This window comes from Sander vitreus, chromosome 15 (assembly GCF_031162955.1).
Source record: "Sander vitreus isolate 19-12246 chromosome 15, sanVit1, whole genome shotgun sequence".
NCBI classification, from domain to species: Eukaryota; Metazoa; Chordata; class Actinopteri; order Perciformes; family Percidae; genus Sander; species Sander vitreus.
Genome location: NC_135869.1, coordinates 15,469,205 through 15,673,892, shown reverse-complemented (window position 1 = coordinate 15,673,892; position 204,688 = coordinate 15,469,205). Strand labels below are relative to the sequence as shown.

The 204,688-nt window shown below is 40.6% G+C and overlaps 12 protein-coding genes and 1 long non-coding RNA gene across 21 annotated transcripts; 8 read left to right on the top strand and 5 right to left on the bottom strand.

Annotated features, from left to right (window-relative positions):
- Positions 1 to 27,788: 27,788 nt before the first annotated feature.
- On the top strand, positions 27,789 to 32,315 carry LOC144530065 (uncharacterized). Its single transcript, XR_013503080.1, has 3 exons — positions 27,789 to 27,899; positions 31,768 to 31,949; positions 32,052 to 32,315. It is a non-coding gene; the product is annotated as an uncharacterized LOC144530065 (long non-coding RNA).
- A 5,771-nt stretch (positions 32,316 to 38,086) lies between these two features.
- On the bottom strand, positions 38,087 to 56,154 carry trip10a (thyroid hormone receptor interactor 10a). Its single transcript, XM_078270054.1, is given in 16 exon segments — positions 38,087 to 39,646; positions 40,068 to 40,201; positions 40,289 to 40,377; positions 40,601 to 40,733; positions 40,955 to 41,064; positions 42,011 to 42,145; positions 42,147 to 42,179; positions 44,727 to 44,915; positions 45,048 to 45,194; positions 45,549 to 45,677; positions 45,798 to 45,902; positions 46,418 to 46,480; positions 47,566 to 47,713; positions 48,643 to 48,699; positions 49,270 to 49,385; positions 55,854 to 56,154. Coding segments are annotated over 16 exon segments (1,764 nt in total). The 5' UTR covers positions 55,878 to 56,154; the 3' UTR covers positions 38,087 to 39,494.
- Positions 56,155 to 56,690: 536 nt separating this feature from the next.
- On the bottom strand, positions 56,691 to 63,077 carry LOC144530405 (vascular cell adhesion protein 1). Its single transcript, XM_078269969.1, has 11 exons — positions 62,860 to 63,077; positions 60,804 to 61,079; positions 60,405 to 60,722; positions 60,044 to 60,292; positions 59,692 to 59,940; positions 59,162 to 59,479; positions 58,801 to 59,049; positions 58,449 to 58,697; positions 57,910 to 58,236; positions 57,375 to 57,638; positions 56,691 to 57,202 (listed from the first exon to the last, which is right to left on the bottom strand). Exons 1-11 carry the CDS (start codon positions 62,909 to 62,911, stop codon positions 57,009 to 57,011), a joined length of 2,745 nt encoding a protein of 914 aa, XP_078126095.1. The 5' UTR covers positions 62,912 to 63,077; the 3' UTR covers positions 56,691 to 57,008.
- Positions 63,078 to 63,233: 156 nt separating this feature from the next.
- angptl6 (angiopoietin-like 6) lies at positions 63,234 to 68,275 on the bottom strand. The gene is made up of 7 exons (XM_078270055.1): positions 67,944 to 68,275; positions 67,049 to 67,545; positions 66,819 to 66,956; positions 66,520 to 66,718; positions 64,520 to 64,713; positions 63,827 to 64,097; positions 63,234 to 63,735 (listed from the first exon to the last, which is right to left on the bottom strand). The coding sequence occupies exons 2-7, from the start codon at positions 67,517 to 67,519 to the stop codon at positions 63,551 to 63,553; spliced, it is 1,458 nt and encodes a 485-aa protein (XP_078126181.1). The 5' UTR covers positions 67,520 to 67,545; positions 67,944 to 68,275; the 3' UTR covers positions 63,234 to 63,550.
- Positions 68,276 to 71,493: 3,218 nt separating this feature from the next.
- LOC144530033 (suppressor of SWI4 1 homolog) lies at positions 71,494 to 79,529 on the top strand. The gene is made up of 13 exons (XM_078269434.1): positions 71,494 to 71,699; positions 72,016 to 72,186; positions 73,783 to 73,884; positions 73,971 to 74,021; positions 74,229 to 74,399; positions 74,624 to 74,700; positions 74,967 to 75,074; positions 75,201 to 75,324; positions 75,414 to 75,492; positions 75,688 to 75,817; positions 75,910 to 76,073; positions 76,167 to 76,583; positions 78,415 to 79,529. Exons 1-13 carry the CDS (start codon positions 71,685 to 71,687, stop codon positions 79,386 to 79,388), a joined length of 2,583 nt encoding a protein of 860 aa, XP_078125560.1. The 5' UTR covers positions 71,494 to 71,684; the 3' UTR covers positions 79,389 to 79,529.
- A 700-nt stretch (positions 79,530 to 80,229) lies between these two features.
- On the top strand, positions 80,230 to 83,426 carry eif3g (eukaryotic translation initiation factor 3, subunit G). Of its 2 annotated transcripts, none has more exons than XM_078268763.1 (10): positions 80,230 to 80,317; positions 80,406 to 80,452; positions 81,130 to 81,218; positions 81,775 to 81,834; positions 81,932 to 82,036; positions 82,183 to 82,378; positions 82,493 to 82,603; positions 82,712 to 82,848; positions 83,138 to 83,244; positions 83,319 to 83,426. In XM_078268763.1, the coding sequence occupies exons 1-10, from the start codon at positions 80,295 to 80,297 to the stop codon at positions 83,332 to 83,334; spliced, it is 891 nt and encodes a 296-aa protein (XP_078124889.1). In that variant the 5' UTR covers positions 80,230 to 80,294; the 3' UTR covers positions 83,335 to 83,426. The 2 variants fall into 2 exon arrangements, with proteins under 2 accessions (XP_078124889.1, XP_078124888.1); XM_078268762.1 differs by having other exon boundaries at positions 80,232 to 80,317; positions 82,493 to 82,609.
- Positions 83,427 to 84,246: 820 nt separating this feature from the next.
- dnmt1 (DNA (cytosine-5-)-methyltransferase 1) lies at positions 84,247 to 97,657 on the bottom strand. Its single transcript, XM_078268761.1, has 34 exons — positions 97,447 to 97,657; positions 96,962 to 96,998; positions 96,128 to 96,235; positions 95,792 to 96,032; positions 95,593 to 95,665; positions 95,385 to 95,466; positions 95,253 to 95,293; positions 95,121 to 95,172; positions 94,951 to 95,034; positions 94,644 to 94,753; positions 94,384 to 94,502; positions 94,193 to 94,285; positions 93,949 to 94,100; positions 93,285 to 93,472; positions 92,064 to 92,244; positions 91,888 to 91,985; positions 91,527 to 91,674; positions 91,191 to 91,306; positions 90,916 to 91,117; positions 90,707 to 90,840; positions 90,404 to 90,583; positions 90,087 to 90,308; positions 89,816 to 90,008; positions 89,188 to 89,278; positions 88,963 to 89,097; positions 88,556 to 88,838; positions 88,317 to 88,458; positions 87,734 to 87,900; positions 87,433 to 87,610; positions 87,104 to 87,299; positions 86,865 to 87,028; positions 86,147 to 86,263; positions 84,593 to 84,686; positions 84,247 to 84,515 (listed from the first exon to the last, which is right to left on the bottom strand). Exons 1-34 carry the CDS (start codon positions 97,491 to 97,493, stop codon positions 84,481 to 84,483), a joined length of 4,503 nt encoding a protein of 1,500 aa, XP_078124887.1. The 5' UTR covers positions 97,494 to 97,657; the 3' UTR covers positions 84,247 to 84,480.
- Positions 97,658 to 99,648: 1,991 nt separating this feature from the next.
- On the bottom strand, positions 99,649 to 117,589 carry s1pr2 (sphingosine-1-phosphate receptor 2). Its single transcript, XM_078269476.1, has 2 exons — positions 117,134 to 117,589; positions 99,649 to 102,845 (listed from the first exon to the last, which is right to left on the bottom strand). The coding sequence occupies exon 2, from the start codon at positions 102,714 to 102,716 to the stop codon at positions 101,598 to 101,600; it is 1,119 nt and encodes a 372-aa protein (XP_078125602.1). The 5' UTR covers positions 102,717 to 102,845; positions 117,134 to 117,589; the 3' UTR covers positions 99,649 to 101,597.
- Positions 117,590 to 140,238: 22,649 nt separating this feature from the next.
- On the top strand, positions 140,239 to 159,228 carry LOC144530031 (hemicentin-1). The gene is made up of 19 exons (XM_078269433.1): positions 140,239 to 140,441; positions 141,757 to 142,032; positions 142,105 to 142,431; positions 143,087 to 143,323; positions 144,004 to 144,231; positions 144,329 to 144,592; positions 146,721 to 146,978; positions 147,077 to 147,238; positions 147,455 to 147,666; positions 153,234 to 153,507; positions 153,627 to 153,944; positions 154,095 to 154,358; positions 154,459 to 154,610; positions 155,773 to 155,816; positions 156,491 to 156,648; positions 157,657 to 157,923; positions 158,014 to 158,346; positions 158,437 to 158,691; positions 158,767 to 159,228. The coding sequence occupies exons 1-19, from the start codon at positions 140,384 to 140,386 to the stop codon at positions 158,772 to 158,774; spliced, it is 4,095 nt and encodes a 1,364-aa protein (XP_078125559.1). The 5' UTR covers positions 140,239 to 140,383; the 3' UTR covers positions 158,775 to 159,228.
- A 315-nt stretch (positions 159,229 to 159,543) lies between these two features.
- cmc4 (C-x(9)-C motif containing 4 homolog (S. cerevisiae)) lies at positions 159,544 to 160,730 on the top strand. Its single transcript, XM_078270545.1, has 3 exons — positions 159,544 to 159,659; positions 159,744 to 159,812; positions 159,913 to 160,730. Exons 2-3 carry the CDS (start codon positions 159,755 to 159,757, stop codon positions 160,044 to 160,046), a joined length of 192 nt encoding a protein of 63 aa, XP_078126671.1. The 5' UTR covers positions 159,544 to 159,659; positions 159,744 to 159,754; the 3' UTR covers positions 160,047 to 160,730.
- A 2,176-nt stretch (positions 160,731 to 162,906) lies between these two features.
- LOC144530721 (hsp90 co-chaperone Cdc37) lies at positions 162,907 to 169,287 on the top strand. Its single transcript, XM_078270426.1, has 8 exons — positions 162,907 to 163,314; positions 163,814 to 164,095; positions 165,193 to 165,298; positions 165,394 to 165,509; positions 165,685 to 165,807; positions 168,145 to 168,327; positions 168,417 to 168,488; positions 168,685 to 169,287. Exons 1-8 carry the CDS (start codon positions 163,207 to 163,209, stop codon positions 168,823 to 168,825), a joined length of 1,131 nt encoding a protein of 376 aa, XP_078126552.1. The 5' UTR covers positions 162,907 to 163,206; the 3' UTR covers positions 168,826 to 169,287.
- Positions 169,288 to 170,654: 1,367 nt separating this feature from the next.
- On the top strand, positions 170,655 to 182,373 carry tyk2 (tyrosine kinase 2). Of its 6 annotated transcripts, XM_078270425.1 has the most exons (26): positions 170,655 to 170,817; positions 171,578 to 171,660; positions 171,863 to 171,977; positions 172,719 to 172,921; positions 173,034 to 173,154; positions 173,241 to 173,373; positions 173,481 to 173,644; positions 174,465 to 174,843; positions 174,945 to 175,130; positions 175,448 to 175,605; positions 175,697 to 175,814; positions 175,900 to 176,083; positions 176,207 to 176,313; positions 176,413 to 176,586; positions 176,694 to 176,781; positions 177,040 to 177,167; positions 177,551 to 177,686; positions 178,880 to 179,031; positions 179,131 to 179,281; positions 179,372 to 179,463; positions 179,546 to 179,735; positions 180,065 to 180,183; positions 181,055 to 181,227; positions 181,313 to 181,430; positions 181,552 to 181,662; positions 181,746 to 182,373. In XM_078270425.1, the coding sequence occupies exons 4-26, from the start codon at positions 172,738 to 172,740 to the stop codon at positions 181,887 to 181,889; spliced, it is 3,510 nt and encodes a 1,169-aa protein (XP_078126551.1). In that variant the 5' UTR covers positions 170,655 to 170,817; positions 171,578 to 171,660; positions 171,863 to 171,977; positions 172,719 to 172,737; the 3' UTR covers positions 181,890 to 182,373. The 6 variants fall into 6 exon arrangements, with proteins under 6 accessions (XP_078126551.1, XP_078126547.1, XP_078126546.1 ...); XM_078270421.1 differs by lacking the exon at positions 171,578 to 171,660 and adding an exon at positions 171,721 to 171,770 and having other exon boundaries at positions 179,131 to 179,463; XM_078270420.1 differs by having other exon boundaries at positions 179,131 to 179,463.
- Positions 182,374 to 183,986: 1,613 nt separating this feature from the next.
- Positions 183,987 to 194,482, top strand: raver1 (ribonucleoprotein, PTB-binding 1). 3 transcript variants are annotated; one of them, XM_078269648.1, is made up of 15 exons: positions 183,987 to 184,393; positions 185,347 to 185,413; positions 186,767 to 187,236; positions 188,202 to 188,393; positions 188,489 to 188,609; positions 188,695 to 188,795; positions 188,917 to 188,988; positions 189,341 to 189,419; positions 189,692 to 189,894; positions 189,999 to 190,080; positions 190,862 to 191,004; positions 191,193 to 191,267; positions 191,349 to 191,483; positions 191,655 to 191,720; positions 192,679 to 194,482. In XM_078269648.1, exons 1-15 carry the CDS (start codon positions 184,067 to 184,069, stop codon positions 192,823 to 192,825), a joined length of 2,280 nt encoding a protein of 759 aa, XP_078125774.1. In that variant the 5' UTR covers positions 183,987 to 184,066; the 3' UTR covers positions 192,826 to 194,482. The 3 variants fall into 3 exon arrangements, with proteins under 3 accessions (XP_078125774.1, XP_078125776.1, XP_078125775.1); XM_078269650.1 differs by lacking the exon at positions 188,917 to 188,988 and having other exon boundaries at positions 183,988 to 184,393; XM_078269649.1 differs by lacking the exon at positions 188,917 to 188,988 and having other exon boundaries at positions 183,988 to 184,393; positions 189,338 to 189,419.
- The last annotated feature ends 10,206 nt before the right edge of the window (positions 194,483 to 204,688 follow it).

Sequence of the window (204,688 nt, the reverse complement as noted above, 5' to 3'; positions counted from 1 at the left end):
GGTGGAGCGCTAACAAAATGACGAGCAAGATGAGCCTGACGAACGCCTCTCAAAATCTGACGAAAATCTTATAAACTGACCTTTGTCGATCTGAAATGAAGACAGATTCAGCAACTGCACGGCCTATTTCTCACTTAAAATGTTTTCAGAAACACATTTCGGTGAACTATCTTTGTAAAATATGAGATTGTATTCCGAACAAGCTGCCATTATGCTCGTTTGTAAAATCTGGAAGCAGCCAGACCCACGTGACGCGTTCGTCCAATCAGCTGCCAGTTTTCATTTTTTGGGGCAACAATACAGATTAGCGCCGCCTGCTGTTATGGAGACGTATTACGTCTCGCACACACGCAGAACGTACACTCAAGTCGGCGTCGCTTCGGTGTGTTCCAAGGCACTTTTTTGACCAACTCGGGGAGGCAGTCTGACTGCCTTTTCTGCCAAAGGTCGGCCATCGGGTTGGTGTGTCAGAGCCTTAAGGGTTAATTCATTCTTTGAAGAGTCTGTGGTGGACACAGAAGACATACAATAAAATAGGAGGTTCCATTTTTTCTTTCCTTGCGTAACCATGGTGATCTTATTCATCCGGGAATGACCTTTCTATCAATAAAGTGCTGTACTGAAGAGAACCCTGATGAGTTCATACATGGGAGTGGCTGACATTTAAAGCACAATACAATACCCAACAATACAGCATACAGTACAGAAAGAGTGCATTATTGAAAGTACACTGTAGAGGGAAAATAAAGTTTTCCAACCTGTGAAATCTTTGTCCAGTCTTCATGAAATGTAATACAGAGCCAGGCTTGACAGGCCCAACATCGTTTTGTAAAGTTACAATAATATAACAATGTAGATATGTATGTAATCAGTTGCATAGTAAACTGAAGTTTCACATAAACATTGAGATGAGAGTGGAAGACTGTTAATATTGTCATCCTCCTAATCTACCACAGCATCCTATCTCTGCTCGCCCACTGTCTAAACAAAAAATAAAAGGATGATCAGACTGCCCTGTCAGCTGTTAAGAAAATAGCAAATCCTAATTGTGCAAGCAATTGTCTGCACAATTAGAGCAGAACAGGGCAGAAGCTTACTTATTATTATTTCACAGATCATTTTCCATTAAAGTCTGCAGCTGACAGTTGCACCAATACACAAAGGCATTTAATGCTAAGCATGACTGGTTAAAATGGACCTACACTTTCCAGGAAAGGAAATAATGACTGCACACAGATAATGCAATCTCTATGATCAAACACACTGAAAAATAAAGTCAGCAAACTAGAAAGAAACATTCATGTGAGAAATATAAAAGGAACATCTATCCATTCATGTATGTTTTCTACTTACCTAAAACCTGCAACTAAATGGGCTCCACAATAGACACAAATATATGTACTGCATTTAGTTACAATGAAATATAAGTTATTGCCACTCTTCCACTCAGTATAATTTCTTGCAAATTCATATGTTGCTGAGAGAGAAATGGCAAAAAATGCTATGCTATCACCAAGTAGTGCAGAAAAAAAAGTTGTGTTAACAAAATAATCAATTACCATCACCTCCAGCGTTTGTGAGGCAAACATCAGCTCCGTGGGCACCAGTGCGTGTGCTGTTGTGGCAACTAATGCTCAGAGCCCAAGGCCAGCAAATGAAGTGTTAAACGAAAAAGATCAGAGGACATGACCAACAGCATCAAATTATTATGGCCCCATTTGAGTATTGTATCATCCTATCTGTGTCAGAATATATCATCTCCAGTTAAGGCCTACTTGTCAGTGCACAACCCTTGCTGTGGAGCAACAGCACTTATGTGTCTTCTTTGCTCAAGATCATCCTGAGGGTAAGAGAAAAAGTGGATGGAAAATGGCAAAGGTTGTGATTCAGGGGCCTCAAATCACTATGCTGGTTCACACAGTGTGTAAATCTCTCAAAGCTAAGATACTGGAGCTATATCTGCAAAATTGTCCCCTGCAACAGACTTCAGGCTTGTCTGTACATCAGAGCTCTTGCTGGGTGTTGTCATTAGAATGCCTATCATAGGCATAAGGTTGTACGGATGCAATGCCATAAAAATGCAAATTGTAAATTATTGACAATATCGCAAAGCATTTGATTATATGGAGACTTTGACCATATTCAAACGTTAAATGGCAAATTGGTTTATAAACTGTTAAATAATTACAAAGGAGCTATTTGGTATGATCATATCAGCACTGTCAACTGAGTGGACAAATGAAAAGTGTGGTGTAAAACTCATTATGATGCAACTACAAAATAGTTGATAATATGAGATGGCAATGATTAGTTATTGGTTTTGTGCCACCAAGCACCTGATTTATGTTCAAACCCATTGGGACAATACTGAACTGGAGAAAGTGAATTAGGAAAGTCTAAATGTGCAGCTTAAAGTTTCACATAATGATGGTATTACTGAGCTTGTAAAAAAACTAACTGTAGTGACTCAAATCTCTATACTGAATGAATGAGCAAAGTGAATCAAGATTTGCAAAGCTGGCAGCCAGACAGTAAAGAAAAGTGTGAAACTTGTACATGAGTGTGTCAAAAAGATGCTTCTGTAAAAAGGCAGGTGGATAATTTGTAGACTCTCAGTGGCACAGGAAGAAAAATATTCACATCCCAGATTATAATCAAGTTCAATTTGAGGATGAAAGAGGGCGTTTAATGTCTTTGTTGCAAACGAAAATATAATTATACATGAAATAAATTTGGCATCTGGAGACAGGTGTACAGTCAAAACACATACACAACACTGTAAAGCAGATTACAATAATTGCCATTAGAAATTCATGTGTCCAAGTTCTTATTGCCAAGACATCAGCAATCTTTATTCCCCACTATTGCAAAGAAATTGCTAGGTAATACGTATCCATTCTTGGCAAATAGCACGGTGTAGCATGCAAGGTATCTCTGTATAAAATAGTAAAGGAAAAGTTTAGAGCCAAGCTGTTTGTCGTGCTTGGTGAAACATGGAAACAACTGCAACTAGTTTACCTTGAAAGACCCTCAGCCATTTATTCACTTACATTTTTCATTGGTGTAGGGGTCAGCGGTGACTTTGCCATAACATTTCTGTAATGCAGAGTTTTACAGGTCCCTAGGGAAAACAAAAGAACCAACTTTAAATGAAAGCTGGCCTGAATAATAAGCAACCAATTTTTTGGCGAATATATTAACCTACAGAAATCTCTCAGCCTGAGAAGCCTGCATTAATGCAGAGCAGAAATCCAAAAGGAACAATAGACCACAGAGACCCTGGCAGCTTGGTTTATTTAGAGTGGCTATGAGCATGCATTCTCACATGCACTTGAACGGATTGGGGATAGGTATGGCAGCAATATAAGTGGTTTGATAGAGTGCACAGGGGTGAGCTTCATAGGCAGGAACCGAGATAGAGACAGCAACTCAATAATTAAGAAGCACGTTCCCACTTTAATCATGCAGCCCTTCGGGACGAAGAGTTTGTTTTGATGGAAATGCAATCATCTGTGTGTGGAGCTGTTCTTGAGATACAATACTCCTCTTTAATTCAATTGTAGCGTACATGCTGAGTACATTTGCTCTCTGTCCCTTCAATCCATAGCTTAGTTACAACTAAGACAGCAAGGCTCACTATTGGTCCGGCTCTTGTTTCATATGTTTGCTAATTCACCGGTTCCTTCACTGCACCATTCTTCCTCATGTACCCTAAGCCATGCTTGCAACAACACCTCCTCTCTTCCAGATTCACAATAAACAAACTTTTTCTGCCCCTTGAGGTAACACAGAAGCACTCTGAACAGTGCTTTGAACATTTGTTTCCTCATGATTAAACATAACTTAGCACTCGGTTTCCTTATTTCCCCCCACATTTGAAATTCATGTTTGAACTCAAAAAAGGATGCGAAGGTGCCAGGATGTGAAGATGGAATAACAGTTTAGAGAGAGACAAGGTCATTTTACTTCACTTAACTCTTCAGAGAACCATGCTCATTAATTGGCTCTTTAATTGTGTTTTGAGCTTTCATTTATTCAGCAACCACATCCCTAATCTCATTGGGTACTGTTTTGTGAAGGACAGTAAAGTAGAATCATTCTAGGATGCATCCAGGGGTGATTCAGTTTTATAACCCTGATGTCCTGACATCGCACACCTCACTGAGGCAGTAAAGATTTACTATGAAACATTGAACTGCAGGCTCTCCTGGATACCTATCCTCTTTCTGTAATTACAGTAAGATTCCGCTGGAGAAAAGAAATTACAGTTTAGCTCTGGTGTGCTGGTAGAGAAAAGGGGTCAGGATACTTTAAAATAAACATCACAATACAGTACAGCTGCAAGCAGTTTTATGAGCAATATGAGTCCAATAAGTGCAATGAGCCAATGTTACAGAAAATGAAAACGAATATTGAGAAAAAGAAATAAAACACATTTCAGCACTCAATGCTTCAAGATGTTATAACATGTGCAGAAATCAATGCTTTGAAAGTAGATAGAATATAGACTTGAATGAAAAATTGGGCTGTCAATCAAAACTATCATCCCAGCAGAGTATGAGCATTTTTATAGTTGTACCTGTGCGGCTAAATGCAGCCAAAAGCAAAAGCAGGATCACTTGTCATGTCCACCAAACTTGGTTACAAGACTGTAATGTGTTCATGGGAAAGAGCAATTTTGTGTATTTTATTTTTTCAGCCAATTAGCATTGAATATATAAAGGCAAGGCAAGGCAATTTTATTTATATAGCACATTTCAGCACAAGGCAACTCAAAGTGCTTTACATAAAACATCAAACATCAAAAAGCAAAGAGCAAAAATATAAAATAATAAATATAAAAATATTAACGAATACAAATTTAATACGAGATCAAATACAAGAATAAAATTCACAGTTCAGTATAAAAATTGATAAGAGATAAAATACAAGAATACATTTCATGGTACAGTATAAGAATTAAGGAAAGGCAACATCAAAAAGAAAGGTCTTCAGCCTTGATTTAAAAGAGCTGAGAGTTGCGGCGGACCTGCACTTTTCTAAAAAAGAAGAATCATTTGTGTAGATAATCCCAGATGTTTTCTGTGAGATTTAGTGGGGAAAAAAACCTTCACAAAACTTCAACAAGAAATACATGTGTGAGATTTTTTTTTAAGGTTTTTGAAAAGTTTGACCAGAACAATCATTGGGATGCAGTAAATGGTCCTGCTGCCCAAAACGCTGACAACCAATCATAAAATGATTGTGGGCCTGTCGAGCCTTGATCTGTACCAAATTCATGAGGACTGGAAACTAATTTCACAGGTTTGAAAAACATGTTTTAAGGCAGAAAAACTAGACTAATGGAAATGAGTATGATAAATGTGGTGCATTAGCTTAAATGCTAAGTAAATCATAGCACACTGTCAGACCAATGTGGTACTACTATTTTACACATTAGTCAATTAAATGATGGGACTTTTTTTTAAATGCCCAGCAGAATGTAATAAAACTCTTGTCAGTTGGTGTTGATGAAAATGCGACAAAATATAATCTAAAAATAATAATAATCTGTCTTTCTTTTTAAGAGGGAGCAGTTGCAATCCTTTCAACTCACACTCCTTTCAACCCTCCTGCTTTAATGACTTGCACCTGTTTGCAAAGTAAATGCATTCATTTGCAAAAAGAGCAAGCCAGCTTAAAATTGGCATCAATCACACTTCCCCCATACCTACCACTTACCGATTTGTCCTTCTTAGTGCATTTCAGCCAGTTCATTTCAGCCATTTTCTTGAGAGTCAATTACAGCATTTGCATACAGTAAGCAGTTGTGTTTAAATGAATTTCTCTGTAGTGGATGCTCCCTGCCCATCTGTGCAAGCACCAATGAGAGCTGAAAATATGTGGGACATCCAGACCTCTAGACTAACAGTATAGACTAACTGACCTAAGGAAAGTGATGAGTAGCGGCTGCTTGGCTTAGCAAATATGAGGTTGATCACCTGTGATGGACAATTTGCACTGTACTGTATGCGATTAATCCTGAATGTAATGTGTGACAACATCAGTCTTGTAATTCCCCTGGAAGCATAGCCTATATTCCATGGAAAATATACTATGTGAAATAGATTGCTTGAGACATTATTATTCCTCTTCAACTGATGTTACAACCCAGTTATGATGATGAGGACTATCACACTCACACATCTCAAGGCAGAAGACTCGGCATTTAAGGTTGTTGTGTTTATGACAGCAATTTGAATGGAATCATCACAAACAGTGAATTCCTTCGTGGCAGAAAAGTAAATCTTACGGTCACAGAGGGATTCTTTTGTTAGAACTATTTTTGCGTTACCTCACAAAACTATTTTTGCATTTACCTTGAGCCATAGGAGCAGTTGGTGTGTTCCAGTCCAGTTATAATACACTGCCAGTTTAGGGAAATACCGAATGGAGAGATGATGTGACACTTTACATGCATTTATTGCACATTACTTCTTTCGAAAGGTCAAGCTCCGACAGTAAACAGCTACTGGCTGTAAGCACAGCTGCACTGCCTAGCTGTAGTGGGTGTGGATGTGGATATTGCTCGGACTCAATCAATGGTGCAATGGATATGGCTACCATAGCTGTAATGTGACTGCACACACACAACCCCATGTTGTGACATGGGATTGTGTGTGTGCAGTGAATTGAAATTAATTATAAACAAACGTGTCAAAGCGATAACCATAACAACCAAATGGTTGGCTACAGACACAATTACAGCAACAGCAAAGGCCAAAGGTGTGTCATCCCATGGCTACAGTCACATTCACAGCTACTGTACAGCCTGTCTCAATCAGCCTTGGCAGTGTCACTGAGAGAGCTAGCTTAACTAGCCTTAAGCAGCATTCATTTATTTTGAGGTGGTGTGACCTCGGCCTACGGCTGGGCTCTGAGAGAGCCTATGTCCCATACATACCACATCTTCAGATATGTACAGTTAGTATATACATCCCAAGACTTCCACTCCAAGATCCTCCACTCTTTTTAGATAGTTTCTCTTACCCCACAAACACAATGTCATGGAATGCAATGGAAGTATTACAACCTTAATTCTTTGGACAAACTGGCTGTTGGACTATTAAAGCACAGCATCGGTGTACTTGATTGTTTTCCTTTTTTTAAATAGCACAAATCAACAAAAGAAATACCTTGTTAAGACACCTGCAAAGACCTAAAAGCTATTATAAATGACTAACTGAACAAATGAATCACTTGATATTTTCTCCCCTTTTTAACATGTGTTAAGCACTGCTTCAACAGTTTAAATATAAAAGGCTCCCAGATTGTGACTTCTCACTACAAAGTAAGTCACACACAGAAAATGGATTTCTATAAATGCTGTTCGGCTATTGTACTATGCAGTATTCATAATCCTGGACAAAGCACACCGAAATTCTACCCAGAACAAATGTATATAATGGTGCCTCCAGTTTTTTAGTATTTATTATAGGTTTCAGGCTAATATTTTAACTTAGTAGAACATGATGGACGTGTTTATAAAAAGAGTTTCTGTTTTCAGGCAGGGTGTAGGTTTATGGAACCTACACCCTGAATTAGTACCAACACTCCCAGATGAGCAGCTATAGAATATAAGCAACTTCAACTGCAGCACTCTATATTAGAAAGTTCAGGCAAGTGAAGTGAGTGGTTGTAAGGGAGACAGATAGAGTGACAGACAAAGTGAAATCCAGGTTAAGTGAGAAGACACAGATCACAAGCCTTCTCCACTGTATGTCAGTGAGACAAGATGCTGTTCTCTCCCCAAGAAGATCAAAAGAGATGAGGGGTACTCTCTGAAGAGAGAGCAAGAGAGAGAGAGAGAGAGAGAGAGAGAGCGAGAGAGAGCGAGAGAGAGCGAGAGAGAGAGAGAGAGAGAGAGAGAGAGCTATTTCCTTTTCTTATGTCCTCTCTCTATTCTGTGACAAAATGAGGAAGTTTTCAAAAAAGAAAAAAAGCACTCTGTCATAAAAACACCATGGGGCAATGGCCATAGGAATGGCAACAGGAGGGTGATCATTTTACAGACCTGAAATGCTATGAGACTAAAACACAGAACTAATTGCATCAAAAATCAAAGGGCCAAATCTCCATGGACACCTTTATAGTGTTTGGATTACAGTCTCGCTCTGGTAGGTGTACTGCACACGTTTGGTACTGTGGATATTCTTATCTTGCATCAAAACTGACTTATATAACTGACATATCACGATTTAACATACGTTCTATGTTGTTGTTTTTTTGTCAGGCTTACACAAGGATATATCTACATCCAGTTGTAGACTACAGCAGCTCATTCACATACTGTCAACAGAACCTTCTGTGGCTCATTTACACCTGCCTCATCACAGAATTACAGATGACTTCACCTGAGATCAGCCCATCTGATTCAATATCAAAGTCACATAATAATTACACACAGGCACACAATAAAACAATACAGTACACCATAAAAAGTAGAGAAAAAAACATGTTCTAGCACTACATCATATGCACTATGGTCAGGAGATATTGTGAAACAAAGCCATTGTGCGCATGCATTTATAGGAAACTAGCACAAGCTCAATCACTCATCAATACAGCAAACAGCCCCCAGTGGTCATGTTTTCCAGTTCATCACTTGAAGTGCTGACCTTGTGGGCTCTATGTTTCTTTCTTTCTTTCTTTCTTTCTTTCTTTCTTTCTTTCTTTCTTTCCTTCTTTAACCTATAGTGACTTTAGTGACCAGTCTAGTCTCAAGATAAGGGGAAAAGATCTTACAGTAATGAAAATCATGATCAGCCAACATGATCACCAGTATGAAAAAAATGTGGTAAAGGCAACACATTCTGTGAGGAACTTACAATACAATACAAAAGCAGTAATTGGTTTTATTTCAAGAGGAACTGGTGGCATTGTAATGCAAGCCAAGAATTCTTCACATCATAATCTAAAGCATACAGTAGATGTTCTGATAATACATACTCAATCACAAACAATAAAATGCTGTTAAATTTCACCATGTGCAAACTTTTAATTTCCATCATACATAAAAAACTAGCTCCCTGTGGTTAAGATTAAGTTACAGACTTTGCATAATAATCTTATCTCATCCTAATGTGAAGGTGTGCAGGGTTAATATAGTTTGTCTTGTGCAGTATTCCTCTGCTTGTTTGTAACATTATTGGTGCTGCGCTCTCAAAGGAGACGTGGGCAGGAGCTTGATTACATTTTCTATGTCATACCGTGTCATCAGTGTAGAAGTATTACTGTTAATACAATTCATGAGAAATTAATTAGAACCTTTTATTTTGCCTTTTTATATTAATTGATATCACTTTTTTTCTGAAGCAGTTTCAAGTAGGCTACTGCATTTCTCTCTCACACTCATTCTCTCACTTATTCAATTCAATTCAATTTAATTCAAGGTGGTTTTATTGGCATGAAAGTTTCAAAAAAATATGTTGCTAAAGCAAGAAAGAACAACACAATAAACAGTAATGTGAACTAGGGCTGTCAAAATAACGCGTTAATTTCGATTAATTAATCTGAGAAAAAATAACGCGTTAAAAAAAAATAACGCATGATTAATCCATTCCATATTGACGTTTGACCCTGAGCCGTTCTAGCCACCATTGGACTGTAAAATGAAGGAGGGAGACGAGAATGTGCTGCCTGGATCATTGATTGGAACATTTACTTGTAATAATCTTCTTCCTGCCAACCCTGGCTACCGAAATCTGGTGCCCTGATATGTCTGCGCTTCTCTCTGCTGCTCTGAAACAGACGATACAGCCAACACAAACACCGCTGCACGTGACGCTAGTTAACACTATACTCGACAGCAGCTAACGTTAGCCTACCGCTAGCTAGTTGCTGGATTAAAAACGGCTTAAAGTCTTAAAGACAGCAAACGCTAAACGGTGTAAAGTGTGACTGTGTTTTACTGTAGAGGATTCAACACCGGTATGTAACAATCTGCAGCTCGGAGAAACAACACAGACGGTGTATTCAATGAAACTGGTAAACTACAGCATCGTGGTACATTTGAAGTTATTGTAAATGTCCTTTTCCCATCTGGTGGTTGTTTTTGTCGTTCAACAGCAATTTACTAGTGAAATAAATTATTGTTGTTGTTATACGTTATTATTAAATCATTTAATTTTGACCCTATGGCCTTAGCAATAAACAAGCCATTCTTTAATGTCACCAACTGTTGTTTAGTACCCTTTTTTTTCTTTTCTTTTTTCAGGCACCGTTAATTATGTATGCAATTAATTTCGATTAATTAATCACAGAGTATGTAATTAATTAGATTAAATGTTTTAATTGATTGACAGCCCTAATATGAACATTAACACAATATTAGGTTTGATTTATATTAATTTCATATTTCTTGTTTCATTGAATGCTTTACATTGTAGGAGTGCAAACTACTCTCTCTCTCTCTCTCTCTCGCTCGCTCTCTCTCTCTCTCTCTCTCTCTCTCTCTCTCTCTCTCTCTCTCTCTCTCTTTCTCTGCCTACAGAGTGTGCTGAATTTTGATATGAGACATTATGTGAGTTCCCATTCCTCCCATAAAGCTACTGTTGTACAATGCATGCCTATAGAATATATTTTCGGTTTAAAGTTGCATACATCTTCATCATGCCCACACATTCATAAAATGATTTCTCCTTACCTCACACATACATGCATTAAAACTTATTGAGGCTGGACATTTAATAAGGGTTTAAGTATTCATTTATATGGTAAAGCACAAAAGCTTCAAAGTGTAATCCCTGGAGAAAGAAACCCATCAGGGTATTGGCATGATTCTTTTTTTTCAACTTGCATTAGACACCAAAATACCTTTTTAATAAATATACAGAAGCATTATAAAGTTTCCGCCAGGGAAAATGCAGCCTTTTCTAGCCTCCACTGCGACAGGGCCCTACCCCTGTCACCTCTAGAGCAATACAAAGTAAAGGTAATTAAAAACAGTCGCCTCAGCCCCACCTGTCCATAAACATTGCAGACTGCATGCACCATGGTACATTAATATGCAAATTGGAGCTAGTGCTGTGATCACAGCGCTTTACTGATCCAGTTATTAAATTAATTTCCCCAAAACAAGTGGCAGGAGCTGCTGAGGTAGTCAATGGGTTTTCTCTGAATCTACGCATATTAATGAGCCATTATCAATTTTACATTCATCACAGCAGGGAGAGGAAGGGGACGGCCCATGCTGGTGCCTCCACCCCTGTGGCAGGCCACCCCGCTCTGCAATCTTAGCCATTCATAGGGTCGTCCATCACCAGAGCAATCCCAGGACCCAGTGGGACCAGGATCTCCATATCATCTTGCAGCCCACCATCCCCCCTCCCTCATAAACCCAATCTCATTTGTCTGGCGCCCCATGCACAGCTACACTGAGATGACATGATCAAGTTGTTGCAGTGACAGCAACAGGTGATGTCAGCAGCTAAAATGCTGCAGTCTCTGAGGAGCAGCACTGTCAAACTGAACGCGCTGGTGAGAGTAGCAGACTGCAATTCAGAGTGAATTACACACACACATACACACACACATACACACACACACACACACACACACACACACACACTGTGTAGGTCATCATCAACACGGTATGTGAATGGACACTGACAGAAGAAAAAAATAAAAAGTGGTCCCACTATAGGGCAGAGACACTTTGCAAAAGAAAATGAAAACGACCGACTTCCAATGGTCAAATAAACACAGAGGATAGAAGCGGGGGAAATGAAGGTTTCCTCCTGTGTGCAGTGTGGGAACGATTTGATTGTTTGTTTTACTTGCCTTCTTTTATTCGTATCTGAAGTGACCTTGGGCAAAGACTAAAGTAGGGGGACATTAGCAAACCAGCAAGCATCGTTATGGCAATTACTTGGAAATCACAGGTCCACAGGGAGCAATTGTGTGCTTTGTGTTTACAATCCTGCATAGGAGAGCAATGGGGGAAAAGAGGACGAAGAGCACACATCGGAAACATTGAGCTATAGGCAAGTAGGAGAAAGTGAAGTAAGAGTGCAGGATGAGACACAGAAGGAGCAAAGTGGAATATCAGCAGAGGCAGCAGATGAGAGGGGCGGCAGTCATGTTTGTGAGAGGATAAAGAGGACAAATTTCAATGGCAGTGAAGTGGACTCGTAAGTGTAATTGAGTGAACACTAGTGTGGAAAAGGGGAGAAACAAAATAGCCAATAGCTCTTCTCAAGTCTCCAGAGCATGCATTTCCTGCCACGGTGTTAACTTGGATTTCTAATACAGCATCTCTGTCCTCTGAGGCATACATTTTAAATGGCTCAGTGTCCCCACTGTAGCTGCCCACACTGGCAGATGTGAGTGGTGCCGAGCTGGCCACGACACAGCCAGGCTGAGTCTGGGGCTCGTCTGATAAGAGTGAGGTGGAAGAGGTCACTGAGCTCACTGTATTGAGACATAACCGGCGGTCAATTCAATTTCCTTAAGGACACAGGAGTCCAAAACGCAATCAGAACATTTCATATCACAGCCGGGCTCCTCTTGCCCTTTTCCCAATCTCGTTGGATGAGAAAGGTGGAGGAATGAGTGAGAGATGGAGAGTGTCAGGCGATAGATGTCTGTGGGGGTGGGAACTGTGGAGGTTACTGCAATGGCCCAGAAAATCTTAATTTCCTGACAGTGTTGTGTTTGTAACCAGTGATTAAACTCCAGCTGATCTCGAGAGGGAACGAGGGGAGGAACATACACAGACAGACAGATTCGGTAAGGCTTTAGCGCTCAGACACACAGGCTAACGCTGTTGGGATGTCGGGTTCTGTAAAAGAGAAGAATCAGCCTCTCCCCAGCACTTTAATTATTCATATAAGTGTGTGCTTGACTTTTAAAAGAGAGTAGGGGCAGGATGGATCAAACACTATGCCGACTGCGACAGAGAAACCACAAAGACGCCAAACCACCCTCTGACACAGAGAAAGAAAGAGTGGAGATGACGTGGAAAAGCTGAGAGATGGATGAGGTATACAAAGTAGAAATCTAAAATTGACTGAAGACTTAAGAATGCCTGTGGACACCCACGGACCTGGAAAAAAAAGTTTGCATCCTCCCCCTACTTAGACCAAACATAGCCAAGATGTGGCCTTGTTTTGTAACTCCTAATTTTAGACCAACTTGCCTTGAATTCTTAATGCAGGCAAATGGGCACAGTTCAAACCTTTTGAAGCTCGTTGGATCAAACTGATTAAAAACCTGTGTTCAGATCGTGGTTATACACTGAACAAACAATGGAGGGCCATGCCAAATGGGCCCATTGAGAGAATTAAAATGTGGTAAATGGTAATTTACCACAGTTAAGAAAGTAGCTTTACTGTCAACAAAGAGAGTTCGAGTTCATTCTCTGCCTGATCCCTCACATTTCACCGAAGGGGTAAAGAAACTGGTCCAGCTTTTAAATGTCTCATTCATGTCATTATTTTGGACTAGGAATATGAGTTTGTGTGCAAATATGAGCATATTTCATGTGCATACGAGAGGCGGCCCAAGGTGTGTATTTGTGTGTGTGTGTGTGTGTGTGTGTGTGTGTATGTGTGTGTGTGTGTGTGTGTGTATGTTTGCTTGTTTTCTTATTCGTGGAGCTAAATATGTGTGTCTGTGTTTATTTTTGTAATGGGTAAGAGAAGAAGTGTGAGGCACAGTTGGATCAAAATGAATCCTTGCAGACTAAATATAAAAAAAAACGTTTTAATATAAATCCACCTGGTAAATATTCCAATGACAGTTATCAACTTTATTGGTCATAGAACAGACAAATTTCAGTGAAAATACAAATAAACTGAGATCCCTGAACGGATGCTCCCCATCATATGTCTTTTCATAAACCATGCAGCTTATTTTATGTTTGGCAAATCAATAGTTTGTGGGACTTTATCCGACAGCACAGACAAGTAGTTCACACAAATGGGTGGCTGAAATGAAAGTTGCGTTAGAAAAACCAGGTGCTGCTCGGAGACTGTAAACAACTCCTTTGTTGCAGCAGCAAATTCATCAACACTGAAAAGGCAGAGCCAGTGAGGGGATGAAGAGGTTGTGATGAGCAGCTGAGCAAAGAAGAGCGGCTGATGAAATGATTAGAGTGAGACAGGCAAGATGTGGGCTCATAATCAAAGGCCATGGAACTAAGAGCAATCATACAGCTGCTTATTTACATTGATTCAAAAACTCACTCTCTAGGACATTCATTTGAACAATCTGGTTTCTCAAACACACATTTTTTTCTGGTTAAATGTTTATGCAAAATCTAACACCGATGTCAGGGAAATAGCGGTTTCTATAGAGATGCTACATAGATAATGTAACAAAGATGAGAGGAGCAGACACACCAGGGTCAAAGTTTGGGGTATGTTATATTCCCTTTGGCCTACAGATCATCAAACTCACTAATAACACTGCTTTGAATCTGTAGGACACCAATGGTTATGATTATGCAGCGCAGTGTTTTCCTAGTTCTTGCTAGAGAAAAAAAAACAGAGAGAGAGAGAGGAGGAAGATGCAAGACCAGCCAACAAACAGCATCACTGTGAAGAGAATCTCTGGAGCTTTATTACCAGACTTCAACAGCAACAACTCAACCATGTGAAAGCAAATAAGCTGCACAGTTCTTTCTCATCTGCCTCCCTTTCACCCCCTATCCACATCCTCCCTGCTCCCCTTGTCATCTTCTTCTCTTCCATATGTGTGACTCCCAACACCTTACCTCACCCCTGCTTTGCCAGCCCTCTAACTGACTGCCTTATTTGCTATCTAATGTTGTCGGGAATGCAGCAACCCTTCTGTGGGTCACTGCTTTGATGCTGAACTTGTATCTCACTGCCTGACAGAAGGAGAAAACAGGGCCAAAATCAGAAGTGGAGAAAGAAATGGGTCTCTTGCATGCCCAACAGGAGGGAAGGAGAGAGACAGATGGGAAAGTGGGGGCAGAGGAGGAGAGAAGTCACAGAAGACCTACCATTCTGAGGTCTTCACAAAAAGAAAAGAAAGACAGCCAGTTGAAGAATATTCATACACAACCACAGCGGGTTCCCCAATCTTTTACAACTTCCATTGCACTAAAACGCAGTACCTGACAGCAGCTGACAGGTTCCGCAGCAGGAGGCAGTGCAGAGGAGCACACAGCACATGTTTCCTGTGCATATGACTTGCATGTGCACATCCATGCATTAAATAGGGATTACAGCTGCTGACGTGACTAAAGCAGTCCGCAAACAGGATGCATAATTAAAATGCTTCTGTCATTAAGACATAATTGGGATCAAGTTTTATTTGACGTCATTTCAAACTGACACGCCAGTTTAGCTGCTTGTTTGTGTGTGCGCTTGTTAAGAAAATGCTGGGTAAACTATCAAACTGTTAAACGTGCCCTTTATGTATATAAGCGGATGTACCACGTCCACATGGGAGAGGAAATACGGGCATACATCTAAGGGATGGGGAAAGGGAAATGAATGGGGAGCTCTTGTGATGAGTGAGAGATTGAGGTCATCCTGCATCCTGATCTTTGTTACAGATGGAGGTCTTTCCAAAGGCTGCCACTTCATGAAGTGAAGCTAGTGATTTAATCACCAATCTATGTCCCACACATATTTAAAAAGAGATGACATTATTGGGGCAGACATGATTGAAAACAAAGAGCTTCTTGAATAATCCCATAAAGCACAAATCTGGTTTCTGTCAATCATCATTCATTAATGGAGAGTTGCTTACTGATTGCATTCTATTACAATTTAAATTCTATTTCCATAACTCAGACAACTGGACAGCATATGGACCAGTAAGGTGGGTGTGGCTGTGAATTATTTCTTCCAAACATTCGAAGGCACAGCTAAGAACACATTTCATGCCACCACTCACATAACAGAAACTCACCACACCATCCAACCGACACTACACCAGTGCACCTCTGCAAACTCAGATCTGTAAATATAGACGGTGCTTTTGATTAACATGGCCTCTTTAAATAGGTTTTGTCCCACTTTCTGTACATATAATATAGTGTTTCTTATAGTATGCAGGAACACACACATCCAGATTATGCAGGGTCCAGAGTAAGAGAAATAGATAGCAGGTGCTACTGTGGATGTGATCGGTGCATCTGTGCCTCATAGGACTCCTCAGATTTAATTAACCTCCCTGCTGTTCTGTTTCCCTCATCAAGTCAGTTCAAACATTGTGCATTCGTGCATGCCAATAAAAACCTTTTTTTAAGCGATATAACATGACATTGGTATGATAATCTCACTTATAATGTTCATACAATTTGTTTTTCTGTCATTAATCTGAACTGAATGAATAGTAGAAGAAGAAGAAGAAGAAGAAGAAGAAGAAGAAGAAGAAGAAGAAGAAGAAGAAGAAGAAGAGATCAAAAAGAAAATGGGGAAAGAGTTGCCTGTTCCTAGGACCTAGGAACAACAAATACAAGGTAATTATAAAACAATTTTAATGAAATGTAGACATGAATTATAGATTAAGTGCATCTTTGAAATTCTGCTTTTGTGCCATTGAAATAAATACAAAGGGTCTTCTCTTACATGACTGTTCCTCACTTTAGCCATAAAACCAGACCATGCACAGATGAAATAGAAATAAAAGGTGTCTGTGTAAGTGCAAACTAAGAACCATACAGGATATCCTTGGCGATGAAGCAGAGCAAAGACCATTTGTCCACTTTTCAAGGTATATTGTTAAAAAAAAAAAACAGACATCTATATATATAATTGGGGCTCTGTATTCATTTCTCTCTCAGTTCCACAGCAGTGGACTGCCAGAGTCTCACTGAAGCAATTTGTGCCGGCATCAGCTGTAATGTCAAGAGGGAATAAGGAGATAATAAAGCATAGATACACCTGAAACAGACACTCAAGGCACCTAATATGGACATGTGATGGTAAACTTTCATTTTATCTCATCTTAACTTTTATATTGTTTGTTCCAAAAGGGTTGACAAGATGATTTGGCAGACGCTTACGGTTTGTTGTCGAGCCACTGAGGCTCAGTTGAATTTTAATTTGGCGTGGTGGAGGGAGGCAATATGAAGAAAGGAGAGAGGGGGAAATGTAAGGTAGCGAACGGCAAGGCAGCAACAAGTCCAATCACTCATAGATCAGAGTCATTCGTCTTAGTCTGAGAGGCACTCGTTCAATTATTTTTTAACTGTTTGCTTTAAGTATCGATTCATTTCTCTTTATGCCAAATCAAGAGAGCAGTCCCCCCAAAACACTCAAGAAAATAAGAAAATAATGTCTATACTGTAGCAGTCCTTATAATACAAGATTTATGGTGTAAAATATCATATAAACTCTGTTACAGCTGATAAATTATATTGCTGAAGACCTAAGCTAATTTATTCTTTTCTCATATGTTGGGAAAATCCAACTGGTTTAGTACAAAAGTAAGCAACCAAGAAAGACACACTGCCAAAGCCCAAATACAGTTTATTTAAATGACAGCATGTGACAAGTGGTCATTTTAAAAAGGCACCAACCGAGCTATTTGGGATTTTACACAAGGCTGTCAGCATTGTTCAAATCCTGAAAAAGCAGCTTCTGTCCTTTTAGTTTGTAGTGAGCATGACATCAGTTTGTAGTGAGCATAACATATACCAGGTAAACACAGGATGAAAAAGCAACAAAAAGGGTTTGGGCTCCCCAGAGCTGGCAAAGCGCTGCTGCTACAAGGTCCATCCTCGAGGATGAGTAAGAGGAAGGTTTTTTTCATTTCTCTACAGAAATGATTCATGCCATTATGGATGCCGGCGACATAAAGAACAATGAAAATATGCAGTTTCTAATGGGTAAAGCAAATGTGTGCAAGTTGAGTTTGTATATGTGTGCATGAATTACACGTGTGTCGGTGCACATTTGTTAGCAAGGTGTGCATTTATGTGCAATAGTGAGGAAGAGAGATAGAAGAGGGGGAGAAAGTGAGAGCCAGCAGAAAATAATTGCTGCAAATTGTTAACGGTGAGAGACAGCTAAATTGCTGATTCATGTACGCCACACAATTACACCCCAGGACTGCCTGGCTACCCCATTGTGTTTGAGCTGCTGTTTAGGCTTTTCACAGCAATTTGTTATTTTGAGGATTTTTAATGTTTTCATTCCTAAAGCAGCTATTGCATGTACAGTACATAGGGGAAATCAAAATGTTTCCCTGTGAAGTCTGTAAAGGTTATTCATACTGACTCGTTATGTTTCTCTGGATGTTTTCTTGAGTTTGTGCCTTTGCCTTTTTTCCTGAAATGAAAAAAAAAAAACAGATCCCATCTGTAGAAAATACAGCAAGTCTCTCAAAGACCTCCTTGTCTCTCATAAAAAGCCATTCATTTAGAGACCAGTGCTGAAATGTCACAGAAATATTATTGTTTTTCTTTTTTTGTTTTGCAAGAAAAGAAGGGTTGATATATTCTCTACAGAAAAAATCCGAACAGCAGAAAAAAACATTATTCGGACCTGGAGGGAATGCATGCAGTTCAGGTTTCCTTCCATAATGGTACTGCAGGGGAAACAAGACTATGCATGCATGTACAGTAAATAAATATATAAATTGCTGCCATGTTTGAAATAGCACTTAATTAAAAAATCTCAATTAGCAACAGCTCCAAGCAACACATAAATAGCTTTTGGAAGAGAACGTGAAGTAAAAAATAGTGGGATTTGGGAAGTGTTATCAAAATATTAGATTGTATTTTGAGGCATAGCAATGCTATTTCGAAGTTTAGGGTTGACTGGATAAAAATATAGGTATAATATAGAGCCATTTTGGTCCAGGCGATGTATATTTATATACACAATAACCCCAAGCGCAATGAGTTGGAGTAAATTGCCACTGCAACAACACTGCATTATACATTAGGCTGTAAAATTGGGTGACAGCCTCCACATATTGTCAGTGTGGCTAGATAACCAAGCTGCGTGCAGTCACCTAAGATGGAGAGGAATGTAATCTGTTGAATGAGACAAATCTTTAAAATAAAACTCATTTCTTCCCCCTTGGCATTGTGCTTTGTCTGCAAAAATGAGGATTTGCAGTGACTTCTCAGACCCTCAGGGCCACTGGTGAACAAAAAGAGTTATTATTCACATCACAGTAGTCCACACACACACACACACACACACACACACACACACACACACACACACACACAGGCAGACACAGACATGTACACACACAGGCTCAGACGTCCCTTTGCTGCACTTTTTTATCCATTGCTATTCAGGGTCTCCTCCCGCTTGGTCCTTTATGACTCCCTGAGCAACTCTTTGGCTGTGTGGTTACAAGAGGTACAAGTCTGCTTAACAGCTCCTGCATATTCAGACGACGTATAATAAAGGAGGGACAAGAGCAGTCAGACAGTGGGTGGGCAAATCTGACATCAACACCTCCACAAAAGTCAGTGACTCCTGAGCTCCAGACAGTGAGAGCTGGGGGGAAACCAACACAAAAAGAAGATCTAAATTAGGTCTTACAGTTGAAAGCCTGTGATCAGAAAGAGAAAAAAACTGCTGTTCAGAGTACACTGTTATCCCAAATTAGTTGACTTTACTAGAAATTTGCGTGGAAACCCATTGCCTTAAACCATCTAAGTTTTTACACAAGGTGAAACTTAACAGGTCAAGTTGTCTTAACACAGAGCTGTAAGTTGATGCAGTAGACAAAAGTTTACATTAGAAGTCATTACTAAAAATCATCAGTAAACATAAATGATTTTTTTCTGGAGTCTTGTTGTCTATAATAAGCATGTTAAGTTAAAGCTTTAGTGCGTAACTATTTTATATTAATGAATGTCTGTTACATTCAAGCCATTGACAAATGAGTTGATACAAAGCTAATTAAGACTATCAGCTCCGTAAAAACTCTCTCTGTATTTCTCAGTATGGCTATGTTCAGAAACTGGTGTCGGCCAGCGACTTTCGCACGCAAAAAAAATCAAGTGAAGAAGATTACCTCTTCTGAAGAATCCATCATGTTTTTTTAATCCTCCGTGTCCTCCTTGGTTACTAGCAACTGTGTGGAGGAGGGGTGGGGGTGGTGCGCAATCACGGAAGGCTTGTATCATGTGGATGTGGCGAGAGTTTTGTTGTCATTCGTTAGAATTCCTCATAGGGGAGACAGAAATTATGCACTATAGCTTTAAACATGCAAAAAAAACATAAACATTGGGCTAGATATCAACACAAAAATGTATTTGTTCATATTAATGTTTATTTTTCTTTAAGACAGTCTTACTTTCAGAACAATGTATTCAACATATTTGTTGCATGAAAACAGAATGATAACAGTACACATTAAACACTGTACTTTCCATCACATTGTCCTGAATGGCAACATTCACTCTGGAGACAGAAGTACTAATTTTCATTTTGTTAGTCTGTGGCATTAGGTCACTGCCCAGATGCCATCAGTCCCCACCCGGGTCTCGGTCATGGTACAACAATACATGCAAATAAACATAAACACTTAATCAACCATACAAAACTAAAACCCAGATAACATAAATGCACACCCAAAACATTAACAGAACATTATTAAAACACACTTTAACTAGGACATAAACCGTTCAGAACATGTATTTTTTTTTCCCATGAGCCTTTGCATTGCTTCAGCACAGAACAGTTCAATGACCCCGCCCCTCCCATACAGAAACTTAACATCCTTAAGTTATCTCTGATTCATATGATCTGTGCACTGCATACTTAAACTGATTATTATAAACAACTAATGTGATTGAGTAATTAATATGTTTTTTAATAAAACATGAAAGAATAAGTAGTGACCACTAAAAAGTTGAATTACAACTAACTGGGTTTACAGTGTATCTGTTAACTGAGTCTTTATAAAAGATAAAAGGACCCCCAGTATTTATATATGTTTTTGCCTATACACATGTATTGTACATTTCTGCTGGCCATTCTTTAAGACACATTTTTTTATCTTCCTTCTAGGCAGCCATTGGTTTTCCTTCATTTAATTGTGTTGTCAATGTGAAGTGATTTGACTGAATTACAGTAAGTCAAGAGAATTGTGCACAAAAACTGTTTCCAATAAACTTCCGAAGAAAAATATAACAGAACATACCAGAATGTTTGCAATAATATTTAAAACGATTGCACTTTTTTACGTTAGATTTTTACATTACAATTACAAACAGCGGCACCCATTATATTTTCAGTAATCAGTAATAATTAGCAATAATAATGAGTTTATGTTCAGAAAATTGTTATGACAACCTTGAATCCTTTAAAAAAAATGCTTCTATAGTTTTCTATTTGAACTATGAAACTATGCTTTTTCTTGCATGCATATCCCATTTGGCCCACAATTGGCACAACAACAGTATTAAAAGGGCAAGCAACTTCCTGAAGTTAAAAACAAACAAAATGCTAGGCTATATTTAATCTGTCCTAAGAAAAGGTGCGTTCGCGCGCACGTGTGTAATAGAAAAAAATATGGACCTTGAAAAAAGAGAGCAGAAAAATAGGAATTTTGATCACCAACCAATACAACTTGGCTCATGCATTATGAATGATGTAGAGGAATGTGATTGGCTCTCTAAACCATCTGCAAAAGCAGTTAAGGAACTGAAGGCATGAAAAGATGAGTTTGCATATGGGTTTATGGATTAATTTATGGGATAATCAGGAGTTACTTTCAGAAGAGGGTTGTTTAATTAATGTCAAGAGTTTTTTAAAGATGAGCTACAATAATTCACATACTTTCAGTTGGACCGTTTAGACAGCAGTCCCATTCCCCGGGGCTTCAGGGCCCCCCTTCTAACTAAACTCAACATTAGCGTGTATATTTCTGAGTGAGCGTAGACAAGAGCAGCATCACCACGGAAACCACAGTCAGCCAAGTATAACCATGGGAGCTACTAAAGTCTACTAAATATATAAGAAATTGCAGAAAGTAAAACTTTAATGAGGCGATAGTTTCAGGCGATATGCATGTTTTTTGAGTATTTGAGTATTATTATTATTATCCCTTCTCGACATCCATAAGGTACGATTAATAGTCCGGGGGGAAATTATGTATATAGTGAGGGAGACAAATAATAACTGCAGCAAGGCAGAAATTGGAATGTGTAAATGTGTGTGTGCATGACTGTGTGTGTTTGTGAGATAAACACAGAGCATGGGAGAGAAAAATGTCCCACATGTTTTTCATAACATGATGGACCTCATTGCAAATACAAACTGACAGCCGTGTTTAATTTCCTTGCAATAACTGAAAATTGAACATTGTGGATAAATACTGACAAGGCGTTTCATCAACAGTAAGTGCTTATGATGAACCATCAGATACAGTACAGCAAAAACCAGCTATATGCATGCAGGAGAGAAATTGCATTTTCACTTGAAAAATGCCAGCTCTAAACTTCCATAGCAAGCATATCATGGAGAATGGCATTGAAGCATGTTCATTTCTAATGTCATAGCGCAAAGATATCCCTATAAAATCACCAAATCGTTAAAACTTGTCATCTATTTTGCATACATCCCTGGATTGTCTTTCAATTAATAGTGGAATGTGTTAAAAGCACTCGAGAAATAATTAGCACTTCAGAGTTAATCTTAACGAAGGTAACCCTTCTGCTTACACTGTTAATGCTGCTCACAACCCAGGAGTTATCTATTTTCTGAAACTGCAAATGTAGATAGATGAAAGTGTTTCAGCTGTTGATGCAGAACACTGAGGAAGATGAATATTTATACAGAGGCACACATGGGAGCACTTCACTATGCAGCTGAAAGCCAAAAATGTAACCAACTCATTCTCCTCCCTTCTTCTGTCAGCCCAAACAGCGCCTCAATCAATTCTCTGCTAAAAACCCCAAACACCACACACCCGCCGCTGTGTCTGTGTATGTTGGGCGTCCTGCTCACACATCAGAAGTAAGGAATCCGCTCATATTCACTCTTTTGAAGAGGCCAAAAAGCTCCATCCAACTGTGTGTGTGTGTGTGTGTGTGTGTGTGTGTGTGTGTGTGTGTGTGTGTGTGTGTGTGTGTGTGTGTGTGTGTGTGTGTGTGTGTGTTTGTGTGTGTGTCTGTGTGAGAGTCCATGTGATGACTGGAAATTCACTGCTTGCCGTTTATCCTCAGACAAAAGCGCCTGGCAGAATGAAAGGGAAATTGGAGTGCTTACTGAAGCTGCTGAGAGGGCCCCTAGCCGAGCCACAAATTGCTTTCCTCCTCTCCACTACACAGCCCTAACATGGCTGAAGCCATACATCAATTACCAGCCACCTCAATGGAACATCTCTGCCACTGCAGTACCTTTTGTGGTTTACTGCCAAATGAGTGCTGCGTGTACTTAGTCATAGTCAAGCAGGCAATACTGAGAAGGCAGGTGTATTATAAATCTGCTGCCCATCCAAAGGAACTAAGTAGCGGTTGACAGGTGCCGTTGGCATCTCAAGTAGTGGGAGAGAGAAAGCTGACAAAAGGTCTGAGAACTGGAGTGTGACACAACTCACTGATTTCACATTCTGCCTTCTAACAGTAATGATTAGGTTTTGAGGCCGTTTCAGCACCCAGCTTGCCAAGCAGTTTGTGTTATATGATTGCTCTCTGTGTTCATTAGAGAGAGAAAAAAATAGCCTCGCTTTGAACCAGAGTTGTGCTCTTACCCCAATCCCCCCATTCCCAGAAACAACTTAGTTCTGGGCTGTCGTCCATCAGAGTCCAAGCACGGACAGAGAGAGAGAGAGAGAGAGAGAGAGAGAGAGAGAGAGAGAGACATCAAACCAGCAATCCCAAGACATGTGCTGGTCTGTCCTCTTCAGCAATTTAAAAAAGTCTGGTGAGTGCACCCTGTTTTCACAACTGCAAGCTAAGTCTCCATCAGGCAATTTTGTCACTGCCACAATGATGAAGCTGGGCAAAAAAAGAGAGGTTGACACTATAAAAGATCTGTAATGTATGAGGCAGTTGGAACTGTGTAGGGAGGTAAATGATTGATGGCTCACCGCTCACACATTTACGCCTAAGTTGGTTTCAATGTTTTTTTTTGCCGTAATGGCTCTTTGGGCCTCTGGGCAAGCACACATCTTGTGCTTTCTGTATGTATCATGCGTCCCTTCATACCCATGCAAGTGCATGATTATGGAATAGCAGCATGTCTGGGGGTCTGACTAGAGCTGGGAGAGCATGGTACATTCTAACAGAGAAGCCAATTAGCAATTTCAGCAGTTGCTTGTTGAACTGGCACGGTGCAGAGGTCTCTGTTAAATTGAAATACAAAAGTGAACTTGCCAAAAGGGGGCCAGAGTATTTGTAAATTACATCACAGCCACTTTAAGCAATCAGACAGAAGACAAGGTGCAAAGAAACATTCAAAATGTTTTATAAAAGGAAAGGGAAGACCAACTCAAGAGACACCTGCAATACTAGCCTAAGGTTATAAAAACATGGCATGACTTAGGTTCTCACTTCGTGGAGCTTGATCTTATTCCTTCACTAGAGACTTTTGTTTAATTGCCGTTCGCATGGGAAATCACGAAGCCCTTGGGCGAACAAGCAGGAATAGTGCTCTCAGAATTCTGCAGACACACACACACACACAAGCACACACAAATTCACACCCTCATGCTCTCGTACTGGTGCTCTCACTCAGCTTTTTGATTTGGTTGAAACATAGCCCGAGAGGAAATGAATTCCTGTAATCCAAACAGTGTTTAATCTAATGGTCCTTTATTTTCTGATTGCCACTACCGCACTGCAGTTCCTGATAGTGTTAGGACATGATTGCGATATTGTGAGACTGGAGAAAGATGGCTATGTTGGACACCTTGAGAAAAAAACCTAAGCTACTGAATCTGCAGTTTGAAGTCCAAGAGCAGGACTAGATTAAGTGAAAACAGGGGGCTGACAGCAGTGGCCTTAATTGCATTTATCACACTGTTGTGCTTGAATGCAGACTGTTGTTATACTCTCTGGAGCGTCTCTTTGTGCTGCAACAGGCAAATTCCCAAATGGGATTGTAAACGGCAAGTTTAATACCATTTTAAAGATAGTGATGCATCTATTTTAAGGATCCCATCAGGCATATCCCATATTGGCATATTTTGCCAATACTTGGAACCCACTGAAACTGCATGAGATGGTGTAAAACCTCAACAGATAGTCCTAATGCCTCAAGCCAGTCCCTGCGTGTGTCCATCTATGTACCATCATATCTGATGTGTGGCTCTGTCAATCAGTCTGTTTAGCTGAATACCCACGCATAAAGATTATGTGCTGAGGATGGGCCCTGCACTAATTTGTGTCTGACCTATTCTCATATGAAGAGATTCACTATGGCTCCAGTGAGGGTGAATCTGCTCCAGAGTTGACATTTAATCCATGCCAATTTATCACCACTGCAGCCCACCCCAGTGGATACTACTGGGTGTCATGTTGCCTCAGAGTGGACCTTTGGCACAGACAAAGAGCAAATGGCAGGTGTTTTTCCTTTTATTTCATTTTGTGTGCGTGTATGGGGGGCTGCATGAGTTGCACACGGGTGTGAGATGTGCTTGTTCGTATTTGAATAAAGAAAATAGAGGATAGCTATAGGGAAGCCATTGTTTGCACCTTTTATGGCTGCATGGAAGATGGCCAACTTTGCTGCTGTGCTGAGATATAGTCATGAATCTCTTTCATAGCCTAGGGAGGAAAAGAACATTACAAAGTTTCTTGAGAAATTCATTACCATATTTGCTGCATTGAAAGAATAGTTGATGATCACTTTTGCTTTAAGTGCATAAGGCCACTGTGGAAGTATTCATTACTTGTTTATAAAAGAAGTTTGCATCTAGAAGCCAAGCCTAATAAGAGCTGTCTATGTTCACAGGGCTAAACCTGTCAGACATGATATTTTCCCCAAAATCATCGGCAGCCATCGGTAGTGTCTCCTGCATCTCCTGTGATAATAAAAACACAGATTATATTATTTTCTGTCAGTTTCTCCACACTCCCTGTGCATCATCGTGATTGATTTTCAGTTAATTCACTGCAGGAGGATGATCAAATATGTGTCCTAGAAAGGTGGTACACCAACAGATTACAAGAGATGCATTCTTTTTCCCATACAAAACCTTGTTTAAGGTGATGTTGACATTCAAGCTGTCACCCACAGCACATTGACTTTATTTTCAATGATGTGAGGACACCTGGAGAGAATGCAAAACGATTAGGATGTTCAAGAGTGGAAGCCAATTTATCTGTCAGTATTTGCGCAGCATTCATCTTCAGTTCGCCATGACAACATTCTGACATGTCACTTGATTATCTTTTTTAGTCCACGTGAAAGAGAGCATCATTCAAGTTATATTGTAACACTTTATTTTACATATTTCAAGTAATATCTGTATCCTGAGTTGAGCCTCTCATGTGTACCGGAATGTGTTGCTACTCTATGTGGAGCAAACCATAAATCTGATAAATTCACAATGATTCTCATACAGCTCATCTTGAGGAGAGGAAAACAATTGTTTATTGCACTGTCCTCATGGAAAGAAAATACAAAAAATGTGTCATACATTTTGTCTTTTCCCATACTCCCACCTCTGTCTCTGCATCCTCATCCTTTCCCCCCCTGATCTGTCTTCTTACTCCTAGCTTTGGGCTCTCTGAGGCCCATGACCCATCAGTTCTGCAAAGACCTCTAAGGAGCCATCCATCACCAGGGCCACGCTGTAACCTGGGGATAGATTTCTTCTCCCCTAGCCCGCTCATCAATCATTGGGGGGCTACTGTGCATACCCAAGCAGGCTGCAGAATGTGGAAAAGGCCAAGCAATGTCACTCACTAGGACAAGTAGGCACTTGCAGTCTACTTTAAACAAGTCAGTGACATGACAATATAACTTCTGCATTTGTACTTCAGTTGAGAAATATACATGTGGATATTGGAATGAGTAAAAAAACACAATCACATCCTCTTTGAGGAGACAGCAGAATACAGCATCTATACCCACTGTAGGAATCAGCCGAAAGATTTAAATTAGTGAGACATTCATTGAGATTGTATATTGTGTTTGCACGTAAAGAAAATAATTGTTAATGATGCCATGTTTATGATTAATCTTATCCAATTATACCAGTAATGAGCGGGAGCAGCAAGACAGCAACCCTGACTAACTACACAAGTAGGGTTGTGATTGAAAGTGCATGCTGGCTCAAACAGCGATGCACAGCTGTGTGTTTGCCTGCGAGCCTTGGCTGAAACAAGGCCAGCACTCTCACCAAATCTTAGCAAATGACTCACAGTTCACCAGAAAGTCATTCAGACATAGAAGCAGTTTGTGAATCGCACATCACAAACTTGATATTATAAAGGGGGAAACAAGAAATCTGTTGACAAATTGTATGAATGAAGGGACTGTAAAGCATGTTTTACAGTAACCGCAACCCAGCTGGCACGCGCATATGTGATATGTGAAAAAAGAGTGGTGCGCGACCTCGGCTTGCGCGCTATAAATCTGGGCGCGCCGATAAGATCTACGTCATTTTGACGTCACGATGGCGCGCGTCAGGTTGGGAACGGCCAGTATAATTCACCTCTAAAGCGTGTTTTACAGTAACCACAGCCCAGCTGGGGCACGCATATGTGATGTCATGAAATCGCCGTAACTATTCATACCCGCACTGGTAGTCGCGACACTAGTTGACACGTTGCAGTCTTCTCCTGAACAGAGGTGGCACCCATGAGGAAAGGCTACCGACTTTGCTCTTTCTACAGACTAGAAGAAGAAGAAAAAGGTAAACAACGGCAGAACTGGCAGCAGGCTTCGATTTGATTCGATGACCTACTTCGTCGGATCAAGCCTTTCATTCACCATAAAAGAACTCATCTTAACCCAGTAAGTTTACAAGAGAGACTTGCCGTCACTCTGAGAGTTCTGGCATCCGGTTGCCCAGGAGCTCGTTCAAGCTTCCTGTTTCCCCTTTGTCGCGCGCCACTGAGAAAAAAGTGGTGCGCGACCTCGGCTCGCATGCTATAAATCCGGGCACGCCGGCAAGATCTATGTCATTTTGACGTCACGATGGCGCACACCAGGTTGGGAACGGCCAGTATAATTCACCTCTAAGAGGGGCCCACGGTGATGCAAAACAATGCAAGGAACAGTGAAAGAGACTCAAGAGAGGTGAGAATATAGGGAGTGTTAATCACTACAGAGAGAGGAAGTGGTGATGCAACAGAGTAGAAAGAGCAAAGGGTTGGGGGAGAAGGGAAGAAAAGCTCATGTTTGCGAGACGGAGTGAGGCACCTACAGCAAACAGTGTTGCATGTCCCTGACACCTACACAAAGAGGATGCAGTGGTAGTTAAAGCGTTTGTCATGTCAAGAGAGAGGCTGAGAACAGTGGCTGATGGCGTTGAGTCAGCCAGTGCCAGGTGTCCTTTTGACATGGGCACCACTCCCCTAAATGACTGGTTAGAGGAGCGAGAGAGAGCGGCTGCCACCAACACCCTTCCAATTAAAACCTCTAATTAATCAGAGCTATTTAAAGAAGCCCATTCATCGCCGACGGCGGGAAGCACGCCAACGAGAAAAAAAGATAAACTGCACATCTTTGCCCTGATTTACCTTTTCTCTAAGCCACCCTCTGGCATTGCTGCTTTCTTCCCACAGCAATGGTAACAGCTGTCACAGTTATGACATACAGAATAAGACTGACCCTAATAACATGCATTTTCTTTTTAATGTAATTATTATGGGCTGGTGTTTTAATGAGACAAATAAATAAATAATAGCTTATCTACCCTTCACATTAACTCTCTGAGCTCACTGGCTTCGACCTCACCTTATGTAATATATATATAAATATAATATATATATATATATTTTTTTTTTAAGATTCTATTTTGGGCATTTTAGGCCTTTATTTATATAGGACAGATGAAGACATGAAAGGTGTGAGTGAGGGGGAATGACATGCAGCAACCAGGTGAACTACCCAGGCGCCCCTTATGTCATATTTAATATACTTACAATATTTTTGTTTAGAGGCAGAGAAATGCGCTGTTTCAACGAGGTCCTCCATGCAATTGTAGACCATCCAGGAGCTTTTTAATCCATCATGGAATTACAGTGTCTTTGTAAAATAAAGAAATGATTATGAGTCCAAAAACAAGTAGTAGTATCTCTAGTATCTCCGCATCGCTTGCTAGCCTTGTTCTGTGTTTTTAGCATAAAAGCTAACATCAGGGCCTTTCTATAGAGGGCAATACATTTCAATACAATGTATACATTCATGTGACATACCTGCAGCATACATACATGTCCTGAAAAAAATATGTCTATAGCTTGCTTATGCATAACAGGGTTGAGGTTATACAAGCAATATTACAAAAGGAAACCAGGCGACCCAAAGATTGGAAAAAAAATGGCTTGAACCTCGGAGGGATCAAACAAGTAAAGTAAATGGTATGTATTTCACCTGAAGTACAGTACCATACCATTAGGGTTGGGCATCGAGAACCGATTCCTACTTGGAATCGTTTCAAAAATTACAATTCCAGTGGAATTGTTTCTTTATTGGAATCGTTTGGAATCGTTTGGAGGATTTGGCTTCAAATCTGATCTGATCATGGGTTCCAAATTTAACATGCGCAAGTTTTGGTTTCCGTAGTGGCCAGGCGCTTGTTGTGTTGTAGCCATGGAGCACAGTAAGCAGCGCTCTAGTGTGGCTTTATTTTACATTGAAAAAGCCCGGTAAAACTGCAACCCACCATTGAATCAAAATCCTCTTATTTGTGAAATAAGCATGTGACCCGTTTCAACTCAATCCCTCAAAGAATCGGAATCGAGAATCGATAAGAACCGGAATCGAGAGGAAGAATCACAATTGGAATCAGAATCGTTAAAATCCAAACGATGCCAAACCCTACATACCATACCATATAGTTTACCATAAGATTCCATGGGTCAACCAAAATGGGGCGCCTGGGTAGCTCACCTGGTAGAGCATGTGCCCATATATAGAGGTTTACTCCTCGATGTGGGTTTGACTTTGACCTGCGGACCTTGGCAGCATGTCATTCACCCTTTCTCTCCCCTTTCATGTCTCCATCTGTCCTACAAAAATAAAGGCCTAAAATGCCCACAAAATATTTTTGTGTGTCCTTCTAGAGGCCAAACAACATATTTTATCCTCTAAATTGGCATGTTCAGCTCACTATAAGAAAGAAACGAAAGGTAAAATATAAATTCCCAAAGTAAAGCAACAAGGAAAATAGGATCACATGAGATGTAGTCCCATATTGCCAGACCTATCTGAAGAGTGCTGTGGAGAATGAGATTTGATGATGACCCCATCACGTACAGAACTGACTTTAGTCGTGCAAGATCTTGTATCTCTGTCAGAATTTCCCAGAGCCAACAAAAGCATTTTATCATAGTCCAAACTTTGTGGAATACAGAGCCGAGAACACATTTTGGCAGCCTGTGTTTTCTCCCTGTGAAAAGAGCTCATTAGCTTCTCTTGCCCTCAATTGAGCTTCTCTGACAGAACTTCCTCTCATTCTGAATACAAATCCACCTCCTTTACCTGGATTGGGACACTCAAACACTAACCATAGCTATAACCCTGACCATCTCAAACCTAAATCAAATATAACCACTTAATTAGTTGAACTTTTGGGGAGCACTGCAGTGCCTGGACGCATACTACTAATAAGGGGAATAATTCAGGACAGAAACATTGTCTCTAAATGGAAATGTTTCCTCCCTTTATCTTGAGCTACAAAGAATATTATTACTAAAATATACTACAATATGTGCATGTACAATGTTTGTACAATATCCCAAGGGTCAGAAATCCCTTCTGCTCCAGACTTTGATTTAGTCTGCTTTACAAACTACAGGAGGAAAGCTCAGAGACAGTTATATTTACCACTATACTGAGAGTGTTAATATGTTAGTTTTTGTAAGGATTAAAGTTGCATTGGTCTTGTGATATTTTACAGACCAATACTCAGAGAAAACTGATGCCAAAAGTTGAGTTTTCATAATGACAGAAAATACAAAAACAAATTTAAAATGATCTTAATTGTTCTTTTAAACTTGTCTGTCCCCTTACTTTTCTACTGTTGGTCCAGTCAGTTTAGAAAAGAGTACACATGTTTTAGTCTTCATTCAAATGTCTTGGCAGCCAAATTGCCTCCCTCAGCTAATTACCCCGATTTGCATGAAAAATCTGATCTCTGTACACTTATAATAATAATAATAATAATAATAATACATTTATTTTTTATAGCGTTTTTCTAGACACTCAAAGACACCTTAGAGTTTTAGTTTACTACTTACTACATCTTACAACTTGGTGTTTACAACTCGAAAGCTTCTTGAATCTTGAAAGATACTCAACTACTACTTAACTTTGAAAGAATTATAACAGCAATGGATAGGTAAAATCTTAAAATCTTTACTTTTCTGATGTTGACTATTATGTAGGGCTCCGGAAGAAGATTATGTCTGAATTATGTCTGTTTTGAGTTCTGCTCATTTGGTTAACAAGGCATCTGGTCTTATCAACTATTAATTAAATGTTGCATTCTTCGATGCTTCAATGTGAAAAGTCAACAAACATGTTTAACACAAAGAGTGGCTAATTTCTAACAAGTTACAGAACATCTGAACTTAAAGCATCTGTCATCGTGAGACCACATTTGTGTCATGAATCCCGCTGTCTGAGTCTGTTTTGTTGCCTGTATTCTGTCCTGGAGTCTGTTTTCCTGAGTTTCCTGAACACACCCTGTTTGGTTGCCTGGCGACGAAGCAAGGTGGGAGAGCTCTACCAACACCTGCATCTCATCAGCTACCTGCACACCTGGTCCTGATCATCACCTCTCCACTTCTTAAGCTCTGACCTGACATCCATTCCCTGCCAGATCATTAGCCATGAACAGTATGTTGTGCCTGCGTATCAGCCTCAGTTTACTAATAGTTAGTTTTGCTGCTCTGTTATTTTTGCTCATTGTGAACTTACCTTCGTTTCCTCTGTCTGCAGTTACTCTCCTGGGATATTCACTCCACCTCTGCCTGGTCATCTGTTGCTTCAGAAACAACATTGGCTCTGCTCATTCCCTCCCACCTACTCACCTCCACTCCATTTGTTTTCTTGCAATTTTCTGTTTCACAAAAGTCATCAAAAGGCATTTATCAAATTTCACATCTGCCTGTTTTTTCCTGTGAAACCAAATATCAACCAAGCAGGTGCTTGTTGCTGTAAAGGCCTGCATCCCACTGATTAAAAATGTAATTCTCAAAATGAGATCTAATCGCCTTTGTTGGGAGTTGTTAAATTTGACTTTTGTGTAGTCTCAGTTTGAGAATCGGGTGACTCAATATTACTTGACTTAAAATTGATCATTATAAAGCGGTTTTACAGAATTTACTCTGAGTGATGAAGCTGAGGCTGTGGCAGTGTTGCATTACGCCTGGCTCCAATGGAGATGAACACAGGCTTGATGGTAGTATCAAAATATGTTTGATTGGTGGAGCTTATCACAGACTCTTTGGATTCACATTATGCAGAATGCCACCAATGTGGCAGGGACAAGCTAGAGCAGAATGGCTGTGGGAAGACAAAAGTAGTAAACAGACTCAAAATTGGCCTCAAGCTGTGCCACAGGAAAGAACATGAGGCAGTGATTATCTGAGGGACTTTTATTTATAAATCTACAATAAAGTTACATTAAAAGACTTCACAAAGCAGCCGCAAAAGTGGGTTGTTTATTCTTCAGTTTCTACATATCATAAAGCAGTTGACTAACTCTGAAATATTCCTCATGAAGTGATTGTCCTATCTTGTAAATTGTCTTTTTTAATAGCTTAATGGTATAGTGAAATTATATTAGACCACACAGAGCTGCTGAAAGCTTTACAGGTTTCGTCTTTTTTTCCTGCAGCAACCGCTGGAAGATCAAGCTCTTAAATCTTTAATCGCCTGTGGTGCAGTAGGCAGAGAAATAATCACTTATTTTGTAACAGCAGCACCCACCATAATAAAAGAGGTATAATGCATCACTTACACTCTTATGGAAACTGACACAGAATACAGATTCTGAAGTCTTGCCAGAAGACGATTGTTTACAGTACAGCTTGTATGCCAATATTACCATAATATTCAACTAACCTAAAAGGAATGCTAATGATCATCAGGTTGTTGCTCATTAGTAGATCAGTCATGACAACTTGAAGAGCCTTGAAATTAGGTAGGTGAAGTGGAAGGTGAGCATGGTTAGCTTTGTATGATCTTTGGTTCCACAAAAATAAAAACAAATACCTAACCACCACATGCACAACAACAACCTCTGACATCCAACATCAAGGTTTGGTGCTGGAGGCATTTCAAAGGCACAGTTAATATGCCAGCAACCACATAACATCACCACATGCTCTCATGTTAGGCCCTGTTTACACGAATACGCTCACGGGTGAAAATGACAAAATATTTTATCAGATGTGCCTTTCGTTTAGAAGGCGACGGCCGTGAAACCACCCTCCAGAGTGGAAATCTTAAAAACGCTCCACCATTGCGTTCCCGTCTAAAGGGTAAAAACGCACTGTGCGAGTGTGTGTGTGTGTGTGTGTGTGTGTGTGTGTGTGTGTGCGCCGCACGTGTGTGTCTGTGTGTGCATTGTTTGGAGCAATAACTCCACCTCCTCGTCTGTCCAGACAAAATTGTCAGCTTTTGTTGTTCGCTTTGCGCTACTATGGAGAGGAGAGGGAGAGAGGAGGAGGAGAGGGAGACAAGTAGAAGGAAGGTTCTACGCAGGCGCGCGGACTTAGTTGATCGCATTTCACACACTTTTGCGTCACCATAGGCCTATGCATGCAGATTTCCCCTCCATAACGCTCGTCTAAACGCTGAATAAAAAGTGAGAACGCAACGCCACTTTTGCGTTTTCTCTTCAGATCATTTCCGTCTAAACATAGAGTCAGATATTTCAGCCTCACATTTCTAGTGAAGTAGCGAAGTAGTGAAATCATGCTCAACCTCCGACTCTGCAGTTGTACGTTATCTAGCTTTTTTTTTATACAAGGTTAGAGAAAATGTTTTAATTGTTTTATTTAAAAAATAAATAAAAAACAACAACACGCCATTACTGTTTGAGATGGTTACTCATTTGGACTCTTTTTGACTAAAAAGAAAAGTGGCTTATTTCATCCCACTGGCATAATAAATCATATAGAGTATTCATGCTAATTCACACAAAGTGCACATGTTAATGTGCAGTCTATCTTTTTCGTACACAGTAGAAGAAAGCAAAATGCTTACATTGACTAGTCAGAAAGATTAGTGAAACAAAGATTATATAGAGTGACACTCTACACCATAATAAACATCGTAATCCCATGTAAGAGGTGAAGAAAAGATATGAGATACAGTAGTAGATTTGATGTCATCTTGTACAAATGAAGCTCAGTCAGCGTAAGTTCATTCGGAAAGATGCTTTACATTTCTTTCTCTCCCAAACTAATCAGCTGCATTGTCATCAGCTGAATGTGGGCGTTTACTCTTTCAGTTAAACCAACCAGATTTTGCCACAATCTCTGTGAGCTATCACGTTGTTGCATTCAAACTTTAAATCTGTTCTACTCTTTGCTGCTGTCAGTTGTCATTTCAGGCAACATCGATGCAACCCTCCTCCACCCCATTCACCTCAAGTTCTCATCATTCTCAGCACCCGGGGTTCCTACATCAGAAGCCTCGCTTCACATCACATCCATCCAGATCTTCAGGCTTCCTTTATCCATTCATCACCTGAACCACTGTCTAGACTCCATCGGGGAGATATTCCTATATATACCCCTTATAATTTAACATTGCGATGGAGTCTAAGCGCCAACAACTCAAACATATCAACCTATTATGCAACATGTTTATACATGGGTTTCCTGTTTACAAACATTACAGGGTACGTGCGCATACCAGGGGCAGAAAGCTAGATTGGTGAGCTGGTCCACTAGTGCAACAACCTTAAGTATTGAAGCTTTCCTTATTGTTTGTATATAACTGCTGACTCAATAAAACGTGATTTTAGTTGGATCTGTTTGTCTGTCTTTAATTTGCAGTGTTACTGTGATATATATGTATGGCTATAATTATCGTTTTAGGCTAATGTAACAGCCAGTGTTCGCAGCAGGGTTACCCCTGAGTGTACCCCTATGGTTGGTTTATGCCTTAAAATAATGGCCAAGAAAAGCTACGATATGTGTGTCTCCATTTCAAAACATCACTGCAGGTTGACTGTTTTTAGCAGCAGAGGTTGATTGTGGGCGAGAGGGCGACAACACTGTCGTGGTTAGCTTGCCGAAACTCTACTGCAGCTGTCTCGGCAACGTTAGCTAATGTCCGCTAGCATACGTACAGGCTAACTATAGCCAGTTAGCTTTGTGTGTAGCTAACGTAATAAAAACCCATCCATCTCGTAGGAGCGATTTTATTTCATTCAATAAAATTATGGTACAAAAGGAGCACTAACGCCACAGGTCTTATGTTGACAATGTGGATGCAGATATAAGAAACTCCGAAGGCAGTCGTAATATTTACCTAGCAGGCTAGGCTAACGCTGTTGCGCTAACGTTAGCAAAATATTGGCGTAGCTTTAGCTAGCAGTCTAAACTTATCTCGAGTCCGGACCTTTAACTGTCTATGGTCCGGACTCGAGTACTACAGCCCTCACAGGTAGATATCACTTAGCTGAACAACTGAACAAGCTGCAACTTTTCTGATTGATACAATGGGATCCTGACTCTTGCATATGACCCCAATCTGCCCTTATGGCTTGAAGCCATAACCTCCGTCTTTTTTGGCAAAAGCATGCTTCCCCCTAGGTATGTTAAACATCAGGCACCCATCACTGGCTCTGTTTGTACAATTAACCAGGCAACAACTCCTTGGCATTTTGACTTATGCTATGCTGCTACAACGTCTTCTTTCTGCCCCCCGGTTGCGTGCGCAAGCAGTGATGACGTTGCCGAGAAATCCATGTATTAAACTTATTTCACTCTTAAATGAAGTCTCTCCTGATTGAACTACAGTATGGTACCTACATCCTCTTGCCAATGCATCTTCCCAGACCTTTCTGCAAGGTGTATGTCCCAAACCCCAGGAGCAGCTCCAGTCTAATTCCTGTCATCAGGTGAGAGACAATAGACGTTGCTAACAGGTATGGTAAACTGAGTTGCATCTCTGTTGTCTGTTTTAAAAGGGTACATCTTTAATGACTCACAAAGGGCAGAAAACTGCTGTTGAACAGCATGTTGCTTTTCTGTCAACACCCCAGTCATGATGCCAAAGCGGGTGTTGTTGCAGCTGATTGGGGTGTGGCCAGGAGTGCAACATGATTAAAGTATACCCAACGCAGGCACTACAGCAGCTGTTTTATTCTCTATTATATGCTTTTCAGTGTTGATTTCCCCTTTAATGTCCCCCCAGAGTCTGAGGTGCCAGGATGCAGTGTTGTCTTCCTGCTGTAGGCAGGCGCAGGATGTTAGCTGGGTCCAGTGGTCTTATAGAAACGCTGACCTTTAACGCATCTTAAGACTAAAGGCTTTGCATACAAATGATGATCTGATTTCTCAGTCATTTCACCAGTCAGTCAATGCCACAGCACGCCACCGCAGCATGCTCCCTTAGCTAAGCAGAGCTCCATCATTTCTCCCCAGTGACAGAATAATTCAGTTTAAACCTTGTGTTTAATGACCAAGTTCACTTTCATTGTCTTTCTCTTCACTTGTCTGCTGTTGTGAATAAGGTGAGCAGGAAAGTGGGGCACATGCCAATTTGGGGTTATTAAATTAATCATTATAAACAGTATGGTTTTGAAGCCATTGCAATTAAATCAGGTATGCAAATGCATGGCCTATATTGAAAACATAATTATGCAGAGGAGAGCGGATCTATGCCACTTCACTAAGAATTGATGCAACAGTGCCACCTACTGAGAATGACCTGCATCTACTCTGATCAGTTGATGGTCACAGGCGAAGCAATTCATTTTTTATTATTAAATAAAGGTACTGGAATTATGTCTTTAGCTATTGGAGGCAATATAATCACTGCCTTTCTCCCCTGAAACAATGGCGGGCTTAAAAAAAGGAAGCGACACACTCATTACTGCAATGCCTTTTAAACCTTATTGACAACTACACTGATTGATTAAAAAGAGTTATTACGTGTGCAGATTATTTTGGGGGCATTTCAGGCCTTTATTTGTATAGGACAGCTGAAGACATGAACGGGGAGAGAGAGAGAGAGAGAGGGGAACAATATCCAGCAAAGGGCTGCGGCCGCTGCATTGAGTAGTAAACCTCTACAGTATATGGCCATTCGCTCTACCAGGTGAGCTACCCAGGCACCCATCTTCCTCTTCTTATGGTGCCCAGTAGCACCCAGCTCACTGGTGATATTTCAAAATTCAGTTGCAAAATGTGCTGAGCTGTGAGAAAAGTTTGGTATATTGGCTGGTCCTATAAACTGTCAAAATCATTGCCATTCTTGCCATTAAACAGCAAGTGTAAATAAAATGTTATATTGTCGAAGGATGGGTGGGTGTGGATGGATGGTATTGTGATAAGAGGTACAAAATTGTACTTTCCTATGTGTTTACAACATTTAAAACTGTAAGTCATTGAGGAAAAGCCTGTTAGAATTCATGTTATTTCTGAGACACAACAGCTCCGACAGCGTTTGTAAACGTGCACGATTGTGTAACAAAACTAGAAATAACTCCATCATACAACTGATGTCAGAGAGAGAGAGAATGTGGAAAATAAAGATTTTGAATACTTTATCACACTCAAATCTTCCATCCACCCACTGCCTCATTCATTTTATACTATATGGAGCCACATTTGTTCCCAGTGAAACCACAAAGTTAAAAGCGTTGCATGTTCACAAGTATTGACTGAACTGTCCTGGGGAACAGAAAATGTATTGATTGAGTTGTTCTCGGGGACAAACTCTAAAAATGGGTGTCAGTACTTTAAAGGTCAAGAAATTGTACACATTTTACAGGACCGATAGGCACCATGTTTGTTTCAAAAATTTATTTTCCAAGTCCAGAAATGACATAACCACTTCTAACTTGAAAATGTGCTTTACATTTCTTAAGAAAACAAAATGCCTGATATGCAAAAATGGTATATACACAAGGCTTTTAACCAGAAAGGCACCAAAGACACATGAGCAGTTGCTGCTACTTGCTGGCTTTTTAACAACATAAAAACAGGACGTGGATCGACTTGAGAAGATGTGAAGTAAATCCAAACAAAACATTATTAGCAACATAATTCAAGACTTTTAGTTTTGTCTTACAATGTAACAAATCTGTATTTTAATGGTTACAAAATGCTAATAAGACAATAGTGGTGTTGTGATAGCTAAAATATATATTATTTATTACATAAATACAATAGTCTTAATGTGGCACATTTTATGTTTTCATTATTTACTCCCTTTTGTGGCTACAGACTGACCACTATGTGTGCAAGGGGGGAAAGAACAATGTGAGAACATCCTTAATACAAAGTACAGCTTCTTTCAAATTTAAACATTTTATTCATAGAACATACACATTTGTAATAAATTATTTTTAGTAAAAATGTTTAGGTTGTAACTGTTAGAATTCATCAGTTCTATATATTGGAAATGGACTTAAATGATGATATGGCTGTGTGATTGTCTAAACATTAGAGTGTTTGTACTGTTGTGTGCATGCGGTTTACCATGATGGGAGAGCTGTATACACGTTTTGGTCTCACAAATTGCTGAAAACTAAAAGTGAAGCATTCTCCCCCAAAGCTCACTCATCCCCTGGGGACACTCAAGATCTTAAGTCCAACAATGAGCAAAGTGACGGTGCCATACATCTTCGCAAGTGCTAGTAAAGCTAGAAAGTGGCACGCGTGAGACGAATGAGAACCGAAGGTCAGTTTTGAACTGAAAAAGGTAAACAGGTAAGGTAACTTCCTCCTAGGTTTTACTGGTATTAACACTCAGTGTAAAGATGGCAGCAGCACTCATCTTCCTCCTTCTTCTCTACTTCTTCCTCTCACATTCAAAAGCTAATGCCTTATTAGGCTGTGGAACGAGGCGAGCACTTGTACCGCGATTGTGCCTAAGGTCCATGCATTATTTTTTAACCAAAATAATATTGTGACATGATATCAAAATGTGATCACCTTGCGGTTTAGGTGGCCTAGGTAATTGGGATTACAACAATGTAATGTTAGCCATGAGGAACATACTGTGAACAGCATTCCTCTGCCCATTTGGGGCGCCTCTCTCAAGAAATCAAAGCACCTTATTTGGATCCCCTTCTGGATACACCAGTGGTCCCGCTCATAGTGCTGTGGCTTCTTTATGATTGGTCCCATGGGAAGAACTGCATACAGTGTGGTGAAGTAACCATTTCTTCTTCTCTTGTTCCTCATATGTCTGTCATTTGTCTATGCTGATGGTGACATAAGATGTAGGTATGTAGCCTTCATCCCCATTGTTCCTACGGACACGGGTCCAGCCGTCCCCTTTGTCCTCCTCTACCACAGCCAGCACCTCCCCCTCCTGCATAGAGATGGTCCCTTCACTGGCCCCTGAAAGAGACAAACTAGATGGTAGCAAATATCCCTGTAGCAGTTTATGCATACAAGACTACACAATACCACAGAAAAAACCTTTGGCTGATGCTATGGTTGTGACCTCACTCCTTTTGTCGATTCCAGAAATATTTTTCTCCCTATTTGCTAAACTTTTATAATATTGCCAGAACAGCATGTAGTATTTGCTGATCAGAAGGCAACATGCTATAATTTTGTTAAAAAGATGTGCATCCATAAATGACAAAAACTTGTACAATAATTTGTAACTGCCATAAAATACCAAACTGATCTGCAAATGTCCATGTAGCTCACTAATATTCACAGAAATAGTGAACACTTAAAAAAAAGGAGATTTTTTACCTGGATAACATCATCAATTCACAAACAGTAGTAAATAATACAGCCCGTGACATACCAGGGAAGCTGTACATGGCTGTGCATTTCCCAATAGGAGCAGTTAGTTCCTCGTCCTCAAAGTCATCATCAAACTCAGCGTAGATGGCCTGAGAGGGATCAGGAGTGCTTTCATCGGAGTGAGCTCCATCAGGGCTGGAGAGAAAAACAGGTTTCACTGTGCAGAGCAGACAACACACCATTGTGCCAAACACACAGTCTATTAGCAGAATTTAGTGTTACCTGAGTACATCGTGAGCTCCGTTGTTGTTGAATGTGTGACTTTTATAGCGCAGCGTGTCCCCCCGTCCTCCTGCCTCAGCCAGCCAAGTCTACACAAGAGAGTCAAAGTGAAAAAAAGAGAAAATATCTTCAACACTGTTTTATTGTGATTTTTAATGGTATTGTGTTTAATGGTATGACATTTAATGGTAGATATATTAAGTCGGGGTTCATTTGTAAAGCCCAATTTCACACAAAATGCCTCAATGGGCTCACCTTATAATAATAAATGATGATCTCATAATTTGAATAAACAACAGAGATCCAGATTACCTCATACTTGTTGAGCTCTCCTCTGAGCCGCTCTATACTCTGGGACGTCTGGCTGATTTGGGATGCCAGACTAGCAGGGTCTCCCATTTGAGGATTTTTCTCATAAACATCTTTCATTTTCCCCAAGGCCTCACTGAAGAGAGGAGAGAGAAACAAGGGAGGAAGAGGGGGGTGACTTTCAGTAGAGATTGGTTCCCTGCAGAGCTCAGGGCTGAGTAAACAATTCAAACAGAGTTATAAACACTGATGTGCCCTGCATGAATATAATATTCACACTCCCACCTAGAGGAGTTCTAACAGAGATGGTTATTAATACGTAGAAGGATACCCACATACACACACAAGCGCACACACCTCTGATCTACTTCCTTTTGCAGCTCTTTGCAAATTTCCTCTAGTTTCTGTTGTAACCGCTTCCTGCGCTGCTCTGGAGGAAGATGGGTGAAGTCCTCTGTCACTGTAGGCTGCAAGAGTTCACAGGAAGGCGCATGTTAACACTGAACTTCCGAACTCTCAGTTTAACACCAAAAGTACCCAGTTAACCACAAGACAACTCGAAGCCTGTGGTTTGAGTCCAGATCAAGGTGCAATGTTTAACAGAAATAATATTAGTTTCAAATCTTCTAGTTACACATGCGCTTATTGATGTAAAGCCAGCTCATGTATAACAGTGAGCTGAACCCAAAACCAACAAATATGATGTAGCATAGCACGCTCTCATAACTTTACATTGGCAGATTTTTTTAAACTACAAGTTCAAGAAATAAAAAATCTTGGATGGAAAAGGTGACCCAAGAAAGTGGATAGACAATTTAGGCTATTTAGAAATTGGTTTCCTCTTGTGCTACCAAGCATCCCTCCCTTACACCACCAGGTGGCCACCTCTTCAACACAAACTCAAGAGGACGAGCCTTTTGCCACATAACATGATCAAGAGTGCTACATGTTCAGTCTTTTAAACAAAAACTCCAACAGAGCTTTGTGATAGGAAATGTATTATAATGAGATGAGCTCTTGTAATGGAAAGGTGGCCATTTGTATGCTTCACACAACCGAGACCCCCCACACCAGCTTTGTTGTCTATATTACCGTGATCCTCTCTGGAGTAAACTTCTGAGGGAAAAAGAAACAGTATGTGTATCGACAAATCTCAAAATATCTTTAAAAATGGTTCTTGCTTTCCACACTGAAAATATGTTTTTACATCTTTATAACACGTTTAAATATTAAGAACAGCAAAAGAGCCATTGTGAGATGTAAGATCTGCCATGTTTAAGTGTTGAAAATGTAAATAGTCGTATTCATCTAAGGATTTCAGTCATTCTTCCAAACGCGAGAACACAGGTTGATGTGCGAGCCCTGATGAGTAGAGGTCTCCTGGCACCCAAACCTTCTCCTCTGGTGACTCACCGATCTCCTGAGTGTCCGGAAGGAAGAGATTCTGGGTTTGACTGTCTTATTGATCTCCTTCAAACAGTACGACAGGGGGTCCCGGCCAAACTTGGGGGAAGGGGGTCCGTTAGCGGGCGAGGGGGCGGGGGGGGGGTGTGGAAAAAGGTGGAAGCGTGGAGGGAGAGAGCTGGGGTGAGGCGAGACCGAAGTACCAGTACCCGAGCATGAGGTATGCAGGCAGCATAGGATGGGGTGGGGGACCGGGGGGGGGGGATAGAAAAAGAGGAATGACAAAAACAACAACAAGGTGACAAGGGAAAGAAAAAGACAACATCAACACCTTAAAGCACACCACAAAGCCAGGGAGACAACACTAGAGCAAACCCAGCACACAAGCCCAGAGAGCATGAGAGCACAAACAAACATTTGTCTCTTTGGCTCACATCATCACAAACATAAAACACAAACCAAATCCAAAATTTGGACAGCGAGCGACCAACCACAGCTCCCACACCAGAGCCACAGCAGCCCGACACCTGCAGTCAAACTCAAGCCAGGTTGAAGGGTACGGTGAGCCTCAGTGAGGAACTGGGGCAGGCCAACTAGACTAAACCAAGTTGGAATTGTTAAATGTTATCTTTGACAGCCTGGCTCTTATTTTCATAGTTTTACCCATCATAGGCTATTTTAATTTACTCCCCAACCTCATTGTACAGATAAAGTTGTGTCTTTGACACGGCAAAGACACAACTTTACAACTAAGTTAATAAGGCCTCACATCACACCCCAATTATATAAACTACTTGGAAGTGAAAATGAAGATGAAAATTTAAAGTATTACCCAAATTGTTTGTGTAAATTTTCTTTACTGGGATTTTTACTCCCCAATTGGGTAAACTGGGCTTATCTAAATACCGACTGCTTATTATTTCAAGTGTTTGCTATGCTCGAATGAGCTAGTTTATAATAAGAATTTGAATTGATTTTCTTTAGAACAGTTCTCAGAGTTTACAAAGCTGTTTAGTTTGGTCGCAGCCTTCCTCTGCGTCAGTCAATATAACGTTTTTCATAAATATCAGGTATAATGACCAAAACTAAGACCCATTTTAAAAGAAAAAACATTCTTTAATTATCAACAATGGGATTCAATGCAAAAGTGCAACCTGCGCTATCCTTTGAGTCTGACCTATATAGATAAAATATCAATTCATATATCAGTGCAGTTGTTAAAAACAGCCTGCTTAATTACCAGTGTCATTTGTGCATATATATTTTGGGGGCTTGATGAATGCATTGTATGAACTCTCAGAAAGAGGTTAACTTGAAAACATGCTGGAGTAAACCACAGCAAAACCTCGCAGTGTCAGCTGTTGGTCTCAGTGGGAAGGTGGGGGTGGGATCTATTAGCTAAATTACACAGGAGACTGATGTCTTCTAGTCTTCAATAGTGAATGTCTAAAACAGCCCTTCAACAGGTCCCTTGTGTAAATACTGAGAGCTGGAAGTACAGCACTATCATTATGTGAACATCTACTGGGTATGTGCTACTTTTCTTGAAAGTTATGGGAATCTAAGTAGAGGAGAGCAGCTAAGAGTGGGAATGTTTAGGAGCCAAAAGCTCCCTCAAGCCAATATAGTCAGCCTCCTATTCATACTGCTCTACAGGCCTAATTGGGAGAGCATGACTGATGACACAGAGCAGTGTGCCACACACATACACAGAACAGGAAGAGTGCACAGCAGAGCACAGCCAGTAAGACATGCAGAGAGGAGTGAGACGCTGAACAAGCAAACACTGCGGGGAAGAAAGAAGGGATCATTTAGTGCTGAGGCAGGAGGAGGGGTGGCCGTGAGCTGGTTAGTGGTCAGCTACTCATATCAGCAGTTTAATTTTGGACCTCAGCAAGAGTGCTCCTTTGAGATAAAATCCTTGGTTGGCAATGTAGTGAGGCTCTCTTGATCCAAATAGAGTCTAAAGACCAAATTCTAAAACGTCAATGTTGACATCTATCCTAATGTGTGGTTGGACCTGATCTGACCTGGCAAACCTGGTGTCATCCCAATTGTTGGTACAAACATTTTATTGTGATGAGAGACATAATGCTAGGTTCTGGGCAGTATAATAGAAGCAGTGTGTTTGTGGATGCCTGTAGAGGAAAATTCAATGTTGTTTGGGCCCCGTGCTGATGAAAGCACAAGCACAGCAGAATGCTCACTGCCAGTTGTCCTATTGGAAACCACAGTGCAGAAGGAGGGAGGGTGTGTGTGTGTGTGTGTGTGTGCGTGTGTGTGTGTTTGTTTGTGTGTAGGGGGGGTTATTCACTCACAGTCAGGGACAGAGTCATGCAAAGGACCTGTTCTAGAAGTGTTGGGGTGTGTATGAGTTCATGTATAATATAATGAAAGAGGTTCATGCATTATTATACTGAGCTTCAGAGATGAGAAGGTTGTGTAAATATGTATGTGTGCTTGTAGCCACAACCGCAAGTCCATCATGAGTGCCCTCTGCAGAGGGGATTTCCTGGCTCCTTCCTGCTGGCTCTGTGGCTCTAACACTGACATGCAAGGAGTCGCCCACTAATCTGACTGACTACCCACCTCTGCGGTCGTTGATCATTGATGAAGGGGGTTGCCAGTGCATTCATTTCACAATCACCACAATGCAAAAAAACACATCTCTTCTAGTGAGAGGCCATGTCATTAGGCTAAATTTGCCTAATGTGGAATGTCCTACCTTACTCTTTTTGCTGAAAAGCCAAAAGTTTTTGCTCCTATTCTTTCCCAGAAGTTCCATGGGGCCTTTAGGCGTGCCCAGGCTACTGTCAGATGAGGCCCGGTTGATGCCCTGACTGTAGTCCTCAAACTCCACATCTCCAGGACGTTCAAAGCCTGACTTGTTCTGCTCTATTACAACCATGGAGTCCTACATCAGATGCAATTACGGACAAGAGCAATCAAGAGTTATTTTCAAAAAGATGCACAGTTAAAACACAGGGGCTGCATAAAGCTATGCTGCACATTAAAATCCATATAGCATTTTTTGAGACCAACTCACATTCCTCTCATTAACATTAGTGCCGGCTTTAGTCATGCCTTCCAGGCACTTGCCAATGATAGGCATCACATGCTTCTCTGTGTCTGAAAACAAAATGTAGCCTTGCGCCAACTTCCGTACTCGCCTCTCATCCAGATCCTGCACTTTCTGGTGAACACACAAACAACATCTGCTCAGACGCTGCCATTATTAGGGTTGAGACAATACATAACACACAACCCATAATATACACAATAATACAAACCTTTAGCATGTGAATAAGTGAAAGAAAAGCAACTGTTTAAACTGAGGAGTTCATCTCTAGTTTTGAATCAACATACTGCAAGTGCAACTTTTTTTGTTGTTGTTCAGAAATCTAATCTAATCTAATAATGCAATTGCATTATACTATTCAATTCATTTTGCACTTTTGGCAAACTAATACCAGTTATTACTGTACCATATGTTAACTCAAACAAATCTTGAGGGCAGTAATTATGTTGCCATATGTAATTCACTTACATTGAAAATGAGTGGCATATCATTAAAATAGAACTGGTTCTGCTCCTTGTTGTACTTCTGAAGCTGAGCAGCGTAGTCGTTCTTACACTCCTCCGCTACGTGTGCTCTCATATGGGCCTGCTGTTTGGCCTGGAACCACACAGACAGCACAGGTTCATAACCAAGTGAATCTGATTCTAATTATGATCATGGTAAATAGTCCTTAAAATGAAGCATCTCCCCTGCCACCTCCCCCATCCCCCTTTTTACTTTTTCAACATCCGCCTTTGTAGCATTGATATCTTGATCAGTCTTCTCTGCGTACTGTGCTGCACGCTCTGCTTCTCTCCATTCCCTCTCAAAGCGCTTTTTACTCTGGTGTGCAGAAAGAAAAAGACAGACAGAGAGAGAGAGAGAGAGAGAGAGAGAGAGAGAGAGAGAGAGAGAGAGAGAGAGAGACCATGTTCAGTTCAATCAGCTAAGTAAGATCATTGCCTGAATGAAATATTAGGAGGATTTACTATTTTCAGCAAAGCATTATTCACGGTCTTTCTAAAAAGACGGAAAGGGGAGGTAACATCTCCAATCATAACTTAATACGTCTTGGATTGATGATAGGAGTATAAAATGGGGAGGTGATTTCCATTCTGTCCATCTGCTTTTACTATAGATAAATACAGCCACCTGACCAGCCACACTGAACGTGCAGCCATTTGCATCTTTTTTTCATCTTTTATCATGAACAAAGACAAAAGGGACTTTAAAGAATATATCTAACAGCTCTGCTTCTCACAATAAAAAATTTAATCATGAAAGATGAAGAATGATGGACAATTCTTTAGGGAAAATGTATTTTAGAAAATCTTTTTAAATTCTGTGTCTGGACTTACACTGTCGAGCTGCTTGTAGGTGCTCTCCAAACTCTGCTGGGCCTTCTTGGCCTCCATCAGATACTGCAGACATTCATAAAAATAGACCGTGTGAGAGGACGGGAGGCGGGTCAGATAACAGAAAGAGAGACAGCCATGTGCAGCGGCAGATACTGAATAAACAATGACCTCCAAAAAGCAACACAACATAACAGATAAGTAAAATGCCAGTGTGTCTTTTTGAGACACCTCTGCAGGGGGAGCCTGTCCACGGCTGCAGTGTTCTTCAATCCAGTGGGACAGAACCAATGCATTCCTCATAGAGAAATGGCACAACACCGCTCGGACCCTGCCTCCCCCCCGGAGACATTAAGTAAGGCTTCCTTCCTGCCACAACAGTGAGATCTCCACTCCTCCTTTAAATCTCCCTCTATTCTCCTCCCACCCTGTACACTTCTCCTCAGCAGTGTGTGCTGTAGACTCCAATTAAAGAAAAAGAAAAAAACTCAATTGGCATGTTCTCAGGCTGCTGTTGAATATGGTGCTGCAGGCACACATAGTATTAAATACATTTTAGAGCTGCAACTATTAGTCAATCAGTCGATCAACAGAAACTTCATCTGAAACTATTGTGATAACGGACTAATCATTTAAGCCTTTTTTAAAGCAAAAATGCAAAACTTTGATTATTATAGGGTTTCAAATAAGAGATGCCTTTCTTGGTTTTACATTATAGTAAATTGGATATTAACTGTTGGTCAGAACAAATAAGACATTTGATTATGATCGGCAGTCATTTTCTAATGTTTTATAGACCAAACAGTTTTAACAATATATATAATAGTTGGTAGTTTAAACGATAACAAAAATAATTGTTAGTAGCACCCCTAATACACTCAATAGGACTCAATCACTGTATCAAAGGCTAAAATGACCCAAAACCCCCACTACAACACAGTTGAAAAGCTACAGAAGGTGTATTAGAGGGTGGACAACAAGGCTGTGGGAAAATTTCAACAAGTTACCTTAAAAAGGAGCTTGAATGCAGTGTGATTAAAGCTAAAGTTTTAGTCTCAAACACATTATTTTACCTGTGATAATATGCCTAACTCGCAGCTGCAAAGATAGACTTCAACCAGCCTAACACAATGCACTCCTGATCCACTCACCATCTTTCGCTCCTGCTTGAGCTCTTGCAAGTACTTGGTGAGATCAATGCAAATGTTCATCATCATGTTCTCAGCAATTAGCTCTCTCTGCCCCGCATAGTCGTTCATCTCATTCAGGAGTTCCAGAAAGGACTGGTAGCTGGACAACCTACCATTTAAAAAGGAGGAGAGAGGAAAGGGTGGAGAAATAAAAACACAGTGATGGGACCACTGACAAGATGATACATACACAGGCTCAAAGAGAAGTCAGCAATGGGCCAGGTCATAACTTCCTTATTCCTGCTTCCTTCTCGGGGCATTTAAATGGCTCCAACAGCAGCACCACACTAAAGCATGAATGACACTAATGAAAAGGCGATTCCTAACTATTTGAAACATGATATTATTAGTCAGTCCTGTTTTCATTTGTTAGTTCCCTTCAGCGAGAGCTTAATGAGCTATTAGGGCCAGGGTGTAAATCTAAATTGACCTAGAAGGCGCAATTTCAGCAGACATTTTTTCGCAGCTAAATGCAATTTCTGTCTTTTTTTTTGTTATAAAGCAGGTCAAGGTGATATACAAATACTGTGGAAGTATCAAAACACTCAATCCACAGAGAAATGCACACAGCCCGTGTTCAGAAACTGTGCCTTTAAATGAGCCATCAGGACTTCCATATAGTTGTGATGTCACAAATATACATATTTATATAGTTAAAGTGCCGCTACAGTGCAGTTACAGCCATTCCCCGGCTGCAATGACGGTGCAGAGACTCCAAGAGCGCAGATGCCGAAGACCAGGAAAAGCTGACCAATCAGAACAGACTGGGCTTTTTCGGCAGGGGCTTAAAGAGACGGTCACTAAAACGGAGTGTTTCAGGCAGAACCTGAATACAGGTATATTCAGACAAACATTATGAGAAAATGTGTATTTTGAACGTTAATGCATGTAAACATGTTCTATTAGAAATCCAAATTACAAGTATGAACCTGAAAATAAGTATAATATGGGACCTTTAAAGAAAAAGTAAAAACTGAACCTCAAAAATCTTCAATCATCTATAAGTTTTCTTTGAAGATATACTTTGCAATGGCTCACCTGCACTCTGGTTCATCTTTGCCGATTCGTTTAGGGTTATATTTCTTTGAAAGGTTCCTGTGGACAGTTAAAGGGCATCAAATAAATGGGTAGACAAATACTTAGCACATTATTAATGGGAAAAGATGGATAACAGCTGAAGAAAGCTCACTAAATTAAACTATTCTTATAGCTGGTTTTATACAATAGTATTAAAAAAAGCAGTCTTCTATGAACACATTAAAAAAGCTTTTCTTCCTTCTTTCACTCTCTCTTTCTCTCTGACCACATCCAGTCTGTCATGTGCCAGTCTGCTCCCACTTCCTCTCCTCTCCGGCAAAGCTCAGCACTACAACAGATGTGGGCCTGGCAAACTGGGATACAATTGGGAGAGGGAGCACCGTGGATGAAGACAGAAAGAGGGAGAGAGAGAGCACACACTGCAGCTGGAGAATGAGGCCAGTGTTTTAGAGACAAGTTAGATTCTGTCCCAAAGTAGTCATAAGACCCCACGAACATTTTATAAACAGCCTTTTGACATGCACCCATGCAAACACACGCTGACCCATCTGCTTTGAGCAACACACTCGTGCACAAAAGTATTTGAGGCAGGCAGCACGGGAGAACAATGATAAAAGCAAGGCCTACCTCAGTTGTTTGGCATAGTTTTGCTCAATCTCTGTCCTCTCCTTCACAAATTTCACATACTTCTCCACCAGCTCCAGGCCAGACTGTGTGTGCTTCTCAATGATGTCATATTGGTCCTGGAGAAAGAAGCACAAGAGACAAATAAGGAAAAGATATTAAGCAAATACAGGATATGGAACGTGTTAACTTCTGGGTAATAACTGATACGTTCCTCTGGTTGAGTCTGAGGTCATCTAAACAAATCTTGGAGGGTAATAAACTAAACATATTGTTCCTGCATGTTGGATTCCACGAATGCTCTCCACATGTGCTTAAAAATATTGGCAATGATCTCTAAACTTCCACATAGCTTTAAATCACAGGGCACTCATGTTGTTAAATAGAGGCCAGTCGCAGAATACAGGGTCACAGGCAGGAAAAAGGAAGTGCTCTTCTGATATCCTGAGAGCAATGTGACATACTATTAATTACATCAAATGAGCTTTACAGAGTCCTTCTTAATGTAGCTATTTTACATATTTCATGACTACTTTCAAATTCATAACTCCCGTTGGCACAACTGAATTTGCTGACTTTTCCTTTTCATATGAATATGACAGAGGTATTCTGTTTCTTTTCCTCTTTTGTTCCCTTCCATTTGGAAGAGCACTTTATGACACATTGAAGCTCAGACAACTCTGTTCAGAGTGAGAGATGATATATAAGATAATATTCTCTCACTCTACACTCAAAACAATTCCCCCAAGCTTCCTGTGCTGCTGACTTTAGTACTGAGGAGGGGGCATGTTAAAAGGGGATTCCTGACAAGTTGGGTCATGTTCTTCTGTACCCTTCCTGTCTTTCAGGTAAAACAAAAGAGACAACCCCCAAATGAATGACACAACATTTAGATTAATCACAGAACACAGTTAAAGGTTAAGACAGAGGCCTGCAATCCATCACCCCAATAACATCTAACCAATAGGCAGCGTTAGGGGTTTAATTAAGAGTCATTAATTACAGAACAGAAGTAAGGATAGTCAATACAGCCAATTTACAACTGCTGTTTCCAATTTCCTGAGGTGCTTTTGTTAACAGCAGATTTTCTTCTCAGATGTGGAAAATATATTTGACTTGTGAGTTAGAAGAAGAATAGTAGCAAAATAACCAAATGTCAGGGTTTTAGGACACTACTTTGTTTAAATGTAGCCATCATAAAGTGCCAAAGGAGTGACTTTTTATTTGTTTATGAATGATTTAAATGAAAGCAGTAGTTGTCTGCATCCAGCCCAACCTCACCACATCAACAGAAACAGAAGACTAAAGGTGGTGACACACAGAGCCGATTATCGGCCGTCGAACTGTCTGGCAAGGTCTGTCACTCGAGTTTGTTCGGTGTGTCCCGTGCCGTCGTCCGTCGGACTTCATCTGGGCCGACCCAACATGTTCAGTCGGAGACAGGGCAGTTGGGACTCACCCGGAAATGGCGAGCGGATGAGCCTCTCAAAATCTGACGAAAATCTTTTAAACTAACCTTTGTCGAACTGAAATGAAGACAGATTCAGCAACTGTATGGCCTATTTCTCGCTTAAAATGTTTTCAGAAACACGTTTCGGTGAACTATTTTAGTACAATATGAGATCGTATTCTGAACAAGCCGCCATGACAGTCTGGCTGTGAATTTCCGGAGAAAAAAGAACCACGTGATGCGTTCGTCCAATCAGCTGCCGGTTTTCATTTTCTGGGAAACAATACAGAGCAGCGCCGCCTGCTGTTATGGAGACGTATTACATTTCGCACACGCACAGAGCGTATGCTCAAGTCGGCGTCTCTTCAGTGTGTTCCGAGGCACTTTTTGGACCTCGGGGACCCGACTGATCAGTCCGACTGCCTTTTCTGCCGACGGTCGGCCGTCTGGTTGGTATGTAACTACCTTTAGGCTGCAAGTATGTCACTGACCATAAAACACACTGAATCTAGGATTAGATTCCTAATTGGTGAAAAGTTAGTGTGCTGCCCCTAACCACCAAAAATATTCAGTTTTACCTAGAAACCTCAAACACATAAAATAACCAAGCAGCAAAAACAGAAAGGAATCAAAATACAATTGAAATGCAATTTTGGTAACGATAAGGAGCAAGTAAGAATAACAAACTGTGGAAACAAATGGATTGTTTGAGATCTTGATTATAGATTGTTAATTGCATGACTAAGAGGAGTTTATGCATCATATTTTCGAAAGGCTATGATAGCGGAAATGGAAAGTTATATACTGCACTCATCTCTTGATACAGGCCGTTTGCATAGATAAATCTATTATTTGCATATTCCGTTTCAGGACTAGTGATCAGTCTGTGGCAGAGTGCGAAAAAAAGGTCAACTACTATGGAGATTGATGGAGAGGTCTGAAATTGTTAGGCAAGCTGTTGTGGGTGTAGCGTCTGTGTAGGTTGGACAGCGGGGAGATCCCCAAACCAGTATTCTGTCTCCCACTCTAGAATCTGCCAATGCTGATTTCCATTCCAATATCTGCATTTCCATATACAACACAGCTGCACAATGCATACCTAATGATGTTGATAAATCTTACTCGATTCAGGTAAAATATGCTAGACGACTGAACACTTCTAGGATAAAACACCCTGCATCACAGCTGTCCATAAACGGTCTTTATGCGGTATACCTGGCATAATGTCGAATCATTGTAGCTGTCATCAATAGATCTTTTTGGGAGTGTCAGTCAATGTCATGATGCCTTTCTCTAGAATTATAATAGTCTGTCATGAATATTGTGAGGATGTTGTGTCCCAGTTTGGTGCCAAAAAAAACGTTTTTTTATCCATTGTTGAGTCTACAGTTATCACACCAGGAAAGAAACAACACATTTTACTGGATTGTTTTCCTATTCTTTTTGTTCCAATGGTAAAATTGCACTTTAAAAACATCTCACAGGATTATGAATGATGTAAGTAGCTGAGTGAATGGAGCCTACCTATTTGGGCAGTCAATAAAAGATTTTGTTTTGTTTGTGTGTGATCAAACTATCGGAGAACATTGATTTTACAAGGATGTTGTCGAGCTACACATTAGTGTATCTGTCACTTATAAATAACCCCTAAAGTAATAATAAGGAGACACTAATTCTCCAATCTACTGACACAAACTAATTAATTTCATCTCATGTATGAAATTCAAATTTAAAAATATAAATAAAAAATATCCTGGGTTATATATTTCTTATTGTGACATAATAGTTGTATGCATGTTGACCTTTTCCTCTATGTACGTACATACATATGTACATACATATGTTTCTCAGGTTGAAAAAAATAAGCCTTGGATGAACTCCTAACTTTGTTCTCTTTTATAAATGGCAGAAAAAGTAGCATCTGAGAATCTCTATAAATTAACTCTGACTGCTTGATTCAAAACAAGAGGGCTCCAATTAGAGAAAAGCCAACCTCATTAAACTGTCTTAAAAAACACATTGAGATAGCTTTCAAGGACATAATCATTGTCTCATCAAACATGAGTGGTTGTCACACTACTGCGATTTATAACCACCCAAAGCCACAGTCAGAATTAGCTTTATAGCTCCCCATAGATTGGGTTTGTACTGAACTGATTTTCATAAATCACAAACATTGTTTGTATGAATCTGCACCTGACAACTTTCACATGGGCAATGGCTTTGATTAAACAGCAAATGTCATGTTTCTAGTAGGGGTGTAAGAAAGAAATGTATACACTTGAGTATCGCAATATTTTATTTAGCAATACTGTATAGATTTTCAAAAACGCAATATCAATTTAAAAAAAATAAAAAATATTTAGTTTACGTGCAAAAATATTCATGTAAGACAGTGGTTCACGTTCATGTTGTGTTTAACCCCCTACCGCTAGATGGCTATGATGAGACGCACCACTAGTGTCCTCGCCTAACAGTGCCTAGCAGTGCCTGACTTTTTGCTAGAAGCTAACAATGTAGCTATGGCTGAACTTTGGCCTACTTTAGTATATACAAATTTGCTCACTAAGAACCTGTGAACCACAATCCCAAACTGGCAGTTTGATTTTCTGTGTACTGAATTGTTTACCTAATGTAAACTTCTTTGACTTTTATGCACATCATGTCCTTTTTTAAATATTAGTTTTTCTAAAATTTTACTTTAAAAAAAAAAAACAATATATCGCCTTACGCACAGTATCGAAATATATTGCAATATATTGAATCGTGACCCATGTATCGTGATACGTATCGTATCGCCAGATTCATGCCAATACACAGCCCTAGTTTCTGGTAAAACATCCTGACTATTCCATTATTACTTCAGCCCTACTTCCATGCCTGTACATGTAATTTAGACATTTTGTGTAGCTTCTACATATTGTAACGCATTCCAGAGGAACATTTAGTGGCATCTTTCTCGCCTACACTCATTTCACCATGTTTGATGGGTAAGCTAAATGTTGTAGTTCTGCCATAGTAATTATAGAACTTCCAAACCAGGAAAGCAATAACCTATTTTTTGGCACAGATTTAGGCTAAGGGTGCAGTAAAATAATGCTACATCATGCTTTAAAATTGAGGTCTGAAGTTCTTATCTAAACCTAACAAGCATCCTACGTGTCCTTTAAACTCTATCTTCCAATACTTCCAGTTATACCAGAGAGAAACTGGCATCAAGTGAATGCCACATAACTTCAAAAAGAGTCACTCTATTACCTCGCACATATTGTGAAATTTGTTCTGGATGTCTGAATGATACATGGTGCTAATAACAGTCATTCTGAAAGTCACCAACCTAAAAGGCTTGGGTGGATGTTTCAGCCCTGAGTCACATTATATTCTAGAAACTTAGGGGCCCTGCCCATCCAGATCTGCCACACTGTAGTTCAGATCACTCAGGATTGGCCTGTTAGCACTCACAATCACAGCTAATGCTTAGACACTGATCTGCACTCAGCAAACGTGTCTTAAAATAGCCATTGGATTAACAGTGACAATCAGGGGACAGATGCCATTGAGCTGACTTGGCCCTAGGGACGACTCTTCAACCCAACATTAACAGAATTATGCCTGCAGGGTTTTGTCTAACAGGACAGGTGAGGCTATAGCCAAATAAACCTGCTGTACAAACACTTTGAATGAAATAATTTGAATTTCACATTGACTGAAGAAAGAATACTGGCTTTTGTGTGGAGAGTTTCCAATGAAACAACTGCATGCGATGAACAGGAACGACAGAGCGTCTGATTAATACTGGGGTACGGATGTTTCTCTGATTTAATCAAAGTAGGGCAAAACTAATTAGGCTGTTGTACCAGCATGTAGGATGAAAAAGGGACAGGGGAAGAGGCCTAGGGGGAGACTGTAATGAGGTCACAACCTCCCTATCCTCATCTTTGCAATGTTCCATTTACAGGTTCCCTGAGAATGTGCCTGTGTGAGTGTTTGGCTTTATCGCCATGGTACAGTGCTGCTGGCACACAGTCATCAAGGTAATATGTTATATGGGGAGATTTTTTTCAACAGGGTGTGTTTAGTTTCTGGATAGTGTCACTACTGTACCCAGGAAATGGCTCACAGTCTACTAGACTGCAGCAACTCCGATTTGTTTTGACCTAGAAAACAGCCCCACATTTTTTAAAATTACCAGCTGAAGCAGTTCATTTTAATTGTTAGAAATCAGTCAGTCCAATAAAAATAATGTCCTAATGAATCTATTTATATAAGCACTCAATCCAACAAATCACACCTAATTGGAAAATCAAGCTGTCTTGATCAGTTGAATAAATAATCTTGGCATTCAGGTGGACACATGGGGCACTTCATCAGTGGTGAAGCTTGTTGTCAAGGCAAATTATAGCATCCGATTTTAGCTCTATGGAAGCAGTGCCAGACTGTAAACACGGAGACTGGGTACAACCCACCTCAGCACACTTAAAACGCTTGTGTTTGTGTAGAATAGTATTCCGACACCATTTTCAGCCTGTATTCAAATTAATAGGCCTAGTTGTTGTCAAATTAATAGGCCTAGTTGTTGTCAGTCATGCAGAACATTTAACGTGGAAATTGTACTTGTTGTCCAAGTTGCTTTTGATTTAGTATGTCTAGATATCACTAACAGTAGGTGATTTATGTCTGAAATTAGGCTTACCGGACTATTTTATTTATAATGCAATAATACGTTTTGAATTTATGTAACTTTACAGCCGTTTGCCTCGTGCATTGCAGACATCCCACTATAAAAACACTGTGGAGTAACACAGTAAAAAATAAAGATTTACACAAAAGCCAAACATCCGATCGATGTGCAAACGTGGATCCAAGATTAACTGCTCCACATTCCACAAGAGCAACATGTTGGTAGTGGGCTTCAGCCAACCCACTCTTTGTTTCATCTATAAATGCTTAAAAAGCTGTCCGAAAATGGAACGGTGTTCATGAATGCGAAGTTTTGCAGCGTCTCAGCGCTTCTTCAGACACGTATTTCTCACCAACAGCACGTTTCGCGACTTTCTCAACGAACTCCACCTAAGAAATTGCATTATTTTCATCCTGACAACTATTACTACCAAAGCAAGCAGGATGATGGACTCACCCAAAGCTCTGTGCCCCAGTCCATGTTCAGCTTGTCGGCCAAGCTGTCTGACTATCCCGAATACAAAGAACTTCTCCAAAGTTATCCCAGCAACTCGGAGGACGGCCCTTTGGCAAGTAATCCCGAGGTGATAAATCAGTCGTAACCACTACGCACTCCGGTTTTGAGTCCTTCAACAAATTATGTTAACCTGCATCATAGGCAATTAACTAAGGCTGGCAGTCGTTTGTCTAGTTTGTCCAAATATTTTTCATAGCGAAGGAAAGAGGGATAAACTAGCTTTCATATCCGCGTCACTCCCAAATCCTGAATCTTAAAGGGCCAGTGTACTGAACCACAAGCGACACTGGCCAGATGACTGCATCCTTTAGCCTGGTTTTAACCTGGTTTATAAGTGTCATTGAGCAAGGCATTGAGCTCCAGCGGCTTTCTGCTGCCCTGACAGAGCATCCTAAAATTCATCATCAATCAACACAACCTCAAAAACTGTTGCTCTAAGTCTAACACACTGATGCTGGTGGAGTTATTCTAGGTAGAATGGCTTAAGATCTGAAGACTTGTTTCTGTACTAACAATACATTTTAACTGACTACTTAAATCCTAAATTATTCATCTGAAATTAAGCAACTTGAACAGTACTCGTTCCAAAATCAGTCATAGCAGTCATCCCTGTCCTTTTTCATGTTTATTATGTAGATGTACAATCATATTATAAAAGGCCTATATATTTAGGATTCAACTGTAAACTCTGGCATTGACAATTAAAGCTACATTGTGAAAGCATAAAAATGTGAAATCATAAAGATGATCATTGTGAAGTATACACATAGAGCAATGAAGTTTCCAAATACGCACACAATACATAATAGGCTATTGTGTAACTTTATTCAGAATAAAAAAAAAAAAACCTAGGTTAGAATTGAATGCCCCACAAAGAAAAATGCATGTTATAATACACCTGCTTTGTCAGTAGCACTCTTTAAAACGTAAACAAGACTTCTCCTAATTATTCATTTTGACATTGGTCTTCATTGGTGTAAACCTATAATCGTACCATACCAAAGTTAAAATGTAAATACAATATTTACAGGTCATTCTTGTCATGCAAGAAGACAAATGGCATTAATCTTACCCAAACAGCAAGTAATATATACCCTAAGCTTGCACCCCGTTAGACTGAGGAGTCATTGGGATTTCTGAACCATCATTGGCTTTGTCAGGGACAAAACTATATTGTCCATGTTTTTTGCTGTAGTTGTGGACACTGATCAGGATGATGAGGATGAGGACGGCGATCAATATAATTAGCAACGACCAAATGGTTGGTGAGGAGACTGCACTGGTTTTACCTGTAAGTCAAACAAGATATAACAACAATAATTGAAAGTTTACTTGTCACTTCTTGATTCCATAAATGTTTTTTTTCTTTTCTGCAACCTATGTGTAGCACAACATCAGCATCAGTTACCACTTCACTGTATACATTTCCATAAATGTTCTGCACATAGTCAATAATGATACCTTTCATCGTCAGCGTGACATATCTTGTCACTCTCCCAACTTCATTGATGGCATCACAGCTGTAAACACCAGCATTGGTTGACGTGGCTCCTGTGATGCTGATGCCCTTCTGGCGCCCCCTGGTGGTCTCTTTCACATTCACTGCAGAGCTGTAGTTCAAAAGGACCTTAGGGACAGGGTTGCCCTCAGCACTGCAGTCAATAGTCACATTTTCACCCAGGTTCACCTCCCTATTGCCAGTTCCCTCCTTGAACACAGGGGCATCTGTGGAGAGAAGATTGAGAATTGAGAAGAGGAATATATAATCCCAGATCACTTATTCACAACTAGTTTTAGTGGAGGGTTCGCATCAGCCAGACAGGACAACTTGTCCATACTGAACTCATGCTCCACACCAGCATAACTGCCTGGACAAGCTTTGAGCACTGGTTTGTCTACAATTAAACGTTAGCATACATTAATCAAAACTTTATATTAGTGGGATGTGTTTAGCTAGTAAAAAACAAAAAAATAGATATAATATATAACAACTTACAGTACACAACAGCCATGTAAGGAGATGAGGTTACAGTAGGGTCGGTCTCTGGTCCATTTTGTCCAAGCTGTAGATCAGCCTTGCATATGAAATGTTCTCTGTTGTAATCTCCCACCGGAATGACTCTTAAGGTAGAGGACACATTTGCTGGGACCTTACTGGTCTCGTTAAACACTTCTGCGTGCACAGTTTCATTGCCGCGGTACCACGTCACTTTGAGCTTTTGCACGGGAGCCACATTGATGATGTCACATTTCAAGTGGTACTCTGTGCCCTCCACCATCGGCCCATCATCTAACGCAGAGACTGACACAATGTCTGGAGTCTCTGCAAATAAAGCAGGGGGAAATAATTAGTAGAAAGAAAATAAATGCCAGTATAGCTTTCATAATTTTGAAGTGACACTCTTTAAAGAGTTTCTGTAGGCTACAGACATCATTAATTAACTTTACATTATTGTGTCAAACATTTTGTAAGACAATCCCATCGAGATGAAGACAGAAGATAACATATAGTATAGTCTTTAGCTTGGTACTCACTATAAAGAGTGATGGTTAGCTTCTTAGAACACTGGTAAGTATCTTTCAGATTAATGAAACACAAAGGGTTTATCTGCCAGTCTTCCAGTTTTTCAACTGTCCAGGTAACAGCAGGACCTGGAGTTGATGTGGCTCCAACAGGTGATTCCCAGCCCATTTGTTGAACATCTGCATCTGTGCTGCAGTTAACTGAAGCTGGATCTCCAAATCTCACCACCAGTTCAGCAGGCGTCACTACTAATGGGCAACCTGCCATTCAAAAGTATGCATATTCAATCAGAGCTTCATTTTGATGCACAATAAATACATATTCCATATCTAAGCTAATAATAAAGGACACAAGGATGTATACCTCTAGGTATCACATGAACATGGATTTGCTTATTTATGCTTCCCAGATGATTGGTAGCTGTGCAGTTGCAGGTTGTGCTGCTGATTACTCGAGTGATTTTGAGATTATTTGTGTTCTCCAAGCTATTTAACCCATCACATGTCCAATTAAAGTTGGGAGGAGGGTGCCCCTCAGCATCACAGTTCAGGGTGACATCATTATACTCATTCACATAGACATCTTCCGTTTTGTTCTTGAGCTCAGGAGCATCTGAAGAGGCAAACGAAAGCTTGTTATTTGTACAAATATTTACATGGTAGAGAACCATATTGAGGAAATTTATAATATTTCTGCTTATCTGGAAACAACAGCGTCCACTTACAGTGCACAGCAACAGTGTATGTGTCAAAAGTAACAGGGTGTGATCCATGTGACCCAAAGTCCAGCTGAGCCTCACATCTAAACTCAGCTCCGTTTTCTTCTCTGCTGATGTTGACTGCAAGCGTAGAAGACTCACTTACTGGTGTTTTGGTTGTGTTGGTGAAAGAGTCTATCCTGATGGCTTGATTGTTTTTGTACCACCTCACAGTGAGGTTTTGAACAGGAGCAACATTGATGATGTCACATTTCAAGTGGTACTCTGTGCCCTCCACCATCGGCCCATCATCTAACGCAGAGACTGACACAATGTCTGGAGTCTCTGCAAATAAAGCAGGGGGAAATAATTAGTAGAAAGAAAATAAATGCCAGTATAGCTTTCATAATTTTGAAGTGACACTCTTTAAAGAGTTTCTGTAGGCTACAGACATCATTAATTAACTTTACATTATTGTGTCAAACATTTTGTAAGACAATCCCATCGAGATGAAGACAGAAGATAACATATAGTATAGTCTTTAGCTTGGTACTCACTATAAAGAGTGATGGTTAGCTTCTTAGAACACTGGTAAGTATCTTTCAGATTAATGAAACACAAAGGGTTTATCTGCCAGTCTTCCAGTTTTTCAACTGTCCAGGTAACAGCAGGACCTGGAGTTGATGTGGCTCCAACAGGTGATTCCCAGCCCATTTGTTGAACATCTGCATCTGTGCTGCAGTTAACTGAAGCTGGATCTCCAAATCTCACCACCAGTTCAGCAGGCGTCACTACTAATGGGCAACCTGCCATTCAAAAGTATGCATATTCAATCAGAGCTTCATTTTGATGCACAATAAATACATATTCCATATCTAAGCTAATAATAAAGGACACAAGGATGTATACCTCTAGGTATCACATGAACATGGATTTGCTTATTTATGCTTCCCAGATGATTGGTAGCTGTGCAGTTGCAGGTTGTGCTGCTGATTACTCGAGTGATTTTGAGATTATTTGTGTTCTCCAAGCTATTTAACCCATCACATGTCCAATTAATGTTGGGAGGAGGGTGCCCCTCAGCATCACAGTTCAGGGTGATATCATTATACTCATTCACATAGACATCTTCCGTTTTGTTCTTGAGCTCAGGAGCATCTGAAGAGGCAAACGAAAGCTTGTTATTTGTACAAATATTTACATGGTAGAGAACCATATTGAGGAAATTTATAATATTTCTGCTTATCTGGAAACAACAGCGTCCACTTACAGTGCACAGCAACAGTGTATGTGTCAAAAGTAACAGGGTGTGATCCATGTGACCCAAAGTCCAGCTGAGCCTCACATCTAAACTCAGCTCCGTTTTCTTCTCTGCTGATGTTGACTACAAGCGTAGAAGACTCACTTACTGGTGTTTTGGTTGTGTTGGTGAAAGAGTCTATCCTGATGGCTTGATTGTTTTTGTACCACCTCACAGTGAGGTTTTGAACAGGAGCAACATTGATGATATCACACTGCAGTTCGAACGGTGTCCCTTCCACTGTAGGTACATACCTTGTAGGAAAAACGCTGACCATTTCTGGATTCTCTATCAAAACAAAATGAGATGTAGATTATTGCTTTGGCTGTTTTTTTCTATTACATAGCATTCATTTGAAATTACACTTACTGTATACAGTGATTTTAAGGTCTTTGCTGCATTCATGAGTGTCATTTAGCTTTATTTTGCACTCTGCCACTACATCCCAGTTTGACAGTGGCGCTTGGATATAACTATTGTCATATTCCATTGAAGAGTCTGTGTTTCCAACAGTCCAGTACATCCCCAAATGATCCTCCTCTGTGCTGGTGCAGTTTACCAACACTGACTCTTCATATTCTTTTATAACCTCAGGGGGATCCAGGGTGAGAGGGTTGATATCAGTGGGGCAAAAACGGTCTGCATCTGTTGATTGACAAAATGGTAATGCTTTTATTGGACTTTAAAAATGGACTTTGCTGCACTCTGGTGGCTCAGATTACCAATGCATGCCAATTACACAGAATTGTGTGTAAGGCTGAATTCTAGCTCACAGTACTCATGTTTCCAGTGATAACAGTGCTGAATCACAGATCTGTCATACAAACTCCACCACTGTTCAATCAGCACTGACACATGTAGGTCCTTATATAACTGAGCGATAAACTGCACCTGGTCTTAATTTTAAAACATTAAAAAAAATAATGATCTTCCTATGTACAGTAATAGTCATGCTAAACATTATGATAAAGGTTTGTAATTTAATAAAGTGGGATAGTCTCTTGAGATAGACATCTTGTTTTAGGAGTTTAAAAAGTACAACTAATACAGCACCTTTCATATGTTCATGTATTATTATACATTATATTATACCATATACTTGACTATACTGTACCATACTATACCATATTACACTTGATATTCTATGTTATTCTGCTGTAATACACTATATTATAGTATTACTGTTACTACTATTACATTGGACCTTATACAATGTCTTATACTGTAAATCATACAGAAATATGTAAAATATGTTTCTTACTACATAATATACTATTTTGGAATTTCGAGTTTGCAATTTAATAAAGACCACACTAAGTATCATTACTTAATCACAGTATATATTATCCTGGTGTACAGTTCACATATATATTACTTGCTGCTATTAATCATACCGTGTCACTTACCTCGTAACTTTGTCTTTAATTGCTTTTGTATAGTTCATTTCTTTTTTTAATTCTACTCTTATAATAGCTGTATAAATACTTCTTATTTTATTTATTCTAATTTTTTAACTCTATTTTTACTTTTCTATTTATCTGTATTTATGTCTGTCTTTGTGCTGCTGAAACACCTACATTTCCCCTCTAGGGATCAATAAAGGCTCATCTTATGTAGAAAATCAGTTCAAGTACTTTACAGACAGTATTCATATACCGTATTACAGTAGTATTTATATACAGTATTATATATGCTGTCTTATTAAACATCTGAGCTGTGCTAAGACTATAGTTTATTCATATTTTATATTAGTTTTTGATTTTTTAATCTGTTTTCATGTAAAGCACTTTGAATTGCCCTGTTGCTGAAATGTGCTATACAAATAAAGCTGCCTTGCCTTGCCTTGCCTATAGTTGATTTGCTAAATTGTTCTGATACTTTTTATTTCAAAATGGACTCCATCCACCACACCCACTGCAGTTAATATGGTTTACGCAAGTCAACCACCAGTATGGCGGAAGCTTTTACCACAAACATTGTACTTTTGCCACTTAAAATCTCAAAGTTTTAATTACATCTAAAGAAGGCACACTTTTTTTTTTATCTGTTTCCTTTATTGTTCAAAAAAGTCAAAAACTACAGACATGACATCTTCTTTAGATTATCTTCACTAAAAGTAAAGTGGTAACACTCAAAATAATCAAGTTAACAAGTTAGATTAAAAATATAATTGAGATGGAGTTAAAAAAAAAAAAAATCAGTGTATCTAGTAAACCTTTTTTCTTTCTCTTGTCACCATCACTCTTGTCTCATCTTGTCTCATCAATCATCTCTTGTCACTTGTCACTTGGTAACACGTGGAGCCATTGAAACTATAAGCAAGCAAGAAACTACCTTAGTATTTTTATGTTTTATCCCTAGCCCCAGCACAAAATAAGGTATAACATTTAAGACCCACACAGAGCTCCTGTTGAGCAACACTCACCACACAGGGAAAACATGAGCATGAGGAATCCCAACATCCTGAGAGGCAGCATGCTAGATGAGTATGTGGGAGGAGGAGGTGGATGGAAGACGTGAGGTGTGTTTCAGGATGGACCCGTTGATGCCCAGCTTCAGTACCTGGATAAGATTAATCCTGGCTCAGAGCTGGCCCTGTTGGTAATGACCTGTTGCTGATAGTTACACGAGTTTAGGGCGATAAAATTACCAGGGGAATTTTACGCCTTGAAGAGGAAATGCCTGACAAACGGAAATGTGACACCCAAACCACAGTTTGCTTTTTGTGGTAAAACATCCTCTTCTTCAATATTCTGTGTATGATTTATTGTTTTTTCTAAAGTATTTTTAAAACGGTCATGCAGGAGACACTTTGGCATCATTTTATTTTTTTATTTTTAACATTTGTACATTGCAAATTGGAAAACATAAAATTTTAACAGTACATTGCACAACAGAGGACAGATATGTCAACACAGTACATGCTAGTCATTAGCCAATGATTCACAGTCTATACTCACGTTACTGACTGGCCTCTAGTCAACATGTAGAGACTCTTTTTACTGGCTCAACACTGTACAGGGATAACACTGAAACATATTCTTTAAGGCCCTCTACATCTGTCTGCATCAGTTCATCATTACGTTTCATTCTTACACGTCCATAATGCAACTATGTTATGTGGGTTTGATCATCATGGACACTCGTTTGAGAGAGTAGGACCCTCCATGGAACTCTGCCCAGTAGACCCCATCCTGGTAGCGGCTGCGATAGTGTCCACCCCGATACCACACACCATTTAGATTGGAGTGTGCACACATGTGGTACCACCAGCCTCCTTTTTGAAAATGAGCGCAGTTGCCTGGTGACACAACAGAGGAACAGGCTTATTAACAGAAAAAAGTCAAAATACCAATAGAGAGCTAACAAACAGATCCAGGGGGAGAGCAGACCGGTATAGCCGTCCTTGTCTTGATCCAGAGTGGTGAAGGCCTTGTTGTTGTGCCATGAGAGGGAGTCCCCTGCATTGCCGTGGTATTGTCCTAACCGCAGTCGGTACCAATCGCTCTCCGGTTCCAGGTGAAAGCTGTCATACTCAGCAAACACCTGCCGGCCCTGCCAGTCCTCCAGAGCCACCCGTAGCTTATATTGGGCCTGTTTAGTCAGCCAGTAGAGGTGTTCCAGGCCAAGCCAGTACTCTCCGTCTAGGTTCCCAAAGCCTTGCTGTAACACAGCAACACACCGGTTTAATCTTGTTCTTTTTCCTCTGACTCTAGTGCAGCAGGTCAACGTTTTCACTTTCCCTGCAAAATATTTCAACATCTACTGGATGAAAAATTTTAACTTGGTGATCCTCTGACTATTTGGCTTTTAGTGAAATGTCTCAATAACCATTTGATGAATTGCCAAGAAATTTGATAAACACATTAACTTCCCCCACAGGATCATTTGTAATAACATTGGTGATCCACTAGTTTGGCTTTTCATCTAGCACCATCCTCATGTCAAAATTTCAATTTGTCCAAATACTTTGATTTATGACAAATACCTGCAAAACTAATGACATTCCCATCAGCTTCTGCTGTGGTTTGTGTTCGGTGCTATTATTAAATGTCAGCATGCTAACACGCTAAACTAAGATTCACCTTATACTGCTCCCAAGTCCTGAAGAAGTTGACCGAGCCATCCTGTCTCCTCTGGATGACCGTCCACCCTCCCTGAGCCTGACTCTGCTCGCACCAGGCCTGCAGGAGGCGGTTGGCACTCTGTGGACGGAGCAGGTAGATCCCGCTGGTGGTCTCACCTGATTCCAGCACATGCTGACAGTCCCGCCAAGGCCCTGAGATGGGAGAAAAGTATATGCAACCAGGTGAGGCTGGAGGAGCCATAATAAGAAAAGCATTATGCAGATACAGTTTATGATGTAATATGGCCAATAGCTCTCAGTTGGAGTTGATTAGTCGGGGGACCAAGTCTTGAAGAGTACAATCAAGACATAATGGATCTTATCAACCTGTAATATTTTGTGTTTTCATAGTGAATCTTTGAGATAAGCTGTCAGTTAATAAAGGCTTACTAAGAAAGAAGAAAAAAATTACAGCTAGAAAAATTAAAGCCAAAATCAAAGCATGTGGATCACATAATAAACTTCAATATTTCAAACGTTCTGGAAAGCAAATGCAACTAGCCTAAAGTGTGTGTATTATTATTAATATTAATCATAGTTCTCTTATCTTTACTGTTATATAATATATATAATTGCCACTGTTTATCGTGTCATTGCATTATACCTACTGCTATAATTATTATTAGTCATACTTCTTCTCTTACCCCCCCCAACTGGTCGAGGCAGATGGCCGCCCACAGGAGCCAAGTCCTGTCCAAGGTTTCTGCCTGTTAAAAGGACGTTTTTTTCTCGCCGCCGCGAGTGTGGTCTAGACCTACTCTACCTGTAAAGTGTCCTGAGATAACATCTGTTTTGATTAGACACTATAAATAAAATTTAATTGAATTTGAATGTTGAAATAGCTTCTTTAGACCTTACAATGCCCTGTTTTTTTTTATTTGTAAACCTTAACTGCAAGCTGCCGGGACCTATGCAGAGATTCTGCACTAATTAATTCAACTGGGTTTGCTCAAACCTACAGCTGACAAAACAGGACACAAAATGTAAACATTTCCTGTGTCATGGACACACAGGAAATGTTTACTGAACAGCAGTGTTAGAGGAGAGCGGTTATAATGCTGTTTCAATAACTAAATCAACTAGCTGCATTACATAAACTGCTTCAGAATCTAAAGAACACAATGACATGCACTTCTAAATGACACAAACGTGAACTAGATCACTTCATTTGTGAGTGAAGTGGCTTCTGGGGACTTATTTTGTGCAAAACTCATTGCTTTTTCACAGACTTTAACTCAGTAGTGGCAATTTTGGAAAACACAAGGGTGCCTGTTAAGATGGTTTTGGAATTCGGAATCCAAAATGGTTTTAGCGCCAGGAAGATCACAGACACAGCAACTCCAGCTTATCTTTTTAAAGCTGTGGAATTTCCCCCCACCGACACATGTTCAGTGTCTCGTGTCACAGTGATAAGATGAACATAAGAATCTGCACGGAGAAATTGTATACATGGAGGAAGATCTCCCACACTAAGGGATAATTCCGACATCCCTGATAAGCATTTGTAGTCCAAGCTCAGTCACATTTATACGGACAAGATTTGGCAACGCACAGTCTTTCAACAGACCTTTTAGCAAGACTTGAGTCATACACCCATAGTGGAGTCACTTTGGTTCTGCTTACTTGTTGGAAAGACAACAATTTTCACCCTGTCATTTCAAACATTCCAGTTGTGCAAGTATACAATAGCCGTGTCATTTAAAGCTCCAACAAATGCTGTGGTTCATGAGTGTGTCTTCATTATGAAGTCCTCTCCGTTTTGATAAGAGCTGCTGGCTGCTTTTGACAATGTTTAGGCATTCCCAGAGAGATAGGGCTCCCACCAGCAGGTCACTGACTCCTTCAGCTTCTGCTTATCGAAGCAGCTAAATAACTCTGACAGAAGATTGACACGCTTATACACAGAGGTTTAAGTCTAATTGAGGACTTCTACTATAAGACATGCTCTACTTGATGTACCTGGAGTCTTTGTGACAGGGAAACTACTGAAAGGAGGGTCTGTGGTGTTGGTTGGAGTGGTGGGGAGGGAAGGAATAGTTTTTCTCTGCTGTGGTGGAAGAGCACTTTGGTCTCTTTGAACATCATTGGTCATTTTGTTGGCTTCAGAGCTGTAATTAGGATGCACATTAGGCTGGCTTTTGGGTGGTTCAGTCGTCACCTGTCCAGACCAACACAAAAACAACACACCATTCTCAGTTCCAGTTTAAAAACCTATAAATATAAATGTGCAACATGCAGACCACAATTTGATCCTATACCAGAGAGGCCTGTGTGGAGTCCCTGCACTGGCACTGCTTCTCCAGACGAGCAATAAACTGGTTCTGGGAGCTCATCATGGAGGTGAGGGCTCCATATTTCTTCTCCAGCTCCCTGTAGTTACTGGACACCTGCAGCGCCTGACATGTTGCCCCACCCACAGAAGACATAGGGATGAGTTTGATTACGATTAGGATAAGATGTAGCTTTGATGTGACAGTTCTCTGCTCACCTGTGTTGTAGCGTTTAGCAGGAGGTTCTCCACCCTTTGCTGCTCCAAAGCCTGGTCTTTCTTGTGTATGACTTCATGTAGCAGCTGGGCATACAGCTGGGCAATGCGAGAATTCATGCTGCTACTCTCTTTGCGCAGGGCTCTTACCTCCGTGGCAAGTGACCCCTCCTGCTCCAGTTGGCCCCGGAGCTTCTCCAGCTGCTCCTGCTGACGTCTGAGCTCCGCCCGCAGCGCCGCCACCTCCGACTGGTTGGTAGAAGCAGACTGCGTGTTCAAACACAGCGCACCTGTCAGTTTTTGCTGTGGAACAATGAAAGTGTAGGAGCAACGGCCTCCTTTTGTATCTGAAGATCGTGACGAACGTTTCTGAGTGTTCTCGCCATGAGCCCCCTCCTTTTGTCCTCCGGCTCCTGGTATGTCCACACAGAGTGTTAAGAAAAGAGTCAGACCTATTGTCAGTGTCTTCTCCATGAATATGTTAAACTTCTGATGACACCCTGGTAGCAGAGGAGGAGAGGACATGATTAGAATTACCACCGCAATACTAACCCATAATAACAACTGATACAAAGACATTAACTTTGTATTCAAGGAAACAGCGTGTTGTGGGTCTTGACAACATCTACAGTCAAGACTTTTGACTGTTGACCAGATGTTTCCTTGCAAAGTGAGAGTACACACATTTACACCCCTGGCTGGAATTTATTGTTAGCAGGTCAACACCGAAGGGACAACAGTACACATCAACCAGCCAGAATAAACACACCTCCATCTCACGGTCAACAGAAGAGTTATTTATACTTCAAACAAATACTTTTTTTCTGCATTAAACAACAATTTTCTGGTACGGTTACAGACATTTCAGTCTACATTAAAGTGGATTATATTGACTTGCCGTAGCAGCTGAAAAGTGTTCAGGACGTCTTTGTTCTCATCCAGTGTGTATAACTGCAGCTCCCAGGATGCACAAATGTAAAATAAAGGCTAACGCATTTTCAAAATTCACATGTTCAAGGACCAGGAAGAGTCAAATTAACAAGCCGCTTCTTCCCAAATCAAAGTTGTCTATGGCCCTCTGTTGAAGTGAAGATGAAGGCAGAGAAATTTGGGTCACGAATGAATCGTAAGAAAAAAAAAACATATGACACCCAAGTTTTGACAGCAGCTAGACTACCTCTTCTTGTCCGGAGGTTCTGTCTCACTATCTCTGAAGCGGGAAATAATTACAAACTATCTGATGACGCCGCCTCCCAGTACCTGCTCTTTAGCTGGATGTCTCCTCCCTCTGCCATCAACCATGCCACACACCACACACTCTATACTCTCATACTCACATTTGAAAAGCTAGAAATAGTAAATGCTTGTTGTATTTGCCAAACAAAAAACAATAATGCAATTATCAAAATAGTATCTTCAAATAATTATTACCCGATAACAGAAACATGCATGTTCTTCGTCTTCTGACGTGCAGCATCAGCTTTCGATCTAGGGACTAATAGCTTGGCAACACAACACATTAACATGGCTTTATCTTTCATTTGACTAAAGTTTGCTGTAGGCAGTAGTAGGAAAAGTAGTCTACTCCTACTTTTTTTACTTGAGTAAAAGTGGCAAAAAAAGGTCCTGTATTCAAAGGTTTACAGATGTTAAAGGTCCCATGACATTCTGCTCTTTGGATGCTTTTATATAGACCTTAGTGGTCCCCTAATACTGTATCTGAAGTCTCTTTCCCGAAATTCAGCCTTGGTGCAGAATTACAGCCACTAGAGCCAGTCCCACAATGAGCTTTACTTAGGATGTGCAATTTCTGTGTCTGTAGCTTTAAATGCTATTGAGGAGGCGAGAGGGGGGGGGAAAGGTGGGGGTGTGGCCTTGACCAACTGCTACTTTGCTCGTTTGAAAGCCATGATGCCTCTCTCTCATGGGCGGGCCAAATTCTCTGGACAGGCAAAGCAGAGAAAGGGGAGGTAACCTTGCTCCTTATGACCTCATAAGGAGGAGATTCCAGATCAGCTTTCCATGAGCTTTCATTTTCTCAAATGCAGAGCAGGATACCCAGAGCTTGGTTTACATCTATCGCCATTTCTAGCCACTGGGAGACCATAGGCAGGCTGGGGGAACTCACATTAATGTTAAAAAACCTCATAAAGTGAAGTTTTCATGCCATGGGACCTTTAAAATATAAAAATATACTTTAAGTATCTCTTTGGGCCCCTTTCAGAGTTTTGTTTTATAAAAAATGTCAGAATATCGAAATATTATTACTCATACATACATTACATAAGCAGCATTTTAATGCCACAGCTGGTTGAGGTGATGCTGACTTTAATTATTTTCTATGCTGCTGGTTTTTACAACTTTAATCCATAACAATGCATCATATTTTTTGAACTGATCATATTTTTCACATGAAAAATCGTAATTTGCAAAGTAACTGTTGCTGTCAAATACTTGCAATGGAGTAAAAAGTACAATATTTGCCTTCAAAATGTAGTGAATTAGAAAGTGTCATAAAAGGTAAGCTTTCATTTATTCATTCATTTGTTGGAGTAATATTACACAGAGATCCAGAACTGTAGATGCTTGCAGCTTTTAACCCACAGAGTAGACTGCAGCAGCACTGCAGCTTTCTGCTGTATGTGGATAACATAGCGATCTGGCCATTTAAAAAAAAAAATCCTTTTTGATGCATTACATGTTGTGAGTTGGGATATTCCATTTTGTTGCACTGATGGCCACACCCAATCTATGGAAGGGTTAGTATCTGTGTAGGGTGGGGACAGATCATGCAATAAGTTAGCAAACAAAACCGTCAGCTTTTTGACCTTTAAATGCTATCCCAGCTGTTTGGTGTTTGCATGTAAAGCTGGTGTTACACCATATTCTTTGGCCATCAATGTTGTCAGTAAACACTTTGAAATAACATATTTGATATTGCAGAAGTTGCCATCCTGTAATATATGCTACTGACTGAGCTACAGACCTGTCAAAGATCCTTCAATGATGGGGTGGAAATGTGACACATATAATTATATTCTTGTTTGTGGTGTCACAGCAGCTGGTGGTGTTGCCTATCTGCATTTCCTGGAACTAATTGCACGTTGTGCTTTCAGTTCTTCATCTTCTCTTAAATAAAACGGTTTCAGTTTTTTGTTTTGTTACAGGTCTCTCCCTGCTCTCTGTTGCCACTCCTGAATAAAGTTTCTACTGACAACTATTTTCCCTCTCATTAACTGGACCTTTTAGTTACATTTCGTTATGGCTTTTTCAACATTTAATAATTTAAACTGCCATGCTTCATATAGGTTAGCTAAAGTGACTTTGCTAAAATTGACACGTTGATCCTGTTTTATGATTTGTTACAGGTTGAGTCGTTGTAATAAAACGCTAGCATTCTGCTAATGAATGCTGATTATATATATATATATATATATATATATATATATATATATATATATGTATATATATATATATATGTTGTTCTGTGGTGGTGGTAAAATCTGGTGGTATAGATAACACTCATCATCAATGGTCTTCATTTGTTTTTCATTATATTATGTAATATTATTTTGTATTATTATGCAATACTGTACTTCATTATTGTCAGGCCAATAAATCAAAATTCATTGTTGAATTTCAATTTAATAAGATAAGATATGTGTAGAGTGCATAGGGTAGAATAATCTACTGTACATTACGCTGATGAGTGAGTAGTGCAGTAACAGCGCCTATGTTGACAGAAGAGACAGACGTTGGGCTGGTCAAAAGTTAGTCGAAGTAACTAACTAATTTAGGCAGAAGGCCTAAAAAGAAAAAAATAGTCTATAAACACTCTGAGCGAGTTCTTGACTATTTAGAGACAGACTGCAGAAGAAATAAAATAGTTTAAGAACACGTTCTGGACTATTAAGAGATTTTTGTCTGCAGGGCTGTACCGGGCTTTGCAAGGTTTGCCGAAGAAAAGAACTAAGCTTTGCGATGACGACCACATCGAAAATGATAAGAGTATACTAAAGGAAAAGCTTCTGTAACTATGGGAAATGAAACCTCAAAGCAGTGCGACGCATCTGGACCCATAGTGGGTGAGATGGTTAGAAAGTATGGACCGGACTGCTTGAGATATCTGTCATATTGGTCAAAAAGCTTTGGCTTTCCAAAAACTGGATCACTGAGTCCAGGAAAGTTATTTTATCTGTTTTTATATATTTAACTGTTTTAACTGCTCTTTACTGTTTAATTTCTTATACTGCACTGTAACGTTTTTTATTTTTTAATCTGTTTTCATGTAAATCTGTTTTTTATTTTTTTTATCTGTTTTCATGTAAAGCACTTTGAATTGCCCTGTTGCTGAAATGTGCTATACAAATAAAGCTGCCTTGCCTTGCCTATGCATCGCTATGCACGCTGATCACTTTTGCTAGGAACTATTTCGAGACATTTGAGCAACCCGGAGATATTAGTATGTGACACACAGCCGCAGAGCCATGTGGAAGACGTCGCGTTGAGTTAGTGGTTGAAACGTCGTCATAATAACGGTCATAATGAACGTATTTTTTCGTTTTAGCATTAGTATAGTGTAGCAACAATTCATGTTACGTTGTTGACTAAATTCACCTGCTCTACATCTCGCTGAATAATGGGGAAATCAAAGGTAAGTAACGGCCTAGGCTAAGTTAGCAGGTTAGCCTTAACTGAAGAGTGTGAACTGAAGTTTTATTTAAAAGGCCATCTAATCATTGTTATTTTGTGAAAATGTAGCATTAATGAGGAGCCTATAGTTGAACTGTTGTGTGATAACGTTAGTAGAGCTGGTTGATCGTGTACGTTAGCTTGCATTTTAGTTTACTTTGAGTTTTAATTTTAAAGTTTTGAATTTTAAAGCAAATTCACGCAGGAGGCTGTCGAAGGTCATTTAATATATTTTTTTAATGCTAATTAATAACGTTACATGGATATTGTGCTTTCAGACCAAGAACCAGAAGAAATCCCGAGCAACAGCTAACCATGTGGCCGAGGAGACTTTCGGAGCTATCCCCCACTCCTTCGTGTTTCATCGGGGTCAGATTGGGAAAAACGTGGGTCAGCTCATCCTTGACGTGCGGAGAGTCATGGAGCCATACACTGCAGAGTCTCTGAAGGTCTGTCTGGAAAACTACAAGTTGGGCAGCTGTCTTCAGAAAAAAAGTCACAAGTAACCACTGTATGAGGCCATGTTGCTTCATTTAATGTGCTTTGTGAACTCCTTTGGTTTGCGTTAAAGGGGTGATAGAATGCAAAACCAATTTTACCTTGTCATAGTTGAAAAACGACAGTTCGGTGGGTAAATAGGACATACATAGAAGCTCAAAATCCCATTAACACCTCTTTCCTCTGCAAATTTCACAATTTGTAACTGCTGCTGAAAACTGGTGAATCTCAACAAAGCTAATAGTCGACGTCAAGGCTACACCACTGTAGACCTGACCTGAGGTCAGCTTAGTCTTCTGAATCTAGGTCACGCAGATCTCAGAAATGTTATGCATTGTTCGTCTGCTATTTAATTGCTAAATTCACTTCTGAGACTTTTTTTTATGTGAGAAATCAACTATGTAGAGGTCAAATATGTGCCGTTTTACGAAAATTGATGGCTAATTGCAAATTTTGTCCGACTGTGTGTCGGAGTTCAGCAGGAGCTCAGCAGGCTAACGTGACAGTGGCCGGTGCTGCCCCAGCGTGTCCTCCTTCACAGACCCCGGCCCGTTGTGAGCTAGATGGATCTCCGTCACGGCCGGCAAAAGTGTTAGCTAAACTTTGTAAGACCTTAGGGTAGCTGTGATATACATGCCGTGACGAAATTCGAAGTGGAAATATACTATAGTTATGCCGAAAGTGTAGCTTGCAGCTAACGAAACCCCTCACATTCACAAAAATGCATTAAATTGAAATCGGACACAATTGTTAGCTTTATAAGACCTTAGGGTAGCTGTAATATAAGTGGCGTGACGAAATTCAAACTGTATACTTCAATACTCTAGTTATGTCGGCAGCCGGCCAGCTCCGCGGAGCCCAGAGCCCCGGTAGTCCAGAAACGGTGACTTTCTCCTGGGTATGGAGCAAAGCGGGCTGCTGCTGTCTCGTCAGACTGTTTGGACCTCCTGAAGTCTTACCAAATTTTCAATTAGCCATACATTTTCATAAAACGGCCCATTTTCAATTAGCCATACATTTTCACAAAACGGCCCATATTTGAGCTTTATATAGTTGATTTCTTGCATAAAAAAAGTCTCAGAAGTGAAATTAGTAACGAAACGTAGTGTCTGAAATATGAGACCTGCTGTCTCGTCTCCAATGTATGTGTATGTGGTTCGCTCAACCAATCGCACGCAGCTCATCTAAATATTCATGAGCATACCATATTTGGAAGAAAAGCTCTCCAAATAGGGCCAAAACACAGGGATGAATAAGGGCCCATAAAATAGCAACCGGGCCATTTTCAGCCCAATCAATGTTACATACCCTATTAGGAGACCTTAAGGAACAGTGTGAAATACCCTATATAACCATTCTATTACCCCTATAAATGGCATCAAACGTGTAGATGTATGGTCAGTATGGGGTTTATTAGATTTTTTTTTTTTTTTTTGGAGTAAAATATCAATTTTGCCGGAGACTTTTTAATATAAAAGCATCTTAGCCATATCATGCCGTTTCACATGCACTTTCCCTGACCTGTTTGTGCTTTTTTTTGGTACCAGGTCAGGAAAAAGAACGTGCTGAAAGACTTTGTGGCTATTGCAGGACCACTGGGAGTGACCCACTTCATGATCTTCAGAAAAACTGCTGGCTTTATCAACATGGTAATTTCAAAGCACACAGGTCTTGGGTACTGTAAGACTTTCCAGTTTTGCCATGTTACTACCATCCTAATTTCTTGTGCTTTCAGAGACTTGCACGACTACCCAAAGGTCCCATGCTTCATTTCAGAGTGCTCAAGGTAAATATATAAACTCAAGATTATAAACTCAAGATTAAAACACAAGTGCAATAGATAGCTGGGCTCAGATGATGACATTGCAATATTTGACTGTTCGTGATGTTTTCAAAGTAAACGCACTGATGTGCCCACACTGCCAAAATCATTTTTTAACTCTTAATTATTTTCCCACTCGAATAAGGTCTCTTTTGAACTTTTTTTCTCCAGTACTCTCTTGTCAAAGATGTGGTTTCATCTCTGAAGAAGCACAGGATGCACGAGGAGCAGTTCACACATCATCCACTACTTATCCTAAACAACTTTGGATCTGATGGCATGCATGTTAAACTCATGGCCACGATGTTTCAGAACATGTTTCCTTCCATTAATGTGCACAAGGTATGTTTGATTTATTTTATTTGCAAAAATAATGCATTGCCTTCACTTTGGTTGACTCAAGATTTAAAGCCTTGTTGGCATGATGAACGTATAGTCTTCTGAGATTTCCATTGAAGATTTATTAAAAGTAAACGCTTTCTGATTTCTGATCTTTGAGTCATTCAGCATTGTAAACATTTAACCCAGAATTCTTGCAAACAAATAAGGGTATTGTTGTTTTCCAGGTAAGCCTCAACAATATCAAGAGGTGTGTGCTGCTGAATTACAACCCAGAGACCCAGGAAATTGAATTTCGTCATTAGTAAGTCATATTTTGCCATGAACCTTAACAGTCATTGTTTTCTCAGTATTGTAGTTTGTTAGCAAAGAGCTTGACAGTTTCATACCTGCACTCTTTGATGACACAGTACAGAGATGTTGGGCTCAGATGATGACAGCTTTTGACTTGACTGTTCAGTGATGTATGTTCAAAGTAAACGCACTGATGGGCCTCCACACAAGAACCAGGCTTCTTGTATTTATTAAGCAAATGTCACACTGACTCATGATCATGTTCCCAACCTGCAGCAGCCTGAAGGTGGTCCCTGTGGGCATGAGCCGCGGAGTCAAGAAGCTGATGCAGGAGAAGTTCCCCAACATGAGCAAGTTTGAGGATATCAGCGAGCTGATGATGAAGTAAGGTTCTTATGAAGGTACAATCATTTTAGTCCTGAGGTCAAAGAAAACTTAGTTTGATGACAATCTGTGGCCGTTGTTCTAACATCTGCTGAATTGATATTTGTGCTCTCCTAAAACTCTCAGGGGGGCAAACCTTTCAGAAAGTGAAGCCGAGCAAGATGGGGAGCACAACATAACTGAACTACCGCAGGTCTACTCTGGCCGAGGCAACATGGCATCCCAGCAGAGTGCTGTCCGTTTGACCGAGGTGAGGATGCTGAGGGAGTAGAACTGTTGAAAACAAGATGACAATGATGCTTGGATGGCATCTGAATTGTTGCACTGTGTTGTCCTCAGATTGGTCCGCGCATGACTCTGCAGCTGATTAAGATACAAGAAGGCATGGGAGAGGGGAATGTCCTTTATCACACCATGAGTGAGTGCACTCCTGTCCTTATTCTTTTGTCTTTCTGCTTGATGTGTTCTGATGTACATGATGAAAAAATCATTATGAATTCTATGATTTCTCTCTAAAAGTAAACGCTTACTGATGCATCTGAAGATTACATAGTTTCATGTATACCTGGTATAAATAGTCTTCTAATGGGACGTTATGTACTGTGTTTGCAAGTCTCCAAGACAGAGGAGGAAATACAGGAGATCCTGATCAGGAAGGAGGCCCAGCTAAAAGAGAAGGAGGGTCGCCGTAAAAAGCAGGAGCAGGATGTTGCTCAGAAGAAAGAGAAACGAGAAGAGAACAAGTAATAATGCCTTGTAAATAATTTGATCCTTCTGCCGTATCCATATCTTTTATTTGGTTGAAGTGTAAACTGGTTTGTTTCTCTACTAACAGAAAAAAGAGCCTGGAAGGCATTAAGAGGAAACATGCTGAAGCTGAGGCAGAAGAGGACAGTGAGGTGGAGGATCCCGGGATGCAGGATGGCCAGACAGCTGCTGTTGAATCTGATGATGAGGTGGAGTACTACAGACAGGCTGTCGGCCAGGAGCCCGATGAAGGTGAATATTTATATAAATAACGTGTGTGCTATAAACCAGCCCTTGGGTCTTGTTTTGAATTTGTTTATTGACCAAGACTTACTTTCTGTTCAGACATGTTCCCTAGTACCAAGAAGAGGCATGGCTCAGAGAGGACTCATGGACCTGCCAAGAAGAGGAAGTTGTCCACCGGTAAACCATTTAGAAAGGACAGAGATACCAAATCACCCAAGAGAAATGGTCCAGGAGGACATCACAGAGACAAATCAGGAAAAGGATGGAAGAAGTCTGGGGACGGGGAGAAACCATTTGGAAGGAAAATGAAGCCTGGAGGAGGAAAGGCATTCGGAGCAAAGAAACCTGGCGATAGGGAGAAGAAATTTGGTGGGAAGAAATTTGAAGGGAACAAAACATTCGGTGGACAGAAAAATAAGGACAAATCTTACAAGTCTAAAGGTCCAAAAGGCAAGCCTTCCTTCAAGAAAGGTGCAGGAGCAAAGCAAGGCTTTAAACAGAGGAAGGGAAAAGGCTGACCGTCTTCCTCTTCTCTCTGGACTTGGACATTGAATGTGTTATTATGCTCGACCACCAGATGGCAGCAAGCATCCATTTGCCATCAATGCCTCCAGCCTGTGAAGGTCTTAGCAGTGAGTGATGGTTGTTTGTAAGACTGTGTTTTAATGCTGAAAATCAGCAGGACAGAAGAGAACAAAAGTGCTATATTTTCCACACTGTATTGAAATTGTACATGCTCAATATATTGTTAAAACAGATCTTGCCAACTTGGTGAATGGTTTTATTCTTGTCATGGAGTCGGTGAAGTCATTTTCTTGAGATTCTCGAGATAATTTTAGGGTGTATTTTAATTCTTTCCTTTCTCTAAGACATCTATTTGTAATTTAACCACAAGGACCACAAATAGCCCTGAACTCGAGTTCATTGTAGAAATACATTGAGACTTGGATCACTTTTAGATTTTAGGAATGTGCCCGACAGGTATGACTAATCACTTTAATTGCACTTCCGGGTCAATTGATTTAGTTGGGACCGTTCTCCTAATACATGGTTGGGAGCCTCTCGGCTCTAAAAGACCGCACCCACAGGATTTAACTTTAGCTTGCTGATGATGCTCCTGCACTGTTCTTCAAGTCTTCATGGAAGGATTGAGTTGTAAGTAGCGATAAATAATTTTCTCAGATCAGTGATTAGGTTACAGAATATACAAATACCGGCTTCATAACTTTTTTATATTAAACTCTCTGGTACAGTGCGTTTCTACGGAAATAATTTGTCAAAATAAAATGACACTGTTTAAGTGGTCATCAAATTCTATAGAAGAAACCTGAAATGTAACGGAGTATAAACGTGTATGTTATTTGGAGAACTATTAAATGTTCGTTAGTATACTTTGATTTTTTTTCTCACCCTAACACTGTTTGCTGATTCTTCATTGATGCCAGAGACAGATACACTAGAAAGAAATGCGGTTTGGGGGTGAAATGGCCCAAAGGATGTGGCTGAGGAACAAACTGCAGTAGTGTACCGTTTGCGTAAATGCAACACACACGTAGGAAATTTTTATATACATATATATAAATTTCCTACAAGTTAATGCAGGTTTGTAATTTATTAGTCACAATACTCCATCGATTGTGTACTATGGAGTAGAATCTCAGGCAGTCACGGTAATGACGCTTTTTCACAATGACATAAAGAGGCTTGCATTGGTTGCTTTAAAGTGTCTAAGACTATCTGATGTCGATCTGTAAAATATGAACACTTGATAAAGAAGCACGCACTTCTATGACTCTAACTGTTTATTGACCCTTTGTTTTGCAAATGCATGGTTAGGCCCATCCTAGTTTCACTTCAAATTGCGCAAATGCACAGAGAGAAAGAGGAAGTTAAAGTGGCTTTCAGGTTTATAAAAGCCCTCCACGTCTCACATTTCCATCCAAAAAAAAAAAGAAGATGGTTGAGCTTCGCACATTTTCTTTACAGATAGCCTACAACACAGAGACACTCCACAGCACGGTGCACTGCAAATCTGCCTTTCGGTAAGTGGAAGTTAACATTTAAGTTTCTTTAAGTATCAAATGAAGTCTGTTTTTGAAATTCAAGATTTTCCACCACTTTATATTGTATATATGTATTGTATACTGTATTGCTAATTTGAAAAGAATGTTCTCTGATTACCTAACTTCCCATACTTAACTACAGAAATCAAACCTGAACTGTAGGCTACTTAAACGTGAACAAAATGAATATAATTTTCATTCAAATGTAATGATTTAACTTCAATTTACAGATATTGGACAGTACAAATTGTGTGAAAGCAGCGTGACGACTAAATAACCTTCAGCTGAAAGCAAAATGACGCAGAATTTCTCTCTCTGTGAGAAGTTTCAATTGGTCCTGCTGCCTCCAATGTATGGGGTTGAGTTCATCGTGGCCCTGGCAGGAAACCTGTTTGCCCTGTGGCTGCTGGTGGTCAGAGAGAAAAGGAACTGGCACACTGGGGTTGTCCTGTCTTGTAACCTGGCGATCAGTGACCTGCTGTATGTCCTGACCCTGCCTTTGCTGATTGTCTACTACTCACTGGAGAAACGCTGGGTGTTTGGTGATGCTGGGTGTAAAATCGAGAGGTTTCTTTTCACCTGCAACCTGTATGTGAGCATCTTCTTCATCATGGCGATAAGTGTGAACCGATGTGTGGCCCTTGCGTGTCCCTTCTTCACCAGATCCTATGTAGCACCTGCCCACGCCAAGGCCATTAGTGTCATAATCTGGATCATTGTAGGAATCATGTCCTGCCCTGTGTTGATATTTGCCTCAGTCTGCACTAGTGAGCACAATAACAACACTCAATGTATGGCCGTGTGTAGTCCTGGGTATGAAATGCCTCACTTCACTTACAAAATGTTTCTTGCTGTGTTTGGGTGTTTTGTTCCCTTCCTTGTTACTTTCATTTCTTACTGTGTGGTGATTTCGGTGGTGTGGAAAAATGTCAGTATAACCACACTGGAGAAACGCAAGGTAGCTCTGTTGGTCACCTTAGTGATCGTGTTGTATGCCATTTCCTTTGTGCCTTACCAAGTCTTCCAGATCTGTCACTTGTATCAGAAACTCTATAACCCTAACCCTATTATATATAATTTTGACAGCTGTTGGGTCTATGGCATGTACCAGGTGTCCAAGGGACTGGCAGCTCTGAACATGTGTATCCATCCAATCCTTTACATGGCTTTGTTTGACAGTATAAGAGTAGCTTGTTGCGGGAAGAGCCCCGAGGACAACAATGGGGTGGTGATGAAGTATAGCAGAGCTGCTGCTTGACTGCTTTTCTGTGAAATTCATCATTATTTAATGCTGTAAAACTTGCTCTAATTTCTTGACTTGTTTTTGTTATTGATGAAAGTAACTGTTCTACTAACTTTAAAACAACCATCTGCAATAAAGATTTATTTGTTTCTGTAATTTGCCTAATTTTTGATTATCATCACTCTGATTCACTTCCTGTCTGACCCAGTCTGAACCATACCAAAAGAAAAGTTAGACTGGATAATTGTTCTATAATATCCACTGACCGAGTTTTGATTATGATCTGAAATCCACACCAGATGTGTAATCACCAAAGGTATTTTGCTCATTGCAGAGGTATAGACAAATTCTTCACAGGTATGACTTCTCTGAGGAAGTGGTTTTCAACATTTTAATCAAGCAATGTTGACTTGTGACTTGTATGTTTCTTTAGTTTTATTTGAAAATATGAATGGTGAAAGTAGGCTATTCAGCAGACAACAACAAAAGCATAAATTACAGAAAGGTGTATATATATATATATATATATATATATATATATATATATATATATATATATATATATATATATATAATATATCTTTATCTTCCTGAATAGTTAAGCCTTGCCTGAAACCTACAAACTTGGCAACTTTGTCACTTTTTCTCTCTATCATCAAACATCGAAGTCCTACAATGGCGACATTTTCATAATATAAGGCGAACACAACATATAGGATTACACATTATTTTCACCCTCCCACCATTCAAATTTGATTTCAAACCAATTAAAAAAGAAGAAAGGACTCTGCGAAGCTAAAAGTTAAACAGACGTGGTACTTTTATTGCGAAATTAAATTACCGGAAGTGTGTGTATTGGCGGCTCGACTCGGCTCGCGCTGCTCCGCTCTTTACGGTCCTGACGCTAAGCTAGCTGAGAGGATGCCGTCGATTGAATACGACGAGTGAGTGTTGTTAAACACATTTAATAATTGCTGCTTGTATTATAGGTCTTATATCGATCTAATATTGCTTATCAATCTTCCCCTCCAGCTCCAAGCCCAGCTGGGCAGACCAAGTCGAAGAGGAAGTAGATGAAGGTAAAGAGCCAACCTTAGTTAGCGTAACGTTAGTTAGCTAGCTAATGCTAGCACATCTTTTGTAGTCTGGTGTCCGGAGGAGGAGGCCGGCTAGGCGGCTTCCACTTCCACGTGGTTGTCGGGCGTAATAATCGAGATAAAAGATATGCTAACCTGTGATGTTTTGTATATCTATTGTTTAAAATGCTTCATTAATACATTTGAGTGACTGACTTCAATTAACGATTCATTGATGAAATATGTAGCTAATCGACATATGCTGTGGCCTGTGGACAATTAACGTTACGTAGGCAGTGTCATTCACTGGTAAGAAAGCTAGAAGTTAGCAAGCTGGCTAGCTAGCTATGTTAATGGATTAGTTAAGACGAACTATGCAATTAACCATTGTGTCAGCAATTGAAATGTGTTTCTGTCTAAACAAATGTAAAGTGAGTCCTGGAATGATTCAGAACTGGGGATGCGATCAAGACATGCTAAATTCTGGGGCTCCATTGACAGTGTTGACAGCATAGGATAGTACAGTGTTGATGGCCAAATGAAGTTGTTTGTTAATTTAATATTAAAGTAGAGTCGACCAACACAATCAAAAGCCTCTAACAAGGGGGCAGGGAAAACAGTTTAATTTCCTTTTTGTCTTTTTATCCTCTTTAAGTCTTGACTGAATATTCTTTTGTCAGGCACACTACCACCCCCCAAGGAAACCATCAAAGGAAATATAAAAACTATCACGGAATATAAAATAGATGATGATGGAAAGAAGTTCAAGGTAAGTTTGAGTTTTACTAAGGTATGTGTTGCATCTATAAAGATTGTTCACAATGTTGGTCTGTATATGGCTGCATTTCATGAGAGCAGCTCTTTCATACATGTTGAGAAATGATCTTACATTTTAGTGTACTTTTACCTGTACTATGAGACCAACATTATGGTACAGAAGTATTTATGTGTTCATCTTTAAAAAGTCATGACCGGAGAAGTGGATCTCAAACATCATGACTTTTTTTTCATTTTTTGATTTACATACTTCTAGATATCTTGAACTCCAACCCTTTGTCATTTGGCTTGTAAAATGGCAAAAAAAACAATATATGTAGTCATTCCTTGGTCTGTATAGCATCACCTCTGCCACTCTTGAAATTAATTTTCATTGATAACCTTAACCACTAGAAAACCTCGAGGTCGCAGCACTAGTAATCACAAGGGCTTATAATAGACGGTATGCTTCAGGGCATGTTTAAATGTTTATTAGTGCCATACATGTTTTGGGCATTTTGACTACAGGAGTAAAACATTTGGGCTTTTGTGCCTTTTTTTTCTTCTAGATTGTGCGGACCTTCAAGATCGAGACAAGAAAAGCCTCAAAAGCTGTTGCCAGGAGAAAGGTCTGCTTTCACATTGAATTTAGTTGCATTCACTTTGAAATGAACCTGACTTTGGGTAAAGTCAGGTGTCATGTTTTATTTTGTTCTCTCATTTTAGAACTGGAAGAAATTTGGCAACTCAGAGTTTGATGCACCAGGTCCTAATGTTGCCACCACCACAGTCAGTGACGATGTCTACATGACTTTCATCTCCAGTAAAGAGGTGAGGATCCATTGTGACCTTTTCAAGATTTTGTGCTGCTGCTCACTGATGTGTAGCAGTCAACATAATACATGCAAAAACGGTGGTATCGATCTGTAATTTCCTCGTTTAGCTTGTGTCTGAGTACCTACTCTTACATCTTGCAGGACTTGAATGCCCAAGACCAGGATGAGGATCCCATGAACAAACTGAAAGGACAGAAGATTGTGTCTTGCCGTATTTGTAAAGGCGACCATTGGACCACCCGCTGTCCATACAAGGACACCCTGGGCCCCATGCAGAAGGAGCTGGCCGAACAGCTTGGGCTTTCCACCGGAGACAAGGACAAGCCTGCTGGCTCTGGTACCATCAGCACACCATTCACATAATCAGATTCTGATTTGTTTTTGTGAGCAGCTGTTGGACTTGGTGGTTGGCCATTCCTGATGTGGCGTGCTTTTCTTCTCTTTTCACCAGCGGAGCCAGAGCCTGCACAGCCTGCGCAGAGCAAGACTGGGAAGTATGTGCCCCCAAGCCTGAGGGATGGAGGAACGCGAAGAGGGGAGTCCATGCAGCCCAACCGGCGAGGTGGGTGTAAGTGGATTTCTTTTTTCTTTACACCCATTCTTCACTTGACTCATTGTACAGCAGCAAGAGCAATGCTCAGTATTAACCGTGTATGTTTGCACCCCACAGCTGATGACAATGCCACTATCCGTGTGACCAATCTGTCTGAGGACACCCGTGAGACAGACTTGCAGGAGCTCTTCAGACCATTTGGGTCCATCTCGAGGATCTATCTGGCCAAGGACAAGAATACTGGGCAGTCAAAGGTCAGTACTCATCTTAAGAATACGAAGACCTGCACATTTGATGTTTAAGGCATTTAAAACTTAAGCCAAGAAGAGAGGAAAGATTTTAGCAGGTGTTTTGGTTTGATTGTAGACATCATGCAACAATGTGTAGATAATGTAGACTAGTGTTTTTGTATCTATTAAACAAAGTATGTACTTTTGAGTTAATGCCTAGTTGGCCCTGCCAACAATTGTGGTATAATTTATAATTACTAGAAACGCAGCATGGTCCAGTTGTCTCATCCGTGAACCATTTTGTTTCCTGCAGGGATTTGCCTTCATCAGTTTCCACCGTCGGGAGGACGCAGCCAGAGCCATTGCAGGAGTGTCAGGATTTGGATACGATCATCTTATTCTCAATGTTGAATGGGCCAAGTAAGTAATTGTCAATTAAGTGTTAAGTATATTTATTTATTCTTGCTGCCAACCTTATTTAATTCTCTCCGCAGACCGTCGAACAACTGAGGAATCCATCAGAATATACGCGAGGATGACGCCAGATTTTATTGTTGTGGTAAAACATGGCCGTTACCTAAATTAAAAAAAAATCACAATTATCACATTTTCCTTTTGTTTTTATTTGCATAGCTTTTCCATTTCCAGGCAGCTTTTATTCTGACTGAACCTTCACTTAAAATTGCATTGAGGCTATACAGTCATTGGCTTGAAACTAGACTTTGTCCTGTTGAGCTCCAAGCAACAACTGAGAACAGATCCAAAGTAGAGTGCTTCATATACAGATCATTTGTCAATGCAGGAAGGGCACATTGAATTCTGATCACTCAGGCCACACTTCTGAAAGTAGGGATGTGCTAGTTTATTAAAACAAATGCTTAGACTACATTAAAAGAACCACCTAGACACCAGGTACTAAACCTCAAACTTTGGGTGAGCCATTAAAATCAGTATTCATCAGTACATTTCTGAATGTCATTTAGGAACTGGATTAAAAATTTGGTTCATAGTGATACCTGACAAATCAGACATTTGTAATTTAATACAAATTGATTAAAAGCAGCTACATTGGGAGACTGCAACTTTAAAAATCTAGTTATCGTAGTTTACTTTTCCTCAACTTCAGAGGAAATTTGGCATAACTGATTTAAACAAGCTGGAAGGTGTGAACAAGCTGCAATAAACTTAACTCAAGTTAAATTCTTTATCATGTAGTTAATTTCCTTGAGCAGCCAGTTTGTGTAGCAGCCCCATTTACAGAGCCAGGGAATTTTTCAGCGTGTACAGAACTGACAAGTCAGCGGACTATGGAGATTTGCTGAATTGACCGTGTTGGAGTAGATTGCTGAATCCTTTTAATACTGCTATTAACATATCTTCCTTAACTGCTCAGTGTTCATTTCAATACATGAAATTCACAAGTTACCAATTTCATAAGTTTTATTTGCAATATTACACATATAAAAACTACATACAATTTATCCCACATGAGGTGAACATTTCAACATGATTAAAAAGCACATTAAAACAAAAACATTGAAGGCACTGCACAGAATGTCCATGGTGGCCACTTCGTGACAGTTAAAAGCAAGTGTATTTAAAAGAAATGATAGCCCAACATGTAGGCATCAGGAACCGATTCTTGCTGGGAAGTGTCTAATCAGAGACCTCCATCTCTTGTTTGACAGTCTCTGGAGGGGAAAAAAAAAAATATATAAGATTTCTACATATTCAAGTGATTAATGTCAAAAGTAGAATGATGAGTCACCTGATGCCTGTTCTTCCTTCATTCTCTCCATGACACACTTCTTAAGCTCCAGGCCAATGGCCCTGGAGAGTGGAGGGGGCACTGCATTTCCAACCTGGCAGAAACAGGAAGAATCATCACATGATATGACAGTTTAAATGGTATTTTTAGCCCTTTAAATTTCATAAAGAATCTGTTGAAATTGCTTATATTTCAGATACATAAGACACTTCACAAAAGTTAAAAACAGAAATAAAACTGCATTCACACATTAAAAGTAGCTCTAAAAAAGGTGAGTTTTGATTCAACATGGACAGATTGGTGCAGCAGTCTCAGTATTTGGGGAGATTCAGAGGGAGGGACACCTATGGGCTAATATAACTCTGCAATTATTTTTTGGCCACTTGACAGCAGAAACTGTCACCTTGCGATCACCTTTAAATTGATTTTGCATGATATGATGCAAGTTTACTTAGCCTGAAGTCGTCGTACTCTGATTCTGTCAGCATATGAGTCTGATATAGGGCTGGGTAATATATATCGATATTGTGATACAAGACTAGACAGTCTTAGATTTTGGAAATCGTGATATCGTAAATGGCTTAAGTGTTGTCTTTTCCTGGTTTTAAAGGCTGCATTACAGTAAAGTGATGTCATTTTCCATTGTTACCAGATTGTTCTAGCTCTATTATTTTTTACCTTTCCCCACTTAGTCACTATATCTACATTACTGAAGATTTCTTAAATCTCATTGTGAAGAGATTGTTAAAGCACCAATTGTCAACCCTATAAGATTGCCACAATATCAACATCAATGTATTAGGACAAGAATATCGCTGAAAATATCTGATTTTCCTCCATATCGCCCAGCCCTAGTCTGAGACTGCTCCACTGGGCTGCGATTATGGGGTGTGTTTCAACCGAACCAGAGGGCGAAAAAAAAAAAAAAAAAGAAGCCTCTGCACTCAATTGGCTAGACCTACAACCAATCAGAGCAACAGAGTCAAAGGCAGGCTTCGACCAACCCGAGGAACAGCGCCATGTCTTAAGGCAACCATGGGCTTAGCGGCCAATGGTGGAACTGCATCCCTCTGGCCCAGAAAGACTTTCCCATAGACTTTGCATGGAAAAAGAAACTTACTGTATTTCAGCGGATACTTTTTTTGGGGTACATCGACTTACCAGCCCGAACCCTTAAGGGTCCTTGTTTAAAACATCACGTCTTTAACATTCACTAGTAGCCGAATCCAGAGTAATTAAACTAGGTATGATGAACACGCTCCTTATAAACAGGAGGAAGTGCAGAGTCGGGGATAATCGCTTGTGGGTTTCTCTCTCCCAGTGACCACTTTCACATTACTTTGTCATTTGATCAATAATTGCTAAGACTATCAATGATAGCCACTTTCAGAAAAGCAGGACACATCCAAAAAAAATGTGATCTTTAACCAGCCAACTAACAGCAGTGCATCCCGTAATCAGCTGCCAGTGTCACCCAGTGCAATTTGGAGCCAAAAGATTTGGACGCTCCCCACTGCTTGCTTTTTGAATAAGCTTTGAATGTCTGGATTTTACCTGTCTGTGTTTGTCCAGGACGTTGCCAAAGAAGCGGTAGGTGTCAGGGAATCCCTGAGAGCGTGCACACTCCCTCACACTGACCACTCTGTGCTGCTCAGGATGCAGAACACGGCCCTGAAATCAAATAATCCGATTAAGATTCAAAGCTGGAAATCTGTTAAGGCATCAATTTAATTCCCGTCCATTTTACTACATATTTTTGTAACTAAACAAATGGTTTCGAGTCCACATCATTTTTTTTATACCAACAAGACAAAGAGGGATGTTTCACAGTATGGAACCAAGAATAGGCTCCAAGCACATTTGGGCCAGTTTTGAAACAGTTTGGCTAAAATTGGTTTTATTCCAGTCCTGCTTTGCCAGACCTTCCTCCACAGTGCTGTGGAGGAGGGTCTGGCTAGTCCACACAGCATCACGGGATGGGAGAAAAAATAGCCTCGGTAAGAACTTGTTTTGGTGGAACGTGTAGGTTAAAAGGTTGTTTGTCCAATCTGAGTTTTCTCAAACGACAGTCTAGCTAGCCGTCTCAACTTACCATGCACAGATCTGAGGAGCACTTAACCATAGTCCTAATACATCCAGAGATTAAAATTCCAACACAAAAAAATCATGCATCAATGCATCCGGTGGAATTTCCTGCAGCACCGGAGCAATCCCGGAAGTGGAATGTCGAGGATATAGACTAATTCCAACTCAATTTGAAAAGTTGATGTACCTGCTTGCCCATAGGTTCAGGGTTGGTGACAGTTGTGCTGAAGAAGCCGTCCCATTCCAATCTGCCATAGAGTCCAGCCCAGTGATTGTGGCGGTTCCCAGTGTGGGGCAGACACCAGGGGATCAGGGTGTTAAACTGCCTGTCTGCAGGGTCGCATGGATTCCCTAAAATGAAAAACAAATCAGAGATGCCCCCGGTAGAAATATAAACTATTTAAGTAGAACCCTAGACCTACATACCTCCTGCACAAGTGCAAACACCTCTGAGTGCACCGGTGCCGCTGCGACCACTCTTTTTATCAGGGTGTGAGTAACGCAGCTTCTTGGTCATGGTGCCATCTTTCAGCCGAACTTCAATGTTGGGCAGATCCCTCCAGTCGGAGCCTGGAGCCAAGGGGATGTGACGCATCCGACCTTCAACCAGAGCACTCATGTCCTGAGGACACAAAGATATTTCTTACAAACTTAGCTTTAACCCTCAATTATAGGAGACGTGATCATCAATTCTTCATTAACACAGTACATCATGTTAATATTACTAACAAGAAAAAAAAAGTGAGACAGCTCACCTTGCATATATGATCTCTGAGGATTGGCTGATACTGTGTGCCTCTGATCTGCCTCTGGAACCAAGACTGAGGCTCCCCGTTGTAGGAAATCTCCAACGCAGCTGCACCATTGCGAATCTCTGGCAGGTCAGACATGGTGTCTCGGACAGTGATGGTTCTGTAGATTCCTCCATTACCTCTGTTGAAGACAGAAAATTCAGTCAAGTGTGCAGTCACAGATATTGTTATGATCCATTTGAGGAGCTGTACAAGTTGTAGAATCACAGGGGGGGGGAGAGGAGGAGTGGGGTGTTTACATTACCGTGTGACATTGCTGACGTATTTCTTTTCGTCAACCACCACGTTCAGAGAGCAAGCTCTGGGAGCAAACACATGCAGAGGCTCCGGGTAACGAGGCAGCTTCTCTCCAGGAGCAGCAGCCAGGATGATTGCCCTGCGGCGGGTCTGGGCAACACCATACTGACCAGCCTGATGAGGGCAGCATTGAGCAGGTTAGTGATCTAGTAAAGCCAACTTCAATCATAAAAACATTGGCATGTATGACATTTAACTTTTCAGAAACTGGGTAGGGAAAAAGTCACTGGTTTAACTGCGCATAAGAAGAAGAAAAAAATGACAAGGTGTTACAGGAGGACATTCATTTGTTGTAGGCCTCAAATCTGAATATGTTCAGCTGGTATCACATTTAAAAAAAAAAAAAGAGAAGTGTAATTTAATAACTTGTGCAACAATAAAAAGGTTTTGCAGTTTTTTGCATCCCCCAAATTTGCAATAGCCATGCGTCTCCTCCAATACACAGAGTTGCCAGGCACTTTGCTCATAAGCTTTACAAGGAGAGTCTGAGCCAGAAGCACAATTTGGATGATCACTATAATATGACCCACCTGAAGGACACCAAAAGTACACTGGTAGCCCATGCGCACAAGACAGCGTAGAGTCAGCTTCAGAACCATGGAGCTTTTGAATGAGACAAAGTTCCTCACATTCTCAAGCAGGAAAAACTTGGGTCTGTAGTAGTCACAGTAACTGCAAGAGAGGAAAGCATATTTTAAGTGTGCACTTACAGACTGGGTGCTCTATCCTGCAACGTCATGTTTACAATAAATCTCTTACAGACACTGACCTGAGATAAGAGACCACGAGTGAGTTCTTGAATTTGGAATAAGTGCGAGAGTTGAAGCGGTTCATCCCACTGAACCCTTGGCAAGGAGGTCCTCCACACAGCATCTCTACATCACCCTTCTGAGGAAGCCTCTGGCCCAGAGAATTTGTCTTCTCTCCAGACATGACCAACTTCAGCAAGATGTTGCAGTCCTCCGTGAACACTGTGGTGCCAGGGTTGTTGAGCCTAAAGGCCTGTGCTGCAGGCTCCCACATCTCTATGGCCCACAGAGTCTCAGATATACCTAAAAGGAAACCAGCAGTCATGTTTGCAGCATTGAAAAATAAAACTGCAGTTGCAGTACTCTTGTATGTCGATATTTGAGGACACTGAAAACATTTCATGAGTGGCATGGAACAAGCATTTACCAGCCTGGTGGAAGCCCTCAGAAAGCCCACCACAGCCAGAGAACACATCCAGTGTGCGATATTTGGGCACTTTAAGTGTCGGTGGTTCATTCTGAGAGTCCTGTGGTTCCTGTGCAGCTTTTCCTTTGCCTTTACCTTGTAGGTGAGAATAATACGATCATTGACTTAGCATTTCAGTGAGCCTAAAACCAATTTTAGATTAAGAAAATAAGTCTGCATTATCACCTTTCCCTTTGCCCTTTCCTTTGCCTTTATGAACAGCAGAGCGAGCATGATTAGGAGGGTCCTCAAAGCTTTTGGATTTTGCATTATAGGCCTGTAAGAGAGTATTGTGTATAAGAATAAACATGCACACTAAATACATGTTCATTATGGGCTTTGTTTCCCAATTTTGATAATTCCAATTTAGCTCAACATTTGATCTTTTGATACTCCCGTTTTCATATCAGACAATTAGCATGAGACATGTCAATTTTGTCTAGCATACACAGTGACTGTACTTGTGCTTTGTGGCGTTATTTTCCTCTCTATGCAGTGATAACATAATGCCAACATGCTAGCAGTGGGGTAGCTAATTAAATGTGCCATTTTGCTGATATCCTGCACAGCCATTTCCCTCAGGATAAGTTCAATTAAATTTTATTTATAGTATCAAATCATAAAAGTTCTCGAGACACTTTACAGATAGAGTAGGTCTAGACCACACTATAATTTACAAAGACCCAACAATTCCAGTAATTCCCCCCAAGAGCAAGCATTAGCAGTGGCTAATGCGACAGTGGCGAGGAAAAACTCGCTTAAGTTGCACCTAATATTACAGAAATAACTACAGATAAAGCATTTAAAACCGTACCTCCAGGAAATAGAAGCGATCAGGTCCACCACTGGAATAGTCCTGGACTGATTCATTTAAGTCTTCTGCATATTCTACTTGACAGTGGCCAAGCACCTCAGTCATGCTGACGGTCACTTCTTCGTCACTCCAGTATAGCTGATTGATGTCTGTGTGGTAACTGGCTTTGACGCCTTTGTGAGTGTTCTCAGGCCTGGGAGATGAGACAATAGCCAGTTAATTCTGAACAATTATCCTCAATAACAACCAATTGAATTGTAATGGGTTTTACCTGTAGAACTTGTGGAGTCGCAGTTTGACCTCTGACATGTCGGGTTTTCCGTTGCTACGTCTGTGATAGATCTCCTTGATGCGCCCAATGCGGAAGGGCTCTGGAGCATGCAGGTTAGACCCCTTGATGTAGTCTGAAGACTTCCTGTAATATTCTGGATACAAGTCTTCATCCACATCCTCTTTCCTATGAGAGCGCTTCACTGGACTAGCTGGCTTCACACTGAGAGCCAAGAACAGAGACAATGAGTCTCATACATTTTCCTTATTGTACAAGTTTGAGTAAATCAAACTTGTCACTTGAATCACTTCACTCACCTGAAATTAAAAGAGTCAGGATGCAGGTAGACACCATCTCCCACCTTGAACTGCTCCCCCTTAAAACAGGCCAGAGCATACAGAACCTTGGAGTCATGGTCTTTGTCCACCAGAGGTTCAAATGCACGTGGCATTTCCTGTTCCTCTCTCGCTTTGGTCCTAGCACAGCTACAACAGAACCTGAAAGCAAAGGGGAGCATATCCACGAGGTTAAAGAAAAGAAAAAAAAAAAAAAAAAAAAAAAAGGACAAACAAAGAAAAGATCACATGTGCAGAACACATGCATGTGTGGATGGTGCTTACTTAAACTTGCAGTCTTCTAATGGAGTGGTCTTGGGAGGTGTCTCAAAGCGAGCATAATCTGTGTCGTACCAGAACTGATAGAAGAAACTCTTCCCGTCATCCTCAATCACCTTGATTTCCGAATCCATGCCCCCCTAAAATACAAAAGTAACCATGGGATTACGAAAAATGTATACCATTAAAATGAGCCTGCTGTCAAGTTAACTTACCTCCATAAACCAGTTGTCAGATGGGGCCTTATACATGACGTCAACTTTGCCTTGCACATAATTGAGCTGCATGTCTTCACACTCATCCACAAGGACGAGCTCCAGCGGATCAGAAGACTCGCCCAGCACTGTGTAAGCACCACGAAGGAACCAGTGGGCATGGAACATCTTTCCATTGTTGTCCTCCCACAGTGATGTGATCCTGAGAATTAATAAATCATTAGAATATACAAGCCACAGTGACAAAATGCCATCAGAGTGTAATAATGTCCTACCTTGCCAGAAACAGAGGCATGGTTGGATCCTCTGAGGAAACCGATACACAGTCGCCCACCTCTAGCACTTCATCATTCACACGGACCTTGCTGTAGTACTGCTTCTTCCCCTCAGTCTGAAGGGGGTGAGACACACACACACAAACAATTATTCACTCACACAATTATTCACTCACACACAATTATTCACTCACACACACACACACACACACAATTATTCACTCACACACAATTATTCACTCACACACACACACACACAATTATTCACTCACACACAATTATTCACTCACACACACAATTATTCACTCACACACACAATTATTCACTCACACACACCTGAACAGCCTCTCCAATCCATGTCAGTTTGCACTGTGTCTGCTTCTTCCTCTTAGCATGAGAAAGCTTTTTGGGCTTCTCCACTGGAACATCTTCCTCTTCAACGATCTCATCATCTTCAGCCTCCTTTACAGCAAGGTTTGGGCATCTAAACAAACAGATGTGTGTTGGCAAAGAGGAATCGAGGACTATAGACAAACATTTGTCTACATCTTTTCTTTAACATTAAAGGTGTTACGTTTGCAAGGTTCACATGTTAGACATCAAGCAACTATGAGAGACTCAGACCAAAACAAGCATACATTCAAAAGGTTGCTGATTAAACCATCCAAGTCTAAATTGCTCAGAAGACACAACTTACCTTCTCTGCTTACAAGCCTGCTTGCTTTTGCCACTTCCCCCAAATTTGATCATGTCCTTGCAAGCTGCACACTTGCCACAATCAGGTGATTGGCAAACCTGAAAACAAACAAAATCAACTGTAGTATTTCAGAGGACACACACCAAATGCATGTCACTGTTGAATTAGTGACTCACCTCACAGACACCACAGCGCTGTCTTTTGGCCGCACCACTCTCTTTATCATTCTGCTCTATCTGATCAGAGAAGAAGGTATCAAAGATCTGGTAGACCAGTGTGGTAGTGGTCGCTTTAGTTGGTCCCTTGTCCTTCTCGATCTTTGTTGGGTGACGAATGGCCTGTCTTCTGGCAGCTCTCCTGTCAATACAATTAAGTTTGTGTTTAGAGGAGGTGGTCCATTTGACTTGGCACAAATGCCCGATATGTGGAGCGATGGCATTATGAAGCCCCTGGCTGTCAACACACCAGCATCAGGCCATGCAACATTAGAAACAAGCAAATAAAACCAAACAGACATTTAAGGTGTACAGTACAGAGTTCCCGTTAGATACAACTGGCCAATAAAGTTCTAAAAAAAAAAAAAAAACACTATGGCTTGCACAGAAAATTTAACACACTGCAGGGCATAATCAGGCCAAAGGTTACCAGTGACAAAATTGTCAGCCCAGGGTTTATTGTAGCATGGATTAAGTGCAGTAAGAACCCCCTTTAAGACACCGTTAAAGTTCAGGGCTTTAACTAATTTTCCTATACCATTTACCTTTGGGGGGTCACTACAGCCAATTGGACCATGCAAACTCATGTATACATAGAGTTTGCATGACTGCAATGTTGAACAAAAAGTAAAGCAATTTTGCACATATTTCATGACTTCAGTTTTACACCGGGGTAAAGTAAAAATAAATTAGTGTTGTGGTCAGAATTCCAATATGCCAGATATTGGAAAATGAACCACAATGTACAGCAAAAAACTTTCTACCGTGAACTCTGGTACAATGATCTTTTTGTCCATATAACTTCTAAATGCTTCACACACACACAACCATACAAGCTAAGGATGCATTCAGAAGGCCTACCTACCAGTACAGCAGCATGCTGCATGTCAAAGGAATGTTAGACATTAGGGATAACAAAGAGCGAGGAGCAGAAATGCAAGAAAATAAGCAAAAAGATAAAGTGGATAACTTTTAAATCCTGAAGCATTTGTGTTGCAAGGAGCTCCTGCTAGAAACTAAGTGAAGCTTAGAATGGTACGTTTTAGTTACATATGTACACTGCTCATGCTTGTTTTCACTTTGACCTAAAGTAGCTATGGAAAGCTTACTTGTATGTCTAGTACAAAAAAAAAAAAAAAACACACGGTAAGGGATCAAACCATAATCATCTTTGAGCCGTACCTTTTCCCTAGTGTGACGCCTGCAAGCTTGATCAGGTCTCTCATGCAGGGAGTAACAATGATGGGCTGCTCATCCGAGTCGCCGGCCTCATCGTAGCTCTCCACCTGCTCCACCACAAACTGGGCGTGGCGCAAGAGTGTGTCCTCTGTGAAGCAGTTGAAGTTTAGCCCTGCAGGAGGCACGGTTGTCTGAGGGCATGAGAAACAGGAGAAATGTCACTCTCAAAACTTTGCCCTGATAAGGCAAAAAGGTTTCTGAATATTGGATTAATCACTCATTTAGTCTGTACAGTGTAAAAGATAAATTGCACGATAGCGAAACCTCTGCAAATTTTGTCTAAATTGTTCACGCTCACATGGCAGAGGTTCTAACCAGCAAATGTTAGACATTTGAAAAATTGATAGTGAACGATTAGCTAAATGGTAGCCTGTCAGTCACTAATTGACTAACTTGTCTACACTGACAAGACTGATGGCAGAAATGTCAAACTAAATATATACTGTAACGATGTGAAGTGAAGTACACTATTTCGCAATGAAGGCACTGTAGCAGGGATCATAGATGGCCCCTAGAAAAATGGAACCAAGTCAAATATGGCAGATTTTTCTCAATTCCCAAATACCCAACTTGGCAGGAAACGGTTACAAAGCAGACATGTCATCACCTCAATCTTGTTGAGAAGGTCCTCATAACTAGCATCAGGATTCTTCTGGAGATACTCCACCACAATCTTGCTCATATAAATCTTCTCCTGCATTACTGCAAAAATGGGTGCATATTCCTCGCTGGACTGCATCAGGATGTAATCGGCAAAAGCTGAATAATGAAGATAGATATCAACCATTGGTACATCATACGGGGTAAAGTGGGTTAATAAATTAAAATTTGGGAGCAGGAAACTTTGCTACCTGTAGTGAAACCAATTAAAGCCTTTTCTCCACCATCAAAACCAGTGATCCACCAGGCATTAATGGGTCCAAGCTTCTTGGCAGGAACACCACCTGAAAAGAAAAACAGCCAATTACAGCCAAGCAGATTTTGACCTAAGAGAGAAATTTTCAGGATTAAACTTCTATTCTTGAAATGTGGGACTTCATACCATCCAAGCAAGGGTTGTCATCATAGATTGGTTTCACAACACAGCTGAAGTAGAGCTCCACGTTCTTCTCAATCAGTCCAGAGTCAAATGGGCAAAGGTGGCCACGCTTGTCATAAACGCTGTAACACAAGAGGTAATGCTATAACTGACTCAGATGCTGCAATACCACAAGCTTGTTGACACTATGAAATAAGTAGGGAAATGTTTGTTCCTCTGAACAAGGCCAACGAGCCAAGTATCACCTAAAGAAGAACACTAACCTGAAGTTCGTAATCTTGTGCTGTGGCAGATCCTCATAGCTCTCAAATCCATCCTCATTCGAGTCAAACAGGGAGAGACGCTCATCTGTTAACATTTCTGGTTCATCCAGCTGAAGGTGAAAAGAGCAGAATCGTTTCAGGCTTCACATTAGTGTCAATTCAAGTGATGTCATTTAAAAACTACAATGTTAATATACGACATAATACTGAAAATCTGGGTTTCATGTGACAAACTGCAGTCCATTCAAAATACACTGAGGTTTTACAAAGAACAGATAAAGCCACTACTTGAATAACAAATTCTTACCGCATTATCAGGATCCCCTTGAAAGAATTTGAGATCAGAGTCATCCAGGTATTGTCTGCAGTCTGTACATTTGGGGGGTGGTGTCTGAAAAAGAAAAAAAGATTACACAGCTGTAAAGATTTCTGTAGTGACAATGAGCCAAAAAACAAACAAAAAAAACAGTTCATTACCTTTGCAGCAGAAACCGGTTTAGTGATCTCACTCGATTTCTCTGGAGCCGTACTGTATGAAGAAAAGTACAAGTATGCTCATGCCATCAACATGATTACTGTCCAGAGTGCAAAAAAAAAAAAAACCCTTACCTTTCATCCGATTCCACTTTAAGACGCTTCTCCTCCCGAGACTACAACAGATTTGATTAAGGGCAGTGTTATATACCAGACATTTAGAACTGCAAAAACTTTCAAACATCACTGGTACATAAAATGCTTCACCTCCTCAACATTATCTTCTTCCTTTACTTCATTTTGTCCATTAGAAGCTTCTCCATTCAAGTCTTCAGACTTGCGCTTTTGACTGCAAGACAGGTTTACTTTTAAAAGCAGAATACAGACACCTGTACATGAAGAACTTGTTTTTATTTTTTCCTTCCTGAAAAATATGAACAAAGTATAATGCACAACATAAAATTCATATACGCACACTTTAGAGAACATTGACATGATGGTTGGCTGTTTTCCAGCATTTCTTGTAACCCTGGTACTGGCTGGAGACTCTAAAGAAGAAAAACAAGATTGTTTTTTTTCTATAGTATTGTTTTAAATCATTTAATTCATGGGTCATTTCCATCTTGGAATGCAACATTTACACAACAAATATTAAGAAGAATCCTCAAACGTACTTTTAGTGTCAGAATTTGCCTTGCTCTTGCGGCCACCCTTCCCTTTGGAAGCAGATGGTGACTTGACAGCCTCCTCTTCCTCCTGGACTTCCATGGTTACATCTTCACTGTTCTTATCTTTGTGGGAACCATTTGTGAAGCCAGTCGTCTTTCCATTCTGCTCCACACCATCAACATGTGAACCATTTTCAAGATGAAGCTCTTTTCCCAGCAAGGTATTTACTTTAGAGATGTAGACCTCCTGAGGAAAGTACATGGCATACATCACACGTCAAAGAAATGAGCAGTGAAATTCCAGGATAAGTAATGATTCGGATATCTTTAAGAGTCACTAACCATTGAGATCTCTGAATTTTTCTTCTTTTCTTCCAGGCTGGACAGCTGGTCCTGAGCATCTACATGCAGGAAGTCCTGCACCAACTTGAGCTTCTCTTTCACATTATCCTGGAATGGCATTTAAGAAAAAAAAGATCTAGTCAGAAAAGCTAAACTTTAAAAAAAAAAAAAAAAAACAGTCAACTTTAAAAGATTGTTTTATTTCTCATCTGCCTAAGTTAAACAAAGTACAGTAAATTCATGATGCTACCACACACACACTATATAGCTTGATTTGTGATGGACACAATTGCTCTAAAAAATAAAAATCAGAATCAGAGAGGCTACTTGCAGTTGGAAAACAGTATAACAAAACAAATAAAAATGACTTCTGTTAGTTCACCTAATAAATCCTTGAGAACGCAGCTCTCAAGTCTCAGCACATGCTTTGTATAAAAACTCAACTTGAGGATGACACCTTTAAGACTTGAACTGATATCTTCATGACACTTTGGGAAGGGATTATGAATATTAATTTTTATAAGATGCAGGGCATCAATGGAGCATCCTTGGGACTCGTTTCTATATGGCATCATCTAGACAGTTATCTTTGCTTTTAAGTGTATGGAAAGACCAATTCAAATGCATACATAATTGAATGGGACAATTTTCAGAACAGATTTCAGAAGAAGGGTAAATATTCCATTTAAAAAAAGATGACCTACAATAATTTTGAACGGTCTTTGGAGCCCCAGACTGAAGCTAAGCAAGAACAATTACTGGCAGCTAGAAAGACTCTTAAAGAGGCTACTTGTAGGCTTTGAAGAGCAGTAACGTTAAGTAGACAGAACTCACCTCGTCTGAAATCCCATCCTCATCCAGCACCTGCAGCCTGTAACAAACGACCATGTCAAAATAGCGCTACGGTAAGTTCGTCTAGTAGCACATTACTGACAAGGTTGTAGCAATGAAAATCAGTGTGACAGTCTATGTTATACAGTGTATGATGACAAATCTTGAGTGGCGCCAAATCTCACACGCTGCTCCGTCCATCATTGCCAGGCTAAGATGCTAACTGGCTAACGTTAACTATGTATGCGGCATCAGCTCTGGCTGTCAAGTGACAACAAGCTAACGCTAGCTGCAGCTGCTAGCAAAAGGTAAACGGACAGCCCCGCTGCCGACAGCCAGGGCAAGTCCAGAGCAGCTAGTTACACGGGTTTCATTGTTCTTGTGTGGCTTTTGAACCAAGACAACTAACTGCATGTAATATAACGTTAGCTAACTAACGTTACATCATCAGAACATTATTAGCATGCAGGTAACAAACGTTAACGTGCCTTTTCCTGACATCCTCTGGCAGAGACATGGAAGTCCTGGATGGCATGGTAAACAGCTAGCTAAAAGCGTGAGATAAAATAGATAAAACTACTTTAAAATCCGTTAAAACAATGTTTAAACCGTCCGTTGGTAACTACAACGCTGCTCCACTGTGAGTGCCTGTTGCGTGCTGTTCCTTGCAATGGATGCTATAAGCAATTCGGGCGCGCGGGCCGTCTTTTCGCGGGGAAACCCGGGTGTTGTGGACTGTACCACTACATCGATCTCTGGGTAAAATACTTTCAATGTGCGACGTAATATTTCCCTGCTGAATGTATCGTTTGAACCGTAAACACATGTTGTATAACATATAAGTTAAAAACACAATTATGATTGTCACGTTGTTGTATTTATGAAAAATATAAGTTTCTTGAAATTAACAACTATCTCGTTTGCCCCCTCCTGTTTGCCAGATGTTGTGGACCAGGCGGAAGCAATCTGAACGTTGTTTGCTTTCTAATTAGTTAAATTAGCAATACGTGTCTGCATTTGAGATGAGTATGTATCTACACTGTAGTAATTATGACAAGGCTGAGACTAGGACACTGTGGACCTGCATGGGATTTGGCAAAGATGGGCAAGCGTGAGGATGGACTCTGTACAAACCTGCAAACACTACAGCAACAAACTGTTAAACATGTCACGTTACTTATGGAATATCACCAATACAAAAAGCAAAGAGAACAGCGTTACACTGCGTTATCTTACACTAAAACGTTACTACAGAACATGACATGACACAACAAGACCTAGTATATCCAATACATCCATGAGTATATTCCATGGATGTATTAAGAGAACGGTATATCCCCCAGAGGTAGTGGAAGCAGTCATGGACTTTATATCTGCGACAGGATTAATTTACCCCTCTGAGAATGGCGATACCCAAGACTGACCTGTGAGAGGCAGCAATGTGCCGCAAGGAATCAAGTCTGATCGACAGCCACTTGTCAAAGACGGTTTAAATATTTAGTAATAGAGAATATGTGTGTAAGTGTAGGGTAACAGCTGTAGACGGCTCACTTTCCTGCCGCAATTTATGTTTAGGATTACGATCCAGGCTAAAGATTTCTTTGTCTCTCTTTTTATATGTAGATACACATATACATTTGAGCGACTTCTATTAGGTAGACTAGTAGTTAAATGTATGGTGGTATGATGTATGGCGAAAACATCCTTACAATATGGCTAGCTAAATGCCCATTTTACCACTAGGTGGCAGTATGTCATTGATAGTCTGAAAATAGGAGTCTGGCTTTTTCAGGTTGTCAAATCATGATTGTGTATCCTCTCCCTGTTATAAAGTTTAAAAAAAGTATCCTACATGCAAATCCAATCTGGCCACATTTACTGCCAGTTTTCTCATATAAATTCAATCAATAGACCTTCTTAATTAAACAGTAATCCATTTTAGTTTATAGGCAGTTGTTTGTGCAGATTATTAATACATGTGTTGTTTTTTTGTCCATGTTTATTTTTGAAAGTATTTCAATCCGCCCTATGTTGCAGGGACAAACCATGGATGTATTATAGGACAAACCCACATCTGTCTCATGTGCTTAAATGATTTTGTGTATACAACTTCACCTACAGGTTTTTGAGCCTGATGTCATATCCTGCAGGGCACTGGAAAGACTTGGCAGACTTCCCAGCAGCGCAGCCTCCTGGGGCTGATTCAGCCAATGTTCCCACCCAGGAATCCTGGACGTCTGACAGGAAACAAGCCCAACTCTCCCAAGGCCACGGTAAGTCAGCCTCTCCCCTCACCCAAAGTCTCCTCCTTACCCCAAAAACCTCTCCCGGGGCCTTTCTGTATGCTTCTCTCAGACAAATTATCTTACAAATAGACATTCTACTTTACCACACCCCATTTCACCCTCCCTGCCCTCTGCCCAGCTTCCCATCATAGCCCTGTCTTGCTTTAGCCTTTAAGCAATTGAACAATTGTATTAGGTAAGAGAGCCATGATTAATGGCCAAGCCGCATTTGCATGTACAATTTTGGGCTTTCATGTTGGAGCTAGTTTTAGAGCTGACCTTGTCAGAGCATGTTTGGATTAAATGCTGCATTTTGAATACTTCTCAGATGTATGACAATAGGGAGGTGTATCAGGACTTGCAGATAAGCTACTGCCGCAAATAACTTGTGTACAGCTCAAAACGGATTCTTTCAGTATTTTATTTATTTCATAAAAAAAGGGAATGCAATTAACAAAACGTTTATGTACCTACATTAGTGTTTCAGATTGTACCGATTTAACACAGGCAGCGTGCTACTGGACACAAAAGGCTATTGCACACAAGACATTTCATACAACACGAATCATACAAACTGTACAAAAATACACAGATACTTACATACAAACATACATAGTTATTCATGTATTTATTATAAAACATCATAGTCAAGGTACACAGAAGCATCTGGAAAAACACCTCTCCATCTGAAAAAAAACTGGGGGAAAGCAAACATCAATGAAGCTGCCAAAGTGCTTTTCACCATTTCTACTTGGTAGTCAATATAAAATACATTGAGGGAGAGAAGAGTTTTAAATGTGGTAAAGGAAGGTTAGTGTAACCCTGAACAACAGGAACCGAAAAAAGAAAAACAGGACTTCCTGTGGCAGAAGGAAGTTACATGTTGTAGCTGTCAGAGAATGAGAATGAAGGTGACCTCCCAGGAGGGCAGATCCCCTTGTGTGCATTTGAACCCGGATCTTCTCCTATTTTGCAAGGGAGGCGAGGGGTCTTTGGAAAGATGAGACTTGTTTACATCTTTAGCTGCACAAGGCATATGGCTAGAAAATTAAACCAGGATGTTCACAAACAAAATTTGTTCATGGTGCTATTTAAGACTTCACAGTGAGAGTCATCTACCCTGTTCATCCCACTCTCTGCTCGTCAATGACTTGGTAATTCAAAATGATGATCAATAATACTGTCAACAATGGAGCGCCTGCCCCAAACACTTCATACATACATTCAGCCTAATTCTCAAAGAGGAAGACACAAACAGATACAGCACATTTCTGCTACGTTGCTTCAACACTGTCAAAATATCGGCCCTGTTTGTCAAAACAGCTGGACAGCTGTCATTGAGTAAAACTCATCAGTGCCAACTCACTTCAGAAAATGTGCTTTCTGATTAGGCCTTCCTCGACAGAAACTGTTCAGATACAAAAGACAACAGTAAATGCAGTAGGGACAGATTATGAGGACAAATGAGGGAAGGGGTGTTAGTGATGGAAGCTGGAGTTGGAATATATCATACATACATAAGCACTTACAAATAAGTTAGAATTGCATGCATTAAATGTAGGCAGATTATGTAAGTTTGTTGTAGTTAATCAAATGGTTTAAGCAAGGTTATATAGGGAATATATAGCCCTGGTTTGTTAAGGGAGCACTCGTGCTAATTTGGCTTCTGTGGAGTGCAGTGCTGAGTGAAGTTGATCACTGTCTCCAGCTCTGTAGAATAATGAAGAATGAGTGATGGATCTGTGGGCCCCATGTATACATATATCAGTAAAGGAGAGTAATGTGGTTAAACCTTACTAAGGACAACAGTCTGTGAAGTAATCTACAAAGTGCAACTTGGAAAGCTTTGCAGTTTGCATTGATTCAGTTCTTGAAAGGACCAAAACAACTCACCATAACTATGATATAAAGCATGTTATGTTTCTATTTTTGGCTTTCAATCTGGGTTTAGGAAAAACAATAACAACATAACAGGCATAAACATGAAAATGGATTGCAATCAATATTAATTAATGAGAGTACCTATGAAAAAGCTTACTTAATTGGTTCCCTCTTTGAACATTGGGTTTCTACACCTGCTGCAGTCAATTGAATGCTGATTGCTAATTCACACAAAAGAAAAAAGACACAAAAAGTCTGCATTGTAGCCTTGCCAGGCATCTCAGTCCACGGTGTGCTTGCTTCTCATTTTTCTATCCAGCACATCACAGCCTCTCTTCTTGATCTCATGTACACACACATGGTTTCCCTCATGCACGCACGCACACGCACACACACACACACACACACACACACACACACACACACACACACACTCTCAACATACTCAAGTACTCTGATGTCTTTGCACCATATCAGACACAGGTGGTACAATCTTGCATGATTGGTGTGGTCTGGTGTTCGTGTTTGTGGCTGCAGTGTTCCAGAGAGCTGGAGCTCTTTAGAGGGACCAGACAACGGTCAGCTGGCCGCCCACTTTGCAGCACCCCCCAGCAGCACAACACACGCAGAAACTCCTTTCTCATGTCCTTGCTGCGCAGTGTGTAGATCAATGGGTTAAGTGCCGAGTTCAGAGTGGCAAAGCCAAAAAAGATGTCTGCTTTGGAGAGGATAGGGCAAAATTGTATCCTGCAGGATGAATCTAGGAGGAGGATGGTAAAAGCAGGCAGCCAGCACATGATGAAGACACCCAGCACTATAGTGACAGTTTTCAAAAGGGCATAGGCTGGTGAGTTTGTCGCTTCCTGGTGGCTGGAGCGAACAATCAAATAGATCCTCACATAGAGGATGACAATGGAGAGTAGTATGAGGCTGAAAATGGTGACCACAAAGAGGATGTATTTCTTTGAGTAGAGTGGCAATACAGTTGAGCATTCAGGGAGGTCATTGATGCAGTTCCAGCCGATGATGGGAAGTCCTCCAAGCAGGATGGAGGTGACCCAACAAGCTCCTATCAGGAGGAACATGCGGCACGTTTTGGTGGAGCCGTACACCTTAACCTTGGTGATAGCAATATAGCGCTCTGTAGCTATTGCCAGCAAGCTGAAGACTGAAGCTGCCAGAGCAATAAACGCTGTTCCCTCCCGGATGAACCACTGCACAGGCATCAGGTCAAAGGTCCTTGGTCCTGATAGGAAAATGTTGGCTATGTAGGCCGAGCCTGCCAGCAGGTCAGAGAATGCCAGGTTGCCGATGAAGAAAAACATGGCAGTGTGGAACTTCTTGTTGCGGCAGACGGCAATGAGAACAAGAAGATTCTCCAGGATGATGGTGGTGCAAAGGACCACGATGACAATGTTGAGTGTGGTGAGCTGCTTTTTATTTTCACTACGTGAGTATAAAAGCTCCTGGGTGGTCATGTTATTTACAAAGGCATAGTAGGAGGGGATCAGACTCTGATCGTAGTATTGGGAATACTTGCTCTTCATGGTGACAGGGTGGCAGAGCACAGCGGCTTTACAACAAAGATTCATTCACACAGTGGAGTTATGCAGAAGGTCTAAGCCAATAATCATTGCCTTTAAGGAAAGGACAGGAAGAGGCTCCAGGCTGGGAGGGAGTCTGCTCCCACGGTCACGTCTAAGGAGCTCTATGTGGGTCACCTGCAGACACACAGAAAGGAAGAGAAGGCCTGGATTACTGACAAGGGAAATTCAGTTGCACTAATGAAATAAACTGTGACAAAGCAAACATTCATTTTAAACATAGCAATGCACTCGCCAAAGTCAAAGTCTTCTAGCAAAACAAAGTAGCCAGGCAACAACCTGTTCCCAAGTATGTACAGTGGAAACTAAACATTCAAGTGGATATCCAGCAATGAACACCCCTTATTATCAGGGGTGTTCATTGCGGAGGTGACCTAACAGATAAACAGATTCAAAATAAAGAGCTGGCATTTACATTTAAAGTAACAGACCAACAACCACATGACATAAATGAATGGCCACATAGTGAACACACTGCACTTACTGAGTCCATTTGTTACATCCCAAACTAAACACCCACGCAGGCAACAGTTGCAGATTATTGCGTTCTAAAAGGAATGGAAAGTAATAATGGCTCACAAAGGAGTTACATGTTATCATTAAAAATAACTCTGAGGAAACCAAGGAATATTGACATGCAAAGATCTTTCCTTTTTTTGTTGGCTGGTGAACCTGTGCAGGCAAAGATCATCTTCAGGTGGAAGATTAAATACTCTGTGAGTGCTGGTGCTTAGACAAAGGGCTTGCAGTCTGAAGGGGACATTCCACTAACCCTGTCCGAGCACTCGGCTGTCAACACATAGCATTGTTGTGGGGAGCGAACCATTCCACTCCAGTGAGCTACCTCTTGAAACTTCAGCATAGCTTGTGGATCAGCCAGACCCAGGGGCGTCAGACTGGGGGGGGAAAGGGGACTGAGTACCCAGGGCCCTCATGTGAGGATGGCCCAAAAAGATGCTAGAATGAATAGCTGTGGATGCGGGAAGGGGCCCATAGAAAATGCCTTTCACAGGGCCCAGAATTTTGTGCTATGCCCCTGGCCAGACCTCTTCATCCCAACCTGCCCCTTCTAACCAGTTCACACAAGCTAACAGCAAATCAGACAGATACTGAGAGGAAAAGGTGGGGGGTTTCCCTGACTTTATCAGAAAAAGTTTTGTAAGACTTGATTTGGCGCATCCAAAGTAAATCATCGACATTTTAATTGGCATGTCACGATTCAAAAGTATTCAGTACACTAAATATTTTCCACATTGTGTTTCCACACCAGGGTTTCCCGCAGCACTTTGCAGTTAAGGTGGCTGCCTAAGCAATGCGCGCCTGCTGCCTTAACTATGTCGTCAAAAAATAAATAAATAAAATAAGTGAATGATCTAAATCTACTGCAGCAGAAACGCTTAATGTCAGATAACGTCCATTATAATTGGACTTTGGGTTTGATTTTTTGACAGTTTTCAGTGGTTATGAGGATCAATATGTTGTGCAATATGAGCCATCACTGGACAATATTCTGCACTATGCATATTTATATATTTATTACTCTCTGTTACCTTCAACTGTGTAGTATGTAATCTCTACTCATCCGCACCTTACTCATCTGTATATCTGTGTTTATATACTGTCTGTTTATATAAGGGTGTTTATTGTGTAAATATGTTTGTTTTATTATGTTTGATTTATTACTATTATTATTATAACTAATTATATTTTATTATATTATATATTTTACATTACTTCTACTTTATGAATACTTTTTCTCCTATGTCTACTTAATGTGTATTTATGTTATTCTGATGTGTGTAAATTTTTTTCTTTTGAGCTGCTGTAGCACAGGAATTTCCCCAGTGTGGGATTAATAAAGTCTATCTTATCTTATGTTATATTACCGTAGTTAAAAACTACACACAGTGAAATTACGTGTCCTGTTTTTATTTCACGCATACTATCTGCTTTGAGTGAGTGAAGCTATTGGTCAGATGGCAACTCCCCCCACACCACACCACACCACACCACCACCACCTTAACTAAAACTAATTTTCTGCGGGAAAACCCTGCACACAATGACATTATGTCTTATGGTGCTTTATGGGCATATGTTGTTATAGTCTAAATACATAAATAAGCTTACTAGTTTGAAACCAATGTGGAAAATCTTTGACCTAAGTTTTATAATGACGCACCTTAACAAACTTAACAAAAGCCTTGTGAACCTAGCCTAGAAATCTAGACGCACCCTAGCGGCAGCAAATTTAATTTGCAGCCTAGGAGTCTAGGCACTCTCCGTTGGCTTGCGAACTGAAAAAACCAAACTCTGGACAGGCCAATCACATTGTGTATAGAGTCAGTGGGCGGGCTTATGGCTGCTGCTGCTGGGAACAGCGGTCTTCTGGAAGACTTGGAGTTAAGCTTTTCTTTGAGAAAAGAACAAAGAACGGCACTGAAATCATTCTTAAAAAAGGAAGATGTGTTCAGAGTTTTGCCGACCGGATACGGCAAAAGTTTAATCTATCAACTAGCTCTGCTACCTTCTTCGTTGCTCTGGTTGGTTGTAGCGCTATCCTATTGCGTGCAGAGGGAATTTGAAAGACAACCGTTTATCCCACCCCTCGGATTGAGCCCTGTCAATGGCGAGTTCCCAGACCCAACATCTTGATCTGGGTCTGGCTTGTCAGGCTATTGTGAACCCAGATTGTGGCTTCAAATTATTGAGATAGCTCTTTTTCGAAGAGAAACCAAAACAAAATAAAATGGGCTGCAGCTCCAGGGCTGCAAACTAAGGACAGTTGGAGGCTCTGGAAATCTAATTAGAGGTGGAGCTGGTATCTTAAACCTGTCAGTAAGCAACATGATCCCTCTGCAGGCCAGCTCCAGAGGTAATTCAACACTGATGCTTCCACTGCTTGTCTTCTTCAGTTAGCTCTTAATTGGAAACCTTTAGTGTAAACTGGGGCTGAACCATGTCTCTGTTCTGCTGGGCTTTTACTCAAAATCTGAGAGACTGAAAGATGGAGAGGGAAACGAGACAAAGCCAGACAGAGAGCATGCATGTGGAACGGCATCTGGACACAAAGGCTGGAATCTGAGACATCACTGTGACGTCCACATGTACAAACTCATCCATGTGACGCGTTGCACCGTGCAGAACTTTACTCTGCGTGCACACAGAACTTTACTCTGCACGCGCACAGAAATCTTTCCTCACACACACACACACACACACACACACACACACACACACGGCTAATTGGCAGCAAATCATTCCCCTGCATACAGGCAGGTTCGACACATAGCTGCTATTGGTTGCCAGTAATAACCAGCACACTATTTCCTGAAGCAGGAACAAAGAACAATAGTCTCCTTCAGTGTGGATAGCATTGCCCTTCAGCCTTAACAATGGGACAGCACACTTCCATTTGGCTGCTGCAACTGTATCATAGCAGACATTTATTTACAGTTGAGCACTCCCTTATCAGAATTGCTGTATCAGGGTAGCTTGTCTCCCCCTCCCCATCCTTTTCAGCTCCATTAATAGACACAAATAAGAGGCTTGAGGCTGAACACATGTGCCAGCTGCACAAGCATAATTACATTAGGTTACATTATTGCAGCATATAATGATTTTATTGATGGAAAAGTCAGGCGATAAACACCAGCTCTGTATCTCCACAGTCTCCAGTCCGCTAGGAAAAAAACCAACTGCTTTTTGCTTCATCTTTGTTTTTCTCTCAGCTCGGCCCGGTTTGCTTTGGACAGGTCTCACATGTGTTGTGTGGACAGCTCGAGGTCGTCCGGTCACCTCCAGTCCTTGGCGTCTGTCATCACAAGGATTTTACTGTGTGTTTGTGAAACCTGACGGGCTGGTTTGTCTACAGCACCGCCTCGTCACAGCCGTGCCCCGCCCCTCTACCTGCCGATTGCCATTCAGACAGTTTCCACAGTGATTGGTCGACAGGAGTGCAGACTTCCTGCTATGTAAACCCTCCTTCCTGACCGACTTGTCGTCAAAGTTGTGCCCTGTGTACGACCCAGACATCACTGTCACACTTCCACAATAGACGTAACACATTGTCAAAAATGTTGTCACGCCATGCCGACTAATGACTCCTTTCTAAACTAACACAATGGGATAGCAACAGCAGCACAACCCCCAAAACCTATACTTCAGTAATTAGTCAACAAATGGAAAAAATATATAAAATCATGTTAATATTACTAGTAAGGTGTTCATGTATATCTATTATTCTTTGAGCTGATTAATATTTTGCTACAATTTTAAAAGAATATAAAATATTAGAATTTAAATTCTACAACCAGAGGCGGTAACATTCTGTTACACCACTTCTTTAAAGTATATTCAAATATATTTCTTGTGCATCAGATGTTGTGTAGTATTGCCTGTATACACTTCCAATCAATTCAACTAAATACACTTTTGCACTTATGCATTAAAGATATATTTCACTGTAACTTAAATTTAATAAATCTACATTTAAGTTGCATTCATCATTTTTTAAAGTAGACCTAAGTGTAGTACTACTGTAGTACTTAAAAGTGTTACTTTTGGGACAGCATATCCAAGTACTTACGTGCAACTTTAATTGTGGAAATAACTTGAAACTCGTTCTCAAATTCTTCCATTATCACTTAAACATAATCTTACATTGTTCCCAAAGTAATGCATATACATTAGTTTGTAGATATTGGAAATACTTTTTAATTGTAGATTTTTTTATTGGAACATAGATGATGGAACATTTTGAGTTGTTTTGGTTTAATAAACAACTGTCAAAGTCCTGTTATGTAGGTGAAGGTGTAGAGAGGCTACAGAAAGAGGTGGTGAAAGAAACAACTGTGGACTGGAGGGTAAAAACAAAAGCCAAAGAGACAAAGGAAGTCAAACAAGAGACAGACACCTGAGACAGGATTTCCTATCAGAAAGCTTATGTGAGCCTTAACATCACCAAGACTACCCATTTCTCATCATTTAAAAAAGAATGCAGAGATGCTCTTGTGGTGCACGTTCACACACGCTGTGTACATGTAAGGGTTTTCACATACTACTTACTTTTCACAACCACATTTACAGATAACATTTTAATCAACCATTGAACCACAGTTGCAAACAGCTGCATATCATCTCTATCTCCCAAAAGATGATTCAAAAGGGTGCTGCTGAAAGCTGACTCTTGTTTTCTCCTAATCTTAACAAGAGACAAAGTTCCCCTCTCCATCTTGAGACTGACAGCTGCACAAAAGCCTCAGGTGTTTTTCCCAGAAACACCTGATAAGCCCCAATTAGCAGAGCGTCTGCTCACCAAAAACCAAGGCAACCCGCCCGATTACACCACCTGCTACCTGTCACATTCTACTTAAACCTGGCTCTACTTTCTTGGGGTGAATGGTACAAGCTCTCACAAACATTTTGGTCTAGATAAGAGCGGTGACTAACCTTGTGTTTAGGCAGTTTACATTTGCAGCTTATCTTGTTTGCATTGAATGGTGTTTACTGTTTACCTAGAAGAATCCCTCAGTGTGTTTCGCTGTTGAGCAGTTTGTGGTCTGAAACATCCTGTTACACATCTTTCTCCAACTGCCCTTCACACTCCCTGCTCACAAGCCGCTGTAGTGGCAACATGGCACCAATCCAGCCTGATATTTTTTTTCACAGCACAAAATATGCTCATAAAAAGCCAGCAGCATGAGACTATTATACAAAGATCTTTTTTGTTTGGACTATAATATGAAAAAGTGAATCATGTACATTTGACTACATGACTTGCTGCGCCCTCTACAAGACACCAGGCCTTTCTTCTGAAATAGACTTAATCTGAGCCACAAGGTAATCCATCATGGAAACACAGAAAGCATCTGCTGCTGTGATTTGTTCTTTCCTGTTCAGTTTCACAGCCGTTACTGGTGGTATCAGTGTATACTTTCTAAAAGTGCTTTGCTATAACTGTAAATGGAATCAGTCTACACCTATTTTCTCTCCTCTGCTCCTTGTGTCCAGCATCTTCTAACTGACCAGACCAAAGGACAGTCTGCGGGGGCTACCACCATAACGACCGACCAGCACTCATATGAGGAAGAAATCTAAGTATTTCAGAGCGATAGCAGCTGTGTGTGAGGCACAGGAGTGATGGAGATTGGGCGTTAAACCGCAAAAATCATAGCCTAGAAATCTAGATGAACCCTAGCGGCAGCAAATTTAATTTACAGCCTAGGAGTCTAGGCACTCTCCGTTGGCTTGCGAGCTGGAAAAACCAAACTCTGGTCAGGCCAATCACATCGTGTATAGATTCGGTGGGCGGGCTTATGGCTGCTGCTGCTGGGAACAGCGGTCTTCTGGAAGACTTGGAGTTAAGCTTTTCTTTGAGAAAAGAACAAAGAACGGCACTGAAATCATTCTTAAAAAAGGAAGATGTGTTCAGAGTTTTATCCCTTTATTTAGTTTATCCCGCCCCTCGGATTGAGCCCTGTCAATGGTGAGTTCCAAGGGAAAACCTCTGAGTTTTTACACTCAAACGAATAATCTGAAGGTGTCTTTTTTAGTATTGCAACGGATGTAAACCAAAAGGTGTGAATATGACTTCAAACAGTAGAAGAGCAAGTGGCATTTTGGAGGGAAAATTTCAAATGCAAAGCACAGCAATGTCATCAGAGCATTTTGACAGTCAAGTGTTGACATGCCAGACACATGGGAGATAACGCAACTAACTATTAGCACCACAAAGTTTCACCACTGCTACCACGGGGAAATGACTAAACTGAAAGATGCACACCTACAGTTGTTTCCTGCATTTTTCCGTTTCCTTATGCACGACGACATTGTCTTTACATAGCCAGCTCAGTGCTTCTCTAAGCCGTCGCAAGCCACTGCACACATGGGCTTGTTATGGCAGGCATTTTTCTTTTCTTTTTTCTTGCATCTAGCAGCTCCGTGCAGTCACGCTTTGCGACTAATGAAAACACGGGCTGGACTGTGTCTACTGGCAGGTGGCTGCAGCGTCTATCCATCTCTGTGCCCCGCGGCTCTGTGTGTGAAACCTTTTCACATCAACACAGCAACACTATTGATTGTCCGCAGTCAATTTCCAGGAAAAAGCATTTCCAGTATTACTGTAACTGGGATGTAGAGGACTCATGTTGCCGCTGGGACATGACTGGTCCTTTAAACAACCTTGATCACAGCACAGACTAAATAGTCTCACAGGGCTACTCTTTTAAGTGGTAAGCAGCGTCTCTTCTGTGAGGTCAAAATAAACCCAGAGCAGTTCTTATATCCTTGATCATGACTGCGTGATCTTATCTTAAGCCGTCGCTGTTTTCTCTGTTTCATGCTACGCATTCATGCTACGCATTCAGTGCTAAGCATGCACTCACTTTTGTTCTTTCTTACCCATTTGAATAGAAATGTACAGATATATTTACTGATTTCCTAAACGCCGAAAATCAAGGTAGTTCAATTTCAGAGAGACAGAGAGTCTGACACATTCTGGTAGTGATCAAGGGACAAAAGTGTGGGCTGGAGGATGGAGGAGTGAAAATACAGGCAAATAAGTTGGCAGGCTCTGTTGTTTTGAAACACCACCCGCTCATGAAAATCCCCAGACAAATGAAAACTGGTTGTTTTAAAGGGAAGTACAAACAAGAGCGAAGAGAGCCTGTTTCAGTGTCGCGCTGTAACTCGCACAGTCTAGATGAAGAACAGACTGAGAGATATGAGATGGGGGCCTGCAATATCTCACAGTTTCTAGCTTGGAGAGGAACTCAACTGGGGGAACAACAAATTTAACAGAGAAAAAAAAATGTGTCCAAGAAATGGCTGTAACTTGCAAAACCATATCGCAGACATCAGAAATCACATCCTTTTTTAGGAAAAAAAAAATAGAGAGGAACAGTTCCTTTTTAATGACAGGTGAAGCTGTTCTTTCTCATTTTTTTTCACTCTGTGTTCAAGGTTTAATTTTAGCTCCGAAAGCAGACCTTCCTCTCTCTTTGTCCGTTATTACACTAACACAACTCATAAAAACTGCATATAAGCGGCTGAATATTAGGGAGTGGGTGTCCCCAATACATGGTGTTTCATCATTTAACTAGGGATTACCCTTTCGCTCGTCAAACAGTTTGACAGTTTGGGTACAGCCTCTTCTGAGGGGTCCAGTCTGTCAACACAGTTCAACCAGGAACAAAAAGGGGTTTTTTTCTGTTTCAAAGTGACTTGTTTTCTGTTCCTCTCCTCAGTCAGTTCATCTCTTGCAACTTTGCGATGCTTTATTTATGGCAGTTGTTCATGTGCTGTGGCTCTTAGAATGGCAGTGAGAGTAGCTGGAGACAAAGAGCTGCGTAAAAAAAAGGCATCATACAGCCTAAGGAGCCATAGCCCGCATGACCGGCAGGACCAGCAGACACCCCCACCCCCAGTCTGCCCCATTTGGGGTTGGGGGGAGGAATCTCCAAGGGTGGCGCCTGAGAGGCAATTACTGTAATACCTTCACTCTCGGACCATTCCTGTCAACTTAAGTAACTGTCTTCCAAATTATTCATGTTTTAATATTGCTCTAGTTTGCATATTTCCCTTTCATGCTTGTCCTTCATTTGCAGAGCCACATCGTCCTCACTCCAACACCCCCTCCTCCTCTCATATATTTTAAACTTCACCACAGAGATCAAAAGACAAGGCCACAAAGAGGTGATTAAATGCACATCAAGAAGGATTTATTTAGCACACATCTGGGGCAGACATGTTCTTATAGTCTCCTATTAAAGACTTTATTAGAGCACACACTCTACATAATCAGCTCTCGATTCAGGAAACTGGAGCTCTACTACTACTTCCTCAGAACTGAAATGTTGTTTCATGTAGCTTCACTGATATTAATTACAAATACATTATCGTCCTTATCATTAATCCTTGAAGACAAAAAGAAAAAGATTTCTGCAGCATGCATGTGCAATCTGTCCTGAGACTTGCTCAGCATGAAAAAGTAATAGACTTTTCTCAGAATTCAAGCTTTACATGGAACAGCGATAAACTGTTTTGGGTTAGTGCGTGTATAGGTAGGCTAATGTTAACCACTTGGCGTCCTCAACACAGACGGAGGACTGGTGCACTGGTGCACTCTGGCTGATGTACCGCAGGAAGAAGTTAGATCAAGTCTGGCTGGACTGCATCAGAAACCTGAATGCTGAGGCATGCTCGATTCAAGTTTCAGCCACTCTCACACCTTCCCATGTCCTTGTCTTTACAATGAGGTCTCCCTAATGAATGGCTTTGAACCCTTGTTTAGGTCTCTTTTGTCCTGGCTCCCTGCTCCTATTCTACTCTCTTGCTAGACCTTGAATTCCACCCCTTCTCATGTTCTGTTTCTTCAATCGAAAACTGCAAGGTTGCCGTGAGAGATCTTGTGATTATTTGTTGCATGGCGTGCCAAGGAACACTAGACAACATATACTCATGTAATTGTGTATGTTGGTAGCATGGAGGGCTGCTGTGACATCCATGTTTGTTCCGCTGATGTTGCAGTGAGACAGACTGTCACAGGGAAGAAGAGAAGGGAAGGTGCTGGCGACAAAGCAAAGCCCTGCACAATGGCAAAATTATACCATCTACATAGGCTGACACACAGGGGCACAAAGCCGCCCTGATTGGTTCTGCCTTTAAGATGATAAATTGATGGAGGCCCACCATCTCTCCTCATGGCCCAGCATAGGAAAACAGCTCCATGCTCCTCTGGCAAACACACATCCATTAAACACTGCTTTGTCGTTAAAGAAAAACACGGTTGCCTGGAGAGGGAACATTGTTGTGTCCACATAGTCCACAGTTCCTCTGTATTTTATACAATTTAAGAATGTGTTACTTCGAAGAGCAAATGTATTCCTTTAACAACTCAACATAAATCAACCTCTCTGGCATGAGGACATTGTATCTTAAACTGTAAAGATGTGTGTGTGTGTGTGTGTGTGTGTGTGTGTGTGTGTGTGTGTGTGTGTGTGTGTGTGTGTGTGTGTGTGCGCAATACAACCTGCATTAAGACCAGTAAATGTGTGCATGCAAAAAGACCTGAGGGGATTTTTTGAAAGGAATAGTATGTCTGTTTTACATCCTGGCAACATTAAATGAGTAAAACATTTTCAGAGAAAAGGCCCCACTGTAAATAACTTGTTTTTATATTCAGCTTTACAAGCCTTGTGCAAGGTTTGGGCAGAGTGGCTTGCCAAGGAATATTTTGCAAAAATAACAAACAGGTCAGAAAGTGAGTATTGCTGTGGTGTAGCTTTTCAGAGGGTACAAGGCAACAGCTACTTGACTTTGACCGAGACAAGGCTCATCTGAAATGGACGTTGGAGCAGTTGTCACATTAGTTTAAGTAAACAGATTCCACTTCTACTCAATTTGTCGGTTGCAATGGAGCAGTCTGGCCTTTGTCATGACCCGGCTTGTGTTTGGCTGGAGGTTAATTTCATCGTGTCTTTCAGCCTGGATAGACTGAAGCTGAGGTCTTCACCGGATAAACAATCTTAATAGCTCTTTCTAACAAAACAGGCCATCACAGTTGACTATTTGGTTTACGTGTTTGTAAGTTTGAGAGAGTCATTTGAGAATCTGAAAGAGCTCATTGGGAGACGATCAAGTTAACTTTCAGTTCTGAACAAAATTAATGGCTTCAACAGGCTCTCACTGGCTGCATGGGGCAATTCAAAATCCAAGAAAACTGTCTCCAGCTTACTTCTGGATCTGGGGAGGTGGGGTGTTGAAGTAATCCCGCTGAGTTTTCCAGCTGCACAAACAAAGCTGACTGGATACCAAAGGCTTTCAAGAGAGAAGAAGAAAGAAAGAAGAGGAGGGGGAGGTCTCCCAAACCACAGCATCTTCATGTGTACCTGCTCCAAGATTGCTTTAGCGTGAGTGCTGAGAATGGCCAGAAATCAGGAAACCACAACATGACCACACTGATTAAGCCTGCTGCTAGAACAGACTGTATGAGGTTGTTCCCATCCAATCATAAATCACATTGCATAACATGAGGAGAGGTTGCAAGGTGCTGCCGACCCCCTCGACAGTGAGATGCTACATCTCAAGGGGCTATCATTTCAATAAATTCAAACTTCAAAAGTCATCCAAAGCCACAGCAGTAACCAAAAACCTGGTCTTCAATTTACATTTCTCTGAAAGATATATAATGTTCATGTCTGTGGAGCAATGTTGCACAATGAAAAATGCCTGTCAAGGCTTAAAAAAAAAAACATTATTGGCAACTGACAGCTATTTGAAGCAAGGGGCTGGTCCCAGCTTGAAATCTGACAGAAGACGAACAGCCTTATCCGCACCGCAGAAAAAATTATGGCATGCTGCTACAAGCATTAGTGCCTGGTCATGGGGGGTCTCATAGTTTGTCCAAGTCCTTCAAGTGGAAAAGGAATGTAACAGGAGACTTTAAAGCTAATAGATTCTGTCATTGGGTAAAACACCATCCTTGAATAGTCTCCACCAATCAGCTTATGTAAATGTTTATATGATACTCAGAACGGCACTGACAGCAATTGAGAAGGTTGTTTTGAAAAGGAGAGACAGTGCAAGTAAGTGTGCATGTGTATTTCTCTAACCCCCAACAGAGGGCAAAGCAGTCTTTAGTGACCTTTAGTGACATCCTATTCGCAATTGTGTTAGCAAAATGGGTAAAAAGCAGAGGTTGCCCTATTTATTTCTCTGATCGGAGACACTCCCAGCTCTCAGCTGTGTGTTGTGACTTGCGCTTCGGGAGCCTGTGAACAGAAGGCGTTTATTTTGCTCCAGCTGCCACACCCAAGGAAAGTGTTTTTCAGCTAAAGAGGGAGTACCAGCTAAAACTCTGAGCCTGTAGAACCCAGATTGCTCTCTGCAGAACACTATTACCATCACAGAGAAAAATCAATGTATAAACACATGCATTGTCTCCTGTGATCTGCCAAGGTTCCTATTCTCTTTTGAAAGTTATGACCTCTGACTGGTTTCATTTAACCAGGTAAAAGCCAGCGTGCCTCTGGCATGTTGCTCCTGTGATCTGACAGTGTTGTCACCCCTCCAATCTGGCTTAATAAAGTCGGGAGTGTAGACAACAAAAGAGAAGTCAGTCTCCCTAAGGAATACCCTTCTCGCTGCTTCCTAGTAGCAGACCGCTCTCAGGCCTGAGCTGAAACCCGAGCATCCTTCAGGGTTCGACACCGCCCACCCATCCCCGCCTTCACTCCCCTAGTGACCTGTTCCATTAAAAAAAGTCCCCCAAATCCAGTTCCCACCGCTAAATTACAATACATTTATTTATCCATCCATGCACTTATACATCTATTTATTTACTAAACTCATCTATTTGTCTTCATTTCTCACGCTATCCCTGGCAGTCCCCATTGGGAGGTTCCAATTACAGCAGTCATCTTGTAGAGGAAAGCAGGGCCACTGAGCACAGCGAGCTGGGTCAGCAACATACAGATCCTCAACTCATGATGTCATGGGCTGCTGGACTGAGCCAGTTTGCCTGCGCTCTTAACATAAACGATTTTAAAGTCCCTCTGTATAGACTGGTAAGACTAATACCATTTGTGCTCCTGCCTGGAGCTGTGGAGTGTCTGGCCAATAAGTTGACGCTGTTCACGGCACCCTGGGGTTTGCCAAGGCCAAGGATGGTGAAGTGTGTGAAGAAGCCTGGCAGCGGTCAGGCCTAGTGGGGTGGTTTTTGGTTTTGTTCTGGTGCAATCAGGCATGTGGTCACATTGGCCAAACGCAGACAGCAGGCCGGCTGTATCATGCCCTGTCTCCAGCCAGTCCAAGGCATGCTGGGAGAAGCACCTGAGTCCATGAGTGGCCGTGCACCCCCCAAACAAACCAAGCTGCTCTTGCACAACGCCAGCATCAATGAACCTGCTGACAGGGCCTTCAACACTTGATAGTCCTCTGCTAATGCTACTGAGCGTGCTTTCTCTTCACCGCCTGCTCCTGATGTTATCACAGTTAGACGTTTGTCTTAATTCAACAAGCTTTGTAGCATCTGTGTGCATTTCAGACTTTGGTTCCTCACCCTGTGGCTGGGGCTCGAGATAATGCTGTCACAAGCCCTTTTCAGTTTCAGACAGCCTGCTAATGAGTACAACACTGTGTAGACTGAAGCAGACCGTCCACAGGATAGAGGATGATGGATGTGGGCTTTTATCTGGGTAATAAACATTAGTTCCTCATCCTTATCACCTTATCTCACTGTGATTTGAGGATTCTCCCACAACAGGATGCCCCATGGCTGGACTGCTGACACCTATGTATCCCTCTCTGCAGGTTTACTCTTTCGGACACAAGGAAACAGCACGCTGTTTGGTCATTCGGGCCTTATAGTGGTGATAAGGAAATGTAATCACAGGGCCTACAAAAGATGGCATAGAAGGAAGTCCTGCAAATGTTCCAATATACAATGACACTGGTCGATAGATAGATAGATAGATAGATAGATAGATAGATAGATAGATAGCATATCTTTAATACAGATGCATGTTATTGTGACAGTGTATTCAAATTGATATTTTAAGATTTGCTCATTTTTAATCTCTGACAACAATGTACTGTAGTCTGTTAAAACCTTGCTTGTTAAATCTCTGTGCTGCCTTCCTCTGGGGAGCACATCTCCTGCCCCATGAGATTAACTCTGGTACATGGGGATAATGGGGGCTTTTGTCTTATTAATACATCCTTTCAGCACAATGCCTTCTTTAGAGTGACGGATGAACAAGCCTCAACAACATCGGAGGGGTGAGGGGGCACAGCAGGCTGCGCAACGGCTCCAAGGAAATGTGTGTGTGAATGAGTGTGTGGAGGCCCCTGCGAGGTCGCGGCTGGGGTGCAAGCAGCTCATCTCAGCCAACAACAGCTATACAGACAACATGATGCAGCAAACTGTCGTTCGTTCCCCCCCCCTCGTATGATCGACAGCTGTAGCCCTGCGTGTTAATAAGTAACACCACACAGTGTTATTCATTAAAACACAAACTAACGTGGCTGACACACGGAATCCAAATATTAACAGTTGCTGCAGTAGTGTTTGCTTGTGGCGAGTAACTGAAGATAATTTATGGTCGCCGTGGTGTTCCGTGCAAAAGTGGCGTGTTGCTTATTGTGGTCCATTCTGCTGTCATGTAGGTGTTTGTGAGTCAACGACATATTTCGATACTTTTGTGCGTCAATGGAGACTTTCAGTTCATTACTAACGCGTATGAGTGATCGTTGATGTATTTAAAGAAAACCCCGAGTGAAGGGTTGAAATTAGCTCATTTCATGTAAAACTGCATTGCATTTTACAGTAGTACGAGAGAGACATCAGTTCCTTTTGTTAGGCTGCTGCAGCACATGCAGACTGTCACACTAACCATATTTGACTTACCCCATGAGATATATAGTAGAGAGCAGCGAAAAGACGCTCCGACAAAAATATGTCTCCAAATGTCCTCACATGTGGTCACCACTTTCCAGAAATGCTGCTTCAAAGTTCGGCGCTTTCCTCTGCTCTGGGGTCGAGAGGCAGCGATGACAATCAAAACTTTGGTGGAGGACTAGACGGCGTGTCTCGTCTAGTCTTTGGTAAATCCATACCGGGTCTGTGCGCCACCGCGGAAACCGTACCAACCGTACCAAAAACAAACACCCGAAAGCGCGACTATTTAAAAAAAAAAAAAAAGAAGAAGAAAAAAAAAGAAGAGCGATGAAAGCCAAAGAAGACTTTTTTTTAACAGCACTTTCTCTTTTGTTGCTCTAATCCAACAGTCCGTCTGATTGTCCTCCTCCTCTCTGGGAACAACAGCTCCACGGGGCTGTAGAGCGTCAGAGGGGCGCGCACACAAACACACACCCACACACACACACACACACACGCACACACACATACACACACGAGAGAGACAGATATTTTGGAAAACGTCATATGCCCATTAAGAGTCGCGAGTCTCAGGTTCGAAATATAACGATGAAGCGGGGTTTGTGGACAGCAATTAATATAGAAAATATTTATTGAGCCTATTTTTGGACCTTTTCTCCAGTCTGGAGCACACAAATGAAGTCCAGATGTTCCACCTCCTCACTTCCTCTCCTAGCAGATCCCAGCGTGAACCAGAGCCCACGCTTTTCAACTCATTCTGGCTCAGTTTCCCCTGAGAGCAGTGGCCAGCTGCGAATGCATATCTAAAGCTCTATGACAACGTAATGCAATTAATATGTTATCCAGTGTTAAAGGAGCATGATAGATAAATAAATAAGCATTTGACGTGTTTCTGCTTCAGTGACACTATTTTATTTGTTGTTACTGATGAGTAATTGCTGTGATTTTCACATGTATCCCTCAGGTCTGAGTATATGTTTAATAAAGAGGGTGAGGTGAAGGTAAGTCAAGGCTTGTTAGTCATCAGGGCTGCACCTAGACATACAGCGGGGCAGGTGCTGTCTCGAATGAAACAGCCTCTATCCAACCCCAGAGGAGGTAATAATGTCTTCACAGTCATTATGCTGAAAGCCAAAGTCATCCCAAGTGGCTATGATGTCATGTGTCTGTGATAAGAAAAGGGAGCTGCGTAATGTTGTTATAGTATATATTAGTTATCTTACAAAACATCTTGGAGCTCTCCGGCTTCTGTGCTGAAGACGGGTTTGCTTCAGGAATTGTAGATACACCATTAAGTTTTTTTTTGTGTGAAATCGACAGCACTTCTTGAGAGAAAAGATGCAAATGAAAAATTAAAGACATTGCTTGAGACAAAACACAACTGTTGAGTGTGATGATTCAGAGTTTAACTTTACAGTGTAAAACCCGCTGGTACTTCCTCAGACTCAAGCATGACAGTCCTATCTTGTTGAATGACTTCAGGGCAAATTGCAGGAAAACACCTCATTGCTCATCATACAGTCTACCTACAGGGAGGAATGAAACATGCCCAACGGAAATATGCCAGCAAATGAGTCTTGGTGTGGTCTCCACTAAACAGTTTCAAAAACTTGGTTTACTGGGGGAGAAAAGATTTTAGATTGTGCAATCCACTCTCACCACACTCATCCCTGCCGCCCCCGCAGCAGCTGGTATGTGGAACGTACTCACGCTAAAGAAAAAAAGAAGAACTTATGAAAATCATCAACTTTGCAATAATTCTGTTGGTGATAGACACAACTCTAACAGTTTAACGGTGCAACTTCAAAGATTGGTTGCACATTTTCTGTATTCTCAGCTGAAGTGCTGGCAGGTTGAATGAGCAGTGTGTAATAATGGATGTGAAGTAGAAAGGCTTTATGGACTCTCACTGTCAGTGAGTTTGTGATGGGACACTTTTAAAAGCTGCCCCACTGCTGTGTCTCTCACTAAGCTTTTAGGGGAGGGTTCAAGAGCCCTGACCTCACTTCCTGTTGGGGCTCCTCATAAGCATTCCATTGTCTGTGAGAATGTGCATTCATGGGCTCGGGGGACTCTGCACATCTGGCAGCTGTTATTAGCAACCTCCTGTACCCGCTCTACCCCCCAACCCCCAAGGAAGATTACTTCATGTGCTGGTGGCTGTGCACCCCAAAATGCATCTCAAAATAAACTCTTCTGGGAGAGTATTGTTTCATGATCCACTGCTATGTTTGTCACAGGAATTATTTGGGTAGAAAGTTGGGCCTTATTATGTATTTAAAGATTTGCATTTCATCTCCCTTCCAGTCCTTAAATTGCATTTTTGTTGCAAGTTTGTCTCCACAATAATAAGAAGCAATGTTAAAGGAATAACTAGACATTTTGGATATTTTTTTTTCTTGCGAGAGTTAGATGAGATGAGAGATACACCTCTTTAACACATCATATCTGTTTATTCTGTGCATAAACTGAAGTGTCAAATTTGTTTTGCAAGGAGTTATGTGCTAAACTATTTCTCTATTCCTTGAGTCTCCACTTGCCTGGCAACTGCTCCCAACAAAGACATAGTCCCAGTGTGAAATGGTGAATTATTGTTTTACCCTTGGGTTTTTGTACCGATTAGATAACTAAGGGATAATGTAGAGCGAGTGGGTCATTATTGCGAATTAAACCCTGACAGGGTGATACAGGACCCTTACTACTTACTTAATAAAATCAATAATTTAACACAAAATATTAATTTAAAGATGGTCCTTCAGAGAGTAACAGAGTAACCGTAAAAATGCAGTAATTGACAAATCAATCAGAATCGATTATTCAAGATGTGCAATAAACTAGATATAACATGTAAGTTAACAAGCTTTAGAGGTTCTGGTGGACAGAGTTTCCCCCTGTTCCCAGTTTTTGTACTAAGCTAACCGGTTGCTAAATTTATACAAACATGACAGCATTATCTTCTCATCTAATTCTTGACAAAAAAAAAGAGCGGAAGCTAATTTTCCACTTTTTTCCTTTAGAGATGTTATCATCAACTTTACAATACACAGACTGCAAATCTGCCTCATTTACTAGAAGCATTCAGACACGTTGCGGTCACTTGACCTATTGAACTTACCAGAAGTGGGTAAGCAGGTTTTGGTTCAGAGATTGAGATGAGTGCAGAAACAGAAAGTAGATCAGACCTACAAGAGAAGACTTCATATTGCTTGTCTTACTCATCTCTGTAGACCTTTTTTCAAAGAACTCAAGACCCAATAAGGCAAAATTGTCTTAGAAGAGCTGCTAAATATTCTACGTTCCTACTTTTAGACACGGGATTACACTAGGGATGTCATTAACAGTAAACTCAAACTGTTCTCAGGCTTGGTGGTGTATGGGATGGGGGACTTTCCTTCCCTTGTTTATCCAAATTTCTATAGTGGAAAAAGCTGACTGACAGATGCAGCTATGTATATAATAAGGGGCAACCACTACATGCCCCAACAAACCACTGTGTGCACCTAATTTCTTTAATGTAATAAGCGTGTTGATGAATTACACTAACTAATCCAGAAAAAACATGTCTGATGATAATAAACTGTTTTGATTTTGAAACAGAAACTACACATAGAAAGCGAGTTGTAGGGGAAATATTGCTTCCTCTTCCAAAGTCTCCCAGACATCAAGTCTCTGAGGAAACCTTCCTCTTTTTCCGCCCAGATGCTTAGACAAAAGTTAGAAATGTATTTTTAGGGCTGCGAACGTTCTTCAGGGCATGTGCATCAAAGTTTTCTGAGTTAGTCCAGAGTGATGCAAGCCATGTCAAAGGAAAGGAAACGTACACAGCTTGCATCCAAGAAGCTGTTCTCACCCCTATTCTGTGACTAAATGCATTCTGGTGACATATTCTTTCAACTTAGATTCACACCAAACACTATTTTTGCACTAGGTGTTCAGGGTTGCTTCTTCTACTGCATCCTCAATGAGAATCATTAATCTAGGGCACTGTGCATATACTTAATTGATACAGACAGCAGCGCTTGTGGCAGTGGAGGTTTGGTTTCCCCTCTCAACAGCATACAGCAAGTGCTGCCTGGAGTAAGGGTGGCTTATCTCTGCCTGCACTCCAAACAGTGGGCTTAAGTGCTGGCTGTGCCACATGTCTCTGCTGCTCACAGGTTTAGAAGAAATCCGTCCATCCTGCATTCCCTCCCCTGAGACCTGCAGTGTTATACTACCGCTTATCTCTAGAGCATCTCATAACTTTTTTTTTCTCCTGCACAAAAGAACTCAAATTCTTTTTTTGCATTTGATCTGCTCACTCTTCAGGAATACAGTCTGAATCACATGCATACTTTATCTACTCACACACAGAGGAAATATAGGCCTTGTGTGTCATGACAGCCAATATATTTTAAATCTTTTGTGATTTAACTGTCATTATTTGTGTCTTTCTTTGTTGCATTTTATCCTGGGTGTCCGCAAAAAAACATATTTATACATTTTTCACACCAAATTTCTCGGAATGTCTCTCTGGTGCTTCTACAAATTTTATTGCTCCATCCCTCCACTGAGGCGTCTCACAGGAGTATACAGTTGCCTTTTTACAGTCAGGCCTGAAAAGACTGTTCCCATGGTCCACTTCTGTACCAGTCTGTGTACTGGTTACCATGCTTGAGTATTAGTATTGGATGTCTGTCTGTTCACTGTCCTCTGGTCCAGTGAGGAGAAGAGTGTGTAAATAGTAAAGTGAGGGGGCCTATGGTTGGGGGGGGGGGGGCAAATCATGACTTTTGTGGCTTCCTGCAGATTAGCGCAGTGTTTATAGAGCCTTGCTGAAGTACCCTTAGCAAAACATTCATTATTAGAGTCTTTTCCATTAACATTATAACTGTGTGTGTGTGTGTGTGTGTGTGTGTGTGTGTGTGTTTGTGTGTTTGTATCAGAAGCAGTTAGGGGAGAAGTTATGCAACTACTGTCAGCTCTGTGGTCAAACTGTCATTTGGTGGTTGGAGAGGTGTCTTTTTTGATGCCCAGATACATGAAGGCCTCAGTTTAGCATTTAGCAGAGCCACAAATAGGATCCCTGTCATTAAATCTGGCATCACAAAAGGCACCACTACAAATCTGTTGTTTTGACCTGAAACCATATGGCAGCCATCAGAGGCTCCTCACGCATTAGCAAAAGAAACCTAACCCTGACATTTCTTGCTAATTCATTGACCAGAAAGTAAGTTCAAAAGGTTAGTCATAGGTTTGCATGTGCATGTGCATGTGTGTGTGTGTGTGTGTGTGTGTTTTAGTGGTAGTACAGGACAAATATCAGGAACCAAGTGTGCTTCATTAGCAAGAATCAGTCATGTTTGCTCAGTTTACATTCCCACAGAGATGGTCATGAGATGCTGTTTGCTATTCGGTCATATCTGTAATAACTATATAACATCTGCTCTCATTCTTTGACCTCAGTGCTGTTGAGTTTCAGAGAGGGCTACGTGCCTGTTGAGGTAAGGGAGAGAATTAATGCACAGATGTTGCACAGCAATAACTCAACACACGTAAAAAACCAGTCCTTCTCTGTCTGCTCATGCGGAACGTTTCTGAAGATTTTACGGGGAAAGAAGGAGCTGATGGAGCGGTGTAGTAAAGGAGTTTAAAAAGGAAATAGAAAAGGGATGGATGTGTATAAGTAGAGGGGGGAAGGAAGTGAAGTGAAGTTGGTCAATAGAGGGTAAAATAAGCTTTCAGTAACCAAGTCAAGCATGCACCTATTGGAATCTTTCCTGGAGAAACTTGCTTGGTGTACAGCTGAGACAGGGAGGCCTGGCTTAATGGGTTGATCTCTGTGTGTTTTTGCTTGAGGCAGAACCTACTTGTTTGTAAAAGTGTGTCTACAAAAGAATGTTTCTGCTAACACAAGCGTCAAAAGGTGCACATTTCTTTCCTCTACGAGAACTTATCTTCTGTTTCCCAAAGGGAAGCTGGCACTTGACTGCCGGGGTCAATGCTTGGGGTCATCAGATAAAAAGGATCAGGGCCAAGCAAGCCATTACTTTTAAACCAAGTTATCTCGTCAAAGTGGTAAAATGTATAGAAAAAAAAGACAAAGAGTGTGAGGAGAGATGGCAGGAGGGCAGCAGGGGTCTAAATCTCACACTAATCTGATATAGCCTGAAGCACTTCTGTCTGTCAAAGCTGATAAAACACACAAACACACACTGAGCATGACCCAGACCCGGCCTGGATGTGGCCCAGACAGTCCCATGGACATGGAATCAGAGACCAAAGTTTCTGCAAGGACCATGACTATTTCAATTTGCAAATATGCAATTTTATTTTTTAAGAGAATGACAATTCACCCTTTCCCACTTACTGATACAGTAATGCTTTATGAGACTATTTTTCAATGTAAATGATTAATAAGAATGTACAGTATTATTGTTTTATAGTGTATTCTTTTATTGTGTCACTCTAAGTCACCTTTGAACTGGAGAAAAACCTGCCCAGGTTTATTGACAGCACACTGTTGCCTCCCCTGTGGTCAAGCTCCACACGCCACCCGGGAAGTACCGCTTTGATCAGCACACTGCACACATTCTTCCCGTCATCATCTCACTTCCCTCCCCAGTGTTTATTACTGGCTGCAGCTGGAAAACCTTCATTTGCTCAGACCTCACTCCACCAAGGTCGTGCTGACAAAATCCTACTCCACAAAGCAGGAACAGCCCACCTCTGTTTGACTTTAACTCAAGTTAGCATATGCAATTGTAGCAGCATGACGAAAAGTTTCTGTTCAGGTTCAGATCATATGTGTAATGAATGATAATTGTCAATACATTGCATGTCATGGAAGATGATTTCTTCCCCTTTCTTCTCTGGTAAATAACATTTTATCAATCTGTTCTGCTTTACATTACTTCTGACCCCTCTGTGTGTGGAAGATGACAGTGATAAGGCTCCAGTGTGAACCCTATCTCTCTTTTAATGTATTAAATGGTTGGATTTTTTAACTGGTGCAAAAGAAAGAAAGAAAGTAAGCAAGAAGAGCTTTACACACTCATTGAACCACTCGGTATTACAGGCTCTTTGTGGAAACAATAGTACAGTAGTACAAAAACAAACAGGTATACACTCATCTAATGGATGTGCTTCTGTCACTTTATTTGAGTCATCGCACATCTCTTCTATGTCTTTTTTTTTTTATAGCTATTGGCAATCCTGTTACAGAACTGCACTGTCAAATTAAAAGTCCTGCATAAAGTCAAGGTTTCAACATTACCATAAAGCTCCAAATAGAAATTTAAATCACAAACTGGACAATACAGTTCAGTCCAGATGAATTTAGGACATTTATTGGAATCACTTTCCTATTGATACGTCACATTGTTTTTGGTCGGCACTCAACTTGCTTTTCAGGGCAAGTAACAAAGAAAATATGTTACTTTAAAAATTGCAACGTTCCCAATGCTTTCTGTAAGGGGGATCAGGGTAGAAGGTGGAGAAGGAAAATGACATCCTAGAGAGATTGGTAATATTGATACAGCTGTACTGTAATTACACGATGACCTCACTGGCCACACCCAATCAAGTTGAAAAATACTTATCACCCAGCACTAAATCTGTAATACCCTCGACAATTAAAGGAAAGTTACCAGATACAATAAACAAGGAACCAAATTGCAAGTTAATCCTTTCATACACATTAAAAGCACTTCTGTAGAAACACAATATAAACAATACTTTAAAAGATAATTAACTGCAGCTCCATAATCCACAGACTTGCTCAAGAGCTGACAACCCATACCACACACAATATCCCATCACTAAATAATTACTATGCTTGCTAATGACACCCAGTCGTCACTTTTTCCCTGCTGAAGTCCATGATGAGCCATGATGACTAAAGCACGCCACCCTCTATTAGATTTCTCACTGAATACATTTGGAGGAGCCCCAATGTCAGTTGATCTGTCGGCCCTGGATACACACATCTGTGAATGAGGTTTTCATACGATGATGACTGTTAGCTCATGCTGTATGCTGGCCAGCTGGGCTGATTGTGCTTGTAGATTTGTGAGTCATGGCATTAAAGCTTAAAGTCTGCATTGCAGTCTGCAGGTTTGATAGGGATAGCATCCACTGTAAAGAACATATAAAGAATCATTCCTTCAGGCAGTTGGGGGTGGGTGATGGGAAAAACAAAGTCAGGGATGTGCATGTGTACGAGAGTGTCAAGTGTTCAATCCTAAAATGCCGAATTTGGCAACTTTGCAGCTCCCACTGAGAATGCTCCATAAAACTGAAGAATATCGCTGCTGGATAACAAAAAATAAATGTGGCTTTAATTAACAGCTCACACAAATTCTACTATGACTGGCAGTAATCTCACTAACCTAAAACAGATTGATTTAGACATTCCTCCTTGTGGTAAAGCTGCAACAGAACAACAGCTTTTACTACATTTGAATGGTGTTACTAATCCAAACCCAAGATTTTTCTGTGATGTATACATACACACACACACACACACACACACACACACACATCAATCAGTTTCATATATTTGAATACTAATTCAGTCCAAGACTTATGGCTATTTATAATCCTTTTAAAAATATCGTATTGTATTTTCATTTATAGTCGAAGTGTCACTTTTTAAATGATGGTGATCTAATTTTTGTTACCGACTCTGCTCCAATCAGCGCCCTTTATATAGAGAGTTTGGCCAACTAGGGAATCGAATATTCTGAGCTATCCCGTTATGCGATGGGTTCCGAGGTGGTCACGTTTTTTGTAAACTCCATGTTGGATACCAACATTCCATTGACATAGTGCAGGGAATAGTGGAAAAATTTAATAAATTATTTAAAAAATGATATAAATCACTGAAATAATGCCCAACTGTTGCGCATTTGGCTGCAATGAAAGACAGGGAAGCAGCAAAAGTTTCCCCCGTGAACCAAAAAGGCGAAAAGTATGGGAGCTGTACATTATTGTGTGAGGTAAATGTCAATTTCTCTCTTTGATATAACAAATTACATAGGACAAATATAGTAATATTATTGTTAATGTGTACCATGCTGTCAAAAAAGTTCTAACACTTCTTTAGAAATGAATGAAGTTTGAAGTTAGCCATGCCTTATGCTAGCGTTAGCTTTTTCGCTAGCACTCCATGTACCTAAATGCTTGTAATCTTGCGATAGTCATATGGCTTTTGGTCTCAACCGAGTCCAGGTATCTTTATTATGTTCATAATAATATTGGAGGGAAAGTGAAACACAGCTTGGACAGGGATGTTTAGATAGCTAGCTAACGCTACGCCGACGTTTGCTAACATTAGCGCAACAGAGTTAGCCTAGCATGCTAGGTAAATATTATGACTGCCTTCGGAGTTTTCTATATCTGCGTCCATGTTGTCAACATTAGACCTGTGGCGTTAGTGCTCCTTTTGTACCATAATTTAATTGAATGAAATATTAAGCTTCGCTCCTATGAGATGGGTGTGTTTTTGTTACGTTACACACAAAGCTAACTGGCTATAGTTAGGGTGTACGTAGGCTAGCGGACATTAGAAAGGTAAACACTGCTCAGAGACTTATTAGGCGACGTGGTCACTCACTACAATGGGCATTTTTTAGAGGCCCATTTACAATATAGAAGATATATTCACACTGCTCCCAGTGGAAAAAAGCAGGAAGGCCCTCGCACTGACTGGGACTTTCATTACTGTTTTAGAAAACTCCTTCAGGTCTTCTTCAACTTTGTACTTGGGGTTAATGTCACCTAATGATTTGTGCCGATTTTAGTTTTCAAACTTAGAGAAACAGCCCTTTGACCTCTAGGGATCTGGAGAGGCTTTAAGTCAAAGCAACTTGCAAAAGGAAAAGACAGAATGTTCATTAGGACTCTAGCTTGGCTCCTTCTGGAGGTGAATTGATTTAACGGCCTCAGTGAAATATTACTCTTATCCTGGCCTCAGACCTCTCTTGCTCTTGCCCCCTAACCCCTTCCTCAGCCAGCCGCCCCCGCCCCCCCTGTCCCCGTCCCCTCAGAAGAGCCCTGAATTCTGCGAAAAGATGTTGTGAAGTTCTGGCTTCCATAAATCACAGTTCCACTCCCCAGCCGCTCCCTGCAAGGCACAGAGGGAGAAACATCATCCCCTTCCCTTTCCCCGACCCCCTTTAGCTCCAACCCCCCTTCTCTGACTGTTTTTATACTGCATATAGCAGTAGCAGATGAGAACTTCCTCACCATTTTACCACAACCTCAACAGCTCTCTGTTTCACTTTGAATCACTCACTGTGCGCTCAGATCTTTACGACCTCGTCTGTTACACCACGGTGGCGTCAAAGTCATGCTGCTTCAATCAGTCTCCCTGCTTTATTTACCTGTTAGTGTTTCTGCATTTGGTCATGCTGTCGTTAGGCCTTTATTGCCCGCAATCCACAGCGGTGCCAGAAAAGTCTGACTGACTTCTATCTCTTAACTGTGTTTTTATAGTGAGTACAGCGGCAAACGACAAAAAAAAACCTTCAGGGGGAGGGAAGTTGCAAAATTCATACAAATAGGGACAGAGCTGCAAAATGTATCTTAGGAAAATGTTCCATGACACAACACACTCTAATGGAAAAATAAAAACGTGTTACAAATGGATTGTTTACCAATGGAAAAGCTTTTTATTGATTGTGCTGTGTTTATGCCTAAAAGGAGCATGTGACTGTAGCCCAACCCATGTGAGTGATAGACCTGTCTCTGCATGCCCATTAGACACATGCAAGCTGATTAATACACAGGGTTGGGTTCACATATGAATGACATATCCATCACATGGCTCGGCTTTTGGGACAGTAAGGCCAAGGGCTCTGACAGGAACTCTCGGCACAGCTCTCATGAATAGCACGTAAACATAGAACATCCGTAAACAGTTTAGAAGACCCGTTTGGACTTTGTTCCAGAAGGGTGGGTGGGTGGGTGGGAAGGAGGGATGCAGAAAGAGGATGGGGACAGGAGGGGCAAAAGATTGAAGCACTGCAGCTGATACTCCCTCTATGGTGGCCCGGTTGGGAGGAGCAACATCAGGCTGTTCTCCTTTGGGACGTTCTGCCTGTACAAACAAACCAACCCCGGGCCTCTGGTCTAATGGGAACCAGACCTGCTCAAGGACCAAATCCCCTTCCCTTCTCTTCTTGTGCCCCCCTCCCGTATGACCAGTGCTCCACCGTCACACACTCCAGCTGAACGACGCACTTCAATTATCCCAAACAGACCTGAAAATATTCCCCAGTTTTCCCACAGAGCAACAGTTCATGACGTTCTACGTTCCTACATCAGCTGACCTCCTTGACCCTCGAGCAGCCAGTGACCCGCACTTATCTACCCAGCCACACTTTCTCTCACTTTCACATGCTATCACTCTGCCTCTCTCTCTTTCCCCCTATGTATTTATCACATATGTACTACACACAAAGCTTCCCATTGACTCATATCAGTACTGACGACCAAGTATTTGTTGACCCAGTTTCATATGACACTAAGGTACATTTTCCGAACAGCATAATTAGATCTAATCTGTGCTTCAGGGCTGAAGGCCCCATGGTGAGCAGCTCATCCCTGGCTACAAAGTCTGAATGTTCTCATTGTCAGGGTTCAGAGTTTATCAGTGAATGTCCTCCCAGTCTCACTGCTGTCTCTATCTGAATGTTCTGTTTCACTAAAGTATGAATATTGGCACAGAGTCAGCAGGAGGGGAGAAAAGGCTCTTAACACACATAGAGCCTCCACATTGACTGCACATCTGATGCAGAGAGGGCTGATTGTGATACGGCCTGGTGACATTGGGCCTCACGGACATGTGGGGCTGTTTAAATTGCATCACTTTTTATCACTGCATTCTTTTTCCTGAATGATAAGTCAGAGTTGAAAATACATGTCAATGCTTCCTTCTGTTACTCTTCTTTTTACCATACAAACCTGGAGTGTGTTCAAGGCCAGAAAATATCATTATTTGTGCATGCTGGAATCTGTGATCGGGTCACTGACGCCAAGTGCCTGGAAGTACGGCAGATTTATTGAGGAGAAAACACTATGTCTGAAGAGTTGGAACAAGAACTCACAAATACTAGATATGACTGTTCAGCTCTGTCTCCCTCCCACACATCTGGGCACAAAACCTTCAATGTTCCCGAAGGCAAAAATCTGTGATGAGCTGAACTGCTGCCTAGCTCACAGTCATTTTACATTACCACCCCCATCCTGCACGCACTCACGCGGGCGCGCACGCACGCACGCACGCACGCGCACACAAACACCCTACATTCGATTTTGTGTGCTCCTCTGGGGTTATCAATCTGTTGTCTTTCCTTTGCTATGGGCTTTTTGCAGTGCTTGTGTCTTTGTGCCGTGCATGCCGGGAGTGGCCAAGCCCAGACGCAACTCTCTGGAACTTAAGTGTTCTTCTGCAGAGTCAGCACAAATTGAGACCTGCCGGTAACAAACGTGTTGCAACTCACTCACTTCTGGCTCCCTGAAAGAGGTTAGGAGTGGGAGGTGTGTTTGGGATGTGAAAGAAATGAGTCTCAAGATGTGTTTACAACTTTGAGTGCTTGGTCATGATTATGCGGACTAATGTATAACCTGCTTGTGCTTTTGGGATTGTGCATTTCTGAGCCTTTGTGTTTGCACAATATAGCTCCAGGTTACATTTAATTGGTGCTCCATTGATCCACTTTAAACATGTGCTCACATGCCACAGTTCTGATGGATGAAATGGATCAATACTGTAGCACAAAAAACTCTCCAGCAGAAAGATGACATGACTGAGAACAACTGCTTTGGGTTTATATTAGTTGTTATGCATGTAATAAAATGTGGCTTTGCCTGTTTTTACAACTTTAATAAAGCATATTTTAATCTTGCAACATAGCCACAAAGATATAACGTGTACTAGCCTTGATAAGACCAGGTGGCTGTTTCCAGCCAGGAGTTGAATCAGCGTTAGTTTATATTCCAACTGATGTCATTTGTTAAGGCAACAGAACTTTGGCAGAAAGGGACTGACAAACAGTCAAGGCCATTGACCCACTAAAGGGAAAAACCACCCATCAGTTTGTATGTCCCTGAAGTTTCAAATTAATGATTATTCCCTGATGTATGAGGGAAAAGAGCAGTCTTTGTCTAATAATGGTCATATACATAAATACAAAAGATCTTTTGTCATTTTGTTAAAAGCTTCTTCCTCTTCTTTCCTTTCTTTTCTAATCTTAACTCTTCCTCCACATTGTTCCACTGCCACGTTGTAACCATAGAGGTTGCAAGGAAGTAGAGACACCTGGAATCTCTAGCTAGTTTTCCACTGAGATTGTTCTCCTGCCAGAGTAGCTTGAGCCAAAGTATATGGTAATGTGATGACCATGATGATGTGGCATGGTCTGATAGTGGGAAACTAGTAAGCGTGGGGACTCCACACCCCCCGTACTCCCCTCTCCTGAATCAAGTACGCAGAGATGTGTGGGATTACTCTCACAGGAGGAACTTGAACCCTCTGACTTCCTGCTCGGTGATGAGGTCACTGGTCACAGTGGGAGTGTTTGTGAAATGCCTGCTCAATAACAGCCGACTGACGGCAGGGCACGGCGGGAGAGGGAGGAGGGACGAAAAGGAGGAATGGGACATGAAGCGGGGATTGAGGGGCAGATGACAGGTTGATGTGGGGGGGGCAGAGGAGGAGTAAGGGGAAAAGGAACGTCCAGTGCCTGTCTCTAGTGAGCCTGAGGCACTTGGCGGAGCACAGCATGTGTTCATGTTATGGAGAGGACTCAGCTCTCTCTTTAAAAAATTTGACTAAGGGGGTGGGGGTGTTGAAAGTTACACAGCCAGGAAAATCTCATAAAATTGGCTAAGAATATTCCTGTCTGACAAAACCCTCTGTTTTTCATTAATCCCAGTTAGTAGAGGCAGTGCTTAGAACTAAAATCTGACTTTAATTATTTATCCGTGGGTTCAGATAGAGATCAGGAGTCCATAAGCCAGAGTGCCCTGCTTCACCATGAGGCTGGCCTCTTTTATGACCAACAAAATTAAGCCTTCGACATCCAGATGATTGTCTGTTGAGCATTTACAACCGTCATGCTGTCACAACAAAGTACTTACAATATGGTAAAAGGAACATCTAACTTGTGGTATTGTATGCTGCTCCCTGTCAGCTGGCCTGCCTCTCGCTGGCTCCCGGCTGATGTCAGAGCACTCTTGATTAAAGAGCGGGCTGCCTTTGGTGCCAGTGAAGGTCAGGTTACTATATGAGGTAACTTCTGCTCTCTATAAGCAGCAGGACCTGAGCTGCTGTGAAGCCTACGACGGGGCGCACCTGGTGCGCGGTGCCTGAGGCTGTGGCCCTATAGGTAGGGGTCAGGGGAAGGAAGGGAGGAGCAGGATGGGGATCGCACATACAAAGCCATCTTGTTTTAGTCCAGGCTCAGATGGAGCTGCACTGTTGCCAAGGGTCCAGAGCTCTACATCCTGCCGCCCAGTGAAAGACCCAGTCTTCAAACAAGTTGCATGAACAAAGAGCCATACAGGCTGCGTGCATTAGCACCCATACACCACCCGTCCAACACACACAAAAAAGAGTACACTGTATTTCACTATCTGCCTTCATCTCTGTTTTGACTTCCCGATGTCACCCTCATTCAACTCTAAGTATTTTTCAAGAGGTCACGGTTTCATTCCCTAACTCTCACAAAACAATGCAATTAAGTCATTCTCTGTAAAACACACAGCCTGGTCAACACACACACACACACACACACATCACCATCACCCCATCACCATCACCATCTCCCTGTGTTTCACCCTTAGGCAGTATAATGCCTTCCAGATGTTGAGATGCTGTACTCTCAAGCCCCACCAAACCTTGGAAGTCAGTGCCCCTCTCTCATGGTGTTAATGGTGCCCAGGAGGCCTCTGAAGGGAGGCGGGGGTTCACAAGACCTCTCAGGCTCCTATCGAGCCTATAAAAGGACCTCGGCATCCTTTCCTTTTCACAGTGTAACTGTTTTCTGTCTTCTCTTTGCGCTGATCAGCAGGGTCTCAAATGACAAGCTGCATGAGGAACATGGGTGTGGTTTAAAAATACATCCTGGTAACATTTGATAAAAAGAAGGTGCGTTCACAAACAGCATAACAAAGTCCTCTGCAGTTCTCGATCCAGATGGGTAGTGGTGGTAAATGCTATTAGGTTTCATTTGTCTGCATCCATGGGTTGGGCATGTGGGTATCATGTGACAGCTGCTCCTCATCAACTTATAACAATCCTACCAGTGTTTCTCTTCTTTCCTTTTCTCAGTCTAGTCCTATTAGCTTGTAGCGTAAAAAAAAAAAAATCAATGACTACTCTCAAGAGCTAGCTTGTGTTACCATCTTCCCTCTTCGTGACCCTCACTAAATGATCTTGTGTCACAGTCTCAGATTTATGCTCCATACCATGTTGCAGGCTGAGCTATAATCGGCCAATCATAGGGCCTTATCTGTTTCTCAGTATGGACACTAAAATGCCCTGGGACATGGTAGATGGCTACAGTCCCTCGGGCCATGTTTTTAAAAATGCTAATCTCCTCTTTAAAGCCAGCGATGGAGCTAATCTTGTTTTGTGGTGGCTGGATGATAAAATGCAACCGTCAGTGACAGGATTGCTTCCAAAGATGGTTTTGGGGGTGTTTCTGCTTTTTGGCAACTTGCAGCACAATGAAGGCAGACTACTCGATATCTACTAGCATGGCTGGGGCAAATGGACAAAAAGCTAAATGATATAATGACATGTTGACTGGCTCAATGGATCAACTAAGGCCATGGGTGAGCCCCAGACTCAAAACCCAAGAAGAGAGAGTGAGCTGGAGAGAGTAGGAAAAAGCTCCAGGCCGAGGAGCGCTGTGAGAAAGTGTCCATCTGCAGCACATGTTGGAGACAGCCCAAAACAAACAAGTTAAAATTAAACCACAGAACGACAGCCAATCTCTGTGTTTAAAGTTCTTACAAACAGAGGATTACCGTGTTACCATTTCAAAGGTCTGAGAAATTGTCCGTTTTGTGGTTTATCCCACCACAATACAACCAATAATCTCCACCGGCTGAGGCACAGCTGGTCGCCACAGAATGAAGGAAGATCATACAAAAAGAAAATGTTATGAAATCCTTGCAGGTGCCAAGAAGAGTTGCGTAAGTCAAGTAATGTGTAGGATGTTAAAGAATATTTATCTTTCACATGCATCTTCCTTAAAGCTAACATTATTCATTCCCACACTTAAGTAAATGCAATGGTATGCATACGATTTGTTGCTAAATAGGATGTCCATTTTAAATCTGACATTCACATTCCACTGTATTTTTTACAAGGTGATGTGTAACACTCAGCAACACAGTGCATGATGTACTAAAGGGAATCAAATATATGTCCATTGTTTGAAGAAAAAACAGGACAAGAAGTCAAACTGAAGTTTGCAGAACCTTTCATCTTTGACCTAAGTTCACAGAGCAACGTGACATGTCATAGAATTAGCTGTTGAATCACTTTTCCTGCTAAATGTGTGGTTAAAGGTTGACTTGTAACATTAGCAGTTTTGATGACAACAAGAAAAATGTGTCTTCTCCTTACGGTTAAGATAAAAAGAACATGGAGGCCTCTGAGCACTCTCCTACTCGTAACAAATAATGATGAATTCAAATGAAATCTGACAAACAGGAGTCCCACTTTGTAACTTAGTTGGCTTTGACCTTGCTAATTAGGTTGTCCCAGCAGCTTTCTTATGGCCTCAGAGTGAGTGTATGTGGTCACTGTGGTTGCCACTGCTGAGGTTTCCCAAATCCATATGATATCCAACTGTTTGCAGCAGCCCCCTCCTCCACCTTTACCAAAGGCCTTGTCTGCCCCACAAATCTCTGCACCAGAGAGATCAAATTTCTATGACGGTTAAAGAGAGTGTGGCGAAGTTTTGATTTGACACTATGCTGCCATCTAGCGGTGACTAATAGTAATCAGGTGCAGTGTCAGTGTTGTGAGTTTGAAAACAAAAACTGTAAAACAAGGGGAAAGTATTACCAATTGAAAACTTTATTTTGTTTTGCATGCATCAAAAAATCTTAAGTGTTTATCTCGATGTGAAGACATTTGTACACTGTGATTTACTTTAGGATCACTTGGTTGAACACGTGGGGGAGTCAGAGATCAGTGACGTCCATGCAGTGGCTTCAGAGGTGTAATGTAACCCCCTGGACAGAACACAGAGCTATCAGAGAAAACATTCTCTCTCCTCCCTGTGGGAGCATTTAACGTCATGAACAGATGTCGTTGGTAGGTTTGGAGGATATCATGCAAAGGATTTGGAGGACTTCTACTTGGAGCAATCTCACCCAGATGATGTAGGAGGGTCTTTGCCGTTCAACTGGAAACATTTACAGTTTATGGCTCCCAAAATGCATGACATCATCGTTCACAATCTCTTTACACAGCACATGCCCCTCCTAAACCCAGTTTGTATACCCTCTACAGATAAAGCTAATCAAATTGAGGCTTTTGCAAATCCACTTATCACTTATTGACTATGTTTCTGTTTTAGGTTTCTTTGAAAATAAAAAGAAATGTCTAGTTAGAAGAAACCAATGAGCTTCTGTCTAAGCTCTTTGTCTGTTCCCATCATGCAGCCCCTAAACATTACCAAATGGCTATGATGTCAAGCCTTATGTTGCTGAGCAAAGATCCTCTCTTGGGACCCTTAGGCTCAGATATGGTAGTTAGACCCTCCTTCAACCAGAGGACCTGAAAACCTACTGTCAGCATGCATCTGTCTTGCTGAAGTGTTTTTAAGCAGAGCCAATTTTGTCTAGCTTCTCTGGAATCACTGTAAAGGATCAGGAGAGGAAAAAGATTCTGATTTCCCACAAAATGAGTCAAGTGATTCCTAGTTTTCTCTGGAATTTGTGTACCATCGTGCAAATCTAAAATGTGCCTTGTCTTATCTTCTCTTTTCTTCTACGATTATTATCAGGGGCCTATTTGGCAGCTCCTCCAAATCATCCTCCCCCGCCAACCGAGAGTTTCTGGATGAATGTGATTGTTGTCTGTACAAAGTTGAACAAAGGGGTGCCTGGAAGGGGCTGATTGTTTTTGGAGAGGCCTTTTCCTATACTCAGCTGGACAGGAGTGAGCCTTCTTTTACAAAACAATATAACAAAACAATGTAATTACTGTAAAAGGAGGTTTTCAGTCTCAGCTAAGACTCCCAATAGCCATCAAGACTAACACTCCTTCATTTCCAACTGAAGAGAACTGTTGCATTCAAAAAGAGACAGGAGAAAGGAACAGACTGAAAGTAAAACAGGAGTGGAAGAGGGGTGGGTACATTACAGAAAACTCAAGACAAGAGATTGGATTTATGCCAGGAACTGTATGCTTACTTCAAAATGGTAGGCAGGGATCCAAATCTACTCAATTCACGCTCAAACCACATGATGTATTTGTCAATAAGCAAAGGTGAATGTGAGGGTGAAATAGTGGAACAGGCTGACAGTTTGTTTATATCAAGTAAATTGATACAGGGCAATCAGGAACTGAGGACAGAGGAAACAGATTTTAAAGAGGAAGAGCATCCACTACACGTTATGTACAGTAAGCAGAACAGGAGGTCCTGATAAGAAATGAGATCTGTTTTTTTATTCTGTCACAATCTTTGGCATGGATCCAACTGTCAAACAGATTTTAAACACTTCCTGTCTTTTGTGGACTCATTAGACTTGTCTAAGGGAAATTAGATATTTCCTGTTTGTTATCTGGTTCTGGCATATATTGCACTTACCCTTTTCATTTCCATAACTATGTAATCATGTGTTGTGATTTTTCAAGTTAATTGACTGACCAAGTTTGTTTTGGCACAGAGAACTTTGTGAGGATATGTCTAAATATACACAAGAGAAGGCCAGCAAATTATAGTCAGTCATTTGTGCTGATAATAGGAGCCCTGCAAAGCTTGGCACGGAATTCTGTGCAGACATTCATGGTCCCCTGAGGATGAATCCTACTGATTTTGTCTGTAGCACCACCAGCAGGTCAAAGTTGTCACTTAGTTGTCACCTTATTACATATTACATGAAATATCTCAACATCTACTTCAAGGTACAATATGTAATTTTCTACTGCTAGATGTCTTTTCAATCAAAACAATAGCATTCCTTCAGTGCTCAGCCAAATTACTCACAGAGGTTTCCTCCTCTCCAAAACAAACCTACCGGGGATTTAAACCAGTAAAAACAAAAAAAAACAGAGAGGCTGGAGCCTAGCCGCCGCTAACGTTTGCTCAGCTTGTTTCTTATAGATTCAGACGTCCGATGACTAAAATCCTTCATCTGGTTAAAATATAATTTAAAACAACCAATACCTAAAAAGTGTATTGTAAAAATGTACCTTAAAACTGGATAAAAAGTACATTTATGACAGCTTCTGGCAGACAACCACAATGCTGACGCATGCACAAAGAGGCTATGACGTCATTGATAGGCGAATAAATGACACAGACCCTGGCATTTGGTTAAAATGACAGACTTCTCTGGGTTTGAACCAGCCCCCCAGTGGCCACGAAAAATCCTCCTGCAGCCCAAAAAGCATTTTCCCCATTGGAAATGCTTCGGCACTGAGCAGGCAAACTAGAGACCTCCGATGGCCGAGCCAGCTATTTCCGGTTTAGTGATCCGTTAATGAGTAGGCTATTTAATAATTTAATAATGCTGCTCCTCTAGACTTTCCAAAAGTTACTGGACCAGATAGATTAAATTCTGATAGTGAAAGGAGTCATTTCTTGGGGTTGTGATGCTAAAAAAAATGTATCCACTGATTTACAGACATCTCGTTCACCATGTAAATGGGGAAAACTCTTTTTGGGCTAGAGGGCATCACATGATGGGCCGGGAGTTGTAATTCCACTGTTTGGCCACTATATTCAATTTGCTTCAAAGCCCAACGCACTTCCTGGGGGCCTGGTTTGAATATTGTTGAAACATTTGGGATGATGTAAGTACACAACTCAACAAAATATATAACATGGGTCTAGCCATTTTAGATATGTTAACATAAAAGTTACATACATCTTTAATGGATTGGCACAAGATTTAGGACAAACATTCAATTCTAGCATTACTATCAGTGTTTGTTCTCTAGCCAAAAGTGTCATTCAATTGTATAATGATGTATATTGCTACTAGCATAGCAAATTTGGTAAAATGAAGGTTAAGATGCGTGTTGTAATAATACAGACATTACAATTTTCTAAAATAAAGGTTTTGAATGCAGACATGAAGTGATGAATTGTAGGCTTGCATCTGGGATATTGCAAACTCTGTGAAGCTTTCCAAGAGAGTTTGCATGAGATCAGATATACTGTGCATATTTACAGTATCCTTCCAAAAAGCACACATGCATTCCAGAAATCCCTTGTGGACCTTTGCTCAGTTTGCAACCCTTGGCAGGGGAATTCATCTTACTCAATGTTGTGGTATGCAGATTCTTAACTCTCAGTTAGTGCAGTGTGAGGCCTGCATAGAAATCAAGAAAAGTGTGTTGAAACTAAGCTTCAATATGAATACAGATGACTTAATTGTGTAACAGTGTACTGGATCTGGAATACAAGTTTTAGTTTTACTCTGAAATTCCTTTGGGAGGTGTATTATCTTTATTGAATGAGTAAGAGATCCTCTTTGGAAAGTACAAAGCATGTGCTGTTTTTATCATGCCGTTTTCACAACAGGAAAGATAAAATTACACGGTGTGGAGGACAGAAATAAGTAGGATTTCCTAAGTGTTAAAACACATTTTAAGAAATCCTGTCTCCAGAGTCTGTTCAACCATCCTGACGCTGACATCCATTCTCTTGCACAAGATAAATAAAATGACTGCAAAATGCCAGCAGAGACACAAAGAATCTGCAGAGACAGAGGGACCTCTGTTAGACTCATGCATTTTCCATGATCACATTACAGTAAGCTTTGCTTCAGTGAGTAAATGGACAACACTTATATTGTTGCATAGTGAATGTCTCTCGTGCTGTTCTCTTTTTTCACAAATCTACTGGTTGAACATTACAAAACAGATATAGAGAGGGTGAGAAAAAAGCATCTGGTCACTGAAGCTGTACAAGGTTGCCTTATCAGTGTCCCGACAAGTAATTAGTCTCTGGGTGGTACTGGATCTGCACTTTTACATGTAGTCAGGGGTTTTTACTTGTCTTTTTCATTGTCATATCTTCACAGCAATTTCCTCTTTGTCACAGGAAAATGTTTAAAGAGGTAATGTTGTCTCCTGGATTCCTTTAGATCCTTAATGTAGTTTACTTGTATATACAACCCCCCCGGTCGACCAATGTGTTTACAGTCCATTGTCTTTCAGATTTCTCTACGTTGGTAGGCCTTTGTAAAAACCACTCAAACCTAAAATGACCTACTATGCTGCTGGAAATGGATCAACATTGTCACACCATTACCAAGTAAAAGAAACCCTTTATCGTGAGAAAACAGAACACTACTAGAACTGCCATTTTTCACACCATTAACTCTTCTGTGACTCACTTCCCACAAATATCTGAGCACAGTCTAAATCCAAATGAGCTGGAAGCTCTTTAGAGGCAGCCGACGAGACTCTTTGAGATTGCACGCTGGAAACAGGAAAATAAAGTTGATAGTGATCACTTGACAACTTTAGTAGAGTTAAACACACATTTGAACATCTCAGTTCTGTTTGACAGCACTCTTTGGCTGGCTTTGTTGCTGGGAAACAACAATCCCTTGTCAAAGATCAAAGCTTACTATTGGCATGTGTCCATTCCCTGCCTGTGTTTAGTTTTTGTGGATAGGCTACGGAGTGCTTCAGCAACATGACCGGAATCTCAATGTTTATTTTCTTAACTGGAGCCCTATGTTTGCTTTTCATGGTCTCCCCTGTTTAATAGCTTCTTCTATCCTCCCCTTCTTCTTCCATGTGATGAACCGCTCAAACAACCTTTGACCCTAACTGGATTAAAGATGTCTTACTGTGGGCAGCTGTTTATTATCAGCATTCTCTCTTTCCCTATTCCAACTACAAACACATTGTACTGGTTCCTATTCATCATTTCTGCAGGTCACAAGGGCTCAGGGAGGTTGTGAATACACAACGTGGTTTATGGCTCTTCCTAAATCTGTCTCAGCCATCCAGATTTGTTATTAATTGCTGAAGAAATGTCTCCCTCAACATTAGCATTCCTACATCCATTACATCAGCCCATTAGAGGAGCATTTGCCCATTTCAAAAAGCTCATATCCTGCTTATCCTGGAAATGTCGTAGCCTACTTCTGAAATCTGAAACAACTGAATACAGGATGTGACTACATGCTGTAGTGTGGAAAATCCACAAATCACATTTGCATATTTGGGAAAGATGCCATATTGACAAGAAAATTGTTCTTGGGAAAATAAAACATTTTTATTTTATTACAAAGCCCTATTATTGAAACTGATAATGGATCTTAGTAAGAACACACACACACATATACTGTATATACACACACATATAAATAATTATTACATCAAAAATGATCCAGAAGTGAAAGAAAAAGGTCTGATTTTGGTCTAAGAACATTCTAAAATGGTCTAAAATATGAAAACAATAGTGCTGGTAGAGCTGCAAACACTTAATCCGTCTCTAAATGTGGGTGTGAATCTCTGCGCTGGTGACCTTAAGACGTGTGGGCATATTGAAGCTTTCCAGCATGCATACAAAACATTTTTGACGGTTTTAGATTGAGAAAAGGAGCATGATACCATCACTGCCATCAAATTTCTTCCTTACTAGTATGGCTTTTTTATTTTCTAGTAGTAAAGCAGTGTTCAAATATCTGTATATATATATATATATATATATATATATATATATATATATATATATATATATATATATATATATGTGACATACATGTGTGCCTTACTCATGAATAAGAGAAACAAAATCCCACACACAAATCACCAGCGACTGTACAGAGAGAGAGAGAGAGAGAGAGAGAGAGAGAGAGAGAGAGAGAGAGAGAGAGAGAGAGAGAGAGAGAGAGCATGCCTACAGTACCAGTGTGTTGGCTGCATTTCTGTCTCTCCTTCTCTGAATGCACTTCGTTGGTTTGCTAGGGATTCGAACAGTGCAGCCCCAGAAGAGAAGCCGAGCAGAGCTGGAATAAACGACAGACGGGTCATTGTTTAAATCCAATGAGTAAACAAATCCAATGAGTGAAAGTATATCATTTGTTCGACTCTTCGTGGGGATCCTGCTCAGTGCGACAGGTAGGCGCTCAAATCAAATTATGCTCAGCAGGCTTTATAATGTAGCCTAGGCTATAATCTATATTTGTGTATTGTCATTTTTACAGAGATCATGTTTTAATGATAAACCACGAACGCCATATGAATTACACGGACATGTAAAAACTCTATGAGCTTCTGCTTAATCATTAACAATAAAATAGCAGCAGGTATATTGTGACGTGCCCTTCGGTACAGAACTTTATTTTAACCAGAAGAGAGCGGTATAGAGCAAAAGTAAGGAAATAATGTGTTTAAATCAATTAATTCCCTTTTTTTGTGTAATTATGTCACCATTGGGATTCTTTCAAAGTAGTAGCCAGATTTAAAAAAAAAAGTCACATCAATAGGTATTGCCAAATATATATAATCGGATATACACTTTTTATACTTTTGTTAAACAAAGTGAATACTTTTTGTGACCAATTGGGACAGTAGCCATTGCAGGATATAAGTCCTGCTTATCTTTGCTGGGGTTTTCCCACACACGTTGCTCAAAATAAGTGAAGGTGAAAGTCATTTTTCATACTGCACTAACCTACTAGATGTTTCCTATGAATAGGAAATATTGCATGGAATGTGATGATAGACAAATGTTTTAAAGGCCCTCTTCAACTCATTGACGCATCAGGGAAAACACAGTATTAAAGAGATGAAGGGTAACTCCAGTTAACTTTTGACTAAGTTGTAATTTGTCAACCTTTCTCATACCATAATTACAGAGATTAATCAAAAAATTGTACTTTCAGGTCAGTGAGTCTCTATTTTGGAGAATGAAAAACACTGTGTGGCTCTCATTAGTTTCCCCTTGTCTTACAATGAATGGATTTATTTACAGTACAGTACCAGGAAACCTGAGGCCCAAGTTTGTTTAAAAAAAAAAAACAATCTTTCCAACTTCAATTATATCAAAGAATTAAGGTCACAGATGGAGGTGCCTCTTCTTAGTTATCTAGTCTAAACAACACAATGCCTGTCTCCAGCCTGCGTCAAGAAACTGAAATACAACATCTTGTAATCTGTCTGATTAGATAGGTCGGGACATCTTTAATTTGATGACAAAGTAAAGGAGAAGACATATAGAAGAAACATATATTTTTATACCTAAAAGTATTTTTTCAGCTGCCATGAGTCTTTATCTACAGTGGGCATGCACTCAAAACCCAAGTGGGAGGCATGTGTTAAATATATTTTAATATCCCTTACTGACAAAGTTGCTGAAGGCAAAAGTTGCAATGAAATGTTTCTCATGTGGCAATTATGCAAATGTGACATGTCATATACTCCCATGCTGTAGGTGTACATGCCTCCTGTCCCATTGAGTTGAGTCCCCCCAGTGTTGTGGTGAGATATGGAGACTCAGTCTCAGTCAACTGCAGCACATCGGAGAGACTGTTTGAAGGAATGGGTTGGGAGGCTACACAAGAAGGCATAAGTGTAAAGAAGGCCACCCATCTGGTCTGGACTGTGGAGAACCTAACAGAATGGACCATCTCTCCCTCATGCTTCATCAACATATTAAAGGATAGTCAAATCCAACAGTGCTCTAAGAACCCAAAAGTTGTCCTTTACAGTAAGTATTGCATATTTTGCACAGAATCAGAATGACTCTGACTGTATCTGATAACCTTCACCTTTTCTCCAGCATTCCCAGAAAGCATCAGTATCCACTCCAGCAGTGCCCAAGATCATGTGATGGATGAAGGGGAGAAATATAACTTCACATGTGACATCCACAATATAGCACCTGTTCAAAATCTCACTGTAAGGTGGTACAAAGGAGGTGAGATGGTCTATGCAGACACTTTTGACAATTCCCGTAAGGAACCAGTGGATCAGTCATCTGTCTTCAGCTTTACACCGTCCAGACAAGACAACGGAGTCACGTTCAGATGCGAGGCACATTTGGACCTGTGGCCAATAGGTCCACAACTTAATACATCTTCACAAGAGCATAATATTACAGTTTACTGTAAGTATATCATGTGTACTCACCAATCTGAAATGTTCATCCAAACGTCACAATTTTAATGTCTGTTATGTTGAAGTTTGGATTTCAATTTCTCTATACTATTTTCACTGAAGCTGCGACGCTTTTTCGATTAAGCGTTTAGTCAATCGACAGAAAACTTATCAACAATTTTGATAATCGACTAAACATGCAAGTCATTTGTCAAGACGAAATGCCAAACATTTGAAAGTTTGAGCTATTAAATTGTGATGATTTGTTGCTTTTTCTTCTCTTACTAAATTAACTGAATATGTTTGGGTGTTGGACAGTTTGTGGACAAAACAAGACATTTGATGATGTCACCTTGAGCTCTAGAAAATTGTGACATGCATTTTTTTTTTTACAGTTTAAAAAAAAATATTATAGACAAAACGATTAATTGATGATGAAAATAATCGTTAGTTGCAGCTCTAATTTTCACTATACTATAATGAGTTCTACAAATGTTTCAGGTAGTGCAGCTGTAAATTATGTTGGCATAACAAGACCATACATGTTTAAAAGAAGAAAGCACCAATATTTCAGTCCGTTCTTGTGCCTCATTTGTGTCTCAGCTGCTTTACATCTGTTAAATAACAGTACAATATAAATGGTTGCTGTGTTTGCTTCTGTTTAGTTGGACCAGATGTACAATGTTCTTCTATTTTACTGAACAAACTGAAGTTACTGGAAGGAGAAACATTGGAGAGGCAATGCCTTGTGACAGGACATCCCACCCCCATTGTCACATGGCTGAAAGATGGACAGCCCACGAACCAGACCGTCCCTCTGAGCAGAAAGGATACAGGCCTGTACACTGTTGAAGCTGAAGGCGCTAGCTTTATCCGAAATTCTGTCTGGGTTCTTGTATTGTGTAAGTGTCACATATATTTTACACAGAGACTTTCACTTTTGTCATATCGTCAGGATTTCTTCTGTAATGTCTCTTCTGCAAATTGCTTGATGCACAAATAAAGCTTGAGTCTAGCTGCTGAGGATGCTCCAGTAGACGTTCTGGTGAAAGAAGTTCTTCTGTAAAAATACAATACTTAAAAATAAAATTACTTCATTAAGAGCAAACATCCTGAGTTTGAAATGTCACTTAATTAACAGCACAGAAGTATTGTCAGCAAAATATACTTAAAGTAAAGCTCCTTGTGCACAACGCCCAAAGTGGATTATTATTACTTATCCATTATATATGTAAGCAGAATTTTTCTGTTGTAGTTGGTTGAGGTGAAGCTAATTTTAGCAATTTTATATAATGTTAGGTGGTTTAATCTATAAATAATTTTATATAAATTGATCATATGTTTTGTATGTAAAATCTTAAAGTAACAGCTGCCTGATGACTCTAGTAAAGTAAACAAATTACAATATTTGCCTCTAATATGCACAGGAGTAGAAATTTAAAGCAACATGATATAGAAATATTCAAGTAAAGTATAAATATCTCAATATTGTACTTAAGTTCAGTACAGTACTTAAGTTATTCTACTTTCTTACAATCCACCACTGGCTAGTTGATGAATTGTCAAGTATTTCTGCTTTCAGATGGACCCGAGTTAATGTGTCCAAACAATTACACTGCACTGGAGGGAGCTCCTTACAACCTCACCTGCATTGTTGAGGGCTATCCTACACCTGAGATCATCTGGTCCAAAGATGGAGAGGAGGTGGAACTTCCAGAGAACCTAACAAGAAGAGATTCAGGGCAGTACTTGATCACAGCTTCAAGCAATCTGTCAAGTGTCAACCTCACAGTCGAAATTAATGTCATATGTAAGTTAATCTTAAATATCTAATATTAGCGTGAGTCATGAGTCAATATGTCATCTGCTTTTTCCCTTACTTATATTGTTTTGATTTTTGTCTCTAGACCCACCATCACAGATAGTTGAGCTTGAAGACTCTGAAGTTGAAGTTGGTTCCACTGTGTGGCTGAAGTGCTTCTCCGTGGGAAACCCACGACCAAAATATTTCTGGAATTATTACCGGACTGCCAATGTGATAGAGGAAAATGAAGATGGAGTGTCCCGTCTGCACATCCACAATGCTACTGTATACAACATGGGCTCCTACACATGTCATGCTTGGAATGACAGAGGAAATGTCTCTAAAACAGCCACAGTTACTGTAAAAGGTAGGGTCAACAAATGTATCTACCACTTTAAAGTAAACAGTGGCATAATGCAATCATTTAAAGAACATGTCTATCATTGGTAATCTCTCTCTAATCTAATCAGAGAGATACAGTGCTGTGGTTTGTTATGTGCAATTTAGTATGTGTGATGTAAGTACTCACTCCTTATTAGAGCTGCAAAGATTAATCGATTAGTTGTCAACTCTTAAATTAATCGCCAACTATTTTGATAATCGATTAGTTGGTTTGAGTAATCTTTTAAGACAAAAGTAAAAATTCTTTGATTCCAGCTTCTTAAATGTAAATATTTTCTAGTTTCTTCTCTCCTCTGTGGCAGTAAACGGAATATCTTTGAGTTGTGGACAAAACAAGACATTTGATGACGTCATCTTGGGCTTTTGGGAAACACTGATCCACATTTTTCACAATTTTCTGACATTTTAGAGACCAAACAACTAATTAATCGAGAAACAAATCAACAGATTAATCTACTATAATCGTTAGTTGCAGCCCTACTCCTGATACTCATTTGCATTACTTTTATGATAAAATGTATGCTGTTAAATAGGCAAATATTTCAATAGTTTGTAAATCAAGACATGCTCCCATTTTATCCTCCTATTCCCATTACTTCTCAATTGCAAAAATGATCTGTCGCCTATCCTGCTGCTCAAGGGGCTGTGTGGCGCTCAGCATGCTGTGTGTTAAAAGCTCAAAAATATTGACATCAAGGGAAACAGTGTTGCACTTCTCCCATTATTTACAGAGGAACAACAATAACCAAAAATCCATTCCCTGAATTATCCACTGAGCACTGCAAGCTAAAAGAGAGTAACATCCTCCTGTGAACATCCTACAGAGCCGCTACAGACTCTTATTTTGTAATATTTACAGTCGTTTTGAAAGCTACGGTTACTGTAAATCTTTGTGCTACAATTACCAAAGTAGACTATTCTCTTTTCGCTGAAGTGTGCATTTAGATACATAACCTAACTATCTGTCTGTCTGTCAATGTCGGGCAAACAATTTAAATTAATCAAAACGCTACAACCAAAGATTCTCTAACCGTCTCTGCTGCAACCAAGCCATTAGTGCCATGGATAACGTCTTAACGTCTGTAGCCAACTGGCTCAGCTAGACAGTTACATTAATAGACACAGTGGGTGTGAGGGCTTGCAGTGTATGTGCCCAGTGTTGGGGGGAGGGCTCTTTCCCAGGCAGTTTCCTCTCCGGGTGATGTAGAGCCAGAGCTGGGAGCTGTGCAGTGCATGCAGCCATAGCTTAGCTTAGCTTTCTCCAAAAAAAGTCAACAAGTAGCTAAGGGGAAGCAGGAGAAACCTCAGAAGCGCTCAGTCAGTGATAACAGTCAGAAGAAGGTCGATAAGTTGGAGACACTTAATTCCAATGGATGATTTAAATTATTTTCGTATCCTTTCAGTCCTTTTGACTTTAGAGCTGCTGTCGCTTTCTGACGGGACAGGACCGAGTAAGTTGAGAGCGAAGTTTTAGGTCTCATGTTTTCTTTTGTGTCGATTGAAATGGCTTGTTTAGGCTAATAATAGACGTATGGAACAAAACGAGATGTGATGAGGAACTTAAAGCAACACTGAAGTTTAAAAAAAACATGTTAAGAGACTGAATAACGCTTTGAATGGGGACAAATGATAATTGTGTGTTTGAGAATCTGAGCACAAGTGGGAAAGAAACTTTGGTGGTTGAATGTGTGTCTGATTATTAGTAACGTTAGGCATTATGACATTTTGTCTATCTAATCTAATGTTTTAAGCATCCGCTCACATCCTGCATAGTTTATTACAGTTTTCTGTTAAAATAGTATATTTCTAAATAAGGATTACTGTTGAAAATGGGCTGGGTGGAATGTGACGCATTTAACTGGGATATTGATATTTGGTCAAGTCCAGCACAAAGAATGTTGGGCAGCAAGTGCAGACTTTCCTAAGGGAGGGGTAGATCCTTCCTGAGCCTTTTCCTGTTGCTTCCCGAGACACAGCTTTTGTTCTACAGACTTGTCCATACCATTTCAAATGGAAAAGTTGTGTTAATATAACGTATTTGTATAGACTTGGACTTGGAATAACGTTCCTTGCCCCCACTCTACGTTCCACAGGTGCCAGGCAAGAATGCCCCATCGAAATAACTCCAGACAGGATGGTGATACAATACCAAAGCAGAGGCCAGAACGCGACATGCAAACCAACATCCACCAACTCCGAACATGTCAATGAAATATACTGGCAGGGTTTCCAAAATAAGGGCACAAGTTGGTCTGTTGACACCTATAAAGACTGGGACCCAAGGCCTGTTTGTACTGCAAATTTTAAAGTAATAGGAACATGCCAGAAACATTTAAACTACATCCTCTACAGTATGTATTTCTAACTTTTGTACTTTCACTGTCATCAACTTTAAACTTGTTTCTCAAATTTTGGAACTATCCTGAATATTTTGTATCGATATCTACAGAAACACCAGACAGTGTCTCCATTCGACCCGTAAATAACTTGAGCGCAGTGGTGGAGGAGAGAGAGTTGCAGCTGCAGTGTGACATTACCAACGTTGCTCCTGCAGGAAACCTCGATGTGCGGTGGTACCGAGGGAATGAAACCTTCGAACCACTTATCAAAGGTGGGGAATCTTTCTTAACACAATTTCCCCTCCTTTTCGGCGAGGCCAAGTAAATCTATCAGTGCTAGTGTAGCTCAAAGCAATACAGCAGCATCAACAGACATGTGCCAACATGAAATAATTATTCATTCAGCATTCATTCATAATTCAGCATTCATTAGGAGGAACAATTATGCATCTCCATTTGTCTTTTTCCTACTTATATTTTTCCCTCAGGCTCAACGCGAGTGACTGGCTGCCTGCCTGCGAGCAACACAAACTGTGACATCAGTGTTGTCCGATCCCCGCTGAACGTGTCGTCTACCATCAGCATCACTCTGAACAGAAACCACAACGGAGCAGAGTTCAGATGTGACGCACAGTTGGATCTTGGACCTGAGGGACCGCAGCCTCCTCCAAACATGATGTCCAGTCCTCTTAACATCACCGTCTACTGTGAGATCACACTTACATTTGCTGCTCAGTTATCATTAAAACAACACTCTATGATTAATTGATGATGGACATTTTATGGCAATTATAGACTCCTTTACATTTTCAATACAATAATATGCAAGAGCTTGTGGTTTTCCTTACAGTAAGAAATTGTAAACGTACATATTCTTACTGTTTTATTGGCCTTTATTTCTCAACAGATAAGCCCAGCATTAATACCACAAAGCTTCCAAAGACGATCCCAGTGTTCAGAGGTTATCCTGAGGAGCTTGTTTGTGAAGCCGACGGCCACCCACCTCCGAAAATCCAGTGGCTCTACAGCTCAGACTTAGTGCCCCATGTGTCTGGAAACACACTCACTGTGTTTGAAGCAGGCATCTACAATTGCAGCGCCACCAATGTAGTTGATTCCATCTCTCATGAGGTCAAAGTGATTTTAAAAGGTAACAACACTCTTAATCTAAACGACTTATAATTTTTAGAAGAAAATATATGTATGTCTTTCTGTAAAGTGTAGTAAGTAAAAACAAATCTCTTGCAAGGGGATTTAAGCCAGTAAATATATATTCCATTTCTCCCCCCCCCCCCCATAAACAAACTATACAATCATTTTTCATGGGTTTCTGTTGTTCAATACTGTAATTTACTTTGCATCTGCAAATTATAGATATAATCATGCTTTGGACAGCCTAAATCTATGCAATTTACATTTTGTAACTAGAAATAACCTTAAGCAGCAGAGCAAAGCACAAATAACTTCACTGGGGTTTCTATCCAGCCATACAAATTTATTTCAAAATGGCACCGATTTCTTTGGGCGGTTTGCGTACAATGACAGAAACAAAAAGGCAGGCAGAAGGCCGGTGGAGTGGTTGGAGGTTAAGCTAAGTTTTCTTGAAAATGCTAATCATTTTTTTTTTTTTTTTTTTAGATCAGCCTTTTATTGTTTTTTATATTTTTGAACATATAGAACAGACAAATACAATTGAACAAGAACAAAATCCCTCACCCACCCCTCACCCTCTGCGGTCTCGAGGAAAGTACTTTCCATAGGTCTATAGTCGATGATTTGGCTTTGTTAATCCTTGCTGTAGAGAGCTCAAGCATAACTGTGTCCAGAAAATACACCACCAACTGTTTTATACAAAGCGAGTGGGGGGGAGCCAGCTAACCAAATTTTCTTCTGTCTCCGAAGCAGATGTAATTTAGAGTCATCTTAAGTAACAAAACAATGGGGTCAGTAGGAATTCGACATCCTATCACATCAGATAATATTGATTTATATCAAGAGTTCTGGAATATTTTATTCCAGAACTACTATAAGTGAATTCTTATGTTAAACATGAACAATATTATAAACACCTTAGAACAATTTCTGGACTAAGTTATGTGAAAAACAGACCAATCTAGTTGGAGCAATAAGCAGATTATGAGCTGAACAGACCGTATCCCTCATGTTCTTTCAGTCTAGCTTAAATGTCAACAAACATAGACTGCAAACTGACCAGCCAGTATTTATCATGTATTTTCAGTCTGGTTAAGTGTCCCTTTAAAGCTTAGTTACGAAACTTGCATAGCGCATCCTCAGGATTTATCCTGTTACCTTTTTTTCAGCATGATTAAGTGTCCTCAAAAATATAGATTGTAGACTGAGTAGCGAGCATTCATTATTTCTTACAGTCTGGTTAGATGTCCCTTCAACGGTTGGTTTCAAAACTTACACACAGCGTCCTCCAGTCAAACTCGGTACAGTAGCCCAAATACCGTTAGTCCATAGGTGCAGAGTCCTCCAGTCGCGGCCCAGGCATCGAACGCAAAGTCCCCCCGCTGTCCTCCGGTTCCTCGCGGCGCAGGGCGATCCGTGGATGTAGCACGTCCTCCTCCTCTTCTAATTCCGGCCAGAAAACACCCGGGTCCACGGCTGCAGCGAAGGTGAACTCTCTCCCTCCGGGGGTCACTCCCAGGGCAGCGCGGCAGATGAACGAGTCCGAGTTGCGTTCAGCGTGCAGATCGTGTTGTATCCCTTCAGGCATCCGAAGCCGCTGGGTCTTGAATGTGACGCAGTCAGATTGGTCCGGCTCACATACCATGATTTCCTGCATCTCAGGTTCTGCCCCAATGTGTTGCTGCGAGGCATTGATTTTGGCTAGCACTCCCTTCACTGTGCTATATATCACTGATTTAAGCGCACGTAGCTGCTTCTCCAAGACTCGGTTGATTAATTCCTCCATGTTAGAGAACGTGTCCGTATCAGCTGCTCCGTTAGCCACCACTCCATTAGCCACCGACATGCTAGCGAATTTCTCTGAACGAGTAGACAAGCCCAAACAGTACAAATACAATTAGCCTACTGTATCTTCCTGTCTGAGCCTAAGAATTAGAGAATTAGCAACTTTTTCCTGATTTTCATTTGTGCATCTGCATCCAAATAGTGAAGTGCATCTTTATTGATAATGCAGTAGAAAATAAAAAAACAAATAGAATTTTAGGAATAAAGGTTCACATAAATGTAGTGAGGCATGGTAGAAATGGTTACACTTGTCTTTATAGCCGTTTATTTGGAAATTCTTAAACATTAATATGTTACCTGGTTGATTTCATTACAGAGGACTACCTTCCCCTAATAGCTGGATTTGTGGCTGTCACAGTAGTTGCCATCTCCATCTTCTTCCTCTTCATCTACTCAATCTACTACAAGAACACCAGGATGCGCCGCTACAGTCTTAAAAACCCCAAACTCGACACCCACAGTGGCAATGTAGCCCACAACGGCTGGGACATGCAGTTTCCTATGACCAAACTGTCTTAACAGTACATTTGTGAATAGCACAGAATGGATAGCTGACCACTCTGAATGAGCTGCATCTCTCTGCCACCAGGAACTACAGTGTTTGAAAGCCTGAATACCACTCAGCCAGCAGGCTCACACTGGACTGTTGACACCATAGAAATAATGTGGTTCACACACTGTTATCCTTACATCCATTTTCCCACATAAAATAGTATTTTACCCTTCAAGGAAAAATCTAATTATAAAAATTAGCAACCTTGGCCTGAGATGTAGGATTTTATATTAACTACTGGATTTTACCTGTTTTCACTGGACAGAATAAAGAGGAGGAGGAGCAAGGACTCAAACGTTTGGCACGGACTTGCCAGAAAAACGTGATATTGTTCATGAGCACAAAGGGGATTTTGATATGATAATGAATGTTTTTTTTGTTTTTTGTTGACCTTGGTCTCACTAATGCTTTTTTACTATATCTATTTTTTATCATTATGCCCTCAAACTCAAACACAGATCTCTGTATGTAATTATCTTTACAAACCAAAAGGGATTTTAGGATGCATATAAGAAGTGATGACCCTGAAACTGCTGTGGTTTTAACAGTAACACTAACAGGAGTGCACTACGTACGGACTCTGAAGGTGTGACATTGAAACTGTGAAAAAGGAGACCAGCTCTGTTCAATTTGTGGACACTATTGCTTGAGCATACTTTTCATTGAGCCCATTTGTCCCTTCACTATTCTTTGTAAGCCACTCTGCACTTCTTTCTGAGTTTGTAGCAATTTCTGTGGCTTGAGCTTTGTTGTGCCAAACTTTTTCAGGCCTTATGGGACAAATTGTCTTGTTCCACAGTTGTATGCTTTTGTATGAATGACTGCAGACATTATAGCCTAATGCCTATCAGAGATGTATATCAGGATCATATTTTATGTAAATGAAAAACATATTTATTTATGAGAAACCACAAAGATATAGAACAATCTAGTATTGAAAATAACTGCAGACAGGTTTGTAAACGTTGCAAATGTTAGAAGAGTTGATGTCCTATCTGCGATGTTAAGGACATTAAGACATAATACATTTGTGAACAGAGCTATAAATATTTGTGACTGATGTAAATGTGTATTTTATATTAAAAAATGTGGCTTTTCAATTTGATTGAAATTATTGAAACCCTACATGCTTGAATGTATCTGACATACAGAAATGTATGATTAAAAACAGAACTCTCATTTTGTTGTGTTTTCAAACAATATAATATTGTATTTTATAAGGCTGCTACTTTCTTCAAGTCTGGTAAATCCACCTCAGAGCACAGGCCTATGACAAAGCCCGAACTTAGAATTGATGTTTTTGAAGGAGAAACAAGGGATGCAGGGGTAGCACCAGCACTATCCAGCAGACGGGTTGGATTTTTCAGAAACAAATCTGTAGAAATCCTAAAAACTATGGGTCTGTTTGGCGATTGGGCTACACACACAAAGTCGCAATACTCCTTACGTTTTGCGCATATACTGTATAAAACAGGTTTTAAGCATGTTTTGAGGGTGCTGCAACTAGCCTAGCGAGCTGAACTGAATATGTACTGCCTTCACGTGCTGTCGGAAATAGTCGGAAAGAAATACTTTCTACCGCCTACTTGGGAATAAGGGGGTTTCCTGAAATGCTGGATGTGCCGTTTTGGGCGTGGGGGGTGTGGTAATATTGATGATGTAAAATGAATGTAATTGCTAAACGGTGAAAACGTTCAACAGTTCGCCAGTTTGGGAAATAGGCTACACGAATTCGCTATCGTCCCCGCTGGTTGCTTGGCAACTATCCCCTTTTCCAGTAACTCTTGACGAGAACGCAATTTCCCAGAATGTCGAACTATTTCTTCAAGCCACCCTTGCTCAAGTTCAGTCAAGTTCTCTTAATACATCCATGGTTCAGACACGCTACTTTCCGATACTGTTTACTTCCGACCAGCGCTGTGAAGTGTGGTCTAGCAAAAACTTCCGAACGACATACTACAGTCTATCTGTAGGCGTTTACGAGGAACACGTTAATGCATCACATCACAGGGATAGTGTTCGCGACTTTCTATGATCCCAGGTGAAAGAGAAAGTACGACAGCTACGAGGGACACACGGATTTGGAAATAAGTCTGTCAACTGGACCATTTTTGTATTTCATTTAGTCGTAAAGGTGTTTCTGGTTAGCACACCGGCGAAACCATGAAGTGGTTCTTCATATTAAGCGGCTTAATAGCGTGTACAGGTAACTATTTTCTGTCGAGTTTGTTTTGTATTCATTAACGTTAGCTACAAGTCCCATTATAACGTGTCTAAACATTACAGCGTCGACTCTTAAGGCTGGCCTACGCCCATGTTTTGATCCATGCTCCTATAAACTGATTCTCATAAGACATGAATTTTGTAGTAACGAGAAAAATATTTTTTTTAAGTTGTGAATATCATTACTGTATTTATTGTAATCGCTTGGAATGATTTTTCTAACTTTTTCAAGCACCAGAAAGAGCAGGGTCCCACATACTGTTAGTGTAAGCAGTTTTTACATGCATTTACATTGTTCCGAAGGTTAGTTATATATTCTATCATCTGGGAGAGCATTGAAGTGTTACGGTATAGGCTACTGCCTTTGTGTCCCATGTCATGAGCCTTTGGTGGATCAAAACCCAGACAATGCTTTAATGCTGCTTAATAAACACTGTTTGTACATGGCTGCTTGTAATGTAAGCTATAATACATACTATGTACTTGTAGGAAAGCCTGTGAGGGATTCCTGTCCAGTCAATATGAGCCCTTCTAGAGTTGTGGTGAGATTTGGAGATCCCTTCTCGGTCAACTGCAGCTCACTATCCAACCAGTCACAGTCAATGGGCTGGGAGTCTACATACGGCACAGGCGTAGGACGTAAAGATGGGGTCTCGTCTGTTTCCTTAGAAATAGACTCTGTGAAAAACTGGGACCTTACACCACTCTGCTTCATCAATCTCCTTGACAATCGTCAGTGTTCAGAAACCCTGTCAGTCACTGTTTACAGTAAGTAACTTTATCTGAAGTTGCCAAGCGGGCCCCTTATAGTTTTTGATCATTAGATTCTTCGGATGTTGGATAGTTTTTGATAAACATTTTGACACGTTTCATTTTTCTTATTACAGAAATACCGGACAGTGTGTCCATGTCTCAGCCAAGTCAAATGGTAGAGGGCAAAAAGTATTGCATGCAGTGTGACATTGTTAATGTTGCACCAGTAAGAAACCTCTCTGTGAACTGGCACAAAGGAAATGAGATAATCTATACCGAGGCATTTGACAAGACCAGTTCATCTCCAGTCAATACGTCATCCGTCTTCAATCTGACTGCTGAAAGAAGTGATAATGGAACTCAGATCTGGTGTGAAGCACAGCTGAAGTTTTCGCCACCAGTACCAAATCTACACACAATCCAATCAAAGTCCCATGAAGTGGTTGTACTGTGTATGTTTTTTAATGCCAATGTAATTTAACTATCACAGTTTTTGGTTTTGTAAGATCATATTGGGTATGTTTTGCTTTTCTCTGATTGTGAATTCATTTCTCGTTGTTTTTCTCTTTCTGTCTGGATTTTAATTTCATGTATTCCTTTAGACTCGCCAACCTTCACCGGGCCTGAAAATGAGACACTGGAACTCAAAGCTAGTAGTAAAATCATTTTAAATTGCACTGCGACAGGAAACCCAATGCCGGTATACAGCTGGCATTTTCCACACCCAATACAACAGACGAAGAAGAATAAAAATGAGAATCAGCCCATTTTGGCCCCATCCATTCAGCTTCCAGGGACCTATGCCTGCACAGCGTCTAATACCCAGGGCACCAAGACCAAAACTTTTACTGTCATCGAAGCTACAAGTAAGATATGGTTACAAACGTCATTACCTTTTTCAGCTTGTTCCACTCTGAACAGATGAGCTAAGAGAGAGACTGTAACAAAAACTACCATCTCTTACAGGAAATCGCACAACCTTTGCAGCCTTGGTTGGAGTATTTCTGTGTGTGGCAGCCCTGCTCTTCATCGTGGGCTTTTTTTTCGTGACACCTGAAGGCACATTTTCTTTCAGCAAAGGCAGTTATCTCAAAGGACAGCCCACCTCATCAGGACCTGTATGAGGCCGACTTTTTTTAAATTTAATTTTGCATGGCTTTACAATGAAAATGGCAGGTAAATAGAACGCGGCATTAGTCAGGACAGGGGGTTTGTTGTGGAGTTCTTCTGCCTCCAAGTGGCCAAAAAGTTTATCCTTTCGGTGTCTATTTTTTCAGGTCTATTTTTTTTAATTATAAACATTCTCTCTCTTCTAATAAGTCATGGGCACAATGTTAAAAGGGCTAGTTTTATTATTATTATTATTATTATTGTATAAATAAATTGTGCTTATTTCATGTTCTGTTAAAATTATTATTTTTTTACATATGTGCTGGTACGACTCTGGAATGTTTAATTATTTTTATACTGAAAAATCTGACCATGCCATTTCTATGATGTGCCTACAATTTCATATAAGACAATCGGTTGCTTTATTAAAATGACTTGAATATGAGCCAATAAATCATGTGTTAGGCATACAATTTGTAGTCTATGTACAAGTATACAAAAGGTAAAAATTGATTTCCATTTTGTTATTATAAAGGTTGAATTTACTGAAAAGGGGAAGTTAGAGTGAGGAAAGGTATTTTAAAGTAAAAATAACTTGACATGTTAATGTATTGTGTGCATAAGCAATCTGTGTAAGTTGTTAAATTAACTTCTCTCTCAGTGACACCCTTAGGCAGAATACTGATTGAAAAGTCAAAACCAGTGTCTTTTTTGTTTCTCTCTCTCTCTCTCTCTCTCTCTCTCTCTCTCTCTCTCTCTCTCTCTCTCTCTCTCATTCAATCTCTCTCATGCCCATACTAATTTGTCCTGCACAAAGTGAATGTAAAGGAAAGCATTTGTTATTCTGCCTACTGTTGCCAATATAAACCTCTTTTTGTATGAAACCATGTTCTTTATGTTCAGTCCCTGTCATTCCCACTAAAGGGTGTATGCTCTGACTGTGTTGCTATAACAACCTGGCAAAGTATTGCTCAATTTGTCACAGAGTTAAAGAAAAAAGTTGTATTATAGAGACACAAGCTTAACATATTTCTCTAGAGAGCTTGAAGAGAGAGAGCAGCACATTCAAAGTAAAGCAAGCATGAAGTGTAACTGTAAATTGAGATTCCTAGCTGGGCTCTCCATGAATACACCCAAAAGCATCTGATTACTTGCTCACTTGCACTGCAGTTGCGCTTAGAGGCGGATATGCTGTGTAGCATTCTGGTCACAGTGTGAGACTTACAAGCTACATGCTGCACTAATACTTCTGCCTGCTGGGATTTCACAAAGCATGGAGTTCAGAAGCAATAGGAAACAAGTATGCAAGCAGAACCTAAAACAGGTTTTTGTCAGACAGTCATGATCAGATAATGAGACAGCAGAAAAAAACATCAAATAATTTACTCAGTATAATAAAGTTCAGATGTATGTCTATATCTACATGGGTCAAAGGCTATTCTTTCAGTTTAGAGAAGAAAGGAAAGTTTGGGCTACAGAAGGCATATCATTTGAACTTGATTATGCACACATTGTAAGGCATCTCAATTGTTATAAATATATTGGAGATGTATGTATTGGTATACTTATAAAATTATTTTGTCAACCATATTAGACATTACACATACCATTACACATTATAATAAACCAGATATTAAAATGTATTTATTAATCTCATATTATTTCCACGCTGTAGTACCGTGCCCCTACATTATTCCTGGTGGGAAAGTTGCTGTGGTGTTTTTAGGTCTGTAATGTCCTGCTAAAATGCTTTTGAGATCAGTGCAGTGAAAAGGATTGGGCTGTGTTTTTTCGGAGTTCTGCCACCTGTTAAATTTCCCTCTTTCCCTTTAACCCCCGTCCCCCACCCCCACCCCCCTGCCCACCCCCAAAGTCAGCTGGGATGAAGGGGGCCCTTTTGTTCCAACATAGTTCCCTGCATAGTTGCCAAGTTTGTTCAAGTTGGAATTTGTTCTCACTCGCCCCTTAATCGACGGCTCAGTGCAGAAAATAACATGGGAAACAACTTTCTTAAATGGATTCTGACGCTTTGCATGTTTTATTCAGGTAAGGTGTTGTTGGCAACGAGTTTTTCCCCCTCACTTATTGGGGTTGGTGCGGTAGCCTAATTGTCTTAAAAATAGTGGTATAGCAGGCAAACTATGACCTTTCGTCGGTGATAATATGAATATGAGAACGACCGACAGTGCAACAAGACGTCAAAGCAATTGGTTTATTTTTCCTTTAAAGGACCGTTCTCGCGGAATCAGAGCCTCCTAATATCCTATGATCTTGTAACCTTTTTTGTTTGGATGACTACACTACCGCAACTAAAATAACGGGCTACCAACTAGGTGTAATTCTATAGCCTACACATTATCAATCAATCAATCAATCAATCAATCAAAATGTATTTATATAGCACTTTACAGCAACCAGCAGGTATCCAAAGTGCTTAACCAAGAGTAAAAACACATATCATACAATAGAAAGAATGAACATAGAAAACAGTAAAATCAGATAAGGTTACAAATAAACAGAAGAATGAAATTGTCACACCACTGCTACGTATTAAAAGCCAGACTAAACAGATACGTTTTAAGTTTGGACCTAAAAAGAGCTACATCTGTAATAGTGCGAATAGCAAGGGGTAACTTGTTCCAGAGTCTCGGGGCAGCAACTGCAAAAGCCTGATCACCCCACCGTTTATATCTAGACCTTGGCATTTCTAAAACTCGCTGATTTGAAGAACACAATGACCTAATGACCGGACACATTAGGCCTGCAAAGTACACATTTTGTTGCCACGTACAGTATAGAAATCAATTATAAGCAAGATAGCTGTACATTAATAATTAGGCTATACACAGGCGTAGGCTATTTTAAAGAAATATTAGCCCATCTCCGATGTGTTGCTTGTGATTTCTCTGTGTTTTGTAACATGGTTACATAATAGTTACAGCCTGCTGGTATATACTAAACATGAAGCCCTACTACACTGAAGTGCTACAAGTGGAAGAAGGTGGTGGTGATGGCACTGGCTATAATGATGATGACTGCTACTGTGTGTCTCAGTGTCAGGTGAAGGTTGCTCCCTAATCCTCAAGCCCTCCCGGGTCGTGGTGGGTTTTGGGGAGCCGGTGTCAGTCAGCTGTGAGGCCACCCGCCCGGTACGTGTCCTGGGCTGGGAATCGGTCATCAGTGCTGCACACACTCAACAGGACCTTTCTGTTCGGTGGAAAGTGGACAGTCTCATTGATTGGATAGAGGAGCCTATCTGTTATGGTGTGTTCTTCACAGCTCCCAGACAGTGTGAGGAGAAGCTCAACCTTGTCCTCTACAGTGAGTTAACTCCTGTTCTAATACACAGTGGAGAAATGGATGACTCACATAAATCTGTTTGACATGAACTTTGTCTTATTATTAATTTAGAAACCCCCGATAGTGTCTCCATCAGGCCTGTGAACCACACTGGCCCCATGGTGGAAGGAAAAGAGTACCAGCTGCTTTGTGAGGTTCAGAATATTGCTCCTGTTCAGTACCTCACCCTGAGGTGGTACAAGGGGCAGACTGAGGTTTATAACCACTCCTTCTCTGACCTCACATCGTCCTCGCCTGTCCAAGTGTCCTCTATCCTCATGGTCACACCAACTAAAGCTGAGAATGGAGCGCAGTACAGGTGCGTCGCAGAGCTGGAGCTCGGACCAGAGGGGCCACAACCACCTCCTACTGTGACCTCAGAGCCTCTTAATGCCTCTGTGTACTGTAAGTCGAGAAGCTAATCTTTGAAAAGACCTCTCATATGTTTGAATACTTTGAAGACGGTGCATCTAATCCCTGTGATCTTTGCTCTAGTCCCCCCAATGTTCCTCAGTCCCGAACCAGAGGTTTTGGACCTTATAGTGGGTGTTGACATTACCTTGAACTGCACTGCCACAGGAAACCCCACACCTGTGTACAGCTGGCAATCCTCCAATCCTATTCAGGAGAGGATGGAGGATGAAGCAGCTCTTACCTCCCCCTCAGTGCTCCCAGGGACCTACACCTGCACTGCCTCCAATACACTGGAGAAGAAGAGCAAACAGTTCATCGTCAAGGCCAAAACCAAAGGTATAAGGGGACTCTGAAGTGCACATGTCTCTATACACTGCATCCTAATCAGTATCCTCTTCTGCTTTTACTTAGGTGTTTGAAACAAGAGATCTTGAGATGGGATCAGATGACTACATTGGACATGCGAGGAGATTCCAACTAAGGGGATTTGACTGCTGCTGCTTTGGAGACGGAAACGACAATGCATTACAAATATTTATGAGGATCTTGCTATCAAGCAGAATTAGATCTCTTTAAAACATTTTTGAATATATTATGTTTGGTAACTGTCATTTATTTTTGTCAGTATTTTAACAAAAAGTGTTTTCTGTAAAATAGATTGGTGGATTAGGATGTTGTATGCTTTCCATGTGATATCCTGTGTGTAATTTATATTTTTGCTAGACTTGTTTTCATATTAATGAAATTATCTTGTAACATTACACGTGTCGCTACTCTTGATATAGCAATGATGACTACATAATCAATTATGTATGCTGGGAATTTACTACAGAATGTTAAAGATCAGCAGGCCATTAACTGTAAATATGATTTCTTTTTCTTAATTTTCTTATCTTTATGAATAAAAGTAAAATGAAAAAATATTGTTTTTCACTTATTTATATCATACCTATTAGGATATGTTTTAGTGTAGTATGTTACTGCTGGGTGTGAGGGCTACACCTAATTTATTTTGTAAGAGCACTGCTGTTTGTTTACCTTTAACAAGTCCTGTTCAAAGCAACTTTTTATCTCTTAAGTGGAATTTGCCATTTGACTGTCTGTGGTGCACTCACCTTTGACCACCAGGTGTCGCTGCTGCACTTTTAAAGAGATGATTCCATTGGCTATCGACACGTCACGCGATCAAAACATTGCCTGGCAGTACGAGTCGCAGGAAGTGACATTACCTAACACCTTCTTATATACTGTCTATGGTTAACACAAGCGAACGACGTCCTTGCCAACTATCCTGCTTGATAAAGGTGGGAGTCAGTACTTTGTGATGCAGTGCGCCTGATATAACGTTATATTGACAACTTCTAAAAAGTGTCCCTGTTCCGTTTTAGGTAGGCCTACTATGCCGCAGAAAGATCCGTGTCAAAAGCAAGCATGTGCAATTCAACAGTGTTTACAAGGTAGGCTACATTAAAAACACTTGAATGCCATTATAGGCTTTTTTTTTTGTTAGAGCAAATCCCCCATTATCGTCTAGCTAACTCCGTCTCCCTCCTGCAGCTAACAAATACGTGGAGAACATGTGTCAGGATGTGATAAGGGAAATGCGGCGGTGCTGTGAGGCTCAGACTGGAAACTCCGTCTGCTGCTCCGGGTTCAAGGACTCCAAACCCACGGAGAACAAAAATACATAGCTCCCTGTGGGATGCTTTTGATGGGAATTATGTTGGAAAGGAACATTGTATAAATGTTTTATTGACTAACAGTGCAGTAGACTGAGTTAATATTGAATAAGATCTTTTTTATAGCAAACAATTTGACATATTGCAGAAAGACACATTTGTAGGCTGGCACACATACAGTATATGGAGTGGAGTGTAACCCTTATTCATGTTATTAAGTCAAGTCAAAATGCCACACCTCTCTAACACAACAAAAACTTGAACATTATAATGTAAGCTGGCACCTATTGTATTTATTAAAGGGAATTGTTTTCTCTGGTTTTTCATGTCATTGTGTCCACACCCTGATCAAAATATGAGGCACAGTCATATTGCAGATGTGACTTGTTAAAGGCCCTGCACACCCATGGCAAATCCACACAGGGGATTCAAATTATTTTGGCTGATTACTGTAGACCCATAGACTGTAAATGAAGAGATACCTCTTCCCAGTGTGATTGTGTACAGACTGCTTGATTGACACCTCGCTGACTCTCCGAGGAGGTGTCTTGTCATTCTTGTAGATCTAATCGTTACTGCTTGTTTGTAAATGTTTGTTTATGTTTATGTTATTTACCTGAAGTTGTTCCTGGTTATCTAATTAAATTGTTTCAGACATTTATAAATAAAAAAATAAAAATCCTTTTATAAACCTAACACGTGTCAGTGTCTCTTTATTCTTGTTTTCATAGTAGAATAAAGCTCACAGAGAAGCAGTCACCATCAGCTAGTCTGTATTACAGCTTTTCTCTTTCCTCCCAACAATTGATTTTGCTTGTTCAGAGTATAAAGACATCCCATATTTAGCTATGCATCATGCTTAGATGGTTAAAACATCTTTTTTTTTTTTTTTTACAAGACCATTACATCTGTGTATTTTTGGGTCAGATATTGAATCAAGGAGTGAAAACATCATACTCTTTAAAGATTATACTTGTTACTGCAAATCACAGTAACAAGTATAATTGCAGTCAGAAAAGTGTTAAGGGAACATGCTAAAGGTTAGTTGAAGGTAAAAAATGCAACCTTAAGATAACTTTTAGGGAACGTTCTCTTGAAGTTATTTCACGGTTCTACAAAATTAACCTTCATTATTAATTTAATTTTAAAGGTTCTTTAAACGTTCCATGAAGGTTAGCTGAAGGTTCCCTAAAGGTATTACCTTCAGAGAACCTTTAGGGTAAAGGGTATGTGTTTGCTGGGCTGGGCTGGGTTTTGTACACTTCGCTAAGTCTATTGACCTCACATCATTTCCAGTGCAGCACATCTTAAACTTTAGCAGTGGTCTTATCATCTACGATAATTCAAAACACAGTTGGGCCTTTGATAACAAATGTTGATTTGCGCTACATGATCACCTAATTATTAATAAAATAAATGTGATGTTTGGTCAGGAAAGTTGCAAACAATTTTGTTTGCAGGCCTCAATCATGTATATGACAAACGTGGAGGAGGTATACATATTCTTGCAGACTGAAAATGCAGTCTAAAAGAATGTAAATCCCACTATAACTTTTGCAAGGATAGGAGAAACTTCGCCATATTCATCAAGGTTATTAGGCATAATCTATATAAAGTATATGCAAAACAAAACACTGGATCGTAGGGCACGGACGTACATTTAGAGAGGGGATACATTTGGTGGCAGACCGAAAATACAGTCTAAAGAATGTGAATCCCCCTATAACTTAAACTAGGAATGATACACTTCTTCTGTATGATAGAAGGTGTAAATATGGGTTAATAGGTGTGGCAGAAATCGCTTCAGGGTGTCGGGTCAGGACAGTGCTCCAATGTTCAGGTGAGAGTGTGGGGAGAAAGGAGATGCAGAGTCCAGGGTTGCGGTTTAGATGGTTTATATAAACAAATAGGCTTGTGTTTCTGTGTGTGTGTGTGTGTGTGTGTGTGTGTGTGTGTGTGTGTGTGTGTGTGTGTGTGGTTCTGTAACAACAAAGCACAGCAATACAGACTGTTTAGAAAGGATAATTACAGACCAATAGCAAGACAAACCTAAGCTAAACATAGCCATCTACGAATAGCATGCACAGAGCAATGTTAATGGCTAACAATAATAACTAGATGCAATGAGCTATCAATTAAAGATTAGCAAACACAAAGGCATTCATGTAACCTATATAAATGACAGTCATAACAATTATAACAAGCATTTAAACAGCATATAACAAGCATTCCCATTATGTTTCCACATAATGGGAATGCTTGTTATATGCTGTTTAAATGCTTGTTATAATTGTTATGACTGTCATGCACAGGGCATGCACAGGGCATGGCCTTTTTAACATCTTCATATACAACAAGGTGACGATGTGTTATATGAAAAGCGCTATATAAATCCAATGCATTATTATCATGATGATTATTACGGTTATTATTATGTAGGCCTGTAGGAAGGGGAATTCAGAAACATTAACAATACCATTTGCAATGGAAATGGAACACAATATTGTTTACAATACTGCCTTCAGTTTAATGTACATTTCGAATTAAGTAAATTGAGTCGAGTAATGTGTTAAACTGATTGCAGTGATCTTGATTTAACAGTAGGCCTATAGCTTATTTGTAGGGTATACAGTAGTATGCAGCCTACTGTAGGCTGTTTGAATGAACAAATTCCTTACAAAAGGTTGAATTACAGCACGTTCGGATCTAGCTTCAAAACAGTACATTGGATGACTAAGTAATCGACTCCATGGACAATTTTTACGAAGCTTATATGTATGTCCACTTTCACTGAAAGCATGCGCGCCCCCGCAAGCAAGCCAAGGGCACGACAACTGCGTCGTACGTCCATGTCGTACGTCCGTATGACGCAATCACGTGCTGACGCCAAACGGAAATTTGCAGCAGCAATTCTTTCTAGAAATCTGTAGCAGTTTCTCGCTAACCCGCGCTAGGTAGGTCTGTCTAAGTTTATCTTGGCTAAACACAGCCAGCCGCTGCATTGAATACTAATACACATTTCTAAAAAGTGCTGTTTTTAAGCGTTATCTGCTTTCTTGATTGGAGATTCGGGTTAGCTTCGTTCAGCCCACTAACTTAACGTTAACGTTAGCTAACTTAGCCGAGTCATATCCAAAGCTAACGCTGTTTACGTTAGGTTCTTATCGGCATAATGTCTAGGATAGACTACAGCGTGTGGGACCACATTGAGGTGTCGGACGATGAAGATGACACCCACCCGAACATCGACACACCCAGTCTCTTCAGATGGAGACACCAGGTAACGTTACATATTTAAAAAAGGTTTACATTTGATGTAATTGCTGGACATTATACTGTAAGAATAGAAATGGAATAGTAGTATTTTTATGACTGTATGAACCGTGAGTTGTTAACGTTAACCGTTAAATGTTTCCTATGCTCACGTTGGTGCTGTAACGTTATAGAATTGCAAATTATTAGCTATATTCGAGTAGGTATTAACTTAGAAATGTTAAACTTTTATCTGTACATAGTAGTCAAATGTTTATGTTTACCTTGTTTTAAGCCTTATGTCTATTTCTGTGTATGTATTTTGAGAGCAACAAAAAGCTGGAGTCAAATTCCTTGTATGTGTTTACACTTAGCCATTAAAACTGATTCTGATTTTGTAATTAACTCCATTGTGGAATAAGGAAGTGGTAGCGGGTGGAGGTCCATTATAGTCTTCTGTTATGGTGGACCTCCATCCTCCCTGAGGAGAACATATAACCCTTGTACCTGTGGTTTTTGTACTTCAGGCACGTGTGGAACGAATGGAGGATTTTAAGAAAAAAGGTGAAGACTTGAACAAGGCACTCAGCGAATGCCGGCGTAAGCTGGCAGAGGCACAGAAGAAAATAAAAGAGCTGACCATTTCATCAACGGATGATGCCAAAGCAGAGCTGAGCAAAGCCCAGGCTGAGGAGAAGAAACTGAAAAAAGAGGAGCGGGATTGGGAGAAGAAGGTCACGGAACATGTACGGGAAGAGAAGAAGATGCCATGGAACGTTGATACGCTCAGCAAGGAGGGTTTCAGCAAGGTGAGGCAGATACAGTAAAAGGGGGGGCTCAATAGTTGACACACCTAACAAAACATGACTTAGAGCCTGTTTTTGAATTGGTATGGCATGGTCATATTTTTCACCTACATTATTTACCAGCCCCTATTTTAACAAAAAGTGGTTAAGAAGATTGTAATTATACAATAGTAACAGGCACATCAATGTTAAAGAATAACACTAGCAATATTTTATCTTTTTATTGTTAGACAATTCCCTAAAGAGAACAAAACCAAAAATGAATCTATCCTGGTAACACCAGTGTAGGTCATTTTTGTCTAAATGAGACACACTGTTGAATTGAGCAACATATTTCTTCATTACCATGAACGTGGTCACTTTACATCATTGCATTTACAATCTCTGGAGAGTAGCCTTGTGTTGGGCAGACATCACTAAGCATGCTCAGGGAGGCAGTTTTGTGTTTACACTACTGAGAAGAATAAACTACACTGGCTGTGTTCAGTGTAAGGACGGAATATGCCACCCAGATGAAAGAGTATAGCTCCATTTTTATTTTATTTTTTATAGTTTTTGGATAACGATGGAGTTCAATGGCACAGGGAAATAAACTATTTCAGGCTTTGGCTACAGAGCCAATATTTGTTAGGATGCACCGACTGTTGGTTTTGGTCTTTGGTCTTATGATTATAGAATGTTCATAAGTGATGTCTTGCAAGGTACACATTCTAAAAAGCAGAATAATAGTACATTGAGTGTGCTACAAAAACTATAGACACATTTGCAACAATCTGAAACACTGCAATTTAATTTTATTTATTATTAAGTTAATTTCACCACATCATATACATTTTTTTTACTTTGATTCCAGGCTCTGTTATCCATCCAAATATTTTTACTTAAAACCCTCATGTTCTTAAACCATTTATTTCTTCAGTTGTTGCCTTTGTGGCTTGGTAATGTACACATATCCCAGACTCTTCTTGCGATTTTCTAATACACATTAGTGAATCTTTACACCCCTAATTTCCAGTGCGGTCTGATATGACATTTTCTTTTCAAGGTATCAGAAACATAGTCTATAATGATGATTCTCTGCCACTGTTTGTCCTCCATAGAGCATTGTCAATGCCAAACCCGAATCTACTGATGAGACGGAAGAAGAGAAGGAGCAAAAACATAAAACCTTTGTGGAAAAAAACGAGAAGCAGATCAAACATTTTGGTGAGGATTATTGATATCCATTCATCCATGCTTGTTACAGGGGATTGGCATTATAAGAAAGTAGAGATGGTCCTTCATTGCTGTCTTTATTACAGGCATGTTGCGACGTTGGGATGACAGCCAGAAGTACCTCTCCGACAACCCTCATCTAGTGTGTGAAGAGACTGCCAACTACCTGGTCATCATGTGCATTGACCTCGAGGTTGAGGAGGTAAACACTATCAAACAGAATGTGTTTTTCAACATTTTGTTCTGAGGGAACTCTTATTATGTTTAATGGCCAGTAATCCTCTTTAGTTTCCACAGCTTCTTTGTTTTGTTTTACAGAGCCATTGTGATCTTTTAAATACGGTCATTATTCTGCTTCCTTTTTTTTTTTTTTGTAGAAACACGCATTGATGGAGCAAGTGGCTCATCAGACCATCGTCATGCAGTTCATTCTAGAGTTGGCAAAAAGCCTGAAGGTGGACCCCCGCGGCTGCTTTCGGCAATTTTTTGCCAAGATTAAGGTGACTAACTGTGTTTGGATGCTACAAAATCTAATTAAATAACTTATAGCTCTTTTTGACCAAAAGTTACAGAAACTATTTAGGAAACAGAGGACATCTGAGCTCATCTGAAGAACCGTGAATAATAGCCAAATTAGTCCAGTGATGGTTTAAAAACAACAGCGTTTGAAATGAAATTTTTCATCTTCATCTTGCTGTTCTTTTTATATAAAAAATATGTTTTAAATTTAATGGAATGAATGAATAAAAAGGAGACATGCAGAGGTGGAAAAGAAGACTGTGGCTCTAGACCACCTGTCTCCATGGTTATTTACAGTGGGGCAAAAAAGTATTTAGTCAGCCACCAATTGTGCAAGTTCTCCCACTTAAAAAGATGAGAGAGGCCTGTAATTTTCATCATAGGTACACTTGACAAAATGAGAAGAAAAATCCAGAAAATCACATTGTAGGATTTTTAATGAATTTATTTGCAAATTCCTCAGGAAAATAAGTATTTGGTCACCTACAAACAAGCAAGATTTCTGGCTCTCACAGACCTGTAACTTCTTCTTTAAGAGGCTCCTCTGTCCTCCACTCGTTACCTGTATTAATGGCTCCTGTTTGAACTTGTTATCAGTATAAAAGACACCTGTCCATAACCTCAAACAGTCACACTCCAAACTCCACTATGGCCAAGACCAAAGAGCTGTCAAAGGACACCAGAAACAAAATTGTAGACCTGCACCAGGCTGGGAAGACTGAATCTGCAGCTTGGTGTGAAGAAATCAACTGTGGGAGAAATTATAAGAAAATGGAAGACATACAAGACCACTAATAATCTCCCTCGATCTGGGGCTCCACACAAGATCTCACCCCGTGGGGTCAAAATGATCACAAGAACGGTGAGCAAAAATCCCAGAACCACACGGGGGGACCTAGTGAATGACCTGCAGAGAGCTGGGACCAAAGTAACAAAGGCTATCATCAGTAACACACTACGCAGCCAGGGACTCAAATCCTGCAGTGCCAGACGTGTCCCCCTGCTTAAGCCAGTACATGTCCAGGCCCGTCTGGAATTTGCTAGAGAGCATTTGGAGGGGAAAGAATGCTGAGTTGCATCCAAAGAACACCATACCTACTGTGAAGCATGGGGGTGGAAACATCATGCTTTGGGGCTGTTTTTCTGCAAAGGGACCAGGACGACAGATCAGTGTAAAGGAAAGAATGAATGGGGCCATGTATCGTGAGATTTTGAGTGAAAACCTCCTTCCATCAGCAAGGGCATTGAAGATGAAACGTGGCTGGGTCTTTCAGCATGACAGTGATCCCAAACACACCGCCCGGGCAACGAAGGAGTGGCTTCGTAAGAAGCATTTCAAGGTCCTGGAGTGGCCTAGCCAGTCTCCAGATCTCAATCCCATAGAAAATCTTTGGAGGGAGTTGAAAGTCCGTGTTGCCCAGCGACAGCCCCAAAACATCACTGCTCTAGAGTAGATCTGCATGGAGGAATGGGCCAAAATACCAGCAACAGTGTGTGAAGACTTACAGAAAACGTTTGTCCTCTGTCATTGGGTATATAACAATAAGTGCTGAGATGAACTTTTGTTATTGACCAAATACTTACTTTCCACCATAATTTGCAAATAAATTCATTAAAAATCCTACAATGTGATTTTTCTGGATTTTCTTTTATCATTTTGTCTCTCATAGTTGAAGTGTACCTATGATGAAAATTACAGGCCCCTCATCTTTTTAAGTGGGAGAACTTGCACAATTGGTGGCTGACTAAATACTTTTTTGCCCCACTGTATTTCATCTTGAGAATGTCACTGTCATCATTGCATCTGGTTGAAAAGCAGGCAATAACCCCTCTCTGGTTGAAAATGTCAAGCTTGTTTCACCTCGGACCACACCCAGCAGTGATGTCAAGGGGTACTGGAGTACACCTGTACATCACTGCAGCAAGCTGAGAAGTTAAACCACTGGACTTCAGCAAAAACAAGATTTGTATTTTTTTATAAAGATCATTTTAGACCTTTATTATACAGGACAGCTGAAGATGTAAAAGGGGAGAGAGGGGGAATGACATGCAGCAAAGGGACGCAGGTTGGAATTAAACCTGCAGCCGCTGTGTCAAGGACTGAGCCTTAGTACATGGGGTGCACGCTCAACCAGGTGAGCTATCCAGGTGCCCACCACTGCAAAAACAAGATTTTCAGGGGGTGTTTAGTAACTATTTAAGTGCCTTTTTAAAATATTCCTGTGTTGGAGATGCCGTAATAGATGCAAATACACAGTGAAATGTTAAATGCTGATTTTTATGGCCACCAACACACCAAATTATGGGTCCCCTCACAGACAGCAGATCAGCAGTACCAGGATGCTTTCAATGACGAGCTGGAGTCATTTAAGGAGCGGGTTCGGGGCAGAGCGAAGATCCGCATCGAAAAGGCCATGAAGGAATATGAGGAAGAGGAGCGACAAAAGCGCCTGGGACCTGGAGGCCTAGATCCTGTTGAAGTGTACGAGTCTCTGCCAGCTGTAAGTTTGTTAGTTTTCAAGAAGCCTCACTATCCTTTATCTTCTCTTGCTAGTTTAAAATGCCTTACAAAATATGTTCTTAATTGCAGGAGATGCAGAAATGCTTTGATGATAAGGACATCCAAATGTTACAAGATGCTATTAGCAAAATGGACCCAACGGTAGGTTTCTTTGTTAAAGCCTACAGTTTTGTTTTTATAATAAACAGCAGAGTAATACAGTGTTTTGACCAACAAAGTCTGCTAGGAATCATATTTCAGTTATGTACATTTATAGTTCTATAGTATCTGATTCACATGTGTATTTTTGTACCTACTTTGGGTCACTTTATAAATGTGGTTGTTTTACACAATTTAGGAGGCAAAGGCTCACATGAAGAGGTGCATAGACTCGGGGCTCTGGGTCCCCAACTCCAAGACAGATGATGGGGATGAAAAAGAGGAAGATGCTACCTATGAGGAGGTGAAACAAGAGCAGGGAGAAACTAAGACGGAATGACCAACTTTGATCCTATGATTTGTTTCTGCAAATGTACTTACCCACTGTATTGCGACTCCACTATGTGTATGACTAGTTTGCCAATCATGGAACAATGAAATGACTTCTCTAAATATTTAGCTGAGACTTATGGGATCAGCGTTCACCTATCTGCACAACTATGTTGCATCAGTAACTCCTGCTTGGAAAAGAAAGTGCTGCTTGTGTTAGTTATCAGCTACATTTATTGGCAACTTGTGTGGGAATGCCTACCTGCTTAATTTGTGCTGTTGTATAGTTAAAACATGTTCTATACATCAGGTTGTGCATAAAATGAATTGGATTGTTGGATTTTTTTTTGTCGTTTCCAAATTTAAGACGTTTTGTTAGACTTTTAGGTCTTGAAACCAATGTATTTCCCCAAAGTGACATTTTCTACAAACTTGCTTAACTAAAGGTTGAATTATATCCAACTACCTAAGACCAATGTGTTGTGGTTGTTGTGTTAAGGTGCCGGTGAAACTTATGAATGGCAGGTGCATGCACAATATTAGACAACACCTGACATCAAACAACAAATGCACATGAAGAAAATTAGTTGAAATGATAAAATCATGATATTTAGTGATCAACAGAAGGCCCACACCATTACATAAAAATTTAATAAATCGGTTCACTATATGCATGTTTGTGGAGGGTTTATTATTTGACCTTTGTTATTTGATGGTGGAGGGATCATATCTCCACCCTGGCCTGGGAACGCCTCGGGGTCCCCCAGTCGGAGCTAGTTAATGTGGCTCGGGAAAGTGGTAGGTCCCCTGCTGGAGCTGCTGCCCCCACGACATATAATATTTGCCTCAACAAATAAGTACAATATTTGAGTCATGTACTTAGGCTACTTTCCACCACTGTAAAAGGGTGTGTGTTTGTAAATGTCAGAGTTAATAGTGATGTCTTCTTTATTATATATTATAGTACTTCTTGTTTTTCTACTTTCAAAAACACTAGAAAATATCAGAATAGAAGCTAAACACTCTACATAGTCTCTTTAGTCCCCTAAAACACCCTGCAGTCCACACTAATGATGCATGACATTGATGCAGTGGTGGAAAGTAACTAAATGCATTTACTTAAGTACTGTACAATTTTCAGGTACTTGTACTTTCCTTATTTCTTTTTTCTGCTATGTTATACTTCTACTCCATTCAAAGGAAAATATTGTATTAATTTGACAGCCTTAGTCACTCATTACTGTGAAGATTTAGATTAAAATATAAGACTTTTTTTATCCTTGGGTAAGTTCTCAAGATACCTAGAAGTAGCCTGACAAGCCAGACCCACATCAAGATGTTAACCCCGGCTGCAAATTACATTTGCTGCCGCTAGGGTGCGTCTAGATTTCTAGGCTAACCTAGAAGCATATGTGCTCCACCTTTACCAGTTGCAAAATGATGCACACATTAATGCATCAATCATTAATAATAAGATGCATTATTCTGAAATGGGCCATTCTGCATTATGAGTACTTTTGGTACTAAGTATATTTTGATGTAAATACCTTTTTACTTTTACAGTTTAATTACAATTTTAAATTCAGGACTTTTACTTGCAACAGAATATTGAATATTGGATTTGCTACTTTTAATTATGTAAAACATCTGAGTAGGCTACTTATTCCACCACTTGCATTAAGTTAGCTGCATAATTCGGTTCGTAGTATAGCAAACAATTAAGGCATCACTGTATCACTATCACTAAACTTTTATTCCAGACGTTTATTTTGAAAGGTCAGTCATCAGTGAACGTGCGTGTACGCGCATGTCTGATGGAGGGAGGAACCATGTTAGTTTCAGGAACCAGCGGTCTGTCGACTCTCGCAGTTCATGAGAACCTGAGAGTAGGCGAAAGGGGAAATATGCTTTCACAAGAAAATGAATCCTGACTGTTAGCTAGTTAATCTCACTGTGTTAGCTAGGTTTTAATGTAACACCGTCAAAAGCTCGCCGTTAAATGGTAAGATAACGTTACTTATTTGTCACACACGTTACGTTTTTATGTATATATGCCTAATAATGTTTACGTATTTCTTGTCATGGCATGGATACACAGTATGATCACAGTCTTTTGTATGATGACGGGTGTTTATGAGTCATTCGGTGACGCAGTCAGTGTGTGATTTATAAAATAAAACAACGTTAGACCTGTTGTGATGTATTGCTGTAAAGTATTGTGTAACCTAATGTAGGCTAACGTTAAACAACTTAGACGAATAAAAATCACCGGAAGAACAAATTGATCTGATTACCCCGACGTCATATTTTTGAAGTTATTTTATCCTAAAAGTTATTAACCTACCAATTTCGTTCTCTAAACTAATCATCGTATAAAACAAGATCGAATAGGTTATTACAGAGAAGCGCAAGGTGTCGCTTTAAAATTGTTCTTACTTTTGTGTTTAGACCTTAAAGGGTAATTTCGAGGTTTTTTCAACATGGACACTATTTTCCTATGTTTTTTTTTGTGTGTGTAAGTGTGTCACGACTGATGGAAACAACTATCTTTGAAATAAGCGAGAACGCTGTGAACCAGCAGCCGAAGACCGGGCTGCATGTAACCCAAGTGCAAATGTGCATGTTCAATTTTATCCACTAGGGCTGTTTTTGCCACTGATGCTTAGATTATTATCTTAATGCTTGATTCGGATTTTTTTGCTCAGATCCGATTTGTTTGTTTGGCTGTTCACATTACCTTTTTAAAATGTGGCCTATATCAGATTCCAGTGTGAACCGCGTGCGCAAAATAACAATGACAATGACATCAGAGGCAGCACGCTGTGGCACTAAAGTTATGGAGAAAGTAAGCATTTTCGCTTTTATTTCAAAATGTTTGTCTAATGGCAGCCATAACATTGAGCAGGTGCCGAGGAGGAGAAGAATGAAGAGAAAGAGAGTTTTGATTGAATTGAAGTAGGTGTACCTCCCCATACACTAATGAGGTCTAACACCTCACTCTCCCTCCATTGACTTGCTCCATTAGCCTACTGTTCTCCATTTTGTAGGCCTGTATTTCTGATTTGAAAAAATCAGACCTGGGCAAGATTTGAGTGTTCACACTACTTCTGAAGAAGTCTGACCTGAGGCCTGTACTACGAAGCAAGATTTGGCGTTAACGAGGTAACTTCAGGTTCAACCAGGGTTTTCTGTACCACGACGGTGGATCACTTGTTACCGGGTTCAATCGCCGTGGTAATTTATGCTTAACACCTAACCTGGTCGGGAGCAGGTTAAATTGGAGATTAGAGATCAACCGGTGTAAAAGCACCGCCTACTGACCAATCAACACTCGATTGATAACGGCGTCACAGCAACCGGTGAAAATTAGGACGGTAAGATCAGGCGGAGCTCGGTGCGCGGAGAGGGGGAGAGAGGATGCGCTCATAAAAGTTAAAACATTTAGAGACCGACAACCCCGTTAACATTTCCTGATGGGTATTGTTATGAAATATATATATTTTAATGGTAGGGAATTAGCCTACATATAGGCTATCGGCATCTTGAGCCGTGTGAATGCCCAAAGCGGTTTGAATTATGTTTTTATATATTTTATTTGCTCTCACGATCGCTTCCACTGCCAGGGTTGCAACTGAAATAATAGGCTAAATCAACGACAGTTTATGGAAAGGACAAGTGTAATTATGGTCAGATCTAGTGCCTGACTGATGGGGAAGTGATATTGATAAGTGTTGTGATTTACGCATTTACAGCGTCGGCCATTTTTCTTGCCAGCTTTCCTTCCTGTTTTAGGAAGCAGCGACTGTATAGCGTTCATATTTATGTAGAATTATAATTTGCTCTTCTTATATAAAATATGCGGCTGATTAACTGTGTGTGTGTGTGTGTGTGTGTGTGTGTCAGTGATTTGGCTGTCCGCACCATGTCCAGAAGTCGGTGGTCCAGGCGTTCAAAGCCAGGGGCATTCCCGGGCCTGTGTGAACCCCCCAAGGGTCAGGGCATCCATGTTTACCTATTCTGGTCAAAGGAAGGGGAAAGATATTTGTCCTACACAAGTGGAAGAGTCACAGCAGAGGAGCTGTGCATCTCAGCTGCAGAGGCTGTAGGTGAGAATGACCAAAAAGACCCACACAGACCCAAATGAAAGTATGGAGTTTCTTTTCATGTGGTATTTTAGCCTGTTTGTGTGTGTGTGTGTGTGTGTGTATAATTCCCCAGGGATAACACCTCTGTGCCATGTGTTGTTTGCTCTGTACAATCCACAATCACGTTGCTGGTACAGTCCAAACCATGATTTCAGTCCAGATAACTCCAGCCTCGTACTTCACTACTGTATGAGGTTAGTCTTTGTTTTTCTAATACTGTAGTAGGAAGGCAGATGAAACACACTGGCATATTCACATTGTCTGGTTTCCTTGTATCTAGGTTTTACTTTCGGAATTGGCACGGACTTAATGAGAAGGAGCCAACTATATCCCGTTATGCTCTAAGATCTGGTACAAGTCAAGGCGGTTACCCTCTGCTTGACTTCACATCCTTGGAATACTTATTCTCCCAGGTGTTTATAATGATTTCAGTGGTTTACTGTCTATTAGTTGAGCACACATTGTTTTATGTGTTCACAATAATTAAGTACCTAACCTCTTTCCTGATTGTGTCTCTAAGGCAAAATTTGAATTTGTGAACGAAGTAATACAGATGGAAGACATTGGGTCAGAGGAGGAGATAAGCCGCTTCAAAAATGAGAGCTTGGGGATGGCTGTGCTTCAACTCTCACACCAGGCAATCCAAACAGACTGTACCTTACAAGATGTTGCAGAAAAAGTCAGGTAATTACTTTGGAAGGAGTGAATATGGTACAGTGAAATAGCAGCGATGACTTTGTACTTTAAGGTCCCATATTGTGAAAAGTGATATTTCCATGTCTTAATTATAAAGCAGGTGGAGGTGCTATATAAATATCAATTAATTTTTATTTAGGGTTAGATGGGTAGATACAAGATCGGACCCCCCCCAGACGTGTCGACACCAAAGGACATGCCTCGTGGCCCGCCTTACTCTGCCTCTGATTGGCTTACCCTGGTATTGTTACCCTAACCAATCCCCACTCCCAATGCCTAAACCTAACTACGTTGAACATTCTAGCAGATCCGATTTAGGATCTACCAGTGAAATGTTATCGTATCAACTCCTTCAACTTGTGCATGATTCATCATAAAGCAGAATGTGGCCATCAGGTCAGCACAGAAAAAGAGTCACCCGGTTGAATGGCACTCAAGGATCCAGACAAGTCTCTGTGAAAGCAGTACTGTATATTCAGACAGACAGTATGAGAAAAATAGTGTTTTTTTTTTTATCATCAAAGCATGTAAACATATTCTAGTAGAACCCCAAAATACAATTATGAACCTGAAAATTAGCATATTATGGGGCCTTTAAAGTACATTTGTCAACAATTATGGTAAATGTTCTATATACATTTAAATATTTTCTGATGAAAGATACGTATTTTTGTCTCATTATAAATGGGTTGTTTGTTGTACTGTTATTTCTATCCTATGTTTTGCTACCGTGACAATCCAGTTTCTCCTCTGGGTCATCAAAGCTTCTAATCTAATGTAATCATCAAAAGATCTATTTTTCTTTCAGCTTCCTGCACTGCATTCCAAGGTCTTTCGCCAAACTCATTTCCAAAGACAACTTCCTGACAAAAATCAGGATCCGGCGGGTGTTTGCAGAGTTTGTGCGGACCTTCCAGCAGCACACTGTGGATAAGGGGCAACTAGGCGCCCACGAGATCATGTATAAGTACATCTCTACTCTCGAACACTTGGCACCACGTTTTGGAACAGAGACCTTCCCTGTATCCCACCTGGAACTGAGAAAGGACGAGGATGGAAGCAGCTCTTACTCTAACACCACCCATGCGCAGGGTGCCTCGAAAGACGACTTCATTGTTCCCGCCACACATGAGATAATGGTGTCTGGCACCAAGGGGATTCAATGGAGGAAGGTGTCCGGTCAGAAGGTTTGTCAAAACGCAATTTCAAGCTTCTAATGGTCTAATTCTGTGGCATGTTGTCTATTCTGCTAGTGCGGACATTGTGTTCATCCAGTCTCTTTACGTAGGCGCAGGCAAACACTTACTTCAGGAATGACTACATGAACTACATAAAGAAAACGAAACAACACTCCAGCCAACCGAATGCAGACACTCCCAATAAATGGACCTCCTTCTGTGATTTCCCTGAAATAACTCACATAGCCATCACTGGAGATAATGTGTGCATTAGCACTCAGGACAACCACTGCATGGTGAGAGTACTTGTTTATCCTTTTATGTAAAAGCTGCAATACATTCATTTAATTGGTAAATGTGCTTGTGATGCATTAGTCCAATTGCTATGTTGCATATTAGTCAGTCTACTGATCAGATTGTTCAGCCTTTAAATAGTGAATATATACGGTACAGTATGCATGTAGGACTTTATTCTCAAATATTCTCCAATGCTATATGTTTGACTATAAAAGCTTTAGGTTTTGGTAAGCTTTGGGCATTTTATTACGTTTTTGAATTTGTATGTCTGTAGGTGGGAGCTCTGATTGTAAGCTAGTGGTGTTTCTGTATGTAGGAGGTTCAGATGAACTCCAGCCAGCAGGCCCGTTCCTTCATCTCCCTCCTAGATGGATACAACCGGCTGACTGCATTCGCCCACCACTATCTTTGTCATGATGTGGCTCCCCCAAGGGTAGTGCTGAGTTTAGCAAATGGACTGCATGGACCTATGCAGTGAGTTTTCTCCTCTTACACATGCACATACAGACACAAGCAGGCTAATAGAGAAACAGTGCGTTATATCACAACTCCGGTGTATTTCCAGTGATGATTTTGTGCTGCTGAAGCTGAAAAAGGAGGCAGCAGAGGAGGGCGCTTTCCTCGTACGTTGGAGTGCTCTTGACTATCGCCGCATCATCCTAGCTGTCCTGAACAAAAATGAGGTAAGTCAACACCCACGCTGCTCTCTGGAAATGATTGCAGTGCAGTGATCGTGAAAATGTGTTTACATGTGCTTGTTGCTCGTAGAACGGATCGAAGCCAAGCCATAAGCAGTTTCGGATTCAGCTCAAGGGTTCCATGTTCTGTCTGGAGGGCTGGGATCGAGAATTCTCCAGTGTGAAGGAGCTCACAGAAAGCCTCAAGTCCTTTGTACTCAAGTCTGGTTCGGACAGCTTTACTGTAAAAAAATGCTGTTTGCCAAAACAAGCAGGTTTGTGTTTATTGGGCATTTCAATTATTGTTTTGCTGCTTCATGCCAAAATCCTCCTGTGTCTTTTTGGATATTTAAGTCTTAACGTAAGTTTTTATCTATGTGTGTGTTTGTGTCACGTAGAGCTATCCAACCTTCTAGTGATAAGGCAAGGTGTTCACATTGACTCCTTGTCCCTGAACATGACCCAGCTACGCTTCCATCAGATCAAGGACAAAGAGATCATACAGGTGGCAGAGAGACCCACTTTCCACCTTCATATCTGTTTCCGCTGACTAGCTTTGTTCTTAGCTCTGTGACTGACCAGTGGGTGTTGTGTTTATGAGCAGGGACAGCATTTGGGCCGTGGGACCAGAACTAACATCTACTCGGGACGTCTGCTGGTGCGAGGTGGAGGCGAAAACGATGAAGACGAAGAGTGCAACAACAACAACTTTGCTGACCGCAAAGGGATCCACGTGGTTCTCAAGATTCTAGACCAAAGCGATAAAGATATTGATATAGTAAGCCTAATGCTAACCAATACTCAAAAGAATAACAGTGGTAGCATGTACATATTAACATGTCTAATCTAGTATCCTCCAAACTCTTTACTCTTGTCTTTTTATAGGGCTTTTTAGAAACCGCAAGTCTCATGAGCCAGGTATCCCACAGCCACCTGGTGTTTGTACATGGTGTGTCAGTCAAAGGATCTGAAAGTAAGAGCAATAACACTGTTCACTTACACAAACTCACTTGTTTTACTTTTTGGTGCGTGACTTCTCATTTGCTACTTCCCCATTACGCACATGATCTGTGTTTATAGTCAAATTCATGATTCCAGGACTAATTGAATCATGACGCAAATGCAAAACCACACTCACCCTGTTCTATTTTAAAGAAGATGCTACTTGTTTACATTTTGCTTTTGGCTACACTAGAGACTGGACCTCTCAGACTTGTTTCTACCTTTACAGACATCATAGTGGAAGAATTTGTGGAGTTTGGGCCTTTGGATGTTTTCCTTCGCAAAGAAAAGGCATCCGTGACTCCTCAGTGGAAATTCATTGTTGCAAGGCAACTTGCCAGTGCCCTCAATTATCTTGTGAGTTCAAACACTACTTTGTTTTTGTATGCCACAGATTATTATATTGTGTATATATATTATATATTATATTCAATACAATTCACTTACATGACTATACAGCTAAGTGAATTGAGAGTGAAGTAATGCAAGTGTTGTATAATTCATCTCCAGAGAGTCTTACATTTTACAATCAGCTGCTAAAATATTTTTAATAACGCCATGTTTTGACACTGAGCTGCAGGCAGGAAATTAAATAATCTTATTATCAGACCAAACTTTGCGATAAGTGCTGCAAGTGAAGTTCATTTTTTCCTAATGACTTACAGCAGTTTGTGTTTCACCTATTTTAACGACACATGCATCCCAAAAAGTTAATAGCAGCACCATTTTCATCATTGTAGGAGACCAAACGGCTGGTTCATGGAAACGTCTGTGCCAAGAACATTCTGGTGGCAAGGCGTGGTCTGGAGCATGGCACTACTCCTTTTGTCAAGCTGAGTGACCCAGGAATTGCCCTGAGTGTCCTTTCACGGGATGGTCAGTACCAGAAACTCTCTTTACACAAACTCTTAATTAACCTCACTTTATTAGAAAGTCTCAGTCGGTATTTTCTGTACTGTTCTGCCTTATTTTAATCAGATTTAGGAAACAAGAAACTCCAACCAGACCATTTCCTGTGACTTATTTCCTGTTGCAGTTTTATCTTACAATGTTGCATGCTTTATCTTTTTTATTTTTAGTATGTACTGCAGCTGCCCTTACAAAGTATGTACTGTTGCATGCAGTATGCATACCATTAGGACATACAACTTCTTCATTACATTGCACCTTAAACTTTGACCCCCTTGCTTATATATGCTGCTCAAAGGATTGTGGGTCAGATTAACCAAAAAAGCACCCTGGCTTGCATATTGCAATATCTGACCGGATGCAGTAGGACATATTGGTGTTTTTGGCATTTTTTTAATTATTTTTTTCATTAACCTTTATTTTACCAGGGAATAATCCCATTGCGATTCAGAATGTCTTTTTCAAGGGAGTCCTGGCCAAGACAGCAGTATAATAGTTCCATATTTAAAATATACAGTGAAAAACAGACAACAGAAACAGAAAAAGACAGTGGCAATTTAACATCATCTCAACATAATCACCAGCAGCGCTCAGTAACAGCACATGTGCATTTAGAACTCAAATAGTCCTTTATCCTAATTCTAAACGGTGTCATTGTTGGTAGGTAGTCTAATTTACTGCATTTGACATACTATCTATTGGGTAATCCTAAATATTATGGTAGTATGGGTATTAGAATGCAGTACATGTGTCATTCAAGGCTATCCAAAATAAAAGAATCCCTCTCAAAACTCCCTCTCAAACTGCTCAGAAATCTTTTCTTTTCTTTTCTCCAACCCCCCTGGTTAGTTTTGTCTGTCGTCTATGAACAAGGTACTCCCAAAGCAAAGAAGAGCAAGAAGAAGAAGTAGACATACTTTAATGAATGGGAAATTACATTTTTACACTGTTGTCATTACACATTACACACAGGGCTGAAAAAAACAAAGATCTGATATCATAAAGTAGCAGTTTTTCTTTCATATACAAGTACAGAAACAATTTGCAACAAGTGAAGTTCTTCTTTAAAGAAGTTTAACCAGAGCACCTGGAGCTTGAAATCACCTTAACATGACCCATGTCACGTCTGTTATTTTAATTATCACTATTCTGCACTGCAGAGCGTCTTGAGCGTATCCCATGGATTGCCCCTGAGTGTGTTGACAGCGGTGCACCCATTTTCAGTGCTTCTGACCAGTGGAGCTTTGGCATCACGCTGCTCGAAATCTGCAACAATGGTGATCTTCCAATGAGTGGCAGCACATTGTCTGAGGTAGGCCCTTTATTTCTCTTCCAACAGCCACAAGCTTCGCCTGCCCATTTTATCCTTCTGACTTCTAATTGTAACATGGTACCCTCCCCCTCCAAACAGAAAGAGCGCTTTTATCAGCAAAAGGGTCGTTTAGCTGAACCATCCTCCCAGGAACTGGCCAGCTTCATCAGCATGTGTTTGACCTACGAGCCTGTGGAGAGGCCTTCCTTCCGCACTGTGCTCAGAGAGCTCACAGAAATCATGATCAAAAGTGGGTCTTTACTTACTCACCTTTCTTTTTGTTTTTCTTTCAACCTACTCGGGGCATTCGATAATGCGTTTTATGTTTTTCGGCACACAGATCCTGATATATCCCCCAGTGAAACTCTCCCTGACACAGACTCTAGCGTGTTCCATAAACGCTACCTGAAAAAAATGCGGGATTTAGGAGAGGTGAGTGCTAATATCACATTGCCTGTAGTTTCTTCTTCCTGTATGTTAGAGAGTAATCCACTGCTCATTGTTCTGTCTCCAGGGTCACTTTGGAAAGGTCACTCTCTACTTGTACGACCCGGCCAACGATGGGACAGGAGAGCTTGTGGCAGTGAAGGCTTTGAAACAGGACAACGGCCATGTGCCTGAGGGTTGGATAAAGGAGATTGAGATCCTCAAGTCCCTTTATCACAGCAACATTGTCAAGTACAAGGGCTGTTGCACTGAACTAGGTGAGTCCTCAGCTGTCATCTGTCTGCCTCAAAAACAGTTATTGAAATATACGGCAATCATACAGTGTCTGCATGTGCAAAGGACTGCTTGCTCAGTACTCTTTTAGATTGCAGTGCTCAGAGGATGATTCAGGGAATTGATTTTTGGTTCCTGCTGTTCCTCTGTAAATATTGAAAATCTATTCAAAGTGCCACACTGTTTCCCTTGTATGTCAATATTTTGAGCTTACAACACAGCATGCTGAGTGAGCATCACACAACAGGTTATTCTTGCCTTTGAAAAGTATTGGAAATAGGAGGTTAATCACAGTTGTGTTGTCCATTGACAGGAGGACAAGTGGTGCAGCTGATAATGGAGTACCTTCCTCTGGGGAGTCTGCAAAAGTACCTTCCCGCACATAAACTGGGAATGTCCCGGTGCCTTATGTTTGCTCAGCAGATCTGTCAGGTGAGTTTAGGTGGTTTTGTAGTTTGTGCTAATCATCTACGTTTCCACTTGATTTTACAACATTCCTCGTGCTGTGCGCAAACTGTAGAGATGTCTGATTATGTTCTCTATTCAGAAGAAGCTGTGTACAATATGAAATGTTCCATACACTAGGAATTGCCTAAAGTAGATAACCCATCACATTAAGGTTTAATGTCATTAATTCATTCTGTTTAGGTTGAGTAGTTAAGTTGCACCTGTATTATTTGACACTGTTTTCTCTCAGTAACCAAGAAACAATCACTCAGCATGATGTTGATTGTCACATCATTTGCAATCTTTGTCAGCCAGTCAGTACATTTCCAGCCAGCCCTGGCATTGTACATTTGTTATTTTATAAAGTGTAATACACTTTGTGGTTTAAAGTTTGATTAAAAAAAAGTGGAAATTGTTAAAGAAGACTAAGAGTCTACAGCTACATTTGCTGCTCTGTGTGGCTGTACTGTAAATGCTAATGTCAGGATGCTAATATGCTCACAATGACAATGCTAACATGCCGATGTTTTGAAGGTATAATGTAAACCATGTTCACCATCATAGTGTGGCATGTTAAATGGAAAGTCAGGGGATCACCAAAGTCAGCAAGATTCGTCATCTGGGAAACATGAATGTCTGTACAAGATTTCATGGTAATCTGTCCAATAGTTGTTGTTGAGACAGGCCGACAGACAAACACTGACATCCCTAGAGCTATATATGCCGCTAGCATGGCTAAAAACTACATACTAAAGGACACTTTAACAGACAACCATTTCCTTTTCAAAAACATTGTACTCTGCTGTATCTTTTGGTTTTTACCCCCTCTCAGTAAGTATATCAATCTTCTTTAAAGGGTATGGAGTACTTGCACTCTAAGCGATACATCCATCGAGACCTTGCTGCCCGTAATGTCTTAGTGGAAAATGAGAGTTTGGTGAAGATTGGAGACTTTGGCCTGACAAAGTACATCCCAGAGGGCGAGATCTACTACCGTGTGCGTGAGGATGGGGACAGTCCAGTGTTCTGGTGAGTTCATGAAGCACCTTACAGTGTTATTCAATGCTTTGTTCCATCACTTTGGCCACTAAACTGTATTTTTCGTACTGTATAGGTATGCCATTGAGTGCTTGAAGGAGAGTAAATTTTCCTTTTCCTCTGACATTTGGTCCTTTGGCGTTACGTTGTACGAGATCCTGACCCGCTGTGACCTTCGCCAAAGTCCTCCAGTAGTACGTCATCACTGGCATTTTTTCACAAGCACAAACATGCATATATTTTCATGTGAACCTAATCAAGTCACTTTTGAATCCCTGTGTTAAATGCACAATGTACACTTTTGTGTTTTTGTAGAAGTTCTCTGAAATGATGGACGGAGCCCAGGGACAGATGACTGTGATGGTACTCATTAAACAGTTGGAGAAACAGCAGCGATTGCCTCGTCCCAAAGACTGCCCGCATGAGGTAACATGCCCTTTAAACACAATTGACATGTTATTGGTATTATGACTAGCTTGATATTTTCACAATGCCTTTTTTACCAACAGATGAAGATGTTAATGGAGCAGTGTTGGGCTGCAGACCCTGCACAACGGCCATCATTCAGATCCCTCATCGAAAAGTTTGAGGCTATTCGCCAAACATACGACTGGCAGTCTCATATAAACTTTTCCTCGGCTCAGATTTGCTGATCAGGACTATGAAGATCTACTTGTCTACATGTCATCACTTTGCCACTATTGCTAACCATATATTACAAGGTAGCCGGTGATGTGTTTCTCGCTGGGAAATGCCTGCTGTCTCCATTTACATATGTCTTTATACTGTAGGTTTCATTTTCATAAAAGCACACTGCTATCCTCTCATGTCTGATGTTAACACAATGATAAACTCAATAAGTGTGTTTTTATTGTTGGCTGATGAGTTGAACTTAAAGAAGAAGGACGATGCCTTGGGAAGAGTGTCAGCTTTTGTCTTTTTAAAAGTAATAGGTCTGCATATATCACAGTCAGTATTAATGCCTGTAAGGTTGGGAGAATACTATCTTTTAGTTTGTGTTTAATGTTTGTAAATTTTTTTGAGTGTTAACTTTGTGTTTACTTTTGTATAAACCAAAAGAACAAATTCAAAATATAATGCATTATCACATGCCCTTTTATTAAAAACTGAAACAGATTGATGCATGTGTCCTAAAGTGTATACAAACATTTTACAGAATGTGCCATTTAGATCTCTTACCAGATTTTCTAAAGTATAGCTAAGTATATTTTACATAAGAACTCACTGATCTCAAGCTAAGGGATGTACTATAACAAACTTCTACACTAAATATTTTCAGATGGGTCACGGACCCAGGGAATAGTCTTTCCTAATACCCTGTGTTGTCTTGGCCATTAATATTCCTGTTCGTGTGCCACTAGGTAGGAAAGGAAATATGTTCAACTTGTGAAAAATGAAAACCGCATTACCACTTTCTGCACAACACCAGTCCAGCTGTTTGCAATATAGCACCGATGTGCTTGCTGCACAGCAAGAAAAAAAAAAAATCAACAAGAATACTACTGCTTTTACTAATTTATACTAATGTAAATGTTAACCACATAGAATTGTGTGGTTATGAGACAGGCCATATTACCCAGATTCCTCACAGACCAGTAGAGTCATCTGACACCTCCTATCCTGGCATGCAGGAAATATTCATATTCAACAGGTGTTTGAATCAGTGTTCTGCATACACCTTTAGACCAAGTCTCCTATAACTGGTAGAACCTGATACGTGGACAGAGCCTCAACACTAATGCAGGCATTTGTTCCACATATTCCACTTTACAAAGCTGTCTGGGCAGCCACAGTCTTGTACAATGCAAATTAACAACTACAACAGAAGGGCATCTGTTTAGCCAGGGGCTTTCCAGCCACTGTAAACACAACAAACCTGTTGCAAATGTCTCACCATGTGTTTGAAGGAAAGTGCCTAAAGGACCAAAGGCTAGTATGAGGAATGTAACACTGCATCACGCACGGTATAAAAGAATAGTCTATAGAGTGTTGCAACCATCAGCTAGTGCATACTATGGTGCATTACGGGAACATAAGACTGCCTGTCTCCTAACCAGCCAACCAACACACTTAACAGCGGGCATTAAGAAGTTTAAAAAAAAAAATTATCCAGGAAAAATATGAAAATCTACGTATGTATGTATACTACATACATAAACCAATATCTTAAATTTATAATTGAAAACAAACAGTAACTGCACTAACACGAGTAAGAAACTGATGCATATGGCTGGATGCATTTATTAAAGTGATTTTTTTGTACGGCAACACCTGATTCTGATATAGGCCTATAGAAATACTTAATTGATTACTTAATTTACTTTATTCGATATAGGTTATTATGTTCTTTAACATGTTGTGTTCCCTGTGTTGACCCTATTCATTTATTAGTCACGATTATCGTGATGTTATCCAAGATTGTTAAACAATGATTTAAACATCTTTATAGAGCAAACATTTATATCTGATCCAGCCAAGAAATGCAAGACTGTTCTTACTGTAGCATAGACTTTTAAGACAAATATAACTGATTTTAAATGTGTGTTTTTACTGGGCAGAAATGGGTGTAGCTAATTCCAATTTAAGAGGAATCCCTATCTAGCAATCCAGCAATCATCTAGTTTTGAACAGAAAACAAGAAGCAAACGTGGCCCCGCCCCGCCCTCGATTACGTCGTAGTCATGGAGAATGCGTCCTCTATTGTCCAATGAGAAGCGGCGCTGGGGCCATGTGTGTATTGTTTAAACTGCTCAAATCGGGGACCTCGGGGTGAGTTTTCAGACCGATAAAACTTCCACCAAACTGAGTGATGGCGGCCGTCGTGTCTGTTAGCACAGCTGCCAGGGATGAAAGCACAGACACAGGGCTCAGTTTCGCCCCTCGTCCACATCACGAAAATGACGACCTCGCTGCGGATCACGAAAACTGGATGTCCGGAGAACCGGGCCGGTATCCCGAACTCGAACGCGGCGAAGAGGACTCAACCTCGGAACGCGAGTGTCAGCGGAGGGTCGACGAGGACTTGACATCACTGAGCCCCGAAGAGATTGAGAGCCGCTTAGAGAGAACTCGCCGGGAGTTTTACAACCGTAGAAAAATCATCATAAAAAATCTACCCTCCGACGTTAGCAATCAGGTATGAATAAAAAGTACTAACAAATTTGGAGGTTCAAACTATTGGATTATTGATTAATTGACGGGGTCGTTTGGCTAACGTTAGCCTAGCTCCAATTTGCTTTGCCATGCTACCTATGTTAGCCTGCTAGCCATTTAACTCGTTAGCTGTTTTTAAGTTTGATGCGATATTTTGCTTTATTGAATCTGCAACTGGTTTATTTAAAAGGGAACACACAGTTAGCTAACTGGCAGCCACGGAATACCATTAGTATTGTTTTAATTCGTTTGGCGTTGTTAGGACAATTTCCAGGTGGTCAGATAACTGTCAATATTTGTCATCTGTGGCCTGTATGACCTGCCAGGCATTCCGGCCTCGTAGGTAACCATTTGATATTCGAGATTTTTTTTCTTTCACTATTCAAGCTTTCAAGCCACATTGTCGGTGATTATACTCCCCTTTATGGGAGTTACAGGTGCGCTGGGACTTTTTCATCAGCCCATCTGTTGTTAAAGCTGGCGTTTGGTTGCATCGACCAGCCAGTGATTTACTCATGATGCCACATTTGGAACGTGCCTGACTCGTGGGGAGCGGTGCGCCTGCGGGCGGTACCATTGTTCACAGAGGGAGGGGGGGGGTTGTGGGAGTTCGAGATGTGAGTTGCAGTATAACAAAAGGTGGAAGGTGTGGAGACAAAACGTTTCAGAAAATGCTAGACAGCATCGCCATTCGTTTGTGAATGGTCAAAAGCAGCACAGAACAATTTTTCCTATAACAATGAGTCAGGTTATTAACCTATCACCTCTTCACAGGTGCAACTTGTTGCTAGTTTACCAGAGGACATGAATGAGTTAATTATGTGATGACCAAAAGCTACAACTTAGAAAGTCAAACATGTTATGTGTGAGAACCTGGGAAAAGTTTTCTAGTCATGTAAATGTCTGGATGTAATGATTGTCTTTTCTTATTTACAGGAGGTTCATGAGCTGTTGGGCAACTATGACTTGAAGTACTGCTTTGTTGACAAATACAAGGGCACAGGTTGGTCTATCTGCTTGTCCATCATGTTAGGCATTGCATGTTCAGTTTACAGGAGTAAATGATCTATCACAGATAATCTAAAAAAAGTTAATAACAGAACAGCAGACAAACTTTATACTTGTCGCATAAACAACGGTTTTAGAGCAGTGCACTATTTGCTAAAATCTTGATATGGACATTTCTCCACAATTTGAAGGGCTTTGTTCATAAAAAGGAAAAGGTTCTTAACTTTAAGGAAAATATTGAATAAAAGGAACAAAAAGCTTCTGAATCACATTTTTGTATCAGTACTTTAGTTAATTTGTATTTCATCACTAGTGGTGACAAAATAGTTTGTCTTTCACTAAATTACACTACTAATTGTACCTCAGTTGTGCTGGTATGTATTCGAGGTATGACTGTAGTCTGTATAGTACACAACAGTGTGCTAACTCTTAGCAGCACTAGCAGAGATGGCAAGCTAGTTAGTTTGCTAGCAAGAAAGGTCATCTGGCTAGCTAACATTTTTCCAGTGAGTCTTTTTCCACAAGTGAGTTCTGTAGCAGCTATTTGGAAATGAATCTACGGTGGACAAAATGGCTTGACAAAATTGGAAATTGAAGAAATAATGCCAACATGTTCCAAAATAGAGCTAGCAACCATGCATGCGAAGCTTCATTTACATAGCACATGTAATTCATTACTTGTGCTGTTCTTATGTCATGCATATTGTCAGTTACCGATCTATTTAGTTGACAAACGGAACTTGCTTGTCACAAAGTCATCAATTTGTATGCATCAAGACAACCAGTTTCTGCAATTAAAACACAAAAATAATCAGTGTTAAATTATCCTTAGGGGGAGAATCAACCTTGTATGCCCCAAAATGTGACCTGCGTCTCAAATCAGGGGAATTGCTTTTTTAAAGATGGTCTAAGTGCATGAAAGATCAGCTTACAATTAGAAGTGTCGAAGTCGATTAGTCAGCAAGAACTGACTAAAACAAAACAAACAGCGGCTTAGTGGCTAATAATGGCCAGAAGTAATGCAGGTCTGGATGTGACTTTTTAGCTATCAACATGATGCTCAGTCAGATAAAATGCCTTTTGGTTCTTGTCAACCACGATGACACCCATTGTAGTCTCAATAGGGAAATGTTGCAGTGACATGAAAGCTGGGTGTGTGGTGATATTGTGCCACCAGTGTTGCCTTTTATCAGACATGCTAAAAGAGAAATGGTGTCACTAACCAGGTTTGCCCCTGCTGTGTATAAAAAAATATTTCTCTTAATGCTAACTGAGCAAATGTCACTCCCTCACTTAACACCAAATTGTGTTTGTCTCCCTTCCTCTCTCTATCCCCTATCACCCTCAGCATTTGTGACACTGCTGAATGGGGAACAGGCGCAGTGTGCCATCAAAGATTTCCACCAGCATGTGCTACGGGACAGGGAGATCTCGGTTCAGCTGCAGCCAACAGACTCGCTGCTGTGCATCGCCAACTTGCCCCGCGCTTTTACCCAGCAGCAGTTTGAGGAGTTGGTGCGGCCCTTTGGTAACTTGGAGCGCTGCTTTCTGGTGTACAGCGCCGTAACAGGGCATTCCAAGGGCTATGGCTTTGTGGAGTACATGAAGAAGGACTCGGCTGCCAGGGCCAAGTCGGAGCTATTGGGCAAGCAGCTGGGCTCCCGCATGCTGTATGTCCACTGGACTGAAGTGGGCTCCCTCACGTATCCACTCCTGCACTCTAAATGCCTGTGCGTGGACCGCCTGCCCCCAAACCTGCTGACAGCCCAAGACCTCCGCAATGCCCTGACTGACACCCATGCGCCAGTCTTCTGCCAGGTCAAATTCACCACACACAAACACACTGCTACTTGTGCTGCACACTGCTACAAATCAATATGATTTCAGAAGTGTACATTATCTAGATTGTATTTTACGCCAAGAATGATTAATGTTGTGAAGGATTCCAGATGACGGGAACACTTTTGTAAAATTGTATTCCATATTTGATCTTTCTGTACTAACCTTTACCCCAGTTTTCCTGTGGCAACTCAAAGTTTCTATAGCAATGAACATTGCTGGTTTCTATGGCGATAACCACCTGACTCCCCCAGGTGGTGTCATTCAGCAGGCTTTTCTGGAACGAGGGGGGGTGTGTCCTTTTTAGCACGGCGTGCGTAGTTGTACTTTTCTGCTGGTTCTAGGTTTTTTTTAGGATTGTAGCAAATGTAGTGATTTAAGGATCATGGGGTCAGTTTAGGTGGGTGTGGCAAGATTACAACTGACCTGGTTATGAACTATTGAAACCTGGTGATATTAATTCATGAGGCCACATCAAACTTTTCTCACAGGAAATAAAATGGTGGATGGTTTAAAGACTAAAGACTCATCCACTGCAAATGAGTCACAATTAAGAATTTATGTTCTAATATCTGTTAATCAGTTATGGTCATTTTTCTTGCTGCATCTAACATTGAGTTTTTTGGACTTGGAGGAACACTAAATCAGCTAAGGCTTAAATGAGAGGCTGTTACGGGAGTCACACCATTATCAATTAACGTAACCCAGACATTTTTTTTCTTGTTTGAGCAGTGATTCTGGTACATTTCATTGGTTTTACAGGACATTTTCAAAATAAATGTGCTTTTAGATAGATGATGCACTCGTATGTGCTGAACGTGCAGTATGTAAGTAAAAATAGCCAATCAGCTCATACCTTGTTACTGTATTTATTGGCAGCAGAACTTTCGGCCAATTGTGTGTCTTGTGAAATTAGAAAGACTCTTCCCGCCCCCTCTCTACAGTTGGCTCAGGGACAAGATGGAAGTTTCCGGCGGTTTGCGATGTTGGAGTTTGCCTCAGCTGAGATGTCCGAGGAGGCACAGCGACTCACTGATGGCAGACTGCTGGGCGGGACACACATCAGGGTGTCCTTCTGTGCCCCTGGCCCTCCTGGAAGAAGCATGTTGGCTGCTCTGATTGCTGCCCAAACCATGGTATTTAAGTCAGATTGATGCACTGTATTTACAAGTCGATTATTTTTGTCTCTGCTTTTGTGCTGATTGCCTGACTTGTGGCCCCTCCCTTCAAGGCTGTGAATAGGGGTAAAGGTCTCCTCCCTGATCCCACAGCCATGCAGATACTTACAGGCCTCAATAACCCCGCCACCCTAAAGATGCTGCTCAACCCACTGTCACAGGGACCCAAGCAAGGTGAGGAGTTCTCGCTAGCTCTTAATCAATGCCTTAATTCGTAGTTAGTTTTGGTGCTGTGGATCCTGATCCTCTTTGTGTGCAGGCCTCCTCGGGGCAGCCCCTACAATGCCCCTGCTGGCCAACCCCGCCCTCTCCGCCGCTCTGCTCCAGCTGCTCCTTCAGAACCAGGCCAAGGCGCAGCAGGTACTGCTGCCTTTTCTCTGACATGTGCCTCCTTGCCGCTCAGCCTGTTTTGATTCATCCTCTCCTACTCATACACCCTTTTTCCCCCCCCACTCTCTGCTCTTTCCCTCTTTACTATTAGCAAGCCTTTCTGGGAAATCATCTTCTCTGGGCTCAGGTGCTGCACAATAAAGAAAACCCTCTAGTGCCTTGTGTGAGTGATAATGGTGTTTGTGTTTGGCTATCTGTGTGTGAGGTGGTGGTGAAGCTAGATGGATTCTGGTCCTTTTTTTTTTTTTTGATAAACTTGCTAGGAAACTGGTTTTGTTTTTTTCTGTGTGCGGTGTACTTTGAGTGGTGCTGAGTGATGTGGTAGGTGTACTCCATTGTGTACTAAAAGTATAAATACCCACTCTGCAAGGACATAATTTCATGTGTGGTGAGTAAGCCTCGGTGCAGATTAAGTTTGCTTGTGTAGTGCAGCAGTTTTTCACCGCTCAAGTGTTGCAGCCAGGCTGTGTGACCCTCTAGTGACACTGAACTCTGCTCTCTCATTTGGCCAGCAGGCAGGACTCATTGGGGAGAATCCCCTGGCTTCTTTGCCCGTCCAGCAGGGAGTCCATCTGCTCGGAGACCTGCCCCAAGGTATGGCATCCGCCGACTCCAGCCGTAGCTCCTTGAGCCACAAACTGCATGGTTTTTTTTTTTGCTTATGATGCTAAACCTCTGTATTCCTCTTTGCCTGTTAATCAGGGATATTCTTCTTTACCTTGGCCATTATATTGTCACAATGCAACATACGTCTTAATGTTATGTAGTAGAATCATATAGCTCTAAAATATAACATGTATGTTTACGTTCATTGAAGATTACAATAATTTTAATTTACAACCATTCCTCTTATTTAATTCCCCTAGGTGGTGGTGTCCCAGGTCTTGGTCTACAGACAGATCCTCTGGCCCCCCTAAAGCAAATGCCACTTGGCAGAGCCCTAGCAAGAGAGCAGGAGTCTCCCACAGCAGCGTGTACCTTCCCCCAGACTTCCTCTCCCACTCTGCAGGGCATCTCCATGTCCCTGATGGGTGGCGTGATGGGAGCAGATGGTCTCACAGCTCAAGGGGTGAGGTCCCAAGTAATTTCAATGTTTTCTGCCTCTTGTATTCTTGTCCAGCTTTTTATCAAAGGGTAAATGGTAAAAAAATTACCTTTTACCCTCCTTTTCAGGTATCCATACTAGGAGATCCTCCCAAAGATGTGAACCATCCCCAGAGTGCCTTCCTCGGTGTCAGCAATGTTTTCCCCTCAGGTGAGGTGCTTTTTTTTTTTTTTTTAAAAAACACTGGGGTTCTGATTTTTCTGCTTTGCGTTCTGTTGTTTGCTGCATCAACTTGGGTAAATACCCACAGGGTCTTTAAAGTATTAATGCACTGAATTTAATATTGTCAAAATAAGGTATTTAAAAAAAAAAAAAAAAAAAGGATTAATTTTGTTTACTTTTTTCTTTCTTCCTGGTCCTTTCATTAAAGGACAAGAAAAACAATTTTATATTAAATACTGTAACGTCATAACGATACAATGTTTGTGTGTTACGTTACATTTCACTCATGTAGCTCATCAGATGAATCCACAATATGAGTGGGTTAAGTCGATTCCAGGCAATAACTGTGAGGCCCAATGCTGTTTGTGCTGAAAATCTTTCACGATGGGACTTATGTCTTTCGACTCCCATATGAAGAGCGGAAACAGCCTGCCAGCAGCAGGCGCCTATAGCACAGTTCTGTTCACCGCATAGCTCTTAAACAGCAATGCATAAAAACTGCCACTGTGGTTACTTCTAGCAATACTGAAGAAATTGCATCGTCTATAGTGCAGCCTGTGAACCTGCAAGGGTAAATTATGATTTTCGAGGGGCTTACAATCCACACTGACTTTCCATTATAACCTTCTTACTTTTGCCAGTATGGCTGTGATTTGGCATTGCCGTTCATTTATAAGTAGTATTAAAAAGGTCTTAAATTTATCTTGGCGAACCCTGATGCTAAAATGTATTCCAGCATGTAATGTCTGTCCATCCTCCCCTACTCCAGGAGGAAGCTGCAGACCTCACCCCTATAGGAAGAGGCCTACACTAAGTAATGTGTCCAACCAGCACACACACCAGAGCATTCAGCCAAATTACAACCTGCGCTACCAGGATTCCTACAGCCCAGAATATCCTCCTCTACACCAGGTAACCACCAGGTTCCCACTGCTCTGTTAATGAAAAGACCCATTTTAGAAAGTTTGACACAAATGGCTGCAGCTTTCCTAGATGTCATGGTGACCTGATGACATTTACAGTGTAGCAGCTGATTGCTGCTCTTTTAGTAGCCTATATGATGTGAGCTGGTCTGATGCCCACCTGGTGTTTCTCCTCAGGATCCTCTGGCCCACTTGTATGAACAGCAGGAGAACCTTGATACTGGAGCCTTGGCAGGATTTGGTCAGCAGCAGGTAGTGTACAGTCAACCGTTTGAAGACTGCGTGAGCATGGTTTCAATGTTAGATTACTATACTAACGGTTTGTTTCTGCAGCTCTCTCGTCACCCCGACTACAGTGAGCGGTTTTCACACTACAGTTATCCTCCCAGCCAACCCATGTCCTCATACTTCAGCTCAGGGCCTGAGGCCCCCAGTAACGGTAGCCTCCCCACCACCCTTCTCAACAGGGTAAGCCTCACGCTTTGGACTTTGTTTTTTTTAAAGTAAGCTTTGGTTTGGTTTCAAACTGTTAGGTTAGGGTCCACGAATAATCCCATGTGCAGTAATTAATGTTATGCTGTGTGTGTGTGCATGAGCCTCAGAAGTCTAGGTCACTGAAAGTTGGTTGTTTGTCCTCAGGCTGTGGGAATGCCTCCTGTGAGCCACACCACCAACTACCCCCCAGGCCTGGGGGATGCTGTGAAGGTAATTTAGACACTTTCTTGTTATTTATATATTTAAAAAAAAAAAAAAAAAAAAAAACACTATTTAAGCAATATTACACCAGAGGGTTTGATTTAACAACATTATGCGCCTTGGTCCTATAAAACCCTTGAGTGTAATATTGCGATTGTACAACAACAGTTACCAACTAAATAAGTTATAATCATTGTATTCCTATTGTGGGACAATTCGCTCTCAAAAAAATTAAAAAGCAACCGCCGATTTCCAGTGCCTCCCTGTTAAGCACTGGTCAGTCTACTTAAGCTAACATTAGCTTTGTAACAGATCTTGGAATTTTCCAAATAACTACTGCACATAAAAACACCAAACTGCTTTGCTAACTTAATCTGGTTATAACTAATATCTCCTGAGGAAAACATATTTTTTCCATGGATAGATTTAGCTACTATACGTCCAAACTTCATTATTGCCGGGTCAGTGGCATCCAAACAATTCCAGTAACAGTTAACTCCAGAGTGTTGTAAAAAATGTTGTTTCATCTTATGATTCACTTCTCTTCCAACCATTCATCAAAACTAAGTCTGCACTATTAATCAAAATTAACAAAACAATCCGTTGTATCAATATTGTAGGCGAATGTTACTTAATCAATAATGTTAAACATACATGTGGCACAGTGAATCCTTAACTGTATCTGTGGATGGCAGTTAGTGACTACCTATAGGTTAGTACGCCTAGCCGTGTTTTTTTTGTTTTTTGTTTTTCTTTTCCTCACAAATAGGCTGATTTTATATTTGCTAATATGTTGGATTCATGTAAAGATTAAAATTTTGTAAACACTTTAAAACAATTAACAATTTGGAGGCCCCCCTGCAGTAACTCTGAGGACCCCCTAGGGGCCCTAGCCCCTAGAGTTGAAGCTCTCTGTTTTAGACCAAGCTGCTGTGTTTTTGACTTTTGTTTTTTTAACTAATTGTAGACTCCCATTGGTAGCCACAAGCGTGTGTTCTCCCGGTTGATCCCATCTCCAGAGCCGAGCCCTGAGGGCAGCTACGTGGGCCAGCACTCCCAGGGCCTTGGTGGCCATTATGCAGATTCCTACCTTAAGCGAAAGCGTATATTCTAACTACAGCTGAATGGCTTCTTGCTGTAGGAGTAGCCATTTAACAGCCAGGACACAATGGCATCCTCTGGGTTTCTTCCAATGAACTTTATGGCGTGGTGGTCCTTGGACTTGTCTCCTGTGTACTCCTGTGAGTGACCCCTGGAGGGCGCCGGGGGAGTGCAGCCTGTTGCTATCTGGACAGTTGTGTCACTCCATGGAAATTCTTGGTATTTTTTTTCTGTTTGTGTGTATATATGATTTTAGTGTGTTGGTAATTTAAGTTTTTACTTTTCCTCTTTTATTTTGACTTTTAATTTCCTGTTGAAAAACTTGTACAGTGAGAAAAAAAAAAAATGGTTAATTAGCAAACAGAAGTACTTTCTTTTAAGCTTTTTTTTTTTTCATTCCTGTGTTGAGTGTGGTGTATCAGCAGAGCTACAGATAGTTTGGCCAGTTTTCAATGGCAGCAATAGGCTGCTTTTTATAATGTTTGACATCCCGCTAAAGTGATACTGTCCACAATTTCAGGCAAAGGGACTTGCATAGTATTAAGACAAGCTTTACTTGAAAGGCTCTAGTTTTTTAAATGGCCTTCCTAAATTCCATGTAAAAAGTTCAGTAGTTTGTGTAATGAGATGGGTGTTTTTTGTTTCCACAGGGTTGTATATTTTGCTGTATGACTATTTCCACATTCAGGCCTCTCCTCATTGGTTAACATGCAGCTTTCCATCCACCAATGACAGCTGTATGTACCTGCCTGTGTATTTTGACGGTGAAGCTTTTTACCATTCTGGCATATTTTCTCGAGCCTTTAACTTTTCCACGTTGTTTGTCTATTGATTCACACCCTCCAACTTGTTTACGGAGTCTGTTCTCTGCACTGGTTGATGCACTTGGGAGGTCACGATCCAAATCTGTTCTCACCTCCTAGAAGATGCCATTTTCAAGTCTACTCTCACACATGTCCAGGAGTTGAATATTTTCTGTTTATGTGAGCATTATGTTTTGCTAAGTTTAAATTTTGAATGTCTTAAAAGTCCAAACACCACACCTCGATGGTTGGGTTGGGTGGGTGGATGGGGCGGTGGACATGAGCTGTGTGCCATCTCTCGAGTCTGGGGAGGTACTAATGGAAGCTAGTGGCAGGTGATTGGTCAGTGACATGACTATCCTTGTTTTTCTTTTTTATAATTATCTGGTTGACAGTTTGATTGTGAAAACCCATTACCTCTGACTTCTGCTAGGAAATGCAGCTACACTTGAGCCTTAACAGTGTTTTCTGTGACATCATCCTGCCCTGTGTTGGCTTCCATCTACATTTACCATTTCTGTTATTTGCTGTGTAAATAGTTAAGCTTGATCATTTTCCTGAGTCCAATTTTTGTTTTGTTTTCTTTAATCTTTTTTTGTTTTCTTTAATCAAACCTGCCTCTGGTCTGGTGTTTTGAATGAATTTGCTGCTCCTCGTGTTATTTTTGTTTGCCTGTATGCTTGACAGCTGGTGTGACCAAGAGTGGCGCCACAGCGGTCCGCTCATGTTGTGTATGGACCAAGAGATGCAGCCGTACTGTATGATGATCATTCATTTTGATCGATTTGATTCTAACTGCCATCTTCTCATCTGTACCGCCATGGTTGTCTCTGTGTGATGTGAGCAAGTAAATGTTATTTAACACATTGTTGTTAACTCGTCATTGAAAGAAACTTTAGCTCTGTGCTATCTATATATTTGACATTTTTGGGGGTTAACATGAAAATATTTCTGTATTTTTACCCAGAACTTTTTGTTTCTTGAGTTAAGTGGCCCTGTTAACCTATTCGCATGATTTTATTTGACTTGAAACCCAGGATGCAAAAAGACTTAAATTGTCGATGTGCTAAATTCACAGAGAACCTTTTCAAAACTTGAAAATGTAAAATTACAATCGATGGTAAAACGCAAAATAAATCAGCATGTGGTTTAGAGCAGGATCATTTAAATTGCCTTTATTTGCGTGATCTTTTCATAATGTCCTCTTTTAATAAGGAAAAGTTTACCCTCTGCTGCTGGCATAAAAGTAACAAAAGCATTAGAGTTGTTTTTGTAATACCAAAAAAAAATGTTATAGGCCAACTAATGAAGCCCGCAGCAGTGATCATAATTTTAGCCTGATTATGTAAGTGATGACCGCACGCACAGCCAGCTGATGTTTTGCTTTATTGGCTTGGCAACCAACCATGAAACTAATGCTTCCGAGTACTTGCAGAAGGAGCTTGAGGAATGGGTGCAGCAGAAAGAAAGCAGGAAGTAAACAAGAGGGAGGATGCATCAAAACATCTGCTGGAAAAAAAAAAAAAATCCTGCTTGTAAACTTCTGAGACTCTTTTATTGCCCAATATGGAGAAACAAAATGGTTGCTAATAACTTCAAAAATGGTGTGTGTGTATAATGCCTAATAATTATCTAATAGTCTGACTTTTCCTGTATACTTGAGTTACAAAATGTTACCATTCAGACCAATCCATGGGTGGCTCTGGTAGTTTCTGTGAGAGTGGTATTGTTGTGCATGTGACCTGGATTAATGTTAAACAAGTTATCACTGAGTGGATGAATTGTGCTGCTTGAATGAATAATTTAATAACAATCTCAGTCAGCAGCTATAAAGACTGATAACAGGCTGCTCAAGAAATAAAAACAACTGAAGGAATGTGTCAAACTAAAGTGAGTGAAGACTGTGTATAGAGAATGTTAACATTCAGGTTTCATTAAAAAACAAAGAATAAACTGAAATGTCAGCTATGCTCTTATTTTCTGTTGGGCAGACCCTGAAGGTAATGGGAGGTCAAACTGAGCTTAAAGTCATCTGGCCAGGTGATTGGCTGTGTGGCAATACTAAGCCCTTTGCATTACTGTGCCGCACCATTCATACGGAGGTGCTGGGGGGGGCAAGAGGCGGTGAACTCTTCCTCTCAGCGGCCATCAGGGTGAACGGTTTTGATTAGCTGTTATTCATGTGGACTTGCTGAGCCTTGAGCTGATGGTGCTTTCCCCTGATGGGCAAGAAACTGCAGTAGCCTACATTTGTCATGAAACTCGTATGTTTGGTCTGTCATAGAATGTCACTTAAAAGAAATAAAACAGAGAAATTCTCCTGTTTTAACACCAATCTGTAAAGGACCATAGAAATGAGAACATTGAGAAGAAATTATGGGGTTGCTTTTTAAATCTACTGGCATTATATTAATGTATTTTTCCCAGCCGCTGGGTTTATTTCTGTGATATTTGTAATGCTTCAGGCACCCTCAAATTATGTTCTCATACCTGCAGCCAGTCTACCCAGAGTTCTCAGAGGGATCCACCGAGGCTTGGTGGACGCTGTGTCAGACACATTTAGATTTCTGCCTTTCATATTTCCCACCCACACAGTCGCCCTGCTCAGTTGCTGGTGCATGCTGCTGAAGCCTGCGATTTTCCCAAATACAGAGAGGAAAGAGGAAGAGCTCTGAAGGCAGATCACTGCACCATCATTTATCACCAATTACAAACACAAATGAAGGGAAAGTGATATTTCTTGTGCCTATGTGTGGTTAAAATGTACCTGCTCCCGATCACTTCATTGTCCATGTGTGTTGAATAGGAACGTATTTAAATATACAGATTCACTGTACGGATCTATGTGCAAAACACTAAATTCACACGTTCCATGATTTATTACAGCTTTGTTTCAGTCTACGAGCAACAAAGAGTAACCAAATGGGGTATGTCACAAGAGCTATTTATAGCAGGATTAGTCATATAAAACAGCCCACTCCCTGTGACAAACAGTCTATAAAACAGTAGCACATAGAACATCTTGATAGTCCAGGAGAAAGCTACAAGTCTGCCTTTTGCCTAATTCAGGAGGGTGAAACCACTGTTAGAACGCTGCTCCTGTTTATACACCCAAACAAGATTATATTATAGTAGGGATTTAAAATCCAAACCACAACACGTATTTATCCCCCCTGAACTAAGCTTTAGTATTGTTACACTCTTCATTTTCATCATTTCCAGTCGATCCTCTGTGTAATTGTAGGCTATATCACCTTGGCACGACAAAATAAGATAACAATTTCTGGTTATGGGGAAATAAAAGCAATGTTTCTGAGCACAGTGTTATTGCTCCTATGCGCTGAAACAATACAACTGGTTTCTAAAATGAAAAACTAAATTTGTGTCTGTTTCTTGGAAGCAATATACAGTCTTTATTAAGATGCTTACATTCAATATTGAATATTCATTAAACATCCCCAGCACGCAAATGTAATCCAGACATGGACTGTAGCAGTGAGATGAACCTGGTTTCAACTGTCAGGCTGAGAGTTTTATTTAAGGCGAAGCACCAGCAAAGTAATATAGAGAGTGTTGAAATCTTTCCACCAAACACCCAAAAAACTCAAGAAGCATCACTTTTATGAGTGCAGCTCTCATCCCTCTTATTTCCTTTGCTGCCACTTGTCTCTTGCATGATCACTATTGAATTACGAGATATTGTGAGAACACGATCTCTGACCAGTGCTTTCTCTATTTTGGATCTAAGAATTAAAATTGACAGGTTTTTTTTTGTTTTTTTTTCATTGGACTCTGTATATTGCTTAAAGCACCTATGATGTGAATGTAAAAACGGACCTAGTACAACAACATAACACATTTTTATACTTTCCTATTTCAAAAACAGCATGTCATTAAAAGCACAATCTGCCATCACTCCCAAATTGATTGACAGGTCCGTTAATAGGACTGACAAAAGATAATTACTAAATGTAAGTTTTAATGTGTTCTGATACTGTTAAAAGATTTAATGTGGCCAGTTGTAAAACAAAATATATGCTTTACATTTATAATTCACACTCTTTAATTAGATATTTGAAAATGCATAATGTGGGTATAGACATGACTGATGGGTCTTTTAAGGTCTGTAATTTTATTTTACTCATCTGTAAAGTTCCACTGTGCCCCTGGTTTCACCATTAATATATCTCACACCACCAGTGACCATGAAAGGACATTGCAGGAGCACATATGGAGCAAAAAAAAACAACCTTGCGCTTAGTCTGACACTTGATTCTCGTCTCAAGTTGCCATTATAGCTTCACAACTGCATTAGCAGAAGTTTGTAGAAGCTTTCAAATCCAGTTATCATGTCGTTTGTGGTCTCACTGGTCCTCAGATTGTCCCCAAAGTGAAACCTTGCCTTCCTGTTGCAACATTTCCCATCTAACTCCTCCTTTGCCTTCTAGTGAACTGACATCTCAGTGAGATCTGATTCGTTTGGAGAAAAATGAGTGAAAAAGAGGTGAAATGTGGTGGCTCACTCTTGTTGCTTGTGAGCACATCCCAGAATCACTCCTGAACGATCGTGTTGTTCAACGTGTGGAATATTTATGCAGCTTTGAATCAGCATGAGTGTGCAAGTGTTTACACGCACATGCACACGGCGTGGACAGTCCGCCCCCACCACTGCACCTCCACAGAAAAAGACAACCTGAAGTTATTTCAGGAATCCTTTTTAATACTTTAATATAAATGACCCAATAGCTTGCTGAAACACTTACATTTTACTGCAACTACATCTAAGCATGCCTATATTTCACCCTCTCTTACACACACAAACCCACATACAGTAAGTGCTTTCCATTGACTTTCTCTTGTCCTACATACGTGTAAACGCACACATGCAGATACACACATGGCCATTAGCTGCCAGACTATTGCTCACTGTCAGGAAAGAGGTGTGAATTAATATTTCATGGCCCTCCACTGGCAGAAAGGGGATCCATTTCCCAGCATTCCCTGATGCCTGATGTGTAGACTCAGTGTGGGCCAGAGGCCAAACAGGCTGCTGATGGTCTTTCTGCTGCACATGCAGGGGTCGCTCCCTTCTGTGATTGGCTGTAAGCTTTTCACAAGTTCAGTTGAAGCTAAATTTCTACGGTGTACACACTCCTACCCACCAACATTCAAATCAAAATGGCAAGAATGCATTTCACACAGTTTACACACTTTCCCGTGGCCTGCACAACCCTCTCATCCACATACAGTGTGTTAGTAAGACTGCTTGGCATTTCAATTATTCCTCACAATATGAATGTATAACATGGAGAGCCATTTGGCGAGGTTGAACACATAAATCAGATGCTTGCTAAATGAAGTGTGCAGCTGACTCAGATTTCTTTCCATACCACAATGGAGTACTCCAGTCCGTACTGTGCTTTGTGGTCATTTCCTCATCTGTGGTGTCCTCCATATTATATATATATATATATATATATATATAATTATTTGACAGATCCCTTTTCTATGTCATCTAGGAGTACTTTAGACAAAAAAATAATAATTAAAATTAATTAAAATGTTATTTCCCTTTTCAATGTCATTCTATGTTTAAATATTAGATCAGTTACATACTGCTAATGTTATGGTAATTAAAATTAAAAAGTAATTAGAATGAGATACAAGTGTACTTACATTTCACAGGAGAATATTACCCGTGTTACATTCCAATGGTCTGCATGTTTTTGTTTTCCTTCGTATTTGGTCAAGTTTATTTTGTTAGCATGCAAGAGTTAAAACTCCTGGAGTCTTTGTGTGCTCATTCGCATTCTGATGAAGCGACTGAATCATATGTTTAATTATGCTGAAATTGTTCTCACTGTTCTTCAGAGAGAAATTCCTTACAGAGAAATCCAACGCAATTGAAAATTCATGTCTCTATTTTTAAAGGCCCAAGTGTTTCCCAGATAAACAATACTCCAGTTTGTGGTTCTGATAAACAGCATGGAGTTGCTCATTTAGGGTTTTCTGAACCCATAACAGCCTTTTAATAAAACACTTTTGTTGTATTGTTTCATCATCTTCAAATAAGAAAATGCAGTTATTTCCACATATTCTTTTTACATCCAGTAACAGACAGCTCTATAATTTCTTCCCTATTCATTTTCTAAGGACATGTACTAAACTGGCAATCTTATCTCAAAGAGACAGTATTGAACGTCAGCTGCCCTGAGAGAAAAATAATCATTTAAAGTTGAAATTCAATTGCAAATTTAGTCTGTGTTAGCAAGGACGTAAAGTGAGAACAGACCCCCAGAGTCATCACATTTTCAAGGTCAATATTCAATATAACGTCTATTCTTTTCATTTTTAAAGGTCCAGTGTGTAACGTGTTTAGTTGTTCATTATCGAAATCTGTGTTGCCCGTTCACAAACTTGTCCTTTTTCATGAATATTTACCACCACCATCAATTCCAAGTATTCCTTTTGGCTTGAAATTTTACATTTGCATTTGCATGAACTGGGGTAGACGCTCCATATTCATGCGCCATCTTGAAATACGTTAGCCGGTAAGGGACATACAGGACATACTGCTCCGCCTTTTGCGTTTTCGCTGTCACACAATAAACTCACATGTGCTGCTAATGCTGCTAATGGGTATCGTAGCTTCACGGCCCCGGCAAGTTTGAAGAAGGAAACATGGAGGACCACACATATTCAAAATCCAAATTTCTTCGCCCAAAAAAAGAAAAAGGATATTGAAAAGAGCAAGACACCAGCTTTTTGAAGCGTGAAGGTTACCGTAGCTGTAATACGTACTTTGAACTGCGTGGTGCGAGAGAGTTGATTGCGATATATGATCTCAACGCTAGATGGGAGAAATTCCTACACATTGGCAACTACAAGGAACTTTTTAAGTTGATTTTGGCGGCCCCTGTGGACAAAAGCGGTAGTGTTTTCATGAGCACCTCCGGCTCTTGTCATAAAGTTGTTGATCTGGCTAGCTTGTGCATTAGTTTCGTAAGCGAGTGAAAGAAAGGCACAACTTATTTTCCATACTATGTTTCTTTTTCAAACAGGATGCATAGCAATGAGGTAATTATTAAGTATTTATTTGTGGCTATGTAATTATGTAACTGTAATATGACGATGGTAAAACAAAGTGTTTGTTTTAGCCACAAACGTAGCCTAATAAATCATATATTGATGTAAAACCACTTATCACAATGTATTTCTTAAATTAAATAGACATAATAACTGTCTAGAAGGAAGAGGTCCAATTCAGGATCAGTATTGAATCCTTCAAATCCCAGAAGCTTTTAGCTAAATCGGTTGTACATTGCAATCCAATGTGACATTTGTGTGAATTCTGAAGAGCCATTGGTTAGTGAAAGTGAAAGAGTGTATTATTTAATTTGACAAGTTTTTGTTGTAAAGAAACCCACAGTCAAGGTTTCTGTATGTGTTCAACCTGCACTTGTCTGGGTCCTCAGATATTCCTCAAAGCCATCAAAACAAGACATGGCTTGCTGTGTGTATTTCGCAGTACATCAGACATACAAATGAAGACTCTCTGACTCTTGAGCAAAAAGCAGCTGCAAGACCCCTCATCGACCTGACGTTTTCAGCTTGCCATATTTAACCCTTTTTTTTTTTTTTTAAATGCTATAAGCAAAAAAGCATGTTCAATTGTGCTTTTTAAATTCAGCTGAGAAAACACTCCTAAAATTAGGCCCTGGCTTTTAAAGACAGACAAAATGATTAATGCTTGTGTTGTGCCTGAACTACTGCAATGCTTCTGTACGTGCCTTTGCCAAGCTTCTGCAGCTCAACTCCAGTTAAAATGCTGCTGCTGCTTTTCTCTGAAGGTTACCACACAATTTCCAAATTAGTTTAAATCACTTTGAGTTTTGTGGAAAGCAGTTCATGTTCAAGTACCACATATGTGTGAATACTTTTAGGTCCATTAGGTCCGCAAGACAAGGGTTCTTGTTCATTATAGATGGCTGCTGTGCATTGCTAGTGCTTAATTGATCCATCAGTGTCAGTGCTGATATATCCAGTGATGCTCACTCCAGATGCAGATACTTAAGCAGGTACAAAAACTATGTTCACATTGTCACTAGCTATTTAATGTATCCCTACAGTAAGCTTATATGAACACATTTGACTGAACACAGAAAATCTATTTATGCTACATACATACAATATCACTTGAACCTGTGCACACTTTTCAGCCATTTCATCTAAAGCAGCTTAATGTCTTATCAAAACCTTCGTCTAATGCCTTATACTATACGCACTCTGTCGTAAAATCGTAGCTCAAAGCAATATTTCTTTACATCTAAAAGAATGCAACAGCAGTGTGTTTCTGTCCTGCTTGCTCTGAAATACAGACAGCTGGACATGAGCACAAAATAAAACAATGATTTAATTCAGGTTAAGGCAGAAGAAAATAGAGCGACGAAGCATTTGGACTAGAGGAAAACAACTTTTAAGAGTGTCAGTCGGTTTCTAAAGCCAGTAATTGCAATATGGATAGAAAGACTACAAATCTATAACCACTCTCACTGCTCTGTGAGGCCAAGTGTCTGTTTATGGTTATGCATTTTTTCTCCATAAAACCAAAGCATATGTGAGGGTTGGCAAGATAAAAATGTTGATTTATTGTCAGAATACAGGTAATATTTGGACATTTTCAAAATAGGTGTGTTCATAGGAAGTCTCCAGATATGCCCAACATTTCTTTCTTGTCACGTTCTTCCCTTCTGTTTCAATCTATCAGAGCAGAGGCGCCACCACTGGGGATAAATGAAGTAAAGCTTTCAGGGGACCCCTGAGGGTAGAAAAAGAAAAAAGTGGACTTTTAGTTCATTCTTAGTGGCACCACTCCTCCCCCAACACAGCTTTTCTCCTGCTGCAGCGTGCTACACACGGCGTTTGTCTCTGGCGGCCTCCGGCTAATGAGCTCCACTCGCCTGAGGTGTGAGGCCTGAGGTTGGAGCTGCCTGCACTGTACCAAGACTCACCACAGCCCCTCACTATGGCTTTATCAAAGTTACTACAGTCTGTGCCATAATTTTTATACGTAGCCTATTTGACACATTCCTGGTTTGATGTTATTCTTTTTGATGCATGGCCCTAAGTGAAAACGTAATGTAAGTGTCTGTAAATTGTTTCTGAGCTTTAGATCACACATTGGCACCCAAGACGTTTTAAACAATTTATAGCTGTCAGTGCCACCATTCATGCTATTCAGAGCATTACTCATGAGAGCGTTCAGACTACGCTGGCAGGGGAAGAAGAGCAGCAGCAACTTTAAAAAGTTTACAGTACATCCAAACATCCGTCTGTCTATTTTTTAAGCTTCTTATCTGTGTCAGGGTCACGAGTGGCAACAAGCAGAACAGCCCAGATATCCTGTTTCCCAGCAGCCTCAGCTCTTCTTAGGGAATCTGAAGGTGCTCCCAGGTCAGCTGAGGCTGTAATGAGTCCAGCCTTGGTGTTTCCTAGTAGGCAGGTCACCAATAAGAACCTTAACTCCTCTCACTGCTCAACAGCTGTGTCTTGAGAAACTTTTTGGTTACAATTTACTTGAAGGTATCTACATAAGAGTGACATGACACTGTCATGAACGTGTCATAAAAATTATAAACAAGTCATAAACGTTTATGACATAACGCTTCTGTCAGCAAGTGTCATTCGTTTTTTTTTTTAAGTGATGGTTAGGGTTCATATGTCATGACAGTGTCATGTGTTCATGACAGTGTCATGTCACTCTTATGATTAAGCTTATCAAGAAAAGTGTTACCAACTTTTTTTAGCCAGGTGCTTCACCCCTTTACAGAGCATGAGGCAAATGTGCTCTATCTTTAACTAAGGACTGATGGTTTATTTTCCATTTAATGCACCCGTGTATAAGACACAGGGAAAGCTGATCCCCTCCACTTGAAGAGCTATTACGTTCCATCTAAAAATGGCACAATGATTCAGCAATGAACCATGGTCTCAGATGTGGGCATGCTCATACTGATCACATGCTAGTCATGTTCAGCTAGAAACCCCTCCAATGCAGGGATGACAAAAGGTTAAAACTAGGGCTGTCAAAATAACGCGTTAATTTCGATTAATTAATCTGAGAAAAAATAACGCGTTAAAAAAAATTAACGCAGATTAATTCATTCCATATTGACGTTTGCATACAGACGACAATCTGGTGCCACTGCCGTTCTTTAATGCCACCAACTGTTGTTTAGTACCCTTTTTTTTTCTTTTCTTTTTTTACTTTCTTAAAAAGTATCGGTTCAGGCACCGTTAATTATGTATGCGATTAATTTCGATTAATTAATCACAGAGTATGTAATTAATTAGATTACATTTTTTAATCGATTGACAGCCCTAGTTAAAACCTCTGTAGATGCACGCTAAAGTCACTGAACCAAAGACTGTCAAGACCGCAGCTGCACCTTGATCCCAGTTTGACATCTATGATCAAAAATTAACTCAATAATTTATTAGCAATCAAAAGATCTAATTGGTCCATGTCACATTGTTGTTATGTGTATTCTAAGCCACTATCAGATTTCTATGCTATGTAAACACAAAACAATGGCTGTCTTTAAGACATGAGAATTTAAGGTATGTACAGTGCATAAAACACTGAAGACAACCAATGTTATCCTTTAAAATTCGTAGAAAATAATAGCATGTTCCCTATACTCCTACACAACCCAACTAGCACCTACAAAACTGAAATAGCCAGCACCTTCTGATCAAGAGTGAAATCTGATTTAGCATCAAATAAAATGCACTGCAGACCAAAATACTGAAGTAAAACATTGGTCCCAGACAGACAGAAGTCAGCTCATTGTCACAAAGATCACTAGTCAAATGCTTTCATCCAAGGTGTTTACAGTAAGCTAGCATTAGCTGTGGTGGCCCTGATGGGAATATATAGTTTTACCTAACAATGTGAGTGCCCTGCACAGCTCACAAAGCAAAGGGATAGTGTTTACTTTTGTTCCTCATCTAAAAATACTGGGTGCAGCAACACAATGGGACGGACTGGAAGGTGTCAGTGTTGTCACTCCA

What these genes read in the sequence shown, in the direction of transcription:
- cmc4 (XM_078270545.1), top strand. Translation starts at nt 159,755, where the DNA reads ATGCCGCAGAAAGATCCGTGTCAAAAGCAAGCATGTGCAATTCAACAG. An exon ending in AATTCAACAGTGTTTACAAG is followed by an intron (nt 159,813 to 159,912) that starts GTAGGCTACATT and finishes TCCCTCCTGCAG; the next exon opens with CTAACAAATACGTGGAGAAC.
- LOC144530033 (XM_078269434.1), top strand. An exon ending in ATCAGCGAGCTGATGATGAA is followed by an intron (nt 75,075 to 75,200) that starts GTAAGGTTCTTA and finishes TAAAACTCTCAG; the next exon opens with GGGGGCAAACCTTTCAGAAA. An exon ending in CGGCCAGGAGCCCGATGAAG is followed by an intron (nt 76,074 to 76,166) that starts GTGAATATTTAT and finishes CTTTCTGTTCAG; the next exon opens with ACATGTTCCCTAGTACCAAG.
- LOC144530405 (XM_078269969.1), bottom strand. Translation starts at nt 62,911, where the DNA reads ATGCTGCCTCTCAGGATGTTGGGATTCCTCATGCTCATGTTTTCCCTG. An exon ending in TGTTCATGTGATACCTAGAG is followed by an intron (nt 59,941 to 60,043) that starts GTATACATCCTT and finishes TTTGAATGGCAG; the next exon opens with GTTGCCCATTAGTAGTGACG. An exon ending in TTACATGGCTGTTGTGTACT is followed by an intron (nt 57,639 to 57,909) that starts GTAAGTTGTTAT and finishes TTCTCTCCACAG; the next exon opens with ATGCCCCTGTGTTCAAGGAG.
- raver1 (XM_078269648.1), top strand. Translation starts at nt 184,067, where the DNA reads ATGGCGGCCGTCGTGTCTGTTAGCACAGCTGCCAGGGATGAAAGCACA. An exon ending in ATGGTCTCACAGCTCAAGGG is followed by an intron (nt 189,895 to 189,998) that starts GTGAGGTCCCAA and finishes CCTCCTTTTCAG; the next exon opens with GTATCCATACTAGGAGATCC. An exon ending in AATATCCTCCTCTACACCAG is followed by an intron (nt 191,005 to 191,192) that starts GTAACCACCAGG and finishes GTTTCTCCTCAG; the next exon opens with GATCCTCTGGCCCACTTGTA.
- LOC144530721 (XM_078270426.1), top strand. Translation starts at nt 163,207, where the DNA reads ATGTCTAGGATAGACTACAGCGTGTGGGACCACATTGAGGTGTCGGAC. An exon ending in TGTACGAGTCTCTGCCAGCT is followed by an intron (nt 168,328 to 168,416) that starts GTAAGTTTGTTA and finishes TCTTAATTGCAG; the next exon opens with GAGATGCAGAAATGCTTTGA. An exon ending in TTAGCAAAATGGACCCAACG is followed by an intron (nt 168,489 to 168,684) that starts GTAGGTTTCTTT and finishes TACACAATTTAG; the next exon opens with GAGGCAAAGGCTCACATGAA.
- LOC144530031 (XM_078269433.1), top strand. Translation starts at nt 140,384, where the DNA reads ATGAGTGAAAGTATATCATTTGTTCGACTCTTCGTGGGGATCCTGCTC. An exon ending in CTTCGAACCACTTATCAAAG is followed by an intron (nt 147,239 to 147,454) that starts GTGGGGAATCTT and finishes TTTTTCCCTCAG; the next exon opens with GCTCAACGCGAGTGACTGGC. An exon ending in TACTGTCATCGAAGCTACAA is followed by an intron (nt 154,359 to 154,458) that starts GTAAGATATGGT and finishes CATCTCTTACAG; the next exon opens with GAAATCGCACAACCTTTGCA.
- dnmt1 (XM_078268761.1), bottom strand. Translation starts at nt 97,493, where the DNA reads ATGCCATCCAGGACTTCCATGTCTCTGCCAGAGGATGTCAGGAAAAG. An exon ending in AGGATGGGATTTCAGACGAG is followed by an intron (nt 96,236 to 96,961) that starts GTGAGTTCTGTC and finishes ATGCCATTCCAG; the next exon opens with GATAATGTGAAAGAGAAGCT. An exon ending in ACCTTCTCAACAAGATTGAG is followed by an intron (nt 93,473 to 93,948) that starts GTGATGACATGT and finishes TCATGCCCTCAG; the next exon opens with ACAACCGTGCCTCCTGCAGG.
- eif3g (XM_078268762.1), top strand. Translation starts at nt 80,295, where the DNA reads ATGCCGTCGATTGAATACGACGA. An exon ending in ATGATGGAAAGAAGTTCAAG is followed by an intron (nt 81,219 to 81,774) that starts GTAAGTTTGAGT and finishes TTTTTCTTCTAG; the next exon opens with ATTGTGCGGACCTTCAAGAT. An exon ending in AGAATACTGGGCAGTCAAAG is followed by an intron (nt 82,849 to 83,137) that starts GTCAGTACTCAT and finishes TGTTTCCTGCAG; the next exon opens with GGATTTGCCTTCATCAGTTT.
- s1pr2 (XM_078269476.1), bottom strand. Translation starts at nt 102,716, where the DNA reads ATGAATCTTTGTTGTAAAGCCGCTGTGCTCTGCCACCCTGTCACCATG.
- tyk2 (XM_078270422.1), top strand. Translation starts at nt 172,738, where the DNA reads ATGTCCAGAAGTCGGTGGTCCAGGCGTTCAAAGCCAGGGGCATTCCCG. An exon ending in CTCAGCTGCAGAGGCTGTAG is followed by an intron (nt 172,922 to 173,033) that starts GTGAGAATGACC and finishes ATAATTCCCCAG; the next exon opens with GGATAACACCTCTGTGCCAT. An exon ending in CTCAGGACAACCACTGCATG is followed by an intron (nt 175,131 to 175,447) that starts GTGAGAGTACTT and finishes TTCTGTATGTAG; the next exon opens with GAGGTTCAGATGAACTCCAG.
- angptl6 (XM_078270055.1), bottom strand. Translation starts at nt 67,519, where the DNA reads ATGGAGAAGACACTGACAATAGGTCTGACTCTTTTCTTAACACTCTGT. An exon ending in GGACTTGGGAGCAGTATAAG is followed by an intron (nt 64,098 to 64,519) that starts GTGAATCTTAGT and finishes GCTGTGTTACAG; the next exon opens with CAAGGCTTTGGGAACCTAGA. An exon ending in AGACAAGGACGGCTATACCG is followed by an intron (nt 63,736 to 63,826) that starts GTCTGCTCTCCC and finishes TTGTGTCACCAG; the next exon opens with GCAACTGCGCTCATTTTCAA.